This window comes from Ornithorhynchus anatinus, chromosome 11, assembly GCF_004115215.2.
Source record: "Ornithorhynchus anatinus isolate Pmale09 chromosome 11, mOrnAna1.pri.v4, whole genome shotgun sequence".
Taxonomy (NCBI): domain Eukaryota; kingdom Metazoa; phylum Chordata; class Mammalia; order Monotremata; family Ornithorhynchidae; genus Ornithorhynchus; species Ornithorhynchus anatinus.
The window spans coordinates 58,455,565-58,735,709 of record NC_041738.1 but is presented as its reverse complement, the minus strand read 5'-3'; the positions used below and the strand labels follow the sequence as shown (position 1 = coordinate 58,735,709).

At 52.9% G+C, this 280,145-nt stretch overlaps 10 protein-coding genes, 1 long non-coding RNA gene and 2 other non-coding genes across 26 annotated transcripts in view; 5 read left to right on the top strand and 8 right to left on the bottom strand.

Annotated features, from left to right (window-relative positions):
- PHOSPHO1 (phosphoethanolamine/phosphocholine phosphatase 1) overlaps positions 1-9,142 on the top strand; it is an 11,494-nt gene extending 2,352 nt beyond the window's left edge. For 3 of the 4 annotated variants that reach the window (XM_029075870.2, XM_029075866.2, XM_029075869.2), the window contains 2 exons: positions 5,589-5,686; positions 7,318-9,142. In XM_029075870.2, the coding sequence (XP_028931703.1) occupies positions 5,642-5,686; positions 7,318-8,076 (804 nt within the window). In that variant the 5' untranslated portion in view covers positions 5,589-5,641 and the 3' untranslated portion in view covers positions 8,077-9,142. Of the gene's footprint in view, positions 1-2,213; positions 2,251-5,588; positions 5,687-7,317 lie in introns of those variants that run through there. The other variant, XM_029075868.2, reaches the window with a different exon arrangement.
- Positions 9,143-10,119: 977 nt separating this feature from the next.
- On the bottom strand, positions 10,120-26,992 carry ABI3 (ABI family member 3). Of its 2 annotated transcripts, none has more exons than XM_029074516.1 (8): positions 26,851-26,992; positions 19,242-19,409; positions 17,151-17,327; positions 14,708-14,793; positions 13,450-13,545; positions 12,990-13,171; positions 11,499-11,675; positions 10,120-11,123 (listed from the first exon to the last, which is right to left on the bottom strand). In XM_029074516.1, the coding sequence occupies exons 1-8, from the start codon at positions 26,965-26,967 to the stop codon at positions 10,963-10,965; spliced, it is 1,164 nt and encodes a 387-aa protein (XP_028930349.1). In that variant the 5' UTR covers positions 26,968-26,992; the 3' UTR covers positions 10,120-10,962. The 2 variants fall into 2 exon arrangements, with proteins under 2 accessions (XP_028930349.1, XP_028930350.1); XM_029074517.1 differs by having other exon boundaries at positions 12,990-13,168.
- A 568-nt stretch (positions 26,993-27,560) lies between these two features.
- GNGT2 (G protein subunit gamma transducin 2) lies at positions 27,561-38,996 on the top strand. 2 transcript variants are annotated; one of them, XM_029075852.1, is made up of 3 exons: positions 27,561-27,630; positions 32,288-32,377; positions 38,526-38,996. In XM_029075852.1, exons 2-3 carry the CDS (start codon positions 32,294-32,296, stop codon positions 38,649-38,651), a joined length of 210 nt encoding a protein of 69 aa, XP_028931685.1. In that variant the 5' UTR covers positions 27,561-27,630; positions 32,288-32,293; the 3' UTR covers positions 38,652-38,996. The 2 variants fall into 2 exon arrangements, with proteins under 2 accessions (XP_028931685.1, XP_028931684.1); XM_029075851.1 differs by lacking the exon at positions 27,561-27,630 and adding an exon at positions 29,696-29,753.
- LOC114815158 lies at positions 32,473-54,697 on the bottom strand. Its single transcript, XR_003762932.2, has 3 exons — positions 54,630-54,697; positions 53,892-53,977; positions 32,473-32,614 (listed from the first exon to the last, which is right to left on the bottom strand). It is a non-coding gene; the product is annotated as an uncharacterized LOC114815158 (long non-coding RNA).
- Positions 50,705-50,776, bottom strand: TRNAQ-UUG. The gene has a single exon. It is a non-coding gene; the product is annotated as a tRNA-Gln (tRNA).
- A 16,593-nt stretch (positions 54,698-71,290) lies between the features above and the next one.
- Positions 71,291-87,085, top strand: B4GALNT2 (beta-1,4-N-acetyl-galactosaminyltransferase 2). The gene is given in 12 exon segments (XM_039913639.1): positions 71,291-71,301; positions 72,302-72,529; positions 73,298-73,435; positions 73,892-73,998; positions 74,659-74,690; positions 77,664-77,751; positions 77,754-77,843; positions 78,635-78,721; positions 80,005-80,192; positions 83,427-83,567; positions 84,083-84,302; positions 86,318-87,085. Coding segments are annotated over 12 exon segments (1,542 nt in total). The 3' UTR covers positions 86,530-87,085.
- Positions 87,086-127,399: 40,314 nt separating this feature from the next.
- Positions 127,400-175,973, bottom strand: IGF2BP1 (insulin like growth factor 2 mRNA binding protein 1). Of its 3 annotated transcripts, none has more exons than XM_029075749.2 (15): positions 175,799-175,973; positions 174,975-175,035; positions 149,083-149,131; positions 148,303-148,354; positions 144,321-144,384; positions 143,428-143,709; positions 140,587-140,721; positions 139,809-139,931; positions 138,622-138,757; positions 135,523-135,645; positions 134,264-134,380; positions 132,801-132,875; positions 132,288-132,419; positions 129,759-129,872; positions 127,400-128,179 (listed from the first exon to the last, which is right to left on the bottom strand). In XM_029075749.2, exons 1-15 carry the CDS (start codon positions 175,971-175,973, stop codon positions 128,087-128,089), a joined length of 1,731 nt encoding a protein of 576 aa, XP_028931582.1. In that variant the 3' UTR covers positions 127,400-128,086. The 3 variants fall into 3 exon arrangements, with proteins under 3 accessions (XP_028931582.1, XP_028931583.1, XP_028931584.1); XM_029075750.2 differs by having other exon boundaries at positions 134,264-134,385; positions 135,525-135,645; XM_029075751.2 differs by lacking the exons at positions 140,587-140,721; positions 143,428-143,709 and having other exon boundaries at positions 134,264-134,385; positions 135,525-135,645.
- Positions 147,144-147,280, bottom strand: LOC114815358. Its single transcript, XR_003763121.1, has one exon. It is a non-coding gene; the product is annotated as a small nucleolar RNA SNORA7 (small nucleolar RNA).
- A 19,571-nt stretch (positions 175,974-195,544) lies between the features above and the next one.
- Positions 195,545-208,276, top strand: LOC114814984 (gastric inhibitory polypeptide). Its single transcript, XM_029074585.2, has 5 exons — positions 195,545-195,636; positions 196,661-196,786; positions 200,947-201,054; positions 204,392-204,478; positions 208,111-208,276. Exons 1-5 carry the CDS (start codon positions 195,557-195,559, stop codon positions 208,115-208,117), a joined length of 408 nt encoding a protein of 135 aa, XP_028930418.1. The 5' UTR covers positions 195,545-195,556; the 3' UTR covers positions 208,118-208,276.
- Positions 208,277-211,634: 3,358 nt separating this feature from the next.
- On the top strand, positions 211,635-216,531 carry SNF8 (SNF8 subunit of ESCRT-II). 5 transcript variants are annotated; one of them, XM_029075761.1, is made up of 9 exons: positions 211,635-211,710; positions 212,738-212,788; positions 213,334-213,496; positions 213,650-213,788; positions 213,884-213,988; positions 214,722-214,794; positions 215,003-215,144; positions 215,508-215,582; positions 216,309-216,531. In XM_029075761.1, exons 1-9 carry the CDS (start codon positions 211,657-211,659, stop codon positions 216,419-216,421), a joined length of 915 nt encoding a protein of 304 aa, XP_028931594.1. In that variant the 5' UTR covers positions 211,635-211,656; the 3' UTR covers positions 216,422-216,531. The 5 variants fall into 5 exon arrangements, with proteins under 5 accessions (XP_028931594.1, XP_028931596.1, XP_028931598.1 ...); XM_029075763.1 differs by lacking the exon at positions 216,309-216,531 and adding an exon at positions 215,821-216,302; XM_029075765.1 differs by lacking the exon at positions 213,334-213,496.
- A 325-nt stretch (positions 216,532-216,856) lies between these two features.
- UBE2Z (ubiquitin conjugating enzyme E2 Z) lies at positions 216,857-231,440 on the bottom strand. Its single transcript, XM_029075760.2, has 7 exons — positions 231,072-231,440; positions 224,227-224,299; positions 223,245-223,432; positions 221,130-221,241; positions 220,673-220,785; positions 220,107-220,197; positions 216,857-218,333 (listed from the first exon to the last, which is right to left on the bottom strand). Exons 1-7 carry the CDS (start codon positions 231,398-231,400, stop codon positions 218,163-218,165), a joined length of 1,077 nt encoding a protein of 358 aa, XP_028931593.1. The 5' UTR covers positions 231,401-231,440; the 3' UTR covers positions 216,857-218,162.
- Positions 231,441-237,779: 6,339 nt separating this feature from the next.
- Positions 237,780-241,734, bottom strand: ATP5MC1 (ATP synthase membrane subunit c locus 1). Of its 3 annotated transcripts, none has more exons than XM_029074552.1 (5): positions 241,681-241,734; positions 240,807-240,855; positions 238,728-238,805; positions 238,193-238,371; positions 237,780-238,009 (listed from the first exon to the last, which is right to left on the bottom strand). In XM_029074552.1, exons 2-5 carry the CDS (start codon positions 240,843-240,845, stop codon positions 237,895-237,897), a joined length of 411 nt encoding a protein of 136 aa, XP_028930385.1. In that variant the 5' UTR covers positions 240,846-240,855; positions 241,681-241,734; the 3' UTR covers positions 237,780-237,894. The 3 variants fall into 3 exon arrangements, with proteins under 3 accessions (XP_028930385.1, XP_028930383.1, XP_028930386.1); XM_029074550.1 differs by having other exon boundaries at positions 241,623-241,696; XM_029074553.2 differs by lacking the exon at positions 241,681-241,734 and adding an exon at positions 241,634-241,656.
- A 12,524-nt stretch (positions 241,735-254,258) lies between these two features.
- Positions 254,259-276,012, bottom strand: CALCOCO2 (calcium binding and coiled-coil domain 2). The gene is made up of 14 exons (XM_029075394.1): positions 275,938-276,012; positions 270,856-271,044; positions 268,198-268,300; positions 267,213-267,346; positions 266,199-266,324; positions 264,574-264,732; positions 263,625-263,752; positions 262,937-263,027; positions 262,085-262,207; positions 261,890-261,958; positions 259,520-259,615; positions 257,165-257,306; positions 255,854-255,882; positions 254,259-255,033 (listed from the first exon to the last, which is right to left on the bottom strand). The coding sequence occupies exons 2-14, from the start codon at positions 271,033-271,035 to the stop codon at positions 254,872-254,874; spliced, it is 1,542 nt and encodes a 513-aa protein (XP_028931227.1). The 5' UTR covers positions 271,036-271,044; positions 275,938-276,012; the 3' UTR covers positions 254,259-254,871.
- Positions 276,013-280,145: the final 4,133 nt, after the last annotated feature.

Here is a 280,145-nt window from a genome sequence, read left to right as displayed (position 1 = left end):
AGATATACACCTCATTAACAAAATAAATAGGGTAATAAATAATATATACAAATGAGCACAGTCCCGAGGGGAAGGGAAGGGAGAGGGGCGGGGAGGGGGGGGCGGGGGGGGGAGGAGAGGGGAGGGGGAAATCATCTAATGGCCCCGGGAGAATCGAAGAGGCGGGGTGGGAAGAAATCTGAATTCCTGAGGGAAAAGGAGGGGGAAAGATACGCAGCAGAGGAGGGAGGTGTTTCCTGGCAGAGAGAATCGGCCCCGCCCTTGGGTCAGATGCGGAGTTAAATGTGGGGTCGATTCTGGCCAAGAGCCATCCGGTGGCCCAGACCTCCGGGGCACTGCTGGATCTCGGATTGGAGTTGCGGGGCTAAGGGAACAGCGGAATTAGAACTCAGTGCCCTGTCCGCCTCCAGGTGAGGAGCCTAGTTTTTAGAGGGTCAGCCTGGGAGACGGGTTGGGTGTATGTGTGTGTGTGTGTGTGGGGGGGTGGTAGGGATTGTCTCCATCTGTTGCCGAATTGTCCATTCCAAGCGCTCAGTACAGTGCTCTGCACATAGTAAGCGCTCAATCGATACTATTGAATGAATGATGAACCGAGGGAGCGGCTACCAAGCGGGTGCCCCCCTACTCAGGAAAGGGGCAGAGGGTCCTGTCCACCTTCTTGGGTCGGGGGAAGGGGGCGGAGGGTCACCAAGGCCCCCAGAAGGTGTCCCCAAGACCCGTCTTCTTCAAAGACTCCCGTTGGCTTGTGGCCGGCGAGACTGCCGGTCCGAAGGAACCAGCCAGAATAATACTCACGATAATAATAATAATGATAATAATGGGATTCGTTAAGCGCTTACTATGTGTCAGGCACTGTACTAAGCGCTGGGGTGGATACAAGCCACCTGACGTCCCTTCGGCCTCTCCCGGCCACCCTCAGAGAGCCCCCCGAGCGATATCCCGAAAGAGCAGGGATTATCTGTCTTTACTGCTGTATTGCATTTTCCCAAGCGCTTAGTGGTGTGATCCGCACACAGTAAGCGCTCAATAAATAGGATGGGATGAACTGAACGATCGAAGGAATGAGACCCTTCCCGCAGCGCCTCTCTGGGCGGGCGCTTGGCCGCCGTCCAGAGCCTGGGGGCCCTCGGACCGTCCGGGGCTGCGGGAGGAGGATTCGAACTCAGGACTCCCCCCTCCCACCCCGGGAGGCCTGGCCCTCCCGCTGGGCCGGAGCGACTTGGAGGCGGGGGGGGGGGGGGGCCGGGAGCCTGGATTCAGGGGGTTGGGAATTCCTCGCTTTAGGCGGCGGAATCTGGGCCTCGGTTTCCCCCCCGGACCAGAAAGGCGGTGGGAGAGCCTCCTCCGTGAAGCCTCCCGGATTAGGCCGAGGCGGGGAGGGGGCTGGAATCGATCCCGCCCAACTCCGGCCCTTCGTCCCCGCGGGGCCCGTGTTTGCTTGGACAACGGGAGCGGGACAGTTCGTCCCCTGACCTTTTCCCCCGAAATGCGCTGGCCTCCCGGCCCCTGCCCGGGCTTGGGACTCAGAGGACCTGGGTTCTAATCCCGGCTCCGCCACTTGTCCGCTGTGTGGCCTTGGGCAAGCCACTTCCCTTCTCCGGGCCTCAGTGACCTCATCTGGAAAATGGGGATGAAGACTGGGAGCCCCACGGGGGGACGACCTCATTACCTTGTAACTAGTCCAGCGCTTAGAATAGTGCTTGGCATGGTAAGCGCTTAACAAATGCCATCATTATTTTTATTAGTAGTAGCTCCAGCGGGGAGCTCCCGGGAAGCGCCAGGAGAACCGGGAACGTGTCGGCTCCGCTCCTGGCGCCCCCCAGGCCCCCCCCCCCCCCGGCACCCACATAAACCCCCTTTTCCCTCTGCTCCTCCTCCCCTCCCCATCGCCCCGACTCCCTCCCTCTGCTCTACCCCCTTCCCCACCCCACAGCACTTGTGTCTATTTGTACGTACTTATTATTCTAATTATTTTATTCACGATGTCTATGTATCTATCGTTCTATTTATTTATACCGAGGCTACCTGATTCCCCTGTGTCTACCCCAGGGCTTAGAACAGTGCTTGGCACATAGTAAGCGCTTAACAAATACCAACATTATTATTATTATTATCATTATTGATGCCTGTTGACTTATTTTCTTGTCTGTCTCCCCCCTTCTAGACTGTGAGCCCGTTGTTGGGGAGGGATTGTCTCTCTTGGTTGCCGAACTGTACTTTCCCAGCGCCTAGTACAGTGCCCCGCACACAGTAAGCGCTCCATAAATACGATTGAAGGAATGAATAACCCACCCTTTCCCACCCCCTCGACTTCCCCGCCCTCTCCCCCTCCTCCCTCTGCTTCCTCAACTGTACTTCCCAAGCGCTTCATTCATTCATTCCCGGCTCAGCCACTTGTCAGCTGTGTGACTGCGGGCAAGTCACTTCACTTCTCTGGGCCTCACCCTATCGGGAAAATGGGGATGAAGACTGTCAGCCCCGCGTGGGACAACCTGATCCTGTATCCTCCCCAGCGCTTAGAACAGTACCTTGCACATAGTAAGCGCTTAACAAATGCCATCATTAGTATTACGATTCATTCAAGCGGAGGTATCGAGCGCTTACCGTGGCTCAGTGGAAAGAGCCCGGGCTTGGGAGTCGGAGGTCATGGGTTCGAATTCCGGCTCTGCCACTTGTCAAGCTGGGTGACTGTGGGCAAGTCACTTCACTTCTCCGGGCCTCAGTTCCCTCATCTGTAAAATGGGGATGAAGACTGTGAGCCTCACGTGGGACAACCTGATTGGCCTGTATCTCCCCCAGCGCTGAGAACAGTGCTCTGCACATAGTAAGCGCTTAACAAATACCAACATTATTATCATTTTTATTATTACCGTGGGTAGAGCACTGCATGAAGCTCTGAGTACAGTGCTCTGCACATAGTAAGCGCTCAATGCATCGGATTGAATGAAGTGAATGAACAAATGCTTCCTACCTCCCTCCCCATCATCTCCCCCTCTCCCTGCCCTCTGCCCGCCTTCTCCTTCCTCCCCACCTGCTCCTTGCCCCTTCTCCCGGCTCCCCTCCCCGCCCCTCCCAGCTCCTCTCCCTGCTCTCCTGGGGATGGTCCGGCTGGGAGGGAGCGGGGTCCGCCGAGGTCCACAGCTCAGTGGAAAGAACCCAGGCTTGGGAGTCAGAGGTCATGGGTTCGAATCCCTGCCCTGCCACTTGGCAACTGGGTGACTGTGGGCAAGTCACTTCACTTCTCTGGGCCTCAGTTCCCTCATCTGTAAAATGGGAATGAAGACTGTGAGCCTCACGTGGGCCAACCTGATGACCCTGTATCTTCCCCAGCGCTTAGAACAGCCCTCTGCACATAGTAAGCGCTTAACAAATACCAACATTATTGTTACCTTCGGAACCCAGACGGCGACGCCGGGACCTTACCGATCGCCACCGGCAGAGGGCAGTCGCCGCCAGGGATTCCCCCGCTCCCGGTCTCATTCATTCATTCATCAATCATTCATTCATCAATCATTCATTCATCCGTATTTAATTGAGCCCTTACTGTGTGCAGAGCACTGTACTAAGCGCTTGGAATAGACAATTCGGCACCAGAGAGAGACGATCCCTGCCCACCAACGGGCTCGCAGCCTATGCGGGGGAGACAGACAAGTAGTCAGGCGTTAATACCATCAAGATTCATTCATTCATTCACTAGTATTTATTAATAATGTTGGTATTTGTTAAGCGCTTACTATGTGCAGAGCACTGTTCTAAGCGCTGGGGTAAACACAGGGGAATCAGGTTGTCCCACGTGGGGCTCACAGTCTTAATCCCCATTTTACAGATGAGGGAATTGAGGCACAGAGAAGTTAAGTGACTTGCCCACAGTCACACAGCATTTATTGAGAGCTTACTATGTGTAGAGCACTGTACTAAGCCCTTTGAATGTACAGTTCGGCAGCAGAGACAATCCCTGCCCATAAGAGTCAGAGATATAGACACATCATTATTAAAAGATTAGACTGTATGCCCGTCAATGGGCAGGGACTGTATCTGTTGCCAATTTGTACATTCCAAGCGCTTAGTACAGTGCTCTGCACATAGTAAGCGCTCAATAAATACTAGTGAATGAATGAATGAAAAGAGAGTAATAAATAATATATACAAATAGACACAAGGGCTGTGGGGAGGGGAAGGGGGAGGAGCAGAGGGAGGGAGTCGGGGCGATGGGGAGGAGGGGGGGAGGAAAAGGGAGGGCTCAGTCTGGGAAGGCCTCCTGGAGGAGGTGAGCTCTCAGGAGGGCTTGGAAGAGGGGAAGAGAGTTTGGAGAAGGTGAGGGGGGAGGGCGTTACAGGTCAGTGGTAGAACGTGGTCCAGGGGTCGACGGCGGGACAGGCGAGAAGGAGGCCCAGTGAGGACGTGAGCGGCAGCAGAGGAGCGGAGTGTGCGGGCTGCGAGGGAGAAGGAGAGTAGGGAGGTGAGGCAGGAGGGGGCAAGGGGATGGACAGCTTGGAAGCCAAGAGTGAGGAGTTTTTGCTTCATGCAAAGGTTGATAGGCAACCACTGCAGGTTTTTGAGGAGGGGACTGACATGCTTACATGTTTCTGTAGAAAGATTCATTCATTCATTCATTCATTCATTCATTCATTCATTCGTATTTATTGAGCACTAACTAGGTGCAGAGCACTATGTACAATTCGGCAACAGATAGAGACCATCCGTGGCCAACGACGGGCTCACAGTCTAAACGGGGGGAAAGATAATCTGGGCAGCGGAATGCAGCGTAGACTGGAGCAGGGAGAGACGGGAGGATGGGAGATCAGAGAGGAGGCTGATGCAGTAATCCAGTTGGGTTATTGTGAGAGCTTGTTCAATTATTGAGTGCCTACTGTGTGCAGAGCACTGTACCAAGCACATGGAAAGTACAATTCAGCAACAGAGACAATCCATGTCCTCAACGGGCTCACAGTCTAGAAGGGGGAGACAGACATCAAAGCCAGTAAAGAGGCATCAGTGGCATTGATATAAATAGAATTAGAGATAGATACATATCATCGATAAAATAAATTGAATTATAAAGATGTTCAGTCGTACGTATTGAGCGCTTTGGGGAGCACAGTGCAACAATTAGTAGTCCCATGCACCGCCCACAATGAGCGCCCTGCACTGGGAATCCTGGGCCCCAGCTTCCAGCTACCGTGGATTTGGGCCATTTCTACCAGGTTTGACGTCGCCCACCGATCCGCCGAGATAGCCACAAAACCGAGCCCCCCCTCCCACCACCACAGGGGTTCCCCTCCCCTCGTCTCCCCATCCCCAGCTCTGCCGGAAGTGGTCCATCAATCAATCGAGGGTATTTGTGGAGCATTTACTGTATGCTGAGCACTGCAGTCGGTGTTTGAGAGAGGGCAGTTAATAGAATCGGTAGACACCATCCTGGCCCACAAGGAGCTAGCAACCAGAGGCCCCAAGAGAGGGCTGGAAGCTAATAATAGTAATAATAATATGATGATAATAATAGTGTTAAGCACCGTGTGCCAGGCACTGTACTAAACGCTGGGGAAGGGGAAATGGGGGCTCACCCAGTGACCTTGTGCCGTCTGCAGGAACACCGTGGAGCCAGGATCCAGGGAGCAGGGGTGCAGATGATACGCTGACCATGAACGGGTGCTGTCCAGCCGTCAGCCTGCGCTGTGTCTCCAGGGTGAGAAGCCTCTCTACCTCAGCCCCCACCCGGTCCCCTCAACCCAGAATCGCCGTTTTCGCCTGTCCCGGCCTGGGAAATTTCCCATCGGACTTTGGTTCCGGTGTCGGGGAGAGCCCCAGAAGCCCCGGGGGCTGCACCGATCCCGCCAGACCCGCTTTCTAATCCCACTCCGATGTTCTGTGTGGCCTTGGGGAATTCATACACCTTCTCTAGGACTCCATTTCCCCCTCTGTTAAATGGAGCGAATAACCTCCGCCTGCCCCTCTCTGCCTGAAAAGCATTTGGGGTTCATATTCAGGGAACACCTAATAATAGAAGTAATTATGGAATTTGGTATGCTCTTACTATGTGCCAAGCACTGTACTGAGCACTGGGAAAATACAAGGAAGTCAGGTAAGACACAGTCCCGGTCCCGCATGGTCCCATATGGGTTCCACAGTCCCGGTCCCACATGAGTTTCAGAGTCGAAACAGGTTGGACCACAGGTACTGAATTCCTATTTACAGATGGGGAATTCCATCTGTAAATAACTTCCTTAACAAGTTAAGGAAGTTAAGTGACTTGCCCAAGGTCACACAGCAGGCAAGAGGCAGAGCCCGGATTAGAGCTCGGGTCCTCTGACTCCCGGGCCTGTGCTCTTTCCACTAGGCCGCACTGCTTCCCCAGTGAGAGATGCCAGCGAAGCCAGGGGCCGCTCTGAGGTGGAATCGGGCTGGGCTCCAGGAAGCGGGGAAAGCGCTCTGGTCCCAGGCTTCGTGGGATGTTCAGTTTCAGAGTCTTCTGGGTCATGTGGGAATAAAAAGAATAATAATAATGATAGTGTTAATAATAACCGGGGTACTTCATTCATTCATTCAATAGTATTTATTGAGCGCTTACTGTGTGCAGAGCATTGTACTAAGCGCTTGGAATGTACAAATCGGAGACAGATAGAGACAGTCCCTGCCCTTTGACGGGCTTACGGTCTAATCGGGGGAGTATTTCTCAAGCGCTTACTATCTTTCAAGCCCCGTGCTAAGCGCTGGGGTAAATACACTCGGAAGAGTCACGGTCCCTGTCCTACATGGGGAGGGGGGTCAAGGTTTAAGGATCACCTGGTCAACCCGGCCAGTAGTCGCAATGATAACCCAGGGGAGATAGCCGTGGATTGCCTATCTCCTCATCTCCTCCTTCTGCGTCCCTCCCGTGGGTCTCCCCCTGTGAGGACCGTCCCTCTCTCCTAAACACATCCCCTTCCCGTGTCTCCCCTCTGTGGACCACCCTCTCCCTCTCCATCCCCCGTGGGTCTCCCCCTCCGAGGGCCGTCCCTTTCTCCCACACCCCCTCCCCTGGTCTCCCCTCCTTGGCTCACCCTCTCCTTCTCCATCCCCCCGTGGGTTCCCCCCCGGCTCACCGAGGGTCATCCCTCTCTCCCACACCCCCTCCTCTGGTCTCCCCTCTTTGGATCACCCCCTCCCTCTCCAACCCCCCGCATGGATTTCCCTAACCCAAGGAGATCCAAGATCCTTTCCCTCCCTTCCTTCCCCGTGGGTTGACCCTCCTCCTCTCCCACGTGGATCACCTCTCCCGGCGGCGATGACCCCCTCTCCTCCTGTCCCGCCCCCACCCCCCGCCCCGCCCCTCCCCAGGACGGCACGATGTCCGCGTCCAAGGGTCCCCGCTACCTCCTGATCTTTGACTTCGACGAGACCATCGTCAACGAGAACAGCGACGACTCCATCGTGCGGGTGGCGCCGGGCCAGCGGCTCCCGGACGGCCTGCGGGCCACCTACCGCGAAGGCTACTACAACGAGTACATGCAGCGGGTCTTCGCCTACCTGGCCGAGCAGGGCGTGGCGCCGTCGGACCTGTGCGGCGTCTACGAGGCCATCCCCCTGTCCCCGGGCATGCCCGACCTCTTCCAGTTCCTGGAGCGTCACCGCGAGGCCTTCGAGGTCATCCTCATCTCGGACGCCAACACGTTCGGCGTCGAGTGCTCCCTGAGGGCGGCCGGGCACCTCGACCTCTTCCGCCGGGTCTTCAGCAACCCGGCGGGCCCGGACGGGCGCGGGGGGCTGGCCCTGCGCCCCTTCCACCAGCACGGCTGCGCCCGCTGCCCGGCCAACATGTGCAAGCACAAGGTGTTGCGCGAGTACCTGCAGGAGCGGGCCCAGGCGGGCGTGCAGTTCGAGAGGCTCTTCTACGTGGGCGACGGGGCCAACGACTTCTGCCCGTCGGAGCTGCTGGCGGGGCCGGACGTGGCCTTCCCCCGGCGCGGCTACCCCATGCACCGGCTGATCCAGGAGGCCGAGAAGCAGCAGCCGGGAGCCTTCCGCGCCGCCGTGGTGCCGTGGGAGTCGGCCGTCGAGGTGCGACGGCACCTTCAGGGAGTGCTGCACACGTGCTGAGCTCGGGACCCGGCCACGAGTGACCGAGCGAAGGATCGAGGCTTAACGAGGTGGGGGGGCGGGTCAGGGAGGCCCTCCCTGGCCTGTACGACCCCGGCCGACCCCGGGGACCGGGCGACACGTCCAACCCCCATGAATTCCAGAGTCCGGCTGGTCCTCTCCGGCCTCTACGACCCCCATGGCCCCCCGGGGAGCTGGGCGGCCCGTCCGACCCCCTCGACCCTCGGGGACAGGATGATCTTCCCCGGCCAGTCTGACCCCCGGGGACCGGACGATCCTCACCAGCCCGTCCTACCCCCGTGACCCCCCGGGGTCGGGCCGCCCCTCCCCGGGCCACCCGACCCCCAGTGAACCGGGCTCGGCCACCTTTTCTATGCAGTTTTAGCCCAGGGGTCGATCCAGGGAGCGGGGACCCACCGGGGGGAGGAGGGCGGTGGGGGGTGCCGGCGGGGGCATCACCAGCGCTTCCAACACCTCCCCCGCCCCCGTTGAGGTCGCCACTCTCCAGCCCCGCTAGCCAAAGCCTGGCCTGGATGGGATTCCCTGCTTTTTGCTCCTGTGTGAGGGATCGGGGGAAGGGGCTCTGGGGAGATGGTACCCCACCACCCCAAGAAGGGGACAGGTTGGGATCGTGTCCCCCACCCCCTGACACCTCCCTCCACCCGCCTAGCCACCTAGCCCGTCCACGACCCTCGCCCCACCTCACCGAGGGGCTCGGGAAGATTCCTACTCTCTCCCCACTCACCGCCGGTGGCGATATCAGGTATTACCCGGCGCCCGCCTGGTCCCCCTCCCCCTCACCCAACCAGGGGAATTGCAGCCGAGAATCTCCCCTCTTCTGCTCCTCCAACACCCAAATTCTGGGGGTGGGGGAGAGGGAGGTTCAACGAGGTCTTCCCTGCCCTCCCCAGCCTGCAGACGCCTGCAGCGAGAGACCAGCAACGTAACCAAAGCGGCCCCTGCTCCCCGACCCCCGACCTCGACCCCCGTCCCCCACCCCATCTGACTGTGGAAGCAAAGCCATGTCTCCTCGGCCCTGCAGTAAAGGAGTCGGTCTGAGGCCCCCGTCCGTCTGCAGTCTGCTTTGTCCAGGGCTAAGGGGCCGGGACCGCCGGGGCGACTGCACGCTCACTGTGTGCAGGGCGCTCTGGCCAGAGCCGGGGAAAGGGACAGGGATGCGGAATGACTTCCTGCGCACATATACACCCCTGCCAGGCCTGGGGCAGCAGAAGAAATAAGGATAATTATGGTATTTGTTAAGCACTTACTATGTGCCAGGTAATGAACTAAGCGCTGGGATGAATACAAACAAAGCGGGTTGGACACAGTCCCTGTCCCACCTGGGGCTCAGAGTCTCAATCCCCATTTTCCAGATGAGGTCACTGAGGCCCAGAGAATGAAGTGATTTGCCCAAGGTCACACGGCAGACAAGTGGCAGAGCTGGGACTGGGACCCGTGACCTTCTGACTCCCAGGTCCGTGCTCCAGCCATTAGGCCATTCTGCTGCTCTTTAGTAATAATGATAATGATGGCATTTGTTTAAGCGCTCACTATGTGCCAAGCACTGTTCTAAGCGCTGGGGTGGATACAAGGTGATCAGATCGTCTCCCGTGGGGCTCACGTCTTTAATCCCCATTTTACAGATGAGGCACAGAGAAGTTAAGTGTCTTGCCCAAGATCACCCAGCAGACAAATGGCAGAGCCGGCATTAGAACCCACATCCTCTGACTCCCAAGCCCGTGCTCTTTCCTCTAAGCCTTGCTGCTTACTCACTTTAGTAAAGTAATAATAATAATAATGTTGGTATTTATTAAGCCCTTACTGGGTGCTGAGCACTGTTCTAAGCACTGAGGTAGATACAGGGTAATCAGGTTGTCCCATGTGAGGCTCCCAGTCCCAGTCCCCATTTTACAAATGAGCTCACTGAGGCCCAGAGAAGTGCAGTGACTTACCCAAAGTCACACAGCAGACAAGTGGCGGAGCCGGGTTTAGAACCCATGACCTCTGAGGCCGCGCTCTTTCCACTGAGCCACACTGCTTCTCTAGTAACACGGGCATTTATTGAGCACCGACTGAGTGCAATATACCATCCTAAGCGCTTGGGAAGGCACAAGAGAAGCACGAAATACTACCTACCCGCAAAGGGCTTCCCTACTCAGAAAACCCCGACCGCTCAATCAGTCCGCCGGGGTTGGTCGCTGAACAACTACTGTGTGCAGGGTATAAATCTGTCTGAATGAATTGGTTGCAATCCCTACTATGTGCAGGGCACTGTACTGGCCGCCTACTGTCCTATTGGGTGCAGGGCACCGTAGCAGCTGCTTCCTGTGTGTGCAGAGCCCTGTTCAAGTGGTTGGGAGAATACAGCAGAAAGAAAAGCCAAGGTCTTTGCCCTCAACGGGCTTTACAGTCACACCGAGGCCTGCCCGAGCTCCAGGTTTTAGACCTGCTGTCTGGTTTCTTTGCGGCTTGAGGCCCACAACCGTGTCGATTTATTTAATTGGCTGCACGCTCAGTGGATGCAGGGCGCTGTGCTCAGGGCTGGGGAAAGGGGCAGGGATATGGGGTGACTTCCTGGGGGCTCACACACACACACGTAGGCGATCCCCCGCTTTGGAGTTAGCTGCGTCTTCCCAGAGGAGTAGGGGTTGTCCTTCCTTCATTCAATCCGTATTTATTGAGCACTTACTGTGTGCAGAGCACTGTACTAAGCACTTGGGAGAGTACAATACAACGATTAACACACTTTCTCTAACCTGTGGTTACCGGAAGGCCAGGGGGCAGAAGGGCAGAGTGGAGGAGAGCCCCCGAGTAAGGGCGTGAGCTCTGGGGGTCTTCAGAGGGTAGGGATGTTGTGGGGGGTTGGGAGGGGCAGATGGGGGGCGCTCAGCAGGGCTCCACGTAGTTCCCCGGGAAGAAGCCAGCAGCCTCGGCGGTGACCCCCTCACACCAGCCGTCAGAGTAGCGGCGGGTGACGCAGATGACGGTGCCGGGGTCAAAGGAGAGCTCGTTGTCCTTCTGCCGGGTGTACGGGTACAGCGTCACCACTGCGGAGGAGCGGGAGGGGATTGGCGAGGACCTCGCCAGTGGCCCGGCCTCACCCCGGGCACTCAGGAGAGCGGGGCCGGGGGCACCCGGGGACAGTACCGTGGCTGCAACTCAGCCCTCAAAGTGCACCGGGAAAAGTGCTGCCGAACACCCAGGCCTGATGCTGGAAACAGTGCTCCCGAGCACCCAGGACTGAATACTGACAACGGTCTCCGTCACCTAGTGATTTCACAGTGATTCCTTTAGAGCTAAAGCAGGGCCGAGACCAACGCGTGATGTCTGCGTGGGCTGGTTTGCGCTTAGTCCCCGAGTGGGAAAGTTAGCGTCTGGGGACCCCGGTACCCCATCTCCCAGCCTCCTGGGACAACCCGTACCTTTCTCCAGATACTGGTCCGGCTCCCAGGCCGTCTCCTCGGGGTCGAAGCTGGGGGGCGGAGGGGGCGGCAGGTCTAGGCTCTCCGGCTCAGGAGGGGGCAGCAGGTCCAGGGGAAGAGGGAGACCCAGCTCTGGCAGCGGCGGAGGTAGCGGAGGTGGGGGAGGGATGAACGCCGCTGAAGATGGAAAGAAAAGGGGCAGAGCTACAGCCTGCTGCCTCCTGAGCTGACCCATTTTCCCCCATCCCTCCTCTTCCCTCTCTTCCTCTTCCCATCCCCACCTCCCCAGACGCAGCTGGCTTGGGGGCAGAACACAGTCGGCCCACCCGAAGGCGGGTCCCCGGGGCTGGGGAGAGACCCAGCGTGGAAAGGTTGTCAGTCAATGGTATTGAGAATTTATACCAATAATCGTGATAGTCACTGTGGTACTTGTTCGTTCATTCATTCATTCGATCGTATTTATTGAGCGCTTACTGTGTGCAGAGCACTGTACTATGCGTTTGGAATGGACAATTCGGCAACGGATAGAGACAATCCCTGCCCAACGACGGGCTCACAGTCTAAAAGGGGGAGACAGACAACAAAACAAGAAGTCAGGCATCAATACCATCAAGATAAATAGAATCACAGATCAAGCGCTTACTATTTGCGGAGCACTGTACTAAGAGCAGGGGTGGACACAAGTTAATTAGGTCAGCCCCCCCCCATGGGGCTCACGGTTTTAGCAGGAGGGAGGAGGTCCTGAATCCTCATTTACAGATGAGGAAACTGAGGCAGAGAGAAGCGAAACGAAGTTCACACAGCAGGCAAGCGACAGAGCCGGAATTAGAACCCAGATCCTCTGACTCCCAGGCCAGGGCTCTTTCCTCTAGACTACAGTGGACATTCTGAGCATGTGTCAAGGGTGATTTGGGTGCATGAAGAGTGTATGAATAATAATAATGGTATTTTTTAAGTGTTTATGTGCCAGGCACTGTACTAAGCCCTGGGTATGAAGCGAAGCAGAGTGGTCTAGTGGATAGAGCAAAGGCCTGGGAATCAGAAGGACCTGGGTTATAATCCCGGCTCAACCACTTGTCTGCTGTGTGATCTTGGGCGAGTCACTTCACTTCTCTGGACCTCAGTTCTCTCATCTGGAAGTGGCCTGTGAGCCCCAAGTGGAACATGGTCTGGGTCCGACCTGATTATCTTTTATCTACCCCAGTGCTTAGTTCAGTGCCTGGCACATAGTAAGTGTTTAACAAATACCACAATAATAATAATAATAATAATTAATAATAATAAGAGCTTGGGAGAGTATAATAAGTTCGTAGACGCGACCGTTGCCTTCCGTGTCCTGGGACTTCATTGGTGTCTGACCTCAGAGTTTCAGCAGCCTTAGTGGGGGTGCCTTTTGGGGATACTCCCCCTTTCTGTCCTGTTGTGGGGGCGATGGGGGGCAAGGGGAAGGGCCCGGCGGGGAGCAGAGTGGGCCCGGGAAGGGCCGCTTACCTGGGGTGGGTGAGGTGGGGTCTCCCGGCGGGGGAGGGGGCGGGGGGAGCTGCTCCAAGACCTCTGGGACCGGAGGCGGCAGGAAGTTGCAGTCAGAGGGAGGAGCCGGGGGCAAGAAAGGTGGGGACGGAGGGTCAGTAATCCCTTTGGCTGAGGGACCACCACAGGCTCCCTCGACGCTGCTGGAGACGAGAAGAGAGCCGGGGGACGGGAAGACGTAGCTGAGACCCCAGCCGGCCACAGGGCCCCAACCGTCTTTCCCCTTCCCACCTATTCCTCCCTCCCACCCCCAAAAGCAGTGCCGGTCTGGATTCCACCATCCTCGGTACAACCCCGCTTCCCACCCCGTGTTCCACAGTGGCCTTGGGCTCCCCTGGGCCACGGCAACCCCTGCTGAGAGTCAGGCGTCCAGGCCTGGCTTGATCTTCCCCACTTGCCCCTCGACGGGCCGCAGTCTCACCTGCCAGAGGTCAATGGGAAGGGAGAGGAGGCGGCTGAGAGCTTCCCCTCGGGCACGACGGGCAACTGGACCGGCTCCGGGACCCGGGCCGCCCGCCTGGGGAGGGCAAGGGAGAGAGCTTGGGTGAGAGGGGGGAAATGGAGGCCTGGAGGCTCCAGGGTGCAAAAGGAAGGGAGATGGGGTGGAACTTCTGGGGCTGGGCTTCCACGGATTTCTGGAGATTGTGGGCAGGGAATGTGTTTCCTGTCATATTGGACTCTCCCAAGCGCTTCGTACAGGGCTCTGAAAAAAGTAAGCGCTCAATAAATACGACTGAATGAATGAATGGCCATCCACATGATGTTGGGAAGCGGTCTGGAAGTGCTGAGGTGGCTCTTTCCTCACCCTCAGGGAAGGGCCATGCCCCTTGTGGGAAGGAGAGGGGTGGAGGGGAGGGGAGGGAGTAGGGGTGTCAGTCGGTCGATCATATTTATGGAGTGCTTACAGTGTACAGAGCATTATACTAAGCGATTGGGAGAGTGTAATAGAACAATACAAAAGACACATTCCCTGCCCACAATGAGCTTACAGTCTGGAGGGGGCGGCAGACATGAAAAGAAATAAATAAATGACAGATATGGACATAAGTGCTGTAGGGATGGTGGGGGGGAATGAATAAAGGGAGCAAGTCAGGAGACACAGAAGGGAGTGGGAGAAGAGGAAAGGGGGGCTTAATCGGGGAAGGCCTCTTGGAGGAGGCCTTTAATCTTGGATAGATTAATTGTCTGTCGGATCTGAGGAGGGAGGGCGTTCAGGGCCAGAGGCAGGACGTGGGCGAGAGGTCGGCGGCCAGATAGATGAGATCGAAGTACAGTGAGAAGATTAGCATTAGAGGAGTGAAGTGCATAGAGGAATGAAGTGCCTGAGCTGGCTTGTAGTTCCCCCTTCTAGACTGTAAGCTCGCTGTGGGCAGGGAATGTGTCCGTTCATTTTGTATTGTTCTTTCCCGAGCACTTAGTACAGTGCTTAGCACGGCAGGCGGTAGGCACTTAGTAAATATGATTGAAAGAATGAAGACGGCAGCAGGGTGAGGTAGGAGGGGCCAAGGTGACTGCCAAGGTCAAGGATCCAAGTCCAAAGGAGAGAGAGGGGAGGTGTTGGTTGGTGGAAGGCAGGAGTAGGTGGAGCTGGGGATGGGGAAAGGGAGAGAGGCCAGGGAGTGTGGAGTCGGAGTGGGGAAGTGGGGACTATAAGGGACCCCCGATCCTAACCATCTCACCCCAGAGTGCCTGAGCCAGGGGCTGCTCCAGCCTTCCCACTTTTGCGAGACAGAGTTCCCGTCCGGGACAGCCGAGTGCTCAGATCCTGCCGGAACAGAAGGGGCGTTGGACGGGCTTGTAATAATCAGTGGTCAATCAATGGCATTTATTAAGTGTTTATTATGTGCAGACCACATTGTAATACAGGTCATTTTCTTTTACATGTTTTTGTTTAGCACTTACTACGTGCCAGGCAACTGTACTAAACGCTGGAATGGATACAAGACACAGTCCGTGTCCCACCCGGGGTTTAGTTGAGGTAAATGAGGTACAGGGAAGTGAAGCGATTTGCCCAAGGTCACACAGGAAACAAGTGGTAGGGTCAGGATTAGAACCCAGGTCCTTCAGACTCTCAGGCCGGTCCTCTATCCGCTACGCCTCACTTGCTTCTTGTTAAGTGCTTAAAATGGGCCAAACCCTATGTTGAATGCTGGCGCGGACCCAAGGCAAATCCCTTTCCCATACGGGGCTCAAAGCCTAAGAGGGAAGGAGAAAGGTACGTAATCCCCATTTCGGGAAGCAAAGTGGCTTAGTGGAAAGAGCACGAGCTTGGGAATCAGAGGTCCTGGGTTCTAATTCCTCTCCGCCACTTGTCAGTTGTGTGACTTTGGACAAGTCACTTAACTTCTCTGTGCCTCAGTTACCTCATCTGTAAGATAGGGATTAAGACTGTGAGCCCCACGTGGGACAACCTGATTACCTCGTATCCACCCCAGCGCTTAGAACAGTGCTTGGCACATAGTAAGCGCTCAACAGATACCATCATTATTAGTATTATACCAAGGCCCACGGAAGTGCGGTGACTCGTCCGAGGTCACCCAGCAGGGATTAGAACCCAGGTCCTCTGACTTCCAGGCCCGCTCTTTCCACCAGGCCACGCTGCTTTAACCGGATGCCCGAGCCCAAGCGGGTCTCCCCCAGCAACCCGGGGCCTCAGTGGACCCAGTCGCCGCTCACTGCTCTGTGAATGGAAGCCTCGATCCGGCTCAAACCGCAGCGGGCCCCCCTCCCCGGCCCCTTCCCCCATCGTGGCCCTCTCTGAGGGCGGTCCAACCGTGGCTGGCGGCGGCGGGCCCGAAAGCGCTGAGACGCCCGAAGCTCTGCGGTTTCTGAGCGCCGAGAGGAAGTAGGGCTGGCTGTTCTCACACACTCCGGCTCTCCCTCCCCCAACTTTTCCCTCCTTCTCCTCCTCCCTCCTCCACTCTCCCCTGCCCCTCTTCTCTCCACCCCGCTTTTGAGGGTGTCCGTTCAGTCCTTACTATGCGCCAGGCACCCTACTAAGCGATGGGGTGGATACAAGCTAATCGTGTTGGACACAGTCCCTGTCCCACGTGGGGTTCACAGTCTTAATCCTCATTTCACAGATGAAGGAATTGAGTCACAGAGAGGCAAAGCGACTTGCCCAAAGTCACACAGCAGACTAGTGGCGGAGCTGAAATTGGAACCCTCTTCTGACTCCCCTGCTCTATCCACTAGGCCATGCTGCTCCTTTCTCTCCACCCTTCTTCCCTACTTTCTCTTCTCCCCTCCCTTCCCTTGCTCTTCCCCCTCCAATCCCCCTTCCCCCTTTTCCCCTCTCTTCCCTTTCTCCCCTCCCCTCTTCTCTCCTTCCAACCCTCCTTCCCTACGGTCTCTTCTCCCCATCCCTTCCCCTTCTCCCCCTTCCTCCTTCTCCTCCCCCCTTCTCCGTTTTACCATTTCTTCTCCTTCTCCCTCCCCCGTCCCTTCCCCTTCTTCTTCTCCCTTCCCCCTCCGTTTTCCTCCTTATCTCCCCCCTACCCTCTTCTCCCTCGCCCCCTCTCCCCACCTCTAGCCCCTTCCGGCAGATGCCCAGGGGCAGGGAGGAAGAAAAATTTATCTCTAAAAGCAAAAAGACCAAGGTTGGGGGAGTCGCCGGAGGAGGGGCCGAACAGGTGGGGGTTATGGTGGGGCTGGGAGGCTGGGCCGGGATGCGGGACTGAGAGGGGAAGCAGTGTGGCTTATTGGCTAGAGCACGGGCCTGGGAGTCAGAGGACCTGGGTTCTAATTCTGCTCTATTACATGTCTGCTGTGTGACCTTGGGCAAGTCACTTCACTCCTCCAGGCCCAGTTATCTCACCTGTGAAATGGAGATTAAGACTGCCAGCCCCATGCGGGACGGGGACTGTGTCCAACATGATTAACTCGTATCTACCCCAGGACTTAGAACAGTGCTTGGCCCATAGTAAGCACTCAACAAGGACTATCAGAAAAATTGACAGGGGTGTGAAGGATTCTGGGCAGGGGCCAGGCAAAGGAGCCAGGGGCAGGGCTGGGCAGGAGGAGTGTAGGGGAGAAGTGTGGCTGGGTGTGCCAGGAGGGGATTGTTCAGGGGCACCGTGGACGGGGGCTGGGGAAGGGGCTGGGCCCCGGGTGTAGACCCACCTTGATCCCGTGCCCAATGTGGTCCAGGCTGCCGAAGTTGATGGGTTTGCGGTAGTAGGGCCCTCGGGTGGGCAGGTTTTCCGGGTAGGCGATTTTCTTGTGCGATGCCGGCCGCTGCACGGTGGCCAAAGTGCCGATGTCCCGGCGGGCGACCTTCTCTATGTGCATGGCCACCGTCTTGCAGAGACCCAGGGGGAGAGGGTGCCCCGTGGCCCCGAGGCGGGGGGCATGGAGAAAGAGGCCCGCAGGCGGTCAGCCCCTCCCCACCTGGGACCCCTCGGGCAGCTCTGACGTCCGGCTGGGGGCCCGGGGGCTGAGGGCTGGGGGTCACCGAGGCTCAGAGAGGCTAAGAGAAATCCCAGAGTCACACAGCCGGCAAGCAGGGGTTGGGCCATCCCGGACGGACCCAGGGAGGCTCAGGGGCTGGAGCCGTGTCACTGTCCTTTCCGGCCGTGCGTTCCCGGCTATTATTATTAGACCGACAGGAACGGGCCGTCCCGAGCCGGAGGGAAGGGCGTGGGGCCGGGGGTGACCCCTGTGCCCCCTCCGCGGGGGGCGGGGAGGGATAAGGTCGGGGCCAGCAGAGACCCGACTCATTCATTCATTCCATTTATTGAGCTCTTACTGTGTGCAGGGCACTGAACTAAGCGCTTGGGAGAGGATGATAGAATAATAAACGGACACATTCCCTGCCCACGAGAGCTTGCGGTCTAGAGGGGAGGAGACAGATACAAATGGAAAGAAACAGATGACAGATATGGACATGAGTCCTATGGGGCTGGGAGGGGGGGATGAATGAAGGGAGCAAGTCAGGGGGACACAGAAGGGGGTGGGAGAAGAGGAAAGAAGGGCTTAGTCAGGGAAGGCCTCTTGGAGGAGACGGGCCTTCAGTAAGGCTTTGAAACGGGGGAGAGGAATTGTCTGTCAGATATGAGGAGGGAGGGTTTTCCAGGCCAGAGGCAGGATGTGGGCGAGGGATCGGTGGCGAGACAGTCTAGATGGAGGCACAGTGAGAAGGTTGGCATTAGAGGAGCAAAGTGTGTGGGTTGGGTTGGAGTAGGAGAGCAAAAAGGTGAGGTAAGAAGGGGCGATGCTCCTAAAGTATGCCCACAGATTGGCACGGACCAGTTGGCCCGGGAGGGACTGCCCACTCCCAGACTCTGGGGCGAGTCCCAGGCAGGCCGGGCCGGTGTTTGCGTGTGTGCGTTTGGGCACCAGGGTAATAGTAATAATGTTGGTATTTGTTAAGCGCTTACTATGTGCAGAGCACTGTTCTAAGCGCTGGGGTAGGCACAAGGGAATCAGGTTGTCCCACGTGGGGCTCACAGTCTTAATCCCCATTTTACAGATGAGGTAACTGAGGCACAGAGAAGTTAAGTGACTTGCCCACAGTCACACAGCTGACAAGTGGCGGAGCAGGGATTCGAACCCATGACCTCTGACTCCAAAGCCTGTGCTCTTTCCACTGAGCCACGTTGCTTCGCTGGCACCCTGGCCAGCTGTGGTTATTGCTGCCAACAGTACTGAGCGCTCTGGGCTCCGACAGGAGGGAGGAAGCAGTATGCCCCATGCGGTGCTCTGTGTGGTTGTGACCGTGATGGTTGTGGAGCTAGAATGTGTCTGTTACATTGTTATATTCTTATATTGCACTCTCCCAAATGCTTAGCCCAACGCTCCGCACACAGCGAGCGCTCAATAAATACGACTGACTGACTGTAAGCTCCCCTCTAGACTGTAAACTCGCTGTAGGCAGGGAATGCGTCTGTTACATTGTTATATTGCACTCTCCCAAGCGCTTGGTATGGTGCTCCGCACACAGAGATCGTCCAATACATGGACTGACTGTAAGCACCTCTCTAGTCTGTAAGCTCCCTTCCAGACTGTAAGCTCACTGTGGGCAGGAAAAGTTCCGTTTATCGCTTTACTGTACTCTCCCCCAAGCGCTTAGTACGGTGCTCGGCACACAGCGAGCGCTCGACAAATACGACTGGGTGGGTGAGTGACTTGTTCAATGCGAGTGCAGTCTATCCTCTCGCCCTCCCCCAGGGAGTTGGTTCTGTCCCCCAGGGGGGTCGTCCCCTCCCCCCTCACCTGGGAAAGGGTGCAGACGTCGGCCTCCACCTGGCGAAGCCCCGTGGTCTGCAGGTCCAGCAGGCGCAGAAGTTGTCCGGCCAGGTGGCTGATCTGGTAGGCCACGCTGGCCAGGGACTGGGTGGTGAAGGCCATGGTCTCCTCCAGCGCCTTCCTCTTGTCCTCCACCTGCAACCCCCAAAATACCCACTCAGCTCCTCCTCCCTCTCCTGCCCCCCGGTCCGGCATCTCGACGGCGCCCGGCAGGGCGAGGGGGTCGCGGATTCATCCTGAAGCGTTGTCGTATGGGGGCGGATCGTCACCCCAGGCCAAGAAGCAGCAGTTAGAAGTAGCGAGAGCTTGGGAGTCAAAGGACCTGGGTTCTAATTCTGGCTCCGGCTCTCGTCTGTCGAGCGACCTCGGGCAAGTCACTTCACTTCTCTGGGCCTCAGTTACCTCAGCTATAAAGTGGGGATTAAGACTGCGAGTCCCATGTGGGACAGGGACTGTGTCCAACCCGATTTGCTTGCATCCACCCCAGCTCTTAGTACAGTGTTTGTCCCATAGTAAGTAATAATAATAATGACAATGTTGGTATTTGTTAAGCGCTTACTATGTGCAGAGCACTGTTCTAAGCGCTGGGATAATACAGGGTAATCAGGTTGTCCCACATGAGGCTCCCAGTCTTAATCCCCATTTTACAGATGAGGGAACTGAGGCACAGAGAAGTGAAGTGACTTGCCCACAGTCACACAGCTGACAAGTGGCAGAGCCGGGATTTGAACCCATGACCTCTGACTCCCAAGCCCGGGCTCTTTCCACTGAGCCACGCTGCTTCTCTAAGTGTTTAACAAGTATCACAGTTATTAATTATTATTTTATCACCCCAGGCCAAGATGCAGCAGTGAGAAACAGTGTGGCCTAGTGGAAAGAGCAGGGGCTTGGGAATCAGAAAGACCTGGGTTCTAATCCCGCCTCTGCCACTTCTCTGCTGAGTGACCTTGGGTAAGTCACTTCACTTCCTCTCTGGCTTAGTTTCCTCATTTATAAAAAGGGGCTTGAGACTGGGATCCCCCTGTGGGACAGGGACTGCGTCCAACCTGATTATCTTGTATCTATCCCCAGCGCTTAGTACAGTGCCTGGAACACAGTAAGTGCTTAACAGATACTATTACTATTATCATTATTATTATTTTTTAGGTGGGGCACCAATAAGAAGCAGCATGGCCCAGTGGATAGACCACGGCCAGGGAGCACAGACCTGGGAATCAGAAGACCTGAGTTCTAATCCCAGCTCCACCACTTGCCTGATGTGTGACCGTGGGCAACTCACTTAACTTCTTGGTAGACTGTAAAGTCGTTATGGATGGGGATAGCTTCTAACAACTCTACTGTATTGTATTTTCCCAAGCACTTAGTACAGTTCCCTGCACACAGTAAGTGCTCACTAAGTACCATTAATTGATTTTCTGGGGCTCAGTTACCTCATCTGTAAAATGGAGATAAACTCTGTTCTCCCTCCCTCTTCGACTGAGCCTCTTGTGAAACAGGATCTGGGTCCGGTCTGCTTATAGTGTATCTACCCCAGTGCTTTGCATATAGTAAACACTTAATAAATACTAGTATTATTGTTGTTATTATTATTATCTTCCAAGTCCCACATATTAGAAGTGGGGCCCATTAGACCAAATTGGGTTGGTTTCCCTTGAGGCAGGGGGCTGCCTGACGTAACTCCTGCTTCTCTCTCATTCATGGGGTACGCAGCTGCCCCTCCCCCCATCCCAGAGGACAAATTTGGGAGTCAGAGAGGGTGGGGGGAGGTCCAGACGGCCACCGATTCCGAAAGTCGGCAAGTTCTCTCCTCTGCCATGGGCCCTGAGGGGAAGCTGCTACACACGGGGAGGGAACCCAAAACAGGAGCCAGGCAGCTGGGCACCGGGGAGTCTGTATTCCGTTTCCTTCTGCTTTCTCCGCTTCCTCCTGCCTCACTGCCCGGAGCCCCTGGCCTTGATTTACCCCTGGCTCCAGACCTGCCTCTACCCTCTGAGCACTCATGGAGAGACAAACTGGGCCAGCGGATCAGAGCGGGAAAGCAGAGATGAGAAGCAGCACGGTCTAGTGGAGTCAGAAGGACTTGACTCCGCCAGTTGTCTGCTGTGTGACCGTGGGCAAGTCACTTTACTTCTCTGAGCCTCAGTTACCTCATCTATAAAACGGGGATGAAGACTGGGAGCCCCATGTGGGACAGGGACTGTGTCCAACCTGATTAGCTTATATCTATCCCAGTTCCTGGTACATAGTAAGCGTTAATAAAGACCACAATTACCACAATTATTAGAGATTGAGTGGCGAATGGTGGGAGTCAGGATAATAATGTTGGTATTTGTTAAGTGCTTACTATGTGCAGAGCACTGTTCTAAGCACTCAGGTAGATAGAGGGTAATTAGGTTGTCCAACGTGAGGCTCACAATCCCCATTTTACAGATGAGGTCACTGAGGCACAGAGAAATAAATGGTGGTATTTGTTAAGCGCTTACCATGTGCAAAGCACTGTTCTAAGTGCTGGGGGATCCAATGTGATCAGGTTGTCCCACGTGGGGCTCATAGTTTTAATCCCCATTTTACAGATGAGGTAACTGAGGCACAGAGAAGTGAAGTGACTTGCCCACAGTCACACAGCTCAAGTGGCAGAGCCGGGATTTGAACCCATGACCTCTGACTCCCAAGCCCATGCTTTTTCCACTGAGCCACAGTTTCCTCCACCTGCCCACCCATGGGAGAGACCGCAGGGTGGGAAGTTACAATATTCGTTTATTCGTTCTTTCAGTCGAATTTATCGAGTGCGTACTATGTGCAAAGCACTGTACTCAGTGCTTGGTAGAGCATAATGCAACAACAAACGGACACATTTCCTGCCCGCAACAAGCTCACAGTCTAATAATGACTAGGTTTATAATTAGGTGCTTAGCACTGGGGTAGATAGAAGCCGATCAGATAGGACGCAGTCCTTGCCCCACAGGGCTTCACTGTCTAAGCGGGACGGAGAGCAGGTATTTCATCCCCATTTTACAGATGAGGAAACTGAGGCTCAAAGAAGTTGTGTCTCATCCAAGGAAGCTGGGAGGAGAAGAAGAAGAAGAGACTGTCTGCTCCTTGAGGGCTGTGATTGTTTCTAAACTGTAAGCTCTTTGTGGACAGGGAACATCTACTAACTGTTACATTTGTACTCTCCCAAGCGGTTAGTACAGTACTCTGCACAAAATAAGCACTCGGTAAATATGAAACTATGCCTCAGTTTCCTCATAAGTAAAAATAGAGATTAAATCTTAGCCCTTCCCACCTAAACCAAGAACCGCATGTGGGACAGGGACTGTGTCTTACCTGATAACTTTGTAGCTACCTGAGTGCTTAGAACAATGCTTGGCACATGGGGGGGGGTGTGGGTTGGGGTGGGGAGCCTCAATGACGTGACCTAGTGGATAGAGTACAACCTAGGAATCCAAAGGACCTGGGTTCTAATCCCTCTCAGCCACATGTCTGCTGTGTGACCTTGGGCAAGTGACTTATCTTCTTCTCTGTGCCTCAGTTATCTCACCTGTAAAATGGGGATAAGCATGTGAGTCCCATGTGGGAAAGGAACTGTGTCCAACCTGATTAGCTTAGAACAGAGCGTGGCACATAATAAGCGCTTAACAAGTACCATAATTATCCTGTAGACTGTAAGCTCATTGTGGGCAGGGAATGTGTCTGTTTATTGTTCTATTGTGCTCTCCCAAGGGTTTAGTACAGTGCTCTGCACACAGTAAGTGCTGAATATATGATGATTGAATGAAATGTGAATAAATAAATAAAAGAATTCAGCCACAGTGGGAGGGTTCAAAGAGCGCGGGAACCAAGGATGAATGAAGCCTTCCGGGATGGGGAAGATGCTGGAGTCTGGATGGAGATGGGGGAGTGAGGTTGGGGAGGGGGATTTGGAAAGGAAGTCTGGAGTTTGGCTTAGTGTTTTAGACAGCAGCAGGACCCCCACGGGGCGGGGGTGAGGGTGGGGGTTGTCCTGGAGGCAAGAGGAAATGAAAGACTCCTTTGAATGAGAGCAGTTGGCGTGGAGAGGTAGATTTAGAGGTCGTCTGTGTAGAGCCATTCATTCATTCATTCAATAGTATTTATTGAACGCTTACTATGTGCAGAGCACTGTACGAAGCGCTTGGAATGTACAAATAGGCAACAGATAGAGACAGTCCCTGCCCACTGACGGGCTTACAGTCTAATCTGGGGAGACGGACAGACAAAAATAATAGCAATAAATAGAATCAAGGGGATGAATATCTCATTAAAACGATAGCAATAAATAGAATCAAGGTGATGTACATTTCATTAACAAAAAATAAATAGAGTAATGAAAATATATACAGTTGAGTGAACAAGCACAGTGCTGAGGGGAGGGGAAGGGAGAGGGGGAGGACCAGAGGGAAAGGGGGGAAAAGAGGGCTTAGCTGAGGGGAGGTGAAGGGGAGGTAGAGGGGGAGCAGAGGGAGCAGAGGGAAAAGGGGAAGCTCAGTCTGGGAAGGCCTCTTGGAGGAGGTGAGCTCTAAGTAGGGTTTTGAAGAGGGGAAGAGAATGAGTTTGGCGGAGGTGAGGAAGGAGGGCATTCCAGGACCAAGGGAGGACGTGGCCCAGGGGTCGAAGCGGGATAGGCGAGAACGGGGGACGGCGAGGAGGTGGGCGGCGGAGGAGCGGAGCGTGCGGGGAGAGCGGTGGAAAGAGATAAGGGAGGAGAGGTATGAGGGGGCAAGGTGATGGAGAGCCTTGAAGCCTAGAGTGAGAAGTTTTTGTTTCGTGCGGAGGTCAGTCAGTCGTATTTACTGAGCGCTTATCATGTGTTCTGTGCACTAAGCGCTTGGGAGAGGACAATAGAACAATTTAATAGCCACATTCCCTGCCCACAGTGAGCTTATCGTCTAGAGGGGAGAAGGTGATGGCTGCGTCCTGGGAGAGGATAAGCTTCATGGGAGAGAGGGTGTTGAGAGAGACCGGGAAGGGAAGGGATTTAAAGACGATGAGAAGGAGTGTGGCCTAGTGGATAGAGCACAGCCTGGGAGCCAGAAGGACCTGTGTTCTAATCCCAGATCTGCCACTTATCTGCAGTGTGACTTTGGGCATGTCACTTAACTTTTCTGTGCTTCAGTTACCACATCTGTAAAATGGGAAATAAGAGTGTGTGAGCCCTTTGCAGGGACTGTGTCAAACCTGATTAGTTTATATCTACCCCAGTTCTTAATACAGTGCCTGGTACATAGCAAGTGCTTAACAAATGCCATTTTTTAAAAAAAGACAGAGACTGGACTCAGGCCTTGGGCTGAGTAGCAGGATGGGCCCATCACGAAAGCCTTCTCCTCTGCAACCTCCGCCCCTGCAAGAGCTGCCCACTTTTCCACTCCGGGGCCCTCCCCTGCAGCCCAATGTTGAGAGACCCAGAGGCACTAATTAGCTGGAGGTTTTGCATCTCATTTGCATTCACTTCCTTGCTGGTCAAGATGTTCCTAACACCATTCTCCCCTGGCGACTCCTTTTTTTTTTTTTAACGACATCTGTTAAGCACTTATTTTCTGCCAAGCTCTGTGAGCCCTGAGGTAGGCAGAATAATCAGGTTGGACACATTCTACAGTTTGAATCCCCATTTCGCAGATGAGGTAACTGAAGCACAGTGAAGCTAAGTGACTTGTCCAAGGTCACACAACAGACAAGTGGCAGAGCTGGGATAAGAACCCAGATCCCCTGACTCCCAGACCTGTGCTCTTACCAAAAGGCCATACTGCTTTTCGTTCATTTAATCGTATTTATTGAGCACTTACTGTGTGCAGAGCACTGTACTAAGCAGTTGGGACAGTACAGTGCCACAGTAAACAGACACATTCTCTGCCCATAACAAGTTTACAGTCTAGAGGAAGGGCAGGGGAGACCGACAGTAATATAAATAAAGTACAGATTTGTACATATGTGCTGCAGGGCTGGGAGGGGGAATGAGCAAAGGGAGCAAGCGTGATGAGAAGCAGCGTGGCTCAGTGGAAAGAGCACGGGCTTTGGAGTCAGAGGTCATGGGTTCGAATCCCGGCTCGGCCACATGTCAGCTGTGTGACTTTGGGCAAGTCACTTAACTTCTCGGTGCCTCAGTTACCTCATCTGTAAAATGGGGATTAAAACTGAGAGCCCCACGTGGGACAACCTGATTCCCCTGTGTCTACCCCAGCGCTTAGAACGGTGCTCGGCACATAGTAAGCGCTTAACAAATACCAACGTAGAAGGGAGTGGGAGAAGAGGAAAGGAGGGCTTAATCAGAGAAGGCCTCCAGGAGGAGATGGGCTTTCAATAAGGCTTTGAAGCTGTGGAGAGTACTTGTCTGTGGACTGTCTTAGTTTCCTTTCTCTCCCTATTCCTGCTGGCTCCTTTCCCCTGTCCCTGCTAGTCCAGCAGGGAGAAACAGCTGGTTAGGGCAGTGTGGGGTCCGGGCTCCCTTAACCCCTGCTCCCTTCCCCCTTCTAATGGGGCGCAAATCCCCCACGACTTGTTCATCTTTGAGCTTGCAGAGATGCTGCATCTCTGAGCCTCCCCCCAGCACCACCACCGCCAACCCACTCTGCCTCCTTGACTTCCTGCAGCCTGACTGTGGGGGCAAGTGGGGGCTGGTTAATAATAATAATTGTGGTATTTGTTAAGCGCTTGCTATGTACCAGGCACTGTACTAAGCGCTGGGGTAAATACAAGACAAGCGGGTTGGACACGATCCATGTCCCACCCAGGGTTCAAAGTCTCAATCCCCATTTTACAGATGAGGTAACAGTGAGAAATTAAGTGACTTGTCCAAAGTTACACAGTGGACAAGTAGCAGAGCCGGAATTATTCATTCATTCTTCATTCAGTCTTATTTAAAATGAGCTTACTGTGTGCAGAGCACTGTACTTGGGAAAGTACGATACAACAAGAAATGGTGACAAACCCTGCCCACAATAAACATTGGAATTATCAATCAATCATCACGGGGATGGGAATCGAACGGGATAATAATAAGAACAATAACTGTGGTATTTGTTAAGCGCTTACTAGGTGCCAGGCATTGTTCTAAGCACTGGGGTAGGTATAAGATGATCAGGTTGGACACAGTCCCTGTCCCACATGGGGTTCACACTCTTAACACTTGTGAAACAGCATGGCTTAGTGGAAAGAGCCCAGGCTTGGGAATCAGAGGATGTGGGTTCTAATCCCACCTCCCCCTACTTGCTTGCTGTGTGACCTTGGGCAAGTCACTTAACTTCTCTGGGCCTCAGTTACCTCATCTGTAAAATGGGGATTAAAAGTGTGAGCCCCACATGGGACAACCTGATTACCCTGTATCCGCCTCAGCGCTTAGAACGGTGCTTGGCACATAGTAAGGGCTTAACAAATACCATAATTATTTTTAATAAACACTTTACAGATGAAGGAACTGAGGTACGGGTGCCAGGGAGTCGCGGGGGGGGGGGGGTGGAGGGGCCAGGGAGCTGGGCCGGGGGGGATGTCAGGGGACTGGAAGGTTAGGGAGGGCCGGGAAGCCGGGATCTACGGTGGAGGGGGTCAGGGGCTCGTTCCCTACCTGGAGGTAGTTATTCTCACAGTAGTCAGCCACTCTGAGGAGGCTGTGTTCGTTGTCCTTCAGGGCCTTCTGAGCGGCAGGGATCTCCTGCTCCCGGAGCCGCTGCAGTTCAGCCATTCTGCAGCTCCCCACTCCCACTTCCTCCCCTTCCACTCCCACTCACGGGGAGTTTTGAGCCCCACAGGGGCCCCGCCTCCCTCCCCCCCCACCCCTTCGTCCCCACAACCACCTTTTCCCCTTTTACGTCCAGACACCTCCGGTGGCTGAAAGCAAGGGGCGGCTCCGGGCTGAGAGGAAGTTTATTAGAGCGTTTCCCCCACCGCAGCAGCAGCCCCCGCTTCCCGCATCCCTCCCCACCCCCCGGTCCCTCCGGGAACCCCCCCACCCCTCCTTAAGGCCCGGAAGCAGAGCATCACTAGACACAGGCCAGGACACAGGCCTGGGCACAGGCCTGGGACCAAGGAAGCCGATCCAGGGGTGGTGCTCTAGGCCCTGGCTCTAAGGGGTGCGGGGGGGCCCTGGAGGGAAGAGGAAAGGAACCCATTGCCAGGGACTGGCAGTTTGTGTGTGGGCAGACAGGCGTGTGCGTGTGTGGGGCAGATGTGTACGGGCACATGCGTGTGTGTGCAGTGGGGAGGTGTGGTGGGCTGGGCCTCGCAGGAGACAGGGGTTAACGGAAAGTGAGTCACTGAGAGGGCTCGTGGGGGACTGGACTGCCTTCCTTGCCAAAGGCTTCTTCTTCTCTCCCCTCCCCTGGACTGGAGTGGGGAGAGACAGGAGGTAGGTAGATCAGCAAGGAGGCTGATGCGGTAATCAAGGAGGGGTAGGATGAGTGTCTGTATAAACCGGGTAGGAGTTTGGATGGAGAGGAAAGGGTGGACTTTAGCGATGCCGTGAAGGTGGGACAGAAAGGATTTAGCTATAGGTTGAATATGTGGATCGAATGAGAGAGACGAGTCAAGGACCAGGCCAAAGATACGGGCTCGTGAGACAGGAAGGACGGCGGTGCCGTCTACAGGGATGGGAAAGTGAGGGGGAGGACATGGTTTGGGTGGGAAGATAAGAAGTTCTGTTTTAGACATGTTTAGTTTGAGGTGACGGGAGGATATCCACGTAGCGATGTCTTGAAGGCAGGAGGAAATGTGAAACTGCAGAGAGGGAAAGAGATCAGGGCTGGAGATGTAGATTTGGGTGTTATCTGCACTGAAGTGGTGGCTGAAGCCATGAGAGCGAATGAGTGTTCCAGGGAGTGGGTGTAGTTGGAGAACAGAAGAAGGGAACCTTAAGGTGGAAGCCGAAGGAGTAGCCTGTGAAAGAGACTGAAAAAGGAATGGCCAGAGAGATATGAGGAGAACCGGGAGAGGACAATGTCCGTGAAGCTGAGGTTGGGTAATGTTTCCAGTAGAAAACATGATTAGCTAGACTGATTAGCTTGACTCTAACTCAGTGCTTAGTATAGTGCCTGGCACATAATAAGAGCTCAACAAATATCATTAAAAAAAAATTCCCCCTGAAAAGACAACTGGAGTCCTCCCTTGGGTCCCTAGGAGGAGGAAGAGGAGTAATGGTATTTACTGAGAGCCCAGTGAGTGCAGTAATAATAATAATAATAATGTTGGTATTTGTTAAGCGCTTACTATGTGCCGAGCACTGTTCTAAGCGCTGGGGTAGACACAGGGGAATCAGGTTGTCCCAGGGGGGGCTCATAGTCTTAATCCCCATTTCACAGATGAGGGAACTGAGGCACAGAGAAGTTAAGTGACTTGCCCACAGTCACACAGCCGACAAGTGGCAGAGCTGGGGTTCGAACTAATGAGCCCTGACTCCAAAGCCCGTGCTCTTTCCACTGAGCCACGCTGCTTCTCCACTATACTGTCCACTATACTGAGTCCTCGGGGAAAGTGGTTTTATCTAAATCCTTCCTGCTGCAGGGCCACTGGCTTTCTCCCCTCCTGCCCTCAGGGCAGCAGCAAGCAGCTGGGTACTTCCCTCGGTCTTCCTTTATGAGTGTGAAGATGAAGCAAAGGCCTAGTGTACAGATTATGGGCCTGGGACTCAGAAGGTCCTGGGTTCTAATCCTGATTCTGGGACAGGAACTGTGTGGAATTTGATTTGCTTGTATCCACCCCAGTGCTTAGTGCGGTGTCTGGCACATAGTAAGCATTTAACAAATTCCATAATAATAATAATAATGATTATTAAGATGGCAGCTCCAGAGCACTGATACTCTGCTGACAGGGAGACAGGGGGAGGGATGAGTTGACCTCTTAGGACCCTTGCAGCCAAGGATCCCTTAGTGCTGAGCCAGGGTGGTATCTAGTGGAAGAGGCTCTATGTTTTCTAAATGGCAGTGGACAGGACTACAGCAGGAAGGATGACTGAAGCAGGAGGGATCGAGGACAGATTGAGAGGCAGCGGGGCCTAGTGGAGAGACTATGGGCTTGGGAGTAGAAGGACCTGGTTCTAATCTCAACTCTGCCACTTTTCTGCTGTATGACCTTGAGCAAGTCACTTCACTTCTCTGTGCTTCAGTTACCTCATCTGTAAAATGGAGATTAAGACTGTGAGTCCTTCGTGGGACAAGGGACTGGGTCTAACCTGACTATCTTATATCTACCTCACTGATTAGTTCAGTGCCTGGCACATAGAAAATGCTTAATAGATACCATAATTATTATTATAATTTGGCCCAGCTGCCTGCCCCCACCCTCCGGCCACCTTCAGCCAGACTCGCTGGTTGATGTCTTACCCTCTGCCCTGCTTACTGGCTGAGTCTATTAGCAGCTTAGGGAGCAACACTCTGTGACCATCTGCTCCCTGAGAGAGGAGCGGGGCGAGTGGGGGCCATTTTCACAGGAGCCAAAGTCCATGTGTGACTGAGGGTGCAGGCGGCATCCTGACCGGTGAGCTGGAGGGAGGGGAGGCTGGACGAGTGGCCGAAGGGAAGGCTGGAGGGATCATTGGAGGGAAGGCTGGAGGGATGGTTGGAGGGGAGACGGGTGGGGTGATTGGGGGGAGACTGGAAAGGTGACCACAGGGGAGCCTGGAGGGATGGTTGGAGGGGAGGCTGGTGGAATGGGTGGAGGGGAGGATGGTGGGGTGACTAAGGGGAGGTTGAAGGGGTAACTATAGGGGAGGCTGGAGGGATGGCTGGAAGGAAGGCTGGCATAGTGATGGAGGGGAGTCTGGTGTGGTGATTGGGGGAAGGCTGGAAGGGTGACCACTGGGGAGCCTGAAGGGATGGCTGGAGGGGAGGCTGTTGGGGTGATTGGGAGAAAGTTGGAGGGGTAACTAGAGGGGAAGCTGGAAGGAAGCCTGGAGGGGAGGCTGGCAGAGTGGATGGAGGGGAGGCTGGTGGAGTGTGTGGAGGGGAGACTGGAAGGGAGTCTGAAGGAGTCACTAGAGGGGAAACTGGAGGGACAACTGAAGAGGAGGCTAGTGGAGTGGCTACAGGGTGGCTGGGGGAACCAGGGACAGGGGGTCGGGCCATCTGGGGCCCCAACCCCAGGGACGCCAAGGTCCTTGATCCTCTGGACTCTAGCCCCAAGCTGGTAGCATATGTGGGACCTAGTTCTGATTGGAAGCCCGACCAGAGGCCCGGGGCAGGCTCAGACTGAGATGGGAAGGGGGCTTTTCACTGAATGGTTCTGGGTATTGGGGAGATGGGGCAGAGGGGACACTGGCTCTTCTCTTCTCAGCCCCCTGGCATCTTGGTGGGGGTGGGAGGCAACTCTCCAGGAGAAAGTCTCCAGCCCCCAGTTACCTTCAAGGAAGCCCCAAACCCCAAGGTTTTGTCAGTCTTCCCCGCCAACGTCCTCCCTGACTTCTAGGTCGAGACCCAGATTCTCCACTTGGCAGTTGGCACCTGGCACCCAGGCACCTGGGGGTCTCGGGCAGGTTCGGGGTGGGGGAAAGAGGGAGACTTTCACAGATCATGAAGGTTCTGGGGTGGGGGCAAGGGGGAGGTCCCGAGCTCCAACTTGCCCCGACATTTTGCTCTACTCCTCTCTGTTAACTCCTCATCCTCTTCCTAGCCCTCCCCTCCACCCCAGCCTTAGAAAGAAAACCCTTAGCCTGGGGAGACCCTGAGACCACAAACACACTAAAGAGGAGCCTCTCCTTCTCCTCCTCTTCCTCTTCCTCCTCTTCCTCCTCCTCCTCCTCCACTTTCTCCTCCTCCTCTTCCCTCCTCCTCTTCCCTCCTTCTCTCTCTCTCTCCCTCCCTCCCTTCTGTCTTCCCTTCCCAGAGGTTGGAGGGGGGGGTGGGGGGAGAGGACAGGAATGGAGAGGAGAGGGGACAGGAGGGAAAGGAAGGGGAGAGTGTCCAGTTTGGGCAACAGGCAATACTGGGAGGTCTGGGGGATTTAGGATTCGGGAGGGAAGTTACAGTTTCTGCTCTCACACACATATATATGTGAGTGTGAGAGCAGAAACTGTAACTTCCCTCCCCGAATCCTAAATATATATATATATACATACACTCATACACACTCAAACCCCCAAAACACAAACACACAAAAATACATCCTCTCCCATATTCACACACACATTCATTCATTCATTCAATTGTATTTACTGAGCGCTTACGTGTGCAAAGCACTGTACTAAGCACTTGGGAGAGTACAGTGCAACAATAAATAGACATATTTCTTGCCCACAGTGAGTTTACCGACACACACACTTATGCACACCCAAACACTCGCACTCACCCCCACTCAGGCACACACATCCATGCACACTTTCATTCATTCAATCAATCGTATTTATTGAGCACTTACTGCATGCAAAGCACTGTACTAAGCGCTTGGGAGAGTAGAGGCAGACACAACCACAAACAGACACATTCCCTGCCCACAATGAGCTCACTGTCTAGAAGCGGAGACAGATATTAATATACATAAACACACTCACAAACACTCACATATATACAAGGAGTCATGCATAAACACACACACTCTCATCCAGACACACTCACACAAACACACACACACACTCCATTCCCATCAAAAAATTTCACCAGAGAGGAACCAGTCCCGGAGACAGCGAGATGGAAAATAACCACATTTAATTAGAGACCCCCAACTGCCCACCGCCTCCGTCGGGGTCCAAACTGCAGAAAGACCACCCTGCACTGACTTCTCTCAGCTTCCGGGGGTCACTCTCATTAACCCCCTGGTTTCTACAACACCTTAAATCCCACCCCTCATCTCCCAAGTCCTCACATGCCTTCCTAGAGACAAGCGTGATTCTCCCAGGCTCTAGGGGGAAGATTCTGAAGCCCAGAGAGGCTAAGTGACTTTCCTGAGGACACACAGAATGTTGGTGCTGACCAGCACTGGAGGAAGAGTTGGGGGAGGCTATGAAGGTAGGGTGGGATGGAGGGGCAGGTTCTGACGGATGATGGATGTTTGTGGTTCTTGGCTCTCACCTCTCCTAGGCCAGGATGGCCCAGGACCTCACGGAGAAGGAGTTGCTCAAGATGGAGTTGGAACAGCTCAAGAAGGAAGTGAAGAATGAGCGAGCTCTAGTGAGACTTTACCCCCACATCCCAGACCTCGTCCACATCCCACCCCTCCCTCCTCCTTCGGCCTTCTCCCTCCTTTACCAGGCTCTCCCCGGGATTCTCTCTGAGTCCTTTGCCATCCGACTGTGGGAATGCTCTGTCCCAGAAGTGGCTGCAATGGAGACTTGTTCTGGAAAGCTCTCGAGGGGTCAGCACCCGGTCTCCATGCCGCAGAAGGGTCAAAAGGAGCAGCCTGGCCTACTGGAAAGAGCATGGGCTAGGGAGTTAGAGGACCTAGGTTCTAATCCTAACTCTACCGTTGTCCACTGTGTGACTTTAGGCATATTACTTAACTTCACTGTGCTACAGTTTTCCCATCTGTAAAAAAATGGGAGTTCAGTGCCTGTTCTCCCTCCTACTTAGAATGTGAGCCCCAGGTAGGATAGGAGCTGCGTCTGACCTGATTAATTGGATCTACCCCAGCCCTCAGAACTGTGCTTGACACATAAAAGCAGTGTGGCTTAGTGGACGGAGCACGGGTTTGGAAGTCAGAGGTCGTGGGTTCTAATCCCGGCCCCGCCACTTGTCACCCGGCTCCGCCACTTCTCAGCTGTGTGACTTTGGGCAAGTCACTCAACTTCTCTGTGCCTCAGTTACCTCACCTGTAAAATGGGGATAAAGACTGTAAGCCCCACGTTGGACAGTCTGATTCCCTGCTATCTACCCCCAGTGCTTAGAACAGTGCTTGGCACATAGAAAGCACTTAACAAATACCATTATAATTTAAAGCGCCGAACAAATATAATAATAATAACGACAAATAGACAGAGGCTGGTAAGCGGCTCATTCTCGGTCTCCAATAAACGGAGATGAAACTACAGCAGGAGGGATTGAGGTCAGATTGCAGGTAGGAGTTACCCATGGGGGCAGGTGAATCAGGGTGGGAGTAGGTGGAGCCTCCATCATCAGGGTGAAAACAGAGGGCTGGTTTCATTGAAGCCCCACTTTTTCTCATCTCCCTCTCGCTTTGGCGTCACCCTGACTTGTTCTCTTTGCTCTTCACCCACCTTCCAGCCCCACAGCACTTACATACCTGTCATTTTATTTATTTGTATTGATGTCTATCTCCCCCCTCTAGACTGGGAGGTCGTTGTGGGCAGGGAATGTCACTGTTTATTGTTGCTTTGTACTTTCCCAAACGCTTAGTACATTGCTCTGCACCCAGTAAGCGCTTAATAAATACTACTGAATGAATGATAAACTCTGGGACTTCAGTAACTTGTCACAAGAAGACAGCGAAGAGAGCAAGACGGGGTGGGAGAAGAAGCCCCCAGGTCTGGGAGAGGGGCCCTCTGGGCTCCTCAACCTAAGCCCCCAAAGAGCCAGTCGTTCTTCCTATAGCCAGTGACCCTCGCCCACTCATTCGTTCATTCAATCGTATTTATTGAGTGCTTACTGTGTGCTGAACACTCTACTATTGTGAGAGTACAATAAAGCAATAGACACATTCCCTGCCCTCTATGAGCTTACCAAGCAAGGGGTTGGCAGGCCTATCAATGATAATTGGGGTATTTGCTAAGCACTTACGATGTGCCATGCACTGAACTAAGCTCTGGGACGGATACAAGATAATCAAGCGATCCGGATTTACTGAGCAATTATTTATTTATTAAGTATTTATTTACTGTGTGCACAGCACTGTACTAAGAGCTGGGGTAGATACAAGGTATTCTGGTTGGACACAGCCCCTGTGCCAGATGGGGCTCACAGTCTTCATCCCTATTTCACTGATGAGGGAAATGAGACACAGAGAAGTGAAGTGACTTTCAATCAGGCCAGACATAGTTCCTGTCCCTCAAGGGACTTTCAGTCCAAGGGGGAGGAAGAACAGGTATTTAATCCTCATTTTACAGATGAGAAAAGTAAAGTGACTTGACCTAGGCCACACAGCAGGGAAAGCGGTAGACCTGCGATTAGAACCCAGGTCTCCTGACACCCAAGCTGCTTCGGGGGGGTTGGGGGAGGTGGGGGGACAGGATGGCGGGGGGTATATTATGCTCTCATAATATCCCAGCTGGATTACTGAGTCAGCCTTCTCTCTGATCTCCCTTCCTCCTGTCTCTCCCCGCTCCAGTCTATAGTCTATTCTTCATTCCGCTGCCCGGCTTATCTTCCTGCAGAAATGCTCTGGGCATGTCACTCCCCTTCTTTAAAACCTCCAGTGGTCGCCTATTGACCTCCGCACGAAACAAAAACTCCTCACTCTGGGCTTCAAGGCTCTCCATCCCCTTGCCCCCTCCTACCTCACCTCCCTTCTCTCTTTCTACTGCCCACCCCGTAGGCTCCATTCCTCTGCCGCCCCCCTCCTCACCATCCCCCGTTCTCGCCTATCCTGCCATCGACCTCTGGCCCATGTCCTACCGCTGTCCCGGGATTCCCTCCTCCTCACCTCCGCCAGACTCTCTTCCCCTCTTCAAAGCCCTACTGAGCGCTCACCTCCTCCGAGAGGCCTTCCCGGACTGAGCTTCCCCTTTTCCCTCTGCTCCTTCTCTGCTCCCCCTCTCCCTCTGCTCCTCCCCCTTCATCTCCCCTCAGCAAAGCCTCCTTTTCCTCTGCTTTTCCCCACCCACCCCCAGCACCGTGCTCATTTGTATATATTTTATTGCCCTATTTTGCTAATGAGGTGTACATCCCCTTGATTCTATTTATCGTGATTATGTTGTCTTGTTTTTGTCCGTCTCCCTCCCCCGTCTGTGAGCCCGTCACTGGGCAGGAATTGTCTCTCTCTGTTGCCGAATTGTACATTCCAATTACAGTGCTCTGCACATAGTAAGCGCTCAATAAATACTATTGAATGAATGAATGAATGAGTAGCCCCACTTCTTTCCATTTAACGGAGGAGAAATCCTTTCTGCCCAGGTGGGCCCGGACCGCCCTACCTGGAAGGAGGGGGAGGAGCCAGGTTCCCTCCAGCAGTCCTGTTAATAGGTATAATAATTCTATTCAATAGTATTTATTGAGCGCTTACTGTTTGCAGGGCACTGTACTAAGCACTTGGAATGAACAAGTCGGCAACAGATAGAGACAGTCCCTGCCGTCTGACGGGCTTACGGTCTAATCGGGGGAGACGGACGGACAAGAACAATGGCGATAAATAGAGTCGAAGGGAAGAACATCTCGTAAGAACAATGGCGACTAAATAGAATCGAGGCGATGTACATTTCATTAACAAAATAAATAGGGTAATGAAAATATAGACAGTCGAGCGGACGAGTACAGTGCCGAGGGGATGGGAAGGGAGAGGGGGAGGAGCGGAGGGAAGTGGGGGGAAAAGAGGGTTAAGCTGCGGAGAGGTGAAGGGTGGGTGGTAGAGGGAGTAGAGGGAGAAGGGGAGCTCAGTGTGGGAAGGCCTCTTGGAGGAGGTGAGGGTCAGTTCTTGGCCCTCTTCTGTTCTCCATTTACATTCACTCCCTCGGTGAACTCATCCGCTCTCACGGCTTTGACTACCATCTCTACGCAGATGACACGCAGATCTATCTCCGCCCCTGTCCTCTCCCCCTCCCTTCGGGCTCGCATCTCCTCCCGCCTCCGGGACGTCTCCACCTGGATGTCGGCCCGCCACCTAAAACTCAACATGAGCGAGACTGAGCTCCTCATCTTCCCTCCCGAACCCGGTCCTCTCCCAGACTTCCCTATCACCGTGGATGGCACGACCATCCTTCCCGTCTCTCGGGCCCGCGATCTCGGTGTCATCCTTGACTCGTCTCTCTCGTTCACCCCTCGCGTCCTATCCGTTACCGAGACCTGCCGGTTTCACCTCTACAATATCGCCAAGATCCGCCCTTTCCTCTCCACCCAAACGGCTACCTTACTGTTACGGGCTCTCGTTATATCCCGGCTAGACTACCGTGTCGGCCTTCTCTCCGACCTCCCTTCCTCCTCTCTCGCCCCGCTCCGGTCTATTCTTCACTCCGCTGCCCGGCTCATCTTCCTGCAGAAACGCTCTGGGCGTGTCACTCCCCTTCTTAAACAACTCCAGTGGTTGCCTATCGACCTCCGCTCCAAACAGAAACTCCTCACTCTAGGCTTCGAGGCTCTCCATCACCTTGCCCCTTCCTACCTCTCCTCCCTTCTCTCTTTCCACGGCCCAGCCCGCACGCTCCGCTCCTCCCCCGCCCACCTCCTCACCGTCCCTCGGTCTCACCCATCCCGCCGTCGACCCCCGGGTCGCGTCCTCCCGCGGTCCCGGAACGCCCTCCCTCCTCACCTCCGCCAAACTGATTCTCTTTCCCTCTTCAAAACCCTACTTAAAACTCACCTCCTCCAAGAGGCCTTCCCAGACCGAGCTCCTCTTCTCCCTCTACTCCCTCTGCCATCCCCCCTTTACCTCTCCGCAGCTTAACCCTCTTTTTCCCTTTTTCCCTCTGCTCCTCCACCTCTCCCGTCCCATCCCCACAGCACCGTACTCGTCCGCTCAACTGTATGTATTTTCGTTACCCTATTTATTTTGTTAATGAATTGTACATCGCCTCGATTCTATTCAGTCGCCATCGGTTTTTACGAGATGTTCTTCCCCTCGACTCTATTTATTGCCATCGTTCTCGTCCGTCCGTCTCCCCCGATCAGACCGTAAGCCCGTCAAACGGCAGGGACCGTCTCTATCTGTTGCCGACTTGTTCATCCCAAGCGCTTAGTACAGTGCTCTGCACATAGTAAGCGCTCAATAAATACTATTGAATGAATGAATGAAAGTAGGGTTTTGAAGAGGGGAAGAGAATCAGTTTGGCGGAGGTGAGGAGGGAGGGCGTTCCGGGACCGCGGGAGGACGTGGCCCGGGGGTCGACGGCGGGATGGGCGAGACCGAGGGACGGCGAGGAGGTGGGCGGCGGAGGAGCGGAGCGTGCGGGCTGGGCCGTGGAAAGAGAGAAGGGAGGAGAGGTAGGAAGGGGCAAGGTGATGGAGAGCCTCGAAGCCTAGAGTGAGGAGTTTTTGCTTGGAGCGGAGGTCGATAGGCAACCACTGGAGTTGTGTAAGAAGGGGAGTGACAGGCCCAGATCGTTTCTGCGGGAAGATGAGCCGGGCAGCGGAGTGAAGAATAGACCGGAGCGGGGCGAGAGAGGAGGAAGGGAGGTCAGAGAGAAGGCCGACCCGGTAGTCTAGCCGGGATATAACGAGAGCCCGTAGCAGTAAGGTAGCCGTTTGGGTGGAGAGGAAAGGGCGGAATAATGGTGGTATTTCATTCATTCAGTCAGTCAGTCGAATTTATTGAGCACTGACTATGTGCAGAGCACTGTACTAAGAGCTTGGGAGAGTACAATACAGCAATACTTGTTAAACGCTTCTATGTGCCAAGCACTGTGCCAATCAGGTCGGACACGGTCCCTGTCCAGCATGGAGCTCACAGTCAATCTAGCAATCATATTTTACTGGGTGCAAAGCCCTGCACTAGGCACTTGGGAAAGTATACTATAACAGAGTTGGTGGACATGTTCCCGGCCCACAAGGAACTTACAGTCTAGAGGGGTCTCAAGTGATTCCCCCTGATGCCTCCCTTGTCCCTAACCCCCCTCCCTAAACCCCTGCCTCCTCTTTCTCCCTCTTTCTCCTAGTGATAGGTGACAGACTCCAGTGGTGCTGGAGCTGGGGAGATCCCCGGGAGTCCAACCCCTTAATAATAATAATAATAATAATAATAAATAATAATAATAATGGTATTTGTTAAGCAATTACTATGTGCCAAGCACTGTTCTAAGCTCTGAGGTAGATACAACGTAATCAGGTTGTCCCACACGGGACTCACAGGCTTAATCCCCATTTTACAGATGAGGTAACTGAGGCACAGAGAAGTGAAGTGACTTGCCCAAGGTCACACAGCAGACAAGTGGAGGAGCCGGGATTAGAACCCATGTCCCATGTCCTCTGACTCCCAAGCCCTAGCTCTTGCCACTAAGCCACGCTGCTCACCCCGGGCCCGTTGCCCGGAGCGACACCCCCTCCCTGCTTCTTGCTACTCGTAGACTGGAGATGGAGCTACTTGGAGAGAAAGCGCCGACCCTCCCTCCTACTGGGGAGAATACCCCAGCCCGGGGTGGCGGAGAGGGTGGGGGTAGTGATGGATGGGGGGACAGGGGAGAGGTCACTCACAAGGCAGCTCCCCCTTTTCTCCGTGCAGATCTCCAAGACGGGAAAGGAGATCAAGGAGTTCGTGGAGGCCCAGGCGGCCGAGGACCCCTTGCTGAAAGGGGTCCCTGAAGACAAGAACCCCTTCAAGGAGAAAGGGGGCTGCTCCGTCAGCTGATTTCACCCAGGCCGGAGCCTCCAGCCCCCCATTTGGACCGGCCCTCGCCCTCGCAGGAGCCCCAGTCCCTCGAACCCCATCCTGCCCCAGATCCCCCTACCCGGTTACCCTAACTCCCTGGCTAACTCCACCCTCCCCGGCCCCTCGAATGCCAGTCTCCCCAATCAACCAACGGTATTAATTGAGCACTTACTCTTTGCCCACCTGCTCCATCACCCTTCCTCCCTCCAAAGCCCCATCCCTTTCAGCAACTCCGGCCTTTATTCAATAGGTCGGTCAATCATTCATTCAGTCGTATTTATTAAGTGCTCACTGTGTGTAGAACACTGTACTAAGCGCTTGGGAAAGTACAATACAACGATAAACAAGGAATCAGCATGGTCCAGTGGCAAGAGCTCGGGCTTGGAAGTCAGAGGACGTAGGTTCTCATCCTGGCTCCGCCACTTGTCCGCTATGTGACCGTGGGCAAATCATTTCACTTCCCGGGCCTCGGTTACCTTATCTTAAAATGGGGATTAAGACTGTGAGTCCCATGTGGTACAATCTGATTACCTTGTATCTCCCCCAGCGCTTAGAACAGCACTTGTCATGTAGTAAGCGCTTAACAAATACCATTATTATTATAATTATTAATAAACAGTGACATTCCCTGCCCACAGTCATATTTATTGAACACTTACTATATGCAGAGACCTGCACTTAGCCCTTGGGAGAGTACGATATAACAGTATAGCAGATACATTCCCTGCCCACAACAATCTTACAGTCCCCAGAACCTCCCCTTCCTTCCCTCCCAGAGTGCATTCATTCATTCAATCATATTTATTGAGCGCTTATTATGTGCACAGCACTGTGCTAAGCACTTGGAAAGAGTTCCACACCCCTTAACCAGAGAGCAGGCCATCCTGTCTTCCCATCCTAGTCTCCAACACTAAATCAAACTCCCCACCCCTCGAGAGGGTGCCTTCCCCCACCTTACTGGGCAAATAGAACCCGGACGCTGGGGGACAGGATGTGGGTGATAGGGTGTGGGGTGAGAGGATGATCAGTGATGGGGTGCTGAGTGATAGATAACTAGATGCTGGGTACTGGGATGCTGGGTGATAGGGTATTGGGCGTTGGGTGATAAGGTGGTGGGTGACAGGGTTCTGGGTAATGATGCTGGGCGAAGGTCCTGGGTGATGGGGTGCTGGGTGACAGGGCACAGGGTGATAGTGTATTGGGTGATGAATGACTAGATGTTGGGTGATGGGGTGCTGGGTGACGGGGCTGGGCGATGGGGTGCTGGGGTAATGGGATGCTATAGTGCTGGGTGACAGGATGCAGGTGACTAGATGTCAGGTGACAGGATGCTGAGTGACAAGATTTGGGGTGATGGGGTGCCGGGTGATGGAGTACTGGGTGATGAATGACTAGATGCTGGGTGATGGAGCTTGATTGTATTTGGTTGCCGTTGTTTTTACGAGATGTTCTTCCCCTTGACTCTATTTATTGCCATTGTTCTTGTCAGTCCGTCTCCCCCGATTAGACCGTAAGCCCGTCAGACGGCAGGGACTGTCTCTATCTGTTGCCGACTTGTTCATTCCAAGCGTTTAGTACAGTGCTCTGAACATAGTAAGCGCTCAATAAATACTAATGAATGAATGAATGAATGAATGAATGAATGGGGCGCTGGGGACTAGATGTTGGGTGCCGGGATGCCGGGTGAGGAGCCACCGGGCTGACCCCAGGAGGGAGGGACGCTGGCTGTGGAGGCGGTAAGTCGGGTGTCTTTCCACAATGACCCCCAGGCACCAGTTCCCCTCGCCCTCACCACCTCTAAGATACCCCAGCCACCGGATGATTGGGCCCAGCAGCTGGTGAGGCCAGGGGGCAGAGTGGAGGGAGACCCCTCCTCCGCCCGGCAGATTGCCTCTCTCTCTTCTTTCCCCTCCCTCCAAGTCAAGGTCCAGCCGGACCAAGCTGGGCACTCTCCAACAACAGAATCCCACAGCACCCACCTCCTCCCAGCCCTCTCCTTGCCCCACCCCCTCCCACCTCCCCGCCGAACCCACCCCCCAGGATCCCATCCGTTCTTCGGGATAATAAACAACTTAGAAAATCAAGCTCTCTCTGACGCCCCCGACAGAGCAGGGATTGGGAGAGGGCCCAAAACGAAGGACATCTCCCCCCTGGTTCTGTCACCCCAGCTTGTCGCCCCTCATCGTCTCTCTCCTCCACCCCGCCTGCTCTGCTCCCCGCCAAACCCCGGAACAGAATAATAATAATAATTAATGATAATTATGGTATTTGTTAAGTACTTACTATGTGGCAAGCACTGTTCTAAGCACTGGGGTAGATACAAGGTAATCAGGTTGGCCCACTTGGGGCTCACAGTCTTAATCCCCTTTTTACAGATGAGGGAACTGAGGCACAGAGAAGTGAAGCGGCTTGTCCAAGGTCACACAGCGGACAAGTGGCAGAGCCGGGATTAAAACCCATGTCCTCTGACTCCCAAGCCCATGCTCTTGCCACTAGGCCATGCTGCTCCTCCTATTCATTCATTCATTCATTCATTCAATAGTATTTATTGAGCGCTTACTATGTGCAGAGCACTGTACTAAGCGCTTGGAATGGACAAATCGGTAACAGATAGAGACAGTCCCTGCCCTTTGACGGGCTTACAGTCTAATCGGGGGAGACGGACGGACAAGAACAATAGCAATAAATAGAATCAAGAGCAATAAAACAGAGCCCAGGACTGGAAGTCAGAAGGATATGGGTTCTAATCCCGGCTCCGCCACTTGTCTGCCGTTCATCATGGGCGAGTCACTTTACTTCTCCGGGCCGCAGCGACGTCATGAAAATGGGGATTGAGACTGTGAGCCCTATGTGTCCAACACGATTAGCTTGTATCTACCCCTGTGCTTAGTTCAGGGCCTGGCACATAGCAAACCCTTAACAAATACCAAAAACAATAGAAAAAAAAAAACCCCAACAGCCGTGGACCACCTGTCTGCATTTGTCTCTGGCCTCTCCACCGGGAATAAGCTGGAAAACAGGGGAACCTCGACTCCCTACGAGGGACAGAACTGTGTCTCTTCCTGAACCACTCAGGGCCGAGAAGAGGGGGAAGCAAGAGGGCCACTCCTTCTCCTTTCTGCCCCTTTGGCTCATCTGGAGCAGAACTATATAACCTCTTCCCCTATTCCCCCTGTGCGACTCCCACTCCCGGCCCCCAGCAGCGGGGGGTCAGGGAGGGGGAACCTAACCAGGAGGAAGCAGCCCTGTGGGAAGACCCGGGCCTCCCCGCCCCCAGAAGCCGGATCTGGGGCTCCCTGGTGCGGAAGCGCCCGAAGGCAGAGGGTCACATGCCTCCTGATTTTCGATGTCACAGCAGATTCTCAGCCCCCGGAGAACTCCCTCTCAGAGATTCTCTGGGGGGTCAGGGGTCACTCCCAGACCTGACTCTTGCCAATCTTTAGGAGAAGGCAAAACTCCCTCAAGTCCTGACCCTGCCTCTACCTCCCACCAGCAGGTAATAATAATAATAATAATTATGGTATTGGTTACTTGCTCACCAGGTGCCAGGCTCTGTACTAGATGCTGGGGCGGATATGAGCAGATCGAGATGGACGCAGTCCCTGTCCCACGTGGGGCTCACAGCCTTCACTCCCATTTTCTAGATGAGGAAACTGAGGCCCCAGAAAAGTGATTTGCCCAAGGTCACCCAACAGATAGGTGGAAGAGCCGGGATTAGTACGTAGGTCCTTCTGACTCCCAGGCCAGCGCTCTATCCACTAGTCCCAGCTCTGCCACTTGTCAGCTGTGTGGCTGTGGGCAAGTCACTTAACTTCTCGGTGCCTCAGTGACCTCATCTGTAAAATGGGGATTAAAACTGTGAGCCCCACGTGGGACAACCTGATCACCTTGTATGCCCCAGCACTTAGAACAGTGCTTTGCACATAGTAAGCGCTTAACAAATACCACCATTTATTTATTTTTTTAGGCCACGCTGCTTCTCTGGGTTCTGTGTCCTGGCGGGAGATTGACGAGGATAGCCAAGAGCTAAGCATCTTGGCGCCTGCGTCAGCTCCGCTCCGTAATCTTCCCTAAAGAGCTTTCTCTGCCTCGGCTTATCCTCCCTCACTGTCCTCCTCCTGTCTCCCCCTGGGCTCCGGCGGGGGGCCCGTGGGGCTGGGGGCCACGCCGGCCCCCTCCGTCTCCCTCTTTGGGCCCAGAGCCGCTGACCTCAAACTAGCCTCATGTGGTGGGGACACATGAGAGGGGCAGCATGACACGGTGGGTAGATCCCAGGTCTGGGAGTCAGAGGGTGGTGGGTGCTAATCCTGACTCTGCTACTTGTCTGCTGTGTGACCTCGGGCAAGTCAGTTCACTCTTCTGGGCCTCAGTTCTCTCATCTGGAAAATGAGAATTAAGACTGTGAGCCCCCTGTGGGACAGGGACTGTGTCCAGGACGATTTGCTTGAAGCCACGCCAGTGCTTAATACAGTGTCTGGCACTCGTTAAGTGCTTAGCAAATACCATTATTATTATTATCATTAATAGTAATAATGATGAAAATGTTGTATTTGTTAAGCACTTACTATGTGCCAAGCACTATTCTAAGCGCTGGGGGAGATACAAGGTCATCAATTTGTCCCAGTGGGGCTCACAGTTTTAATCCCCATTTTACAGATGAGGTCACTGAGGCACAGAGAAGTTAAGTGGCTTGCCCAAGGTCACACAGCTGACAAGTGGCGGAGCTGGGATTAGAACCTACGACCTCAGACTCCCAAGCCCAGGTTCTTTCCACTAGGCCATGCTGCTTCTCATGATATTGATAATAATTAATAATATTAAGTCCAGGTGCGATCAGGGTGTCCAAATAGCAGCTTAGGAATGTTCACATAGGCCTAGGCTGTGAACTTAGCACAGTTGGTGCCTTCACAGGTGCCTTCAGTGCTCTGCACACAGTAAGCGCTCAATAAATACGATTGAATGAATTAATGAATACCGACCCCCCCCCCCCCCCCGCCCATGACCAAGGCAGGGTGGTGCTCTGACTCCCCCAAGGGGAAATCGGGTCAAACTGCCATCAATCAATGGTATTGAATGACACCAATCAATCAATCGAATTTATTAATAACAATAATTGTGGTATTTATTAAGCGGTTACCATTCATTCATTCATTTATTCAATTTATTGTTTACTGTGTGCAGAACACTGTACTCAGACTTTGGGAAAGTACAATACGGCAATAAAGAGAGACCGTCTCTGCCCACAACCAGTTCCCAGTCTAGAGTGGGGGAGGCAGAGATCTTGTCAGCTGTGTGACTGTGGTCGAGTCACTTAACTTCTCTGTGCCTCAGTTACCTCATCTGTAAAACGGGGATTAAGATTGTGAGCCTCACGTGGGACAACCTGATGACCCCGTATCTACCCCAGCGCTTAGAACAGTGCTCTGCACATAATGAGCGCTTAACAAATACCAACATTATTATTATTATTACAAATAGACATCAATATAAATAAATAAAATTACAGATACATATATAAGAGTTGTGGGGCCGGGTAGAAGCAGCATGGTGTAATGGATAGAGCCTGGGCCTAAGAGACAGAAGGTCATGGGTTCTAATGCCGACTCTGCCACTTGTCTGCTGTGTGACCTTAGGCAAGTCACTTCACTTCTCTGTGCCTCAGTGACCTCATCTGGAAAATGGGGATTAACTGTGAGCCTCACGTGGGACAAGCTGATGACCCTGTATCTCCCCCAGCACTTAGAACAGTGCTCTGCACATACTAAGCGCTTAACAAATACCAACATTATTATATAGTCCCTGCCCACAACGAGCTTACAGTCTAGCGGGGGAGACAGACATTAATAGAAATAAATAAGTTATTGAGGTGCACATAAGTGCTGTGGGGCTGGGAGGGGGCTTGAATCAAGGGAACAAGTCAGGGTGAGGAAGAAGGGAGTGGAAGAAAAGGAAAGGAGGGCTTAATCAGGGAAGACCTCTTGGAGGAGATGGGTCTTCAATAAGGCTTTGTAGGGGGGAAGAGCCATTGTCAGATATGAGGAGGAAGGGCGTTCCAGGCCAGAGGCAGGACGTGGACGAGAGGAGGGTGGCGAGATGGACAAGATTCATTCATTCACTAGTATTTATTGAAAGCTTACTATGTGCAGAGCACTGTACTAAGCGCTTGGAATGGACAATTCGGCAACAGATAGAGAAGATCCCTGTCCAATGACGGGCTTACAGATCAAGTCAGAAGGTTGGCTTTAGAGGAGTGAAGTGTGCGCACCGGATTGTAGTAGGAGAGTAGCAAGGCGAGGTAGGAGGGGACAAGGAGATTGAGTGTTTAAAAGTGGAGCAATCATTCAATCAATCGATGGTATTTATTCATCCACACATCCAATCTGTCACCAAAACCTGCCCGTCTCACCTTCATCACATCACCAAGATCCGCCCTTTCCTCTTTATCCAAACCGCTACCTTGTTAATACAGTCACTCATCCTCTCCCTCCTGGATGACTGCATCAGCCTCCTTTCTGATCTCCCAACCTCCTGTCTCTCCCCACTTCGGTCTATACTTCACTCTGCTGCCCGGATTATCTTTCTACAGAAATGCTGTAGGCATGTCACCCCCCTCCTCAAAAATCTCCAGTGGCCACCTGTCAACCTTTTTATCAGGCAAAAATTTCTCACTCTTGGCTTCAAAGCTGTCCATCTCCTTACCCCCTCCTCCCTCACCTCCCTTCTCTCCTTCTCCAGCCCAGCCCGCACCCTCCGCTCCTCTGGGACCGCTAACCTCCTCACTGGGTCTCATTCTCGCCTGTCCCGCTGTCGAAATCCTGGCCCGTGTCCTACCTCTGGCCTGGAACGCCCTCCCTGCTCACATCCGCCAAACTAGCACACTTCCCCCCTTCAAAGCCCTACTGAAAGCTCACCTCCTCCAGGAGGCCTTCCCGCACTGAACCCCCCTTTACCTCTGCTCCTCCTCCCCTCCCCATCACCCCGACTCCCTCCCTCTGCTCTACCTCCCGCCCCACATATATGTACATATTGATTATTCTATTTATTTTATTGATGTGTATATACTATAATTCTATTTATTTACATTGATTCTATCGATGTCTGTTCACTTGCTTTGTTTTGTTTTGTTGTCTGTCTCCCCCCTTCTAGACTGTGAACCTGTTGGGTAGGGAATGTCTCTATTTGTTGCCCAATTGTACTTTCCAAGTGCTTAGTACAGTGTTCTGCACAAAGTAAGTGCTCAATAATGAATGAATGAATGAATTTGAGGGATGAGGGAATAGAGGCACAGAGAAGTGAAGTGAATTGCCCAAGGTCTCACAGCAGACAAGTTGTGAAGTCAGGATTAGACTCCAGTTCTTTCTGACTCACAGAATGTGCTCTAACCATTATGGCCACCCTGCTTCTAGCGTGTTGGATAAACTAGGTAAAGCCAGCCACTGGAGTGTGTTGTAATTAATTTTACTAGGATATTAGATAATAATGTTGGTATTTGTTAAACACTTACTATGTGCAGAGCACTGTTCTAAGCGCTGGGGTAGATACAGGGGAATGAGGTTGTCCCACGTGAGGCTCACAGTCTTCATCCCCATTTTACAGATGAGGGAACTGAGGCACAGAGAAGTGAAGTGACTTGCCCACAGCCACACAGCTGACACCTTGGGGAGCCTGCTTGTCAGATTCTGACTTTCTGCTTCTTCCTCTTCATGATACTCTTAATAATCATTGTGGTATTTGTTAAGGGCTTACTATATGTCAGGCGCTTTACTAGGCGCTGGGGTGGAGACAAGCAAATCAGGTTGGACATTCATTCATCCGAACGTATCTATTGAGCACTTACTGTGTGCAGAGCACTGTACTAAATGGAGAGGAAGAGGTGGGTTCTAGAGATATTGTGAAGGTAGAACGGACAGAATTTGGTGTGCGGCTGAATGAGAGACATTAGTCAATCAGTGACTGGTATTCAGTGATCACTCACTGTGCAGAGCACTGTACGAAGCACTTGGGAGAGTACAACAGAGTTGGTAGACACATTCCCTGCCCACAGGATCTTAGAGTCTATCAACGTGTCTATCAGTTCTGTTATATTGTACTCTCCCAAGCACCTCATACAGTGCTCTGCACACAGTAAGTGCTCAGTAGATACCACTGACTTATTGATTACAGCCTAGAGTCCAGTCTAAAGTAATAATAATAATAATTACGGTATTTGTTAAGGACTTACTATGTGCCAAGCACTGTTATGAGCACGGGAGTAGATTCAAGGTAATCAGGTTGTCCCACATGGGACGATGATGATGGCATTTGTTGAGCGCTTACTATGTGCTAAGCACTGTTCTAAGCACTGGGGGGGTACAAGGTAATCAGGTTGTCCCACATGAGGCTCACAGTCTTAATCCCCATTTTACAGATGAGATAACTGAGGCCCAGAGAAGTGAAGTGACTTGCCCAATGTCACACAGCAGACAAGAGGGAGAGCCGGGATTAGAACCCACGTCCTCTGACTCCCAAGCCCAGGCTCTTTCCACTAAGCCACGCTTAGATGAGTGGAGGATAGCACAAAGGTTAAAGGCTTTGAAACAGGGAGGTTAGGGGTTTTATCTACGGCATTGGGAGCCCCTAGGGGAGGACAGAGTTGGAGTGGGAAGATTAGGAGTTCTTGATGATCTCCGAGATACCCATTCTATCCTGCCACTCAGGGAGTGACGCCATGTTCCCTGGGATACATGCCTCGGTTTCCCTCCCTACCACTCCTGTCAGCTTCCTGCAGTGTGGGACTTAGTAGTATTTATTGAGTGTTTACTGTGTTCAAAGCACTGGTCTAAACATTTGGGGGAGTACAATATAACAGATACATTCCCTATCCACAGTGAGTTTACATTCTAGAGAGGGAGCAGACATTAATATAAATAAATGAATTACGGATATGTACATAAATGCTGTGAGGCTGGGGGGGGGGGATGAACAAAGGGAGCGAGTCAGGGCGACCCAGAAGGGAAAGGGAGAAGAGGAAAGGAGGGCTTAGTCAGGGAGGGCCTCTTGGAGGAGATGCTCCTTCCATAAGGCTTTGAAAGAGGAGAGAGTAATTGTCTGTTGGATATGAAGAAGGAGGGCGTTCCAGGCCAGAGGCAGGACATGGGTGAGAGGTCAGCGGAGAGATCGGCGGCGAGATAGACGTGATTGAGGTACAGTGTGATGGTTGGCATTGAGGAGGGAAGTATGTGGGCTGTGTTGTAGTAGGAGACAAATAGAGTTTAACAAATACCACAAAAAAAGGTGGTGGGGCTGAGGGGGGGTCAGAGATCATCCTCACTGGAGATCAGACTGAGTGACATCTGCCCACTGTTACTAAAACCATCTTTCTGTTTCTCGGGCCCTGGGAGAGCTATTTGTGCTGCTCTGGAGTCTGCCCTGCTAGATTCAAAGAAAACATCCACCAGCCTGTCCTTAATTTCCCCTGACCTCGGACCAAGTTGTCCTCAGTGCCCTCCTCAACCCTGAGAAATTTTTTTCACTTGCTCCAGGTGAGCAACTCTACATAGATTCAATCAGACCCTAAAGCACTGAAGGAACTGGTCACTTGCTGCTCCGTTAGGATCGGGAACCTGGATTCCAAACTGGGCGTTACCATAGTTTACTGTGGGCCACCGAGAAAATTGCTTTCCCTCTCTTTTTTCCTTTGACTGAAATGAGGGACTGAGCTGTCCATCCGGGGCTTGGGATATAGGAAAGACTGAAAATAGTTGACCCTAATTGGACTCCGTGGAACAATGAGGTTCCCGGCCAGTTGCCATGGTGTCCATTGCCATGGCAAGGAGGCGTCAGTCTTAAACCCATGGGGGAAGGCATCCTCCGGGTACCTGAACAGGTGAGCAACTCCATGTTCATTTTTGAGCCCTGGGACTGCAGGGGCGATACTGTGGAGCCCCTGTCACCGATCCTAAGGAGTCAGACACACACCCCACCCAAAACAGGCACCCACACACCATCGACATCCCCCGGAACACCCCATCTATCACCTCCTACACCTACTCAACAGTATGCTGCACACCCAATCATTATTACGTTGTATTTGCTAAGTGTTTACTATGTGCCAAGCATTGTACTAAAGGCTGGTGGAGATACGGGATAATCAGGCTCCTCGTGATGCTCACGGTCTAAGAAGGAGGGAGAACACGTACTGAAACCCCACTATGCAGATGAGGGAACTGAAGCAGAGAAGTGAAGTGGCTCACCCAAGGTCACACATCAGGTAAGTGGCAGAACCAGAATGAGAATCCAGGTCCTTCTGGCTCCCAGGCCCACTTTCCTTTCCTCTCTGCCTTGTTCATTCATTCATTCAATTGTATTTTTCATTTAATTGTATTTATTGAGCACTTACTGTGTACAGAGCATTGTACTAAGCATTTGGGAGAGTACAATATGACAACAAACAGACACATTCCCTGCCCACAGTGAGCTTACAGCCTAGAGGGGGAGGCAACCCTCCAAGAGACAAACACATTTCTCAAGCCCTCGATCTACTCTCTCCCAACCAGACATTCTTTTTCCAGTCTGGCAGGGGAGAGCAGGGGTCTCTCTCCGCCAATCCTCCTCTCCCGACCGACACTGAGCGACGGGATCCAAGCTTCGGGCCCAAGGGCCTCCACTTCGGCTGGCTCGGTGGTGAGAATGGAGAAGGAGGAGGAGGAAGAAGAGAAAGAGGAGGAAGGGAAGGAGAAAGGCGGGGAGGAGAAAGAGGAAATAGAATGAGGAGAAAGGAGGGGGAGAAAGAGAAGAGGAGGAAGATGAGGAGAAGGAGAAGGAGGAAGTAGAAAGAGGAGAAAGAGAATCAGGAGAAAAGAAGAGGAATAGGAAGATGAGCACGAGGAGAAAGTAGAAAGAGGAGAAAGCAGAGGAAGAGGGGAGGAGGAAGAGGAGGAGGAAGAGGGAGGGGATAGAGGAGAAGGAGGAGAAGGGAAGAGGAGAATTAGAAGGAGGAGGAAGAGGAGAATGAGGAGAAGGAGAGGAGTGGAGAGAGGAAGAGGAGGAAGAGGGAGGGGATAAACAAGAAGGAGGAGGGGAGGAAGAGGAGAATGAGAGGAGAAAGGGGAGGAGGAAAGGAGTGGAGAGAGGAAGAGGAAGGGAACAGAGGAGAAGGGGAGGAAGAGAATAAGAAGGAGGAAGAGGAGGAAGAGGGAGGGGATAGAAGAAAAGGAGGAGGGAAGGAAGAGGAGGAAGGGGGACAAAGGAAGAGGAGGAGAGAAAGGAAGAGGAAAAGGAGAAGGAGGAGAAGAAGGGGAAAGAGGAGTAGTGGAAAGAGGAAGGGGAAAGAGGAGTGGAAAGAGGAGGAGAGGAGGAAGAGGAAAAGGAGAAAGAAGAAGAAGGGGAAAGAGGAGTGGAAAGAGGAGGAGGAGGAAGAGGAAAAGGAGAAAGAGGAGAAGGGGACAGAGAAGTGGAAAGAAAAGGAAGAAGAGGAAAAGCAGAAAGAGGAGAAGGAGAAAGAGGAGAAGAAGGGGACAGAGGAGGAAGAGTGGAAAGAAAAGGAGGAGAAGAGGAAGAAGAGGAGTAGAAGGAAGAGGAGGAAAAAGAAGAGCAGGGGGAGGAAAAGAAAGAAGAAGGGAAAGGGGGGTCCCGCTGACAGCAGGGGGCGCGCGGGGCAAGGACCCGCCCCTCCACCAATCAGCGTTGAGCTCGCCCTCCCACGGCGTACGATAGCCAATAAGCAGCAAAGAACCCCTAAAACCAATCAGCGCTGCGCTCCGGAGGGCGGGGTTCCCCTCCGCCAATGAGCGCGCCTCTCCGAAGCCGAACCGTCTTCGGGACCCTTCGGAGAGAGTCGGGCGCGCCCTCGGGGGAGATGCCCCGCCCTCGGCCGGGCCCCCCGCGCATGCGCAGGGTTCGGCTCCACGGCGGCGTGCAGGGGCGGGCTAGGGGGAAGGGGCGTCCTCTAAAGCGTCGGACCCCGAGGGGAGCGGGCCGGCGCAGGGGCTCGGCTGCCAACGGGGGCCCCGCGGCGACCCTAAAACTATATTAAGAGCCCAAAAAGGTTGGTGAGGTCCCACCGAGATTTGAACTCGGATCGCTGGATTCAAAGTCCAGAGTGCTAACCATTACACCATGGGACCCGCTCCGTCGCCTAGGCGGCCGGGAGGCTTGTCAACCTGCTGCAACCCCATGCTTCCTTGCAGCTGCTTTTTCTGCAGCGGTGTGTGCATCTGCCTGCCTCTTCTTCGAGCAACCAGCGCAGCTGCTGCATGGGACTTCTCCAAGCGCTTAGTCCCGTGCCCTGCACGCGGGAAGCGCTCAAGAAGTACAGTTGAACCGCAGTGTGGATGGGAGTCGTGCACGACTCATGCAATCGGATTTATTGAGCGCTTCCTAGATGCAGAGCACGGGACTAAGCGCTTGCATTGTACCATTCGGCAACAGAGACCATCCCTGGGCAATGACGGGGTCACAGTCTAAAGGGGGGAGACAGGCGGCAGAGCCAAACAGAACAAGACAACATCATCAAGATAAATAGAAATAAGGAGATAGACACCTCATTAACAAAATAAATAGGATAATAAATAATATGTACAAATGAGCACAGTGCTGAGGGGAGGAGCAGAGGGAAAGGGGGGTTCAGTCTGGGAAGGCCTCCTGGAGGAGGTGAGCTCTCAGTAGGGCTTTGAAGAGGGGAAGAGAGTCAGTTTGGCAATGAACTCCCAGGCCTGCGAGAAGGGTCCAGAGGCTGATAGGGTCCCGGCTCGCAGATTTGCAAAAAACTTCCCAGCTCCTGCACCTACCACGAGGGTTTTCTTTTCCTTGGAAGGGAAGGAGGTGGGGATCCCGGCTCTGCCACTTGTCAGCTGTGTGACTGTGGGCGAGTGACTTCACTTCTCTGTGCTTCAGTTACCTCGTCTGTAAAATGGGGATCAACTGGGAGCCTCACGTGGGTCAACCTGATTCCCCTGTATCTCCCCCAGCGCTTAGAACGGTGCTCTGCACATAGTAAGGGCTTAACAAATACCAACATTATTATTATTATCCTCCCTGAACCCCGCTCCGTTCTCTTTTTTGTGGCATTTGTGAAGCGCTTACTACGGGCCAGGCACTGTACTAAAGGCTGGGTGGGGGTGGGGGGATAAAAACAGATTGGGTTGGACACCGTTCCTGTCCCACATGGGGCTCACATCTCAATCCCCATTTTATAGATGAGGTAAATTGCTTGGGATAATAATAATGATTATATTTGTTAAGCGCTTACTGTGTGCCAAGCACTGTTCTAAGCACTGGGGTAGACACAAGGTTATCAGGTTGTCCCACGTGGGCTCCTAGTCTTAATCCCCATTTTACAGATGAGGGAACTGAGGACCAGTGAAGTTAAATGGCTTGGCCAAGGTCACACAGACTAGGGGTTTAGAACTCATGACCTCTGACTCCCAAGCCTGTGCTCTTCCCACGGAACCATGCTGCTTCTCTATTATTATTAATAATAATAATAAGAGTATTTGTTAAGTGTTCATTATGTGCCAAGTGCTGTAATAATAATGATGGTATTTGTTAAGCCCTTACTATGTTCTAAGCACTGGGGTTGATACAAGGTAAGCAGGTTGTCCCACATGGGGCTTCCAGTTAATCCTCATTTTACAGATGAGGGAACTGAGGCCCAGAGAAGTTAAGTGGCTTGGCCAAGGTCACACAGCAGACAGAGGGGGATTAGAACCCACAACCTCTGACCTCTAAGTACTGGGGTGAATACAAGCAAATGGAGGTGGGCACAGTCCCTATCCCACTTAGGGCTCACAGTCTCAATTCCCATTATATAGATGAGGTAACTTGCCTAGGATAATAATAGTATTTGTTAAGCGTGTATTATGTGCCAGGCACTGTATTAAGCGCTGGGGTGGATACAACAAATCGAGGTGGTCATAGTTCCTGTCCCACTTAGGGCTCACAGTCTCAATCCCTATTTTACAGATGAGATAACTCGCCTGGGATAATAATTATATATGATAATAATAATAATAAGGGTGTTTGTTAATAATGGTGGTATTTGTTAAGCACTTACTATGTGCAAAGCACCATTCTAAGCGCTGGGGGGATACAGGGTGATCAGATTGTCCCACGTGGGGCTCACAGTTTTAATCCCCATTTTACAGATGAGGTCACTGAGGCCCAGAGAAGTTAAGTGACTTGCCCACAGTCACACAGCTGACAAGTGGCAGAGCTGGGAGTCGAACCCCTGACCTCTGACTCCGAAGCCCGGGCTCTTTCCCCTGAGCCATGTTTGTTAAGTGTTTACTATGTGCCAGGCACTGTACTAAGTGCTGGGTGGGAGGGATATAAGCAAATTGGGTTGGACACCGTTCCTGCCCTACATCGGGTTCACAGTCTCAATCCCCATTTTACAGATGGGTTAACTTGACTAGGATAATAATAATAGTATGTGTTAAGCATTTATTATGTGCCTGGCACTGTACTAAGCGCTGGGGTAGATAGAAGCAGATGGAGGTGGACACAGTCCCTGTCCCACTTAGGGCTCACAGTCTCAATCCCCATTTACAGATGAAATAACTGAGGCACAGAGAAGTGAATTATCTTGCCCAAGGTCACACAGCAGACAAGTGGCAGAGCTGGCATTAGAACCCACGTTCTCTGACTCATTCATTCATTCAGTCGTATTTATTGAGCGTTTACTGTGTGCAGAGAACTGTACTAAGCCCTTGAAAAATACAATTTGGCAACAGATAATAATGCTGGTATTTGTTAAGCGCTTACTATGTGCAGAGCACTGTTCTAAGCGCTGAGGTAGATACAGGGTAATCAAGTTGTCCCACGTGAGGCTCACAGTTAATCCCATTTTACAGATGAGGGAATTTAGGCCCAGAGAAGTTAAGTGACTTGCCCACAGTCACACAGCTGACAAGTGGTGGAGCCGGAATTCAAACCCATGACCTCTGACTCCCCAGCTCGGGCTCTTTCCACTGAGCCGCTTCCCTAAATAAATAATTTATGACCTATAATTTATACAGACTCTAGATCAAGAGTAGGACGGGGAGCAAAAAGGAAGAAGTGCTCCCATCCTTTTAACTTTGTATACACTTTCAGGACAAGGAAATTACACATAAATGAAAGTAGAGTACCATCTGTCACACTGTTGGTTGCGTGGTAGCAAAGCCTTCGTTAATGCTGTTTTCCTCCTGCCAAAAAAAAGACGGTCTCGATACCAGAGGGCTCTCTCAGAGGGTTTCTTACTTCTACTGTTTGTTTCCCACGCTCCTGGTCTTCAACAGATCATCTTAACGTGCCTTGTTCTCAATTCTCCCGTGTCCTACCCACAGCTGTAATAACAACGGAAGTTTTTGTTAAGGGCTTACTAGGTGCTAAGCGTTGTACCTAGTATCTCTGGATTAGATATTTAAAAAAAAAAAAACAGATCAGACCCAATCTATGGCCCACCCAGGAGGGAAAACTGATGTTTGATCTCCCTTTTACAGATGAGAAAACTGAGGTACAGAGAAGTTAAGTGACTTGGCCAACGTCATGCAGGTAATGGAAGAGGTGGGAGGCCTTCGGGAGGTCTCCCCAGATTGAGCCCTCCCTTTCCCTCTGCTCCTCCTCCCCTCCCCATCGCCCCGACTCCCTCCCTCTGCTCTACCCCTTCCCCTCCCCACAGCCCTTGTGCATATTTGTACATATTTATTGCTCTATTTATTTTATTAATGATGTGCATTTATCTGTGGTTCTATTTATCTATTTTGATGCTATTGTTGCCTGCCTACTTGTTTTATTTTGCTGTCTGTGTCGCCCCCTTCTAGACTGTGAGCCCGTTGTTGGGTAGGGATTGTCTCTATCCGTTGCCGAATTGTACTTTCCAAGCGCTTAGTACAGTGCTCTGCACACAGTAAGTGCTCAATAAATACGAATTGATGAATGGCACATGGTAAGCCCTTAACAAATACCATAATTATTATTTATTATTATTATTATTACCACTCCCAGTGAGGTGTAGCATAGAGAACACAAAGACCACGGCTCCCTCCAAATCAGGCAGCTTTTAACCTTAATCCTGCCCCTAGACAGTCCTGAAGATGCTTTCACAGAAGCGAATTCTCATTGGTCCCCAAAGTGTCCGTCGGTTTCCGTAGCTTCTCACTGGCCGTTGAGCGGACGTTGGCCTTCCTCATCCTCCAGTGGTCCCCGTTCTTCGCCCTTAGTCCCGCCTCCAATGGACCGTTGCTCTGCACCTGGTGGCCTGGGCTGCCATCTTAGAGCTATGTGGCCTTGGAGTGGGGGAAAGGGTCAGGGACCCCCCCAAAATACCAAGAAGTCAGTGAAACATGGGGTTCGAGGGTCCATCCCAAGTTGTGATAATAACGTTGGTATTTGTTAAGCACTTACTATGTGCCGAGCACTGTTCTAAGCGCCGGGGTAGATACAGGGTCATCAGGTTGTCCCAGATGAGGCTCACAGTCTTAATCCCCATTTACCAGATGAGGTAACCGAGCACCGAGAAGTTAAGTGACTTGCCCAAAGTCACACAGCTGACAGCTGGTGGAGCCGGGATTCGAACCCCTGACCTCTGACTCCTAAGCCCGTGCTTTTTCCACTGAGCCATGCTGCTAGGTGTCCTACAGCGGAACGGGCTTCAGGCTTTGGTGTTAGGAGCGTTCATTCATTCACTCAATTGTAGTTATTGAGCTCTTACTGTGTGCAGACTACAGTGCTCAGTGCTTGGGAAAGGACAGTATAACAATAAACAGACAAATTCCCTGCCCACAACTACTTTATAGTCCATTCATTCAATCGTATTTATTGAGCGCTTACTGTGTGCAAAGTACTGTAAGAAGCACTTGAGAAAGTAGAGTACAACAATAAACAGACACGTTCCCTACCCTGGAATCCAGGGCTGAGGAAGGCAAAGAGAACGTTTATCATCGGCTTTAAAGGACTCAATCAGTTCTCCCTCTCCTATTTCACCTCGCTGATCTGGTTCTCCCTCTCCTGTTTCACCTCGCTGATCTCCTACTACAACCCAACTCTCAAACTTGGCTCCTCTAACACCAACTTACTATTTCTCAGTGCCAGCTATCTCAGTGCCGACCCCTCGCCCACATTCTGCCTTTGGCCTGGAATTCCCTCTCCCTTCATATCCGACAGAGCGTCACTCTCATCACCTTCCAAGTCTTATTAAATAATAATGTTGGTATTTGTTAAGCGCTTACTATGTGCAGAGCACTGTTCTAAGCGCTGGGGTAGACACAGGGGAATCAGGTTGTCCCACGTGGGGCTCACACTCTTAATCCCCATTTTACAGATGAGGTAACTGAGGCGCAGAGAAGTTAAGTGACTTGCCCACAGTCACACAGCTGACAAGTGGCAGAGTTGGAATTCGAACCCATGACCTCTGACTCCAAAGCCCGTGCTCTTTCCACTGAGCCACGCTCCCACAAGAGTCCTTTCCCTACGGCCCCCATTTCCCATACTCCCTCTCCCTTCTGTGTCCCCCTTGCAATTTTATACCCTTTAAACTTTCGATATTCACCCTGCCTTCCGCCCCACAGCACTTGTGTACGTATTTGTAAATTATTTTAATGCCTGTCTCCCCCTCTGAAGTGTAGGCTTCTTGTGGGCAGGGAACATCTACTGATTCTTTATATTTTACTTTCCCAAACAGGATAGAAAGAACATCGATTCATTTGAAATGTGGTCCTGGAGGTGACTTTTGCGAATACCATGGACTGCCCAAAAAACAAAAAAAATGGATTTTAGAGCAAATTAAACCCAAGTGGTCTTTGGAAAGCCAAATAACTCGACTTAGATTAGCACATTTTGGACACATAATCAGGAGGCCTAATTCTCTGGAGAAGACACCAATGCTAGGAAAAGTCCAGGGAAAACGTGAAAGAGGCAGACCGGCAGCTAGATGGATAGAGGCCATAACAGTGATAACGGAAGAACGGTTAGAAAGCTTGAGGATTATGCCAGAGGACAGGACCTTCTGGAGAAAGTATATTCCTGGAGTCGCTATGAAACGAAAATGACTCGAAGGCACTTAAAAAACAGTACAGTTGCTCTGCATACAGTAAACTTCAATAAATGATTGATTTATTTCTTTTTTAATCCGTCACCTGCCGGTGCCATTCCCATAGTCCTCAGTTTCCTCACTAAGGAGAATCAATCCTGCACTTTTACCTCCCCAGGGGATGCTGGAGCAGAGGACAAGGAGAAGGTGCTTGGAGTTCTTCGGCAAATGGCATCATTGTTATCACAAGCACCACTGATGGTATTTATTAAGCACTACGGGTCGCTAAACTACAAAATAATTAGATTGGACACAGTCCATGACCTTCACGTGGCTTACAGCCCAAGAAGGAGGGAGAACAGGCCTCTTACCCTCATTTTATGGATGAGGAAATTGAGGCTTAGAGAAGTTGAGTGATTTGCCCAACAGGAAATAACAGCCAAGTGGCCCTTCTCCTCCAGGAAGCCTACCCTGATTAACTTCTTTCCGCACATTATATTTCCCCAGCTGCTGCTTCTGCACTTTCAAATAGCCTAAGCACTTGGGGGTGCTCATCCTTCCCACCTCCCCCATCCGCCTAAGCGATTAGGCCTATGTCTCTATACTCACTTTAATGCTTCCTCCTACTTGTAGTTGATTTGTCTCTGCCTTCCCCTCTAGATTGTGAGTTCTTCGAGGACAGAGGGCAGGTCTACTATTTCTCTTGTGCTCTCCCGAGAGCTCACACACTGTTCTGCCCATTGTGAATGATCAATTCACAGTGATTCCGATTAGACTGTAAACCCGTCAATGGGCAGGGACTGTCTCTATCTGTTGCCGATTTGTACATTCCAAGCGCTTAGTACAGTGCTCTGCACATAGTAAGCGCTCAATAAATACGACTGAATGAATCAATAAATACACCTGATCAATCGATAGAAGGGGAATCTCCAGGCACCATCGCCGAGTGGCCTGTAGGGGGAGCTCGGGAGCTGCGGTCGCCTAATAATGATGATAATAATGATAATATTGATATTTGTTAAGCGCTTACTATGTGCAGAGCACTGTTCTAAGCGCTGGGGTGGATACAGGGTCATCAGGTTGTCCCACGTGAGGCTCACAGTTAATCCCCATTTTCCAGATGAGGGAACTGAGGCACAGAGAAGTGAAGTGACTTGCCCACGGTCACACAGCTGACAAGTGGCAGAGCCGGGATTCAAACCCATAATAATATAATAACAAATATATATATAAATATATATAACTCTATATAATATAATAATAACAATAATAATAGTGGTATTTGTTAAACGCTTAGTATGTGACAGGCACTGTTCTAAGCTCTGGGGTAGTTACAAGCTAATCAGTCGAACCCAGTCCTTGTCACTCTTTCATTTAATCATATTTATTAAGCGCTTACTGGGTGCAGAGCACTGTACTAAGCGCTGAGGAAAGTACAATGCAGCAATAGAGGCAATGCCTGCTCACAACGAGCTCACTGTCTAGAGGCGAGGAGTCAGACATCACCACAGTCTTCATCCCCGTTTTACAGATGAGGGAGCTGAGGCCCAGAGAAGCAAGGAGTTGCCTAAGGTCACCCAGCAGACAAATGGAGGAGCTGGGATTAGAATCCAGGTCCTTCTGACTCCCAGGCCCGTGTTCTCTCCACTAGACCATGTTGCCATCTGCCCCTCCTTCTTTCCCCCTGGGTGATCCCCTTGTGGGCGGAAGAGGGGATCATTGGCTCTCTCTAGGGGAGAATAATAATAATAATTATAAGGATGGTATTTATTAAGTGCTTTCTATGTGCAAAGCACTGTTCTAAGCGCTGATCTGTTCCTGGGAGCTCTGCATCTCTCCTGAGGCCTGGGACTCCAGCTCCAGCTACCTACAGCTCCCCGAGTGAGGAGAGGGCTGGCCTGCTCTGCACTCTACAGTCCTGGCCTGTTGTGGAAGGACAAGGGCATCTGCCCTTCAGAGCCCCTTCCTTCCCTGAAAGTGGGGCAACAATTCCGGGCTCCCTGGAAAAAGAAGGAGGAGGGGGGGAGGAGAGGAAGGAAGAGGAGGAGGAGGAAAGGAAGAGCAGGAGAAGGAGGAAGAGGAGGAGGAAGAGAAGGGAAAGGAGAAGGAAGAGGAAGAGAAGGAGGAGAAGGTGGAGGAGGAGGAAAAGGAAGAGGGGAGAAGGAGGGGAAAAAGGGAGAGAGGATGAGGAGGAAGAAGGAGGAGAAAAAAGAAGAACGGGAAGAGGAGGGAAAGGAGAAAGGGAGAGGAAGAGAAGGAGGAGAAAAAGGAAGAGGGGAGGAAGAGAAGGGAGAGGAAGAGGAGGGAGAATATTCATTCATTCATTCAATAGTATTTATTGAGCACTTACTATGTGCAGAACACTGTACTAAGCGCTTGGAATGAACAAGTCGGCAACAGATAGAGACGGTCCCTGCCGTTTGACGGGCTTACGGTCTAATCGGGGGAGACTGGACGGACGAGAACGATGGCGATAAATAGAGTCGCGGGGAAGAACATCTCGTAAAAACCGATGGCAACTAAATAGAATCGAGGCGATGTACATTTCATTAACAAAATAAATAGGGTAACGAAAATATAGACAGTTGAGCGGACGAGTACGGTGCTGAGAGGATGGGAAGGGAGAAGGGGAGGAGCGGAGGGAGGTGGGGGGAAAAGAGGGTTAAGCTGCGGAGAGGTGAAGGGGGGGGCGGTAGAGGGAGTAGAGGGAGAAGAAGAGCTCAGTGTGGGAACGCCTCTCGGAGGAGGTGAGTTTTAAGTAGGGTTTTGAAGAGGGGAAGAGAATTAGCCTGGCGGAGGTGAGGAGGGAGGGCGTTCCGGGACCGCGGGAGGACGTGGCCCGGGGGTCGACGGCGGGATAGGCGAGACCGAGGGACGGCGAGGAGGTGGGCGGCGGAGGAGCGGAGCGTGCGGGGTGGGCGGTAGAAGGAGAGAAGGGAGGAGAGGTAGGAAGGGGCAAGGTGACGGAGAGCCTCGAAGCCTAGAGTGAGGAGTTTTTGTTTGGAGCGGAGGTCGATAGGCAACCACCGGAGGTGTTTAAGAAGGGGAGTGACAGGCCCAGATCGTTTCTGCGGGAAGATGAGCCGGGCGGCGGAGTGAAGAATAGACCGGAGCGGGGCGAGAGAGGAGGAAGGGAGGTCAGAGAGAAGGCTGACACGGTAGTCTAGCCGGGATATAACGAGAGCCCGTAACAGTAAGGTAGCCGTTTGGGTGGAGAGGAAAGGGCGGATCCTGGCGATATTGTAGAGGTGAAACCGGCAGGGTGAACGAGAGAGGCGAGTCAAAGATGACACCGAGATTGAGGAGGAAGAAGGGTGGGAGAGGATGAAGAGGAAGGGGAGGAGAAGGTGGAGAGGAGAATGAGGAGGAACAGGAGGTTTGAGGTTGGTGGTGAAGTCCTGATCCGAGGAGAAGCGGGCTTTCTCATTTTCCAGGGATCTTCTCCCTTCAGCTGCCGGCTAGAGGCTTGAGTTCAGGTCCTCGTCGTGTCTCTGACAGGCTGTGGGACCGTGGGCCAGTCATGTCCCTCTCTGTTCCTCTCCCCATTCTGGCGGCCTCTCCCTCTCTCTCCCCGACGGGGTGCCTCTTTCCTCGCCCAGCACCCACCCTGGCCAGCCTCCTCGTCTAGCCCCAGCCCAGCTCTGGGAGCCGCAGAAGAGGAATCACAGGATCAGCTGGTCGGGCTGCAGGATGACAGGGTGGGAGGCCTTGACTGTCATTCATTCATTCTTTCAATCGTATTTTGCGTGACCTTGGCCAAGTCACTTCACTTCTCTGCGCCTCACTTCCCTCATCTGTAAAATGGGGATTGAGACAATGAGCCCCACATAGGACGGGGACTGTGTCCAGCTCGATTAGCTTGTATCCACCCCAGCGTTTAGTACAGTGCCTGGCACATAGTAAACGCTTAAATGCTATTATTATGATGATTATTTACTGAGCGCTTACCATTTGCAAAGCACTGTACTGAGCGCTTGGGAGAGTGGTCTATAACAATAATTAGGAACATTCCTTGCCCATAATGAATTTACTCGTCCCGAGTCCATCCCCAAACACGCACCTTCCTGTTCGCCGACCGGGGAGTGGAGGTGGGCGTAGTCTCCAGGGGGGTGGGGACTAGGCTATGAGCTTCTCTCCTCCGGTATCTCAGGCCTGGCGACCCTGGTGGACGGGATGGATGGAGGCCGGTGAGTGGGTTCCCCGGGAGCATGGACCCAGAAGGGTCCGGGTGGTCCATTTGGATCGAATTTGTTTTCTGCTAAACGGGCAGGAGCGGGTCACGTCGCAGACCCCCGGGCTCCAGTCCCTTCTGCGCCAATCAATCCATCAATTGGATTTATTACTATTCATAATAATGGTGTCTGTTAAGCACTTACTATGTGCCGGGCACTGTGCTAAGTGCTGGGGTGGGTACAAGCAAATCGGGCTGGACACAGTGTGGGGCTCACGGTCTCAATCCCCATTTTACAGCTGAGGTAACCGAGGCGCAGAGAGATGAAGGGACTTGTCCAAGGTCACACAGCAGACCAGTGGCAGAGCCGGCGTTAGAGCCCTTGACCTTCTGATTCCCAGGCCCCCGCTCTATCCACTACGCCGAGCTGCTTCTTACTGAGCGCTTGCTGTTCTGATAGTGTTAGCATCGCCAAATCTTCCCCCGTCCCCATCCTCCCTCCCTCCTTGACCCGGCAGTGTCTTCGGTTCATCGAAGAATTGGGGGTGGGTGTCCTTAGGGAATCCCTTTCGTTTCAGCCCCGCAAAGCGCTGCCCTCTCCGCTTTCAAAGCCCTGCTGAAATCGCAGCTCCTCCAGGAGTCCTTCCCTGATTGATTTTTCACCTCCCCTCTTTATAGCCCCCCAACTCTGCACCCACAAACCCCTCCCCATGCGCGTATGCCTTTACTACTTTCTCCTTCCTTATTATTTTTTGTTTCTGTCTTCCCCGCTGTGCTGCAAACTCTTTGAGGGCGCTAACTCGATTGTACTCTCCCAGGCATTTAGTATAGTGCTTGCCATATAGTAAGCGCTCAGTAGGCACTACTACTAATAATAATTATGGTATTAAGCGCTTACTGTGTGCCAGGCGCTGTACTAAGCACAGGGGTAGATACAAGCAAATCAGGTTGGACACAGTCCCTGTCCTACAAGGAGCTCATAGTCTCAATCCCCATTTAACAGTAGTAGGGAATTCCTACTACTAATACCAATAAAAATAATAATAATTGTGGTATTTGTTAAATGCTTACTACGTGCCGGGCACTGTACTAAGCATTGAGGTGGGAGGGGGAGAAATACAAGCAAATTAGGTTGGACACAGTCCCTGTCCCACATGGAGCTCACAGCCTTAATCCCCATTTTATAGATGAGGTAACTGAAGCCCAGAGAGGTGAAGTGACTTTCCCAAGGTCACAAAGCAGACAAGTGATTGCCTATCAACCTCCGCTTAAAACAAAAACTCCTCACTCTAGGCTTCAAGGCTCTCCATCACCTTGCCCCTTCCTACCTCTCCTCCTTTCTCTCTTTCTACCGCCCACCCCGCACGCTCCCCTCCTCCGCCGCCCACCTCCTCACCGTCCCTCGGTCTCGCCCATCCCGCCGTCGACCCCCGGGCCACGTCCTCCCGCGGTCCCGGAACGCCTTCCCTCCTCACCTCCGACAATCTAATTCTCTTCCCCTCTTCAAATCCCTACTTAAAGCTCACCTCCTCCAAGAGGCCTTCCCACACTGAGCTCCCCCCTTTTTCCCTCTGCTCCCTTCCCCCCCCCCCTTCACTTCTCCTCAGCTAAACCCTCTTCTCCCCCCTTTCCCTCTCCTCCTCCCCCCCTCCTGTCCCACCCCCTCGGCCCCGTACTCGTCCGCTCAACTGTATATATCTTCATCACCCTATTTATTTTGTTTATAATGAGATGAATATCACCCTGATTCTATTTATTTGCCACTGTTTTTATGAGATGTTCTTCCCCTTGACTCTATTTATTGCCATTGTTCTCGTCTGCCCGTCTCCCCGATTAGACCGTAAGCCCGTCAAAGGGCAGGGACTGTCTCCATCTGTTGCCGACTTGTACATTCCAAGCGCTTAGTACAGTGCTCTGCACATAGTAAGCGCTCAATAAATACTATTGAATGAATGAATGAACCCATGACCTTCTGACTACAAGATCCGTGCTCTAACTATTGTACTATGCTGTTTAACAATAATAATTGTGGTATTTGTTAAGCGCTTACTATATGCACTGTTCTAAGGGTGGGGTAGATACGATGTCTCAAGTAGAGCTCACAGTCCGAGTAGGAGGAGCAGTATTATTGATTAATTAATTGATTGAGGAGAGTTCAGGTAGCGATCAGGTCACCCCCGGCTCTGATTTGCCATCTTGTTTTTGCCCGGGATGGAGCTGGGAGCGATTGGTCTAGGCTCTCGCTCCTGACCCTCCCACTGTGGGCACCTTGGATTGTTTCCCCCGAGACTGTCAGGAGCAGATTGGGGACGCACGGAGAAAGATCTGGGCTGCCCAGACTTTCCACCCTCTCCAGGCCGCCTCCCTCTCCCCTTCTCCCTCTGGCCACACCCGGAACAGAATCCAAGGTGGGAGGAGATGGAGAAGAGGAGGAGGAGAGACAAGGTCTATGTTCTCCCAGCCCAGAGCAATCCAGAGGGCAGGGGTACCATACCCCAAACCAGAAAAGCACAGGTCCCCACTGTCCATCCTTCAGACTGTCCACTGGTCCATCTGGTCTGGGACAGCCAGCTTCCTCCATCCCCTAGCCCTGCCCTCTCCCAGGCCTGAGCTGGGTGACCTCAGTCTTTAATTTCTCCTTCAATCTGCGGCCAGTGAAACTGGAATTGCCCGGCCTGGGTGAGATTGTCCTCGCCCAAAGCCCTGCCCTCCTTTAGCCTCTGCCCGGTGCCTCTTTATGCTACCCCCACCTGGTGAACAACAAGCCCGGACTTCCCCTCCCTGCCAGGATGACCCTCACCCACTGAGGAGTGGTTTTCCTCCATTCCAAAGGGCTTGTTTGGAAGCCCTCCCTCCCTCCCCTTGTCCCTCTCTCCCTCCCTTCCTACCCAGGGCAGGTGGCAGGTGATTAACCTGTCACTGAGTTAGTCCCTGGGTCACCGGGCCCCCGGCAAAACAGAGCCTGCTAGACTGGATCTGGGCTGGGGCAAGGAGGGCCATTCAGCAGGGCGCCCAATGCTAACGCTTAGTACAGTACAGTGTTCTGCATACAGTAAGTACTCAGTGAATATGAATGAATTGAATATTAATAATAATGTTGGTATTTGTTAAGCGCTTACTATGTGCAGAGCACGGTTCTAAGCGCTGGAGGAGATACAGGGTCGTCAGGTTCGTCCCACGTGAGGCTCACAGTCTTCATCCCCATTTTACAGATGAGGTCACTTAGGCACAGAGAAGTGACGTGACTTGCCCACAGTCACACAGCTGACAAGTGGCGGAGCTGGGATTAGAACCCATGACCTCTGACTCCCAAACCCGGGCTCTTTCCACTGAGCCACGCTGCTTCTCTGAAGGCTCTTCCTCTCCTCCCTGATGATAACAGTAATGGTATTTGTTAAGTGCTTTCTATATGGCAGGCACTGTACTGAGCGCAGGGGTAGGGACAAGTTTATCCGTCCCTGTCCTACCTGAGACTCCCAGTCTCTCCCCATTTTACAGCTGAGGTAACTGAGGCTCAGAGAACTGAAAGGACTTGCCCAAGGTCACACAGCAGACAAGTGGCGGAGCCAGAATTAGAAACCAGGTCCTTGACTCCCAGGGCCGTACGGTCTCCAATACACCCTGCTGCTTCTCCCTGATTCCCCACTTCCTGACTCTCCAAGCGGTCATTTCCAATCTGGGAAGTCAGAGTTATCCTTCACGTCAGTAGGAATCGAAGAGAAAGGGTTTCTCTAGTGCCCGTGGGGAGTGTCTGGTGGACCCTCTCCCCACCCCGCCCTCCGATCCCTGGCCGGGAGAGCCAGGAGCCTGCCCACCCTACACTTTCAGAGAGCTCTGCCATCTGGAAGAAGCCTCACTGGGGTCAGGAACAAGGGTTGGGACAGAAAACTAGGAATCTGGGAGGTGGGCTGGGTCCATGGACCCCTCAGGGAACAGTAGTTGGTGAAGGGAAAGGCAGAAGTAGTGTGGTTTAGTTGGATAGAGCAGGAGCCTGGGAGTCAGAAGCGCCTGAGTTTTAATCCCGGCTCTGCCACTTGTCTGCTGTGTGACCTTGGGCAAGTCACTTCACTTCCCTGGGCCTCAACTAACTCCTCTGTAAAATAATGATAATAATAATAATGTTGGTATTTGTTAAACACTTACTATGTGTAGACCACCATTCTAAGTGCCGGGGTAGATACAGGATAATCGGGTTGTCCCACAGGAGGCTCACAGTCTTCATCCCCATTTTACAGATGAGGGAACTGAGGCACAGAGAAGTTAAGTGACTTGCCCACAGTCACACAGCTGACAAGTGGCAGATCCTGGATTCGAACCCATGATGTCTGACTCCCAAGCCCGGGCTCTTTCCACTGAGCCACGCTGCTTATGAGGATAAGGATGTGAGCCCCAGGTGGGACAGCGATTTTGTCCAACCCGATTAACCTGTATCTACCCCGGTGCTTAGAAAAGTGCTTGGCGCACTGTGAGAAGTAGCATGATGTAGTGGATAGAGCCCGGGCCTGGGATTCAGAAGGTCATGGGTTCTAATCCCGTCTCCAATACTTGTCTGCTGTGTGACCTTGGGCAAATCACTGTACTTCTTTGGGTCTCAGCTACCTCATCTGCAAAATGGAGAATGAGAATGAGACTGCGAGCCCCAGACGGGACAAGGACTGTGTCCATCCTGATTTACTAGTAAATACTATTGAATGAATGATTTGTTTGTACCCACCCCAGTGCTTAGTACAGTGCCTGGCATACCGTAAGTGCTTAACAAATTCCACAGTTATCATCATCATTATTATTATTCATTCATTCATTCAATAGTATTTATTGAGCGCTTACTATGTGCAGAGCACTGCACTAAGCGCTTGGAATGGACAATTCAGCAACAGAGAGAGACAATCTCTGCCCATTGATTGGCTTACAGTCTAATCGGGAGAGACAGACGGACAAAAACAATAGCAATAAATAGAATCAAGGGGATGTACATCTCATTAACAAAATAAGTAGGGTAATAAAAATATATACAAATGAGCGGACAAGCACAGTGCTGAGGGGAGGGGAAGGGAGAGGGAGAGGAACAGAGGGAGGAGGGGAAAAGGGAGCTTAGCTGAGGGGAGGTGAAGAGGGGGCAGAGAGACAGCAGAGGGAGCAGAGGGAAAAGGGGAAGCTCAGTCTGGGAAGGCCTCTCGGTGGAGGTGAGGGCTCAGTAGGGCTTTGAAGAGAGGAAGAGAATTAGTTTGGTGGAGGTGAGGAGGGAGGGCATTCCGGAACAGCGGGAGGATGTGGCCCAGGAGTCGACGGCGGGATAGGCGAGAACGGGGGACGGTGAGGAAGTGGGCGGCAGAGGAGCGGAGCCTACGGGGTGGGCGGTAGAAAGAGAGAAGGGAGGAGAGGTAGGAGGGGGCAAGGGGATGGAGAGCCTTGAAGCCCAGAGTGAGAAGTTTTCGTTTCGTGGGGAGGTCGATGGGCAACCCCTGGAGGTTTTTAAGAAGGGGAGGGACAGGCCCAGAGCGTCTCTGCAAGAAGATGAGCCGGGCAGTGGAATGAAGAATAGACTGGAGCGGGGAAAGACTGGAGGAAGGGAGATCGGAGAGAAGGCTGACACAATAATCCAGCCGGGATATTATGAGAGCCTGTAACAGTAAGATAGCCGTTTGGGTGGAGAGGAAAGGGCGGATCTTGGCAATATGATTATTATAGTAAGTGCTTAACAAATACCAGTTATAATTATTATACATAATAATCAGATCAGACAAAATGTCTGTCTCATCTGGGGCTGATGGTTTAAAGGGGTGGGAGAAGAGGTATTTTTATCCCCATTTCACAGATGAGTAAACTGAAGCCCAGAGAAACAAAGTGATTTACCCAAGGTTGCACAGCAGGCAGGTGGCAGAACCAGGATTAGAACCTAGGTTTCCTGAATCCTCCGCTCTTTCCACTAGGCCACGCTCTCTCTTTTTTCCAGAATATTCCTCAGAGGTAGCACCTGTTGGCTGGCCTTTCATTGCCCAAGTGATCTCGGGCAAGTCATTGCACTTCTCTGGGCCTCAGTTCCCTCAACTGTAAAATGAGGATTGAGTCTGTGAGCTTCATGCTGACAAGAACTGCGACCAACTCAGTTCTCTAATATCTACCCCAGCACTTAGAACAGGGTCTGGCATGTAGTAAGCACTTAACAAATGCCACAATTATTATTGTGGCCACTCTGCAAGTGGCTGTGGGGGCCTGTGACCCAGGGCAGCTTTGGCTACCTCTTCACTACCCCTTCCTCTCCCCCTGGCAACAGTGGCAACCAGTGGCCACTGACCCCGAAACACCCTCCTCTTGAGATGCAGAGCTGTCAATTGCTAATGATCGCCCTCCTCTTCATCCTCCCTCCCTGGGGCTGCCTGAGTTACCTACTTTTCTGGAGCACCCTAAAAAACTAGGGTACAGTCATCCATCAAAAGCAACATGGAATTCAACAGGAAAAATCCCTAGGGAGGAGGCTTGATGATAAAGGAATGCACAAATTCAGGTTGGGAACATCCTAGCTAACGGCAAGTACTTCAGAAAAGGATCGGGGTGGGGGGGTCACATTGGCCAGTGCTTAGCCCAGTGCTAAGCCCAAGCAGTGTGGCCTAGTGAAAAGAGCATGGGCCTGGAAGTCCAGAGATCATTCGTTCAATCATATTTATTGAGCGCTTACTGTGTGCAGAGCACTGTACTAAGCCCTTGGAATGTACAATTCGGCAACAGATAGAGACAATCTCTGCCCAGCAACGGGCTCAGTCTAAACGGGGGAGACAGACAGCAAAACAAAACAACAGAACAAAACAAGTAGTCTGAGGTAGATTTCATCAAGATCGATGGAATCATAGATATATACACATCATTAACAAAATAAAGAGTAATCAATTATATATACAAATATGCACAACTCCTGTGGGAAGGGGAAGGGGTAAAGGCAGAGGGCGGGAGAAGGGGGAATGGGGAGAGGAGGGGGAGCAGAGGGAAAGGGAGGGCTCAGTCTGGGAAGGCCTCCTGGAAGAGGTGAGCTTTAAGCAGAGCTTTGAAGAGGGGAAGAGAGAGAGGCAAATAATAACAATAATAATAATAATGATGGCACTTGTCAAGTGCGTACCATGTGCAAAGCACCGCTCCAAGCACCAGGGAGTTACCTCGACTGTGAGGTGGGCACAGGTTGTCCCACGTAGGGCCCACAGTCTTAATGCCCACTCACAGTCGAGGTAACTGAGGCACAGAGAAGTGAAGTGACCCACCCCAAGCTACCAGCTGACAAGTGGTGGAGCCGGGTTCCGAACCCATCACCACCGACTCACGAGCCTGGGCTCCCTCCACGGAGCCACGTCGCCTCTCTTGGGACCCCCCCGACCACCCCCGAGGAGTCCCCGATCCACTCCACCCCTTATTAGATCTGGATTCTAATCCTGGCCCTGTCATTTGCCTGTTGGGTGACCTCAGGCAAGTCATTTAATCTCTCCGTCCCTCAGTTTCCTCATCTGTAAAATGAGGATTTTGTACCTCGAGCTCACCTATCTCGCGGCCGACCTCTCACCCACGTCCTGCCTCTGGCCTGGAAAGCCCTGCCGTTTCATATTCCAGAGACAATTACTCTCCCTACCTTCAAAGTCTTACTGAAGGCACATCTGGTCAAAGAAAACTTCACTGACTTGGCCCACACTTCCTCTTTTCCCACTCCCTTCTGCCTCACCCTGATTTGTTGTTCCCTTTATTCACCCCTCCCTCAGGCTCACAGCACTTATGTCCATGTTAGTCATTTCTATTAATGTCTGACTCCCTTTAGACTATAAGCTTACTGTGGGCAGGGAATGTGTCCACCAACTCTGTTACACTGCTATATTGTACTCTCCCAAGCTCTTAGTACAGTGCTCAATAAATACAGTTGATTGATTGATTGAACAAATGAGAATTAAATATCTGCTCTTCCTCCCCGCGAGACTGTGAGCCCCATATGGGACAGAGACCGCGTCCAATCTGGGTATAGTATATCTAGACCAGTGCTTAGTTCAGTGTTCGCCACATAGAAAGTGCTTAAATACACAGTCATTGTAATCTACAAGTACTTTATAAATGCCACAGTAATATTTGAATCAGCATAACAAGGAACAGAAAATGGGGCACAACCCATTCTCGTTTATTTGCCTTTTGGATTATCCAAGTCCTTTTTATCTCTCCTTTCCCTCCCCATCTTTGATCATTTCCTTGTACTTCTCTTTGAAAATAGACAAAACCAGGAGGGAGACGAAGCTCAAACTGGACTATTTTTCTCTGGGTTGGCTGATGTGGGAAAGTCTTACGGACAAGGGAGGCTGAAGCCATCCACTAAAATAAACTATTTGGATTTTCTGAGGATTACGGCTATCCAAGATCTCCTTTGGCTCCTAATTGAGAGGGAATCATTAATGAATTACTTTAAGAACTTTACTTTGGAAACAGATCTTTCATATCACCCGCTACAACCCATGGCCTGGATAGTACATCCTTCCCTGGGCTACCATTTCTCTTGTGCTCATTTTTGTGCTTCTGGCAAGCCCGCTTGCCATTTCACCACACATCTTTGTTTTTGTTTCCATCAATCAGCAGCATGTATTGAGTGCTTACTGTCTGCGGAACATTGTATTAAACACCTGGGAGAGTTTAATGGATTCGGCAGGCGTGATTTTTGCCCTGGAAGAGTTTACAATTTTTCAGGGGAGAAGTACATTGAAAAAAAATGACTGGAAGGGGAAGTAACAACATATAAGGCTATGGATGTCAGTGTCCTTTCTCACATTCATTCAATTGTATTTATTGAGTGTTTACTGTGTGCAAAGCACTGTACTAAGCACTTGGGAGAGTACAATATAACAACAGATACATTCTCTGCTCACAACAAGCTCCCAACACTGTGGCTGGTTCTTACTTTCCGTTACTCTGTTCCCCTCTATTCAGCCATAGTGCTCTTCCTGTCATTGTCAATCAATCAATCAACCAATGGTATTTAGTGAGCACTTACCCTTGTGCGGAACACTGTGTTAAACATTTGGGAGAGTTCAGTAGATTAGGTAGGCGATTAGGTAGATCCCCCCACCTTCAACCCACAGCACATACACACACAGTTGTAACTTATTTATTTAAAAATAATGGAGAAGAAGCACTGTGTAGTGGATACAGCTCAGGCCTGGGAGGCAGACGGTCATAGGTCCTAATCCCGGCTCTGCCACTTGCCTGCTGGGTGACCTTGGGCAAGTCACTTCACTTCTGACTTGTTCATTCCAAGCGCTCAGTACAGTGCTCTGCACATAGTAAGCGCTCAATAAATACTATTGGATGAATGAATGAATTCTCTGGGCTTCAGTGACCGAGGGGTAAATGGGGATTGAGACTGTGAGCACCATGTGGAAAATCGTCCAATTTGATTTTCTTATATCCCCCCCCCCAGTGCTTAGTACAGCACCCGAAACATAGTAAGCGCTTAACGAATAGCATCGTTATTATTACATCACTGTTTGTCTCCCCATCTAGACTCTACGCTACTCGTGGGCAGGGACCGTGTCTACCGACTCTGTTGTATTATACTCTCCCAAGCGTTTAGTACAGTGCTCTGCACCCAATAAATGCTCAATAAATCGAATTGATTGATTGAACGGCCCCTCAATCCAGTCAATCATATTTATTGAGTGCTTACTGTGTGCAAAGCACTGTATTAAGTGCTTGGGAGAGTACAGTATAACAGACACATTCCCTGCCGACAATGAGCTTACAGCTTACAGGAGGGGGACACAGACATAAATATAAATACATAAATTACAGATATGGACACAAGTGCTGTGGGGCAGGGAGGGGGATGAATAAAGGGAGCATGTCAGGGAGATGTAGAAGGGAGTGGGAGCAGAGGAAAGGAGGGCTTAGTCAGTGTATTTTTTTCTGCCATGTTCTTTCTTTTTTATTATTATTATTATCAAATGCCATCAAGTCATTTCTGATTCACAGCGACTCTATGGATATATTTTCTCCAGCATGTCCTACTCTCTGCCATAATCCGTAACTTTGCTAACGGTTCTTTCACTATCACTGTTATTCCTGGATGTGGCCTCGGGGGTATAGCTCGGTGGGAGAGCATTTGAATGCAGATTGTTGTGTTGCTGTTGTATTATACTCTCCCAAGCGCTTAGTACAGTGTTTTGCACACAGTAAGCGCTCAATAATTACAACTGACTGACTGAATGAATGCAGATCAAGAATACCCGGTTCGAATCCGGATGCCTCGTTCCAGTCATTCTTTTTTTAGGATGACTATTTTATTGTTGAACTTTCTGTTAAACGGGATATATATCTGTATACCGGGATGTACATCTCAATCTATAAGAGCGGGAAGAGGGGAACTGAGAGCTGGAATTCTTGTTGTCCGAGTTGTGGCCAGTGCTAAAAATTCAGGTGAGGAGGAAGAGGGAAAACAGACCTAAGATGGCCTTCTGGTGAGCGGGGCCGAACCGGGGGGAAGGTCAGGAAGGAAAGGGAAAAACGGAAGTGGAGGAAGGTCAGGGTCTGGGGAAGAGCAGGGCAGGGCAGGGCTGGGAGACCAGAAGAGGCAGCATCCTGTAGACTATAATAGTAATGGTGGTATTTGTTAAGCGCTTACAATGTGCAAAGCACTGTTCTAAGCGCTGGGAGGATAGAAGGTGATCAGGTTGTCCCACGTGGGGCTCCCGGTTTTTAATCCCCATTTTACAGATGAGGTAACAGAGCTGGGAACAAGTCTACCAACTCTGTTATATTGTACTGGGCTTGGGAGTCAGAAGGACTTGGGTTCTAATGCCAGCTCGGCCATCTGTCTGCTGTGTGACCTTGGGCAAGTTACTTCATTTCTCTGGGCCTCAGCTACCTCAGCTATAAAATGGGGATTGAGAAAATGAACGCCATGTGGGACAAGGACTGTGTCCAAACTGATTTGCTTTTATTCATCCCCGTGCTTAGTTCACTGCCTGGTACATGGTAAGTGCTTAACAAATGCCACAGTTATTATTATTATTATCACTACTCTCCCAAGTGCTTAGTGTGGTGCTCTGCACACAGTAAGTGCTGAAAAAATACCACTGATCATTTGATTAATTGAGTGAAGGTCAGAGGTCAGGGTGCTGTGGTTGCTTGGGATGCAGCGTGGCGTAGCGGATAGAACACGGGTCTGGGAGTCAGAAGGTCATGGTTCTAATCCCAGCTCCGCCACTTGTCTACTGTGTGACCGTGGGCAAGTCACTTCTCTGAGCCTCAGTTCCCTCATCTGCAAAATGGGGATTGAGACTGTGAGCCCCGCATGGCACGGGGTCTGTGTCCCACTTGATTTGCTTGTATCCACTCCAGCACTTAGTACGGAGCCTGGCACATAGTAAGCATTTAACAAATACTATTATTGTAATATATAATTCTAACATAATAAGAAGAATAATAAATTCTGCCTCACCCCATCCCCTCTGGCAGCTTGAAACCCCAGCGGCTATTGAACAGCCCCGTGAGAATCACAACTCTAGTCTTGGCCGCCCTGTCTGTCGGATTCCTCGTCTGGATCAGCTGGGAGCCGCAGCAGTCCGAGCGTCCCCAGCCCAGGATCGACTCCTCCGGGAAGCCCTCTGGGCCCCCCGACCCAGGCCGCCTGAAGCTTCTGCCCACAGAGAAACACAACCAGCTCTTCCGTTATAACGGCCTCTGGTGAGTCGTGGCCTCGTGCCCATTCTGATCTCCAGATGTCTGCTCTTTCCTGCCCCAGCTCAGACAGGTGCTACCCTACCCTCACTATCCACCCAGGCCCATCCCCACCCCCACCCTCCTCCTCATTCCCTTAGCCCTGCTCCGTTTTCACTTTCGGGCAGCAAGCACTGTTTAGAAGGGAAGATGCAATCAAGTGCTCCAGAGCAACAGAAAGAGCCTGTCAAGTCTCCCTTGCTGCCTGCTCTTGGCCTGATGCTCAGGCTGCAAAATAAAGGCCAGGAGGTAGCTCTGGCCCGCTGGTCCTTCGACGCAACGTCAGTTTGGATCTGGATTCCGGTACCCTCTCGTCCCCGGCTTCATCCGCCTTCTTCTGGAATCTCATCTCTGCCAGATCCACGTCACGCATCCCGCTTCCGGCTGAGTGTCTGGCGGAAAGGCTGGAGCCAGGCAGGAGAGGATGCTGCGGAGCAGGGGTTGGGCAAAGCCGGAGGACACAGGAACACGGCAGTAGGGTTGGTGGGAGGTGGTACTGTGCAGTGGATTGGCTTAGACAGTGCTACAGGGCTAGAGGCGGAAGTCCACAGAGTCACAGGGAGTCCAGAGGACCCCTGTCTGCCAGACTGGCCCCCTGGCCACTGGGCAAAAATGAACTGGGTCTCATCCACACCCACCCTGGACTCCAAGAATCTCCCCTGGGGCAGCTATGCCCTCCCCCTTGGGCCGGGGAGGGGTTCAATGTCCCATACCCTGACTGGGCGTCTGTTTCAGGCTGTTCCCCAAGAAGCAGTGCGAATGTCAAAATGTCAACCGGCCAGGCAACTACAATTACCAGGACGCTTACAGCCCGAGCGACGTGGAGGCGGTGAAAGCCCGGAGGCAGAGAGAGTTCCAGCACTTCCAGAGGCGGTGAGGGGCTGCTGTCTGAGGGATCAATTCCACTCAGCCCGGTCCCACTCAGTCTGGCCCGGCCCGGTTCGGCCTGGCCCCGTCCAATGGAGGAGGAGGGACAGCCCACCCCGAGACAGACCCCACCCTTACTGACCCACAGATACAGGGGTGGAGGGAACTAAGCTGGGGCCCGGGGTGAGTGGTGGCATTCAGGGCAGGCTTTCTGGAGAAGGGGGCCTAGAAATGGGATGGTGAGGGCCAGGGAATTGTGCCCCTTTGTCCCTCCTTTCCCGGGAGCTGTGCCCGAAGCCCACACGCTCCCTCCCCTCACCCAGCAGAACCCGTGTTCCCCAACTTGGCACTCCCGGGTACTCCAGGCCACCAAACCCCTGGGTTCCTGCTGGTATAAGGGCAAGGCATGACAATGATATGTAAATAATATGAAAATGTGGCCCTGATCTGTCTCTTTTCCAGAGAGGGCTTGCCCCGCCCTCCCGTGCTGGTGGCCCAGCCCAACCTGCCCTTCAGTTATCCCATCTTCGGCGTGGAGGTAATGCCCCTGCACACTGTACTAATCCCAGGTGGGTGTCCGCATTTCCCGTCCCTGGGGTTCGCAATGGATCTGCCTCTCTTAGGTCACAGAGCCCCTCCCCACCTCTCAGGCGTGCAGGCGACAGGAGCCTGGTCTCTCCTTTGCTGCCCTTAGGATCTCAAAGCACCAAGTGGCAGGGCTGGGACTGGGATTCCACCAGTTCTGGGGATCCCCCAGCCACATCCAGAGGGCGAGAACAGCTCGGGGTGACCGGATCCTATGGGTCCAGGCATTGTGGCCAGATCCACGGCTCCTCGTCCTGTCCAGGGCCAGTCAGTCAGCCAGCCTGGCATAGCCTGGAGCTGACGGCTTGACCGTCATTACCCTCTCTGGCTGGATCAGTGAAGACTCCAACATCATCAAGTGGTGCCCTGTGCCTATCACCTCCGTGTCCCTGCCATGGATGGTACAGACTGCCCCCCCATCTCCAAATTCACTCTCAGTCATACTTATTGAGCGCTTACTGTGTGCGGAGCACTGCACTAAGTCCTTGGAATATACAATTGGGCAACAGATAGAGACAATCCCTGGCCAACAACGGGCTCACAGTCTAAAATAATTTTCAGGGGCTTAAGGGAGGGGGAATTCCCTTCCCAATAGAATGAGATTTGAAGAACTCCTCACCCACCTCCATTTCCTCTGATCTCAGGTCTCACCCTTTCCGGACCAGAAGCGTCACAGGTACCTTGGGGGTGCAGGGAGGTCAAAATTGGAGCTGAGGCTCCTTCCACCCTTGTAGCCCATCCTATGCCCCTGTTGGTCCTCAGCCCACCTCAGCTCCTGCCCCATTTCATTCATTCATTCAGTCATATTTATTAAGCTCTTACTGTGTGCAGAACACTGTACTAAATGCTTGGGAAAGTACAATACAACACTGAACAGTGACATTTCCTGCCCACAACGAGATCACAGTCTAGAGTGGGGGAGACAGACATCAATACAAATAAACAAAATGACAGCTATGTACATAAGTGCTGTAGGGCTGGGACGTGGGGAAGAGCAAAGGGAGCAAGTCAGGGTGACGCAGAAGGGAGTGGGAGATGAGGAAAAGTGGGCTTAGTCTGGGAAGGCCTCTTGGAAGAGATGTGCTTTCAATAAGGCTTTGAAGGGGGTGGAGAGTCACTGCTGGATTTAAGGAGGGAGGGCATTCCAGGCCAGAGGCAGGACGTGGGCCAGGGGTCGGTGGAGAGGTGGGTGAGATTGGGGCACAGGGAGAAGGTTAGGTTGGCACTAGAGGAGCAAAGTATGCGACACCTGGGGAAGTCAGCGAGGAGGTCACGAAAGTCAGGTACTGATCTCCCATCTTAGAGATGGGGAAACTGAGGCCCAGAAAGGGCATCTGATCACCTGAAAGTCACACAGAGCACTGGAGCCGAACTGGAAAGTCTTTGTGACTGGAATAATAATTGTGGTATTCGTTAAGCTCCTACTGTTTACTACGCATTGTGGGAGATACAAGTTTATCCGGACGGACACAGTCGATGTCCTGCATGGGACAGCCCCACCTACAAGGGGCTTACGGTCTGCAACTCATGCTTCCTTCATAACATCTTCGTCATCATCATCATCACCTTCATTTCTTCTTTGCTAAATGTCATTTTCACTATAAGATGTTAACCTTTGAAAGTGACCCAACTAAACCATAGAAATCATGGGCAGATGTGTATACGGGCTTTTTTTTCATGAGTTCAGAGCACTGCGTCCTTCTTGGGTAGTGAGAAGATGAATATCATGATTTGGTATACTGCTTTCATCTCTCAATCAATTGAAGGTAAATTTGTTTAGGGCAGGGAACAGTGTCTACGCTAAGCACTAGGGAGGGTTGACTGTAAACAGGGATTATGTCTGTCAAATCTTTTGAATTCATTCCCAAGGGTTTGATTCGGTGCTGTGCATATAGCAAACACTCATTAAATTCCACTGATTGATTGATTTCCATATAACAGAGTAGGTAGATAGAATAATGATGATATTTGTTAAGCGCTTACTATGTGCCAAACACTCTTATAAGCACTGAAGACATGATGCCCTGGAGACATCTAAGACATGATCCTGGCCCACAAGAAGTCTTCAGAGGAAAGGGGGAGGTGGACTTTAAAATGGATAGATACCTAAGTGTGTGAAAATCAAAGTGTTTAAGGGGTTCCAAAGTGCATAAGTGGCAAATAGGGAAGTAAAGACTAATCAGGGGAGGCTTCTTGGAGGAGATGTGATTTTAATAAGGCTTTGAAAAATAATTATTATTATTATTAAGATGGGGAGAGCGGTGGTCTAAATTGAATGGGGAGGGAATTTCGGATAAGAGAGAGGACGTGGGCATTACTTACTGTAATCAACCCATGGTTGTTATTAATAATAAATAATAATAATTATGGCATTTTGTTAAGCACTTACTATGTGCCAGGCACTGTACTAAGCTCTGGGGTGGTTACAAGCAAATCGGGTTGGACACAGTCCCTGTCCCGCGTGGAGCTCACAGTCTCAATCCCCATTTTCCAGATGAGGTAACTGAGGCCCAGAGAAATGAAGTGACTTGCCCAAGGTCACAGAGCAGACAAGTGTCAGAGTCGGGATTAGACCTCGTGACCTTATGACTCCCAGGCCCGTGCTCTATCCACTACACCATGCTGCTTTGAGAGCTTACTATGTGCAGAGCACTGTGCTAAGCGCTTGGGAGAGTGTACTGCATTAGATGTGGTAGACAGGATTCCTAACCTCAAGGCTAGAGAAGCAGAGTGTTTCAGTGGAAAGAGCCCAGGCTTGGGAGTCAGAGGTCATAGGTTCTACCCCTGGCTCCGCCGCTGTCAGCTGTGTGACTTTGGGCAAGTCACTTCACTTCTCTGTGCCTGTTACCTCATCTGTAAAATGGGGATGAAGACTGTGAGCCTCACGTGGGACAATGTGATCACCTTGTAGCTCCCCCAGCGCTTAGAAAAGTGCTTTGCACTTAGTAAGCGCTTAACAAATGCCATCATTATTAAGGCACTTGCTGTGTGTTCTCCTTACTTCCAGGGGAGGCAAGGAGATGCAGGGATTATTGCTATTATTTTACCGATGAACAAACAGGCTCAGAGATGGCAAGTGACTTGCCTGAGGTCACACAGCAGGCCAGTAACAGAGCTGGGATTAGAATCTGGGTCCCCTGACTCACAGACCTGTGCCCTGTCCACTAGATCATGCCAAGCTTTTCCTCATCTCCCACTCCCTTCTGCGTCGCCCTAACTTGCCCTCTTTGCTCTTCCCCCTCCCAACCCTACAGCACTTATGTCCATATCTGTCATTTTATTTATTTGTCTTGATGTCTGCCTCCCCCGCTCTAAACTGTCAGCTCGCTGTGGGCAGGGAATATCACTGTTTATTGTTGTATTGGACTTTCCCAAACAGTTAGTACCGTGCTCTACACACCATACGTGCTCAATAAATACGACTGAATAAATAAATGAATGAACCCAAAGCCGGGGCATGGCAGCGGACGCCACAGCCTGAAATCATCTTAATAACAGTGGTATCGGTTAAGCGCTTAATATGGGCCAAGCACTGTGCTAAACGCTGGCTTAGATACAAGATAATCAGGTCAGGTATTGGCAGAGTGTCCCGGGCTCTGATGTCATCCTGGCTTCACCGTCGTTCCTCCTCCCGACACCGGCCCCGCAGATCGTCTTAAAGGCCTCGCTCGGGACCTTCAACAGCTTGGCGGACACCCCAGATCATGTGGTCCAAGGGAGAGGTGAGAAGAGTTTGATTTTTCCACCAACGACCTGGAGCTGCTGAATTTCATCCTGCAGCACGTGACCTATACCAGCACCGTCTTCCGGCTCAGCGCCGTGGACATTGGTGAGGCTTTACCTAGAATCCGCTGCTCTTCACCACCTCAGAGCATGTCGGTCGCCAAAGGGCACCTATCTGGCGAGCTCACCCCATTTCACCTCCTTCAGGAAATTCTCCCTGGTTGAGGAGGATGGGGAAAGAGGTGATCCCTTCTGTGTAAACCACCGTGAAGGATATGTGCCTTCCTACTGCTTCCTCCTGGGGCACTTGGAAACGTAGTGACACGGTTGTCCTGCTAGAACTCTTTCCTTGAAGGATCATCAAACGATTATTAGTAGTAGTACTGTTAGTAATAATAATAGAGGCATTTGTTAACCACTTACTAGACCAGTCACAGTCACCCATATAGAGCCCACAGTCTAAAGTAGAGGGAGAACGGGTTTTTAATCCCCATTTAACAGATGAGGAAACTGAGGAAACAAAAAGTTAAGTGACTTGCACAAGGTCACCCAGCAAGCAAGTGGTGGAACTGGGATTAGAACCCGGATCTCTTGAATTCCCGGTCCTGCGGCCTTTGCATTAAGACGTGCTGCTTCTCTTTCCCTTCTGTTGCTTCACTGACCCTCACCTGGGCTGAAGAACAATTCTCCCTGGTTTGCAGCTGGAGAAACTGAGTCTCAGAGGAGTTGAGTGAGTGTCACGAGATCTCAGAGCAAGTTGGGAGCAGAGTGGGGGATGGAGAGGGTTCGGGGCTCTCTCCCCAAGACCCCACTCCCTGTCCCCACCCAGCAGAGGAGAGCTGAGGGCAGGTGGGAAGGTGGGCAGTTGCTCAGGGCCCAAGGCCTCTCTCCCTCCAGTGAGCGTGGAGCTGGGAAGTTGGGTAGCGAGATTTCCTGTGACCATCCGGCATCCCATCACTCCCATCCTGTACGATCCAGGTCCAGGTAAGGCTCTTTTTTTTTTTATGGAATTTTTTTAAGCGCTTACTATGTGTCAAGCACTGTTCTAAGTGCTGGGGTAGCTACAAGTTAATTAGGCCAGATACAGTCCCTGTTCCTCATAGAGCTCACAGTCTAAGTAGGAGGGAAAACAGGTATCCAATTCCCATTTCGTAGTTGAGGAAACTAGGGAACAGAGAAATTACGTGACTTGCCCAAGATCTCCCTGTCTAGGCTTTAAGCTCACTGTGGGCAGGGAATTTGTCTATTATTATGTTGTACTCTCCCTAGTACTTAGTTCAGTGCTCGGCACAGGGTAAATGCTCCATAAATACCATTGAATGAATGAATAATAATAGAAATAATAATGATGGTATTTGTTAAGTGCTTACTGTGTGCCAAGCTCTGTTCTAAGCACTGGGGTAGATAAAGGGTAATCGGGTTGTCCCACATGGGGGCCTCACAGTTTTAAATCCATTTTACAGATGAGGGAACTGAGGCACAGAGAAGGGAAGTGACTTGCCCAAGGCTACATAGCAGGCAAGTGGTGGAGCAGGGATTAGAACTCAGGTCCTCTGGCTCCCAAGCCCATGCTTTATCCACTAGGCCACGTTGCTAGGAGTTCCTCATACCCCAGCCCGGGTGGGCTGGTGGGGAGTGGGATGGGAGTGAAACCCAAAGACTTTAGGGTCAACCTATGTACCGGCGACACATCCATCCTGCCTTGAGCTCACTTCACAGTGGCTTAGTGGAAAGAGCCCGGGCTTGGGAGTCAGAGGCCATGGGTTTGAATGCTGACTCCGCCACTTATCAGCTGTGTGACTTTGGGCAGGTCATTTAACTTCTCTGTGCCTCAGTTACCTTATCTGTAAAATGAGAATTAAGACTGTGAGCCCCACGTGGGACAACCTAATTACCTTGTATCTATACCAGCGCTTAGAACAGTGCTGTGCACACGGTAAGCGCTCAATAAATACAATTGAATGAATGAAAAATGAATGGTTGGATCATAGTTGAGTAATTATGGTAAACCCCAATGTGGCTTACTGGCCTCAGGCTGTAAATTTATTGTGGGCAGGGATTATGTCTGTTACTGCTGTATTATCCTCTCCCAAGCTTTTAGTACAGTGCTCTGCACACAGTAAGCACTCAATAAATACGACTGTCTGGTAGAAGGTGAAAACCCAAGAGAAGCACCGGGGCCGAACTGGGGGTGGGGGGACAGGAGGGAAGTCGGGGACCCCTCCGCACCCTCTCACAGACCTGTTTTAACCCCTTCCCTGCCACAGAGAGGAAAATCAGCTCCCTGGTCACTGTGGCCACCAAGACCTTCCTGCGCTACCCCAGGCTGCAGGTCCTCCTCCGGAGCATCCGGGTCCACTACCCGGACCTGAGGGTGATCGTTGCCGATGACAACGCGCAGCCGGAGAAGATCGACGACCCCCTCGTGGACCAATACACCATGCCCTTTGGGAAGGTCCGGCCTGCGTCCCCAGGGGGTGGAGGTAGAAGGAAGGTCCCAGAGCAGGGAGAGCTCTGGGCAGGACACTGCTCTCAGTCCCGCCCTCTTTCTCTCTTTCTTTCTCTCCCTCTCTCCCTCTCTCTTTCTTCCTTCCTTTCTTCCTTCCTTTCTCTCTTCCTTCCTTTCTTTTTCTTTCTCTCTTTTATTTCTTTCTCTTTTTCCTTTTTCTTTCTTCCTTTCTTTTTCTTTCTTTCTTCCTTCCTTTCTTTTTCTTTCTTCCTTCCTTTCTCTCTTCCTTCCTTTCTTTTTCTTTCTCTCTTTTATTTCTTTCTCTTTTCCTTTTTCTTTCTTCCTTTCTTTTTCTTTCTTTCTTCCTTCCTTTCTTTTTCTTTCTTCCTTCCTCTCTCTCTTCCTTCCTTTCTTTTTCTTTCTCTCTTTTATTTCTTTCTCTTTTTCCTTTTCTTTCTTCCTTTCTTTTTCTTTCTTCCTTCCTTCCTTTCTTTTCTTTCTTCCTTCCTCTCTCTCTTCCTTCCTTTCTTTTTCTTTCTCTTGTTTTCTTTTTTCTCTCTCTATTTTCTTTCTTTATTTCCCTTTCTCTCTTTCTTTCTTTTCCTTTCTTCCTTTCTCCCTTCCTTTCTTTTTTCTTTCTCTCGTTTTCTTTTTCTTTCTCTCTTTCTTTCCGTTTTCTTTCTTTCTTTTTCCCTCTTTCTTTTCCTTCCTTCCTTCCTTCCTTCCTTCCTTCCTTCCTTCCTTCCTTCCTTCCTTCCTTCCTTCCTTCCCCTCCCTCATCCCTGCCTTTTGCTTCATCCCTACCCACTCAGACCCACCTTTCATTCATTCTTTCATTTATTCAATTGTATTTATTGAGCGCCTACTGTGTGCAAAGCACTGTACCAAGCGCTCGGGAGAGCACAATGCAACAACAAACTGACACATTCCTACTCATGGCGAGCTCACAGCCTGAGCCTCGCCCATTCAGCTCTGCCTCCTGGAGTCCCACCCACTCACCTCATCTCTTCCTGAGCCCACCCTCTGCCTCCGCCCCCTCCTCTGCCTGAATCCCCACTAGTCAAGCCAACCCACTCCGTTAGCGCCTCCTTCTCGGCCCCACCATCTGACCCCTAATCACTCAGTCCAGCCCCTTGCCTTAATAACAATAATAATGTTGGTATTTGTTAAGCGCTTACTATGTGCAGAGCACTGTTCTAAGCGCTAGGGTAAACACAGGGGAATCAGGTTGTCCCACGTGGGGCTCACAGTCTTAATCCCCATTTTACAGATGAGGGAACTGAGGCACAGAGAAGTGAAGTGACTTGTCCACAGTCACACAAATGACAAGTGGCAGAGCTGGGATTCGAACTCATGAGCCCTGACTCCAAAGCCCGTGCTCTTTCCACTGCGCCACACTGCTTCTCTAAGCGTGGACTAGTGGATAAAGCACGACCCTGGGAGTCAGAAGGTCATGGTTTCTAATCCCAGCTCCACCACTTGTCCGCTGTGTGACCTTGGACAAGTCACTTCACTTCTCTGTACTTCAGTTATCTCATCTGTAAATGCGGATCGAGACCGTGAGCCCCGCGGGAGACGGACTGAGTCCAACCTAATGATTTTGTATCTACCCCAGCGCTTAGTACAGTGCCCGGCACATAGCACTTCACAAATACCATAATTATTATTATTAACCCTTTCCCCTTAGCCCCCCTTCTGAGCCCTACTCACTCTGTCCAGCCCCTTGCCTTAGCTCCACCCACTCAGCCCCTGGCTTTTGGGTCTGAAATGCGCTTTTGTCCTGGCCCCACTGGAAACTTAACATTCACTGACATCAGGGAACCTTGACAGGAGCAGACCCAGCCACCCCTCAGCATCCCCTTCATCCTCCCAGCACAAGTCCCAAACTCAGGGACATAGGATTGGCACCCCTGGGACTGATGGGGAGCTGGAAGGAGCAGATATATTGGTCCCCCTCAATTTAATGAGCATCCTCGGGGGGCTCTGGCCCCCAGGACTGGGGGACGACGACACACAGTGGGCCGGAGGTCAGGAGGTCAGACCCTGGGGTGGTTTGTGTGTGTGAGTAGATAGTGAGTAGGTAGGTAGTGAGTGACTTAGTCTTGCTGGCTTTGGTTTCTCCTACTCTGCTTGAGGGAGTGTCAGAGGTGAAAGGGCTTTGGCTCTTCCTGCCCAGCCTCTCTTAGAAACAGAAGGTGTTGGGAAGCCAGTGTCTCAGTCAGCCAGTCAGTCAGTTGATCAGTCGTATTTATTGAGCACTTACAGTGTGCAGAGCACTGTACAAAGTGCTTGGAAGAGTACTATATAGTAATAGGCAGACATATTCCCTTCCCACAGTGATTTTACAATCTATAAGGGGAGACAGACATTAATATCACTAAATAAATTACAGATATAAACTAAGTGCTGTGGGGATGGGTGACACAAAAGGGAGTAGGAAAAGAGGACTTAATCAGGGAAGGCCTTTTGGAGGCCTTCAATAAGGCTTTAAGGACGGGGAGAGTCACTGTCTTTCGGATATGAGGAGGGAGGGTGTTCCAGGCCAGAGGCAGGACGTGGGTGAGAGGTCGGTGGTGAGATAGATGAGATCGAGATGCAGTGAGAAGGTTAGCATTAGAGGAGCAAAGTGTGTGGGCTGGGTTGAAAGTAGCAAGGTGAGGTAAGAGGGGATACGGTAATGAGTATTTTACAGCTGATGGTGAGGAGTTTCTGTTGGCTGTGGAGGTGGATGGGCAACCACTGGAGTGAGGAGTGCGGAAACATAGCCTGAACATTTTTGTAGGAAAATGATCTTCATTCATTCATTCATTCAATAGTATTTATTGAGCGCTTACTATGTGCAGAGCACTGTACTAAGCGCTTGGGATGAACAAGTCGGCAACAGATAGAGACAGTCCCTGCCGTTTGACGGGCTTACAGTCTAATCGGGGGAGACGGACAGACGAGAACAATGGCACTAAACAGCGTCAAGAGGAAGAACATCTCGTAAAAACAGAGTGAAGTATGGACTGGAGTGGGGAGTTACAGGAGGCAGGAAGGTCAGCCAGATGACTGATACAGTACAGTGTAGTGAGTGACCTAACCTCTCTGGCTTCGGTTTCTCCTGCTCTGCCTGAGGGAGTGTCAGAGGTGAAAGGGCTTTAGCTCTTCCTGTCCAGCCTCTTGGAGAAACAGGTTTTGGGAAACCAAACCAAGGTCTCTACTAGCAGGACCTCGTTCACGCGGCCTTCCTCTTGCCAGGGCTGGTTTGCGGGCAGGAACCTGGCCGTGTCGCAGGTCACCACCAAATACGTCCTCTGGGTGGATGATGACTACATCTTCACTAACGACACCAAGATTGACCGGCTGGTGGACGTGCTGGAGAACACGGATCTGGATGTGGTGAGGGAGGGGCTGCATGGAAAGCGGGAGGGGGACAACTGGGGGGACAGTGAAGACTGATGCCAGATTCCTGGACTGGATCCAGAGCCTGATGGGAAGACTGACTTCTTCCCATTATCGTGGCCTGGTGTTTCCACATGGAAACCCTGAGGTGGTTTCCCAATCAATCAATCAATCAATCCATCCCAGCAGATTCACCTTTCACTCTCTTGACCCTAGGAGCTGTGGATTCTGAGGAAGGCAGGTCAGGACCACCCTCTGTCCTGGTCAGCCTAGGACAGAGGTGAGGGGAGGCAGAGAGGTAAAGTGCAGGCGTGAGGTGCCTGGGGGAGTGGGGTGGAAGATGGCTATCAGCTGGTGGGAGGGTGTGACTAGCGGATATCTGTGACTTCCCCCTCGAAGAGCCATTGGCATCAGATGCCGAATCTGGCAGGCTTCCTGGAGGAAGCAGAGATTGCTGATAGATACAACGAGGTCGCTCACCCTGATCCTCCCCTTTCCGCTCCGTGGACTAGGTGGGAGGCAGAGTGGGAGGAAACCAGTTCCAGTTTAAGCTCCTGCTGGAGCCAGGAGAAGATGGAGACTGCATCCATTGGAGGGCCGGCTCTTTCCACCCTCTGCCCGGCTTCCCCAGCTGTGGGGTGACCAGCGGCGTGGTCAACTTCTTCCTGGCCCACACGCACAAGCTCCTGAGCGTCGGCTTCGGCCCCAAGCTACAGCGAGTGGCCCACTCAGGTATCGCCGGGACCCCCTCTCTACCCTCTTTGCTCCCGGAGGCGGGGAAGGCCTGGGGCAGTCCTGATCTCAGGCAGGTCTTTGAAAGATCCCCTCCTCTCCCAATCAATCAGTCAATCGATCATATTTATTGGGTGCATACTGCGTTCAGAGTACTATAGTAAGCGCCTGGGAGAGTCCAATATAACAGACTTCATCATCATCATCACCCAGGATATTTTTTGAGCACTTGTAGACAAGAAAAAGGCCTACCAATTCTATTACATTATATTCTCCCAAATGCTTATTACAGTGCTCAGCACAGAGTAAGCACTCAATATGCAATTGATTGATTGATAGATTGACTGATGAAGGAATTGAGGCCCCAGGAGCCACTAGCCTCGAGGACAGACTGGGATTTAAGAAGAAAAGCTGTTCCATCTTCTGTGGCAAATATGGTAACCCTGGGAGTAGCCAAGACACCTGAGAGATTGAACTCACATCTTTGGTCTACACGGCATGAACTAGACTTGTGGTCTACACGGCATGATTCTTGGCCTGTGGCGTTCCTAGCTACCTGCGGGTTCACTCATTCATTCATTCAATCGTATTTACTGAGCGCTTACTGTGGGCAGAGCACTGTACTAAGCGGAATGTATGACACGGCAGACAATGAGGCGGTCACTGTCTGAACTGGATCTGGGTTAAAATGGATCTCCCTGCTTAGCACATTGTCTCTGCCCCAGTAGCGAAGCAGCACGGCATAGTGGATGGAACACGGGCTTGGGAGTCAGAAGGGCATGGGTTCTAATTCCGGCTCTGCCACCTGTCTGCTGTGTGGCCTTGGGCAAGTCACTTCACTTCTCTGTGCCTTTGCTCCCTCATCTGTACAATGGGGATTGAGACTTTACGCCCCATGTGAGACAGGGACTGTGTCCAACCCAATTTGTTTGCTTGTAATCCACCGCAGCACTTAGTATGGTGCCTGGCACATAGTAAGCGCTTAACAAATACGACAATTACTATTACTGTTAGAAAAATCACTTAGGATTCTGGGACTCCAGGATGGGGGACCAGGAGAGAGATGGGAACTCTTTTCCTTCGCTTCACTCAGGAGAGAGAAGAAAAGTAGCATGGCCTAGTGGAAAGAACACAGGTCTGGGAGTCTGAGGACCTGGATTCTAATCCCATCTTTGCCAAATGCTTGCTGTATGACCTTGGGCAGATCACTTAACTTCTCTGTGCCTCAGTTCTCCTGTTCTCTCTCCTACTTAGACTGCGAGCCCCATGTGATTCAGGGACTGGGTCCAAACTCATTCCCTTATATCTACCCCAGCTCCTTAGAACAGTGTTTGATGCCTAGTAAGCATTTAGCAAATACCATTAAAAAAAAAAGAAGGGAGAGGAGAGGAAGGGGAGAGGAGGAAGAGGGATGAGGAAAGGAGAGGATGCTTCCTTTTTACCCCACAAGGACTCCAATCACCAGACCCCCAGAGGCCAGGGCCCAGGGGAGCTTCATAACCCCTCGAGGACTCACGCCCTATAAGCTCTTCCTCTGGCTCCATGGCCTGAGATGATCTTGCCTGAGGAGAATAAGAATAAATAATAATAATTATGGTACTCATTAAGAGCTTGCTATGTTCCAAGCACTGTTCTAAGCGCCGGGGTAGATACAAGTTAATCAGGTTTGACACAATCCCTGTCCCACGTGGGACTCACAGTCTCAATCCCCATTTTACAGATGAGGTAACTGAGGCACAGAGAAATAAAGTGACTTGCCCAAGGTCACAGCAGACACGTGGCAGAGCCGAGATTAGAACCCAGGACCTTCTGACTTCCAGGCCCGTGCTCTATCTGCTAAGCCATGCTGCTTCTCCAAAAACTGCTGTAGCTGTCTCTGCCCCAGTAGGCTCCAACAGCAGCGGGCCAGGCTAGGCGGGGGTCACAGCTCGTCCTGAGAGGCGGAGTCCGGCCCTCGGACTGTGTTCTGCCCCTCTTGGCCCCACAGTTCCTCCTTGTCTCACTTCTTCCCCCAGAGTTTTTCATCGACGGCCTGGGCAGCCTGCTGGTGGGCTCCTGCTCCGACGTCAGCATAGGGCACCAGCCCAAGAACCCCATCTCCGACCCCAAGGAGGCCGCCGCTGAGAGGAGCTACGGGGGTTTCCGGGCCAACACCCGGGAGCAGGTCCGGTTCAAACTGGCCCTGCACTTCTTCAAGAACCACCTCAAGTGCTTCACCCGTGGCTAAGGGGGGAGCAACCCAGCCTGCCTCCCCGGGGGTCCCAGGGCAAGGAAGAGGAAGGGACGGCAGGGGAGAGATGCATCATGCCAATGATCGATTGATTGACTGATTGGTCTGTGGGGAAATGTGAACTCCGGGACGTCTGCAGGAGGACTGATTGAGACGGACAAAGAGTCTACAATGGTGGGTGGGGAGTGTCTGAGAAGGAGATTGGAAATGGACCAATGTAGGCCAGGGGCTGACTGGCACAAAGCAATCCAGAGATAGGACGATTTGGAAGGGATCTAAACTACTTTAAGACCAAGAGAACAACCCTGTGTGTAAAGAGGGTTGGGTAGTGGGAAAACCCGGATGGGCCTGAGTCAAAAGGATTGATTCAGGGCCAAAGTTACTTGGGTTAGACCAATCCATGGGTGGGAGGAAGTGGCTTTCATCTGCTCTTCCTGACAGCCGGCGAATTTGACTGCGGTGGCCAGGGCAGAAGCTCGGTTCCTTGATCTCTCTCCCTCTCTGCAGTCTCACATTTCCTACTGCCTTCAAGACAGCTCTACTTGGAAGTCCTCCCGTCACCTCAAACTTAACATGTCCAAAACAGAGCTCCTTATCTTCCCACCCAAATCCTGTCCTCCCACTGACTTTCCTTTCACTGTAGACGACACCACCGTCCTTTCTGTCTCACAAGCCGATAACCTTGGCTTCATTCTTGACTCTCTCTCATTCGGTCCACAAATTCAATCCATCATTCCTGTTGGATCCACCTTCACAACGTCGCTAAAATCCGCCCTTTCCTCTCCACCCAAACTGCTCCCGTGTTAATCCAATCACTTATCCTATCCTGTCTTGATTACTGTCAGCCTCCTTGCTGAACTCCCTGCCTCCTGTCTCTCGCCACTCCAGTCCAGACTTCACTCTGCTGCCCGGATCATTTTTCTACAAAAACTATTTATCCCCACTCCTCAAGAACCTCCAGTGGTTGCCCATCCATTCATTCAACAGTATCTATTGAGTGCTTACTCTGTGCAGAGCAAGCACTGTATTAAGTACTTGGAATGTACAATTCGGCAACAGATAGAGACAATCCCTGCCCATTGACGGGTTTACAGTCTAATCGGGGGATCAAACAAAAATACCTTACCATCAACTTTAAAGCCCTCAATCACCTTGCCCCCTCCCAACTCACCTCACAACTCTCCTGCTACAATCCAGCCTGCACACTTCACTCCTCTAACGCTAATTTTCTCACTGTACCTCAATCCTGACCGTCTCTCTAGCCCACATCCTCCCTCTGGCCTGGAACGCCCTCCCTCTTCATATCCAACAGACATTTACTCTCCCCTCTTTCAGAGCCTTACTGAAGGCACATCTCCTTCAAGAGGTCTTCCTGATTAAGTCCTCCTTTCCTCTTCTCCCACTCCCTTCAGCATCACCCTGATTTGCTCCCTTTATTCATCTCCCTTCCCAGTCCCATAAAACTTATGTACAACACTGTCATTTATTTATAATAATGTCTGTCTCCCCCTCTAGTCTGTAAGCTCTTTGTGGGCAGGGAATTTGACTGTTTATTGTTACATTGTACTCTTCCAAGCACTTAGTACAGTGTTCTGCAACAGTAAGCGCTCAATAAGTACGAATGACTGACTGAATGTCAAACCCCTTTGGCCAACACCCCCAAGTCATCCCAAGTCAGCAAAGGTCCTTTCTGCCTCCTCTTCCTGCAGGGGTAACCACAGCAGAGTGGCCCATATGCCCAGCCCAGACCCTGGTTACTGGGTGCTCCTTGCGTGCAGGGCACTGTACTGGGTGTCTGTTGTGTGAGGAATACTGTACTGGACACAGATTGTGGAAAGAACAGTCTACTGGACACCAACTGTGCCCAGCCTGCTGTACTGGGTGTCTACTGGGTCCAGAGAGTTGTACTAGGTGCCTACTATGTGTAGAACTCCGTATTGGACACTGTGTGCAGAGAAATCCAGAGCTGTGTAGGCAGGGAGCTGTGTGGAGTAGACAATCGCCAAGGGGGAGGAGCTAGATGGAGGTGATCAAACTCATCTCCCTTCCTTTCCCAATCCCTCTCAGGAGGGTACAGGTAGAGACCCCCCAAAGACCTGCTCCAGCCCCCCAGTGTGGCTGAGGTGTTGTGAGTGGGTGTCTTGCCTACACTGGGGATGGGTTGGGGCTTGTAGGGGGTCAAGATGGCTCCCGGTTTGCCATTCTGTGACCATGGATGGAGCCTGGGGAGCCCAACCTTTCTGGGTTCGGGTCACAGAGTCGTGGCGGCAGAAAGGAAATAAAACCGGAGAAATGAACTTTGAGCTCAACGCGTCTTTCGTCTCTCCCAAGAGTTCAGTAGAGTGCTTGGGCACACAGTAAGCGCTCAGTATATACGATCGACTGAGTGAAATGTGAGAGTTCGGAGCCCCAGAAGCAGAGAGACGCCAGACCCTCTCACGCATCCTGCTGAGGCACTGAGAAGGAGGGGTCGATAGACACCAGGGGAGAACTGTAGGAATCTGGATAGCAGAAGAAAAACAGGGCGGGGAAAGAGTTAACCATCTTGGACTGATCCTAAATTATAAAATTATATCTTGGCCAAGAGGCTTTTCCAGACTAAGCCTTTTATTTTCCCTATCCACCCTCCTCTCTGTGTTGACTCTGCACTTGGCTGCTGACCCTTAAAGATTTTGTTACTCGCCCCATCCTCACAATACACAAACACACACACACACCCATATGTATATACTCTACTCGCTAACCCTAATCATTTTATTGATTTGTACATTCCAAGCGCTTAGTACAGTGCTCTGCAAATAGTAAGCGCTCGATAAATACTATTGAATGAAATTGAATGAATTTTAAAGTGTACCTCTCCCTGTAGACCGTAAGCTTCCTGTGAGCAGGGGATAGTGTCTACCAATTCTGTTGTACTTTTCCAAGCACTTAGTACAGTGTTCTGCAGACAGGAGTCACTCAGTAACCCCATCACTTCTGTGCGGCATGACCTTGGACAAGTCACTTCACTTCTCTGGGCCTCAGTTACCTCATCTGTAAAATGGAGATTGAGACTGTGAGCCCCACGTGGGACAGGGACTTTGTCCAACCCGATTTGCTTGTATCCACCCCAGCGTTTAGTACAGTGCCTGGCACACAGTAAGCGCTTAACAAATACCACAATAATATTAATTAATCAATTGATTGGGGAGAGAGTTTTAGGCCAGAGAGAGGTCCTGGGCAAGGGGTCAGTGGGAGGATAGATGAGATCGAAATACAGTTAGCAGGTTGGCGTTGGAAGATTGAAGTGTGCAGGCTGGGTTGCAGTAGGGGATCAGCGAGACGAGGTAGGACGGGGAGAGCTGATTGAGTGATTTAAAGCTGATGGTAAGGAGTCTGTTTGATGCAGTGGTAGAAGGGCAGTCACTGGAGGTTCTTGAGGAGTCGGGAGCCACGCACACAACATTTTTCTAGAAAAATGATCTGGGCAGGAGAGTGAAGTATGGACTGAAGTGGGGAGGGAGAGGAGGTACGGAAGTCCGTGAGGAGGCTGTTGCAGTAGTCAGGGTGGGAATATGATAAGTGCACTAGGTCACGCTGTGTCTCCCACTGCCTCAATAGTCTGTAGCTACTGTACTCTCCCGATACTCTCCCGTGAGTCCCTGCCCACGGTAGGTGCTCAGTCAATACTACTGATTGATTGAGTGACAGTTGGATGGCTGGATGGATTGATGAGCGTCCACAGTTGTTCCAGAGAGCCCATTTGGCTGCTTGGCTCCAGAAGACACGCCTTCTTTGCCTGTGATCTTTGATGTGGGGCTGGGCTAGGCCTTCTGCCGGTGAGGAACTTTGATACCTGGCACTGGGTGAGGCCTTCTACCAGTGAGGAACTTTGATATCTGGCACTGGGCGAGGCCTTCTGCGGGTGAGAAGCTTTGATCTGCCACTCTGGTGAGGCCTCCTGCTCGTGGGTAACCAGCCCCAACCCTCTGGGGTTACCAGCCCTCCCTGGGAAAGGTGTCAGGGTACCTAGACTCCTGGGATGCCAGAGACAGGGATGGCTGTTTTGGAGGGAGAATTTGGGGTCCAGACCTCCCATGAGGGCAGCTCCTGGGAGGGGAGAAACCCTAACTGGGGGATCAGGGCTCAGGGGAGGAGGTCACTGAAGCCCTGTGGCTCTTTGGAGGAGAGTGAGAACTGGTCTGGGCCCTTCTGACCATGGGGAGGTTAGGGACCCTACACCTGAGGAGAGGGATAAAGGCCACCTAGTCCCTGCCAACTCCTTTCCCAACCCAGTCCCTGCTCTACCTCCCCTCCCCAGCTTCTTAGGTCACAGCGGGAATGGGAGAAGGAGAAGGAGGAGAAGGAAGAAAAGGAAGAGGAGGAAGAGGGGGGGGGGAGAGGTGGAGGCAGTTGGGTTGGACTAGAGGAGCCACAGCCTCTTCTTCTCAGGCCCCAGGTAATAGGCATCTGGGAAAAGGAGAGACTCCGATCCGGGCCCTGGACATGGAAATGTGGGTGTGTTTCCTGTGGGAACTGTGCTGCTGTGACTGTTGTTGATAAATGGTGATATTTGTTAAGCGCTTACTATGTGCAAAGCACTGTTCTAAGCGCTGGGGGATACAAGGTAATCAGGTTGTCCCACGTGGGGCTCACAGTTTTAATCCCCATTTTACAGATGAGGTAACTGAGGCACAGAGAAGTCAAGTGACTTGCCCAAAGTCACACAGGTGGCAAGTAGTGGAGCTGGGATTTGAACCCATGAACTCTGACTCCCAAGCCCGCGCTCTTTCCACTGTACCACGCCGCTGCTGCCATTGCAGATCTGCAATACAACAACCACCATCTCCAGGAAAGCCGGAGTATGTGTGCAGGCATGCAAATGTGACCACATATGAATATATGCAAATGCAGCATCCTTGCATGTGACTGAACATACATGCAGGAATACATGAATGCCTACAAAAGTATGGGGATATTTATGAACGTATTTGTAGGTGTGTTGATGATGAGGCAGGAGCCCGAAGAGTGGGAGACCAGCAGTAACTGATCCCAGATTTGGGGGGCACCCCCAACTCCAGCCCCCAGTCCTGGGGCGGGAGAAGCCTAGAGAATGGCAGGAGGAGGGTTTCAACACCAGTCAGGAGAGCAGGAAGGCCTGGGTGTTACTGAACTAAGGCTGAAACCGAAACAAAAGCATTTTTATTGTTTCTTCTGGGAGTAGTGAGGCCTAGCGGAGCAGCGTGGCTCAGTGGAAAGAACCCGGGCTTGGGAGTTAGAGGTCATGGGTTCAAATCCCAACTCTGCCGCTTGTCAGCTGTGTGACCGTGGGCAAGTCACTTAACTTCTCTGTGCCTCAGTGACCTCGTCTGTAAAATGGGGATTAACTGTGAGCTTCACGTTGGACAACCTGATTACCCTGTAACTACCCCAGCACTTAGAACAGTGCTCTGCACATAGTAAGCACTTAACAGATACAAATATTATTATTATTATTCTTAGTGAAAGAGCCGTGGCTGGGATTCGGAGACTGGATTCTAGTTTTTCTCTATCTGCTTGGGCAAGTCACTTTATTTCTCATTTGGAAAATGGGGATTTGCTATCTGTTCTCCTTCCTCCTTAGACTGTGAACCCCATGTGGGACCTGATTATCTTGTATCTATCCCGGTGCTTAGAAGAGTGCTGACACCTAGTAGACACTTAAATACTACAATCAATCAATCGATTGAATTTATTGAGCACTTATTATGAGCAGAGCACTTGCTAAACGTTTGGGAATACAACAGAGTTGGCAGATTCATTCCGTGACCACAGCTAGCTTGCAATCTGGAGGGGTAGAACACATTAATATAAATAATAATAATAATTATCTGTGCCTCAGTTTCCCTCTCCCTCTTAGGACTGTGTCTGATCTCATGATATTGTATCTACACCAGGTTTTAACACAGTATTTGGTTTATGAGAAGCAACATAGCTTAAGGGAAAGAGCACAGGCTTGGGAGTCAGAGGTCATGGGTTCTAATCCCAACTCCGCTACTTGCTACCGCTAGTTGCTGTGTGACTTTGGGCAAGTCACCTAACTTCTCTGTGCCTCAGTTACCTCCTTTGTAAAATGGGGATTAAGACTGAGCTGCTAGTGGGACAAGCTGATTACCTTGTATCTACCTCAGTGCTCAGAACAGTGCTTGGGACATAGAAAGCTCTTAATAAATATCAGTATTATTATTAATAATAACAAATACTTGGTTTAATAAACTCCATAATTTTGATTTCTATTGTTATTATTACTTCAGGTGGAGAAGGAAGAAGCCCTGGTAGTGTCTGCTCAACCTTCCCTTCCTTCACCCTGACCACAGGCCTGAGTTGGGGAGGTCTCAGTTCTGCAGCAGTTGCAGCTGCAGCTCTGCAGCTTAGAGCAGTGCTTGTCACAATGTCTTGTCTTATGCTGTCACATAGGGAGTAAATATGATAAAGGTGATAATAATAAGAATTATTAATAATAATAAATAATAAGTGAATCCAGTGAAATCCAGTGACCTGTAGGGGAAAGGAACGGGGACAGAGGGGTGGAGACAGTTTAACCCAGAGAGACCCAACTTCTCTAGCTCTTCTGCCCAGGTTTAGCCAGACTTTCTTCATCCTCCGGCCAGGACACCGCTCCATATCTGAGCCTTCCAGAGATGGCAGAAAGGTCATCTGGTCCAATCCTTTTTCTCTGGGCATCGAATGTGTGAACCGATCAATTAGTCATCATTATCATACTCATCATCAGTATCTAATAAGCGCTTTCTGTGTGCAGAGCACTGTACTGAGCACTTGGGAGAGTAGAATACCTCAGAATTGTAGGTGCAATCTCTCTCCACACAAGCTTACAATCTAGAGGGGGAGACGGACATTAATATATATAAATAATTTATAATATGTAATTTATAGATATGTGCATAAGTGGGGTTGAGAGTGGGATGAATACTAAAGGCCCAAAGGCCACAGAGCCAAGTGCATAGAAGATGCAGAAGTGAGATGGAGATGGGGAAAAGAGGGCTTAATCGGGGAAGGCCTCTTGGAGGAGAATCGATCAACCCAGAACAAGATCCCCCCACTGTCTTTTCTTCAGCCTCAATCAATCAGCAATATTGACTAAGTAACTACTGTGTGCAAAGCCCTGTTCTGAGCATTTAAGAATGTACCAAAGAGTTAGACATGATTCCTGCCTTCCAAAGGCTTACAACTATGTGCTACGGACCAGATTGAGGGTCTGAAATGGATAAGGGCACGGTACTGAATACTCGGGAGAATACAATACAGCCAGTAAACATTATGCCTACCCTCAAGGAGCTTACGATCTGCTGCATGCCAAGTTCTGTGCTAGATTGTAGCACTGTACCAGACTAGTCTGTAGACTGTAAGCTTATCTCTAGACTGTTGAGAAACAGCGTGGCTCAGTGGAAAGAGCACAGGCTTGGGAGTCAGAGGTCATGGGTTCTAATCCCGGCTCTGCCACTTGTCAGCTCTGTGACCTTGGGCAAGTCACTTAACTTCTCTGTGCCTCAGTTCCCTCACCTGTAAAATGGGGATGAAGTCTGTGAGCCCTATGTGGGACAACCTGATTGCCTTTTTTCTACCCCAGCTCTTAGAACAGTGCTCGGCACATAGTAAGCGCTTAACAAATACCAACATTATTATTATTATACTCTTTGTGGGCAGGTAATGGGTCTATTTGTTGTTCTACTGTACCCTCCCAAGCGGTTAGTACAGTCTTCTGCACACTCTCTCGAGCCCTCAATATATATGATTGACTGTACTGAGTTCTTGGAAGAGTACAGTAAAGCTGGTAGACATGATCCCTGTCCTCAAGGAGCTTCTAGTCTACCATATGCAGATCACTGTACTGAGCGCTTGAGAAAGCACAATAGAGCTAACCTTGCCCTCAAGGAGCTGGTCTCCAATCCACAGTCAATTATCAATCAATCATATTTACTGAGGGCTTACTGCATGCAAAACACTGTTCTGTACTAAGCGCTGGGAACTCCTCATGGTTCGGAATGCTCTGTTACTTTACACCCATGTGGGACGCACCAGCTGCCCAAATAGACCAAGCCCGGTCTCCCGTTCCTTCAGGAGACTCTGAGCGATTCCTGGATCTGGGCCCGACGTTCCCAGTTCAGATAATAATAATAGTAATTATGGTATTCTTCAAATGCTTACTGTGTGCCAAGCACCGTTCTAAGCTCTGGGATAGATACAAGTCAATCAAGTTGGATGCAGACCCTGTCCCACATGGGACTCACATTCTTAATCCCCATTTTACAGATGAGGTAACTGAGGCTCAGAAGTTAAGTGAATTACCCAAGATCACCCAGGAGACTTGTGGCAGACCTAGGATTAGAACCCAGGTCCTTCTGACCCCCAGGCCCGTGCTTTATCCACTAAGCCACACTGCTTCCATACCTGCATAAGAGCCAGGAGAGCCCCCTCTAGACTTATTAGCGTCATCTACGTACTTGGCTCTGTGGCCTTTGGGCATTTGGCTATTCAACCCACTCTCAGCCCCACTTGTGTATGTGTCTATAAATGATATATTATAAATGATTTATTTATATTAATGTCCGTCAACCCCTCTAGAGTGTAAGCTTGTTGTGGGCAGGGAACGTGTCTGCTGTATTGTTACAGATTACTGTCCCAAGCGTTTGGTACAGTGCTCTGCACACAGTAAGCGCTCAATAAGTACGATTGACTGTCTGAATGAGAGCCTCCCAGCAGCTTGGCCTTTCGGATCCTGACAACCGGTCCTCTCCAGGGACGGAGCTAGGAGCAGATGGGCTCAGCTCTCACTCCAACCCCACCCTGCCAACTTTGGGTACCTTGGAGAGTGTTTCCGGAAACTGTTCAGAGCCTTCCCCTCCCCGACTGAAAGGTCACAGCCTTGGCAATTTTGAACTCCTCCCTTTCTTTTCTCATCAACCATTACCCTGACTAAATCCTACTGGTTTTTCTTCTACAGTATTTCCTGGGTTCAACCCTTCCTTTCCTCTTTCACCACCATGACGCTGGGCCAAGCCCTCTTGTCCTCCTAGCCGGATTCTTTGTTCAGGCTCCCCCTGGTCTCCCTTCCTCCAGCCTCTACCCTCTCCCTTACGTCTCCTCCAAACCACCTCGGGTATTATGTTCTTTAACGTGTTTGAAATCTATTGCTCCCCTCAGCAAACAACTCCGTCGAACTTGCTTCTTCTCCCGACTAACAGAAACTCCCGATCGTTGGCTTTAAGGCTCCCTTCCACCACCTGACCCTCTCAGGATGGCACCTGGAGAGTTTCCAGTCCGCTACCAGTCGCAGCTATGGGAGGTAGAGTCAAGCAGAAGCAGGCCCATGCCATTCCTAGCTTGAGCAGTGGCTAGCGAGTGGAAAGCCATCTGCTACAAGTCAAAACTCACCGGTGCTGGGCAGCAGCCGTTTGGGAGAGAGTCGAGGGTGGAGACTCAAGTTTACTGCATGAAAGAAGGCAATGGTAAACCTCTTCTGTATTTTTATCAAGAAAACTCAACGGATATACTCCCAGAACAATTGCAGATGGAGGAAGGGAGAGATGTGTCCATGGAGTCGCAATGGGTCGGACACGACTCGACAGCGTAAGACAAGACCACCGGCTCTCTCCCTCTTACCTACCCACTCATTTCTCTCACTACACCCCAGATTGCACTCTTCTTTAGCTCACCTTCAGTTGTGCCTCATTTGCGATTCTCTTGTTTCTAACTCTCACTCGAGTCAGTGCAGTTTAGTGGAAAGAACATGGGTCTGGGAGTACCTTGCTGAGTATCTTGAGTGATTCATCTAACCTCTCTGTGCTTCAGTTTCCTCACTTATGATTCCTGCCGTCCCTGCCAGTTGGACTCTGAGCCCTCTGAGGGACAGAGATTGTTTCCCAGTCTGGTTATCTGGAGTCCGTACCAGCACCTAAGCTGGAGTAAGCATTTAATAAATATCACCATTATCAATGGAAATAGTTTTCCCTGCAATCACTCCATCAGTCAATCAATGGTGTTTTTAGAGTGCTTATGTGAAGACCACTGTAGTAAGCGCTTAGAAAGTACAATAGACTCTAGACTGTAAGCTCACTATGGGGAAGGACCGTGTCTACCAACTCTGTGGTACTCTATTCTGCCAAGCGCTTAGTACAGTGCTCTGCACCCAGAAAGTGCTCAATAAGTACCACCAATAATGATATACTACAAAAGAGTTGGTAGACATGGTCCCTGTCCACATCAAACTTAGTTCTCTTCCCCCCCCAGCTTTAACGAATCCCACCCCGATCCTTTCAGAGCCTCCTAAAAAGCCATCTTCTCCAGGAGGCCCTCCCTGATTAATCCCCACCTCCTTCATCACATCCTCCCATTAGGTACCTCAGCTCCCAGGCATTTCTCTGCTCACTGATTTTTTTTTTCCATCTGAGACGATTCCCTCGTTCTTTAACTATGATGTCCCCGTCTAGACTGTAAGTCAACCAATTCTATTGTTTTGAACTCTCCCAAGTGCTTAGTACAGTGCTCAGCATGCAATAAGCGCTCAATAAATACCATTGATTGGCCATAAGTGCGTGTTCCCTGCCTCCCCCATGTAACTGGAACCTGTGTCTTCTATGTATTGTTGATATTTGTTAAGCGCTTACTATGCACAGAGCACTGTTCTAAGCACTGGGGTAGATACAGGGTCATCAGGCAGTCCCACGCGAGGCTCACAGTTAATCCCCATTTGACAGAAGAGGTAACTGAGGCACAGAGGAGTTAAGTGACTTGCCCACAGTCACACAGGTGACAAGTGGCAGAGCTGGGATCATCTGAATAAATCAGGGTATGCATTGCTGTGCTTTTATTCAGGCTCCAGCAATTCTTGTGATTTAATGTAACACATAATAATTTTGGCATTCCTCAAGTGCTTATTTTGTGCTGAGTGCGGGGCAAATATAAGGTTATTAGATTGGACACGGTTCTTGCCCCACATGAGGCTCACAGTCTTCTTCCCATTTTGCAGAGGAGGAAATTGAAACCCAGAGAAGTGAAGTGACTCATCCAAGGTCTCAAGGCAGGCCGGGGCAGGGCCGGGATTAGAACGCAGATCTCCTGACCCCCTCCCTCCCCAGGCCTGTGCTCTGTCCACCGGGTCGCCGATGACCACTGTTCCCATCAGCCTGTCCCCAAGTCCGTCCTGGCACCTCCGTGGGCCGGGACCCCTGTGGACCAGAGGCATTCTGTCTGATAAGAACAGAGAAGGAGCATGGCCTAGTGGATACAGCATTGACCTGGGAGTCAGAAGGACCTGGATACCAATCCCGGCTCCACCGTTGTCTGCCGCGTGACCTTGGGCAAATCACTTCACTTCTCTGTGCCTCAGTTACCTCAGCTGTAATATGGAGATTAAGACTGTGAACCCCACGTGGGGCAGGGACACTGTCCAAATCGATTTGCTTATATCCACCCCAGCACTTAGTACAGTGCCTGGTACATAGTAAGCACTTAACAAATATCACAGTTATTATTATTCTTGTGAGAGAGGCAGGGCAGGCCACCGTCCAGGTGGGCGGACAGATGTTCTCTAGGTTGGATGAAGGTCAGAATACACTGTGTCCCAGAGGGCACAGGTGGGCGGAAGAGACAATGAAGCTCAGGCTGAAAGTGAATATTGATTAAAACTGAGAGAAGCTGGGGATGGGGAGGGATGCGACACATTTAATGAAGACTATGCTCTGTCTGGCCCCGGGGGAGATGAAGCAAAGAGACTGCTTTGCAAAGCAGCATGGCCCAGTGGAAAGAGGACAGGCCTGGGAGACAGAGGACTTGGATTCTAGTCCTGACTCCGCCACTTGTCCGCTATGTGACCTCGGGTAAGTCACTTCACTTCTCAGTGTCTTAGTTCCCCCATCTGTAAAATGGGGATTAGACTGGGAGCCCCATTGTGGGACGGGGATTAGGTCCAAACCAATTATCATGTATCTACCCCACTGCTTAGTACTGTGCCTGGTGCATACTAAGACCTCACAAATATGATGATGATGATGATGATTAAGGAGGTATTTCAAACCTTGGCAGCCGCAGTGGTGGCAAGACTCTGGTTCAGCCTGCAACCCCCTGCCAAAGAGGGGCGCCTAGGTCGCCAGGTGGGCGAAACCCACGTCCTGCCGGTCGAGGGAGCTGGAGGAGTGGGAGAAGAGGGAGCAGGGGGATGAGGTAGAAGAGCGGAGCAGAATTTCCCCACCCTCCAACCAGAGGAAGTGTTTTCCAGCCGGTCTTGCCGACAACCGGCAAGTTTGCCTGCTGTGACCAGGGCAGAAGTTCAGTTCCTTGAGTAAGTAGTGAGAACATCAAACTTCCCTTTGGCTGACTCCCCAAGCCATCCCAACTCAGCAGAAGTGCTTTCTGCCTCCTCTTCTGCAGCAGGGTGGCCCATAGGCCCAGCCCAGTCTCTGGCTACTGGATGCCTCTTGCCTGCAGGGCACTGTACTGGGCATCTACTGTGTGTGGAATGCTGTATTGGACCCCGAGTGTGGGCACCATTTGTGTCCAGCCTGCTGTAGTGGGTGCCCACTGGGTCCAGAGAGCTCTGCTAGGTATCCACTATGTGCAGACCTCTGTACTGGACTCTGTGTGAGGAATAATCTACTGGGCAACAATGGTGTATTAAATGCCTCTTGTGCCCAGAACAATGAGTTCCACAGAGCGGAGATAAGTTTTCGACTCAATGGTGGGGAGCCTAACTGATTTTCATTTACTGACCAACTCTAGACTGTAAACTCCTTTTAGTCATTCATTCAATCATATTTAGTGAGTGTTTACTGTGTGCAGAACACTGTACTAAGCGCTTAGGAGAGTACCATACAACAATAAACAGACATATTCCCTGTCCACAGTGATCTTACAGTCTGGAGGATTGGGGAGGGGAGACAGACATCAACACAAATTTAAAAAATTACAGATACTTACATAACTGCTCTGGGGCTGGGAGGGGGGGAGTTGAGGGCCGAGAACATGTCTACCAACTTGGTTGTATTGTAATAATAATAATGTTGGTATTTGTTAAGCGCTTACTATGTGCAGAGCACTGTTCTAAGCTTACTATGTACGGAGCACTGATCTAAGCGCTGGGGTAGATACAGGGTCATCAGGTTGTCCCACATGAGGCTCACAGTTAATTCCCATTTTACAGATGAGGTAACTCAGGCACAGAGAAGTGAAGTGACTTGCCCACAATCCCACAGCTGACAAGTGGCAGAGCTGGGATTCGAATCCATGACCTCTGACTCCCAAGTCCGGGCTCTTTCCACTGAGCCACGCTGCTTCTCTAATAGTGGTATTTGTTAAGCGCTTACTATGGGCAAAGCATTGTTTTAAGCGCTGGAGGGATAATCTCCCAAGAGCTCAATACAGTGCTCCACACACAGTAAATGCTCAACAAATACCACCAACGGATTGACTGACAACTCCCAGTTGATTTTACAAAGAGATGATCACTTTAAGGCAGGCTTGCTTTCATCAGGCTTTATGAATCATTTTGCTGAGGACAGGAGGTAGGGTGAAAGGAGGAGACCAAACAAACAAAGCTAGATTGATTTAGGCTTCAAAACAGCTTTTAATGTCACCCACTCATTCTGTGCCTTGGATAAACAATATTTAAGGAAACGTACTTAATTCATTTTATTCTTCCTGTGCTGTTTTTGTTTGGGGGACTTTATTTCATTATTCGTTGGGTAAGAGACGCTGGAATGGATAAGATTCTGGCTGTCTTCCCTCAACCAGTGGCACTTACTGAGCATTTATTGTGTGCAGAGCACTCTACTAAGCACTCAGAAAGGTAAAATAGACTTAACAAACACAATCCCTGACATCAGGAATTGTTAATCCAATAATAAATCAATCCATCAATCAGTTGGGCAGTCAATCATTAGTATTCATTAATTCATTCAATCATATTCATTGAGCACTTACTATGTGCTGAGCACTGTACTAAGCACTTGGGAAAGTACAATACAGCAATAAAGAGAGACAATCCCTGCCAACAATGAGCTCACAGTCTACAGGGGGCGGAGACAGACATCATTACAAATAAACAGGCATCAGTGTAAATAAATAACCTTACAGATATGTACAGCGTGGCTCAGTGGAAAGAACCCAGGCTTGGGAGTCAGAGGTCATGGGTTCAAATCCCAGATCTGCCACTTGCCAACTGTGTGACTGTGGGAAAGTCACATCACTTCTCGGTGCCTCAGTTCCCTCATCTGTAAAATGGGGATTCGGACTGTGAGCCCCACGTGGGACAATCTGATGACCCTGTATCTACCCCAGCGCTTAGAACAGTGCTCTGCACATAGTAAGCGCTTAACAAATACCAACATTATTATTATTATTATTATTAAGTGCTGTGGGGCAAGGATGGGGGGGGAGAAAAGGGAGCGAGGTGGGGTGTGATGGAAGGGAATGGGAGATGAGGAAAAGTGGGGCTTAGACTGGGAAGGCCTCTTGGAGGAGATGGGCCTTCAGCAGAGCTTTGAAAAGAGGGGAGAGTCTGGCAGATGTGAGGAGGGAGGACATTACAGGCCAGAGGTAGGATGTGGGCCAGGGGTCTGTGACAAGACAGGAGAAATCGAGGCACAGAGAGAAGGTTAGCACCAGAGGAGCCGAGTGTGCGGGCTGGGTTGTAGAGGGGGAGAAGGAAGGTGAGGTAAGAGGGGACGAGGTGATGGAGCGCTTCCCAGCACGGGCCTAGTGGCAAGAGCACGAGCTTGGCAATCAGAGGTCATGGGTTCTACTCCCCGCTCTGCAGCTTGTCTGCTGCGTGACCTTGGTCAAGTGATTTCATGTCTCTTGCCTCAGTTACCTCATCTGTATAATGGGGATTAAAACTGTGAGCTCCCTGTGGGACAGGGACTATGTCCAATCGGATTACCTTGAATCTACCCCGGGGTTTAGAACAGTGCTTTGCATATAGTAAGCGCTAAACAAATACCATAATTATTATTTATTATTACTATTAGGGAGCTAGGAGGGCTGGGTCAGGAGCAGTCTTCTGGGAAGACTGGGAAAGAGACACAGACTGAGAGGCTCCGTACAAGATGGGTGTGTGTGTGTGTGTGTGTGTGTGTGTGTGTGGTAGAGTGGAGAGGGGGACGTGTGGGCATGTCCTCTTTCCCCCTAAACCCCCAGGGAGCCCCCCACTTTTCCCCTCCCCTGCTTCCCACACCACCAACCCTCCAATTCTTTCATTCATTCAGTGGTATTTATTGAGTACTTACTGTGTGCAGAGCATTGTACTAAGCGATTGGGAGAGTACAATCCAACAATATAACAGACACATTCCCTGCCCACAAAGAGTTTACGGTCTAGAGCCGGGGAGACAGTAATAAAAACAAATGAATGACAGATATGGACATAAGTGCTGTGGGGCTGGGAGGGGGGATGAAGAAAAGGAGTAAATCAGGAGACGCAGAGGGGAGTCGAAGAAGAGGAGAGGAGGACTTAGTCAGAGAAGGTCTCTTGGAGGAGAGGTGCCTCCAAATAAGGCTTTGAAGTAGAAGAGAGCGATCATCTGCCAGATCTAAGGAGGGAGGGTGTTCCAGGCCAGAGGCAGGACTGCCAGCTCTCGGGCAGTCTGGTCTCCCCCTCCCATTCCTGGAAACTAGGGACCTGGGTGGGGTCAGACCCGGATGGGGTGGGGAGCTGGGAGGCGGGGGTCATTAGAGGAAAAATCCACAGAAAATTCAATAGAAAATAAACCTGACTTCCTGCTATGAGTCAGATCATTAGAACTTATCATTTCATCTCACCACTGGAAGGGAGGGAGGGAAGGGACGGCCTTCAGAGATTTGGCCACCGTATTGAGCACCCCTTGGGTCTAGAGCTCCAACCAGGACAGCACCAGAGCCCATCTCCTCCAAGGGGTCTTCGCTGACTAAGCCCTCCTTTCTTCTTCTCCCACTCCCTTCTGCATCGCCCTGACCTATTTCCTTTATTCATCCCCCCTCCCAGCTCCATAGCACTTATGGCCATAGCTGTAATTTATATTAATGTCTGTTTCCCCCTCTAGACTCTAAGCTCGTTGTGGGCAGGGAGTGTCACCGTCTATGGTTGCATTGTACTTTCCCAAGCGCTTAGTACAGTGCTCCGTACTAATTCTAATTGTAATTCAAATGCAATTGAATGAATGAATGAATATTGAATCCTCCCTTTTCAAATCCGACTCCCAACTCTCTCCATCGTCAAAGCCTCCTGGCATGCCCCCTCCTCCAGGAAGCCTCCTTGATTACTCTCAACACCCCAGGTCCTATCAATCTCAACAGTCCACTTAGCACTTATGTACAATATTTATCCCCACCATACTTCTGTGTATATCCACCTATAGATGGGGCCTATATATCTATCTGTCTATACTACCTAGTCCTTCTAGGAGTGGCATAGCTTAGTGGAAAGAGTTCGGACTTGGAATCAGAGGATCTGTGTTCTAATTCTGACTCTGTCAATTGCTGTGCAACCTTGGGCAAGTCACTTCACTTTTCTGTGCCTCCATTTCCTCAGTTCTTTAATCAGGATAGAGCTTGGGCCTGGGAGTCAAAAGGTCACAGGTTCGGATCCCGGCTCTGCCACTCGTCTGCTGTGTGACCTTGGTCAAGTCACTTCACTTCTCTGGGAAGTGAAAATGGAGATCCATACCGTGAGCCCCATGTGGGACAGGGACTGTGTCCAACCTGATTTGTTTGTACACATCCCAGTGCTTACTACAGTGCCTGGCACATAGTAAGCCTTAACAAATACCATTATTATTATTATTAATAAATACCTGTTTTCCTTCATAATTAAGACTGTGAGCCCCAAGAGGGACAGAGACTGTGTCTGATCTAATTAACTTGTACCTACCCCCATGTTCAGAACAGTGTTTAACTCATAATTGGCGTTTAACAAATACCATAAAAGAAACAAACAGAAAACAAACTTTCATTTGTATTCTTGTTCTCCTGCTTGCACTACTTATAAATAATTATTGCTTCGTGTCTCTCCCTGCCCCCAGTTAGATTCTAAGACTCCGGAAGGAAGAGGGAGTGTGTGTTTTGCTTCCTTTCCATATCCTTAGTACTGTACAGGACTCTGAAAATAGTAGGTCCCTTGTCTTCTGTGAAACTTCGGGGAAGTCAGTCAACCCATTAGTGGTATACATTGAGTGCTCACTAGTGATAGTGACATTTGTTACGCACTTACTATGTGCCAAGCACTGTACTAAGTTCTGGGATAGATATAAGATAATCAGTCCCACACTGGGATCACATTTTAAGCAGGAAGGGGAACAGGCATTGAATCCCCATTATGTAAATGAGGGAACTGAGGAAAAGAGGAGTTAAGTGTCTTGCTTACCCTCCTTACCTCTCCTCTCTTCTCTCCTTCTCCATCCCAGTCCGCACACTGCGCTCCCCTGGTGCCGCTAACCTTCTCACTGGGCCTCGTTCTCATCTGTCCTGCCGTCGACCCCTGGTCTGGAACGCCTTCCCTCCTCAAATCTGCCCAACTAGCATACTTCCTCCCTTCCAAGCCCTACCGAAAACTCACCTCCTCCAGGGTGCCTTCCCAGACTGAGCCCCCTTTTTCTCTGCTCCCCCTCCCCTCTCCATAGCCCCAACTCTCCCCCTTTGCTCTATCTCCCTCCCCGCCCCACAGCCCTTGTATATATATGTACATATTTATATTTATAATTCTATTTTTATTGATGATGTGTATATAGCTATAATTCTATTTATAATGATGCTACTGATGCCTGTTTACTTGTTTTGATGTCTGTCTCCCCTCTTCTAGACTGTGAGCCCATTGTGGGCAGGCAATGTCTCTATTTGTTGCTGAATTGTACTTCCCAAGTGCTTAGTACAGTAAACGCTCAATAAATACAATTGAACGAATGAATGAATGAACTTGCTCAAAGTCACATAGCAGGTGAAGCGGTGGAGCCAGGATTAGAGCCCAGATCCTCTGATTCCCAGGCCCAGCCTCTTCCCACTAGGCCATGCTGCTTCTCTGCAGAGCACTGTATTATACGCTTGGGAGAGCACACTATAAAAGAGTTGGCGGACAGGTTCCAAACAATCAATGGAATTGACTGAGCACTTACTGAGAGCAGAGCACGCCCTGACTTGCTCCCTTTGCTCTTCCCCCCGCCCCCCCTTCCCCCGCCAGCCCCACAGCACTTACAGACATATTTATAATTTTATTTATTTGTATTTATATCTGTCTCCAGCTTCTAGACTGTAAGCTGGTTGTGGACAGGGAATATCAGTGTTTATTGTTGTATTGTACTTTCCCAAGCACTTAGTATAGTGCTCTGCACTCAGTAAGTGCTCAATAAATATGATTAAATGAATGAATGAATGGGCACTTGGGAGAGAAATAATAATAGTAATAATTTTGTCATTTGTTAAGCACTTGTTATTTGCCAGGCGTTGTACTAAGGGTGGATACAAGCTAATCGGGTTGGGCCCAGTCCTTGTCACAATCTCAAACCCCATTTTTCAGATGAGGAAGCTGAGGCACAGAGAAGTGAAGCGACATGCCCAAGGTCACACAGCAGAAAAGTGGCAGAGCCAGAATTAGAACCCCTGACCAGATAACTGTTCTCCCCTATTTCAAAACTTATTGAAGGCACACCTCCTCCAAGAAGCCTTCCCTGACTAAGCCCTCCTCTCCTCTTCTCCCACTGCCTCTACACCGCTCTTACTTGCTCTTTCACTCATCCTCCCTTCCACCTGCACAGCACATATGTATATATCTGTACATATCTGTAATTTATTTACTTATTTATCTATATGTTTATGTACTTATATTAATGTTTGTCTCCCCCTCTAGTCCGGGAACTTGTTGTGAGCAGGAATGTGTCTATTGTTGTTATCTTGTACTCTCCCAAGCGCTTAGTACGGTGCTTTGCACACATAAGCGCTCAACAAATAAAATTGAATGAACGAATGAACGGCCTTCCGGCTTCCAGGCCCCGGGCTCTATCCATTACACCATCCTCCTTCTCCACAGAGTTGGTAGACATGTTCCTTGCTCACAAGGACCTTACAGCCTAGAGGGAGAGGCAGACATTAAAACAAATTATGGATTTCTTTTTACCCTTATTCACCCTTGGGTGATACAGAAGGGAGAGGGAGAAGTTCTGGGAAGGTCTCTTGGAGGAGATACAGTTTTAGAGAAGCAGTGTGGCTCAGTGGAAAGAACCCGGGCTTGGGAGTCAGAGGTCATAGGTTCGAAACCCAGCTCTGCCACTTGTCAGCTGTGTGACTGTGGGCAAGTCACTTAACTTCTCTGTGCCTGTTACCTCATCTGTAAAATGGGGATGAAGACTGTGAGCCTCACGTGGGACAACCTGATTACCCTGTATCTACCCCAGCGCTTAGAACAGTGCTCTGCACATAGTAAGCGCTTAACAAATACCAACATTATTATTATTAATACGACTCTGATTATGGGGAGAGTGTGGTCTGTCTGATCTGAAGGGGGAGGAAGTTCCAGGCCAGAGTCAGAATGTGAGTGAGAGTCAAAGGCAAGTGGATGAAATCGAGGTACAGCGAGTAGGTTGACATTAGAGGAATGAAGTGTGCCAGCTGAGTTGTAGTAGGAAATCGGCAAGATAAGATAAGAGGGGAAAGGTGACTGAAGGCTTTAAAGTCAATGGTAAGAAGTATCTGTTTTACGTGGAGTTGGGCAGGCAACCACTAGAAGTTCCTGAGGAGAGGGGAGAATTGGATGGAGCGTCATTTTTCAAAAAATGATTCGGGCAACAGAGTGAGGAAGGCCAAGAGGCAGTGAGACTAGCGAGGAGGCTGATGCGGTAGTCAAAGGTGGGATAATATAAACATTCATTCATTCATCCGTATTTATTGAGCGCTTACTCTGTGCAGAGCACTGTACTAAGCGCTTGGAAAGTATAATTCAGCAACAGATAGAGTCAACCCCTACCCAACAGTGGGCTCACAGTCTAGAAGGAGGGAGACAGACAATAAAACAAAACAAGTAGATACATCAATAACATCAAAATAGATAAATAGAATTATAGATATACACATCATTAATAAAATAAATAGAATAATAAATATGTACAAATATACGCAAGTGCTGCGGGCCGGGAGGGGGTAGAGCAGAGGGAGGGAGTAGGGGCGATGGGGAAGGGAGGAGGAGCAGAGGAAAAGGGGGGCTCAGTCTGGGAAGGCCTTCAAACATTTGGATCAGCATGGCGGTAATTTGGCTAGAGACGAAGATCAGATTTTAGCAATTCTGTGAAGGTAGAACTGACAGTATTTGGTGACACTGAATATGTGAATTGAATGAGAGAAACAAATCAAAGATAATGCCAAAGTTACTGGCTTGCGAGATAGGGAGGATAGTGGTATTGTCCGTAGTGATGGGAAAGGCAGAGGGAGGACAGGGTTTGGGTGGGAAGATGAGGAGTTCTGCTTTGAATGTGAGAAGTTTGAAGAATCAGCAGGATATCTAAGTAGAGATGTTCTGAAATAATAATTATGGTACTTGTTAAGCACATACTATGTGCCAAGCACTGTTCTAAGCAGTAGGTAGATACTAGGTATCTATCGGGGAAGCAGCGTGGCTCAGTGGAAAGAGTCTGGGCTTTGGAGTCAGAGGTCATGGGTTCGACTCCCGGCTCTGCCACTTGTCAGCTGTGTGACTGTGGGTGAGTCACTGAACTTCTCTGTGCCTCAGTTACCTCATCTGTAAAATGGGGATTAACTGTGAGCCTCACGTGGGACAACCTGATTACCCTGTATCTACCCCAGCGCTTAGAACAGTGCTCTGCACATAGTAAGCGCTTAACAAATACCAACATTATTATTATTACATTATTACCATACAGCTGAATTAGCTGATACGTTCCCTGCTCTTAATGAGTTTACAGTCTAGAGGGTGAGACAGGCATTAATATGAATAAGTAAGTAATCTATAATATATAATATATGATTGAAAGATAGGTACATAAGTGCTGGCAAGAAGGAGATCGATGGTTTCCTTAGAGAAGTCAGTTTCCATGAAGTGTCCCTACATGGGCAAAAGTAGATCCAAGAGAGTCAAGGAAAGAATTGGAGGAGAGAAAGAGGAGGGAGTGGGAATAGGCAACTCACTCAAGGAGTCTAGAGAGGAATGGTAGGAAGGAGATGGGGTGATAGGTGGAGGGAGCTGTGGGGTCAAGGGAGGGGTTTTTTAGGGTAGGGAATATAGGAGCATGTTTGAAAGCAGAGGGGAAGAGAAGCCACTGGAAAGTGAATGGTTGATGTTGGTGTCCAGGGAGGGAAGAAGGGAGGGAACAAGTGTTATGATAAGATGTGAAGGGATAGGGAGTCGAAACCACAGGTGGAGAGGGTAGATTTTCAGAGGAGGTGGGGGATCTCTTCTTGAGACACTGCTGGGAAAGATGGGGGAGATAAAGAAGGGGCTGAGGGAGGAGGGAGGAGCTGGACAAGAAAAGGGGAGATCACACCTGATGTTTCAATTTTATACATTCATTCATTCGTATTAAGCGCTTATTTTGTGCAGAGCACTGTACTAAGCACTTGGGGAAAAAACACTGCAACAGTAGACACATTCCCTGCCCACAGCGAGCTCACGGTCTAGAGAGGGAGAGACAGACATCGATATAAATAAGGAAAATTAGAGATATGTACATAAGTGCTGTGGGGCTGGGGGGAGGAAGAGCAAAGGGAGCGAGTCAGGGTGACCCAGACAGGAGTTGAAGATGAGGAAAGGTGGGGCTTAGTCTGGGAAGGCTTCTTGGAGGAGATGTGGCTTCAGTAAGGCTTTGAAGAGGGGAGAGTGATTGTCGGATCTGAGGAGGGAGGGTATTCCAGGCCAGAGGCAGGATGAAGGTGAGGTCGGCAGCGAGACGGGAGTGATCGAGGCCCATTGAGGAGGTTAACGGCATAAGAGGAGTGAAGTGTCCAGGCTGGGTTGTAGAATGAGAAAAGCGATGTGAGGTGGAAGGGGCAAGGAGGTGGACTCCTTTAAAGCCGATGGTGAGGAGCTTTTGTTTGATGTGGAGGTGGATGGGCAACTACTGGACTTTTTTGAGGAGTCAGGTGATACGTCCTGAGCGTTTTCGTAGAAAAATGAACCGGGCAGCAGAGTGAAGTATGGACTGGAGTGAGAAGAGACAGGAGGCTGGGAGGTCAGCAAGGAGGGTGGGGCAGTAATCCAGTTGGGATAGGATGAGTGATTGGATTAACGGGGTAGAAATTTGGATGGAGAGGAAAAGATGGATTTTAGCAATGTTGTGAAGGTGGGACCGACAGGATTTAATGATGGGTTGAATATGTGGGTTGAATGAGAGAAGAAAAGTCTAGGATAACGCTAAGGTTATAGGCTTGTGAGACGGGAAGGATGGTGGTGCCATCTACAGTGATGGGAAAGTCAGGGGGAAGACAGGGTTGGGTGGGAAGATAAGGAGCTCTGTTTTGAACGGGTTAAGTTCGAGGTGATGGGAGGACATCCAAGTAGAGATGTCTTGAAGGCAGGAGGAGATGTGAGACTGGAGAGAGGGAGAGAGGTCAGGGCTGGAGAAGGAGATTTGCGTATCATCCGCATAGAGGTGGTAGTTGAAGCCATGGGAGAGAATGAGTTCTCCAAGGGAGTGGATGGAGGTGGAGAATAAAAGGGGACCCAGAACTGTAGCCAGGTCAGTAGGGACAGGAGATGGAGGGACAGGGGGTTTGAAGAGGGCTCACCTCCTCCAGGAGGCCTTCCCAGACTGAGCCCCCCTTTTCCTCTACTCCTCCTCCCCTCCCCATCGCCCCTACTCCCTCCCTCTGCTCTACCCCCTCCCCACCCCACATGTGTATATATGCACATATTTATTATATTATTCCATTTATTTTATTAATGATTTGCATATATCTATAATTCTATTTATTTATATTGACCCTAATGATGCCTGTCTACTTGTTTTGATCTGTTTTCTGTCTGTCTCCCCCTTCTAGACTGTGAGCCCATTGTTTGGGTAGGGATTGCCTCCATTTGTTGCCAAATTGAAGTTTCCAAGCACTTAGTACAGTGTTCTGCACATAGTAAGCGCTCAATAAAACGATTGAATGAATGAATGAATGAATGAATGAATGAATGAATGAATGAATGAATGAATGAATGAATGAATGAATGAATGAATGAATGAGGGAGCTGAACATCTGAAACTGGCGAGAGCAGTGGCCATGGGAGTCAACAAGGATGGAGAAATAATATTGCCAGGTGGAGGAGAGGGCAGAATTAAAACAGGTGAGGATGAACTCAGGTGGGCAAGGTTAGCTTGGTGTTTGGATTTCCACCAGCAGCTCTCTGCAGCACATACACCAGAGCAGAGGGAGTGTACTGTGGAGGTGATCCAGAGCTGTGGGTGAGTGTGAGCCCTTTATTGGGCAGGGATTGTCTCTATCTGTTGTCTAATTGTACATTCCAAGCGCTTAGTACAGTGCTCTGCACATAGTAAGTGCTCAATAAACACTATTGAATGAATGGTATGAGATTGGTGGAGGGACAGGCGAATAGACAAACAAAAACATAGACACATAAATAGGTGGAGGGACAGCTCAGTAAATACCATTGATTGATAATAAGTGCTTAATCAATCAATGGTTTTTATTGAGCTCCTACTGTGTGCTGAGCACTGAACAAAGTGGTTAGGAGATTATTCTACAACAGAGTTGGTAGACACATACTCTGCCCACAACGAATGCCCCGGTCCAAAAGGATCATAGCAAGGAGATTCCATAAGAGTAATAATTATTATTACTGTGGTATTTAAGTGCTTATTATGTGTCAGGCACTGTACTGAGCACTGGGGTGGATACAAGCAAATCGGGTTGGCACAGTCCCTGTCCCACGTGGGCTGACAATCTCAATCCCCATTTTACAGATGAGGTAACTGAGGTGCAGATAAGTGGGGATTGAGACTTTGAGCCCCATGTGGGAGAGGGACTGTGTCCAATCTGATTTGCTTGTATTCACGCCAGGGCTTAGTACAGTGCCTGGCACATAGTGCACTTAACAACTACCTTAATTAAATGAATTAAAGAAGGAGCCTGCTGAGGCTCTCGGAGAAGGGGGGGAGCTATGAACGTGCTGTGAGTAGCCAGAACAAGGGCTCAGTCCTGTCAAGCAGAAATGGTTTTTGGGAGGGGAGCTCAGGGTACAGCAGGGCAGAGCATGGGCAGCTGAGCTTGTTTGGTGGCTCTGGGCCACTGAGGCAGTTCCCTTGGCTTCTTGCCCTCTTGGGTGCCTAGCGGCCTCCAGCTATCCTCCGGGAAACCTGATGCCTTCCTGCCCCTCTGAGGTGAGGCTGGGCCCCCGAGGTTGCTTCCTCTAGGGCCTCCTTGTCACTCTCTGTCCTTCTCTCTCTGCCAAAAACAAGCTGTTGGCTTTGGCAAGAGGGAGCAAGGTGTGACAGACAGAGCTTACAGCCATTGCCCGGGCCCCAGAGCAAGCCGGAGGTGCCAGACATGCCCCTGTAAATGGACTGGTTGTGGTTAGGGTTGAGCCAGGCCTAGAAGTCAGAAAGCCCTGGGTTCTGATCCCAGCTCTGCTACTTGCAGACCTTGGGCAGGTCACTTCACTTCTCTTTACCTCAGTTCCCTCATCTGTAAAACAGGGATTAAGACTGAGAGCCCCATGTGGAACAGGGACTGAGTCCAACCCAATTATCTTCTATCTAACCCAGCACTTAATACAGTGCCTGGCAAATAGTACAGTGCCTAACATTTAGTACAGTGCTCTGCACACAGTAAGTGGAAAGAGCCCGGGCTTGGGAGTCAGAGGTTGTGAGTTCTAATCCCAGATCTGCCACTTGGGCAAGTCACTTAACTTCTCTGTGCCTCAGTCACCTCATCTGTAAAATGGGGATTATGACTGTGAGCCCCACGTGGGACACCCTGATTACTTTGTATCTACCCCTGTGCTTAGAACAGTGCTTGGCACAAAATAAGTGCTTAGCAAATACCACCACTGTTATTATTATTATCGTTACATGCTCAATAAATACCATTAATTAAGTGCTTAACAAGTAACACTATTTGGGGAAGCAGCGTGGCGTAGTGGATAGAGCACAGGCCTAGAAGTCAGAAGGACCTGGGTTCTAATCCCAGCTCTGCCACTTGTCCACTTTGTGGTCTTGGGCAAGTCACTTCACTTCTCTGTGCGACAGTTACCCTCATTTGTAAAATGGGGATTAAGACTGAGAGCCCCGTGCGGGACAGTGACTGTGCCCAACTTGATTTGCTCGTATTTACCCCAGCACTTAGTACAGTGCCTGGCTCATAGTGAATACTTAACAAATACCACTATCATTACTATTATTAGGTGGAGGCCTCACTGGATGTGGGCCAGGGTATGGGTGGAATCAAGGTGTTTCTATTATATGTCTCACCTAGCTCCTGCCCCAAAGCATTTATGTATAACTCTGTAATTCATTTATTTATATTAATATCTGTCTCCCCCTCTAGAAGGTATGCTTGTTGTGGGCAGAGAATGTGCCTGTTTATTGTTGCATTGTACTCCCCCAGGAATTTAGTACAGTGCTCTGCCCACAAGGAGCGTTCAGTAAATACGATTGACTGCCGGGACTTCCTTATATCTATCCTCACTTCCTAATTAATACTAATAACTATGGTATTTGTAAAGTGCTTTCTAATAATGTAATAATAATGTTGGTATTTGTTAAGCGCTTACTATGTGCCGAGCACTGTTCTAAGCGCTGGGGTAGACATAGGGGAATCAGGTTGTCCCACGTGGGGCTCACAGTCTTAATCCCCATTTTTCAGATGAGGGAACTGAGGCACAGAGAAGTTAAGTGACTTGCCCACAGTCACACAGCCGACAAGTGGCAGAGCTGGGATTCGAACTCATGAGCCCTGACTCCAAAGCCCATGCTCTTTCCACTGAGCCACGCTGCTTCTATGTGTTAGGCAGTTGGACACAGTCCCTGTGCTGCATGGGGCCAATAGTTTAAGTAGGAGAGAGAAGAAGGGTCAAATCCCCATTTTACAGATGAGGAAATGGAAGCCCAGAGAAGTGAAGTGACTTGCCCCAGGTCACAGGGAAGCAGTGCGGCCTAGTGGAAAGAACACGGGCCTGGGAGTCAGAGGTCCTGGGTTCTATTCTATTCTATTCAGTTTCCTCATCCGTAAAATGGGGATTAAGACTGAGCCCTGTGTGGGACAGGGACTGTGTCCAACCCTATTATCTTGTATCAACTTAATAGCTACCTTAACACTTTTATTTTATTTTATTCCCCATCTTCAGCACTTCAATACATTTATATGTTCATGTGTATATTCAACTGTTGGTTCAGCTATTTTATCCTGACAAATTTGTATTTCTACTTATGTCCTTATTTTTCTTCCACTATTTGTAATTATTGTCTGTCCATTCGTCCTTTCCATCTTTCTCATCAGAATCTAAAGGGATCTCCTGCCTCTCTTCAATCTCTTCCCCCTCCACCTATGACTTTGACAACCCCTTTTACACCTTATTAAAAAAACACTTGCCCCCCTACCCTTCCCTCTCCAGCCGAAGGCTTCAACCATTCACTCTCAGATGGCTTCTTCTCCACTGCTTTCAAACAAGTTCTTTGTTGACCTCTGTGCCTACCTCCTCGCTGACCTTCCAGCATCCTCTCTCTCCCCACTCCAGTCCAGACTTCACTCTGCTGCCCGGATTATATTTCTACAAAAACGTTCAGGCCATATTTTCCCACTGCTGAAGAACTTCTAGTGGTTGCCCATCCACCTCCGCATCAAATAGAAACTCCTCATTATCGACTTTAAAGCACTCAATCACCTTGTCCCCTCCTACCTCACCTCTCTACTCTCCTACTAAAACCCAATCCGCACGCTTCGCTTCTCTAATCCCAACCTTCTCACTGTCCCTCCATTTTTCTGGTCTCGCCACTGACCTCTCGCCCACGTCCTGCCTCTGGCCTGGAACTCCCTCCCTCCTCAAATCTGACAATGACTCTCCCCCCTTTCAGAGCCTTATTGAAGGCCCATCTCCTCCAGGAGGCCTTCCCTGACTAAACCCTCCTTTCCTCTTCTCCCACTCCCTTCTGTGTTGCCTTGAGTTGCTCCATTAATTCATCCCCTCTCCCAGCTTCACAGCACTTATGCACATATCTATTGTATTTATATTAATGTCTGTCTCCTCCTTTAGACTGCAAGCTCATTGTAGGCAGGGAATTTGTCTGTTATAATGTTGTATTGTGCTCTTTTAAACTCTTAGTTTAGTGTTCTGCACACAGGAAGTGCTCAGTAAATACAATTCACTGACAGCACTTGTGTACATATCTATAAATATATATTATAAATTATTTATTCATATTAATGTCTGTCTCCCCCTCTAGACTGTAAGCTTGTTGTGTGCAGGGAACGTGTCTCCCAACTCTATTGTACTGTACTGTCCCAAGTACTTAGCATAATGCTCTGCATGAAGTAAGCACTCAGTAAATACCACCAATGATGAGAATTCCATTCTTTCAATTCATTTGTTCAGTCATATTTATTGTTTACTGTGTGCAGAGCACTGTACGCTTGGAAAGTACAATTCGGCAACAAATAGAGACAATTCCTACCCAACAGTGGGCTCACAGTCTAGAAGGGGGGAAACAGACAACAAAATAAAACAAGAAGGCAGGCATCAATAGAATCAATATAAATAGAATTATAGATATATACACATCATTAATAAAATAAGTAGAATAATAAATATGTATATATATACACAATTATATTATTATAAGTGCTGCAGGGCTGAGGGTAGAATGAATAAAGGATACAAATCCTCTAGACTGTAAGATTGTTGTAGACAGGGAATGTGTCTGTGTTGTATTGAACTTTCCTAAGTGATTTGTACAGTGCTCTGCACACAGTAATTACTCCGTAAATACAACTGAATGAATGAAAGTGCAAGGGGATACAGAAGGGAGAGTAAGTGGGGGAAATGGGGGTTTAGCCAGGGAAGGCTTCTTGGAGGAGGTGGGCTTTTTACATAAGGTTTTGAGAGTGGAGCAGATAGGGTCTCTTTGAGGAGTCGGGGTCTTACAGCTGTAGAGAGGGTCGGGCGGACCTGCATCTCTGTCCCCTTTCAGTTGTATTCGGAGCTTGATTATTCTTTCATCATATCCCCCCCTCAAGTGACTTCATCAGCCCTTCTATGTACTCACACACCCTCTTCCAGCGTAATCCTTATGTACATATTTTTTACTGTTATTTTCTCCCAAGTGTAATTTTCTTTAGTGTCTATCTCCCCAGTATTTACTTATTCTGTTGTACTTACCCACCTACCTAGCACATTTCTGTGCACAGTTCTGTTGTACTTTCCCAAGCGCTTAGTAATAATAATAATAGTACTTGTTAGATACTTACATGTGCCGAGCACTGTAGTAAGTGCTGGGGTAGATACAATTTCATCAGGTTGGACACAGTCCGTGTCCCACATGGGGCTCACAGTCTAAGTAGGAGGGAATAGGATTTAATTCCTGTATTACAGAAGAAGTAACTGAGGCACAGAGAAGTTAGGCGGCTTGCTCAAGGTCACACAGGAGGCCTATTGCAGAGCTGGGATTAGAACCCAGGTCTTCTGACTCCCAGGCCTGTGCTCTCTCTGCTAGGCCATGCTACCTCTCCACTTAGTTCAGTATCCTGCACACAGTAGGGGTGACCTTGGGCAAATCATTTAACTTTTCTTTGCCTCAGATTTCTCAACTCTAAAATGGGGATTTAACACCTGTTTTCCCACCTACTTGGTCTCTCAGCCCCATCAGGGACAGGGACTATGTCCGACCTAATTATCTTGTGCCTCAGTACAAAATACTAAGCACTTACTACAGCGGTTGGCACATAGTAAGTACTGAACTAGAGAAGCAGCATAGCCTAGTGGATAAACACGGGTCTGGGAGTCAGAAGGTCATGGGTTCTAATCCTGACTCTGCCATTTGTCTGCTCTGTGGCCCTTGAACAAGTCACTTAACTTCTCTGTGCCTCAGTTACTTCATCTGTTATATGGGGTTTAAGATTTTGAGCCCCATGTGGGACAGGGACGGTGTCCGACCTGATTTGCTTGTATTCACTCCAGTGCTTAGTACAGTGCCTGGAACATAGTAAGCACTTAAATAACTTATTACTATTATTGAACAAATTCACTTTTATTATTATAATAGTTAAGAGAGGGTGATGAGGAGAAAAAAAAGGAATCAGTTTCTCGGAGCTGAAGCCAACCTTGTCACTGTAATTTTGTCTCGACTATTTCACTGCTGACCCCTCGCTCACCTCCTGCCCCTGGCCTGGAACTCCCTCCCCCTTCATATTCAACAGACCACCTCTCTCCCCACCTTCAAAACCTTCAAAACCTTCAAAACCGAGAGGCCTTCCCTGACTAAGCCCTCATTTCCTCCTTTCCCATGCTGTGTCACCCAGCCCCTCAGAATTTACGTATAAATCCATAATTTAATAATGTTGGTATTTGTTAAGCGCTTACTATGTGCAGAGCACTGTTCTAAGCGCTGGGGTAGACACAGGGGAATCAGGTTGTCCCACGTAGGGCTCACAGTCTTAATCCCCATTTTACAGATGAGGGAACTGAGGCACAGAGAAGTTAAGTGACTTGCCCACAGTCACACAGCTGACAAGTGGCAGAGCTGGGATTCGAACTCATGAGCCCTGACTCCAAAGCCCGTGCTCTTTCCACTGCGCCACGCTGCTTCTCATCATTTATTATTTGTTACTCATCATAATTTATTTGTTACTCTGTGCAGAACACTGTACTAAGCGCTTGGGAGAGGACATTATGACCGACAGGATAGTAACATTGCCTGTCTTTAACAAGGGAACACAATACCTCTTCTCTTTCATACTTAGACTAAGAACCATGTGGGGCAGGAACTTTGTCCACCCTGATTATGTTGTTCAGCAGCGTGGCTCAGTGGAAAGAGCACTGGCTGGGGACTCAGCGGTCATGGGTTCAAATCCCAGCTCTGCCGCATGTCAGCTGTGTGACTTTGGGCAAGTCACTTAACTTCTCTGTGCCTCAGTTCCCTCATTTTTAAAATGGGGATTAAGACTGTGAGCCCCACGTGGGACAAGTTGTATCCTCCCCAGCACTTAGAACAATGCTTTGCACATAGTAAGCACTTAACAAATGCTATCATTATTATTATTATGAGATAACTGAGGCCCAAAGACGTGAAGTGACTTGTCCGAGGTCACACAGCAGACATGTGACAGATCTGGGATTGGAACCCAGCTCCTCTGACTGCCAGGCCTGTGCTCTTTCTACTAGGCCACGCTGCTTCTGAATCTTAAGGTCTTAGTGAGATTTGACTTTGACCTTCGACCAGGGAGATAAATGCTAAAACAAGTTAAGAGTGGGAGGAAGCGATAGAGTATAAGGATATGTACATAAGCGCTCCGTTGGAAGAGGGTGTGTGAGTACACAGAAAGGGTGATGAGACCATTTGGGGGGATATAGAATGGGGAAATGAAAGTGCTAAGCGTTTGGGAGAGCACAACAATATAACAGACAGACTCCCTTCCCATAACCAGCTTGGACAAGTCATTTTGTTTCTCTGCGCCTTAGTCACCTCATCTGTAAAATGGGGAATAAGAATGTGAGCCCTATGTGGGACGTGGACTGAATCCAACCCGATTTGCTGGTATCCACCCCAGCATTTAGTACAGTGCCTGTCACATAATAAGTGATTAAAAACCACCACAATTATTACTATTATTACTCACTTGGCACTCTGTGGGTCCCCTGGGAGAGAAGCCGAATCCCCCCAAAACAGACTCTTATCCCTTGATACTCAGGGCCAGACTCAGGTCCTGGCAGGGGGTGAGGTCAGTTGGGCAGATGACCCCCCCCACCTCTTTTCCTCTGCTCCCCCTCCTCATCTCCCCCACTCGCTCCCTCTGCTCTACCCCCCTCTCTGCCCCACAGCACTTGTGTGTATATATGTACATATTTATAGAGAAGCAGCGTGCCTAGAGAAGCAGCGTGGCTCAGTGGAAAGAGCCTGGGCTTGGGAGTCATCGCTCATGGGTTCGAATCCAGGTTCCGCCGCTTGTCGGCTGTGTGACCTTGGGCAAGTTACTTAACTTCTCTGTGCCTCAGTTACCTCATCTGAAAATGGAGATTAAGATTGTGAGCCTCATGTGGGACAACCTGATGACCCTGTATCTCCCCCAGCGCTTAGAACAGTGCTCTGCACATAGTAAGCGCTTAACAAATACCAACATTATTAGTATTATAATTCTATTTCTTTTAGTAATGATATATATATCTATAATTCTATTTATATTGATGCTATCAATGCCTGTTTACTTGTTTTGATGTCCATCTTCCCTCTTCTAGACTGTGAGCCCATTGTTGGCAGGGATTGTCTCTGTTGCTGAAGTGTACTTTCTAAGCGCTTAGTACAGTGTTCTGCACTGAGTAAGCGCTCAATAAGCTGCGTGGCTTAGTGGAAAGAGCATGGGCTTGGGAATCAGAGGTCATGGGTTACCTCGTCTGTGAGCCCCATGTGGGACATGCGATTAGTTTGTAATAATAATAATAATCTTCCCAGCCGACAAGTGGCAGAGCCGGGAGGCAGCGCTTAGAACAGTGCTTGGCACACAGTAAGCGCTTAAAAATACCACAATTATTAAAATGGAGATGAAGATTGTGAGCCCTACGTGGGACCACCTGATTACCCTGTGTCTCTCCCAGCGCTTAGAACAGTGCTCTGCACATAGTAAGCGCTTAACAAACCCCAACATTATTATTATTAATAATAAATACGATTGAAGAGAAGCAGCGTGGCTCAGTGGCAAGAGCCCGGGCTTGGTAGTCAGAGATCGTGGGTTCTAATCCCGACTCCGCCACTTATCAGCTGTGTGACTTGGGGCAAGTGACTTCCCTTCTCTATGCCTCAGTTTCCTCATCTGGAAAATGGGGATTAAAACTGTAGGTCAACCTGATGGCCTTGTATCTACCCAGCGCTTAGAACAGTGCTTGGCACGTAGGAAGCGCTTAACAAATACCAAGTTATTATGAATGAATGAATGAACGAATGAATGAATGAAGCCCCATGTGGGACAGGGACGGTGAATGAATGAATGAATGGTCAGCAGCGGCTCCTCTGTGGCTCCCGGGCTCCCTCTACAGGCCTCTCTTAGGAACCGTCTCTGGGCTGCTTGGTTCCCTCCCGGCCCCTTCTACCTGCTTTACCACCTTCCTCCTCTTCCTTCTGCCTAATAATAGTAATAATAATAGTATTTGTTAAGCGCTTCCTATGTGCCAAGCACTGTTCTAAGCTCTGGGGTAGATACAAGGTCATCAGGTCGTCCTACTTGGGACTCACAGTCTTAATCCCCATTTTACAAATGAGGTAACTGAGGCATAGAGAAGTGAAGTGACCAAGGTCACACAGCAGAGTAGTGGCGGAGCCGGGATTAGAACCCACGTCCTCTGACTCCCAAGGCCGAGCTCTTTCCACTAAGCCATGCTGCTTCCCTAGCTTGCCTAGCTGTCTCTCAGAAGGGGCCTCCCACCTGCTCTTCAGTTGAGCTCAACCAATCAAGAAATAGTATTTAGGGAGTGCCTACCGGATGCAGAACACTGTATTAGGCGTTTAGAGGAATACAAGGGAAGCACCATGGCATAGTGGGAAACAGCAGAGTGTAGTGGGTAGAGCACGGCCCTGGGAGTCAGAAGGATATGGATTCTAATCCTGGTTCCGCCCCTTGTCTGCCATGGGGCCTTGGGAAACTCACTTCACTTCCCTGGGCCTCAGTTACCTCCTCTTTAAAATGGGGATTAAGACCGTGAGCCCCAAGTGGAACAGGGACTGTGTCCAACCTGATTTGCTTGTATAATAATAATTATGATATTGGTAAGTGCTTACTGTGTGCCAAGCACTGTTTTAAGCAACAGGATAGATACAAGGTAATCAGGTTGGACATAATCACTGTCCCACAGGGGGGTCACAGTCTCAATCCCCATTTTACAGATGAGGTAACTGAGGCACTGAGAAGTTGTGACTTGCACAAGTTCAGACAGCAAAGTGGCAGAGACAGAATTAGAACCCATGACCTCTGATTCCCTAGCCTGTGCTCTTGCCACTAGGCCATGCTGTTTCTTTTGCACCCACCTCAGCATGTAATAGAGAGTCTGGCACATAGTAAGAGTTTAACAAATACCTCAATTATTATTATTAATACAATTGAGATAGAAGCTAGGGTCCCTGTCCTCAAGGAGTTTATAGTCTAGTAGGGGAGGCAGACATAAAATAATTTACGCTAGGAAGAATAAATGTTCAAACAGTAGCGTGGGTAAATGGATATATGAAAAAGTGAGGTGAGAGGCTGTGGGAACAAAAAGACTGAGAAGAATGTGGACGTGGTGTCAGAAGAGAACTGAGGAGGTGAGACCTACTTAAACTGTGAACTCCATCAGGGACAGGGACTGTGTCCCGCCTGATTAGCTTGTGTCTACCTCAGCAATTAGTACAGTGCTTAGCACATAGTAAGCACTGAACAAAAGCCATTATTGCTATTAGGATTGTTGAGAAAGTGTGATAGGGAGAAAAACAAAATTAGGGAAGCCTCCTCCTGGAGGAGGTGGGAGAAAAGCTTTGAAAGCTGAGACCTGGTGGATTTCAAGGGTGAGGGAGTCTGAATCAGGAAGAAAGGTAGAATACAGGAGTCGGACGTGGGGGAGTTGAGAACAAGGTAAAGCCAAATACTTTAAAGTCTATTGTTAAGAGTCCCTGCTTGACGCAGAGGAATGGGTGATGACTGGAAGTTTTTGGTGTCTGGAGATGTGTGCAGAACAATATTTTAGAGGGTGAGCTGGAGAGTAGTGTGAAGAGAGAGTGGTTAATTATGAGGGAGGAAACTGATGGAGTGCCTTAAAGTCAACCATCAGGAGTTTCTGTCTAATGGGAGATGGATGGATTGCCATTTTTACGTCCTCCTGCTGTCCTGGAATGCCCTCCCTCCTCACTTCCGCCAAACTAACTCTCTTCCCCTCTTCAAAGTCCTACTGAGAGCTCACCTCCTCCGAGAGGCCTTCCCAGACTGAGCTTCCCCTTTTCCCTCTGCTCCCTCTGCTGCCTCTCTGCACCCCCCTTCACCGCCCCTCAGCTAAGCTCCCTTTCCCCCCGTTTCCCTCTGCTCCTTCCCCTCAGCAATGTGCTCATTTGCTCAATTGTATATATTTTTATTACCCTATTTATTTTGTTAATGAGGTGTACATCCCCTTGATTCTATTTATTGCTATTAGGTTGTCTTGTTTTTGACTGTCTCCCCGGATTAGACTGTAAGCCCATCAATGGGCAGGGATTGTCTCTATCTGTTGCTGAATTGTCCATTCCAAGCGCTTAGTACTGTGCTCTGCACATAGTAAGCGCTCAATAAATACTATTGAACGAATGAATGCATTTTTGAGGAATGGTGCTTGCAGAATTACCTCTTAAGGTGAAAGCAACAAAATGACGTGTGGCTTGAAGAAGGGAAAGGCTGGTGGAGAGAAAATCGGTCAGATGGAGCAAACCAATCCACGAGTGGGTAGGGATGCATGGAATAGATTCATGAAGAGGAGGGGTTGGATGAAATAGACCAACCCATGAGTGTGTAAGGCAGTGTGGAACAGACCTGTCCATAAGGGGAAGGAGTTGGATGGAATAGACTAATCACAGCTCCTCTCTTCCTTTCCCAACTTTTCACAGGTGGGTACAGGTTGATACCTCTAGATACCTTCCCCAGTCCCCAACCTGGCTGGAGCTGCCATGACTGAGGTGTTGTGAGTGGGTGTCCTGCCTACAGTGGGGAGGATTTAGGGCCTGCTGGGGGGCCAAGATGGCCCCTGGTTGCCACTCTGAAACCGTGGGTGGTGTCCATGGCGGCGAGGGGAGCGATGACCCACTGCCTCGCTTCATCTCTGCCCCGTCCCCTAGTGACCTAACGGTCCCTCACCAAGTCTCTCACCGGGTCCAGCCTTCTTACACCCACAAGTAGCTCTGGGGGGCACGGAATCTGCCGTCTTGTTGGTCAGGGCGGTCCAACCCTTCCGGTCATCCCCGGGCCGAACACTTGAGATTTCTCCATCCCCCACCTCGTGGTCCTCTTGCCGCTCTTCTGCCCATCTCTTCCAGTCACCTCACGGACGGTGAAGGGCATCCACCCTCCCATGCTCCCAGTGCCCGGCTTGACCGTTGCAATCAAGCTGTGCAGCTAAAGGATGGGGATACCCGGAGCAGGTGCTGAGAAGAGAAGCAACGTGGCCTTGTGGTTAGAGTCAGGCCTGGGAGTCGAAGGACCTGGGTTCTAATCCCACCTCTGCCACTTCTCTGCTGTGTGACTTTGGTCAAGTTACTTCGCTTCTCTGTGCCTCTGTTTCCTCAGCTGTAAAATGAGGATTATATCCTCTTGCCACCTACTTAAGAGTGTGAGCTCCAAGTGGGATAGGGGCTGTGTCCAAATGAGTATCTTGTATCGACCCCAGTGTTTAATACAGAGCTTGGCACGTAATAACCACTTAACGAATACAATTAAAAAAGAAAGTCAGCTGAGGCCAAACCGATCACCAAACCTGCCACCCTCCCCCAAGTCTAGCTCCCCGCAACCCCCGACGACAAATAACACAGGCAACCAACCAGCAGTGGGGATACTTTGCTCCTTTTATTTCAGAGAGGGGACGTTGGAGTAAGCGGTTGGTGGCTGAAAACAATCGATCGACCAATTAATCAATGGTATTTACCGAGTGCTTACTGTGTGCAGAGCACTGGACTAAGCACTTGGGAGAGTACAATACAACCTTCGTTGGAGGAAAACTCGAGCCTGTATCGGTCCAAGCAAGGGGGCTAACGGTCTGCACCAGTTCCCCCCCTCCACCCCTCATCCCCACCCAGAGGACAGGAGACAGAGGGGATACAGAGAGGACACAATCACACTGTTACAGTCAAGTACAATGACAAGAATTTGAACCAGAAGCATCACCTAGGGGAGAGAGTAGAACGTGGTCCGGATGATCTTAATTTCTTTCTGCTTAGGAACATCCGAGGTCTTTGCCTATCGCTCTGCCCGAGACATCCACGCTGACTCGGTCCCCGGCCGGGCCAAGTGTGAGTGGGTGGGCAACGGAGGGGGCTTGGCGATTACCTTTCCTGGGGACGCTGACTGAGACTGGATTTGGGGACCAGATTCTTGTGGAGGCTCGAGCGTCCGGGCCTCCCGGGCAACTTCCACGCACCCCGTTGGCTGGTTTCAGGCAGACAACCGTCAGGGAGGTGAGGTGGGCCGTGTCCCTGCTATGGTCCGGGGAAGGGCTGTGGGAAAACCCCATTTCTTCAGAGAACAGAGAGAGGCTTCTTGGAAGATCAGAACACATTAGAGGGGCAGAGTCCCAAGGACACGATTCCGACTGGTGAATTCGACAGCGTGGGCTGATTCGGCAGACTCTGGATGGGGCTTCCTGTTTTGGTTCGGGTAGAAGCTGCTTTGGGTCGTTGTTCAGGGTAGCGCGGAGTTTCTTTGGAAAAGCGTGTTTCCCTCGGATACTTCGGCGATTGGAGTGGCTACTCCCCACCCTTCCCTACTGTTGGCTAAGAGGTAGACACACAAAAAGGAGACTGTTTCAGACTAGGCTAGGCCCCGTGAGAGGCCGGGAGATTTCTTCGGGAGCCAGAGGCTGAGTTGAAGGGGATGGGGAGGGCTGTTTCTCCGGGCAGTGATTGGTATCTGCCATCCTAAAGGTCTCTCTGTTCTCCCGGCCTCTGGGCACCCCTGCCCTAGGCAGAGAGGGCTAGGGTCTGAGGTGGGGATGGGGGCTGTAGCCTCCCCTCATCCTCCATGAACAACCCTGACTCTAGGCCCCGGGGCTCCACTTGGGGCCAGCAGGACTACAAGCTCAAGTGCAAGCTGGAAGTTGGATGCAGATTAATTTGTAGTGAGAAGGGTCAGCTCTGGTTTCAAGTTCCAGTTGCTTAGACAGGTCCAAGTTGGGAGAAGACGGTGGGGGTCCAGGAGCCCCACCCTAGGAGGGAAACAAGTGCGAGGGAGCAATAACGGAACGCTCCAGAGGCCAGGATTGATTTTGCGGATGAGGGGATGGCTTCCTGGGGTGTGTGACACGGCCCCTGCTAGTGATCCCGCTGCCTCTGTGAGGTCTGAGGTAACAATTCTGTTTATACTAGCTTCTCCTGCCCTGGCTTCCTTCTTAAATCTCTTCAGCCTCACCTCTTCCCCTGCCCTGAGGGCTTGCTTCATTCCTTCCCTTCCTCCCCCATGATGCCCAGTGACGGTGGGCAGTCTGGAATTGGCTAGGCATCAGAGCGGGAGTTCAGGGAGCAGGGTCACCTGGTTCCAGGCCGGAGGCGCTTGCCAGTTCACTGAAGAAACGGCTAAATTCACTCTGTGAGCAAGAGTGGCAGGTGCGCCTGGACCCGTGGAGGCAGGAGAGAAAGAGAGCCAAGCCATCCACATCCCTCCAAGCCGGAGCTCAGGTTTCTCTGGATCCCGAAACTCCAGACTGGGAGAACTGTGGGGCTCACGGGTGGATTTGGCCGGGAGCCCGATCCAGATCCCCTTCTCTCCTTCCCTTCTGCTTACCAGCCTATAATCTGTCTCCTTTTTACCCCTGACGACAGAGCAGCATGCAGGCTGGGCTCCGACCCTGAGCCAGCTGATAGGAAAAAAGATCTTGCCGGGGTGAGGTGGAGGGGCAAAACGGGCCCTCGGGGAGTCCTGAAACCTCCCCCCGGCCCTTCCAGTGGATGGACAGGGAGGATCTGGGGCCCCCTGCTCCCTGCCTCCATCCCCAGGAGCCCTGGAAGATGCAGCTGCCCTCAGCTAGGGGCTGAGATTCTCCCAGGAGGCTCCGGGGCAGCAGCTCAGTGAGGTAGTTTGTAGCATCACAATTTCCCCATGGTCCAGATGGGGAGATGGGACCGGTGGGAGCCAAAAAGGGGGGTTCCATCCAGATTCTGCCGCCGGCCAATCCAGGAGAGGACCGGGGGCCCAAGAGAGGTGACCAGGCCTCAGGACATCGCCGCCCCACTGATAGCATAGCCCCCCCACCCTCGTCATGGCCCTCGGTGACTGGCAAAAGATGGGGTGTGCTCTTGGCTCTGACATCCCAGATTCTGCCTCTTGGCAAGGTCTTTGCCCTCTCCCTCCAGAACAGTTGAGGCCCACAGGCATCCGGGGTAGAGCAGGTTCCTCCAATAAGCCAAGTTGAGCAGCTTTGGCCTGTGCTCGAAAGGGTGTTAAAGCCAGCAGTTCTGGGCCTGAGAGGTTGGGAACTGGATTCCCTGCACTTCCAGGGCTCCTAGGATTGGAGCCGACTGTGGGGGGGAGAGGGAAGGAAGGGGTTTAAAACTGCAGCCGCCCCCTCCCGCCCAGGGTTAGAACCGGGCCTTTGTTTACAGGAAGCAAAAAAAAAAAAGGAATCCTAAAAGAAAAGCTCTTTCTGAAAATGCAATTTTGTGATCTTGCTCAATGAGCGGTTGGTTCGTCACATCTCCTTTCAAGCCTTCCTTGCCTCGAGGCCTCCTCAGCCCGGAGTCGGAGTTCTGGCTGTCCTCAGAGCTGGTCAATGGGTCTCTGATCCAGGCCGGGAAACGAGGCCCAAGGGAGAGGGGAAGTAAGGCCCGGGGAGGATGGGAGATGAAGTCTTGCTCCTTGCCCTGACCCCAGGACCATTTCCATTCAGTTGACTTTCCTGCCTTGGCCTGGAGAGCTCTCGCTAGGGAACTGGCTGTGGAGTCCGGACGGAGGTCACCTCCAACTGCTGGGATGAACTGGGTGGGGCGGAGAGAAGTGTGATGTGAAACTCAGAGGGTTGAGTCCAGCCAGGGATGGGTCACAGGGCAGGAGGCTGCAACAACGTGACGTCAGACTCCGTGGGCGCCCTCTCCACCGAGACCGTTGGGGCGAGGAACGGGAAATGCTTGCCGTCGAAAAGTCCTCGGGTCCAGGTGACCGACAACCAAACGTCCCCCGCCATCCGGGGGGTCTAGGAGAAGCGGGCGAGCCGATCTGACGGCCCGAGTCCCGGGCGGCCTGAAAGATCTCGGACGCCTCTCCCCATGGCTCCCGGGCCTCAGGCCTCTCCCTGACCTCCCCACCCCATTGGCCGGAGGAAGGGACCACGTGGCCGTGCTGGTCCTCGGGGCCGGGGCCATGGCTCTGTGGACCTAGAGGCAACAAAGACTGGAAACTCTCACTGAGTCACGGAGGGACCAAACCAGCCACTGATGGCAGCTGTCTAGAGAAACCCCAGAAGAGCGGGACGGGGGCCCTCGACGGCCTCTCGAGGCAGCCAGAGGATTGAGTCGGTGGTTGGGTGGCTTCAGTGTGCAGGCCAAGCCCAGTCCCCTGCAGAGCCCGGAAACAAGAGGCAGTTGTGGCCAGTTTAGGCTGACCAAACCTGCCCTAAGGCCAGGGGAGCCAGGTCGGCGAGCTGACAGGGATGTGGTACGCGACAACCTACCGGTGATCTGTCGGGGATGTGGTACACTGAGGGCTACCCAATGCTTTGTGGCCGCCCTATTATCTGCCCCAAGGCATCGCTGCTGGGAACCTAGCAGCTTGTCATGGCAGCCACAGCTGTGGGATGGGGCGGCTCTACTCCACGGGGAGGTGGGAGGTGGCCGGGGTCCGACAGGAACGGCAGCCTGGGGGCTCAGCCCAGGCGGAAATGAGAAAACCGATCAGAAACTGAGAGCCGTCCCCTGGACTAGGCCGGGGATGAAGTCCCTCCACCTCACTCCAGATTCGGACAGGGCACTGCGGGAGTTGCTCTGGGCTCTGCGGGACAGCAGGGGAGGGGTGACAACCTAACACCTTTCCTGGCCCTGAGGAGGGACGGAGCAGAGGCAGGGCAGGGGGAGGGAGCAGAGGCAGGCAGGGGAGGGAGCAGAGGTGGGGTGGAGCAGGGAAAAGAAGCAGGGAAGGGAAGGGAGCAGAGGTGTGATGGGGGGAGGGGGAAGAGGCAGGGCAGGGGGACAGAGGAGAGGCGGTGTGGCGAGGGAATCGAGGCAGGTTAAGGAACAGAGCACGGGGGAGCAGGGAAGGAAGCCGAGGGGCGAGGGAGCAGAGGCGGGGAGTCGGGGAAAGCAGAGGTTTGGAGGGGGAAAGGGACAGAGGTAGGACGGGGAAGAGAGGAGAAGTGGGATGGGGGAGAGAATAGAGGCAGGTTAAGGAAGAGTGCACGGGGAGAGCAGGGAAGGAAGCCAAGGGGAGAGGGAGCAGAGGTAGAATACGGGAAGGAGAAGTGGAAAGGTAGAGCAGAGGGGGAGAGTAGGGGAGAGAGCCTGAGACATGTGGCCCGTGGCCCTGGGGTGTGGCTACAGCATATGGCCAGGAGGAGAGGCCTTGGGGCAGGTCCTGGCCCTCTCCACAGCGTCCCTAACCCGGCTCCCTGCTCGCAATGCCCCCGGCTACCTAGGAGATTGTGAAATGTAACTTTCTTCTTTTTCATTAAAAAAATAAAATATTCAAGACTATCGGCTTCTCTCTTTTTTTCTCTTTTATATAAAATATCAGTAAGCCAAAAGGGGGAAGCAAAAGAGGGACGATAAGGAGGAATCGCTGAGGTAACTTCATACCTTGAGGTAGTTTTACTAAACATGCCAGCTGTTCCCCCTTGGCCCTGCTCTCCGGCCTTGGCTGCTGCGAGAAAGTTGGGGGGCGGGGGGAGCGGGGTTGATGGCCCACCCCCTCGGGCCCAAACCCTGCCCCTGGCCCCACCCCCAGCCACCCCAGAGCCCAGCTTAGGGCCCAGTCTCCTCTCCTAGAGGCTGGAGGGAATGCGTGGCCTCTGCCCCGTCCCCCGTCTGCCCCTAAACCCTGAGATCTCCCCCTCCGGCCCCTCCCTCCTTACCCCCGCTCTCTAGCCCAATCCCACTGGAAGGCCGCGGCGGGTTTCTGGGGGCCTCTGGGAGCCACTGGCCTCGCTGCTGTGGACACTGGGCCAATAGGTGTTACCGTCCTCCCCGGGGACACACATCCAACCCTTAAACTCCATCACAGAGATCCACCTAGGGACAGGAAGCAGCCATGACCACGGCCCCATACTCGTGCCTCCGCACAACCGGGCACACGAGAGCACACGTGCCGAGGGAGGCGGTTGGTACACGGAGGGTTCGGCACCTCCCCCTCCCACCGCGTTCCTGTCAGGAGTGACCTGGGCTCCGGGAGACCCAGCTCGGGCCCCGCTGCGAGTGGCAGAGGCTGGAAATCCTTGTCTAAGAGTGTCTTGGCTCGGGTGGGGATGAGGGGTGGGGGGTGGGGGTGCTCCTCTGAGGGGCAGGGCAGACCGGGAAGGGGAGGGGACGGGGTTAGGGGTCGGGGACAGCTTTTGTCATCGGAACATCAACAAGCGGGCAGGCCGGATGGGCCCGGAATGGCACCTAGCCCAACCTGGTTCCCACGCTCTCTGAGGGCCTGGCGCTGGGGCCCCGGAAGGTCTCGCTTGGCTTCCACACCGCTTCTGGGGCGGACGGGGTCGGGGGTCGGGGGTCGGGAATCTTGGCTCATTTCCTCCGGGCTTGGGTCTGGCCGCTCTGCCCCTTGTGGTGCTGCTGTTTCGCCTGGGCGAGGATGTCCCGGATCTTCCGCTGGGCCATCTGATGGGGACCGGAGGGGTTGGGGGGGACACAGAGAGGGTGATGGTGGTGAGGGGGAGCGCAGTCTGGCCCACAGAAGCTGGGGGCCAGAGGTCCCCGTGGAGTTCTAAACAGCGCCACGGCTTTGAGTAGCAGAAGGGGTGAGCAGAAGGCGGGCTCAGGCCTCTTGAGGCCCGGGGGTCAGAGCAGAGAAGCTGGGAGCTCAGAAGGATGGCAGTACACGTGCTCTGGGACTGAGTCTCAAATATCTGGGACTTCAGCTCCTACCCTCTTTCTGGGAGCAGTCTAACCCCACTTGGACCAGGGCCAAGGCAGGACTGAGGAGTCCGGTTGAGCGACTGAGGTCTTCTGTACATCTTTTCTTACGCACCCTACTACTTAAGCACTTCCTCGGCTGTGTCTCTCTCCCCCATTAATTTTAAGTTCCTGGAGGGCAGGGATCATGTTTACCAACTACTGTAATGTACTCTCCAAAGGGCTTATTACAGTGCTCTGCACACAGTCGACACTACAAATACCACTGATGGGTCGGTTGTGTCTGTTTTCCTGACTTTACTGAAAGCTCCTTGAGGAAAAGCAGGGTGGCCCAATGAATACAGCACAAGCCTGGGAGTCAGAAGGACATGGGTTCTAATCCCAGCTCTGCCCTTTGTCTGCTGTGTGACTTTGGGCAAATCACTTTACTTCTCTGTGCCTCAGTTACCTCAGCTGTAAAGTGGAGATTAAGACTGTGAGCCCCATGTGGGACAGGGACTGTAACCCACCTGATTATTTTGTATCTACCCAGTGCTTAGTACAGTACCTGGCATATAGTAAACACTTAACAAATACCACAATTTAGTATTATTAGTATAGTTACCTGTAATAATAATAATGTTGGTATTTGTTAAACACTTACTATGTGCCGAGCACTGTTCTAAGCACTGGGGTAGATACAGGGTAATCAGGTTGTCCTACGTGAGGCTCACAGTCTTAATTCCCATTTTACAGATGAGGTAACTGAGGCACTGAGAAGCTAAGTGACTTGCCCAAAGTCTGTACATAATAGGCCCCATAAATATCATTGATTGACTGATTCACTGATTGATTGTCACCTCCCCGGGGGGCAGGGAGATCCCTTCACCATAGATGACAGGTCAGTCAGTCAATTGCATTTATTGACCACTTACTGTCTACAGAGCACCTATACTAACCACTTAGGAGAGTACAATATACATTCCCTGCCCACAACGATCTTACCGTCTAGACTAGGAGACAGACTTTAATATAAATAAACCACAGCTATGGCCATAAGTGCTGTGGGACTGGGCGGTGGGATGAATAAAGGGAGCAAGTCAGGGCTACACTGAGGGGAGTGGGAGAAGAGGAAAGGAGGGGAGTCAGGGAAGGCCTCTCGGAGAAGTGCCTTCAGTAAGGCTCTGAAGGTTGGGGAGAGTCACTGTCTGTCCGATATGAGGAGGGAGGATGTTCCAGGCCAGAGGCAGGACTTGCGTAAGGATAGCGAGGAAGTCTGGGCCTGGGACCTCTGCTTACTCTGCCAGACCCTTCCAAATTCCTGGCCCCGCCCGCGACAATGTACCTGACTGGCGTAGAAGTGTCCGATGATCTTGACGATGACTTGTTCATTCTCATCGGGCGTCTGGTCTCTCGGCACCACCACCTCAGCTGCGGTCAGGTTTTGGAGCTCATTGACCTGCACGGAGGTGGGAACTGGGCTCAGGGGGCAGTGCCGGGGAGGGGGGGGTGGGCGGGCGGGCACAGAGGCGGGCAGGGGGGAATGAGGGGACGGGAGAAGGAACTGGGGTCAGGGGGTGGGGGGAACAGAGCAGTGAGATTAAGGGGAAGAGCCAGAGGGCAGAGCGATAAGATTAGGGGGAGAAGTCGCATTATGGGAGCAGAGATTGGTGCAGATGGCTATGAGATCAAGGGGGAGGTGCCATCATTATTATTATTAATGGGTGGAGGCTGAAAAGCAGCATGGTGTAGTGGATAGAGCACAGCTTTGGAGTTGAAAGGACCTGATTCTAGTCCTGGCTCCACCGTATGTCTGCTGTGTGACCTTGGGCAAGTCTTTCCACTTCTCTTTGCCTCAGTTACCTTCTCTGTAAAATGGGGATCGAGACCGTTAGCCCCATGTGGGACAGGGACTGTGTCCTATCAGATTTACTTGTATCCAAACGGTGCCTGGCACATAGAAAGTGCCTAACAAATACCATAATAATTATTATTATTTTTAGCTATGAAATGGGGAAGGAGTCACACCATTCATTCAGTCGTATTTACTGAGCGCTTACTGTGTGCGGAGTACAGGCCGTGAGACTGTAATAATAATAATGAGGGTATTTGTTAAGGACTTACTGTGTGCCAGGCGCTGTTCTAAGTTCTGGAATTGATAAAAGCAAATCAGGTTGGAAACAGTCCTTGTCCCACTTGGGGCTCACAGTCTTAATCCCCATTTTGTACATATCTGTAATTTATTTATTTATATTAATGTCTGTCTCCTCTAGACTGTAAATTCATTGTGGACAGCGAATGTCTGTTTATTGTTGTATTGTACTCTCCCAAGTGCTTAGTACAGTGCTCTGCACAGAGTAAGCGCTCGATAAATACAACCAAGTGAATGAGTGGATCAATGAATTTTATAGATGAGGTAACAGGCACAGAAAAGTGAAGTGTTTTGCCCAAGGTCACACAGCAGACCAGTGGCAGAGCTGGGATTAGAACCCAAGTCCTTCCGGGGAGGAATTGATGGAACAGTGAAATAGGAGGGGGTGGTGTTGATGTCAAAGGGGCAGAGCTACGAGATTAGGAGGAGAAGGAGCCTTTGAGAACAGAATGGAGATATGAGATCGTGGGGAGTTGCAACAGAGGAAGGGGCTGTGAGATTGGGGGGAGGAATTGAGGCCAGAGAAGCAGAACAGTGAAATTGGAGGGAGGGGTTGCTATCGGCGGGAGGGGCTGATATCAGCAGGTGGAACCAGGAGATTGAGGGGAGGAGTCTAGATTGTAAATTTGTTCCTCTAGACTGTAAACTCCTTCAATCCCACCTGCTTTTACTGGCAGAGTGGGCGGGGCAGGGGACTAATTTCCCCAGGCGTTGCCTATTTCGTTGGATTGGAGTTTGAGTTTTTTGTTGAGATCTGAGCCCACCTCCTCCTCATTCCCACCTAGTTTATTAATTTGCTGATTTATATTAATATCTGTTTCCCCCCTCCCAGACTGTGAGCTCATTGTGGGCAGGGAATGTGACTGTTTACTGTTATACTGTAATCTCTCAGTACCTAGTACAGTGCTCTGCACACCATAAGTGCTCAATAAATACAATTGAATACGTGAACAAATACTGTGGCTTAATGGAAAGAGCACAGGCTTGGGAGTCGGAGATCGTGGGTTCTAATCTTCGCTCCGCCACTTGTCAGCTGTGTGATTTGGGGCAAATCACTTTTATGTGCCATCTGTAAAATGGGGATTAAGACTTGGAGCCCCACGTTAGAGAACCTGATTACCTTGTATCTACCCCAGTACTTAGAACAGTGCTTGGCACATAGAGAGCACTTTACAAATACCATCATCATTATTATTATTATTTGTGAGCCCCCTGAGGGCCAGGGACCCCAACTAACGCTCATATTCCTTGCCAATGCTCAGTACAGTGCTCTGCACTCAGAGAGCGCTACATTAACACCTTGGCCATGACGATTTACTCGTATTTACTGAGTGCTTACTGTACGCAGAGAAGTGTACTAAGTATTTGGGAGAATACAACAATAAACAGTCACATTCCCTGCCCATAGCGAGTTTAGAGTCTAGGAGGGGAGACAGACATTAATATAAATAAATTACAGAGCATTGACCTGAAAGTCCCAAGGACTGGGTTCTAATCCCGGCTCTGCCACCTGTCTGCTATGTGATCTTGGGCAAGTCACTTCACTTCTCCGTGCCTCAGTTCCGTCATCTTCTGCTTGATCCCCTTCCCCCAGCCCCGGCCCTGGGGCCGCCTCGTCTTCAAAGGCCCCAACCTTCGAAGACCCCAACCGGGGAGGAGAGGGGAAGGGAGGGGAGGTCCCACCCCCATCCCACCTCCTGACGCCCCGCAGACCCCGCTCACAGTTTTGCCGCCTTTGCCGATGACGCGTCCGGCCGCGGAGGCTGGGACCCGAATGTGCGTCTCCAGCTTCACTTCCTCCTTGGGGCTGAAGAAGTTCTCCTCCTTGAGCTTGCCGTAGATCCGGCCCTGTGCCTGAGGCAGGGAAGGAGGGTGAACTCCTTCAGACTTTGCCGGGGATCGGGGGTCGGGGCAGTCCCACAAGCCTCACCGTACAGGGAGTGTTGAGCTCTCTCAGGCCTCACCAGGGTGGGGAAGGGTCACGTCAGAGTCTGGGGTGGGCCAGGCTCTCGGCCCCTGGCCGGCTCTTCAGCTCTTGCCCCAGGCTACGGCCAGATGATTGTCAAATAATGCTGGCTTCCCATCTTTCCGGACCCATCTTTCCACCCAGGGGCAGGAAGGGCCGAAAGACCACTAAGGACCTTGAGCTCATTGTCTCTCTGGATGACGAGAGGCTCCTCCTCTCCCCGCCTGACCCCATCCCACCCTGCCAGCCGGCCACGGGGAAGACGGTACCTTGAACTGAGCCTCCGGGGGACCGGAGATGATGACCGTACGCACTTTGGAGTCCGGGGTCTCTGGGGGAGCGATCTAAAAATCAGACAGACAATGAGCGAGGGTGGGGTGGGACGGAGGACAGGCTTCCCTGCCTTGAGCTCAAGGCCGTTCCTGAGGATATCCCGCTGTCACTTCAAACTTAACATGCCTAAAACAAAACTTCCCACTGAAACCCTGTCCTCCCTATGACTTTCCCATCACTGTAGATGGCACCACCATCCTTCCTGCCTCACTAGCTCGTAATCTTGGCATTATCTTTGACTCCTCTCTCTCATTCAAGCCACACATTCAATCCATCACTAAATCCTGTGGGTTCGACCTTCGCAGCACAGCTAAAATCTGCCCTTTCCTCTCCATCCAAACTGCTCCCATGTTAATCCAATCACTTATCCTCACCTGCCTTGATTACGGTATCAGCCTCCTTGCTGACCTCCCTGCCTTTTGTCTCTCCCCACCGTAGTCCACACTTCACACTACTGCCCAGATCATTTTTCTGCAAAAATGTTCGGGCCATGTTTCCCCACTCCTCAAGAACTCCTTACCATTGGCTTTAAAGCACTCCATCACCTTGTCCCCTGCTACTTACCTCGCTACTTTCTTACTACAACCTATCTGGCATACTTCGCTCCTCTAATGCAGACTTAATCACTGTACCTCGGCCTCATCTATATAAGCGCCGACCTCTTGCCCATGTCTGCCTCTGGTCTCCAACACCCTCTTTCTTCATATCCGACAATTACTCCCCCTCAACTTCAAAGCCTTATCGAAGTCCCATCTCCTCCAAGAGGCCTTCCCTGACTAAGCCCTCCTTTCCTCTTCTCCCACTCTCTTCAGCGTCCCCTTTGCTCCCTTTATTCATCCTCCCTCCCAGCCCCACAGCCCTTATATCCATATCTGCAATTTTTTAAAATTTGTATTAATGCCTGTCTCCCCCTCTAGACTGTAAGCTCGTTGTGGATAGGGAACGTGTTGTATTGAACTCTCCCAAGCGCTTAGTACAATACTCTGCACACAGTAAGCACTCAATATATAAATGGAATGAAATACGATTGAAGATCTCCTCCAAGGGGCCTTCCCAGACTAAGCCCCCTCTTCCTCAGCTCCCGCTCCCTTCCGCATCACCTCGACTTGCTCCCTTCGCTCTGCCCCCTCTCTCCCCGCCCCACAGCACTTATGTATATACGTATATATCTATAATTCTATTTATTTATATTGCTGCCTAGTTACTGGTTTGGATGTCTTTCTCCCCCTTCTAGATTGTAAGCCCGTTGTGGCCAGGGATTGTCTGTATTGATTACTGCAGTATTGTGCCTTATAAGCACTTAGTATAGTGCTCTGCACACAGTAAGCGCTCAATAAATACGATTGGATGAATGAATAACCCTCAAAGGGTGCTCTCCTCCTTCCCCCACAGAAGTCACCTTGATGGAGGCGCTGGCAAAGCGAGAGAGCTGCTTAATGTGCTGCCCCTTCTTGCCGATGATGGCACCCACGGCCTGAGCCGGGATGAACACCTGCACCATCTCTTGTTCTGGAGGCTGCAACAAGAGAGAGCAGGGTTAGACTTAAAGACGAACTTCCCGAACGCCGAGGCACAAAGGACACCAGTTCAGGAGGCCAAAGTAGGGTGTGGAATCCCCAGCCTGGAGGCAGGGGACTGAATCACATGTCCTAAATACCACCACTCTCCCCATCTTCAAAGCCTTCCTAAAGCCATATCTCCTCCAAGAGGCCTCCCTCAACAACCTTCATTTCCCCTACTCTCTTTTCCCTTCTGGGTCACCTATGCATTTTGCATTTTCATTCAATAATTCAATCGTGTTTATCGAGTGTTTACTGTGTCTAGAGGACTGTGCTAAGTGCTTGGAAAGTATAATTCAGCAGCAGATAGAGAAAATCCCTACCCAAAAACGGGCTCACAGTCTGTTTTCCACCTCTTAGGCACTTGATATTCAATAATAACAATAACCGTGGTATTCATTGAGCGCTTACTGTGTGCCAGGCACTGTATTAAGCACTGGGGTGGACACAAGCAAATCGGGGTGGACGCAGTCCCCGTCTCAGGTGGGGCTCACAGTCTCAATCCCCATTTTACAGGTGAGGTAACTGTGGCACAGAGAAGTGAAGTGACTTGCCCACAGTCATACGGCAAACAAGTTGCAGAGCTGGGATTAGAACCCATGACCTCCTGACTCCCAGGCCTGGGCTCTCTCCACTATGCTTCAACCCCATCCTCAACCCCACAGCACCTATGTACGTACCTAGAATTTATTCTAATGCGCGTCTCCCCCTCTAGACTGGAAACTCCTTATCAATCAGTGGAATTTATCGAGTGCTTACTGTGTGCAGAGCACTGTACTAAGCGCTTGGAAGAGTACAATATAACAAAGTCAGGAGACACGTTCCCTCGCCTGTATTGTAGTCTCCCAAGTGCTTAGTAGAGTGCTCTGCGCATAGTAAGCACTCAATAAATAGCATTGATTGACTGATTCCCTTCCTTTCAACTCCAGCGCTGGAGGACAGTGATGTTTCTTGAGAGGGGTTTGCCCGGCCACCACCCTTGGGTGACCCCAGGGGGACCCGCCCCAGCAGTGAAGACCTTCGGAACCAAGCTCCAGATGGAGAGATTGTGGGAGCCTCCGTCCCACCCCTCCCTGACCCTCCCACCTGACCACCATACCGTGAAGGAGCTGTAAGGGGCCGCCCCCGAACCGCCGCTGGGAGGAGGCGGGACGGTGCTGGAGGAGGCTGGGAAGAGGCCGACGGCAGCCAGGTTGAGGCCAGGGATCAGGTGAGACTGCAGCTGAGGAAGAAGAGATAGGAAGGGGTCAGGAAAAAGGCCCGCTCCCTCTGCTTCCTCTAGCACTCAGGGCTGGCGACCGGGCAGCGTATGGGTAGAGGGCTCGACAGGGCACAGGGTAGGAAGCGGGACAAGGTGGGGGACAGAGAGTGAGACAGAGAATGTCTCAGGGCAGAGAGCAGGATAGGGAGCAGAACAGGGCACAGGGCAGAAAGTGGGACACGGCATGGGGCAGGGAGCGGGTTCATCTCCCACTCCCTTCCACGTTTCCCTGAGTCGCTCCCTTTGCTCTTCCCCCCTCTCAGCCCCACATCACCTATGTTCATATCTCTCATTTTATTTATTTGTTATTCATTCATTCAATAGTATTTATTGAGTGCTTACTATCTGCAGAGCACTGTACTAAGCGGTTGGAATGTGGACAAATCAGTAACAGATAGAGACAGACCCTGCCCTTTCACGGGTTTACAGTCTAATCGGGGATTACGTTATGATGTCTGATCCCCCACTTTAGACTGTAAGCTTCTTGTGGGCAGAGAATGTGGCTGTTTATTGCTGTATTGCACTCTCCCGAGCATTTAGGCCAGTGTTGTGCACACAGCGCTCAATAAATACGATTGAATGAATGAATCAATAAATAACTGATAGGCAATGGGGCAGAGAGTGAGACCCCTCTAGACTGCAAGCTCACTGTGGGCAGGGAATGTGTCTGTTTATTGTTGTATCATACTCTTCCCAGCGCTTAGTACAGTGCTCTGCCCATAGTAAGCGCTCAATAAATGCAACTGAATGACTGCCTGACAAGGCATGGGATAGGGAGCGGGCCTGGAATCGGGCAGACTAGGACAGGGCATACAATAGGGAGCGGGAAAAGGAGCAGGATGGGCGTGGAGCCGAGAGCAAAGACGATCTCTTCTTTGGGCCCAGAGAGGTTAAGTGACTTGCTCGAGGTGGCTCAGTACGACAGTGGCAGAGCAGATAAGAGGGATCTTGCCTCACCCTCTCTCCTCCTCCTTCAGAGCATCTGAGGGGGGCGGGTTCCCCCTCACATTCCCGACCCCAGTCAGCCCCAGGCCAGCTTCAAGACCCTGTTCAAGGCCGTCTTCCCAGTCAGCACTGACCCGTACCCCTCCTCAGCCCGGCTGGGCCTTTATTAATAATAATATTAACCATAGCAATAAGAATATTTGAGGTATTTTTTAGGGGAAGCAGGGGTATGGAGGAGATGGGGGAGTTTAGTAGTTAAAAAGGGATTGAGTAAAGGACCGGCAATGGAAGCTCATCGTGGGCAGGGAATGTCTGTTTATTGTTGTATCGTACTCTCCCAAGCGCTTATTGGGAGCACACCATAAGCGCTCAATAAATACGACTGAATGGATGAATTAATATAATAATTATGGCCCTTGTTAAGCACTTGCTATGTGTTAAGCACTGTCTTAAGTGCCGGGGTAGATACAAGTTAGTCAGGTTGGACACAGTGCCTGTCCCACATTGGGCTCACACTCTTAATCTCCGTTTTACAGATGGGGTAACTGAGGCCTGGAGAAGTGAAGTGACTTGCCCAAAGTCACACAGCAGACAGGAGGCGGAACCAGGATTAGAACCCATGACCTTCTGATTCCCAGGTCCATGCTCTATCCACTAAGCCACATTGTTTCTCCATTATATATCTATGTATCAATCACAGTACTAAGCACAGGGTTAAGCACAAGATAGGACACAATCCCTGTTCCAAGTGGGACTCCCAGCCTAAATAATAATAATTAATAATTATGCTTGTTATGTAACTGTTCTAAGCGCTGGAGTAAATACAAGATAATCAGGTTGGACACAGTCTCTGTCCCACATGAGGCTCAAAATCTAAGTGAAGTGGAGGGAGAACAGGTAGTGAATCCTCATTTTACAGATGAGGAAACTGAGGCTCAGAAAAGTTAAGTAACTTGCTCAAGATCACACAGAGGCGGAGTCAGGATTAGAACCTAGGTCCTCTGACTCTCAGGCCCAGGCTCTTCCCAATAGGCCATATAATAATTACAATAATAGTTATGGTATTTCTAAAGCGCCTACTGTGTACCAAACAGTGTTCTAAGTGCTGTGGTAGACACAAGATAATTGGGTTAGACACAGAGTTCCTGTCCCACACAGGGCTCACAGTCTTAATCCCCATTTTACAGTTTCGGGAACCGAGGCACAGAGAAGTGAGGTGACTTACCCAAGATCACACAGCGGATAAGTGGTTGAGCTGGGATTAGAACCCATGACCTTCTGACTCCCAGGCCCGGGCTCTAGGCACTAGACCATGCTTTCTGTCTCTCCGCAGTGGAGGCAGGAATGATCCATTTGACTGTTCGGTATTCCCATCAGACCGGGAGCCCCCGGTGAGAGGGGCTGTGTCCATCCCAGTGCTTAGAACAGTGCTTGGCAGATGGTAAGCACTTAACACAGTAAGCACGAGAAGCAACATGGCTTAGTGGAAAGAGCTCGGGCTTGGGAGTCAGCAGTGGTGGGTTCTAATCCTAGCTCCACTACTTGTCAGCGGTGTGACTTTGGGCAAATCACTTCACTTCTCTGTGCCTCCTTTCCCTCGTCTGTAAAATGGGGATTAAGACTGTGAGCTCCAGGTGGGACAATCTGATAACGTTGTATCTACCCCAGCGCTTCGAACATAGTAAGCACTTAACAAATGTCATTATTATTATTATTAACAACTACCATAATAATCATAATCATAATCTCTGTCAAAGTCACGGCTGCCTGGTCTAGAGCCCTGCCCCAAATGGGGGTAGAGGGAGGGGCTTGTTGCCTGATGGACTGAGGCTGACGAGCGAGGTGGGGCGGGTAGGAACAGAGGGCAGGGAATGTGTCTGTTGACTGTTCTATTGTCCTCTCCCAAGCGCTTAGTACAGTGCTTTGCACACAGTAAGCACTCAATGAATACGATTGAGGGAACGAATGAATGAACGAACCCCCGATACTCACGCTCATGGCCGCCACGTCGTTCTCATAGGCCTCACGTACTTTCTTCATGATCTCCTGCTCGGCCCTGCTGCAGTTCTCGATGGAGCCCTTGACCGTGATGGTCCTCTCGGGGTTGTACAGGGTCAGATCCTGAAGGCTGGACGGGAGAGAGGGAGCGGAGCGAGGTGACCCCCCCGGGGCCCCGGCCGAGCCCCCGCTTGAGCCCCGAGGACCTCGGGAGGACCCAGAGAGGGGTGAATGGGCAAATAATAATGATGGTATTTGTTAAGCATTTACTATGTGCCCTGCACTGTTTTAAGCACTGGGGTAGATACCAGGTAATCAGGTTGTCCCACATGGGGCTCACAGTCTTCATCCCCATTTTACAGATGAGGGAACTGAGGCACAGAGAAGTTAAGTGACTTGCCCTAGGTCACACAGCAGACAAATGGCAGAGGCGGGATTAGAACCCATGACCTCTGACTCCCAAGCCCAGGCTCTTTCCACTAAGCTATGCTGCAAATGAGTTCACCGGGCAGCCTCCCCTGAGGTCCCCACCACATACCCAATCAATTAATCAGTAATTATAATAACGATCATATTCGCTAAGCAATTACTATGTACCAAGTACTGTGCTGGGCACTGGAGTGAATGCAAACAAATCGGGTTGGGCACGGTCTCTGTCCCATGTGGGGCTTACAGTCTGGATCCCCATTTTATAGATGGGGTAACTGAGGCACAGAGAAGTGAAGCGACTTGCCCAAGGTCACACAGCAGGGGTGTGGCTGAGTTAGGATTAGAACCCACGACCACTTGACTTCCAGGTCTATGCTTCTATGCCAGGCTGCTTCTCACTATGCCGTGCTGTTTCTTACTACTTCATGCTGGAGCGTTTATAGTGTGCAGAGCCCCGTACGAGCACGGGGGAGAATACAGTATAGTACAATAGGTAAATACGCTCCCTGCCTCTGGGAGTTTACAATCTGGAGACCCCTTGCTCTGCCCCCGCTTGGACCCCCAGATCCATGTGTTTTCAACTGGCTGGGGGAGGGGGCAGGAAGGCAAGTCAGGTCCAGGAGCCTGGGGGTGCTGAGCCCCAAGCTCTCCAAGACGGGTGATGATTCGCACGAGGTGAGATGGGATGGGGAAGCGGGGCCGGGAGATGGGGGGCAGGTTGAGGTAGAGGAAGCGGGGCGCAGGGTCCTTACGAGGAGATGGTGATCTTGGTATCGGTGTCCTGCTCCACCTTTTTCAGGTTTCGTCCCTCCTTCCCGATCAGCCGGCCCACGAAGTTGTTGTGTGCCAGGACCTTCAGGGGCACCTCGTCAGCTCTGGGGGGAGAGGGCAGTCGGGGGGCTCTGAAGGGGCTGCACAGGTGGGATCTCCGGGTCTGCCCCCCTCCAGGGTTCCCCGACCCTCTCGGCTACTGACAGCGAAGACCGTTAGGCTGTTAGCCCAGACCGTGGCCCGAGGCACAGAAGATCCTGTCCAACTGGGGGTCCCCCAAGGATAGGAAGGCATCCACCCCTATTTCCCACTAGACCATGAGGGTCCTCCAAGGACAGGTCTGCACCCTCCTCTCCCCCACTATGGTCCTGAAGTCACATAATAATAATAATAATGTTGGTATTTATTAAGCGCTTACTATATGCACAGCACTGTTCTAAGCGCTGGGGTAGATACAGGGTCATCAGGTTGACCCACATAAGGCTCACAGTTAATCCCCATTTTACAGATGAGGTAACTGAGGCAAAGAGAAGTGAAGTGACTTGCCCACAGTCACACAGCTGACAAGTGGCAGAGCCGGGATTCGAACCTGTGACCTTTGACTCCCAAGCCTGGGTTCTTTCCACTGAGCCACGCTGCATGAAGACAGGACTGCGTCCATCCCTCCTTGCCCCAGTACCAGGGGTCCCCGAGGACCAGATGGCATCCGGCCCTCCCTCCCACTAGACCGGGGTCTCGCCGAGGTGGGTGAGGTCTCACGTCTTGGTGTCCTTGGCTTCCTTGTGCATGATTTCCAGGATCATCCTGCAGGCGGAAGAGCAGCCCCCGGGGCTGGACTGGATGCTGATGGCCTTCTCCGCCGCCCCCGAGTTCTCCTTCCTGTGCACGTCGATCCTGCGGGCACACCCGAGGCCAGCTCACCCTCCCGGAATGCTTCTCTGCCCGCCCACCCGCAACCCCCTCCCACTGGATCGGAGGCTCCTTCCCGCTCCCTCCCCCATGCTGGGCCTCTCAGCATGGCATAGTGGGGAAGCAGCATGGCATAGTGGGTAGAGCACGGACCTGGAAGTCAAACGGTCAAGGTTTCTAATCCCTGTTCTGCCACTTGTCTGCTGTGTGACCTTGGGCAAGTCACTTCACCTCTCTGGGCCTCAGTTACCTCACCTGTAAAATGGGGACTAAGACCGTGAGCGCTTTGTAGGGCAGAGACTGTGTCCAACCCGATTTCCTTGTATCTACCCCAGGGCTTAATACAGTGCCTGGCACACAGTAAGCATTTAAGTACCATAATTATTATTGTTATTATTATCAATCAATCCTTGATTTAGTATTGATCGAGCAACTCCCGTGGGGGGCAGAGCCCTGGAAAAGGTACTCGGGAGATCCCAGCAGAGTTGGCAGACATAATCCTTGCCTTCCAGAAGCTTGCGATCTGACACGTAAATAGGCTTACACACTTTTGTGAGCGACACTCATCCCATTGTCAAGGGAGAAGAGCAGCGGTCCCAAAATCACTCTGCCGATCGGAGGCCTCCGTCTGCCAACCCTAGCCAGCTGCTTCCCAATCCTGCCTCTGGTCCATCTGATAATAATAAGGATAATGATGGTATTTGTTAAGCAGTGCTACAGTGCTAGTCACTGTACTAAGTGCCGGGGTGGATACAAGCAAATCAAGTTGGACACGGTCCCTTTCCTATGTGGGGCTCTCAGTCTCAATCCCCATTTTACAGACGAGGTGAGCGAGACACAGAGAAATGAAGTGACTTGTCCAAGGTCACACAGCAGACTAGTGGTGGAGCTGGGATTAAAACCCATGACCTTCAAACTCCCATGCCCGTGCTCTATCCGCGACGCCATGCTGCTTCTCGGCGTCTAGATGCTTCTGTCCCCGGCCCTCCGAGCCGCTTCTGTCCCCAGCCTGTCTAGACGCTTCTTCTCTGCCTGCAGCCGCTTCCCCCGCAGCTGCCCCGCTGGCTGGATTTCCCCCTTTTCTTGCCCCCTCCCAATCAAGCCAGCTTCACCCCGTCTCGGCCTGAGGCTGCAGGAGTCTCCATCACGCCCAATAGAGAGGGTTCCCCATAGGGGCTGCCATCTTTTTGAAATCACACTGGAGTTTCTGGGCTCCGAGCTGGGGTCCTGAGGTCCGGGTTTCTGCCATCAGAAATCCTGCCTCCTATCTCTCTTCTCTCTAGCCCTTACTTCACCCTGCTGCGTGAATCATTTTTCTTGAAGACCGCTCACTCCACATCTCCCCTCTCCTCAAAATCCTCCAGTGGTTGCCTATCCATTTCCACAACCAACAGAAACTCCTTAGTATCAACTTCAAGGCACTCGGTCAGCTTCCTACCTTACCTCGCTGATCCCCTACTACAACACAACCCAGCCCGCACACTTTGCTCCTCCAGTGCCAACCTGTTCTCTTACCTCGAGCTCATCTACCCCGCTGATGACGACCCCTTGCCCACCTCCTCCCACTGACCTGGAATTCCCCTCCTCTTTCATATCCTACAGACCACCACTTGCCCATTTTCAAAGCTCTCCGAAAATCACACCTCAAAGACACCGTCCCTAAACAGTCAATCCATCAGTAGTATTTATTGAGTGCTTAGTATGTGCAGAGCACTGTATTAAGTCCTGGAAAGCCTAAGTCCTCGTTTTCTCCATTCACCTATCTTCTACATCGCCTATTCACTTGAATCTGTACTTCTTAAACATTTGATCTTCATCCTACTCCCGCAACACTTAGACGTTTTTATAACCTGCCATTTCCACTGTCTGTAATTTACCTTAATGTCTGTTTCCCCCTATAGACTGTAAAGTTCCTTTGTAGGCAGGGAAGGTGATGTGCTATTTTTTAATGGCATTTGTTAAGTGTTTACTATGTGTCAAACACCGTTCTAAGCCCTGAGATAGATACGAGTTAATCAGGTTGGACACGGTCTCGCAGGGACTCGCAGCCTAAATAGGAGGGAGAATTGAGCCCCCATTTTACAGTTGAGGAAACTGAGGCACAGAGAAGTAAAGTGACCCACCCAAGGTCACACAGCAAGCAGTTAATAATAAAAATAATAGTAATAATAGTTGTGGCATTTGTTAAGAGCTTATTTTGTGTTAATCAGTGTTCTAAGCGCTGGAGTAGATAAAAGGTAAGCAGGTTGTTCACAGTCCCTGTCCCACATGGAGGTCACAGTCTTAATCCCCATTTTACAGATGGAGGAACTGAATCCCAGAGAAGCGAAGTGACTTGCCCAAGGTCACACAGCAGACAGGATGAATGAAAGAATGTCACGCGGTGGAGCCGGCATTAGAATCCATGTCCTCTGACTCCAGGCCCGTCCTCTTTCTACAAGGCCATGTGAGTTGGCAGAACTGGAATTAGAACCCAGGTCCTCTGACTCCCGAGCCTGTGTTCTTTCCACTAGGCTGTGCTGATTTTCTTTCCAAAGCGCTTCGTACAGTGCTCTGCCCACGGAAGGCACTCGGTAAATACCACCAATTGATTAATTAGTTGTTCTCCAGTCCAGCCGGCCCCACCCCACCCACCAACCTGGCCCGCTTCCCGTGCCCGCTTCCCGTACCCGCCCCCCAAGTCGAGCTCACTTGGATTGGGTCTGCTTGGTGATGTTGCGGATGGTGGCCCCTTCCTTGCCAATGATGGCGCCCACGTACTGGGTGGGCACCAGCAGGCGCAGGGGGACGTCGGCCGCCTGCTGCTTTGCCGGGGTCCCGGCCGCCCCGGGAGACCCCCGCCCGGGCCCGCCCCGGGAGCCGAGGCCTCCCCGGCGCCCGCCCTCCGAGCCCTGGGCCGGCTGGTCGTCGGGGATGTAGGAGACCTTCAGGGCGTGGCTCTCCAGCTGGTGGCCGTTCAACTTGGAGATGGCCCTGCAGCCACAAGAAAGGTCAGTCCAGCCCCCGGGCCCCCAAGCGACCCCAGACCCCGAAGCTTCGGAAACCACCATCAGGAGGGCGCGGCGGGTGACGGGCCGAGTGCCGGGGGACTCCGACGCCCCGCACCCCGACCCCCACTCGTGTACCATGGTTCCCTCGGGACCCAGTACATTCCAAGCGCTTAGTACAGTGCTCTGCACATAGTAAGCGCTCAATAAATACAAATAAATACTATTGAATGATCCGGTGCCATCCAGGTACACGCTCAAGGCCCAAGGCCGGGCCCTGGAGTTCCCCAGAGCGCCCAAAAGGTGGCGCCATCATCAAGGCCACAGAGAAGTCATAGCTCCCACCCAGGGACTAGTGGGGGGGGCGGGGAGGTTGCCACGCTCCCCCCACCCTAGGTTAGCCCCCATCCCCTCCCTGACAGCTCACACTGACCCATGGTGTGATAATAATAATTATCATTACATTAATAATTATCATTATGGTGTTCGTTAAGCGCTTATTACAGTGGGCAACACCGGGCACTCCTTGTACCAAGACTAAAACTCCCCCCACAGGGGGACAAGTATTCCACGCCTCCCGGCCCATTCCCCACTCACTGCCGCGTTTGTTCCCGGTTGGAATAGGTGACGTTGACTACAGCTGTCTCGCTCTCCGTGTTCACTGCAAAGAGAAACCATCCAGGGTCAAGATGCCGGCCAAGGGAGGCCTCTGACCGTTCCCCTCCGGCCCCTTCCGACTCCCCAGTGTCCTGCCTGGGAATAACAATAAATGATAATGGGGGCATCTGTTGAGTGCTTCTGCTACGTGTCTGCTATGTGACACGTCTTGGGGAAGTCACTTCACTTCTCTGGGCAACAGTTACCTCTACTGTTAAGTGTGTGAGCCCCATGTGGGACCGGGACTATATCCAACCTGATTAACTTGGATCTAGTTCCGTGTTTAGAACAGTGCTTGGCACATAGTAAGTGCTTAACAAGAACACAGTCCCTGTTTCATACGGCGCTCACAGTCTTAATCCCCATTTTACAGATGAGGTAACTGAGGCAGAGAGAAGTGGAGTGACTTGTCCACGCTCAGACGGCAGACAAGTGGCAGAGCCGGGATTAGAACCCATGACCTCCTGACTCCCAGGCCTATGCTTTATCTACTATGCCTTGCAGCTTCATTAGCCAACATTTCAATATTCTCCTTAACAAACCTTCTCTTACTGAAGATGAGGCCCTGCGTCTCTTAGAAAACCTCCCACCTGGACCTACTGCTGAACCCCACTCTGAGAACTGCCAACCCTGAGAGAACCCCTTGCTCTTCCTCAACCAATGAACCACGGAGGAGGAGGAGGAGGAAGAGAAGGAGGAAAAGAAAAAAGAGAAGGAGGAGGAGGGCACATCCCCAAAGGCTCCATCTTCAGGGAATAGGTTGAAAGATCAGATTGTGGCCATTGTAGAGGCATAATCTCCTTGCTTTCTATTGATGGCAAGACCCTAATAATAATAATAATAACTCTGGAATTTGTTAAGCGCTTACTGTGTGCCAAGCACTGTAATAAAAGCTGAGGTAAATCCAAGATCATCAGGTTGCACATGAAGCTCATGTCTAAATACAAGGGAGAAGTGATATTGAATCTCCATTTTGCAGATGATGGAACTGAGCCACAGAGAAGTGAAGTGACTTGCCCAAGGTCACACAGCAGGCAAGTCGCAGAACTGGTATTAGAACCCAGATCCTTTGACTTTCAGGCCCGGGCTCCTTCCACTGGGCTATGCTGTTTGTCAGCCAGAGAACCAGCGGAGAAGCAGAGAACCCTACGCAGAGTTTTTTCTCTGGGATCAGCACCTGAAGAGCTTCACTGACAGGACACTTCCAGAGTCCTAGTGTGGCTTCAAATCCTGGTGTTACCCAATGGACGTGGTCTTTAAAGTGCTGCAGATTCCAGGGAAGTGCAGAGAGCAGCACCAGGACCTCTGCCTGGTTTTCCCAGATCTCTCAGGAGCATCTGACATCAGCAGCAGATTCAGGCTCTGGAAATTCCCACGCACATTGAGCTGCCCCGAAAACTTCATCAAGATTCTAAGTTCCTTGCCGGCGGTCCGGCCGGCCGGATCCAAACTGGGGGGTGCTCTGTCCTAACCGTCCCCCATCGCTGATGGGATAAAGCAGAGATGTGGAGTGGAGTGGATCCAGTCCTGTTGGACTCATCCTTCGCCCCCATGCTGGAGGATACAACCAGAGACCTGGATGCAGGTGGTTAACAACGCTTCCGCTCCTCCGGGAATCTCTTCCAACTCAACAGAGTTAGAACATCATCCTCCTGACAACCATTCAAGACCTGCCATAAGCAGATAAGCTTACCCCCGAGGCCCACACCAGAAAAGACGTGCAAATGATTGTGACCGGCTTCGCCAAATCAGCTGGCCGCTACAGGCTGATAAGATGCCTAAAGAATACCGAGGCGATATATCAGCCAGAACCAGGGAAGCCTTACAGAACAACCTAAAATGTGTATTGGCAGCAGAGCTAAAGGCGGGCAACGAATTCTGCTACCTGGGCAGTGATACTCCGACAGACCAGAAAAATAGAGAACTGAATCAGAAAGGCCAGCACATCTTTGAGAAGACTGGAAGAGTGTAGCATAGAACTGTAGACCTGTCCAGCCTTCTTCCTGGCTGGGATATCGACAGACACCATATTGGTTTCTTGAGCTTTTCCAACAGTGTCACTCATGGGTTAGACTGAACATCGAATGGCAAGACAGCCTCCCAAGCAACGAAGATCTAGAATGAAGTCAGTCGCCTGGCTTTGTAGCTATGCTCTCCTCCACATGGCTGCACTAGATGAAGAGACTGGATGACAGCGGGGGACCCAAACAAGTGCTGAATGGTGAGCTGAAATGGGGAAATAAAAGCAAGGAGGGCAGAAGAAACACTTTAGGGACAAGATAAAACAAAGACTGAGGTGATACTGCATCCCAATTGAAAACTGGGGGTCAACTGCTAAGGACGCACTACCGTCTAATAAGAAGCAGAAGCTTCTTAAGGTTTGTGTGACAAGGAGGCCAACGTGCACACAGCATCAGGTACTGCAAACACAACAGCACAACAAAAGACGATCTTTTTGTGTCTGCAGTGTAGCCGTGTCTGTGGATCTTAGCCAGAGGTGCGACCACAGCTCTGTTTCACCCTCGGTGATGTCAAGTTCATCTTGTCCTATGCTGTCGAGTAGTCTCCAACCCATAGTGACGCCATGTACACAAATCTCCCAATCTCCCACCTCCATCTGCAATCATTCTGGTAGTGGATCCATAGAGTTTTCTTGGGTAAAAATCCTAAGTGGTTGACCATCACCTCCTTCCATGCAATAAACATGAGTCTCTGCCCTTGACTCTCTCCTATGCTGCTGCTGAGGAGCACAGGTGAGTTTTGACTTGTAGCAGATTGTTTTCCACTCACTAGCCACTGTCCAAGCTAGGAATGAAATAGATCTGCCTCTGCTTGACTCCCCCTCCCATAGTCGAGACTGGTAGAGTACAGGAAACTCTCAGGTGTGACCCTAAGAGGGGTGATGTCAAGCACATAGGACAAATGTGTACATTTTGTGTTGAGCGGTCATTCGGGCTAAAGATGATGGTGAGACTGCCTCTCATGAGTGTGCACACTGCTTTTTATCCACGATGGAAAAGTTGTGCACCTTTCTAGATGAGCACTGCTCAGACAGCAAGGATTAAGAGGGGAAAGGTAAGACCTATAGGCAGCAGGTTATGTACTTGAGTTGTTTCTGCAGTAGCGGTGAGGGTGTGCACCGAACCATCCCCAATCTCTCACCCAGTCCCCCGTGCCCGGCCAGGCGACTGGTGGGGGAACAGGTACGGTCCTACTCCCGGGACGGAACGTCTCCGAGACATCGTAAACTCCGCTGGGGCTCCCATCATTTGGCTGCCCATTGTTAAGTATCATCCTCAAAAGTGGCTCAGGAAAGATTTGGGGGTCAGATCGGGTTGGAGAACAACAATGACTAAAAAATCCACAGATCTTCTACCATAGCTCTCTAAGCTGCATAGAGAGAGCTGGCAAGACTGACCCCGGGAGCCCCAGCCTCTAGGCTAAGAGGTCATTCAAACCCCAGTGAGGGTGAGGCCAAGAGATGAACTACCCAGAGAATCTCCCCCACTGCCCGCTCCCCGTGCCCCCTTTCCCTCCCCTCCCCACACCCATTCTATCCTCTATCCACCTTCCTCCCCCCATCCTCTACTCTCCTGCCCACTCATCCTCCCCTTCTGTCCTCCTTTTCCCGCCCTCCTTGATCTCTCCCAAGCATTTGATACAGTGCTCTGCATACAGTAAGTGCTCACTCAATCAGTCAATAAATCAATCAACCAAATTTATTGAGTGTTTACTGTGTGCACAGTACTGTACTAAGTGCTTGGGAGAGGACAGAAGAGTTGGCAGACACATTCATGCCCACAGGGAGTATGCCCACATGATCAATTGATCTTCCACACTCTCCCTTCCTCCATCTTCACTTCCCGTCTCTCCCTTCACTCTTCCCTCATCCCCCCCAATCCTCAGCCCGCGCAGGGCCCACCTTGTTCACAGTTCTCCACGGTCCCGTACTGAGCCAGCAAACTGTCCAGCACCTAGGAAAGCCGGGAGGGAAACGTTCTTCCAAATGCTTGGGGTCGGATCTCTTCCCCCGCCCTCCGGCAACCCCCACTCCCTGCCACGCCTGGCTAGCCCCAGGCTTGGTGCCTACGTCTGCCCACCCCGGGCCACTCACAATTGGCAGCTTGCCGGTGGCTTAGGAGAATGAAGAATGACTTGCCGGGAGAGGGCTAAAGAAGGTGTCGAGGGGCGGGGGGCAGGCCTAAGGAAGTCTACAGGGAACTGTGGGCTGGATTGGGGCCCCCGAGGAGCGGAATCACGCTATAATGTTCCCTTTCTTAAGTCCCCTCCCCCAGGTGGGTGAAGAGCACACCCGGAGGCTTCTGGATAGCTTTGGTGCCATCACCTCGGCCCCCATGCTGGACTAGAGAAATAGCAACCCCAAACCCCCAAGGGGATCCAGGGCCGGACTCCTGACCTGCTGGTCAGGTATTCTGGTGGTCACAGAGATTCAGTCCAGACCCAGAGATGGAGCTCCACCCAGTCCTAGCCCAGTTCCAGCCCCTGCCCCACAAGCGATCAGAGGCTGGTGCAGGGGAGCCCCCTGGGCCCAGAAACCCACATGAGGGGGCTAATGCCCCAGACCAAGCACCACCCAGTTTGGTTCATGTCTCGGCTGCCCTACAGCCCCCTCCCCCACCAACTGGCTCCACCACCCCCATCCAGCACACCCCCTGACCCCCTCAGGGCCTGGGACACTTACCTCCCACCGGAGCTGGGGGGGAATATTTCGGATCTGAATTTTCCGACTCCTGAAATCAAGGGAGAAGAGGTTGGAGCGCAGGTCAGTGCCCATGCCCTCACCTGGCAGGCTGGTCCCGACCTGTCCGTCCCAGGGACGGTGGGGGCCGAAGGGGACCCCGGGGAAGGTGGGGGGGGGGGTCCAGGGAGGGTGTGGATCCGGGGCACCAGGGAGGGCTTCTGGAGAGGGTATGGGGAGGGGGCACAGGAGGGGAGTGCCCAGGGAGGCCAAGGGGAGGAACCACCAGGGTGGGTTTGCAGAAGGGAGGGGAAAAGTTATTGAATTAGAATCAGCTAGGCATGAGGTAGCCAACAACAAACCAGAATGAGTCTTGCAAAAAGTTGCTGCCTTCTTACCCCACTACCCCATCCCCAAATTGCCCCTTTCTTCTGGAACTCCCTCCACCTGCCTCCTCTGGAGGCAATAATTTATAACTGTGGCATTTGTTTAGCGCTTACTACATGCCAGATGCTGTACTAAGTGCTGGGGGGGATACAAGCAATTCAGGTTGGACACAGTCCCTGCCTCGCACTGGGCTCACCGTCTTAATCCCCATTTTCCAGATGAAGTAACTGAGGCACTGAGAAGTGAACCGACTCGCCCAAAGCCACACGGCAGGCAGGTGGCAGAGTTGGGATTCGAACCCATGACCTTCTGACTCCCCAGCCCATGCTCTATGCACTACGCCATTCTGCTTCCCCAGACTAATCAGGGAGAGGCAACAATACCCCCTGCGTCTATGGTCCCGCCTCAACATGCAGCCCCAGACCCCTCCTTCCTGCCCCCTCTCCATCTATTTTTTTCAATCGCATTTGCTAAGCACTTACTAGGTGCCAGGCACTGTACTAAGCACTAGGGTAGATGCAAGATAATCCAGCAGACTCACAGTCCCAATCCCACAGAGGGTTCACAGTCTTAATCCCCATTTTACAGATAAGGGAAATGAGGCGTAAATAGTGTGATTAACCCAAGACCACACAGCAGACAAGTGGAGAAGCCTGGATTAGAACCCAGGTTCCCTGACTCCCAATTCCGTGCTCTTTCCACTAGGCCGCATTCCTTCTCTATCCACTCCCAAGAAAACCTCCTCAGGCCAGAACCCTGGATTAGGCACTTCAGAGACCGCAACACACTTAGAAGAAAGAGTATCTGTCCCCTAGGAGCTTGTAATCTAATGGGGGAAACTGTTGAAGAATAAATAGTGGTAATAATAAATAATAATGGTGGTAGAGGCGGCTGAGGGAAGGGGCTGAGGTTGACCAGAGGGCAGTCCTCTAGACTGTAAACTCATTTTGGACATGGAATGTGTCTGTTTATTGTTACATTGTACTCTCCCAAGCGCTCAGTACAGTGTTTTGCACACGGTAAGCGCACGATAAATGCAATTGACTAAGTGCTGGGGTCGGTCCCAAATAATCAGGTTGGATACAGTCCCGATCCCACATAGGGCTCACAGTCTAAGGGGAAGGGAGACTAGGCACTGAATCCACATTTTACAGATGAGGAAAATGAGGCCCAGAGAAGTTAAAAACCGGTGAAAGTGGATGTAAATAATAAACAAGAAACTGAGGGAGTAACTGGTTCGGTCCAAATCAATAAGGAGATGAGGGCAGAGCAGGGCTGCAGGAATCAGTCAGGGAAGGCCTCCTTGGGGGGGGGGGAGTGGGTCTTTTGGAGGTGAGGCAGGACCCTGGGGGGTGTGGTTTGATGGTACTTAGCAAGAAGGGAGTGCCGGGTGCCCAGTGGGTCAGAAGTGGCGAGTCTAGGGCAGTCCGCTGTGACTTTGAGCATGTTGGACAGGAAATGTGTCTGTTGTTGTACTCTCCAAGTTGCTTGATACACTGCTTTGCACACCATAAGCGCTCAAAAAATACGACTGAATGAAAGAATGAGGGCAAAGGACAGAACTGATGTTAACTCGGAGTGAGACTACAGTGGGTCTGCCTGAAACCAGGGGTTTGCTCCTGGTGGCTCCAATCCCTGGTCCGAGCTGGGAGCACTGGGAACCCTGGGAGCGCCAACAATGTTGAGAGCGCTGGGAAAGCCAGGAGCACCGGGAACACGTGGAGCACCGGGAACGCTTGGTACACCGGGAATTCGGAGAAAGCAGGGGGCACTGTTCTTATCCCGATGGGCCTAGGGGACGAAGGTCATGGGGCAAAGGCCATGGGGCGGGCTTGTTCCCTTGGGTCAGTGAACACTACGTAGTCTGGGGGGTTTCCACGGAAAGCCGATGGACCTCCCCCAGGCTGGCTCGGCCACCAGTCCCGCCCTGTCCCTCGGGGGAAACGGTCAGACGGCACGGACATTAGCAGGGGCTGACCAGGAGCTGACCATCCCTGTCCCCCGGCCCAGGGTGAGGGGCAGCTGGGAAGGAGTAGAGAAGCTGCAGAAGAAGAAGGGGCAGCAAAGAGAAGCTGGCTCAGGGACTCCTGTGACCCCAGTGACCTCGAGGATGCTAAGACTACCCAGGTTCAGCAGAGCCAGCCTAATAATAATGGTACTTGTTATGTGCTTACCTTGTGCCAAGCACTGTAATACCCACTGAGGTAGATATAAAATAATCAGGTTGGACACAGTCCCCATCCATGTGGGGCTCACAGTTTTAGTAGGAGGAAGTCGGATTTTAATCCCTATTTTACAGATGAGGAAACTGAGGCCCAGAGAGTTTAGTGTTTTGCCCAAGGTCACCCTGCAGACAAGCAGCAGCGACAGGATTTGAACCTAGGTCCTCTGACTCCCAGGTCTGTGCTCTTCCCACTAGGCCATGTTGCTCCTCAGTCTCCACAGAAATAGCCTGAATAAAGGCATCAGGAGACTAAGGCTGGAAAAATCATTTTCTAGACACTCCTCCATTAGCACCCGGGCTGGGGGCTGTCGGCAGCCTGCTCTCCCTGCAATCCTGTACCTGAAAACCTGAGGTCCTTATAAAGTCAGCTCAGAGGCCAAGGATAGGGGGAAGTCGAGGGTGGGTTGCCACGGGCAGGTAGACTGGACTTAGAGCCAGGGGAGCTGGGTTCTAATCCCAGCTCTGACTCGGGGGCTGTGTGTCTTTAGGCAAACTGCTTACCCTCTCTGGGACTTGGTTTGACTCCATCAGCCAGAAGGGGAGGAGGAAGAGTCCTGTGTCTTCCTGGGAAGGGAGGGTGGAAAGGGCGGGGCAAGGAGCACCCCTACAAGGCAACCCCCTCTCAAAAGCTGGCTGGGAACATGAGCTGCTCACTGGTTCACAGCTGGATCGAGCTGAACTTCCCAGTGTCTACGGAGTCTGACTCCTGTTATAGCTGAGGCTGACACGGGTGCCAATCAAGCTTACCCTAATATAAAGCTCTGCCCCTTTCTTCTTGACATTTCCCCCCAAAAACCCCCAGCCCACTGCCCCCCAGGGCCAGCAGGGGGTGGGGCTGGAAGAGGGGACTTCTGCCAGGCCAGGGGTGGAGACAGGACATGCGGTCCCTGGGCCTCAGTTACCTCATCTATTAAATGGGGGTTAAGACTGTGAGCCCAGTGAAGCGCAAGGACTGTGTCCAACCCAATTATTTTGTACCCACCCCAGCGCTTAGTACGGTGCCCGGCACATAGTTAGTTCTCAACAAATAATAATAATTCTTGTATGTGTTAAATGCTTACTGTGTGCCAGGCACTGCACCAACCTCTGGGATGGATACAAGCAAATCGGCTTGCACACAGCCCCTATCCCATGTGGGGTTCACAGTCTCGATGTCCATTTTACAGATGAGGAAACTGAGGTACAGAGAAGTGAAGCGACTTACTTCAGGTCACACATCAGACAAGTGGTGGAGCCAGGATTAGAACCCACGATCTTCTGACCCCCCAGGCCGTGCTCTATCCACTACACCATGCTGTCTCCCAAATACCAATATCACAATTATTATTATTGTCGCACTCACACCCCCTTCCTTAATCTCAACCAGACCCCCTGCCCACTATCTTCAGCTAACCCCTTGTGCCAATGCCCCCACCCACTGAGCCACCATCTCACAAGCGAACGGCAGGAGACCGCTCCAAACAGGCACAGCGAGAGTTTCCCTGGGAGAAGGGGGTTTCCCCTCTGATCCCGCTGGATACCCACCTCGACAGCTTGATTCATTCATCCATTCGTTCATTCTTTCGGTGCTATTTATTGAGTGCTCACTCTGTGCAAAGCACCTTACCAACCGCTTGGGAGAGTACGATATGACAATAAACAGACACATTCTCTGTCCACCGTGAGCTCACAGTATGGGGGGGAGCCAGGCATTAATATAAGTAAGCAAATAAATAAATAAAGATATGTACCTAAGCGTTTGGGGGCTGGGAGGGAAGATGAATGAAGGGAGTAAGTCAGGGTGATGCAGAAGGGAGTTGGAGAAGAGGAAAGGAGCCTTAGTCTTGGAGATGTGTCTTTAATAAGGCTTTGAAGGTGGGGAGATATTGACAGACAGTTATTCATTGCTAAATTGTACTTCACAAGCACTTAGAACACATAGTAAGCACTCAATAAATAAGACTGAATGAATGAATAAATATGAGGAGGGAAGGCATATTAACACCTGCCTCTTCCTCTAGACAGTAAGCTTGTTGTGGGCAGGGAATATGTCTGTTATATTGTTCTATTGTACTCTCCCAAGTACTTAGTACAGTGGTCTGTAATAATAATAATAATGTTGGCATTTATTAAACGCAGAGCACTGTTCTAAGCGCTGGGGTAGATGGAGGGTCATCAGGTTGTCCCATGGGGGGCTCACAGTCTTAATCCCCATTTTAAAGATGAGGTAACAGAGGCCCAGAGAAGTGAAGTGACTTGCCCACAGTCACACAACTGCCAAGTGGCAGAGCCGGGATTCGAGCCCATGACCTCTGACTCCCAAGCCCGGGCTCTTTCCCCTGAGCCACGCTGCTTCTCTGCACAGTAGGCACTCAATAAATACGACTGACCGGCCTGGAGAGCAGGGGGCTGGACTAATTGGACTCTCAAGGTTCCAGGATCTCCAGCCCAGACAGAAGTCATCGGCAGGCCGGGGCCCAGAGGGCCGGAAATGGGATTTCGAGGGGCGGGTGGAAGTCCCAACACCTCCCATTTTGGGGTCGCAGGTCAAAGGTCAGGAATCTGGCTCACATCAGTGGCGGCACCCTCTACCTCAGGGGCCTTTCTTTGGCGGAGGTGGGAGCCGGGTGGGGGGGCCGTTGAAACTGGATCCGTGACTGGGATGTTAATCCAGATCCCCACGGAAAGGAATGGCAGGGAAATTCCGGGCGGGAATGTGTGGAATGTACCAGCCCCGGGAGGGGTCAGAGGGATTTAACCGATAAAGGATCCGCTCCACTCGGCCCCCTTTCCCTACCTGCTGGCCTGTCTGTCGGTCCATCCGCCCCACCCCTGGGAAGGGTAGCCCGAGTCCAGGGCTGCCTGCAGGGGGAGAGTCGGGTGGGCTGGGGGACTCGCCGTCACACGCCCCTTCATCATCAGTGGAATTTACTGAACGCTTACTGGGTGCACAACACTGTACCAAGCTCTTAGGAGAGTACAATACAACAGAGTCGGTAGACACGTTCCCTGCCCACATCGAGCTTACAGTCTAGAGGGGGAGACCGACATTAATAAAAATAAATAATTTTTGGTATATAATTTACAGATATGTACATAAATGCTGTGGGGTGAATATCAAATGCCCTTCCTCCCTGCCTTCCTGCCACCCATTTCCTCGGTATCAGCGACCACCAACAACCACTGGCCGCTATCACCTATTCCCCCCTGCCCCAGAGACCCCAGTTTGCAAGGCCAAGGTAAAAAAACATTCAGTTTCTCAGACTCAGTTCCGATAGCCCAACCTGATTTCTCTTAGGCCTTCAGCCTGAATTCCATTAACCCCAAAACCTGGTTTCAATAAGCCCACATGTTTCTTTTAGGCCTTCTGCCTGATTTCCACCAACCCTGCTGCCTGATTTCAATAAGGCCACCTGTTTCTCCTAGCCCTTCTGCCTGATTTCCATTAACTCCCCTGCCTGATTTCAATAAACCCACCTGTTTCTTTTATGCTTTCTGCCTGATTTCCTTGAACTCCACTGCCTGATTTCAGTAAATCCAGCTGTTTCTTTTTCACCTTCTGCCTGGTTTCAGTGAACTCCGCTGCCTGATTTCAGTAAGCCTGTTTGCTTCTTTTAGACGACCCCTGCCTGGTCCTTCCATACCCAGGACTGGAAGAGTTTTTTATTTGTTTGGGGTTTTTTTAGTGGTATTTGTTCAGTGCCTATTATGTGCCAGACACTGCTGGGGTAGATATAAGATAATCAGGTTGGACACAGTCACTGTCCCCCATGGGGCTCTCCATCTCAATCCCCATTTTACAGATGAGGTAACCGAGGCACAGAGAAGTGCGTGTCCAAGGTCACACAGCAGACAGGTGGCAGAGCAGGAATTAGAACACAGGTCCTTCTGATTCCCAGGCCTGTGTTCCACCCAATAGGTCGTGCTACATACAGAGTTGCACAGTCTGGCTTAAATCCCTCCTGCTGCAATTCAAAGTGAAAATGGGGAGCGGCGGCTCTGGCCCCAACACACTTGTTGCAGGTGGGATAGTAAATGGCCACCTCGGCCTTCTCTTTCCCGGCCACACACAAGCACTACCATTTGCCAGCTGCATGCTGTCTTCTGCCTGAGATCAAATCCTCCTGGTTCTTCCTCTGGGATCCTCCCCATCTTCTCCATAACAACAATAATAATATTAATGGTACTTGTTAAGCACTTACTATGTGCCAGGCACTGTACTAAGCGCTGAGGTAGATACAAGATAATAGGGTTGGACACAGTCCCTGTCCTATATAAGGCTCAGAGTCTTCATCCCCATTCTACATATGAGGGAACTGAGGCCCAGAGAAGTTAAGTGACTTGCCCAAGGTCACACAGCAGACAAGTGGCAGAGATGGCATTAGAACCCATGGTCTTCTGACTCCCAGGCCCGTGCTCAAGCCACTAAGCCATGCTCTCCTCCTTCACTTTGAAGGAGGCTTTGAAGATGGCCTCTCTGAGGGGCAGGCTGGGTGGGATGGGGTGGGATGAGGGGTCGTGCAGGAAGGAGAGGGGCTGGGTGGGGTGGGAAGGGTTAGGGTGGGGCTGGGCAGAGTGGGATAAACCCAGCTCGGGTTCTGCAGATGGCAACGGAGGGGCTGGCCAGGTGCCAACCCAGACCTTCACAGCAGCAGCCGCCTGGCAGACTGGGGAGCACGGGTTGGGGCTGGCGAGCAGGACGTAGGGCTGGGCGGCTGCGGGCCGGGGGATGGGGAGCACGGGCTGCCAGGGGTGGAGAGTGCAGAGAGGAGACTGGCCGGGGGTGCAGAGGGGAGACGGGAAAGAGGAACAAGGGGAAAAATAAGGCAGGGAAGGAAAGAGGCTCATCTCCGAACCGGAAGGGGAGCTCGACGGGCACTGCTGGAAGAAGCGTGACCTGTTCACACAAACACAGACGCACACGTGCTCACATAAACAGACACACACGTGTTCCCATAAACACACGGGCAGGCACGCTCGCGTTCACACGGATCCATGCGCACTCCCCCATGCCCGGGATGACTTCTCGGAGCTCGTGAGCTCTCGCTCTCCTCCCTCAGCCCCAGTCCTTGGCATTCCCGCTGACCAGTCCGGCGGCCAGGAGAGCGGCTGACCCCCCCCAGGGCCCCGTTTCAGGAAATCCCCCTCTCCCTCACTCCTAGTGACCTCTCGAAGAGGGGGGACAGGCTGGGGGTGCAGGGTGCAGAAAGGAGACAGGGGTGGCAAAAGACACAGAGGGGAGGCAGACCAGAGCTGCAGAGTGCGGTACCTTCAGTGATACTCGCAGCAGTACAAGAGACAGTGCTCCAGATTTGCTCTCCGCAGTGCCAGAGACAGTGCTCTCGGCTATGCCCTGGACCATGCCCCACGCCATGCCTTCGGGGGACAGAGGCCAGTTCTCTGCTCAGGGAATTCCCAGAGAAGTGGCCGGCGGTAGGAGGGTATTCCCCAGTCACTGGGCATGGCCTTTCCGGGCGGGCAGCCAGCCCGGCAGTGGGCCCGGGCGGGAATGCCCCCGGGGGTGGGGGCCTCTGCCCGGCGGATGGCCCCGAGGGCACAGTTGAGCATTGCCCTCCAGACCCAGCCCAGACCACTGGTTGAGCCGCTGCCCTCGGGGGCAAGGCAGCTGAGGCTGGGCATAGCGCAAGGGGCAGAAAACGGCAAACAACAAAATCCACCCCAGCCCTGCACCTACTTAACCTCAGCAGCACTTCAGACAACGTCCCGGGCCGTGGTGGTGGGAAGCCAGCGATATATTCCACCCTGTCCAATCCGATTAGCTTGTGTCTACTCCAGCCCTTTGTACAGTGTCTGGCACGTAGTAAGGCTTAACCAGTACTACAATTATTATAGAGAAGCAGCGTGGCTCAGCGGAAAGAGCATGGATTTAGAAGTCAGAGGTCATGGGTTCTAATCCCAGCTCTGCCACCTATCAGCTGTATGACTTTGGGCAAGTCACTTAACTTCTTGGTGCCTCAGTTACCTCACCTGTAAAATTACCTCAGCTGTAAAATGGGGCTTAAGACTGTGAGCCTCACGTGGAACAAAGTGATTACCTTGTATCTACCCCAGTGCTTAGAACAGTGCTCAGCACATAGTAAGTGCTTAACAAATACCAATATTATTATTCTTGGGGACTGAGAGTAGGCATAAGGAGGTATTAAAGCAGGGCGGTCTTGTGGAAAGGGCTCAGGACTAAGAATGGGTGGACCTGGGTTCCAATCCTGACTCCACCCCTTAATAATAATAATAATAATATTGGTGCTTATTAAGCACTTACTATGTGCCAAGCACTGTTCAAGCACTAGGTTAGATACAAGGTAATCAGGTTGGACACAGTACCTGTCCCCCAGGGGGCTCACAGTTTCAATCCCCATTTTACAGATGAGGTAACTGAGGCCAGGAAAGTGGAGTGATGTGGCTTAGTGGCAAGAGCATGGGCTTGGGAGTCGGAGAACATAGGTTCTAACCCCAGCTCTGCCACTCAACTGCTGTGTGACCTTGGGCATGCCACTTAACTTCTCTGTATCTCAGTTACCTCACCTGTAAAATGGGGATTAAGACTGGGAGCCCCACATGAGAAGGCCTGATGGCCTTGTATCTACCCCAGTGCTTAGAACAGTGCTTAGCTCATAGCAAACATTTAAGAAATACCATAATAAGACTGTGAGCCCGATGTTGGGTAGGGATTGTCTCTATTTTTTTGCCGAACTGTCCATCCCAAGCGCTTAGTACAGTGCTCTGCACACAGTAAGCCCTCAATAAATATAATTGAATGTATGAATTATTAGAAGGTCACAAAGCAGACATGGGGCTGAGTCAGGATTAGAACCCACGACCTCTGTCTCCCAAGCCCATGTTCTTGCCACTAGGCCATGCTGCTTCCCTAACCCCTTGCCTGTTGGGTGACCTTGGGGGCAAATCGTTTAACTTCTCTGTGTGGGGGGACAAGGATTGGTTGACTGCTCAAGGCCTCTCAAGTCTTTGGAACCTACTAAGAGGGTCTGGTGGTGCTGCATCTCCCAGGAGGGAGATGGTGGTCCCGGGAAGTTTGGGGTGTCCAAAGGGGCGTGGAATAGGGAGCACAGGGTCAGGCAGTCAGGGGGACCCCAAGGGTGAGAGGAGGTGACAGGGGACAAGGTAGAATTCATTTTTTCAATCATATTTATCAAGCACTTACTGTGTGCAGAGCACTGTACTAAGCACTTGGAAAGTACAATTCGGCAACAAATGGGTTGGAAGGAACGGAAGGGAACGAAATGGAAGGGGAGGGCATGGAGTGAGTGCAGGAGGAATGGAGTAGTCCACTTGGAAACAGTTTGGCCTAATGGAAAGAGCACTTTCCTCCTTATGTAAAATGCAAATTATAAATTATGTATTTGTTCATATTAATGTCTGTCTCCCCCTCTAGACCGTAAGCTCGTTAAGAGCAGGCAACATGCCCGCTAAATCTGTTGCATTATACTCTCTGAAGTACTTAATACAGTGCTCTGCACGTAATAATACCAATTATTATTGTAATATTTGTTAAGCGCTTACTATGTGCCAGGCACTGTACTAAGCATTGGGTTGGACACAAGCAAATCGGGTTGGACACAGTCCCTGTCTGTGTAGGGCTCAGAGTCTCAATCCCCATTTTACAGATGAGGTAATTGAGGCACAGAGAAGTGAAATGACTTGCCCAAGGTCACAAAGCAGACAAGTGGGAGAGCTGGGATCAGTAAGCACTCAATAAATATGATTGATTAATTGATTGACTGCTTGGGTGAACCTGGGCAAGTCACTGAATTTTGGGGGGCTTCCGGTCCTCATTTATAAAATGGGGATTGAATCCCCATTGTCCCTCCTACTTAGAAAAGCAGCATGGCGTAGCGGCTAGAGCACAGGCTTGGGCATCAGGAGACCATGGATTCTAATCCCGACTCCCCCACTTATCAGCTGTGTGACCTTGGGCAAGTCACTTCCCTCATTTGTAAAATAGAGATTGAGATTGCGAGCCCCACGTGGGACAGGTACTGTGTCCAACCCGATTTGCTTGTATCCACCCCAGGGCTTAGTACAGTGCCTGGCACAAGTAAGCGCTTAACAAACACTACAATTACTATTATCATTATTATTATTATTACTTTGACTCAGAGCCCCTTGTGGGGCAGGAACTGTGTCTGAGCCGATTAACTCGTATCTTCCCCGCTCCTTCGCACATAGAATTAACAAATTCCACAGTGATGATTCTCCCCTTTGCCCCTGGAGGAGCCCCCCCCTCGCCCGCTCAGCAGGGCAGGAGTAGGGGGGCAGGGGAGACCCTCCCACCCTCCTTCCTTAGACTCCGGAAGGTGGCTCTTGGGTCCAGGTGGGTCCAGGTGGGTTAATCGTTGGCCCAGGCCCTGCTCTCAGAGCCACAAAGGGCGGGGGACTTTGCTCTTTGTCTGGCCGCCCCTGGTCAGAAATCTGACCCACCATAATCCCCTCCCCCAACTTGGGGTCCTTCCTGGAATCCAGCCCCTCCCCCACAGCCAGCATCTTGACAGAGGTGGTCTGGGGCTGGTGGGGGGGGGACGAGGAGAGGGGGCTGGGGCCGGGCGCCTGTGAACATTTAAGTGGGAAATTGGGGCCACGGGGTGGGGGTGGGGCAGCTGAGTGGCGGGAAACGTCACAGCCTGGAGCGAGCTGCCAGGGAGAAAATGGCAGGAGGAGCAGGCGGCTCGGCTGGCCCGAGTGGAGAGAGCCCGGGCGAGGGGCTGGCGGCTCGTAGCGGGCAGGGTCTCGGCCCGGCCGATGCAGCTGGCGTGGTCTCCAGACCCTCTGGAATCAAGAAAGCTGCTTTTCTCCTACCCACATCACCCCTTTTGCCCCCTTCACCCACTCCCACCCACCCAAAAATCCCCAGGATTATTTAGGGATGGGGCCTGCAGGAAGACTTGCTCCTCCGGATGGGGAAACTGAATCCACAGGACAGAGGACAGGGCTGGTTGACCTAAGACAGGCCCTGCCTCCTCTGAGCTCCTGCAACTCTCTTCATGGGGCCCTGTAGGCTAGCCCAAAATGGAGGCAGATAATAATAATAATAATGCACTTACTATGTACTACGTATTATATTAAATGGATGGGTTGATACAGTATAAGCAGAGTGGACACAGATCCCATCCCACCTGGACTCACAGTCTAAGGGAAAGAAGAACGGTTATTTCATCTCCCTTTTACAAATGAGGAAACGAGGTAAAGAGAAATTAAATGGCTTGCTCAAGGGGACATAGCAGGGCACTGGTGGAGGTGGGACTAGAACCCAGGACTCCAGACTCCCAACCCATGCTCTTTTCACTTAGTTAATCTGGAGATCAAAGACAGGCTGACCAGGCTGGCGGAACTGGGGCAGAAGTCAACTTGGAGTAGGAACTGTGGGATGAGGAAAACAGTACATCAAATTTCTATGGTCATTATTAATATTATTGTGATTGTGGTTTTTTGTTTGTTTTTGGTTTTTTGAATGGCATTTGTTAATCACTTACTATGTGTCAGGCACTGTACTAAGCGCTGGGTTAGATACAAGCCAATCAGATTGGACACAGTCCATGTCCCACATGGGCTGACAGTCTTAATCTCCATTTTAACAATAATAATAATAAAAATAATAAAGGTATTTGTTAATTGCTTAATAGGTGCCAGGCACTGTTCTATGTGCTGGAGTAGATACAAGATAGTTGGGTTGGACACAGTCCCTGTCCTACCAAGGGGTCACAGTCTTAATCCCCATTTTACAGATGAGGGAACTGAGGCACAGAGAAGTGAAGTGACTTGCCCAAAGGAACACAGCAGACAATTAGCAGAGCTGGCATTAGAACCCATGATCTCCTGACTCCCAGGCTCGTGCTCTATCAGTTAAATTCTTTTACTTTTCTTTTGTGTGTGTGTGTGTTCGTGTTTAATGGTATTTGTTAAGTGTTTACTATGTGCCAGGCACTGTACTAGGCGCTGGGGTAGATTCAGGCTAATCAGGCTGAATGCAGTCCCTGTACACAGAGGGCTCACATCTCACCCCCTATTTTACAGATGAGCGAACTAAGGCACAGAGGAGTTAAGCGACTTGCCCAAGGTCACACAACAGACAAGCGGTGGAGCCAGGATGTTGTTAGGCGCTTACTATGTCCCAAGCACTGTTCTGAGGGCTGGGAAAGGTACAAAGTTGATCAGGTTGGATAGAGAAGCAGCGTGGCTCAGTAGAAAGAGCCTGGACTTGGGAGTCAGAGGTCATGGGTTCTAATCCCGGCTCTGCCGCTTGCCAGCTGTGTGACTTTGGGCAAGTCACTTAACTTCTCGGTGCCTCGGTTACCTCATCTGTAAAATGGGGATTAAGACTGTGAGCCTCACGTGGGACAACTTGATTACCCTGTATCTACTCCAGCACTTAGAACAGTGCTTTGCACATAGTAAGCGCTTAACAAATACCACCATTATTAAAACCCCTGTCCCATACAGGGCTCACAGTCTAAGTATTGATGCCTGTTTACTTATTTTGATGTCTGTTTCCCCCATTCTAGACTGTGAGCCCATTGTTGGGCAGGGATTTTTCTATCCCTTGCCTAATTGTACTTTCCAAGCACTTAGTACAGTGCTCTGCACATAGTAAGCACTCAATAAATACAATTGAATGAATGAATGAAGTAGAAGGGAGATAAGGTATTTCCCAGCCCAGATGCGTCCTTCAAGTCACCAACCTCAGCTGAATGTCTTGCATCTACCCCAGCGATCAGCACAATGCTTGCCCATAGTAAGAGCTGAACAAATACCACCACTGAGGTTACTGTGGTCGCCCAGACCCCCTGCTTCAGCAGCCGGGTGCCTCCAGCCACCTCTCCTGTTGACTTTCCACAGTGCTGCATGCAAGAAGAGCAAGGCAGAGGGTTTAAGGCAGGTTGCTTTCCTCGCTTGCATTTCCTACTTCTCCAGGCACAAGATCCTCCAGAATCAAGTAATATAAAGATCCAGCCATTCTCCCTCAGGTCCCTATTTGGCGGGAGTGAAGAGTTGGGGGCCAAGACATCCCCTAGGATGGCCTGGTGGAAAGAGCACGGGCCTGGGAGTCAGAGGATGTGGGTTCTAATTCCATCTGTGTGATCTCGGGCAAGTCACTTTAACTTCTCTGCGCCTCAGTCTGTAAAATGGGGATTTAGACTGTGAGCCCCACGTGGGCTAAGGACTGTGTCCAACCTGATTACTTTGTATGTACCCCAGCGCTTAGAACAGTCTTGGGAAGTAATCATTCATTCAATCATATTGAGCAATTACTGTGCGCAGAGCAATGTACTAAGCGCTTGGGAGAGTACAGTAGTAAGCGCTTAACGAATACCCCAGTTAACTATTATTATTTTTATGGTTTGACTTCCTGCCCCAGCTCAGTCCAGCCCACCCCCAGCCCACCCCCCACCAAGCTAGCCCAGCAACCTCTCTCCGTTACAGACTGGAGACTGTAAAAATGCGTTTAAGAAAACGAAGCTGGTTTGAGCTCTGGGAGACCAGCAGAGCATTTTACGCACTGGAAAACCCATTCAAAATCGTGACGGTTTTAAACCGTCCCGCTCCCGGAGAGGCGCGGGCCCCGGAAGGTCACATCACACAAGGCCGGACCCGCCTAGAAGACACCTGGGATCGGGGTTTGCCTGGGAGGCCCCCGGCAACCCCTCTTAGACAACTCCCCTTAACCCAAATGTAAAACCCTTTATGGGAGCTGATTAAAGTCATACGCCTGTCAAATGGCTGAAAACCACATCCACCTGGACTCTGGTCTCTCCCGGGTGGGAAGGGGGGAAGGTCCTGGGTCACTTCCGTTCATCTCCGGGTCCGCTGAACGCGGGGACACGGGGGCCTCGGGGCCTGACCCCGCTGGCTCAGGGCCACTGAGGCGGGTGGGGGGGGGGAAGAGAGGGGTACTTGTCTGGGAGACTTTTGCTAGACAGGAGTCGGGGATCCCCTGGCTGTCCGAGGACTGGAGCGGTTAGAGAGGCAGGGTCTGGGGACCACCCAGAGTCCTGAGCTGCCCCTGGGGGCCACATACGCTAGCTCATCCCTGGCCTGGGTGTCAGAAGGTCCTGGGTTCTAATCTTGAACTCTGTCACTTGTCTGCTGTGTGACCTGGGCAAGTCGCTTCAATTCTCTGTGCCTCTATTCCCTCGCCTGTCAAATGGGGATCGAGACTGCGAGCCCCATGTGGGACAGGGACTGCATCCGACCTAATTTGCATCCACCCCAGCGCTTAGTACAGTGCCCGGCACATAGTAAGCGCTATTTATTTTGTTAATGAGATGTACATCACCTTGATTCTATTTATTTGCTATTATTTTAATGAGATGTTCATCCCCTTGATCCTATTTATTGCTATTGTTCTTGTCTGTCTGTCTCCCCCCATTAGACTGTAAGCCCATCAAAAGGCAGGGACTGTCTCTATCTGTTACCAATTTGTACATTCCAAGCACTTAGTACAGTGCTCTGCACATAGTAAGCACTCAATAAATAATATTGAATGAATGAACAAATACCACAATTATTATTATTATTAAGCTTCCTTCTAGGCTCTAAGCTCACTGTGGCCGGGGAATGTGTCTGTTATATTGCACTCTCCCAAGCCTGAAGTACAGTGCTCTGCATACAGTAAGCACTCAAAAAATACAATTGACAGACTGACTGAAAGTTTCTCCCTCCATCCATCCATCTTTCCATCAGAAGTGCTTATGGGCTCGATGCTTAGCCTCCATATTTGGAAGGGGAAAGTAGAGGCTTCATAGACCCTGCTCCCCACCCTTCCCCACCATCCTGTCCCTGCCCATCTCTCCCCCACACCCCGGTAGCCCCGAGTGTGAAATTTCAACCACGGCCAGCCAGGCGACGATGGAACAAATCACTGGCCCGTTTCCCGAAGGAGCGGAGGGAGAGGGGGGAGTTTCCCAGGAATTCCACACCCCCTCCCTTTGGTGGAGGAGGGGGTTGTCCCAGGACTGCAACAATCCGAGCGAGTGTGCAGCCCTGCCTGTGGGCTGGCTTTGGAGGTGTCCACGCTGCTGTCCGAGTACTCACACACACACACTCTTTCTACCCTGCCAACATACTCCCAGTTCCATTTCTCCACCCTGCAAACACATCACCTCCACCCCTCCGTACAAGCACGCAAGTCCACTCTTCACCACACACCCTGGAAACCACGCGCACTTTCCACAAAGATACACTCACACACAGCTCCTCTCCTATAGATTCACATATCGGTCTGCTATACAAACCACAAACCACTGTTCACAAACACACAGATCCATTCAAAACACACCCACACCTACCCCTACAAAGTACACAAATGGAGACAGACACATACCTGTGACCTGGCTTCTAATCCCAGCTCCACTCCTTGATTGCTGTGTGAATGTGTCTATTTATTGTTGTATTTACTACTCTCCCAAGCACTTAGTACAGTGCTCTGCACACCGTAATCACTCAATAATACGATTGACTGACTGACTGAATGACCTTCGGCTAGTCACTTAACTTCTCTATGCCTCCATTTCCTCATCTGTAGGACAGGAATTCAATATTTAGACAGACTTCTTTGTGGGAGAGGGACTGTGTCAGATCTGTTTAACTTATCCTTGCCGCAGAACTTTAGCACAGTGCCCGGCACAAAGTAAGGCTTTACAAATACCACAATTATTATTATAATTGTTATTATGATCATTATTATTAGTTTCCTTCTCAGTCTAGAATGACAGCTAGGTGCAAGAGGCTATGGTGACTAAGGCAGGACTGCCCTACCTCCTTCCACCCCAGGGCAGGCTGCAAAGGGGGGCAAGTCACTTCACTGGACCTCAGTTTCCTCAACTGCAAATGGGGACTCAATACTTGTTCTACTTCCTGGACTGTGAACTCCATGGGGGACCCGATGATCTTGTATTTACTCCAGCGCTTAGTAAAGTATTTGGCACACGGTAAGCACTTAAAACTTATTAAGAGGAGAACAAAGCAGGAGGGAGAAGACATGGTAGATGACAGGGGTCCACGAGATGCTCCCAAACGGCTGCGACCAAGCCAGAGGACGCTTAGGCAGGAGCCAAGCTGTACCGGCCACCAGAAGGGAGGAGGTCAGGGGGTCTGGGAGGGAGTTGTCAAATGACTCCCAGGGTCCCCACCCCCCCCCTCTGGATTCATACCCAGGACAAAACACCCCAGGGTTTGACTCTAAAGCTTTCTTGCTGAGAGCAGAATGACTCAGGGCTGCCAGAGCTAACCTCCACCGCAGAACACCTGCAGCCTTTCCCAGACCCTTCTGCAAAGCTTCTGCTGCGTGACCTTGGGAAAGTCCCTTAACAGCTCTGGGCCTCAATTCTCTCATCTGTAAAATGGGGATTTAATCCGTGTTCCCCCACCTTCTTGGACTGTGAGTCCCTTGTGGGACAGGGGCTGTGTCTTTGTGTACTTGTACTTGTCTCGGGCAAGTCACTTTAACTTCTCTGCGCCTCAGTCTGTAAAATGGGGATTTAGACTGTGAGCCCCACGTGGGCTAAGGACTGTGTCCAACCTAATTACCTTCTATCTACCTCTTAATCATCAACATCATCATCAGTGGTATTTATTGAGCACTTACTATGTGCAGAGCACTAAGCACTTGGTAGAGTAAAATACAATGGAGTTGGCAGTCATATTCCCTGCCCAAAACGAGTTTACGCCGTAGCAGAGACTGTAAGTGTTTCGTACAGTGTTTGGTGCACAGTAAGCACATAAACAAGAAGAAGAAGAAGAAGAAGAAGAAGAAGAATGGTATTTGTCAAGCGCTTACTATGCACCAAGCACTGTTGTAAGCGCTGGGGGAGACACAAGGTAATTAGGTTGTCCCAAGTGGGGCTCACAGTGTTAATCCCCATTGAGGTAACTGTGGTACAGAGCAGTGAATTAACTTGCCCAAAGTCACACAGCTGATAAGTGGCAGAGCCGGGATTAGAACCCACGATCTCCGACTCCCAAGCCCCTGCTCTTTCCACTAAGCCATGCTGCTTCTATATTATCATTATTATTATCATCACATCATCATCATCATCATCATCTCTGAAAATTAAGTCCTCCAGGCACAAGGTTTGTGACCCCCCGAGGAACAGGGACATGTCTAATTCTCCCCTTGTGTATTCTCTCCTGTCATGCAGAACAGTGCTCTGTTCACAGTCCGTGCTTAATAAATACTATTATTGCCACAGCTAAAAGGCTTGGAGACAATTTACCAGGACAGATGGTGAAAAGAAGTAGGAAGAACCCCCTCACCATAATTTTGCCAAAAGCTCCTTGTGTCTACCAATTCTACTGTATTGTACTCTTCCAAACACTTAGCAGAATGCTCTGCACAGTCAGCCCTCAATAGATACCACTGATTGACTGGTTTACAGACCCTTCTTTGCCTAGCCTCGCCTCTACCCTCTATCCCCGTTTTCCCAGATCTTTCCTGACCCGCTGTATCCCCTGGAGGCTGTACCCCAAGCTCCCACCTCTGGTTTGGCTGTAGGAGGAGAATCTGGACCCAGCACGGCATCTGGATCTTTCTCTTCCAGGTTTCACCTGATTCTCAGGACAACCTCATATCCGATGGAGGCAGTTACACCCTCCCACCCAACCAACGCAGTTCCAACTTCATTCTCATCCTACACAGCCTCAAGCTTATTCATTCAATCGTATTTATTGAGCGCTTACTCTGTGCAGAGCACTGTACTAAGCCCTTAATAATAATTGTGGCATTTTGTTAAGCGCTTACTATGTGCCAAGCCCTGTTCTAAGCACTGGGGTAGAGACAAGGTAATCAGGTTGTCCCGCCTGGGGCTCACAGTCTTAATCCCCGTTTTATGGATGAGGGAACTGGGACACAGAAAAGTGAAGTGACTTGCCCAAGATCACCCAGCAGACAAGAGGTGGAACTGGGATTAGAACCCACATCCTCTGACTCCCAAGCCCGGGCTCTTTCCACTTCTACCCGACGGAAGCAGCTACAACCTCACACTCAAACGACATAGTTACAACCTCACACAAAGCAACACGGCTACAACCTAACACCCATCCAACAAAGCTAGAACCTCATACCAGCCAACACAGTGACAACCTCACAGCCAACCATCACAGCTCCAACCTTCACACCACTACAACCTCTTACTCAACAAGATAACTACAATCTCACACAAAGACAGCTACAGCTTCACACCGCTACGATCTCACACCAACCCACAAAGCTCCAACCTCACACACAACCAACATTGCTACAACCTCGTGCCCGGCTAGCATCGCTACAGTCTCGCCACCCAATCTACTCAGTTACAACCTCATACCCAATCGAGGCAGCTACAACCTCACACGCGATCGATTCAGCCGCAGCCTCACATCCAACCAATGCAACTCCAACTCATGGCAACAGAGGCAGTTTGAAAAAGAATCAAACACACACCTGGTCTCCTGGGGTCAGAGATTGGGATTTTCGTTGGGGATTTTGAGGGAATGTGAATGTACTTTGGGGAATCTGTGAGGTGTTGGGGGAAGGAGGAGAGGGGCCCCGAACTCTGGGGTCTGTCGAAGAACCCGTGGATAAAAACATGGCATCCTAGGGCTGGGAAGAGTCCTCGAAAGGTCTTCAAGCCCCTGTCCCGGCCTCCGTCCTACCAGTTTTCAAAGTCCTGGCCCATTTCTGTGGGGGTTTTCATCAGCTTTCAGGTCACGGGGCCGGGCCTATCCGATTGCTTAGGACCAGAGAGGCCACCTAACTGACCCTGCTAACCGGGATTGACTCTGGCTTCTTCTTGCCACCGGCAGCTGGGGGCTGACCGGAGGTGCGGAGTCCAGCAGGAGTCCCCGGGGTGGGGGGAAGCGGGGCCAAACCAAGCTCCTCGTGGAGCGGCTGGCGGGAAAGTCCTCGCTGGGCGGGAGAGGCCTCTCTGGGAGCCTCCGGGCCGTCCAGAAGCAGGCCCCGGGCCACCCCTGTGCCATCCCATTTTGAAGTCAGAAGCGACTGGGCTGTCCTTGAAGCCTCAAGACCCCCGGGAAAGAAGCAGCTCGGAAGGAGCATGAATGAAAAGGAGAGTCTTTTGTCTGTCTCCTCTCACTCCGCTCCCGCAGGCTGGGAGGAGAGGAGGGGAAGCCAGGCGCACAAGGCCAGTTGGAATATTTAAAGATGGGGGTGGGGATCTGTAGGGGAGGGGGGCTGGGGGTGGGAGAGCAGGAGAGCCAGGGCAGAAGGAAGATGGGGGAAGGGAGCCACGGGGAAGGGAGCTGGGGTGAAGGAGCGCTGGGGTGGGAAGGGAGCTTGTAAGGAAAGGGCAGGGGAGCTGGGGTGGAGGAGAGAGCTGGGGTGGGAAAGGAATTGTAGGGAAAAGGGGAAGGGAGATGGGGTGAAGGGGGCCAGGGGTGGGAAGGGAGCTGGTGGAAAGGGATGGGGTGATGGGGATGGAGGAGAGAGCTGGGGTGGGAAGGGATCTGGTGGGAAGGGAAACTGGGGTGGGAAGGGAGCTGGGATGGGATAGGAGTTGTAGCGAAGGGGAGGGGAGCTGGGGTGGAGAGAGAAGGAGAGCTGGGAGGATGGGGGAAGGGAGCTTGGAGGATGGGGGATGGGAGCCGGGTGGATGGAGGAAGGGAGCCGGGGGGAGGGGGGAAGGGAGCTGGGGTGGAGGGGGGGAAGGGGAGTCAGGGGGTAAGTAAGGTGGAGCTGGGGAGATAGGAAAGGAGCTGAAGCCGAGGGGGAGGGGAGATGGGCCGGAGGGGGAAGGGGGCCGGGAGGGAAGGGGGAGGGGAGTCGGGGCGGAGATGGGAGGGGGAAGGGAAGGGAAAGTGGGGGAGGGGCTGCAATCGCCAAAGAAGCTCTCGGTCGCCACACGACTTTTGAAGGAAAAAAGCGCGGAAATTTCTCCCCCTTCCGGAGCAGAGAATTCTCGAAGACAGAATCAGTCTTCCCGCTCCGGACCGGGCCGGAAGGGTGGGAGAGACTCTCCCTCCCCGGGGGCGCACGATCTCGTCCCAGCACCCCCCTTCCCCCCTTTTTTTTTTGGTGGGGGTCTGGAATTTGCAGCCCCCACCCCCCGAACCTCTCAAACCGGGCCGGCTCTCTGGACGGGGTTGGCATCCCCAACGGGCCTGGATGGGCATGCTTTTAGTTAGGATTTTGCTTTTTGTCTCCTTAAATCCATTTTTTTCCCCCTGGTCCCCCGCCCACCCCCAAAGTCGGGGAGGGGGAGGGGGACGGAGGACAAGCCCACACGAGCCTCTCCAGGAAAATCCTGCTGGCAAACCGGTCCTCGAGTCCCCTCCCCCGGGCGCCGGCGGGGCCTAGGGACCCCCCACCCCCTGTTGCCCACGCCCACCGTCCACCCCCCAGCCCAACCGCCTCGGGTTTGAAGTCTGTCGGCGGGGAGGGGCGGTTTACCCGGCCCGTGCCTCGTTTTTTCATCTTTTCCGTTGAAGCATCAACCCACCCCGGCGCTGTCTTGTCCCTCCCAGGCCCGGTGGGGCGAGGGGGGCAACGAAAAATGGCCAGCAAGGACCGGCTCCTCCTAGCCCAGGTGGTCACGACCTCTCTCCATCCTCCGGACTCCCAACCACCGACGATCTGTCAGGAAGGAAGCACACCCCGAAGTCTTTAGACTTCGGGAAGTCGACGCGGGCTGAGGACGGATCCCAATCCATCGATCGACGGAACTCTAACTGTGCGCGGAGCCCTGTGCCCAGCGCTGGGGGAAGTGCGGGGCAACAGAGACGGAAGACGCGTTCCCTGCCTACCGAGGGCAGGGGAACCTTGCGAGGAACCATCGCTGGGTTTTTTTTTTCGGGGGGGGGGGGGGGGCTTTTGGAAAAAGACAAAAAGTTGAATTGGGACAGAAAAGTCATCGGGGGAACCCAGGATGGGTCTCTCGAGTAACAGGGAAATAAGAAAAACATTACTCGACGCGTAAGAGAAACCCGGGTCTCTGCTACAGACAAATGGAGGAATTAGAGAAACGGGTTTAAAATGGGAAATCCGTTGGAGGAAAAGTTATCTGACTTGAAAAACAAAGATCAATAGAGAATACCGTTCTAGAAGGGTCTGTGGCTTCATCGCTTCGTTCGCGTTTGCTCAGAGCCCCCAAGCCCCAGTTGAATCCGATTTTAACGCAGTCTTTCCCGAAAATACCTTGTTAAACTGTTGCTATTTTAAGGTTATCTGCACCCTCATCAATCCGATGGGGTATTTCCCCTACACGGGAGATGTTGAAGTTGCTAAATCTCGCTCTGCTTTGGGACTCCGGTTTACAAACAGCAAAACTGGAACAAAGTTTGCCTGGGAATTTCACCTTTTTTTTCCCCCCTCCTGTTCTTTTCACTTTCTGGGCTCTTTTTTTTTTTCATTCCTTCAGTCATTCATTCATTCCGTCATTCATTCACTCTCCGACCCTGCCACAAGCCTTTCATTAAAGAAAGACCATTTCGCAAGGTTAACATTCTTGGGCTTGTTTGGAAATCATTTGTTGAGCTAATTATTTCTTTTGGATCATTCTCGATCTTTTTTAAAAAATAAACCCTATTGGCAAAATCTTCCTTGAACGGAACTTCACTGAGCATCAGGGTGGCACAAGATAGGCTTTTAAACTACTAAAATTAATGAGAATGATTTCGAAATACTTTTTCACTGTGCAAAATATTTTCCCTCAAAGGTTTCTCCTCTTTCCTCTGAATGGCTTCGTGATTGGTTTAAAAGGGTAGTTTCAAACATGTTGCTAGTAGCTTTAAAAAAAAATAATTTGATAGGCTGTTTTAAAATAAATCTTGAGAACCATCAAGCTTTAATCTGCCTGGGGAACACACACATTTCAGTGTCTTATAACTTCCAGTTAGTTAAGTACACAAACACATAACAGTTCATGCTATAAAAAACAAAATCCATTTTATTGTAAAATAGTAGCCTAGATGTACCTCGTACAGTATTTTTATAGCACCATGACGTTAAGGATAACTCTGTATAACATCTTAAATTCACAGTCCTACAGCAAAGACAGTCTCCTTGGCAAAGATAACAAATGTTTAATTTCCTAAAAACATACCATTTCCCAAAATAAACGCACAGCTTTCCTAAGACGGCTTTTACATTTAAATGGTCTTTAAATGTTTTTTTGTTTTGTGTTTTTTTTAAAGCCACACACCTTTTCTCAACTGTTAGAAAGTCTTATGGTTTTATTTTTTTCTTTCATTCCAGTTTTGGGCAGGAACCATGTGAGGGGCTAAACATAACACCAATTTTATAGCAACACTTTTAACTCTGGCTTTACACAAACACAAAAATCGCAAAAATGTCTGGGAAAGCAACTTAATTCTTCCATATATATGGAATATTTACCTATATACACATATATGTGTAATACACATTTTAAGATTGGCAAAAGAGGAAACAAATCAATTATTGTTTCCCTTTAACCGCTGTTCAGTATTGGAATTTAAAAGGATGTAAATTCTAGTTTTCAAATAAAGCAAAAAGTTTAACCATGAGCCCTAGATGAAATCAAAAAGACACCAGCAATCCTAGGCACCAGTTCAGCACAGACAACTTTTTATCTTTGGAGTTTTGTTTCCTCAAAAAGAGGGGGGAAAAAAACGTGGGGTTCTGCGTTCACTTAGAAGCAGTATTTATATTTTTACATTTAAGTTGATTTTGAAGGAATGTGGCTTTATTTTCCTGAATCTCAAAATGAAAGTTTTTCTTTTTGAAAACACACACACACACACGCACACAAAGTATATACATGGTTGTACATTTTGTCTAGAACACGTTAGTCATACTTAATTAACTAGTTCCTGTTCTATATATCCATGAGACTGGAAAATCCAGTAACAAACCAACTGAAGAAATACTTTCAAACACAGCCTGAAACATAACCACCGCAGCCTCCCTCAGAGAGCAGAAAGTATAGAAAGTATTGAAACCATTTTTTTTTCAAACCAGCAACTTCCAAAGAGTGTTTATTCTGGGAGGACCGAGACTCCCTTCTAACACACACCCAAGGCTCTAGGATCTAGAAGCCCATTTCAGAAAAAAAAGGCACAATAGAGGTAATCAGATCAGTCAAAATTGGGGAGGGGGGAGTCAACGAGGTTTTTCCCTGCCGCCCCCCCCCACCCCCAACCCCTTTAAAGATTTCAACACACATTTTGGTGGGGGCAAAGGCAGCCTCCAAATGGCTTCAAAGGTGTCAGGCGCCGGCTTTAGAAAGAGAGCTGCCCATGAAAATTACAAAACTCAATTGGTGAATTTATGTCTCCACATCTTGTAGTTCTTGGGTTTCGAATCAACCTCTTGGAAGTTAAATAGTGTCCTTTTCTCTCCCGCCCCCACCCCACCAAAAAAAGAAAATAAAATAACCAACCAAAAAAAGAAAAACACGTCCACACTGCAGGATTCCGGTTGCTTTAACCATTTATCCGCGCACATTTCAAACTTCCAGCCCCGTCCTCTTCAATCCGCTCCGCCCCCCAGACAGCCACGGACTTTCCTCCGCCGCCCGCCCCCCGCCCGGTAGAGATTGTTAAATAGTAATAATTTTAAAAAAAGATTTTCGTCTCCTCCTTTTCCATTTTACTCCGTCTTTTCCCCTGACTCTTTCCGATCCCCGATGTTTCAGCCTCCCCAAACCGCTCTGTAAACATGGTAATTCTCACCACCCAAAAAAGGGTGGATTCTTTTACTTAAATATCTGAACGAAAGCCAATCGAGCAATCGTATTTATTGAGCGCTTACGGTGTCCAGAGCCCCGTACTAAGCGCTTGGGAGAGCACAATTAACAGAGTCAATAGGGTTAGATCTCTGGCCCAGAAAGAGCAAAATAATCTTCTACTCCCCCAAACCAGTCTCCACCTAGCCAGTCTGGGGACTGGATTAAGTCATGCATTCATTCAATCGTATTTATTGAGCGCTTACGGTGTGCAAAGCACTGTACTAAGCGCTTGGAAAGTACAATCACCCACAGATAGAGACAATCCCTACCCAACAACGGGCTCACAGTCTAAAAGTCCTTCCTGGCCACGAGAAGAATTATCAGATCCGGGGGCCATTCCCTCCATCACCAAGATAAAGGGAAGTCCAGGTCTCGAGAGAGAGGGGAGACTGAGCCCTCCGCTCCCACCCCACCCCAACTCAGTCCCCCTCCCCCAGCTCTTCGCAGACTCTTCTGGTTTGAACCAGGATCCCCAGTTCCCCCTCTCTGGAAGCCAGGGTGGATGGAGAGGGTCGAGAGGAAGAGGGAGAAAGTTTTCCAGGACAGATCCCTTATTCCAGCCAGGGAAGTCGCCCACCCCCCCAGTCCCTTTCCTTCCCCTCCCCCCAGACCCCAACGCCCCCCCCCCAAAAAAAAACTGATGCCCTGCGGGACTCTCTTTGCTCATCCCCATAGGAGAATTCAACCGGCCCTGGGCACAACGGGGTGGGAGGAAGAGGAGGAGGAAGGGGCTTGGAGTGACAACCCTAAAAACATCCCTCTAGACTGCGAGCTCGTTGTGGGCAGGGATTGTCACTCTTTATTGCTGTACTGTACTTTCCCAAGCGCTTAGTACGGTGCTCTGCACACAGTAAGCGCTTAAAGCACGTTGTGGGCCGGGATTGTCTCTTTTTATTGCTGTTTTGTACTTTCCCAAGGCTTAGTACAGTGCTCTGCACCCATTAAGCCCGTCGTGGGCAGGGATTGTCTCTCTTTATTGCTGCACTGTATTTTCCAAACGCTTAGTCCAATGCTCTGCACACAGTAAGCGCTTAGTAAATACGATTGAATGAATGAATGAAATACTTTTGAATGAATGAAAGATGGTGGTGGGGTGGGGAAGGGGGAGCAAAGGGGCTTGGACCTGTCGGTGAAGAAGAGGGAGGGGCGGGGGACGTCCAGGCCGATAAATGGGGGGGGGGCTCCTTTGGTGGGGGAGGGGGTCTTCTTTAACTCCTCAGGAGAGGGGCCAGGGCCAGGGAGGAGGTTTCGAAGTTGCACAAGTCATCCTGCTATCCCGAACTCTTTGAACTCCAGGGTCACAGAGGCCCCAAAGCCCCCCTCCCCCCTCCCCCTGCCGGATCCACACCTTGAGCAAACTCCCCTCGGCAAGACTCCTTCTCACGAAACACTCCTAAGTTGGTCCTTTACCTTTTCCAGATGACGTCGCATCACTTTTCCACCCTCCACACCTCGGCTTTGTCCAAGAAAGAAACGCCAGCCGAAGCCAAACCTCTCTCCCCTCCCAATCCCAACGGATTCCCCGAAACTCTCCCGCCCCCGCGCCCCAGGAAGAGGGAGGGGAAGCGATATACCTTTGCTTTTTGGGGACCGAATGTTCAATCTCCAGACGTTTCCCCTGCAGCTCCACTTTCCCTGGAGGGAGAGAGAAAGAGAGGTGGATGGAGAGGGGCTGGCTAGGGTGGGGGGCTCCCGAGGAGAAGAGGGCGCTGGGGGATCAAGGGAGGGAAAAATCAGTCGATCTTCCCGGTAGATTCCCGGTGGGTGGGTGGGAGCGAGCTGGGTCTCGAAGGGTGGGTCTCTTAAAGTTTCTGAAAATCCAAAATGTCTTTCAGTCTGGTGGCGGGGAAGGTTGATCTTTCAGCGCTTCAGGGATCTAGTCCTTTTCCCCGGGGGTTGAGGAGGTTTTTTGTTGTTGTTGTTTTTTTTGGGGGGGGTATGTTGTCGTGGTGGGGGCCGGGGGGGCACCGGAGGGGCAAAAGATTCTGGGGGGAGTGGGGAAGGGGGTGGGGGTCCCCAGGCTCTGGCCTGCCTCTCTGCGAAGGCAGCGGCATGGCGGTCCTCGCTGTTTCCCCCGCTCCATCCCACCACCCGGCTCCGAGTCAAAATGGCCAAGTCCCTTCCCTTTCCCCTTCCTCCGGCCTCGAACCCCCTCCCCATCCTGCCACCCAGCCTGGGGCTGCGTGGGGGAGAAAAATAAATGGGGGGGGCCCACCCACTTGGGATCTGGGCCCCCGGAATCTTCCTTCCCGCCCCTAAGGCCTGTAAAGGAGAGTTGGGTGGGAGCGCTTACGAGGGGGAGTCGCTCAAAAGGGGGGGGGTGGGTGGGAGGGAGGGGCTTCCTCAGTTTGGGGTGTCGGCCCTGATCCGGTGGAATTGGGGGGGGGGGGGGTCTTACCGGAGAAAGTTTCGATGGCCCGCATGGCCCACTGCTCGTTGGGACAATCCACAAACGCGTAGCCGGACTTGACCAGAAACTGGCCGCTGTAGGCGATCTTGTGGTCGGCGAAGACCCTCTCCAGGTCCCCCGCTGTAACGCCCTCGTTCAGATTCCCGATGTACAGCTTGTTCATGGTGGCGGCTCGGGGCCGAGGGCCGGAGGGCCGGGGGGAAAAGACCACCGCCCCCAGCCCCGGATCTCCGAGCCCGAAGGAAGCGAGGGAGGGCGAGGGCAGGCCCCGGCAGAAGGCGGGGTGGGTGGGTGGGAGGGGGGCCGGGGGAGGGGGACAACTTTTCCGCCCCCCCCCAAAGTTTTCGGGGGGCGGAGGGAGGGTGGTCCCGGGGGTGCCACGGGCTTCCTTCGGTCCGGGCCCCAAGCCCCCTCGCTCCCGGGCCCGGGTGGGTCACGTTTCTCTGGCGCCGCCTCTAAATAAAATCGACTGGGAAAATGGAGCGGAAAAAAAAAGGGGGAAGCCACGTGGTAGCGGCCCCCACCCACCCAGGAGGGGGAGGCCTCGACGCCACCCCAGCCCAGGGTCTCCCCTAGCCCCCCAAAAGCCCACCCGGGGGGGACCCCCCCCGCGTGCCAGCCGGCCTGGGGACCCAGGCGTGTCGACCCTCGGCTCTCTGGATGGGGCTCGGGGCACCACCTTCCCCCCCACCCCCGGCCCGTCCCACTCGGGGGGCTGCCCCGCCCCCAGGGGCTCGCCCACCCGCCCCCCGCCAGGGAGAGGAGGGGAGGACTCATTCATTCATTCGTTCAATCGTATCTATCGAGCCCTGCCTGTGTGCGGGGCACTGGGCTGAGCGTTTGGCACCGTACCGAGCGCTTGACTCCTGAGCGGAGGAGCCCCGTTTTCCCGAGCCTGGGTCCCCTTTGGGATTCCCTCGAGGGGGGCTCCCGGAGAAAAAAGGGATTGGATCGGGGACCTCCGTACGGAGAGTTTGCGGAGAGTTGAGCGGAGAGAAAGTGGGAGGTCCGGGAGGGGGGGAAGGGGGAGGGAATCCCCCCCACCGCGGCGGGAATTGGATCGGTTCGACCGTGAATGAAGAAAACCCGGCGAGGGGGACGGCTCCCCTCGGGACAGAGGAAACCGCATAATCAGGATAATGATCATATCTGTTAAGCGCTTACTATGTGCCAGGCACCGTACTAAGCGCTGGGCTGGATCCAAGCCAATGGGGTTGGACGCAGTCCCCGTCCCGTGTGGGGCTCGCGGTCTCGCTCTCCATTTTACAGACGAGATAACTGAGGCACAGAGAAGAGAAGAAGAAGAAAAACGGTATTTGTTAAGTGCTATGTGCCAGGCACCGAACTAAGCGCTGGGGTGGATCCAAGCCAATCGGGTTGGACCCGGTCCCCGTCCCGTGTGGGGCTCACGGTCTCGCTCCCCATTTTACAGACGAGATAACCGAGGCAAAGAGAAGTGAAGAAGAATAACGGTATTTGCTCAGCGCTTACTAGGTGCCAAGCACTGCTCTAACCGCTGGGGTAGATACGCGGTCATCAGGTGGTCCCGCGTGGGGCTCACAGTCTTAATCCCCATTTTACAGATGAGATCAGTGAGGCCGAGAGAAGTGAAGTGACTTGCCCAAGGTCGCACAGCAGAGGAGCCGGAATTAGAACCCACGACCTTCCGTCTCCCAGGCCCGTGCTGGAGCCACTACGCCATGCTGCTTCTCACCGCGTGGCTTAGTGGCGAGAGCACGGGCTGGGGACTCAGAGGTCGTGGGTTCTAATCCCGGTTCCGTCACTTGCCTGCTGGGTGACCTTGGGCAAGTCGCTTCACTTCTCTGTGCCTCAGTTCCCTCATCTGTGAAAATGGGGATTAAAAAATGTGAGCCCCACGCGGGACCACCTGATGACCTCGTATCTCCCCCAGCGCTTAGCCCAGTGCTCGGCACATAGTAAGCGCTTAACGGATACCAACATTATTATTATTATTCGGGGTCTCCATGGAGGGAATTGGGGGCGGAAAGGTGGTCTCCCTGCCCGGGGCGGGGTGGGGAGGGGTTTCGTCGCCTTGGCGGGACGGTGGCCGTTGCGGGGATTGAGGAGGGGGCTTCGGGGGACCCCCCCCCCCGGAGGGGGCGGGATTGGGGAGGGGGCGTCGGCAGGGAGCAGGGCCCCGCCCCCCTCCCCAATTTCCGTTCTGCGCTGGAGGCGGGGACCGGGCTGGGTGGGCGCGGAGGGAAGAGGACCGACCCCTCCTCGTCCAGATCCGGGGGGCGGGCGGGGGGCGATCCCCACCTCCGACCCGCCCGGGAGCCGGACAGAAAAATCCCACTTGCGAGGTGAGGGCCTCGGCCCCTTTTCTACCCACGGAATTTGGGGAGGGGGCCAACGCGCCCCACGTGCTCGGGGAGAGGGGGACGGGGCCTCCTCTGCCTCCGGCCGCGGGTGGGTTTGGGGGGACCCCACCCCTTTTCTTCCTTGCCCCTGATTTCGTTCGACATCAGGTTTTCGACCGTTAGGGCCCGGGGGACTTGGGGGGGGTCCCGAGCCCCTCGCCCTGCCCGACCCCCCGGCCTCGTTTTCTCCCCCGGACCGGGAGGGCTGACGTGAGGACCAGAAGCAAAACACACCAAAGCACAAACACAACTTTGCGGTGATAACAAAAACGCCCGGACCCCTGAGCGCCCACAAGGACCGATCCACACGGTGTTTTCTGCACTAAAAACATACGAACGCGTAAGGAGGTACCCAAAAAAGTCCGATTTTCCTGCTTTAAAAACAGCCCACTCAAAAATCCAGCACGACTCCCGCCCGGGTTGTTTTTTTCCCCCTTCCTCTAGGACTTTTCCTCGGACACCACGGCGAGCTTCTCTCCCTCCTCTTCCCGCCCCACGAGTGACCCGGACTCCCGTGGGACCCCGACTCTGGCTGAGGCGCCTCCTGGTCCTCCCGAGGAGGGGGTCGTCGACCCCTCGGGGGTTTTGGGGGGCTGCAATCCCCGGCTTGGGGGTCAAGGGGTCAGAGGTGGGAGTCCGGGTACCTCTGCCCATCCCGGCTCCGACGTGGGGGCCCCGGGACCCCAGCGACCGAGGGCCCCAGCCCCTCGTTGGTGAGGGGGTGAAAAGGGATGGGGAGGGGTCCCTTCGCAGAGAGCCGAAAGGCCACGTCCCCCGTGGAGAGCCGCCTCCGGGAGGGGCCTCGGCTGCTCTTTGTTTCCGCTCGGCCCAGGGTCTGAGGATCGAAATGTTGGAGTGGCATGTCGGTGGGACCCTCCCCTGCCCGCCCCCGCCCCCCGGGCTCCCGAAGACCCTCCCACCCCCTCCCTTTCCTTCCCCGGCCCGGGGCCGCCGCCTCCGGAACGGCCACTGGCTTGGAGACGCCGTGTTGGCTCCGCCGCTGCCGGGGACTGACCGGTCCGGAAGGCCCCATCTACCCGCTCGGGACCCCCTCATCGGCCTGGGCGGATCGACCGGTCCGGAGCCCCCGATCGACCCGTCCGGGACCCCCAAATAGACCGGTCCGGAGCTCCGGATCGACCCACCCGGCGCCCCCGGATCGACCAGTCCCTAAGCCCGGGTCGGCCCGCCCGGGACCCCCAGATAGACCGGATCGACCCTCTCGGGACCCCCGGATCGACCAGTCCCCAAGCCCGGGTCGACCCTCCCGGAACCCCCTGTTCGACCAGTTCCTAACCTCCGGTGGACCCACTCGGGACCCCCAAATGGACGGTCTGGAGCTCCGGATCGACCCTCCCGGGACCCCCGGAACGACCAGTCCCTAACCCCGAGTCGACCAGCCCGGGAGCCTCGGATCGATCATTCCCTAGCCCCGGGTCGGCGCGCCCGGGGCCCCCAGATAGACCAGCCCGGGACCCTCGGATCGACCAGTCCCTAACTCCGGGTCGACCCGCCCGGGACCCTCGGATCGACCAGTCCCTAGCCCCGGGTCGGCCCGCCCGGGACCCCCAAATAGGCCGGCCCGGAGCCCAGGATCGACCAGTCCCTAACCCCGGGTCGACCCTTTGGGACCCCCGGATCGACCAGTCCCTAGCCCCAGATCGAACCGTCGTCCGGGACCTCCAGATAAACCGGTGCCGAGCCCCGCATGGATCATTCCGAAGCCCCCCTGGGGTCGCCTTCGTTAACAAAGTTTCCCCCCCGGCTCCCCGCGGGCGGGGGTCTTCGACCTCCCCCCTGGATTTGCCCCAGCCCCTAGGTGAGCCGTGCACATGGCGCTGGGTTTGCTTTGCAAAAGCTCGGCCCCATTCGCTCCTCCTTCGGAGACCGTTGCGCTGAGTTGTGCAAGCCTCCAGCTCTACACGCGGGGCGACTTTCCTGCCCCTGAGATTTGGGTCGGGGGTCGTCTCCACCCCCCTCTCCCGAGTCACCTGTGCGGACCCGGATCCGAACCCGGGGCGTCCGGGAGCCGATCGGGGGGGCAGGAGGGGGTGGGAATGGCTTTCTCCACTTCCCACCGACAGCATCGGTTACTCCCAGAATACCGATCAACTGGGGTTTTGCAGACTCGTTTGGAAATAAGCTCGCTGCTCTTTCTTTCCCCATTGTTCTCGCTGTTGGGGTGTCGAGGCCTGCCGCCCGGGGAGTCTGACCGGGTTTTTTTAAAAATCCCACTCAGAAACCTCAAAAAGGGGTCAGATGGGGACAGTTTAGAAAGCCCCCCCTTTCTTCCTGCCACTTGCGAATGGGTGTCTATGTGATTGGGAAAACTCTGAAAATGTAAACTCCTGAAAGAGAAAAAACTTCTCCCTACTCCCCCCCCCACCCAAAGAAACTATAATTTATCCATTTCCACTATATAAAACTGAAGAGTGAAATATGTGTTGATTCGGCAAAGGGGCTCTTGAGAAACTAAACCAAAAAAAAAAAGGAGCACTTTAATCGTTCGGGAGTTTGTTTTTCTGCGGGTGACATAATTATCTAAAAATGATTCTTTGGTACAGAGTGAGATGCAGTGTACAAAGATGATCTGTTTGGCAAGGAAAGGCTTTTAGGGTGGCAGAGAGATAAATTCGTTTAATGAAGATCTTGTCAGAGGTGACTCAAAATTCATTTTATCGTCCAAAGAGCAGGTCATTTCACCCCGGCCACTGTTAATAAATGCTTTTTAAAAATCGCATGGAGTATCCCACTCCTACCCTGGCTGCGCTGTCCTCTACGTGTTGTAAATAAAATTCCAATTCCTGTTTTGCCAAATGACCAGTCTTATCGGTCAGAAAAGCAGGAGGATGGGAATGTCTCAGTGCTGCTTGGAAAAAAAAAAGAGGGGAAGAATGGAGGAAACAAGGAAACCTTTCTGGCAAAAACAGAACCATTGTCTAAGGCAGAGATGGTTTCTCCTTGGGCATCTAACCATTTTTTGAGCATTTCCTTGGTTTGGGTAAAGAAAGTGAAGCCAGGGCTAACATCATCTTTGTTCCTGAGTTGGTGCCACGTTCGGCTAACTGCCCCTTAGATTTGGAAGTCTCAGAGAACTTGTCTCCGGCTAGTGTGAGCTGCACATTTCTGCCCTTTGTTTACTCTTGGCCTTTCCCACAGGAAGATTCCGCCTGGCCCCAGGACCCTTTCTTGGGGGCCGCCTGGACCCTGGAGTTTGCAGCTCTGGAGGGAAGTTGTTGGTTAAAACAGAAGAAAGTGTTTCCCACTGAAATTCTGCAAAGGACCTGGCTGAGAGATTACCATCAGTGACTTATTTTGGTGGAAAACCCTAATTCCCAGTGCAGCTAACACTGAGGAGCCTAAAGCCCACGTGGAAAGGGTTTTCTGGTGCTCCCCTGAGAGCAAAGAGGGTAAAACTGAGCTGTTGTTCCCTTTCCTGCTCTCTCCCCTGGGGCTGTTAACTCCAAACTCCTCTGAACTTCTCAGGGCTCTCTGCCACGGTCTCTTGTAGACTTGTGACTGCCATAATAATAATAATAATAATTATTATTATTATTATATTTATTCCACTGTGTGCCAAACAGAGTCTTAAGTACTGGATATAAGAGGATCTTCTAGACATTAAGTTCACTGTGGGCAGGGAATGTGTCTTCCAACTCTGTTGTCCTGTACTCCCCCAAGGGTTTAATCTAGTGCTCTGCCCACAAAAAGTGTTCAGTAAATACTGCTGATTGACTGATTGATTCAAACCCAGGGAAGCTTGCCTCCGGCGAGCTGGTCTGTACTCTGCCTGTTGCCCTGTTTTTCTAGACAAACTGATTCTCCCTTTTCCTCCCTTCTCTTCCTATCTTGATCCTTCGACTCTCTTCAGCTGAAAGCCCCGTGAGGGTCAGGGACTGTGTCTGGCCTGATGATCTTCACTTCCCCAGTGCTCGACACACAGTGAGCACTGAAGTACCACCATTAATTATTACTATTCCGCCCTCTCCTTTTCCTCATCCTTCTGTTCTTCCTCTCACTCCTTCCATTCTGTCTCGTAATCTACCAATCCGCAGTGCCTTCCCCACTCCCAGTTCTCTCTCTATATTCCTACCTTTCGTTTTCTTTCTCTTCAACAACCCTCCTGCCTTTCTCCTGTTGGTCCTTTCACCTCCACATTACATTTTCTCTCCTCTACTTTTCCCTCTTCCTGTCTCTCAGTCCCCCCAGTGCCAAGAAAATTTGCCCTAATGTTTCTTTCTAGCCCTCCCCTTGTTGTCAGTGACTTAAATCCCGAGTGATTTAAGGATGCAGAGCACTGAACTAGTCGCTGAGATCATTTGGAGACTAGAAGGGCACAGTGCTTGCCTCAAGGAGCTCCCACTCTTAATAGGAGGATGAGCTAAAGAACAGAGGAGCAGACCAGAAGCTAAGAGTGCAAAAGTAACCCAGAAACCATGGCCGTACACATGGGTGGAGACTTGTTATTTCAAGTCATCTCAGTCACTTTTGTTCGTTATCAAGTCCCCCCCACCCCCATCTAGTAGGGAAAAGTTTCAAGTTGCCCAATGGATGGCTGAACATAACTAATGCATAGGATTATGTCACCGACATCTTGGGTTCACATTGTCTAGAAAGTGAGAGTGGGGCAGGGGTAGGGGTAGAAAATATTAGGAATTTCGTTTGGGGATGAAATTGGGCATTTTCCTCTTGGCTCTTGTACTAAATTGCTTGTGATAGCAAGAGCATTTATTTAGCTCCCACTGTACCGAACATCTGGGAAAGTTCCAAAGAACAACAACAAAAGGAAAGAGACCCATTCCCTGCCCACGAGGAGTTTCCATTCTAATCTGGGAGTTGGACATAGAAATATTCACAATTAGAGCCCTCAGAATCAGTGAGGGAAGGGTACATTGAATAACTCTGTACACAAGTGATGAGAAAAGGTGAAAATACTTTCAAGACTGTTAGAGATGGGTGGCGAGATGATACATATTGGGAATTTTGGGAATTGAACGGGAAAGCCTTAGTTGGAGGAGGTGGGATTTTTGTTTTGAACGTGGAGAGAGATGTGGTCTGTTGAATGTGGGAAAGGAGTCCAAGCCAGGGGAATAATGTGAGTGAGGGTAGGGAGGTGGTGAGGTTGAGAGGAACAAATAGCTGGAGAATAGCTGATGAAGAAAGCCACTCTGTAAGATGAGAGAGCCTCAAAGCCGATCATGAGGAATTTTTGCTTGATTCAGAGGGGAACAGGGAGTCCCCGGAGGTTTTTGAGAAGCAGAGAGGCGTGTGCTGAGCAAACTTTTACAAAGCTTTTGATTATTTGTTCAGATGTTTTGTCCTCTTCCTCTCGAATGTGTACTGCTTCCTATCAATCAAGCACTAGTATTCACTGAGTGCTCATTTTGTGCAGAGCACTCTACTAAGCACTTGGGAGAGTACAATACAGTCAGTAGGCTTTCTGCTGTATGTTCCTTCTTTCTCTGAGTTTTTCTCTCTGGATGTCATTTTTGTCTGTCTCCTCCATTATATTGTAAACTTCTCGAGGGCAGGAACCATGGTGCCTGTGCCTTGCTACAGTTGAACTCTCCCAAGAACTTAGTACAGTGCCTAGCAGTAGCAGTAGAAATTGTATATATTGAATGCCCACTGGAAGCAATACACTGAACTAAATGTTTGATCGTGTTTTTGTTTTGTACAAAACAAAAAAAGTGATACATTCTCTGCTCCCAAGGAGGCTACGCTCTTGTTATATATATAAAACAAATATAAAAAGTATTTTCAAACGGAATAATCAAGATAAATAATTGAAGAAACGAAATGCCTTTGGTTGTTGTACGTATGCGTTGCTATTATTATCATGGTATTTGTCAAGCCCTGTTCTAAACGCTGGGATGGGTAGAAAGCTTATCAGGTTGGGCATTCGTTTGGGGCAGGGAATGTGTCTGCTTATTATTGTATTATACCCTCCCAAGTGCTTAGTTCAGTGATCTGCGAACAGTAAGCGCTTAATAAATACGATCGAATGAATGAAAGAATGTCACAGTCCTTCTCTCATGGGGAGTTCACAGTCTAAGAGGGAGAAGAGGAACTGAATCCCCATTTTACAATTGAGGAAGCTTAAGCACAGAGTAGTTCAGTGACCTGCCCATGGTCCCACTGCAAACAATTATCACAGCCGGAATTAAAACCCAGGTCCTTGGAGTCCCAGGCCCATACTCCTTCCATTAGGGCATGCTGCTTCCCTTCAGACAAACTTACAGACTGTCCTTTGCATGCTGAAAAGAATTTCTCTGGAGCTTCTGCTATTTATATGATTTCTTATGAGGCAAAAGAATTCTCTTTTCATCAACATCTCTTGATGCCTACAGGGTAGAGAAAGCAGCATGGACATCACACTGTCTGCAGGGGATTCATTCCCTGGATTGGGATGGGGGCTGTATCTCTCCCCTCCCTCCCCCCCTTCACCCTCCATTACTGCATCACTTGAGCCCTCACCTCCTATAAAAATCAATCCATACTATTTATTGAGTACTTACTGTGTATAGACAATCATTCAATCATATTAACTGAGCATTACTGTGTGCAGAGTACTGTACTAAGGATTTGGGCGAGTACAATATAACAATAAACAGACACGTTCCCTGCCTACGATGAGCTTACAGTCTAGAGGAGGAGGCAGATATTAATATAAATAAATTGCAGATAAGTACTGTGGGGCTGGGAGAGGGGATGAATAAAGGGAACAAGTCAGGGCAACACAGAAAGGAGTGAGAGAAGAGGAAAGGAGGGTTTAGTCAAGGAAGACCTCTTGGAGGAGATGTGCTTTCAGTTCCTGAAGGCTTTGAAGGTGGAGGAGAGTAATTGTCTGCCGGATACGAGGAGGGAGGGAGCTCCAGCCCAGAGGCAGGACGTGGAAGAGAGGTCCGTGGCGAGATAGAAGAGATCGAGGTACAGAGAGAAGATTAGCATTAGCAGAGCAAAGTGTGTGGGCTGGGTTGTAGGAGGGGGCAAGGTAATAGAGTGCTTTAAAACCAATGGTGAGGAGTTTTTGTTTGACGCGGAGGTGGATGAGCAATCCCTGGTGTTTCTTGAGGAGTGGGGAAATGTGTCCTGAACCTTTTTATAGAAAAATGATCTGGGAAGCAGGCTGAAGTCTGGACTGTGGAGTGACAGGAGGGAGGGAGGTCAGCAAGGAGGCTGAATCAAGGCGGGAGAGGAAAAGTGATTATATTAACATGGTAGCAGTTTGGATGGAGAAGAAAGGGTGGATCTTTGTGATGTTGTGAAGGTGGAACCGACAGGATTTAGAGATGGATCGAATATGTGAATTGAATGAGACAGAGAGAGGAGTCAAGGATAATGCCAAGAGACAAGAAGGATGGTCGTGCCATCTACAGTGATGGGAAAGTCAGAGAGAGGACAGAGTTTGGGTGGGAAGAAAAGAAATGCTGCTTTAGATATGTTAAGTTTGAGGTGTTGGGAGGACGACCAACTGCTGAACTAAGTGCTTGGGAGAGTACAGTACAAATGAGTTGGTTGACACGTCCCATGTCCACGGCAAGTTTACAGTCTAGAGGGTAAGCCCATCTGTCCCAGCTCAACCATAGCCCCCAGCCCAGGCCCAGCCACAGGTCCAACTTCGAAGTAGAAGTATAGTCATGGGTTCTAATCCCAGTTCTGCCACTTGTCTGCTGGGTGACCTTGGGCAAGTCATTTCACTTCCTTGGGCTCAGTTACCTCATCTGTAAAACGGGGAATTGAGATTGTGAGCCCCACATGGGACAGAGACTGAGTCCAAACCGATACGATTTGGCACATAGTAAGCGCTTAACAAATACCATCATCATCATTATTACTATTTTTATAGTATAATAATAATAATGATAATGTTGGTATTTGTTAAGCACTTACTATGTGCAGAGCACTGTTCTAAGCGCTGGGGTAGATACAGGGTAATCAGGTTGTCCCACATGAGGCTCACAATCTTCATCTCCATTTTACAGATGAGGGAACTGAGGCACAGAGAAGTGAAGTGACTTGCCCAGAGTCACACAGCTGATAAGTGGCAGAGGTGGGATTCGAACTCATGACCTCTGACTCCCAAGCTCGTGCTCTTTCCACTGAGCCATGCTTAGTATTTCTTTTATATTTACTGAGTGCAAAGCCCAGTACTATGGTCTGGGAAAGAATGATAATAATGATGATGATAGTATTTGTTAAGTGCTTACTATGTAGCAAACACTGTTCTAAGTTCATTCATTCATTCATCCAATAGTATTTATTGAGCGCTTACTATGTGCAGAGCACTGTACTAAGCGCTTGGAACGCACAAGTCGGCAACAGATAGAAACAGTCCCTGCCCTTTGATGGGCTTACAGTCTAGTCGGGGGAGACGGGCAGACAAGAACAATGGCAATAATGACAAGGGGAAGAACATCTCATAAAAACAATGGCAAATAAATAGAATCAGGGTGATGTACATCTCATTAAACAAAATAAATAGGGTGATGAAGATATATACAGTTGAGCGGACGAGTGCAGTGCTGAGGGGGTGGGACGGGAGAGTGGGAGGAGGAGAGGGAAAGGGGGGAGAAGAGGGTTTAGCTGCAGAGAGGTGAGGGGGTGGGTAGAGGGAGCAGAAGGAAAAGGGGAGCTCAGTCTGGGAAGACCTCTTGGAGGAGGTGAGCTTTAAGTAGGGATTTAAAGAGGGGAAGAGAATTAGATTGACGGAGATGCGGAGGGAGGGCGTTCCGGGACCGTGGGAGGACGTGGCCCGGGGGTCGACGGCGGGATAGGCGAGACCGAGGAATGGTGAGGAGGTGGGCGGCAGAGGAGCGGAGCGTGCAGGGTGGGCGGTAGAAAGAGAGAAGGGAGGAGAGGTAGGAAGGGGCAAGGTGATGTAGAGCCTCGAAGCCTAGAGTGAGGAGTTTTTGTTTTGAGGGGAGGTTGATAGGCAACCACTGGAGGTGTTTAAGAAGGGGAGTGACATACCCAGAACGTTTCTGCAGGAAGATGAGCCGAGTTCTGGGGTAGATACAAGGTAATCAGGTTGTCCTAGGTGGGGCTCACAGACTTCATCCCCATTTTACAGATGAGGGAACTGAGGCACAGAGAAGTGAAATGACTTGCCCAAAGTCACACATTTGATATGCGGTGGAGCCGGGATTAGAACCCTCGGCCTCTGACTCCCAAGCCCGGTGCTCATGCCACTGAGCCACGCTTCTACACAGTTGGGAACTAGATGTGGTTCCTTGTGGGGCTTAGAAGCAGTAAAGTCTAGTGGAAAGAGCCTGTGCCTGGAAGTCAAAGGTCTTGGATCTAATCTCAGCCAAATCATTAGTCCGCTGTGTGATCTTGGGTAAGTTACTTCATTTCTCTTTGCTTTAGTTTCCTCATCTGCAAAAATGGGGATTACATCCCCGACACATTCTTTCATTTAATCGTTTTTATTGAGCACTCACTGTGTGCAGAACACTGTACTAAACACATGGGAGAGTACAATACAATCCCCTTGTCCTGGAAACGTTATCCAACTTTGGCTGCGCTGACTCTGTCCTCTTCTGGTTCTCCTCTTATCTCTCTGGCCGTTCATTCCCAGTCTCCTTTGCGGGCTCCTCCTCTGCCTCTCACGCCCTAATAATGTGGGGGTTCAGTTCTGGGCCCCCTTCTATTCTCCATCTACACTCACTCCCTTGGCAAACTCATTCACTCCCAAGGGTTCAACTACCACCTCTAGGCAGATGATATGGACTGTGACTGTGTGAGCCCGTTATTGGGCAGGGATTGTCTGTTGCCGAACTGTCCATTCCAAGAGCTTAGTACAGTGCTCTGCACATAGTAAGCGCTCAATAAATACTATTGAATGAATGAATGAATGATATACAAATCTACATCTCCTCCCCTGATCTCTCTCCCTCTCTCCATTCTCGCATTTCCTCCTGCCTTCAAGACATCTCTACTTTGATGTCTTCCTGTCACCTCAAACTTAACATATCCAAAACAGAACTCCTTAACGTCCAAACCCTGTCCTCTCCCTGACTTTCCCATCACTGTAGACGACACCACTATCCTTCCTATAACCTTGGTGTTATCCTTGACTCTGCTCTCTCATTTAACCCACATAGTCAATCCATCACCAAATCCTGTCGGTCCCACCTTCACAACATTGCTAAAATCCGCCCTTTCCTCTCCATCCAATCTCTCCACATTAATACAGTCACACATCCCAGACCGCCTAGGTTAACTGCATCAACCTCCTTCCTGACCTCTCAACCTCTTGTCTCCCCCACTCCAGTCCATACTTCACTCCACTGCCCAGATCATCTTTCTACGGAAACGTTCAGGACGTCACCCCCCTCAAAAATTTCCAGCAGTTGCCCATCCACCATCGCATCAAACAAAAGCTCCTCACCACTGGCTTTAAAGCACTCAATCACCTTGCCCCCTCCTACCTCAACTCACTTCTACAACCCAGCCACACACTCCGTTCCTCTAGTGCTAACCTTCTCACTGTGCCTCGATTTCACCTGTCTCTACGCCGACCCCTGGCCCGTGTCCTGCCTCTGGCCTGGAGCACCCTTCCTCCTCAAATCCGACAATTACTCTCTCATCCTTCAAAGCCTCGTTGAAGGCACGTCTCCTCCAAGAGGCCTTCCCAGACTAAGCCCCACTTTTCCTCATCTCCCACCCCCTTCTGTGTCAACCTGACTTGCTCCCTTTGCTCTTCCCCCACCTCCCAGCCCCACATCACTTACGTATTTATCTGTAATTTTATTTGTTTGGATGTTGGTCTCCCCCACTCTAGACTGTGAGCTGTTGTGGGCAGGGAATGTCACTGTTTATTGTTGTATTGTACTTTCCCAAGTGCTTAGTACAGTGCTCTGCACTCTGTTAAGTGCTTAATAAATATGATTGAATGAATGAATGAACAATAAACAGACACATTCCCTACCCACAACGAGCTTATAGTCTAGAAGGAGACAGACAGACATGAATACAAATAAATTAATTTAAAATATGTACATAAGTGCTGTGGGGCAGGGAGGGGTAAGATCTCCCTCCTATTTGCACTGGGAGTCCCCTGTGGGACAGGGTTCATGTGTGACCAGATTATTTTGAAACTACCTCAGGGCTTAAGCACAGGGCTTCGCACACTGTAGATGTTTCATGAATACTACAATTATTAGCCCTAGTCACTTCCAAATCAGTCCCAAACCCAGCTCCCACTCCCAGCTCAACCAAAGCTCCCAGCCCAGGCCACCCCCAGCCTTGGCCCGGTCCTAATAATAATAATAATAATGATATCTGTTAAGCACTACCATGCGCCAGGCACTGTACTAAGCGCTAGGGTAGATACAAGCAAATCCCATTGGACACGGTCCCTGTCTCACATGGGGCTCAGAGTCTAAATCCTCATTTTACAGATAATAATAATGATGGTATTTGTTAAGTGCTTACTCTGTGCCAAGCACTGTTCTAAGCACTGGGGTAGATACAAAGGTTATCCCACGTGGGGCTCACATGCTTAATCCCCATTTTCCAGATGAGGTAACTGAGGAACAGAGAAGTTAAGTGACTTGCCCACAGTCACGCAGCAGACAAGTAGCAGAGCCGGGATTAGAACCCACACCCTCTGACTCCTAAGCCCAGTCTCTTGCCACTAGGCCAAGCAGCTTCCCTTACAATTGAGGTGTTCGTTAAGCGATTACTATGTGCCAGGCACTGTACTAAGCACTGGAGTGGATACAAGTAAATTGGGTTGGACACAGTCCATGGCCCATGTGGGGCTCACAGTCTCAATCCCCATTTTGCAAATGAGGTCACTGAGGCCCAGAGAAGTGAAGAGACTTGCTCCAGGTCACCCAGCAGACAAGTGGCAGAGGCGGGATTAGAACCCATGATCTCCTGACTCCCAGGCCCGGGCTCTATCCACTATGGCATGCTGCTTCTGGTCCTAGCTTAGTCCCCACCCCAGTGCCCGGGGCCCAGTCCCAGGTCAACCAGAGCTCCCAGTCCAGGCCAGCATCCAGCCATGATCTAGTCCTCCCAGCTCAACTACAGCCCCCAACTCAGGCCAGCCCCCAACTCTGACCCAGTCTTTACCAAAATGAACCCCAGTGCCATAGCTCCAGCTCAACCACAACTACCGGTCTAGGCCAACCCACTCGTCTGCTCTGGGACCTAGAGCAAGTCACTTCACTCCTTCGGGCCTCAGTTACCTCATTTGTAAAATGGCGATTGAGACTGTGAGCCCCATGTGGGACCGGGACTGAGTCCAACCTGATTGCTTCTATCCTCGCCCCTCCCAGCGCTTAGTACAGTGCCTGGCACATAGGGCTTAACATATACCATGAAAAACAAAACAAAACCCATCCTGAGCCAGTCCTAGCTCATTTCTAACCCCAGCCCCCAATCCAGGCCAGCCCCCAGCTCAGGCCCAGCTCAATCCCAGTTCAGTCCAGACCCCAGCCCAGCCCCTAAAATCTCAATCTCCCCTCCCCGATCCCCGCCACCCAGTCCGTCCGGGCCTGCGACACCAGACATCTGCCCCACAAGCCTCCCGCTGTGCTGCTGCACTATCTTGTTGCCACGTGACTACTGTCCAGGGGGGCACGGGGTGGATATTGGAGGCCAAGACCCCTTCCATAATGACCAGTGTTCGAGCTCCTAAGTTCACTCTGGCAGTGGCGATGTTGACGCACAATAAACAGGCCGGTTGGTTGGCTGGCACTCCCGCTTCTGCCCACCCCCGCCCAGGAGACCACCCGGAGAGCCCAGAGAGGTGGCTGACAAGCCCAGGGGACACTCCAAAGCGGCGTTGCTCCGGACCGGGAACTGACTGGGCTCCTACTCCACTGCCCAGGGCCCCCTGCTCTAATGGAGCCCCGCCCCTGACCAGAGGCTGGATTGCCCATGGCTGATTAGAGGGCTCATCGGAGTGTGAAACGCAGGACTCACGGTTCAGAGGTTCACGGTTCAGAGGTTCACGGTGCTGGGGGCGGGGGGTCCCCCAGAGGCCATCCGATCCAGCCCCCTGCCTCGAGGCCACCGACGTCTAAACCTACCAGAACAGATGAGGCCAATCTGGTCTAGTGGGAAGAACATGGGGCTGAGGGGCGGCAGGAAATACTGTGGGACCTGAGACGAGTTTTTTAACCTCTCTGGGCCTCAGTGTCTTCATCTGTAAAATAGGGTTAAAATTCCTGCCTCTCCTTATTTCCCAGGGTTGCTGGTGAGATAGAAGGGGGTAATGGATGTAACTATAAGGAATTATAACACCCATTCCAGGTGATGCCATTATCTGGGGGAGTCTGCCTTCTACCAATCTGAGAACGTGCCGTGGAGATTCCCCAATAATAGAGATATTAAGCACTTAGTATTTTTTAGCTATCTGTTAAACATTGTAAAAATAATAATTATGGTATTTGTTAAGTGATTACTAAGTGCCAGGCACTGTACTAAGCACTGGGGTGGATACAAGCAAATCAGGTGGGATATAGTCCCTCTCCTACGTGGGGCTCAGTCTCGATCCCCATTTTCCAGATGAGGTAACTGAGGCCCAGAGAAGTGAAGTAACTTGCCCACTGTCACACAGCAGACAAGTGGCAGAGCCGGGATTGGAACCCACGACTTTTTCACTTCCAGGCCAGTGCTCTATCCACTACTCTATGCTGCTAGTGCTGGGGTAGATACAACAGAAGGGACACAGTCCCTGTTCCCTGTAGGGTTCACAATCCAAGAGGAAGAGAGAATAGGTATTTTCTCCTCATTTTTCAGATGAGGTAACCGAGGCTCAGAAAAGCTCATTTATTTGCCCAAGGACCCTTAGCGAGTCACTCACCCCGAGCGTCAAACCTCTGTCCTTCCCCTCTCTTCCATCCTACCAGCAGCCCTGGCCTCCACAATTTCGTGAGGGCCTCGAAAAACATAATAATAATAATGTTGGTATTTGTTAAGCACTTACTAGGTGCAGAGCACTGTTCTAAGCGCTGGGGTAGATACAGGGTCATCAGGTTGTCCCACGTGAGGCTCACAGTCTTCATCCCCATTTTACAGTTGAGGGAACTGAGGCCCAGAGAAGTGAAGTGACTTGCCCACAGTCACCCAGCTGCCAAGGGGCAGAGCAGGGATTCGAACCCATGACCTCTGACTCCCAAGCCCGGGCTCTTTCCACTGAGCCACGATTAAGACATAAGCCTGAGCCCTCTGCCTCTCCTCAGCTCTCCAGCCCCTCGGAGAGCCAGGTGCCCCATCCCAGAGCCCCCGAGCTGGCAGTTCCCAAACTTTAATCACCAATTAGCACACCTCACCTGGAAAGGCCATTTTCAAAGCACAAAATGGATTTAATGTGGCAGAAACCGGGGACTTCCTATCTCCAGATAAGATGGTTGATTTCACTTTGTTCCTAGTGGGGGATGAGGAGGTCAAACAAATGGGCTTTATATAACAGGCTGGTGGAACGAGGTGGAGGCGCAGAATCTCCAAGGGCTGAGGCGGGCGACACCCTGAAGGAAGGTAAGTTGACTCGGCTACTTAACAGACCCACAGCTGGGGTCTGGGTGGGAGGCTGGGTTGGAGCCAGTGGAGTGGTCAGATGACCCTTTTGACCCCTATCTCTGTCAGGATCCCATCGCTCATCTTTCTTTTCTGCTCTCAGGAAATGAAACTGTGACTCCGTTACTCTTTCTGAATGGTATTTGTTAAGCGCTTATTATGTGTCAGGCACTGTGCTAAGACCTGGGGTAGAACCGAGCTATCCGGGTTGGACGTAGTCTCCGTCCCATGTAGGTCTCACAGTCTCGATCCCCATTTTACAGAGGGGATAACTGAGGCGTGAGGAGTTAAGTGACTCACCCAAGGTCACACACAGACAATTGGCAAAGCTGGGATTAGAACCCAGGTCCCAGGCCCAAGCTCTTTCAATCCAAGAAGAGAAGCAGCATGGTTTAATGGAGGGAGGCCGGGCCTGGGCGTCAGGAGGACCTGGATTCTGATTCCAGCTTCTCCACTTGTCTACTGGGTGAACTTGGGCAAGTCAGTTTGCTTCTCTGTGACTCAGTTACCTCATCTGTAAAGTGGGGATTAAGACCGTGAGCCCCACGTGGGACAGGGATTGTGTCCAACCTGATTAACATGTATTTACCCCAGCACTTAGTACAGTGTCTGACACATAGGAATCTCCTAGCCCCTCTACCCCCCACTGACCTCTCCTCAGCTAAGCCCCCTTTTCCCCCCTTTCCCTCTGCTCCTCCCCCTCTCCCATCCCCGCCTCCCCCAGCACTGTACTCGTCCGCTCAACTGTATATATCTTCATCACCCTATTTATTTTGTTTATTTTGTTTAATGAGATGTACATCACCCTGATTCTATTTATTTGCCATTGTTTTTATGAGATGTTTTTCCCCTTGACTCTATTTATTGCCATTGTTCTTGTCTGCCCGTCTCCCCCGATTAGACCGTAAGCCCGTCGAAGGGCAGGGACTATATCTGTTACTGATTTGTCCATTCCAAGCGCTTAGTACAGTGCTCTGCACATAGTAAGCGCTCAATAAATACTATTGAATGAATGAATGAATAGACCACAAAATAAATCCAAATAAAACTCAGTCCGGCTGGGGACGAATGGCTGTGGGGGGATGATCTTGAGCCAATCCTTGGTTCAGAGCATCTCGGGAGCCCGGGGCCGGCTGCGGTTGGGGCAGTCCGGTCTAGGATCCCGCAGTGTTTCACCTGGGCAGCTGAACCCCACCCTGAAGCTGTTGGGGAGGCTCTCCCACCTCTCCCACTGCTCTACATCCAGAAAGAGAAGCAGCATGGCATAGTGGATAGAGCATGGAACAGGGAGTCGGAAAGTCATTCATTCAATAGTATTTATTGAGCGCTTACTATGTGCAGACCACTGTACTAAGCGCTTGGAATGTACGATTCGGCAACAGATAGAGACAATCCCTGCCCATTGATGGGCTTACAGTCTAATCGGGGGAGACAGACACAAACAGTAGCAATAAATAGAACCAAGGGGACTCATTAACAGAATAAATAGGGTAATAAAAATATAGACAAATGAGTCATGGGTTCTAATCCTGGCTCGGCCACTTGTGTGCTGTGTGGACTTGGACAGGTCACTTTCCTTCTCTGTGCCTCAGTCCCTCATCTGTAAAAAGGGGATTAAGACTGAGTCTTATCGTTTAGACTGTGAGCCCGTTGTTGGGCAGGGATTGTCTCCATCTGTTGCCCAATTGTCCATTCCAAGCACGTAGTACAGTGCTCTGCACATAGTAAATGCTCAATAAATACAAGAATAAAATAAATGGTGGCATTTGTTAAGTGCTTACTATGTGTAAAGTACAGTTCTAAGCACTGGGGGATAAAATGTGATCAAGTAGTCCCACGTGGGGCTCAGTTTTAATCCCCATTTTACAGAAGAGGTCAACTGAGGCACAGAGAAGTGCAGTGATTTGCCCAAAGTCACACAGCTGGTAAAAGGCAGAGCCGGGATTAGAACCCTTGACCTCTGACTCCCAAGGCTCTTTTCACTGAGCCATGCTGCTTCTCTACGATTGAATGAATGAATATGGGACAGGGACTGTGTCCCACTCGATTTGCTTGTATCCACCCCAGCACTTAGCAGTGCCTGGAATATAGCAAGCATTTAATACATAATAATAATGGTAATTATGGTATTTGTTAAGTGCTTGCTATGTGCCAGGCACTGTACTAAGCGCTGGGGTGGATACAAGCAAATTGGGTTGTACACAGTCCCTGTCCACGTGGGGCTCACGGTCTCAATCCCCAATTTATAGATGAGGTAACCGAGGCCCAGAGAAGTGAAGTGACTTGCTCAAGGTCACGCAGCAGACGAGTGGAGGAGCTGGGATGAGAATCCGTGACCTTCTGACTCCCAGGCCTGTGCTCTCTCCACTACGCCATGCCGCTTTTAATAAACAGACCCCTTCCCTGCCCACAACGAGCTTACAGTCTAGAGGGGTAATGCAGCTGAGTCATATCTCACATTGTCTCTATCTGTTGCTGAACTGTCCATTCCAAGTGCTTAGTACAGTGCTCTGCACATAGTAAGTGCTCAATAAATACTATTGAATGAATGAATATCTGTCCTTTGCCCTTCCCCTCCCAGTGACCAGAGCCTCAGCCCCTTTCGAGGACCAGTCGAAAGGTTGACCTTTTAGACGAAGGGGTTGGTCATCCCCTGCAGAGAAGCGCCGGCCACCGGGAGACCCCGCGCTAGCCCACCCCTTGCCCCTTCTGCCCTGCCAGTCGCCCACACTGTGGGGCAGAGGAGAAGCTCTTGCCCTAGCAGGACTAACCAAGGATGGAAGGCCTCTCAGGTGCCATCTCTCTCCCCTGCAGTGAACGAGGCAGAAATATGGTGCCGGGAAAGGTGTTCCCACTGCTCTTGGTCTCCTTGGGCCTAGCTCTGGCGGACTTGGAGGAAAACGACCGCAGGTAAGATCCGAGCTGTGCTCGGGAGCGTCCAGACGCACATTGGGGCGAGACGAGGACTGGAAAACTGCTCCAGGGATGGAGGAGCCAGCTCCGTCCTGGGTGGGAAGGGCATCTTGTAGGCCTAGCGAGCCCAAGAGGGACTGGGCCTCTAATGCAGCAGGAGGGATTCTATTTAGACACAAAGATGAACATCCAGTAACGAAAGGGGATTTTCTTGGGGGGCCGGCCCAGGAGGCAGTGGGAGGACGCCTCCTCCCCGACAGATCCTTGAAAAACAGGGAACCATCCATTTGGTTTGGAAGCAGGGGGATGGATGGAATGACTTCTAGACTCTTCTTCTGCCCCGAAGAGGGTTCGCTGAGCTTTTAGAGTTCCACCAACCATCCAGCAGCCATTAAACCGGGGGCTCTTTCTCATAGCCCCAGCCTTTTCCCACCATATCTGAGTCTGTGGTTTCTGTCTCTCTCTGCCACCCGTGTCTCTCCTCATCTCTCCCGGCTCCTCCTGTCTCTGAAACTGTCTCTTCCTGCTCCCTTTTTTTTGTGTGGCATTTTTTAAGCCTGCCAGACACGGTACTAAGCGCTGGGGTAGATACAAGCTGATCAGGTTGGACACGATCTGTGTCCCACGTGGGGCTCACAGTCTTAATCCCCATTTTACAGATGAGGGAACTGAGGCCCAGGGAAGTTAAGTTACGGTCTAATCGGGGGAGATGGACAGATGAGAACAATAGCAATAAATAGAATCAAGAGCAATAAATAGAATCAAAGCTTTACACTATGCTGCTTCTACTCCTGTCTCTGAATCCTTGCTATTCCTTGCTGACCCCCCATAACCTCTGTCTCTCCCCATCTCTCCCTGCTGCACCGGTCTCTGTGTCTCTTTCTGGCTCCTGTCTCTCTGACCGTTCACTCCCCTCTGCCGAAGTCCCCGCCGCCCCGATCCTGGCCAAGCGCTATTCACAAAGTCTCTCTCTCTCTCTCTGGCTCCTGCCTGTCTCATCGGGTCTCTCCCCCCTCCACAGCTCCCCGCCCCTGGCCAAGCGCTATTCAGAAGGCACCTTTATCAACGATTACAGCCGGGCCCTCAGCAGCCTGCAGGAGAAGAAGTTTGTGGACTGGCTGCTGAAGCAGAAGGAACGAAAGAAAGAGTGAGTTAATGCTAAGTAATAATCGGGGTATTGGTTAAGCGCTCAAAATGTGCCAAGCACCGGGGTAGATACAAGCAGCGTGGCTCGGTGGAAAGAGCCCGGGCTTGGGAGTCAGAGGTCATGGGTTCCAATCCCGGCTCTGCCACTTAATCATAATCATGCTGGTATTTGTTAAGCGCTTACTACGTGCAGAGCACTGTTCTAAGCTCTGGGGTAGATACAGGGTAATCAGGTTGTCCCATGTGAGGCTCACAAGCTTCATCCCCATTTTACAGATGAGGTAACTGAGGCACAGAGAAGCTAAGTGACTTGCCCACGGTCCCACAGCTGACAAGGGGCAGAGCCGGGATTCGAACCCATGACCTCTGACTCTCAAGCCCGGGCTCTTTCCACTGAGCCACGCGGCTGGGTGACTGTGGGCCAGTCACGTAACCTCTCTGTGCCTCAGTTCCCTCATCTGTAAAATGGGGATGAAGACTGTGAGCCTCACATGGGACAACCCGATTACCCTATATCTACCCCAGCGCTTAGAACAATGCTCGGCACATAGTAAGCGCTTAACAGAGACCAACATTATTATTATTATTAAAGTAATCCGGTTGGACACAGTCCTTGTCCCTCAAGGGGCTCACAATCTTGATCCCCATTTTACAGATGAGACAACTGAGGCACGGAGAAGTGAAGTGACTTGTCCTAGGTCCCACGGCAGTCACGCGGCAGAGCCGGGATCAGAAGCCTCGGACTCTGACTCCCAGGCCCGTGCTCTTTCCACTAGGCCGGGCCCCCTCACCGCTCACCACCAGTGAAGCAGCGTGGCTCAGAGAAGCAGCATGGCAACCTGATCACTTTGTTTCCGCTCCAGTGCTTAGAACAGAGCTTTGCACAATAGTAAGCGCTTAAAAATGCTATCATTATTATTATTATTACTTTACTTCTCTGGGCCTCAGTTACCTCATCGATCGATCGCATTTACCGAGTGCTTACTTTGTGCAGAGCACTGTGCTAAGGGCTTGGGAGAGTTCAATGCAACAGATTCAGCAGATTCCCTGCCCGTAACGAGCATCTGTGAATTGGGGATTTAGAGCGTGAGCCCCACGTGGGACATGGACTGTGTCCAACCTGATTAGCTTGGATCTACCCCAGCGCTTAGATACATCATTTGAAAAGAAAAATGAGATAATAATAATGTTGGTATTTGTTAAGCGCTTACTACGTGCAGAGCATTGTTCTAAGCGCTGGGGGTAGGTACAGGGTCACCAGGTCGTCCCATGTGAGGCTCACAGTTAATCCCCATTTTACAGATGAGGTAACTGAGGCCCAGAGAAGTGAAGTGACTTGTCCGCAGTCACACAGCTGGCAAGTGGCAGATCAGGGATTTGAACCCATGACCTCTGACTCCCAAGTCCGGGTTCTTTCCACTGAGCCCCGCTGCTTCTCACTGAGCCAGAAAGTCTTGTGAAAGGAAGACTGCCAACCCTGTTGTAGATCACTGATTGCAGTCGTAGTCCCAAAACCCTCCAACCTGCTATCGATTCAAACTAATAGTGATAATTGTCATAGTTAAACCCTTACTATGTGACCAGTGCTGTATTATTAATAATAATAATAATAATAATGTTGGTATTTGTTAAGCACTTACTATGTGCAGAGCACTGTTCTAAGCGCTGGGGGAGATACAGGGTCATCAGGTTGTCCCACGTGAGGCTCGCAATCTTCATCCCCATTTTACAGATGAGGCAACTGAGGCCCAGAGAAGTGAAGTGACTTGCCCACAGTCACACAGCTGACAAGTGGCAGAGCCGGGATTCGAACCCATGACCTCTGACTCCCAAGCCCGGGCTCTTTCCACTGAGACACGCCACTTCTCTATTAAGCACTGGGATAGATTCCAGTTAATCGGGTCAAAGTCCCTGTCCCTCACAGGGCTCACCGTCTAGTTAAGAGAGAGCACGGTTGTTGAACCCCCAGTTTAAGGACGAAAAAATGGAAGCATAGAGAAGTGAAAGGACTTGCCCAAGGTCACAGAACTGGGAAGCGGCAGAGCTTGGATTAGAACCCGGATCCTGCTGTCCCGTCTGGTCACACCACTTGGAAATAGCTTCTCCCTTCAGATCAGGTGATCGTATTTATTGAGCATTTGCTATGTGGAGAACACTTCATTTGGAAGAGTACGATATAACAGAGTTCATTCATTCAATAGCATTTATTGAGCGCTTACTCTGTGCAGAGCACTGTTCTAAGCGCTGGGGTAGATACAGGGTCATCAGGTCGTCCCACATGAGGCTCCCAGTTAATTCCCATTTTACAGATGAGGTCACTGAGGCACAAAGAAGTGAAGTGACTTGCCCACAGTCACACAGCTGACAAGTGGTGGCAGAGCCGGGAGTCGAACCCATGACTTCTGACTCCGAAGCCCAGGCTCTTTCCGCTGAGCCACCATCCCTAGTGGTAGACATGTTCCCTGTAGCGTGGCCTAGAGGAAAGAGCCTGTGCCTGGGAGTCGGAGGATGTGGGTTCTAATCTCGGCTCTGCCACATGTCTGTTGTGTGACCTTGGGCAGGTCACTTCACTTCTCCGTGCCTCGGTTACCTCACCTGTAAAATGGGGCTGAAGAATATGTCCAACCCAATTACCTTGTATCTACCCCCTGTGCTTAGAACAGTGCTTGGCACGTACTAAGTGCTTAACAAATACAGTTATTATTATTTACCAGATAACAATCTAGAGTATGTATCTTATAGCATATAATAATAATAATAATAAAAATGTCGGTATTTGTTAAGAGCTTACTATGTGCCGAGCACTGTTCTAAGCACTGGGGGAGATACAGGGTAATCAGGTGGTCCCCACGTGAGGCTCACAGTTAATCCTCATTTTACAGATGAGGGAACCGAGGCCCAGAGAAGTTAAGTGACTTGCCCACAGTCACACAGCTGACAAGTGGCAGAGCCGGGATTCGAACCATATTCAAATGTGTACAAAGCTTCCACCCACCCCCCTCCCTCCATCACCACATATACACACACACCCCTTGGCCTTCTCTGGCTCTCTCCCCAGGGGTTGGGATGCCCAAACTGAATTCTAGTTATTCATTCAATAGTATTTATTAAGCGCTTACTATGTGCAGAGCACAAAGACATAAAGCGGCTTAGTGGGAGCCGAATCCAGGGGACTTTTCCAGTTGTGCTCTCCTCTGGCACCTTCAATTCGCCTGCTCCTCTCTAGCCCGCAAGCTACTTAATAATAATGATGATGGTGTTTGTGAAGCGCTTACTATGTGCCCAGCACTGTTCTAAGCGCTGGGGTAGATACAAGGTCATCAGGTTGTCCCACGTGGGGCTCCCAGTCTTCATCCCCCTTTTCCGGATGAGGTGATTGAGGCACAGAGAAATTAAGCCGCTTAAGGTCACCCAGCAGACATGTGGCAGAGCTGGGATCGAAAGACCCCGGGGTTGGGAGTCAGAGGACATGGGTTCCAATCCTGCTCTGCCACTTGTCTGCTGGGTGACCTCGGTCAAGTCTCTTCACTTCTCTGGGCCTCAGTTACGTCATCTGGAAAATGGGGATTCAAAGCGTAAGCCCCACGTGGGACAACCTGATTACCCTGTATCTCCCCCAGCGCTTAGAACATATTAGGCGCTTAACAAATACCATCGTTATTATTATCATCCTCTGACTCCCAAGCCCGTGCTCTTTCCACTAAGCGACGCTGCAGGGGCCGTGTCTACCAACCCCGCGGCACCGTCCTCTCCCGAGCGCCCAGTCCAGTGTCCCGCGCGCAGTGAGCCAAGCAGCGTGGCTCGGCGGAAAGAGCCCGGGCTTGGGTGTCAGAGGACACGGATTCTAATCCCGCGTCCGCCACCCGTCTGCTGGGTGCCCTTGGGTGAGTCACTTAAACCTCTCTGGGCCTCAGCGACCTCAATGGCAAAATGGGGATTAGAAGCGTGAGCCCCACGTGGGACCATCTGATGACCTCGTATCTCCCTCGGTTCTCGTGCTTGGCATATAGTGAGCGCTTCACCTATGCCAAGATGATGTTGAATAAATAGCGTCGATCGATTGCGGAGGCCCGGACGGTGGGGGTGGAGGTCCCCGGCCTGTAACGGCTCTTCGGGGGGGTTGCGCTTAGCCGTCCCTGGGGTCTCCTGGGGTCTCTGCAGCTACATCGGCACCAGATCAGGCCGGGACCTCCAAACCCGCCAAGACGCAGAGAGGGGAGGACTCGGCGGGACGGCCGGGAACCCTGGAAACCCCGGGAACAGACAGAGGTGAGATCATTTCCAGGGAGCCCTCCCCATTCCGGGACTCCTGGGGGCTTCTTTTGTTTTAAAATAATAATAATAATAATAATGATGATGGCAATTGTTAAACGCTTACTCTGTGCAAAGCACGGGATATATATATATATATATGGATATATATAAAATAATGATGACATTTAAGTGCTTATTATGTGCAAAGCACGGGATATATATGTAAAATATATATAATTAGAATGGCATTTGTTAAGCACTTACTGTGTGCAAAGCATGGGATATATATATATATATTATATAATAATAAAAATAATAATGATGGCATTTGTTAAGCACTTCCTCTGTGCCAAGCACTGTTCTAAGCGCTGGGGAGGAGCAGCTTGGTTTAGTGGAAAGAGCCTGGGTTTGGGAGTAGAGGTCATGCGTTCTAATTCCGGCTCTGCCACTTGACTGCTGGGTGACTTTGGGCAAGTCACTTCACTTCTCTGTGCCTCATCTGGAAAATGGGGATGAAGACGGTGAGCCCCATGTGGGACAACCTGCTTACCTTGTATCTCCTCCAGTGCTTAGAACAGTGCTCGCCACATAATAAGTGCTTCACGAATATTATCATTATTATTATTATTACACGGTAATCAGATTGTCCCACATGGGGCTCACGGGCTTCACCCCCATTTTACAGATGGGGTAACCGAGGCCCAGAGAAGCAAAGTGTCTCGCCCCAAATCACACAGCTGACGAGTGGCTGAGCCGGGATTCGAACCCATGACCTCTGACTCCCAAGCCCGGGCTCTTTCCACCGAGCCACGCTGCTTCTCTAATAATAATGAAGGTATTTGTTAAGCGCTTACTATGTGCCAGGTACTGTTTTAAGCGCTGGGGTAGATACAAGGTCATCCGGTTGTCCCCGGGGGGCTGACGGTCTTCATCCCCATTTTACCGATGAGGTGAGGCCCAGAGAAGTGAAGTGGCTTACCCAAAGTCACACAGCAGACAAGTGACGGAGCCGGGATCAGAACCCACATTACATAATATATTGTTAAGCGTTTACTATGTGCCAGGCACCGTATTAAACGCTGGGGTGGTGTTGTCAAATGCCCTCCAGTCGTTTCCAACCCATGGCGACTCCCTCTTCTCCAGGCCGAAACAGGTCGGACACGGTCCCTGCCCCACGTGGGGCTCCCGGTCTTAAACCCCATTTTACAGATTCATTCATTCCTTCGATCGCATTTATTGAGCGCTTACCGTGTGCAGGGCATTGGACTAAGCGCTTGGAAAGTACAGTTCGGCAGATGAGGTCAGTGAGGCCCTGAGAAGTGAAATGACTCGCCCAAGGCCATACAGCAGACAAGTGGTGGAGCTGGGATTAATAATTATGATATTTGTTAAGCGCTTACTATGTGCCAGGCACTGTACTAAGCGCTGGGGTGGATAGAAGCAAATCGGGTAGGGCACAGTCCCTGTCCCACGTGGGGCTCCCAGGCTCGATCCCCATTTTACAGATGAGGCAACTGAGGCCCAGAGAAGCGAAGTGAGTTGCCCACGGTCACACAGCAGAGGAGTGGCGGAGCTGGGATTAGAACCCGTGACCTTCTGACTCCCAGGCTTGCGTTCTATCCGCTACGGCATCCACTAGCACTGTTCTAAGCGCCGGGCTAGGTAGAAGTTAATGAGGCCGGATAAAGTCTCGCCCCCGCTTGGGGCTCACAAGTAGGAGGGAGGACAGGCATCGAATCCCCAGTGTGCAGTTGAGGAAACAGGCCCGGCGAAGTTAAATGACTTGCCCCAGGTCACCTAGCAAGCAAGGGGCAGGGCTGGGATTAGAACCCAGGGCCTCTGTCTCCCGTGCCCCTGCTCTACCCACTAGGCTACGTCTCTGACTCCCAGCCCGGTGCCTTAGCCACTAGGCCAAGCTGCTTTCCTCGCCGGAGCGGGATCGGGGTCCGTGGGTGGGTGGGGACCCCTCTGCGGGCCGGGAGCCAGGGTGTCCGCTCCCCGGGCCCGCTCGGTCACTGGGGTTCGGCCAAGCCTCCGGGCCCAAGCCAAAAGGCGAAGCCACAGGCCCCGCTTGATTGGCAATAAGCCCAGCAGGACGTGGGGGTTGGCAGGAGGGGACCTCCTCCTCTGCGCACAGTCATAATAATAATGATGGCATCTGTTAAGCGCTTACTATGTGCCGAGCACCGTTCTGAGCGCCGGGGAGGATACAAGGTGATCGCGTTGTCCCACGTGGGGCTCGCGGCCTTCATCCCCATTTTCCGGATGAGGTAACTGAGGCCCAGAGAAGTGACTCACTCAAAGTCACCCAGCTGACAAGTGGCGGAGCCGGGATTGGAACCCACGACCTCTGACTCCCAAGCCCGGCCCCTTTCCACCGAGCCACGCTGCTGCTCAATAAGCGCTCGATAAATGCGACCGATGAACGAATGGGAGAAAGAGAGTTTCGAGTGGGAATTGGGGGAAGGGAAAAAAAGAGCCTGCGGTGAGACCCCTGCCAAACATGTTGGTATTTGTTAAGCGCTTACTATGTGCAGAGCACTGTTCTAAGCGCTGGTGTAGGTACAGGGTAATCAGGTTGTCCCACGTGAGGCTCACGGTTAATCCCCATTTTACAGATGAGGGAACTGAGGCACAGAGAAGCGAAGTGACTTGCCCACAGTCACCCAGCTGACAAGTGGCAGAGCCTGGATTTGAACCCATGACCTCTGACTCCCAAGCCCAGGCTCTTTCCACTGAGCCATGCTGCTTCTCAAACATCCCCTCAGTCAGTCAGCCGATCGTTATCTACTGGGCTCTGGGTGCAGAGCACTGAACTAGGCGTTTGGGAGAGTACGACAGAACGATAGAGGGACGCCGTCCCTATCTGTTGCCGAATTGTCCATTCCAAGCGCTTAGTACAGCGCTCTGCACATAGTAAGCGCTCAATAAATACGATTGAATGAATGAATGAGTCGGGTGGTGAAGAAAGGGACCGGTCAGGACGATACAGAAGGGAGTGGGAGAAGAGGAAACGAGGGCTTAGTCAGGGAAGGCTTCTTGGAGGAGATGGGCCTTCGATAAGGCGGAGAGAGGAACTGTGTGAGCCCGTCGTCGGGCAGGGATGGTCTCTATCTGTTGCCGAATTGTCCATTCCAGGCGCTTAGTACAGTGCTCTGCACATAGTAAGCGCTCAATAAATACGACCGAATGAATGGGCTGACCATGTAGTCCAGTTCCAGCCTGCAGTCCGGCCCCAAACCTAGCTGGACGCCGAGGCTGAGCCACCAGGGTGGGGCTGGGGGGGGGGGGACCCCCACTGTCCCGGAGGGGGTGAGTGACCCTGTCCCCCTGCCCACCCACTCGTTCCCAGGTCTCTGCCGGTGCCAGACATGGAGGTGCTGATTGCCGGCTGGACCGATGACCTGCTGGAACTGCTGGTCAACTACGACCTCCTCAGGTGGGCTTACCGCTCTTCCCCCGGTGGCCCCTTCGCTTCCCCCGTCCCCCGCGGCCCCGGCTTCCTTCTGACGGTAATATTCGGGATCAAGGTATTGGTTGATAATAATAATAATGTCGGTATTTGTTAAGCGCTTACTATGTGCAGAGCACCGTTCTCGGCGCTGGGGGAGATACAGCGTCATCGGGTTGGCCCACGTGAGGCTCCCAGTCTTCATCCCCATTTGACAGATGAGGGAACTGAGGCCCAGTGAAGTGACTTGCCCACAGTCACCCAGCTGACAAGTGGCAGAGCCGGCATTCGAACACATGACCTCTGACTCCCAAGCCCGTGCTCTTTCCACCGAGCTATGCTGCTCCTCTAAGTTAATAATAATAATAATGTTGGTATTTAAGTGCTCGCTATGTGCAGAGTACTGTTCTAAGCGCTGGGGTAGACACAGGGGAATCAGGTTGTCCCATGTGGGGCTCACAGTCTTAATCCCCATTTTACAGATGAGGTAACTGAGGCATAGAGAAGTTAAGTGACTTGCCCACAGTCACACAGCTGACAAGTGGCAGAGCTGGGATTCGAACCCATGACCCCTGGCTCCAAACCCCGGACTCTTTCCACTGAGCCACGCTGCTTCTCTTGCTATGCACTTGCTGTGTCGCAAGCACTGTTCTAAGCACTGGGGTGGCTACAAGGTAATCGGGTTTGGACACAGTCCCTGTCCCGCTTGGGGTTCACAGTCTTCATCCCCATTTTACAGGTGAGGTGATGGAGGCACAGAGAAGTAAAGTGACTCGCTCAAGGTCACACAGCAGCAGACGTCACAGAGTTAGGATTAGAACCCACACCCTGTGACTTAAACATAATGATGAAGATCGTGGTATTTGTTAAGCGCTTACTCTGTGCCAGGCACTGTGCTAAGCGCTGGGGTGGATACAAGCAAATCAGGTTGACACACTCCCTCTGTCACCTGGGGCTCACCGGCCTCAATCCCCATTTTACGGATGAGGTCACGGAGGCCCGGAGAAGTGAAGCGACTTGCCCAAGGTCACACAGGTGGAGTCGGAATTAGAACCCACGACCTTCTGACTCCCAGGCCCGTGCTCTACCCCTTACGCCATGGACTTCCAGGACTGTGCTCTTCTCACTAGGCCACACTGCCTCTGACCCCCTGGCCCCCTTCTCCTTCCCGTCGCCCTCCGCACACCCCAGGCGGGCTCTCGGGGCCTAGAGTTTCCTCAGCTTGGCCCCATCTTTGCAAGAGCCATTTGATAATGATGATAATAATAATGTTGGTATTTGTTAAGCGCTTACAATGTGCAGAGCACTGTTCTAAGCGCGGGGCAGATACAGGGTCATCAGACTGTCCCACGTGAGGCTCACGGTCTTCATCCCCATTTTAAGTAGCTGAGGCACCCAAGAGTCAAGTCGCTTGTCCAAAGTCACCCAGCTGACAGGTGGCGGAGCCGGGATTAGAACCCACGACCTCCGACTCCTAAGACCGGCCTCTTTCCGGCGAGCCTCGCCGCTTCTCCGCCCCCGGCGCCATTACCTGTTCTAAGCTCCGTCTGCCATGGTTTAGCCCCAACTCCTTCGGTTTGAAGCCTTTTTTCTCTTTTTCCTCCCCCTTCTTAGGACACAAGGGTCTCCTTCTCCGCTCTCGGACGCGTCCCCAGCCTCCCCGACTCCCTGCAACACCCCCCTTCCAATTTCACTGCCCAAAATTCCTTTAGCTTGAGCTGTTCCTTCCCCCCCCCAACCCTCCCCTTCCTATCACTGTCCGCCTTCTTCTGGGAGCACGCCCGATCAGGTTGGGATCATCCCGGGGGCAGAGAGAGCCTCGATTCCTCCCTCTTCAAGATCGTGCGGTCTTCACACCCCGCAGAGCGGGCTGGCACCGCGTTCGTTCATTCGATCATATTTACTGAGCGCTTCCTATGTGCAGAGCACCGTACTAAGCGCTTGGAATGGACAACCCGGCGACAGATAGAGACAGTCCCCGCCCGACGACGGGCTCACGGTCTAAAACGGGGCCTCAGCGCTTGCCCCGGCCCGGGTCGGGCACCGAACGGGAAGCGGCGAAGCCTAGTGGACAGAGCACGGGAGACAGAGGCCCTGGGTTCTAATCCCACCCCCGCCTCTTGCTTGCTAGGTGACCTGGGGTGAGTCATTTGACTTCTCCGGGCCTGTTTCCTCAACTGCACATTGGGGATTCGATGCCTGCTCTCCCTCCTACTCGACTGTGAGCCCCAAGCGGGGGCGAGACTTTATCCGGCCTCATTAACTTCTACCTAGCCCAGCGCTTAGAACAGTGCTAGATACATCACAGGTGCTGAAGGAATATTATTTAAAAAAAAAAATAAAAAAGGAAATTCCAAGTAGACTGGGAGATGGGGAAAGCCTGTGGGAATTCCAACCAAATGGTGATCCCAAGTTTTCCCATCTTTAGTTGTAGCTTTAGCCATGCCTTCCAGGAAGCCTCTCGCTTAAGCCCGTCCTTCTCTAAGGCCCCGGCATAAACCGGTTCCGGCCCTCAGCTCAGTAAATACAAATATATTTATTGAGTGCTTACGGTGTGCAGAGCACTGTACTAAGCGCTGGGGAGAGTACAGTACACGTTCCCTGCCCACCACTCACTCTGCCTCTCCTGGCCTAAGGGCACAACTAAATCCATGGGGTTGTGGATTGACCACAGGCCTGGGAGTCAGAAGGTCATGGGTTCTAATCCCCGCTCTGCCACTTGTCTGTTGTGTGACCTTGGGCAAGTCACTTCACTTCTCTGGGCCTCAATTATCTCATCTGGAAAATGGGGATGGAGAGGGGGACCCCCGTCGGGGACAGGGACCGAGTCCAACCCGCTGTGCTTGTATCTACCCGCGGCGCCTGGCACACGGTAAGCGCTTAAATACCACCGTTATTACTAGTGGTGTTATTATTATTAAATGGCGATTATGTATCCAGTCCCCCGTGTCTGCTCCCTAACTCATTCACTAGTATTTATTGAGCTCTTACTATGTGCAGAACACTGCGCTAAACATTTGGAATGTACAATTAGAGAAGCAGCGTGGCTCAGCGGAAAGAGCACAGACTTCGGAGTCGGAGGTCATGGGTTCGAATCCTGGATCTGCCACTTGTCAACTGTGTGACCGTAGGCAAGTCACTTAACTTCTCCGTGCCTCGGTTACCTCATCTGTAAAATAATGTCGGTATTTGTTAAGCGCTATGTGCAGAGCACTGTTCTAAGCGTTGGGGTACATACAGGGTCATCAGGTTGTCCCACGTGAGGTTCACAATCTTAATCCCCATTTTACGGATGAAGTAACTGAGGCCCAGAGAAGTGAAGTGACCTGCCCGCAGTCACACAGCTGACAAGTGGCAGAGTCGGGATTCGAACCCATGACCTCTGACTCCCAGCCCAGGTTCTTTCCACTGAACCACGCTGTCAAATGGGGATGAAGACCGGGAGCCTCCCGTGGGACAACCTGATGACCCTGAATCTCCCCCAGCGCTTAGAACAGTGCTCTGCACACAGTCGGCGCTTAACAAATACCAACATGATTATTACAACTGGGGACCGTGACGTGATCCTGACCCTTGGGGCCCTTAGTTGAGCTTGAGAATCTGCTTTTCCTTTTCTCCAGGACCTAGCGGTCGCCTCGCCCTGCGGCCCGATTTCCGAACCCAGAGGCTGGATGCCGAGCAGCTGACGACGGAAGGCCTCGTTGCGCGGTTCTCAAGAGCGGGCTCCTGCTACCCTGCTTCCTCTCCTAATAATTCAATGAAGGCCAATAAAGGCGGAAATTGAAAGAAGGCCGATTTGGGTTTTATTTCCACTTGGGGCAGTTGCTAGCTGAGGCCTCTTGGCAGAGGTGGTGCTTAAAACCCGGAAAGCGCCTGCCGAGGACCCGGGTTCTAATCCCGGCTCTGCCTGCTGGGTCCCCTTGGACAAGTCTCTTCACTTCTCTGGGCCTCGGTTACCTTCATTCATTCATTCAATAGTGTTTATTGAGCGCTTACTCTGTGCAGAGCACTGTACTAAGCGCTCGGAATGGACAAGTCGGCAACAGATAGGGACAGTCCCTGCCGTCTGACGGGCTTACGGTCTAATCGGGGGAGACGGGAAGATGAGAACGATGGCAATAAATAGAGTCGAGGGGAAGAACATCTCATAAAAACAGTGGCAAATAAATAGAATCAGGGAGATGTACATCTCATTAAACAAAATAAACAAAATAAATAGGGTGATGAAGATACATACAGTCGAGCGGACGAGTACGGTGCCGAGGGGGTGGGACGGGAGAGGGGGAGGAGGAGAGGGAAAGGGGGGAGAAGAGGGTTTAGCTGCGGAGAGGTGAAGGGGGGGAGAGGGAGCAGAGGGAAAAAGGGGGGAGCTCAGTCTGGGAAGGCCTCTTGGAGGAGGTGAGTTTTAAGTAGGGTTTTGAAGAGGGGAAGAGAATCAGTTTGGCGGAGGTGAGGAGGGAGGGCGTTCCGGGACCGCGGGAGGACGTGGCCCGGGGGTCGACGGCGGGATGGGCGAGACCGAGGGACGGTGAGGAGGTGGGCGGCGGAGGAGGGGAGCGTGCCGGGTGGGCGGTAGAAAGAGAGAAGGGAGGAGAGGTAGGAAGGGGTTACCTCATCTGTAAAATAGGAATTAAGATGGTGAGCCCCATGCGGGACATTACCAAGCACTTAGAACAGTGCTTTACATACAGTCAGCGCTCAATAAATATGATTGAATGAATGAATGAATGAATGAATGAATGACAGAGATTGTGTCCAACCTGATTAGCTTGTACCTACCCCAACGCTTAGTACAGTGTCTGGCACAGAGTAAGCGCTTAACAAATACCACAAAGAAACCCTCTGTTAGATTGTATTCTCCCAAGTGCTTAGTCCAGTGCTCCGCACACAGTAAGAGCTCAATAAATACGATTGACTGAATAAAGACACTTGCAGGGCAGGAGGCTATGGGACTCAGGTGACAGAAATCACAGTGGACACAAAGAGCTCATTTGTATATATTTTTATTACCCTATTTATTTTGTTAATGAGGTGTGCATCCCCTTGATTCTATTTACCGTGATTAAGTTGTCTTGTTTTTGTCCGTCTGCCTCCCCCAATTAGACCGTGAGCCCGTCAATGGGCGGGGATTGTCTCTGTTGCCAAATTGTACATTCCAAGTGCTTAGTACAGTGCTCTGCACATAGTAAGCGCTCAATAAATACTATTGAATGAATGAATGAATGAATACAGTGAAGCTCTGAGGCCTAAAGGAGGATGCACATCCCTCTGTCCATCGGGGAAGGGGCTACCAGGGTCCATCCACCCAGGGAAGGGACCGCGTGAGTCTGTCGATGATGCTGTCTTAAGGCCCTAATGGGGGGGCTAAGTGGGGAGAAATAATAATAATAGTGGTATTTATTAAGCACTTACTATGTGCCAAGCACTGTACAAAGCGCTGCGATGGTGACAAGCAAATCGGGTAGGACCCAGTCCCCAGTCCCACGTGGGGCTCACAGTCTCAACCCCCATTTTACAGAGGAGGGAACTGAGGCCCAGAGAAGTGAAGTGACTAGCCCAAGGTCACGCAGCAGCCAAGCAAGCGGGCTCTATCCACTGCGCCATGCAGTGTGGCTGTGGCCAAGTGGAGATTCATTCATTTGGATTTATTGACCGCTTACTGTGTGCAGAGCACTGTGCTAAACGCTTGGAAAGTACAATTCAGCAATAGAGACCATCCCTGCCCACAACGGGCTCACCGTCTAGAAGGGGGGGGGGGGGAGAAAGACCTCGAAACAAGTAAACGGGCAAAGAGAGCAAGAAATAGACTATTCATTCATTCATTTGTATTTACTGAGCGCTTACTGTGTGCCGAGCACTGTACTAAGCGCTTGGAATGAACAATTGGGCAAAAGATAGAGTTAATCCCTGCCCAACAAGGGGCTCGCAGTCTAATCGGGGGAGAAAGACAACAAAACAGGTAGTCAGGCATTAATACCATCAAGACAAATAGAATCATAGATATAGACACATCATTAATAAAAGAGAGTAATGTATAATATATACAATTATGTGCAAGTGCTGTGGGGAGGCAAAGGGCAGAGGGAGGGGGAGCAGAGGGGAAGGGAGGGCCTCCTGGAGGAGGTGAGCTCTCAATGATGATGGTATTTGGGAAGCGCTGTGTGCCAAGCACTATTCTAAGCGCTGGGGGAGATGCAGGGCGATCAGGCTGTCCCCCTTGGGGCTCCACTCTTCATCCCCATTTTCCAGATGAGGTCATCGAGGCCAAGAGAAGCAGCGTGGCTCAGTGGAAAGAGCCCGGGCTTGGGGGTCAGAGATCATGGGTTCGAATCCCGGCTCTGCCACTCGTCAGCTGGGTGACCTTGGGCCAGTCACTTCACTTCTCTGGGCCTCCGTGACCTCAACTGTCAAATGGGGATGAAGACCGGGAGCCTCCGGTGGGACCACCTGATGACCCTGCATCTCCCCCAGCGCTTAGAACAGCTCTCTGCACAGAGTAAGTGCTTAACAAATACCAACATTATTCTTATTATTCTCTGGGCCTCAGTTCCCTCATCTGTCAAATGGGGATGAAGACCGGGAGCCCCACGTGGGACAACCTGATGACCCTGGATCTCCTCCAGCGCTTAGAACAGTGCTCTGCACAGAGTAAGCGCTTCACAAATACCAACATTATTCTTATTATTCTCTGGGCCTCAGTTCCCTCATCTGTAAAACGGGGATGAAGACTGGGAGCCCCACGTGGGACAACCTGATGACCCTGGATCTTCCCCAGCGCTTAGAACAGTGCTCTGCACAGAGTAAGCGCTTAACACATACCAACATTATTATTATTAATAATGGGGATGAAGACTGTGAGCCTCACGTGGGCCAACCTGATGAGCCTGGATCTCCCGCAGCGCTCAGAACAGTGCTCGGCCCATAATAAGCGCTTAACGTATAACAACATTATTAAGAGGAGGAGGTGGAGGAGGAGGCCGGGGGGAGGAGCCTGGGCGGCGGCCAACCGGAAACGGGGCTTCCCCTCTTCCGGCGCGGGGCGATGACGCGACGCGAGGCCGCTTCCGGGTGGAGGAGGAGGGGGGGGAGGAGGAGGGGCGGCGCGGAGTGATGAGGCGGCGCCGGGCGCTTCCGGGCTGGGGAGGTGCGGGGCGGCGGCGGTGGAGATGCACCGCCGCGGGGTGGGCGCCGGCGCCATCGCCAAGAAGAAGCTGGCCGAGGTGAGGGCCTGGCGCCCGGCGGGACCGGACCGGACCGGACCGGACCCCGCCCCCCGCTCACCCCAACCCCAACTTCCAGCCCCCGATTCCACGCCCCAGCTTCCAGCCCCCAACTCCAACCCCCAGTTTCCCGCCCCCAACTTGTAGCCCCTAATTCCAGCCCCCAGCTTCCAGTCCCCAACTGCTGGCCCCCAATTCCAACCCCCAGTTTCCCGCCCCCAACTTCAGCCCCTAATTCCAAGCCCCAGCTTCCTGCCCCCAACTCCAACCCCCAGCTTCCAGCCCCCAGCTTCCGACCCCCAAGCTCTAGCCCCCAACTCCAACTCCCAGTTTCCAGCCCCCCAACTTCTAGCCCCCAATTCCAGCCCCCAATTCCAACCCCCAGCTTCCAGCCTCCAGCCCCAATTCCAACCCCCAGCTTCCAGCCCCCCAACTTCTAGCCCCTAATTCCAGCCCCCAGCCTCCGGTCCCCAACTTCCAGCCCCCAGCTTCCAACCCCCAACCTCTAGCCCCCAACTCCAACCCCCAGTTTCCAGCTTCTAGCCCCCAATTCCAGCCCCCAGCCTCCCGTCCCCAACTTCCAGCCCCCAGCTTCCAGTCCCCAACTTCTGGCCCCCAATTCCAAGCCCCAGCTTCCAGCCCCCGACGTCCAGCCTCCTGCCCCCAACTCCAACCCTGAGCTTCCAGCCTCCCGCCCCCAACTTCTAGCCCCCAGCCCTAGCCCCCACTTCCAACCCCCGGCTTCCAGCCTCCCGTCCCCAACCTCTGGCCCCCAAGTTCAACCCCCAACTGCCAGCCCCAATTCCAACCTCCAACTTCCAGCCGCCAGTCCCCAACTTCCAGGCCCCAACTTTTAGCTCCCAATTCCAGCCCCCAACTCCAACCCCCAGCGTCTACCCCCCAACTTCCAGCCCCCGTCTCCACCCCCCAACTTCTAGCCCCCAACTCCGCCCCACCCCCTGCTTGGTGTTGAGAGAGGCCGCGGGGAGCTCCCCCTCCCATCGCCGTTGATCTCCGTCTCTCTCAGGCCAAGTATAAAGAGCGGGGCACCGTCCTGGCAGAGGACCAGCTGGCCCAGGTGAGAGCGACGGGGTTGGTGGCGATGGGGGAGGCGGTGGGGTTCTGGAGACCGAAGGCGAGAAGTGTTGCCTGCAGGCCGACGGGGGACAGATTCTCCAGGCCAGAGGCCTGCTTGCCCCTGCCCTGGGTGCCTCCTTGCCCCTGCCCTGGGCAGCTGCTTGCCCCTTCCCCGGGTGCCTGCTTGCCCCTGCCCCGGGTGCCTGCTTGCCCCTGCCCTGGGTGCCTGCTTGCCCCTGCCCTGGGCAGCTGCTTGCCCCTTCCCTGGGCGCTTGCTTGCCCCTGCCCTGGGCGCCTGCTTGCGCCTGTCCTGGGCTCCTGCTTGCCCCTTCCCTGGGCGCTTGCTTGCCCCTGCCCTGGACGCCTGTCTGCCCCTGCCTGGGGCACCAGGCCATCACGGCTGCGGCTGCCGCCTCCATCCCTCCCCTCTGGAGCTTGCTTTCTAGGGAGCGGACCACGTGGGTGCAGCGTGTCCCGTTAACACGTGGGTGCCGGGCTTAGGGATTGTGTCCGTGTGCTTTTCTGCGTCCGTGTGCTTGTGCGAAGCCGGGGTTGCGTGGCGGTGCGATGAAGGCCACTGGAATGCCACACGCGCCGTGTGTTCCAGCTGAAGCCTTCCCGTTCCCCCGGATCACAGCCCGTCCTCCTGTCCCCCCCAGCCGGCGGGGGACCCCACCGACGCCCCGCCCGGCCCCCGAGCGGGCGGAAGGTGACGGCCGGGCAGGAGGGGCCGGGGCCGACGGGGAGAGGGAGGGAGGGGAGGCCCGGGGAGGGCCCCCCAGTTTCCCTCCTCCGCCGCCCAGCCGAGGGGCCGCGGCCGCTCCGGCCGCTCCGCCTCTGACTCTTCCCCGCCCCCGTCCAGATGTCGAAGCAGCTGGACACGTTCAAGACCAACCTGGAAGAGTTTGCCAGCAAGCACAAGCAGGAGATCCGGAAGAACCCCCGGTTCCGGGTGCAGTTCCAAGATATGTGCGCCACCATTGGGGTGGATCCCTTAGCCTGTAAGGAAGCGGCCCCCGCCCCCGCCCCCCACGCCCGGCCGGGGGCCGCCCGGGACTGTAACCCGGGCCTCGGTCCCTCTGCTTGTCCTTTGTAGCCGGGAAAGGCTTCTGGTCAGAGATGCTGGGCGTGGGCGACTTCTATTACGAACTCGGCGTCCAGATCATCGAAGTGTGCCTGGCCCTGAGACACCGCAATGGGGGTGAGGCTCCGAAGGGCGGGGCGGGGGGCCGGTCCCCATCCGTCCGTCCGTCCCCCTGCCTCCTCGCCCGGCCCCGGACTCCGCTGCCACGGGCCGAGCCTCTCGACCCCGGGAAGCTCTCCGACGGGGACCGGGCTCTGGGGAGCCTGGGTTCTCTGGGGGACTGGTGCGTCCCCCCACCCCCATCTCTGCCCTGCTCCGCTTTGGCCCGGGAGACCCGGCTCCTACTCCAAAGGCTGGGAAAGGGCAGGGAGAGCCGAGTCCCGGGTTCTAGTCCCGGCCCCGACCGGCCGTGAGACCTCGGGGGCCGGCACGCCGCCTCCCCGGCCTTGGTTTCCCCACCCGGGGAGACCGATTCTTTCCCCGGGGCAGTCGGGGGCGTGGACAGCGGGGAGGAGACCGGAGCGGCCGTCGCCTCGCACCTCCCCGGGGTTGGCGGAGAGGGAAGGGGGAGGCGTGAGCTTACCCCGGTGACGGTCGCCAGTTCCCCCGGCCCTGCGCGGTGGGGAGGGGCCCGTTCTGAGGAAGGCCGCTCCGTTCTCGGGGGGCGGGAGGGGTGGAACTCGGGGCTCCTCGTATGGAGCGGCGCCAAAATACGGCCGGCGGCTTCATCCTGATGGTTTTTATGGTAGGAGGCGCTTGCCCCGGGCCCGGTACCGGGTGCGGGACGCTGGGGTGAGTGGCCCATAGTCAGCCCTGGCCCAGGAGCTCAGTCTGTCTGCTTTTCTCCAAGGCCTGATCACCCTGGAGGAGTTGCAGCAGCAGGTGCTGAAGGGGCGGGGCAAACTGGCCCAGGACGTCAGCCAGTAGGTATCTCCGGGCTCTAGGCCTGCAGCGGGGGAGCGAGGGAAGGCGGATGAGGTTCCCCGGGGGCGCGGGCGGGCGGAGGAAACGGGGCTCCCCCCAACCCGGAGGCAAGGGGGTGGGTAAACCAACCTGGAGCCGGGGCCGGCCGACGGGATGGGGTCCCGGGGGGTGGGCCGGGGCCCCGGCTCACGGGTCGTCCCGTGCCAGGGACGACCTGATCCGGGCCATCAAGAAGCTGAAGGCCCTCGGCACCGGGTTCAGCATCATCCCGGTCGGGGGCACCTACCTGGTCCAGTCGGTCCCGGCCGAGCTGAGCATGGATCACACGGTGGTGCTGCAGCTGGCCGAGGTAGCCGCCCCGCCGTCGTCCCCGGACCCGTCCCTGTCCCCGTTGGGGCGGGCTCGGGCCTCGCCCGCTGAAGTGGGGGGCCGTGAGGGGGCCGGCCGGCCGCGGGACCCGCGTCCCCCCAGATGCAGCTGCCGGCCGGAGCCCCCCAGGGTGGGCTCCGACTCCCCCTTGGGGAGCGTTGGATCGGCAGGGGTCCGGCTGGGGCCGTCGGTGGTAGGCGGACACCCTGACGGGCTGATTCGGGGGGGGGGGGGGGGCGGACCATCGGGAGCGGAGGGGGGGGGCGCGAAGTGCGGGAGGCGGCGGCGGGACTCCCCCCCCCCCAACCCCGTGCGGCTGCAGCGGCGCTTCCTCTTCTTCCAGAAACGCGGCTGCGTGACGGTCGGCGAGATCAGGACCTGCCTCAAGTGGGAGACGCAGCGGGCGCAGCAGGTGCTGGTACGTGGACGCCGGGGGCCGCCTCCCCCCTGCCGAGATACGGGGCGGGGCCGGGGGCTGTGCGGAGACGAGAGGTAGCGTGGCCCAGGGGCTAGAGCCCGGGCCCGGGAGTCAGAGGACCCCCTAGGGTTCTAATCCCGGCCCCGCCTGCGGCGCGACCTCGGGTGAGTCACTTCACCTCTCCGGGCCTCGGTTACCTCGTCGGTAAAACGGGGATTAAATCCTCCCTCCGTTTTAGACCGGGAGCCCCGTGTGGGACGGGGACTGTATCCGGCCTGATTAACCGACATCCACCTCAGTGCTTGGCGGATAGCGAGCGCTGAACGAGCACCGTGAAAGCAACAAAACCGAAAAGGCCAAAGCCCCCTCCTGCCATCGACGGGGCCCTGCCGTCTCGTCTCGTCGCCCCTTCCTCTCCGCGATTGAGGGCCGGGAGACTGAGGCGCTTGGGTGGGGTCGGCCGTTGTCCAGGGCGGGGACGGCGGCTTGGGACCCCCTTCCCCCCTTGCCGTCCGCGCCATCTTAAGGGGCACTGGGGCGGTCTCCGGGACCCCAACCATTTAACGGAGGGGGCGGCGTCTCCTCTCCCCGTCCAGGATCACAGTGGCCGGGCCGGGTCCCCCGGGCCCCGTCCGGGAGGCGGGGTTCGGAAGCCGGAGTAGCCGCTACCTTTGTCACGGCTGGGATATCCTCCCCCCTCAACGACCCCCCCTCCCGTCTCCCCAGGACCACTTGCTAAAGGAAGGCCTGGCCTGGCTCGATCTGCAGGGTCCGGGAGAGGCCCAGTACTGGCTGCCGGCCCTCTTCGCCGACCTCTACTCTCAGGACATCACAGCTGAGGAAGCCAAGGAGGCCCTGCCCTGACCCCTGCCCCCTGCCCCAGGTTTGGGGGGAGGGGAGGGGGCCGCTCCAGGGAGCTGTTACAATAAACTCTTTCGTAAGAAAGACACCCTCCCGCTCCGTGGTGCGTCTGCCGTCGGCGGTGGAGAAACCACTCCGGGCTGGCCCTTGCCGTCCCTCTCCGGCCTGGCCCCCATTTCCGCCCACGGACGAGCGTGGTCCCCGTAGTTGGTATGAAAAGGGCTGCTCACACGTTGGCTGTCAAGACCGGGTGGGCGAGGACACGCTCCCGCCCCGAGTGGCCTCCCTGCCCCGCGGGCTACAGAACACGGAGGCAGCGGCCACGGCCCTCACTGGCCGCGACCTCGGGCCGGGAAGCAGGTGGCCGTGGCGGAAGAAGAGACCCGGAGCCCCTTCCGCGGCCCCCAGCGGACTTGCGCTTCTGCCAAAACAAATTTTATTGCACAAAAAAAAAAAATTCTTATGTACAATGGATATAAACACGTCTCTTATAGTGACTTGTGCATATATTCTCTCAACTCAAGATCGGGTCTAAAGTCTGGGGATGAACCGTCAGCCTGGCGGGGTGGTGGGGAGATTGTCAGGGGAGCGGACGCATTCAGAAAGGGCCGGTAAGGCCTCGCTCTCCAAGGGGAGGCCCGGAGCCCCGTCTGCGTTTCCGCTGCCGCGGTGGCCCGGCCCAGGGTAGGGGTGGGGGCCCCTCTGGGTGGGCCGGGGGGGCTCCGGGTGGGCAGCAGGCCTGCGGAAGGGAAAGTAGGCGGGGTGAGTCAGTGTGGGGGGGGGGGGGTAGGACCCACTGATCTGGGGCCCCTCCCCTGCAGCAGCAAGGGGCAGACTCCCGTCCGACCCCCACCGCGGCCCCCGCCTCGTACGTCGCCGGGGAGCCACCCGTCGCGCTGAACCGGGCGGCTCCCCGGCCCACCCTCGCTCGCTAGGTAACGCCTCCGGAGGTTGGGGAACGGGGCCGAGGCGGCCGGCCCGATGCCACCGGGCAGCGCCGAGGGGGTCGGGGAGAGCGAGGAAGGGGCCGGGGGCCACGGCGGAGGGGCGGCGATGAGGGAGACGGCCCCGGGGGGCTGGTTTGAACCCCGACGGGAGCGGGGGCTAAGGGGTCGAGACTAGGGCCGGGGAGCCGGCCCCCACTCTCCAGCGCCCGAAGGACAGATTTGGCAACGCGGCGGGGGAAGGAGGGGATGTTGGGGGGAAGAGGGAGGGGGGAAGGGAGAGGCGGCGAGGACGAAGAACGCCGGGTTCCGCTTCCCCCGGCCGGCGGCGGCCAAGTCGCGAGGGGCGGAAGACAGCCCCTTCCAGGCTGCCGACCTTCACCACTAACACCCTGAGCCCCCGCCGGGCTCCCCTCCCCGGTCCAGGAGGCACATGGGCAGGGCTCCCTGGACCTGAGGGGGTCCCCACAGCGGGGGTCCCCACGGCGTCGTTCCCCGCCCCCGCCCCCCCCGGCCCTCTTTGGTCTGTCTAAGCACTGACTATAAATTAGGAACGCAGTTTTAGCCCGGCGGCCGCCGGCGGGGGCGGCTGTGGAGACCCAGCTGGGAGGACGGGCTCCCCGGGGCCGCGGGGAGCGGACGCGTTCGGAGGCCCGGGCCGCGGGCCGGGCTCGCGCTCGGGGCCCGCCCGCCCCCGGCGGGCTTTAGGGCTCCCGCCGGCAGCTGCCGCTCGCAGTCCGCGTCCCCTCGCCGTGAGCGGCTCCGGCGGGGGGCTCTAGGCCCTCAGGCTCCCCTGCGTGTCCGTCTCCGTCTCCGAGGAGCTGCTGTCCGAGTCTATGTCGGCGGCGTCCTGCCTGTGCGTCTCCTGCACCTTCAGCCGGATGGCCTGCAGGCGGCTCAGTAACGACTGGTAGTCGAAGTGGCCCCGCTTCTCTCCGAAAGGGTCCTGGCGGACACGGACGGACGCGCGGAGAGAGACGGACGGAAGAACGGACAGAGGGGCGGGTAGCCGGGGGAGGGGGGGAGAACAGAAAGACAGTGAGAGAGCGTCACGGCGCCGGGCTCAGCCCCTTGCCCCGCTAAAGGACGACAGAAACGATGCCCCCCGTGACCCAGGCTCTGAGGATTCAGCCGCCCCGCAGGTCGCCGAGCGCTCGTGGACGGGGGGGCGGAGACCCTCCGCCCTCTGCTCACTGAGGGAAGCCGAAGCCCAGAGAAGGGAGGCAGCAGACCTGGCGTGGCCCAGTTGGGCACTTTTTGCACTCGCCCTCGAGGCTGTTCTCCCCACCTCATCCCTCTGGATTTCCAAAGAGTTGGCAGCCGGCAGTTCTCGGGCCCACCGGCCCGCCAGAAAAAATGTCAGGGGTCGAAGGAGCGGACCGGGCTCCCTCCTGCCACGGCTGGCCTCCCCCCTCTACGTGACAGTGAGACCCTGGACAGAACCCAGACTCCCTCCCTCTCTCTGCCCTCTGCCCCTTCAGGAACTGGAAGGGGAAAGGCAAGACCTTTTGGCCCTCGGGCTAGGAAAAGGACCGGGGTGGGGAGGGAAGATCCAGGCCCAAAGCAGAGACTATCTCCAGGACTCTGGAGGGAGAAGATGAAAAAAGAAAAGGGGGGTGGGCGAAGGAGAAAGGAGGAGGAGGAGAAAGAGGAGGAGACTGACCACTAAGTCTCCACATTTTCAGGGAAAACGGTCTTAAAATTTCAGCAAGAGAGCACTAGGTGGGATGGAAAGAACTTTTCTTGAATGCCAGGGAGTGTTTGGCAGTGGAACAGGTGACGGATGTGGGGACTCCATCTTTGGAGAAGAAACAATGACCCATCTAGGATTGGTTAGGATGCAGGAGGCTGGACCAGACGTCCTCAAGGTCCCTTCCAGCACCGCGCTGCCGAGATTCTGGATATCCCTTGCTCTCCGAGGGAACGGAAGGCCTGAAGATTCCCCAGCTTTCAAACCCTCCACCTCTCCTCTAGGCACACCTGCTAGGATCTCTGACCCACCCCCAATTGGTGAAGTTCTTCCTCCTGCCTCTCCTAAATCCCTCTTGCTGTGGTAGAATCCATTTCCTCTAACCTCTGCAGAGATGAGGAACAGAAGCTACCCGAGGGCACCCTGTCCTTCACTCCCTTGTTCCTTCCATCCCCGCCGCCACCAGCTTTCTGCTCTCTTCATGAAGTAGCCCACTTCCATACCTGTTTCCTTCCCTACGTCTGGCCCGGTGGCCAAGAGAGCAGCTCTCTGGGCGGGGAATGGTCTGCCAGGTTGGCTCTTTTCCGCTTAGGCGCTCCAAAAATATCAGTGACTGACTAGTCCACACCCCACCGCTGGAAGACCCGACTCCTCCCTTTCTCTTTAAGCACTCGATATTCTCCCCACCCTCAGCCCGACCGTCTTGGTCCACATCTGTATTTTACTTTAACGTCCGCCTCCCCCTTTCACTGTAAGCTCCTTATGGATGGGCAAAGTGTTTACCAACCGTCTTGATCTGTCCTCTCTCAAGTGCTTACTACAGTGCTCCGTACGGTAAAGCGCTCAGTAAGTACCACTGGTGAATTAGAAACTCCTTTCCTCTGCCCCCATCTTGGTGCTATTGGACTTCTTGGGAGAGTGGGGAGGAGAAGGGGGGTGGGAGGGAAGGTGTGGGAGAGAAGGAGAAAAGAAGGGGTGGGGGGAAGGGGAGGAGACGGTGGGATGGAGCGAGGGAGGGGGCTCGGTCACCTGCATAGTCTGGCCTTGAAGGTGAAGTCGATCTTTGCAGACCACCTCGTAGAAGTCGAAATATTCCAGGAACGATTTCTCCATCACCCCGCTGCGGGACACGAGGGGGGGGGAAGGTCAGGTGGGAGGGCCCGGGGCAAGAGGGGAGCGAGCGCCGGGGGAGCCTCGCTGCGAGCAAGGAAGCTGGTCGGCACCTGTCAGCTGAGAGACTTCGCCGACCCCTCCCCGCTCCGAGGTCCCCTGAAGCCGACCGAGGGGCCCGGACACTCCCCTTCCCCTACGGGAAGTGGACGGGAGAGTAGGTTTCCTGGCCGTCCTCCACCCTGCCCCCTACCACCGTGGCCTTCTCCCCTGGGGGTCCGGGGCCGAGCCCGCCCGAAGGGCAAACGCACGTGCGGATACACGTCCGCACACATTCACGCGTGGCCAAGTTCAGGCCTAGGGCCTGGGAACCCAAAGGAGTCTGTCCCCAAACACAGGCGGGGTCCCCCGGCCCAGATGGCGCCCACGGCCGGGTGGGCCGGAGCCCCGAGGTCCCGGACCCGAGCCCCTCCCAGGCCACCTACCGCAGAGGCTCGGGGCAGGGGCACTTGCCCTCCAGCATGTCGCAGACGGCCACGCGGATGGTCTCGTGCCGGATGCACTCATTGTAGTTCTTGCTGTCCCCCGGGTGTCTCTCCTGTAGGAGCCGCGGCCCACCGGCGCTCAGTCAGGGGCCCGGCCCGGACCGGGCACCCGGATTTCGCCACGGAGGTCTGCCCCAGTGCTCCCACCCCCGGGGAGCCCCGGGCCCGAGGCAGGCCGGACGGTGGGGACGGCACGGGGTCGAAGGCGAGGGTAGGCTCCCGGGGAGGGCCGGGGACGGGAGATCCAGGGAGGCTTCTGGGAGGTGAAGGCCCCGAGAAGCGCAGGAGGGGAGCAGAGGGGGTCAGGAGACAGAGGGAGGCCATTCCGGGTGCAGGGAAGAGGAGGGAGGACAGGCGCGAGGGGGTCCAGCCAGGAGTCCCCGCCAAGGGCCGTTACCTGCTCAAATCCCGGCTCGTTGTGGTACGGGTTCTCGGTCATCAGCGACTGGATGGAGATGAGCACAGAGGAGATGCTCTGGGCTGGGCTCCAGGCCGGGCCGGTCCACGTCCTGCAAGGCCCAGCCGGGCAGGGCAGAGGTCAGGGGCGGGGGTGGGGCGGGGGCGGGGCCCGCCTGAGAGGGAAGGGACCTAAGAATGGTTCACTCCTGCTGGGAAAACTTCTGGGCTTCTCACTGTGCCCTTCCAGATAGGGTGGGCCCGGGCCAGGGAAGCGAGCGATCGTCTGGAAGCTGAGGGGAGGTAGGGAGAGGGCCGAGCGGGCGGAGCCCCCCAACAGAGGGAGAAAAGGAAGGGAACCGGGCAGATGACTTCCTGGGGCCGCAGAGCACGGCTGCGACCGTCCTTGGGGGGGGAAGGGTGAGATGGGGAAAGGAGGGCTGGGAGGAGAAGGGAGAGCGAGGAGAGGAAAGGAAGAGAGAGGAGGAGAAAGGACAGGGAGAAGAAGAATGGAGGAGACGGGAAGTCGGGGAGAAGGGTAAAGTGGGGAAGCGCAGAGAGGCTTAGGCCCAAGCCATCCCAGACCCCGGAGGCAACCCTGTCACCGTAGGGGGACGAGCCGCAGTCCTGGAGAATCGTGGCAGCTGGGAGCTCCGGGGTGGAGGGAGGGGGCTGGGACCAAGCCAGCAGGTAGTAGGGAGCAAATTTCCCCCTGACCGAGGGCTCCGAAGTGGTCGATCCTCTTTCTGTGCCCGGGAGGGGGTGAGCGGGGCACCAGGCTGAGCCACACAGATTCAGGGAGGTGGCGGGGGATAGGAGGCTCGGTCAGCGCGGGGGTTGAAGACAAGCCCAGAGTGGCTCCCAGAAAGAAAAGGTGCAGGGGGGTGGGCGGCAAGAGACGCCTTCGTGCTGAACCCTTTCAGTTCTGCCCCCGGGGTATCTGAGAACGGGGCGGGCACCGCTGATCCCCTTCTGATGGCCTTCTGCCGCCGCCTACTTCTACCCAAGCAGCAGCCCCGCCCGACCCCCGTCGAGTTCCCGAGAATGAGGTTCAGGTCGCAGCCTCCTCCCCAGTCGGGCCCGGTCCCCCTGCCCCACGCCGGACGCCCCACTGGTCAAATCCTCTCACCGATCCTTGGACGCCTGAGGCCGAACAACGCCCCCCAACCCCAGATCCGCTTCCGCCCGAGGCAACCGCTCGATGGCACCCCGAGTTCTGTGGAGCCGGGGTTCTTACGCCCATTCGCTTGCGTGGACCCAGCCGGAGGCAGAGGTAGCTTCTGTGGTACTTGCCCCAGTGCTTAGGACAGAGTCCCACACCTAATGGGTGCTCAATCAACACCTTACTAAGCTTAGTACGGTGCTCTGCACACAGTAAGCGCTCAATAAAAACGATTGATTGAATGAGGGAACGAATGACTGCCTGCTATCACGCGCAGACCTCTTCAACTTGGCCTACGATCCGTCGGCCCTCGGCCTTTCGTCTGAAACGGTATTTGTTGAGCACTTACTGTGCGCCAATCACTGTTCTAAGCGCTGGAGTATATACAAGGTGATCAGGTGGTCCCACGTGGGGCTCACAGTCTTAATCCCCCTTTTACAGATGAGGAAACTGAGGCACAGAGAATACCAATAATAATGTTGGTATTCGTTAAGCGCGTACTATGTGCCGAGCACCGTTCTGAGCGCTGGGGGGGATACAGGGTAATCAGGTTGTGACTTGCCCAGTCAGACAGCTGACAAGTGGCGGGAGTCGGCATTAGAACCCATGACCTCTGACTCCCAAGCCCGTCTCTTTCCACTAAGCCAAGCTGCTCCTCGGGCTTTCGTCTTAGACAGACGCCCCCGCGACACCTCCTCGAGGGTGAGGGTGGCCGGGAGGACCGGGGCCGGCTCCCGCCGGGGAAGGGAACGGGCCCAGGGCCCCCCGGCCCGAAGCAGAGCCCGGCGGCCTCCTCGCCCGGGACTCGACGAGGCTTCCGTCTTCGGGGACGGCTCTTCCAGCGGCGGCGCCTCCCGGCCGTGAACCCCAAGCCCCGCCCCGGCTCCCCCCGCCCCCCAAGCCCGGTCGGCGGCCCGGGCGGCCGGTGCCTTCCGGCCCCCCGGCTCCGCTTACCCGAGGATACTCAGGCACACTTTCCCATTGCGGTAGAAGTTGGGGTTAAACCTCACTGTGTTATTCCCCGTAGTCAACAGTTTGACCCGTGGCGGGTGGATGGGGTAATCTGGAGGACAGCGAAACACGAACAAGAAGAAACCCCCTTCGTAAGGTGTGTCAAAAGGGCCCGTGATCAGTGCATGGATCTGCAAAACAAAAGCCAGTCTGGCACGCCAGCTCCTTCCCCACCCCGGCCCGCCGCCGGCCCCACCAGTTGGAAGCCGGGAGGCGGCCCCCCCCAAGGTCTCCCCCACCGGGGAGGGGGGTCCGGCAGGCGACGGCAGCCGGGAGGGGCCGGGCCGAGCGCCGACGCCCTCGCCCCGACTCCGCCTGCTGGGCCCGAGCGGGAGAGAAGGTCCGGGCGGGACACGGCCCCGCCACACCTTCCGAGGGGCTTCTCCTCTAGGCTGGGGGGGTGGGAAGGAGGAACGGGCGGGCAACGGCCCTCGGAAGCCGGGCCGTTCTAAGCTCCCCCGTCCCATCCGGACACCGCCCGCCCCCGGCCACCCCCGAGGGCATCGGACGGAGGCAGAGGGGGTCGGCGGGGGACGGAGCGGGGACGGGACGGCCGCTGACGGGGAAGACCGGGCTGAGAGCGGGCCACGACGAGTTCCCCAAGCTGGCTGAGGTAGCCGCGGGCAACCAGACCCCCGGGCAGGGGCACGTCTCCGACCTGGCCGCTACCCGACTCCGGTTTAAAGTCGGGCGCCCGAGGAGGAGGCGGGGAGGGGCCCCAGCAGAGGGTGTCTTGGACACCGGGGGATTTCGGCAGCAAGTTCTCAGGCCCCCAGGGCCACGGGGGCAGGATGGAATGACCTCGAAGGGCGGCTGGCCCCGTCCTCGAGCGGCCGCAGCCCGGAAGCTGCCCCGGGTGGGGCCGGTCCCCCCGGTGCCCACGGAGAAGGGGAGACGGGCAAATGGGTCTGGGGGTCATACCAACCTTGGTCATGTCCAGGGGGTCGGGCACCACAAACATCCCCGGCGGAGGCTCCTTGTAGATAGACATGATGTCCCTGCGGAGTGCCACAGCAATCAATCGAGAGTATTTATTGAGTGCTTACTGCGTGCGCAGCACTGGACTGAACGCTTGGGAAAGTACGATCCAATACAGTGGGTAGATTCCATCCCTACCCTTGAGGAGCTTACAGTCTAGAAAGGGAATCAGCATTAAAATAAATTTCAGATAGGGGAAATGACAGAATCAGGATTGGCACCTAAGGACTGTGGGGTCGGGGGCGGGGAGGTTTCGCAGCAGCAATAATAATAATTAACTGTGGCATTTGTTAGAGAAGCAGTGTGGCTCAGTGGAAAGAGCCCAAGTTTGGGAGTCAGAAGTCCTGGGTTCCAATCCTGGTTCCACCGCTTGCCAGCTGTGTGATTCTGGGCAAGTTACTTCACTTCTTTGTGCCTCAGTAACCTCACCTGTAAAATGGGGATGAAGACTGTCAGCCCCACGTGGGACAACCCGATGACCTTGTATCCACCCCGCGCTTAGAACAGTGCTTTGCACATAGTAAGCGCTTAACAAGTACCACTATTATTACTATTATTATTATTAAGCGCTTCCTAGGCGCTGGATACCGTACTAAGCGCTGGGGTAGGTGCAAGTTTAGCAGGTTGGACCCAGTCGCTGTCCCGCAGGGGGCTCACACAGTCTCACTCCCCAATTTACAGATGAGATAAGCGAGGGGCGGAGAAGTGAAGTGACCTGCCCGAGGTCACACGGCAGATAAGCGGCGGAGCCGGCATTAGAACCCATGACCACCTGACTCCCAGACCCGGGACCTATCCGCTCCGCCATGCTGCTGCTCCTCAAGCAGGCCCGCGAGCAGGGCAACCTTTGGGGTCGCCGGGCCGGGGAAGGAGGGGGAGGTCGACCACCAGTCACCCGGCACTGCCAGTGGCTTTGCTGGTTCGATAGCCGGGAGGGTCGGGCCGGGTGCCCGTCCGGGCGGAAGGCTCCGCTGGATCAAAAGGTCATTGTCTTGGGGGGATGGGAGGGAGGGAGGGGGACTGAGACGAGCAACGGCAGCAGATGGTAATCATCTGCCAGAAAATAGCCAAGAGGTTCCTGGGCAGAGCACATGCCATCACCCTCATGTCAGGCAACCGGGGAAGACATATTTAACCCCCGTGCTCGTTCCGGGGTCTCGGAAAACTGGAGTCATCGAGAGCGGGCGTTAGTTGGGGTGCTCTAGTATCGTAGTGAGGTGGGGGGAGGTTGGGTCGGCTTTCGGGGGTCTGAGGTGGCGGCTGGGGAGACGCAGAGATCTCTCTTCCGCGTCGGTGGGGGCGTGGGGGGAAGGGGGCTGTTTCTCACCCTAAGGGGCTTCCACCCGGGACTGGAATATGGATGGAAAAGGTGGGAAGCCGGGATAGTTCAGCCTCATCGGACAATCTGGGGACTGAAGAGTAAACTGCATTACTTTTAGGGAGGGGGCCCTGGGTTGGGGGCTCTCAGAGATGGTCTCTTGTGGGGAAAGAGCCTGTAGAGAAAGGAACTCTTGGAGCGGGAGGGGAGGGGACGGACCAGTTCCGGCAGCTGGGCGGAGGTTGGGAGACCGAAATGGGGAAGTCACAAAGGGGGTAGGGATCGCACAGCACAGGCTTGCGGGGGCAGAGGATCTTGGGGGCAGATCTGGCCGGTGAGGACAGAGGGACAGGGGAGGGGGGCGTTGGGGGCTGGGGGACGGTGAGGGAGGGGAGCCAGGGGGCGGAGGGGTTCAGTGAGGGCAGAGAGATCGGGGGAGAACAGGATGGGCAGGGGGGTAGAAGAATTGGTGTGGGGGGGGGAGAGAGGGCTAGTGAGGATAGAGGGATCAGGCTGGGGGGGAATAGGAAGGCTGGGGGGCAGAGGGAGCGGGGGGCAGTAGGGGGCGGGGGGGGGGGGACAGGGAGCCGGGGAGCAGAGAGGGCCAGTGAGGTCAGAGGGATTGGGGGAATGAGCAGTCTACCGGGGACAGGAAGGGGGGAGGCTGGAGAGTAAGGGAAGGGAGGGACTGGGGGGGGACAGGAGGGCCAAGAGTTAGAGGGATGGGGGGTTACTGAGGGAGTGGGGTCCAGAGGGGACTGGTAAGGACAGATGGATTCGGGGCGGGGGGAGGACAGGAGGGCCAGAGGATAGAGGAACCAAGGGGGGATTGGGGGACTGGGGGGCAGAAGGCAGAGAGGGATTTGGGGGTAATAGGAGGGATGGGGGTGGTAGAGCGATTGGGAGGGCACTGGGGGCCAGTGAGGACAGAGGGATCTGGGGTAGGGGGGAATAGGAGGGCCGAAGGGTAGAGGAATGGGAGGAGAGGAGGATTGGGATAGAGGCATGGGGGGATAGGAGGGTTGGGGGTAGAGGGATCGGGGTGTGGAGGGAACAGGAGGGCGTGGAGATAGAGGAATCAGTGGAGCAAAAGGGGCCCGTGAGGACACAGGAATCAGGATGGGGGAATAGGAGGGCCAAGGAGTAGAGGAACTGAGGAGCTATCAGGGGGCTGGGGGACAAAGGGGGTGGGGAGCCAAGGGGCAGGGGGGACTGGGGAGGGCAGAAGGATCGGAGGGGGGTGGGGAAAAGGTGGGCTGGGGGTGTAGAGGGATTGGGGGGCCGAGGGAGAGAGGGAGTGCCGGTGAGGACGGAGGGATGGGGACGGAAGGACGGGAGACCCGGGAGCCGAGCGATGCGGGGGATCTGGGGAGCCGGGGGACAGAGGGATCGGGGGGGGACAGGAGGGCCACGTTAGGGGGTCGGGAGAAAAAAGGGGTCGGTGAGGACACAAGGATCGGGGGGGAAGAGAAGGGCTGGGGGCATTAGAGGGGACGAGGTGGGGGCATGGAAGGAGCAAGGTTCCAGGGAGAATAATAATGTTGGTATTTATTAAGCGCTTACTATGTGCAGACCACTGTTCTAAGCGCTGGGGGAGATACAGGGTAATCAGGTTGTCCCACGTGAGGCTCACCGTTAATCCCCATTTTACAGATGAGGTAATTTAGGCACAGAGAAGTTAAGTGACTTGCCCACAGTCACACAGCTGACGAGTGGCGAGGAGGGGGGCCGGTGCATAGTGGCTAGGCCACAGCCCTGGGAATCAGAAGGTCATGGGTTCTAATCCCGGCCCCGCCGCTTGTCCGTTGTGTGGTCTCGGGCAAGTCACTTCACTTCTCTGGGCCTCAGTGACCTCATCTGTAAAATGGGGATTGAGACTGTGAGCCTCAAGCGGGACGGGGACTGGGTCCAACCCGATTTGCTTGTATTCACCGCAGCACTCAGTATAGTTTTCGGCACACAGCGCTTAACAAATACAATAATAATAATAATAATAATAATAATAATAACAGGAGGATCAGGGTGGAAACAGGAGGGGGCAGGGAGCAGAGAGGGCCAGTGAAGACAGAGGGATGGGGGTGGGAATAGGAAGGCCGAGAGGGAAGAGGGTAGAGGGATCGGGGCGGGGGGGTGGATTGGGGGGCAGGGGGCCAGAGTAGAGAAAAAGGATGGGGGGTGGGGGTGGAAATAGGGCCCGGGACCAGAGGCAGGGAGGAGCCGGTGAGATGGGGCTGGGGGGAGGGTCGCATCTATAATTCTATTTATAAATATCGACACCAGTTAACTGGAGAAGCAGCGTGGCTCAGTGGAAAGAGCACGGACTTTGGAGTCAGGGCTCATGAGTTCGAATCCCAGCTCTGCCACTTGTCGGCTGTGTGACTGTGGGCAAGTCACTTAGCTTCTCTGTGCCTCAGTTCCCTCATCTGTAAAATGGGATTAAGACTGTGAGCCCCACGGGGGACAACCTGATTCCCCTATGTCTACCCCAGTGCTTAGAACAGTGCTCGGCACATAGTAAGCGCTTAACAAATACCAACATTATTATTATTATTATTGTTTTGATGGCTGTCTCTCCCCCTCCCTCCCTCTGTAAGCCCTCTGCGGGCAGGATGGCCTCTCTTTATTGCCATATGCTACACATCTATGATGCTGTGTATATACCTACGATTCTATTTATCTGTTTTGATGGTATTGATGCCTGACTACTTGTTTTGTTGTCTGTCTCCCCCTTTCAGACTGCGAACCTGTTGGTGGGCAGAGATTGTCTCTGTTGCCAAAATGTACATTCCAAGCGCTTAGTACAGTGCTCTGCACACAGTAAGCGCTCAATAAATACGAATGAAAACGAATGAATGAGAGCGGGGGGCAGGGGGGATAGGAGAGCCGGAGGGTGAGAGGGACGCTGGAGGGGACTGGGGGCATGTCATCCTCCTCCTCAGAAACCTGCAGTTTTTTTGCAACCCTCGCATGAAACAAAAACTCCTCACTCTTGGCTTCCGAGCTGTCCATCCCCTGGTCCCCTCCTACCTCACCTCCCTTCTCTCCTTCTCCAGCCCAGCCCGCACGCTCCTCTGCCGCCGCTCACCTCCTCACCGTCCCCCGTTCGCCCCCGTCCCGCCGTCGACCCCCGGCCCACGTCCTCCCGCTGTCCCGGAACGCCCTCCCTCCTCACCTCCGCCAAACTCACTCTCTTCCCCTCTTCAAATCCCTACTGAGAGCTCACCTCCTCCAGGAGGCCTTCCCAGACTGAGCCCTCCCTTTCCCTCCACCCCTCTCCCTACTCCTTCCCTCTGCTCTACCCCCTTCCCCTCCCCACAGCACTTGTGCATATTTGTATATATTACTTATTACTCTATTAATGATGTATCTATGATTCTATCTATCTTGATCCTATTAATGCCTGTCTAGACTCGTTTTGCTGTCTGTCTCCCCCTTTCTAGACTGTGAGCCTCTCGCTGGGCGGCCCCTGTTGCCGAATTGTCCATTCCAAGCGCTTGGGATAGTGCTCTGCACATAGTACGCGCTCAATAAATATGACTGAATTGACCTTTAGGCCGTCCAGATTGTGAGCCCGTTGTTGGGAGGGATGGTCTCTCTCTGTTGCCGAATTGTCCATTCCAAGCGCTCAGGACAGTGCTCTGCGCACAGTAAGCACTCCAGCAATATAGCTTGGGAATCAGAGGTCATAATATAATAATAATAATAATGATGGCATTTGTTAAGCGCTTACTGTGTGCCAAGCACTGTTCTACACACTGGGGACGATACAAGGTGATCAGGTTGTCCCACGTGGGGCTCCCAGTCTTCATCCCCATTTTCCAGATGGGGTCACTGAGGCCCACAGAAGTGACTTCCCCCAACTTCCACAGCTGACAGGTGGCGGAGGCGGGGATTAGAACCCAAGACCACGGACTCCTCAGCCCGAGCTCTCTCCCCTGAGCCCCGCTCCGCCGCTTGTCGGCTGTGTGGCCGTGGGCGAGTCACTCCTCTGGGCCTCGGTGACTTCATCTGAAGAATGGGAGCTCTACGGGGGGCCAACCCGATGAACTTGGATCAACCCCAGCGCTTAGAAGGGTGCTTGGCACATAATAAGCGCTTAAATACCATCATTGTTATTATTATTATGGTTGAATGAATGAATGAATGAGGGGGTGGTGAGAAGGGAAGGGTGGGGGGCGATTGAACGAGTGAATGAATGAGGGGTAAGGGAGGAAAGAGGGGTGGGGGACGATTGAAGTGGCTTAGTGGAAAGAGCCTGGGTTTGGGAATCAGAGGACATGGGTTCTAATCCCGCCTCCGCCACTTGTCAGCGGTGTGACCCTGGACAAGTCACTTCACTTCTCTGGGGATGAAGAGTGGCAGCCCCACTAGGGACAAGCCGATTACCCTGAATCTACCTCAGCGCTTAGAACAATGCTTGGCACATAGTAAGCGCTTAACAAATACCATAATTATTATGAACAAATGAGGGGGCGGGGAGGAGAGGATGTGGGGGGTGTTTGAATGAATGAGTGAATGAATGAATGAGGGGGCAGGGAGGAGAGGGGATGGGAGTCGATTGAATGAATGAGTGAATGATGAATGAATGAGTGAATGAGGAGGCAGGGAGGAGGGGATGGGGGAACGACTGAATGAATGAATGAGTGAATGACTGAATGAGGGAGCAGGGAAGAGGGAGGGGTGGGGGGGACGACTGACTGAATGAATGAATAAATAAGTGAATGACTGAATGAGGGAGTGGGGGAGAGAGGGGTGGGGGCGACTGAATGAAGGAGTGGATGAGGGGGCAGGGAGGAGAGGGGGTGGGGGCTGATTGAATGAATGAAGGAGTGAATGACTGAATGAGGGGGCAGGGGGTGATTGAATGGGTGAATGAATGAATGAATAAATGAGGGGGCAGGGAGGAGAGTGGGGGGTGAATGAATAAGTGAATGAATGAATGAGTAAATGAGGGGGCAGGGGGGAGAGGGGGTGGGGGTGAATGAATGAATGGGTGAGTGATCGAATGAGGGAGAGGGGAAGAGAGAAGGGTGGGAGACGAATGAATGAATGAGTGAGCGAATGAGGGGGCAGGGGGAAGAGAGGGTGGGGGGTGAATGAATGAGTGAGTGAATGAGTGAATGAGGGGGCAGGGAGGAGAGGGGGTGGGGGATGAATGAATGAGTGAATGAATGAATGAGGGGGCAGGGAGGAGAGGGGGTGGGGGATGAATGAATGAATGAATGAGTGAATGAATGAATGAGTGAGGGGGCAGGGAGGAGAGGGGGTGAATGAATGAGTGAGTGAGTGAATGAATGAGGGAACAGGGAGGAGGGGGGTGGGGGAGAATGAATGAATGAGTGAACGACTGACTGACCGACCGACCGACCGAAGGAGTGAGCGAATGAATGAATGAGGGAGGGAGTGGGGCGGGGGGTGTGAGGGCGGGGTGGGTTTGGGGTTGGTGTTGGTGTTGGGGGCGTGTCGGCGCTCACCGCTTGATCCTGAGCAGACACTGCGGCGCGGGCCGCTCTCCGTCCCAGTCGCTGCTGAGCGTGGGGTCCCAGAAGGTGGAGTGTGTGAGGAGGGCGGCCCCGGCGGCCGCGGCGGACGACGACGACGACGACGACGACGACGACGAGGAGGAGGAGGAGGAGGGCGGCAGCCCCGGCGGCGGCGGCGGCGGCGGCAGAGGAGCCCCCCCGCCCCCCGCCGCCCACACGTCCGGCAGGAACGGCGTCCCGAAGCCGCTCGCCCCGCCGGGGGGGCCGCCCCCCGCCCCCGCCGCCGCCGCCGCCGCCTCCTCGGCCGGACTGTCCGCCATGGCCGCCGCGGAGCTCCGCTTCCGGGCCTCCGCCACAGCCGCCCCGCCGGCCCCAGCGGCCGCTCCCTCCGCCCCCGCACCAACGACAGCCGGGACTCGGCCGCCGCGCCTTCCGCCCGCCATAGAGACGCGCCTCCCGGACAGAGCGCCTCCCCCGCCCCTCCCCGCCGCCCGGCCTCCCCGCGCAGCGACCCCTGCCGGCCGCGCCTGCAGGACCGGGACGGAGAGGCCCCGCCGGCGGCCGCCCTCGGTAGAATCATCACGTGGGGATTTGTTAAGCGCTTACTTACTCTGTGCGGAGCACTGTTCTGAGCGCTGGGGGATGATGATGATGATGATGTTGGTATTTGTTAAGCGCTTACTATGTGCCGAGCACTGTTCTAAGCGCTGGGGTAGACACAGGGGAATCAGGTGGTCCCACGTGGGGCTCACAGTCTTATTCCCCATTTTACAGATGAGGTAACTGAGGCACCGAGAAGTTAAGTGACTTGCCCAAAGTCACACAGCTGACATGTGGGAGACACAGGATCCTCAGGGAGGCCCACGTGGGGCTCACAGTTAATCCTCATTATTAATAATCATCCTGTGGGGATGTGGTAAGCGCTTACTCTGTGCGGAGCACTGTTCTGAGCGCTGGGGGAGACACAGGGGCATCAGGTTGGCCCACGTGAGGCTCACAGTTAATCCCCTTATTAATAATAAAGTGGGGATTTGTTAAGCACTTACTATGTGCAGAGCACTGTTCTAAGCACTGGGGTAGACACAGAGGAATCAGGTTGTCCCACGTGGGGCTCACAGTCTTCATCCCCATTTTCCAGATGGGGTAACTGAAGCACAGAGAAGTGAAGTGACCTGCCCACAGTCACCCAGCTGACAAGTGGCACAGCTGGGATTCGAACCCATGACCTCTGACTCCCAAGCCCGGGCTCTTTCCACTGAGTCACGCTGCTTCGATATTTGTTAAGCGCTTACTATGTGCAGAGCACTGTTCTAAGTACTGGGGGAGATGCAGGGTCATCAGGTCCTGGAACGCCCTCCCCCCTCACCTCCGCCAAACTGATTCTCCTTCCCTCTTCAAAACCCTACTTAAAACTCACCTCCTCCAAGAGGCCTTCCCAGACTGAGCTCCCCCCTTTTTCCCTCTGCTCCCTCTCCCCCCCCTTCACCTCTCCGCAGCTAAAGCCTCATTTTCCCCTTTTCCCTCTGCTCCTCCACCTCTCCCTTCCCATCCCCACAGCAGCGTACTCGTCCGCTCAACTGTCTATATTTTTGTTACCCTATTTATTTTGTTAATGAATTGTACATCGCCTCGATTCTATTCAGTCGCCATCGGTTTTTACGAGATGTTCTTCCCCTCGACTCTATTTATCGCCATCGTTCTCGTCCGTCCGTCTCCCCCGATCAGACCGTAAGCCCGTCAAACGGCAGGGACCGTCTCTATCTGTTGCCGACTTGTTCATCCCAAGCGCTTAGTACAGTGCTCTGCACATAGTAAGCGCTCGATAAATACTATTGAATGAATGAATGAAGGTTGTCCCACGCGAGGCCCACAGTTAATCCCCATTATTAATAATAATAATAATGTTGGTATTTGTTAAGCGCTTACTATGTGCGGAGCACTGTTCTAAGCACTGGGGGAGATACAGGCTCATCAGGTTGTCCCACAGTCTTCATCCCCATTTGACAGATGAGGGGACTGAGGCCCACATTATAATAATAAGAATAATGTTGGGATTTGTTAAGCGCTTACTATGTGCAGAGCACTGTTCTAAGCGCTGGGGAAGATACAGGGCCATCAGGTTGGACCACAGTCTTCATCCCCATTTGACAGATGAGGGGACTGAGGGTCACAGAATAATAATAATGTTGGGATTTGTTAAGTGCTTACTATGTGTGGAGCACTGTTCTAAGCACTGGGGGAGATACAGGCTCATCAGGTTGTTCCACGTGAGGCTCACAGTTAGAATGATTTCTTTCATTCAATAGTATTTATTGAGCGCTTACTATGTGCAGAGCACTGGACTAAGCGCTTGGAATGGACAAGTCGGCAACAGATACAGTCCCTGCCCTTTGACGGGCGCACAGTCTAATCGGGGGGGACAGACGGACAATGTTGGTATTTGTTAAGCGCTTACTATGTGCAGAGTACTGTTCTAAGCACTGGGGGAGATACAGGGTCATCAGGTCGTCCAACGTGAGGCTCACAGTCTTCATCCCCATTTGAGAGATGAGGTAACTGAGGCACAGAGAAGTGAAGTGACTTGCCCACAGTCACCCAGCTGACCAGGGGAAGAGCCGGAATTCGAACCCAGGACCTCTGACTCCCAAGCCCAGGCTCTTTCCACTGAGCCACGCTTCTCTGCACACCATAACTACAATTGAAGGAATGAATGAATGGATAGAGCCCCGGCCTGGCAGTCAGAAGGTCGTAGGTTCTAATCCCACTTTGCCACTTGTCTGCTGTGTCACCTTAGGCAAGTCCCTTCACTTCTCTGGGCCTCGGTAACGTCATCTGTAAAAAAGGGGGATTGAGACTGAGCCCCACGTGGGACAGGCACTATATCCAACCCAATGTGTTTGTACCCACCCCCGTGCTTAGTACAGTGCCTGGCACATAGTAAGCATTTAACAAATACCGCAATTATTAATTCATTCAATAGTATTTGAGCGCTTACTATGTGCAGTGCACTGTACTAAGCACTTGGAATATACAATTCGGCAATGGATAGAGACAATCGCTGCCCAGTGATGGGTTTACAGTCTAATTGGGGGCTCTGTAAGCCCCCACAAAGCACTCAATAAATACAGAAGGAGCGTGGCTCAGTGGAAAGAGCCCAGGCTTGGGAGTCAGAGGTCGTGGATTCGAATCCCAGCTCCGCAACCTGTCAGCTGTGTGACTGAGGGCAAGTCACTTGACTTCTCTGTGCCTCAGTTCCCTCATCTGTAAAATGGGTATTAACTATGAGCCTCACGTGGGACAACCTGATTACCCTGTATCTCCCCCAGCGCTTAGAACAGTGCTGTGCACATAGTAAGCGCTTAACAAATACCAACATTATTATTATTATTATTAAAAATGATTGAGAATCATTGCGATATTGGCAAGCCCTGTTCTAAGCGCTAGGGTAGGACACAGTCCCTGTCCCACATGGGGCTCTCTCTCTTAATCCCCATTTTGCAGATGAGGGAACTGAGGCCCAGAGAAATGCAGTGACTTGCCCAAGGTCATCCAGCACCATGGCGGAGCAGGGGTTGGAACAAAGGTCCTTCTGTCTCCCAGGCCCGGGCCCTATAGGAGGGAAGCTGGGGAAGGGTCGGATAGGACACCGTCATCTGGTTCAGCTCATCTCTGGGTAGATAAGTAATGGCGGTGTAACCAAAGTAATAATAATAATAATGATGGCATTTGTTAAGCACTTACTATGTGCAAAGCACTGTTATAATAATGTTGGTATTAAGCGCTTACTATGTGCAGAGCACTGCTCTAAGCGCTGGGGTAGATACAGGGTCATCAGGTTGCCCCAGGTGAGGCTCACAATTAAGATGAGAAGCAGCGTGGCTCAGTGGAAAGAGCACGGGCTTTGGAGTCAGGGCTCATGAGTTCGAATCCCAGCTCTGCCACTTGTCGGCTGTGTGACTGTGGGCGAGTCACTTCACTTCTCGGCGCCTCAGTTCCCTCATCTGTAAAATGGGGATTAAGACTGTGAGCCCCACGTGGGACAACCTGATTCCCCTATGTCTACCCCAGTGCTTAGAACAGTGCTCGGCACATAGTAAGCGCTTAACAAATACCAACATTATTACATTATTATTAACTGAGGCACAGAGAAGCTAAGTGACTTACCCACAGTCACACAGCTGACAAGTGGCAGAGCCGGAATTCGAACCCATGACCTCTGACTCCCAAGCCCGGTCTCTTTCCACTGAGCCATGCCGCTTCTCACTGTTCTAAGCGCTGGGGAGGATACAAGGTGATCAGGTTGTCCCACGTGGGGCTCCCAGTCTTAATCCCCATTTTACAGTTGAGGGAACCGAGGTCCAGAAAAGTTAAGCGATTTGCCCAAAGTCACACAGCTGACAAGCGGCGGAGCCGGGGTTTGAACCCATGACCTCTGACTTCCCAGCCCCTGCTCTTTCCAGTGAGCCACGCTGTCAGCTGTGTGACCTTGGGCAAGTCACTTCACTTCTCTGGGCCTCAGGGACCTCATCTATAAAACCGGGATTAAGGCTGTGAGCCCCATGCGGGACGTGGACTGTGTCCTATCTGATTAACTTCTATCTAACCCAGCGGCTGGCATCTAGTAATAATAATAATGTTGGTATTTGTTAAGCGCTTACTATGTGCAGAGCACTGTTCTAAGCGCTGGGGTAGATCCAGGGTCATCTGGTTGTCCCACGTGAGGCTCCGAGTTAATCCCCATTTTACAGATGAGGTAACTGAGGCAGAGAAGTGACTTGCCCACAGTCACACCGCTGACAAGTGGCAGAGCCAGGAGTCGAACTCATGACCTCTGACTCCAAAGCCCAGGCTCTTTCCACTGAGCCACGCTGCTTCTCGTAAGCACTTGACATATTAAGAAAGAAAAGCTCTTTACATGCCCAGCGCAACGCCAACGCCAAATCCTGCGTTAGATTGTAACTGCAGCAGCGTGAAACGGGGTGCGAATTCCCGTTCGCCCTCCTACTCCGACAGTGAGCCCCATGCGGGACAGGGGCAGTGTCCTACCTGATGGACCTTTATCTGCCTCAGCACTTAATACCATTAAAAACCAAAAACACAAAGGCGCTGCCCCTCAGGAGACCCCAGGCTAAAGAGAAACAGGGATCTCATTCCCATTTTACAGATTTTTGGGAAGGGCGGGTATAGGCGATGTGAGAATAGGTGACCTGGAAGCCGAGGAACGGCCGAGCTGACCTCCGGACGACGCTTCCTATCGAGGGAGTCAGTCCCTCTCTTCCCGCTCCCTCAGGGAAAAGTCCTTGGACCTGAGTCCTTCCACCAGCCCCAGTGCTAAGGAGCCAGGCCACTTGGCCACTTAGAAACGTGCCTGGTTCTGCCCCTGTGAAATGGGGCTAACGCTCCCGGTGTGGGGACTAATCGGGAGGACGAGTGGCCGTTTAGTGAAGCGGCCCCACCATTTTGTCAACCGTCAGTTGAAAATCCCTCCCGGCTCAGGGCCTCCTGCTCCGTACGCTGGGCCAGAAAGAATCCAGCTGGAAAACCGAGCCGCGGGTGCCCGGGCTGCCGCAGAGGCAATTCCTTGCCTGCCCTTTCCCTGGGGGCCAGGCCTACTGGTCACCTCTCAGCTCCATCTCCTCTGGATTAGGTGCCCGGTCACTCCCTGCTGCCCCCGCTCACTTGGCTCAGGCCCCAGGCCACCACAGAAACTTTCAGCCGAGGCCGACAGAAGACTCTAGAATAATAACGGTACTCAAGTGCTCACTATGTGCCAGGCACTGGGATGGGTACAAGTTAATCAGGTTGGACTGTCCTTGTCCCCCTCTGGGCTCACACTCTTCATCCCCATTTTACAGATGAAGTAACCAGAGAAATTAAGCCAATTGCTCCAAGGTCACACGGCAGACGGGTGGTGGAGCCCAGATTAGAACCCAGGTCCTTGCTCTCTATCCGCTAAGCCGAGCCACTTCTCTAAAAACGGCCAGAGTCCGAATCTCGCCGCGCGACCGCACGGGGAGATGAGCCACTTGTCCTGTACAGGTTCGGAGTCTCCAACCCGGCCGTGAGCTGGCAGGCCGGTGGCCTGAAACTCAAGGGCATTTCGGCAAGACCCTTGCCCGCTCCGGCCCCCTCAACTTCCCCTCCGAGACAGACGAGCCGGTCTATGGAGTCCCAGGCAGATCAGTTCCACCCTGAGGCTGCCTTCCCCCTTTAGCGGCAGGCCGAAGCTGTGGGATCGGAGAGACGCCGGGAGCCCCACTCCCTCTTACTATGCGCCGGGCACCCGTATTAAGTGCTGGGATACACGAGTCAGGTTGGACAGAGTCCCTGTCCCCCCACCCCCCCCCAAGGGCTCACGGTCTTAATCCCATTACACAGATGTGGTAACTGAGGCCAAGGGAAGTCAAATGACTTACCCAGGGTCACACAGTAGACAGGTGACAGCCAGGATTAGAACCCACTTTCTCTGACACGCTCTATCCATCAGCCCAAACGGCTGCCCTCGGCGATGGGGTCGGAAACGCGCCCAAATTCTAGCTCAGGCCTGCCCTCGGCCTGCCCCAAGCGAAGGCCGACACCAAGGTGGTAGAGCTGGGGCGAAGGACGGCCTGGTTTGAAGGATTTCCAGCCCCCGGCCTGTGAGGGACTCGCCCCCCCCCCCTCGCCCCCCGGGTGAGGACAGAGGCCAGGGAGACACAGTAGAGAAACACGGTGTTTAATGGGAAAGCTCGGCATGCTCTAGCCAGAGCGGCAGGCTGGAGCTGAAGCAGCAGAGGCGGGCAGGGCAGCCCCCCGCACCGGGCCGGCGAAGCCCTCACATGGCGAAGAGGATGAGGAAGGCCACCATCAGGCAGAAGAGCCCCATGGCCTCAGAGAGGGCGAAGCCCAGGATGGCGTAGGAGAACAGCTGCTGTTTGAGCGACGGGTTTCTGGGGGAGGGGGGAGAGAGAGAGAGAACCACTGAGGCGGGGAGGGAGGGGGCTCGGCCATCCGCATTCACAGGTCCCCCTCCCCCCGGCTGTGGAGAGGCGCCCCTCCGCGCCGGACCCCACCCGGAACCCCGACCCCAAACGGGACCCCCGGGGCCTCGGATCCCGGCCCGGCCCGCTTACCTGGCATAGCCGATGATCAGGCTGCCGAAGACGGTCCCGATCCCCGCCCCTGAACCGGCCACCCCGACCGTGGCGGCCCCGGCCCCGATGAACTTGGCGGCGGTGTCGATGTCCCGGGAGACGGCGCTGGTCTGGAAGTCCCGACGGGCCAGCCGGAGCGCGCTGCAGGCCGGAGCTGACTGGGGAGCCGGGTCGGCCCGGAGGGGCCGGGGGGTTCTCAGCGAGCACCGCCCCGGCCCCTACCGTCTCCCCCTCCTCTGGGGCACCGAGCTCAGCCAGGGCAGGAGGGGGTGATAACCAACCGGCCCCCCAGCCCCAATCCCACCAAGAGAAAAGGGCGCTCGGGGGCGACTACCCTTCCCAGCGGGCGATGATTCACACTGGCCTGCGGGAAACCCTAGTTTCCAGAACCCCCACCTGCTGATGGAGGCCGCCTTGGGGTTCCCGAGAGCTCACCGGCGTGCTTTTCTAGATCCCAACATCCCATCCCTGCCATGGACCCCTTTACTTTGGGGGGCAGTCGCCGTCCTCTTACCTGTTCAGACCGGATCTCGGGCCTGCTCAGGACGGATGCAGACGCTGGCCTGGCCAGGCCCCTGGTACAGCAGCGGATCTGCGGAGTCGAGGCGGAAGAGGGTGACCCTGAGGCGGTCGGACAACCGCAACCGGCAGCCCGAGGCCCGGCCTCTGTGGGGGCACCCGGCTCACCCCTGCCTGCCCCATCCCGGGGGGCTACGGTGGGATGGAGACCCCCCCTCCGCGCTCCAAAGAACGTCCTTTGGATTTAGGCCAGTTGTCACCCTCAAATCTCTGCCGCAGAAGGAGCCGCCTATCTGGAAAGCTAGAGAAGCAGCGGCGCCTGGTGGAAAGAACCTGGGTTTGGGAGTCAGAGGACCTGGGTTCTAATCCCGCCTGTCAACTGCTTGCTTTGAAGCCTTGGGCAAATATTTAATGTCTCTGTACCTGTTTCCTTAAAAATAAGGATTAAATCCTACTCCCTGTTACTTGGACTGGACAGGGACCGTGTCCAACCTTATGAACTTGTACCTAACCCAGCACTTAGAACGGTGAAAAGCTGTACGGCCTAGGTTCTGATCCCACCCGTCAACCGCTTGCTTTGAAGGCTTGGGCAAATATTTAATGTCTCTGTACCTGTTTCCTTAAAAATAAGGATTAAAACCTACTCCGTTACTTGGACTGGACAGGGACCGTGTCCAACATTATGAACTTGTACCTAACCCAGCATTTAGAACGGTGAGAAGCTGTACGGCCTAGGTTCTGATCCCACCCGTCAACTGCTTGCTTTGAAACCACGGGCACGTACTTAACTTCTCTGTCCCTCAGTTTCCTTAAAAATAAGGATTAAATCCTACTTCCTCTTACTTAGACTGTGTAGGTTCCAATCCCACCTGTCAACTGCTTGCTTTGAAACCACGGGCACGTACTTAACTTCTCTGTACCTCAGTTTCCTTAAAAATAAGGATTAAATCCTACTCCCTGTTACTTGGACTGGACAGGGACCGTGTCCAACCTTATGAACTTGTACCTAACCCAGCACTTAGAACGGTGAGAAGCTGTACGGCCTAGGTTCTGATCCCACCCGTCAACTGCTTGCTTTGAAACCACGGGCACGTACTTAACTTCTCTGTACCTCAGTTTCCTTAAAAATAAGGATTAAATCCTACTCCCCCTTACTTAGACTATGCAGGTTCCAATCCCACCCGTCAACTGCTTGCTTTGAAACCACGGGCACGTACTTAACTTCTCTGTACCTCAGTTTCCTTAAAAATAAGGATTAAATCCTACTCCCCCTTACTTAGACTATGCAGGTTCCAATCCCACCTGTCAACTGCTTGCTTTGAAACCACGGGCACGTACTTAACTTCTCTGTACCTCAGTTTCCTTAAAAATAAGGATTAAATCCTACTCCCCCTTACTTAGACTATGCAGGTTCCAATCCCACCTGTCAACTGCTTGCTTTGAAACCTTGGGCAAGTACTTAACTTCTCTGTACCTCACTTTCCTTAAAAATAAGGACGAAATCCTACTCCCTCTTAGACTGTGAGCCCCATGTGGGACGGGGACCGTGCCCAACCTTCTAAACTTGAACCTAACCCAGCACTTAGAACAGTGGGAAGCTGTACGGCCTAGTAGAGCTTGGGCCCGGGAGTCGGATGGACCTTGGGTTCGAATCCCGGCTCTGCCTTTTTTTTTGATGGTATTTGAGAGGCCCTTTCTATGCACTGTAGTAAGCGCTGGGGCAGATACAAGATCATCAGGTTGGACACGGTCCCGGTCCTACGGGAGGGCTCAGAGTCTCAATCTCTATTTTATAGATGAGGAGGTGGAGGCCCAGAGAAGGGAGGCGCATCGCCCAAGGTCACACAGCAGACAAGTGGCCCGAGCTGGGAATGGAAGCCAGATCCTGGTGATGCCCAGGCTTTTGCTCTAACCATTAGGCCTCGCTGCTTCTCACTTGTCCTGTGACTTGTGCTCAGCCGGACAAACCAGAGCCCTTCCCCAGCAGCTCTTCCTCCCCGCTGGAGGCCCGGGGCCTCGGCTGACAGGTGGATGGGGGGTCGAATGTTTCCAGCCTCGGGGAGCCGCTACTTACCAAGGCTGGAGAAATGAGGAGAGTACCGGTGGGCTGCATTGTGCTTGATCTAGGGGACAAAGAAAAAGTCACCCCCTGCCTCCCATTACCCCATCCCACCCCAGCTGCAGGGCGTTCGAGGTCAGGGAGGTCGATCAGACCGTGAGCCCCGTCATTGGGTGGGGATGGTCTCTATCTGTGGCCCATTCCAAGCGCTTACTACAGTGCCCTGCACCTAGTAAGCGCTCAATAAATACCACCGAATGAATGAAAGTGAGGGCGGAACCCTCCAACTTCCCTCCCTGGGGCAAGGTCACCGGGATGGGGCGGTGGGGAAGCGGGCCAAGGAATAGTAATGGCCCCCACCAAGTCCCTGCAGGGTGCACGGCACTGTAGTAAGCGCTGGGAAAAGAACACCCAAGGGGGGGGGGGGTTAAGCAGCGTGGCTCGGGAGGTGGTGGGTTCGAATCCCGCCCCCGCAAGGCTGCTCTGTGACCTTGGCCGAGCCACTTGGCTTCTCTGGGCCTCAGTTCCCTCATCTGGAAAATGGGGATGAAGAGCGGGAGCTCCAGAGGGGTCGACCTGATGACCTTCCGTCCACCCCGGCGCTTGGCAGAGTGGTTGGCACATGGTAAGCGCTTAACCACCACTATCAGGTGGCAGCCCCGCGCAGGCTCGGAGGGGTGCAGGAGGAGGAAGCAGGTTCTGCGGGGGGCTCGGGGTTGCCCTCCCACCCCTTCACCATAGCAACCGGCTCCCTCCCCGCCCGAGGGCTTCGCTCAAGGTGATGCACCCGCAGCTACCCTCCCCGTTATTCCCCCCCGCGAGGGTTCTCACCCTCCGCTAACCGCGCGGCCGCTCGTCCCGCTTCTCCCCTGCGCTCAAGGTGACTCACCTCCCGTCCACCCCGTCTCCGTCCCCGTACTGGGCGCCCCCCGCCCACGTGTCCCCCGCCCCCCGCCCTCCCATTGGCTCCGGCCCCCTCCGCCCCGATTGGCCGCCGCCCCCCGCACGCCGCTTCCTCATTGGCCCTCCGGCCGCCGGCCTTCGCCTCCCATTGGGCGTGGGCCGCAGGGTCCCCGCCGGGGGCGGGACCAAGGCCCAACCCCGACTGCTGATTGGTCGAGCTCCGAAAGAGCGGGCCCCCTGACCTCCAGCACAAAATGGCGGCCTGCTCGACGGCGGCACGTCACTTGTCCTTGGAGTGGCGCCTGCGCACTGCGGCGCAGCTCCCGCCCCCCCCCAGGACCGGAAGGGGGCGCGTTGCATGTTGGGAGTTGTAGTGCGACGGGGGGTCCTGCTGCCCCTCCCCCCCCCCCCCTTGAGGGCCAGACCAGTTTCTTTGCCTTTGCCCCATTTAATAACCTTGGGATTTGTTAAGCGCTTCCTATGTGCAGAGCACTGTTTTAAGCGCTGGGGGAGATCCAGGGTCATCGGGTGGTCCCACGTGGGGCTCACAGTCCTCATCCCCATTTGACAGATGAGGTCACTGAGGCCCAGAGAAGGGAAGCGATAATAATCAATAAGCATGGTCTCTGTTAAGCGCACACTTTGTGCCAAGCACTGTTCTAAGCGCTGGGGTAGATATAGGGTCATCAGGTTGTCCCACGTGAGGCTCACGGTCTTCATCCCCATTTTACAGATGAGGGCACTGAGGCCCAGAGAAGGGAAGTAATGCAGCGTGGCTCAGTGGAAAGAGCATGGGCTTTGGAGTCAGAGGTCATGGGTTCGAATGCCAGCCGTGCCACTTGTCAGCTGTGTGACTGTGGGCAGGTCACTTCACTTCTCTGGGCCTCAGTTCCCTCATCTGTAAAATGGGGATGAAGACTGTAAGCCCCACGTGGGACAAGCTGATTCCCCTGTGTCTACCCCAGCGCTTAGAACAGTGCTCGGCACATAGTAAGTGCTTAACAAATACCAACATTATTCTCATTATTAATAATCAATAAGCATGGTATCTGTTAAGTGCTACTATGTGCCAAGCACTGTTCTAAGCACTGGGGTAGATACAGGGTCATGAGATTGCCCCACGTGAGGCTCCCAGTCTTCATCCCCATTTTCCAGATGAGGTCACTGAGGCCCAGAGAAGTGCAGTGACTTGCCCACAGTCACACAGCTGACAAGTGATAGAGCCAGCATTCGAACCCATGACCTCTGACTCCCAAGCCCAAGCTCTTTCCATTAAGCCATGACTTGCCCAAGGTCACACAGCTGACAAGGGGCGGAGCTGGGATTAGAACCCATGACTTCTGACTCAAGCCCTTTATTGACCATTTAATAATAATAATAATGGTTTTTGTTAAATGCTCACGATGTGCCAAGCACTGTTCTAAGCGCTGGGGTAGATACAATTCATTCATTGATTCAATCGTATTTATTGAGCCCCACTGTGTGCTGGACTAAGCGCTTGGGTTGTTCAATTGGAACGTACAATTTGGCAACAGAGACAATCAGGTCGTCCCATGTGGGGTTCACAGTCTTCATCCCCATTTTACAGGTGAAGGAAACGAGGCCCAGAGAAGTGAAGTGACTTGCCCAAGCTCACACAGCTGACAAGCAGCGGAGCCAGGATTAGAACCCATGACCCCTGATTCCGAAGCCCTGTATTGACCATTTAATAATAATGGTTTTTGTTAAGTGCTTACTATGTGCCAAGCACTCTTCTAAGCGCTAGGGTAGATATAATTCATTCATTCAATCGTATTTATTGAGCACTTACTGTGTGCAGAGCACTGTACTAAGCGCTTGGGATGTTCACTTGGAATGTACAGTTCGGCAACAGAGACAATCAGGTTGTTAGAAACAAGGCGATCAGGTTGTCCCAAGGGGGGGGGGGGGGGGCTCACGGTCTTCATCCCCATTTTACAGATGAGGGAACTGAGGCCCAGAGAAGTGACTTGCCCAGAGTCCCACAGCTGATAAGTGGAGGAGTTGGGATAACTTCTCTGGGCCTCAGTTCCCTCATCGAGCCTCAGGTGGGACAACCTAATTCTAATCCCGACTCCGCCACTTGTCTGCTGTGTGACCTTGGCCAAGTCACTTCACTTCTCTGGGCCTCAGTTACCTCGTCTGTAAAAATGATTAAAAAAAAATGTGAGCCCCACGTGGGACAATCTGATGACCCTGTATCTCCCCCAGGGCTTAGAACAGTGCTCTGCACCTAATAAGCGCTTAACAAATACCAACAATATTATTATTAGAACCCATGACCTCTGACTCCCAAGCCCGGGCTCTTTCCCCTGAGCCACGCTGCTTGGCAGGAGCCCGGGCTAGGGAGTCAGAGGTCATGGGTTCAAATCCCGGCTCTGCCACTTGTCAGCTGTGTGACTGTGGGCAAGTCACTTAGCTTCTCGGTGCCTCGGTGACTTCATCTGGAAAATGGGGATTAAATGTGAGCCTCCCGTGGGGCAACCTGATGACCCTGTATCTCCCCCAGCGCTTAGAACAGTGCTCTGCTCATAGTAAGCGCTTAACAAATACCAACATTATCATTATTATTATTGTTATTAAGGGAAGGGAGATGAACTGAGGCAGCTTTGACTAATGGAGGCCAGGAGGCTAAGATAAACACCCAGCAAATTCCAAATTCATTACGTAACTGAAAAGCGAAAGCCTGGCCCCTGAGATCCTGACCTCGCGTAGGCTGACATTTTCTCTAGGTGAACTCCATTCATTATTCCGTCAATCGATCGTATTTCTTGAGCGCTTACTGGGTGGAGAGCACTGTACTAAACGCTTGAGAGAGTACACTATAACAATAAATTAATGTTGGTATTTGTTAAGCGCTTACTATGTGCCGAGCACTGTTCTAAGCGCTGGGGGAGATACAGGGTGATCAGGTTGTCCCACATAAGAATAATAATAATAATAATGTTGGTATTTGTTAAGCGCTTACTATGTGCAGAACACTGTTCTAAGTGCTGGGGTAGACCCAGGGGAAGCAGGTTGTCCCACGTGGGGCTCACGGTCTTAATCCCCATTTTACAGATAAGGTAACTGAGGCACAGAGAAGTGAAGTGACTTGCCCACAGTCACTCAGCTGACAAGTGGCAGAGCCGGGATTTGAACTCACGACCTTTGACTCCAAAGCCCGGGCTCTTTCCACTGAGCCCCGCTGCTTCTCCTGGCCCACAGTGAGCTTACAGTCTAGAGAGGGATGCAATATTAATAATAATTGTGGTATTTGTTAAGCGCTTACTATGTGCCAGGCACTGTACTACACGCTAAGGTAGATACAAGCTTAGAACAGTGCTTGGCACGTGGTAAGCGTTTCACAAATCCCACGGTTAGTAAACAAGGTAAGTGGGTTGGACACAGGCCCTGTCCCACCTGGGGCTCACAGTCTCAAACTCCATTTGACAGAGGAGGTAACTGAGGCCCAGAGAAGTGCAGCGACTTGCCCGAGGTCACACAGAAGACAAGTGGTGGAGCCGGGATTAGAACCCACGACCTTCTTTCTCCCAGGCCCGTGCTCTATCCACTACTCCATGCTGCTCCTTCCAAGCAGACAGACATGAATGTAAATATTTAAATGACAGATCTATAATAATAATAATAATGGCATTCGTTAGGCGCTTACTATGTGCAGAGCACTGTTCTAAGCACTGGGTAATCGGGTTGTCCCACGTGGGGCTCACATTTTTTAATCCCCCTTTTTACGGCTGAGGTCACTGAGGCACAGAGAAGTTACTTGCCCAAGGTCACACGGCAGACAAGTGGCGGAACCGGGATTAGAACTCACGACCCCTGACTCCCAAGCCCGGGCTCTTTCCACTAAGCCGCGCCGCTTCACGATACGTAAGCGTTGCGGGGCCGGGAGGGGAAACGGATAAAAGGGAGCAAGTCGGGGGGACCCAGAAGGGAGGGGGAGAAGAGGAGAGGAGGGCGCAGGCAGGGAAGGCTTCCTGGAGGAGCTGGGCCTTCGATAAGGCTTCGAAGGGGAGAGAGCAACTGTCCGTCGGATAGGAGTCACTTACCTTCTCTGTGCCTCAGTTCCCTCATCTGCAAAATGGGGATTAAGACCGTGCCCATGTGGGACAACCCGATCCCCTTGTATCCCCCCAGCGCTTAGAACAGTGCTCTGCACATAGTACGCGCTTAACAAATGCTTGTTCAATAGTATTTATTGAGCACTTCCGATTCATTCATTCAATAGTATTTATTGAGCGCTTACTGTGTGCAGAGCACTGGACTAAGCGCTTGGAATGGACAATTCGGCCATAGAGAGAGACAATCCCTGCCCATTGACGGGCTCACAGTCTAGTCGGGAGAGACGGACGGCCAGAAACAAGACGACTTAATCGCAATAAATAGAATGAAGGGGAGGGTCACCTCACAAAAGAAATAGGGGAATAAAAATATAGAGAAATGAGCAGAGTCTGGGGGGAGGAGCAGAGGGAAAGGGGGGGAAAAGAGGGTTTAGCTGAGGGGAGGTGAAGGGGGGGGTAGAGAGGGAGCAGAGGGAAAAGGGGAGCTCGGCGTGGGAAGGCCTCTCGGAGGAGGTGAGCTTTAAGTAGGGTTTTGAAGAGGGGAAGAGAATTAGATTGACGGAGGTGAGGAGGGAGGACGTTCCGGGCCAGAGGCAGGATGTGGGCGAGAGGTTGGCGGTGATAGACAAAATGGAAGTCGAGTGAGAAGATTCTCGTTAGAGGAGCCAACTGTGTGGGCTGGGTTGTAATAAAAGGGTAGCAAGGTGAAGTGGGAGGGGACAAGGTGATTTAGTGCTTTCAAGCCAATAGGGAAGAGTTTTTGTTTAATGTGGAGGTGGACGGGCAACCTCTGGAGTTTCTGGAGGAGTGGGGAAACGGGTCCTGAATGGTAGTGTAGAAAAATGATAATGCTAATAATGTTGGTATTTGTTAAGCGCTTACTATGTGCGGAGCAGTGTTCTAAGCGCTGGGGGAGATACAGGGTCATCAGGTGGTCCCATGTGAGGCTCACAGTTAATCCCCATTAATAATAATAATGTTGGTATTTGTTAAGCGCTTACTATGTGCAGGGCAGTCTTCTAAGCGCTGGGGGAGATACAGGGTCATCAGGTGGTCCCACGTGGGGCTCCCAGTCATAATCCCCATTTTACAGGTGAGGGAACTGAGGCCCAGAGAAGGGAAGTGATTCGCCCACCGTCACACAGCTGACAAGTGGCGGAGCGAGGATTCGAATCCATGACCTCTGACTCCCAAGCCCGGGCTCTTTCCACTGAGCCACCCTGCTTCTCTAGGCTTGCCGGGACAAGTCCCAAGGAGCCTAGAGACACCATTAGAGCCAGCCTTCTGCTGCCCAGGAAAATCGGGTTTCCAGCACCTAATACAGTGCCTGGCACATCGTGAGCGCTTAACAAATACCATTATCATAAGTGCCCCTTAGCACTTACGTCCATATCTGTAATTTATTTTTTTCAATTCATGTCTGTCTCCCCGTTTAGACTGTAAACTCACTGTGGGTGGTAAGTGTGTCTGTTTATTGTTCTATTGTACTCTCCCAAGTGCTTAGTACAGTGCTCTGCACATAGAAAACGCTCAATTAATATATTTGACTGACTGACTGACTGACCATCACATCCACGTTTCGAGCCGGTCCAAATATCATGCCTTGGCTCACCACCCCGCTACTAATAATAATGGCATTTGTTAAGCACTTACTATGTACTGAGCACTGTTCTAAGCGCTGGGGGAGATACAAGGTAATCAGGTTGTCTCACGTGGGGCTCACAATCTTCATCCCCATTTTACAGATGAGGTCACTGAGGCCCAGAGAAGTCAAGTGACCTGCCCAAAATCGCACAGCTGATCGGTGGCGGAACTGGGATTTGAACCCATGACCTCTGACTCCCAAGCCCGGGCTCTTTCCACTGAGCCACGCCGCTTTTCCTATCCACCGGGCTTGACTTCCTCCCTTTATCCATCCCCCTTCCCAGCCCTACGGCACTCAAGTACATATCTGTAATTCATTTATTTCTGTTAATGTCGGTCTCCCCCTCTAGACTGTAAGCTCACTGTGGAAATAATAATAATAATAATAACGATGATGGTGTTTGTTAAGTGCTTACTCTGTGGCAGGAGCTGTACTAAGCACCGCAAATCGAGTTGGACCCAGTCCCTGTCCTACGTGGGGCTCACAGTTTCAATCCCCATTTCTAGATGAGGTAACTGAGGCACAGAGAAATGAAGTGACGTCACATGGCAGACAAGTGGCAGAGTCAAGATTAAGGAAGGGAATAATAATAATATTGGTATTTAAGCGCTTACTATGTGCAGAGCACTGTTCTAAGCGCTGGGGGAGATACAGGGTCATCACGTTGTCCCACGTGAGGCTCACAGTTAACCCCCATTTTACAGATGAGGTAACTGAGGCACAGAGAAGTTAAAAGTGACTTGCCCACAGTTACACAGCTGCCAAGTGGCAAAGCCATGTGTCTGTTATACTGTTACACTGTATATATATATATATATATATATATATATATATATATATATGTAGAATGGTATTTGTTAAGCGCTTACTATGTGCAAAGCACTGTTCTAAGCACTGGGGGGGATACACAGTGTTCAGGCTGTCCCCGTGGGGCTCACGGTCTTAGTCCCCATTTTCCAGATGAGGTCACTGAGGCCCAGAGAAGTAAAGTGACTGGCCCAAAGTCACACCGCTGACAAGTGGCGGAGCCGGGATCAGAACCCATGACCTCTGACTCCCAAGCCCGGGCTCTTTCCACTGAACTCTCCCAAGCGCTTGGTACAGTACTCTGCACACAGTAAGTGCTCAATAAATACGATCGATCGATCGAATGACTGACGGGGCCTTAGCCTCTCTTCCCTGAAATGTAGGTCAGGGATTAAGACTGTGAGCCCCACGTGGGACAACCTGATTCCCCTGTCTACCCCAGCGCTTAGAACAGTGCTCGGCACATAGTAAGCGCTTAACAAATACCAACATTATTCCCCAACTCGGCCCCTGGGGATGGGACCGCTTTGAAATGCTGACAGGAAAGCCAGTGAGGGCAGGGACTGAGGCCTGGCCTTTTCCCCCACATCTCTCCCCAGATGCCCCCAGGCCTCAGGGCAAGTGGACCAACAGGTGGGGTAAATTAACTTCATAATCCACTAGACTCTAAATTTCTGGAAAGCAGGGATCGTGTCTATCAGTTCTATCGCATTTCTCTCTCCCAGAAGCTCGCTGCAGCGCTCTGCACACTGGAAGCACTCGGGAAAAGTAGTGCGGCCCAGTGGATAGAGAATGGGCCTGGGAGTCAATAGGAGCTGGGTTCTAATCCCGGCTCCGCCACCGGTCTGCTGTGTGACGTTGGGTAAGCCGCTTCACTTCTCTGGGCCTCAGTTTCCGCAACTGTAAAACGGGGATTAATAATAATGTCGGTATTTGTTAAGCGCTTACTACGTGCAGAGCACCGTTCTAAGCGCGGGGGGAGATACAGGGTCGTCAGGTTGTCCCACGTGAGGCTCACACTTAATCCCCATTTTCCAGATGAGGTCAATGAGGCCCAGAGAAGTGAAGGGACTTGCCCACCGTCCCACAGCTGACAAGCGGCAGAGCCGGGATTCGAACCCATGACCTCTGACTCCCAAGTCCGGGCTCTTTCCGCTGAGATTCTATTTATCGCTATTGTTCTCGTCTGTCCGTCTCCCCCGATTAGACCGGGAGCCCGTCAAAGGGCAGGGACCGTCTCTATCTGTTACCGATTTGTACATTCTAAGCGCTTAGTCCAGCGCTCTGCACCTAGTAAGCGCTCAATAAATACTATTGAATGAATTGAATGAATGAGCCACGCTGCTTCTCTAGACTGTGAGCCCCACGTGGGACACGGACCGTGTCCGGCCTGATTATTCCGTATCCACCCCGGTGATCAGAACGGTGCCCGGCACATAGTGAGTGCTTAACAGATAGCATTAAAAAAAGTAAATACGATTGACGGCTCGATTTGAGAGCGCAGGCTGGAAAGCCAAATGGCCTCACCGATCCTTGGAAACATGTCTCTGGCTGAAATCGTAATTCCAGGACATTACCAGTACCGGATGGAGCGGGGAGTTGGGGGAAGAGCTGTCCCGCGGAGTTTCAGAGATTTTTCTGGCCTTTTCCCCGTCGCCCACTTGCCCGCAATGCGGGCGAGGTTTTTAAGCCTTGGGGCGGGTGAGTCGGCCTGTCTGTCCCTCGTCCCTCTTAGAGGGCGCGTGTGGGGGTGACAATCCCGGGAACGTGGCGGCCGGAGCCGCTTTCAGGCGGGAATCGAGGGCTGGGGGGCCCTCCCCGTCTCAGGCCTCGGGGCCCCCTCCAGCCCCCCCATTGCTACTATCTGGTCCTGACTCCAAATGCACTTTTGGACAAAGAGAAGGCCTCCAACCCCAAAATAAGATAAGCCCCCCAAAAGGAGAGAGGATCACCTCCTATAGCTCCCACGGCAACCTCTGGAGGGCAGCCTCATACCACGCTTGGCCTTTCCCTCCCCGCTGGACGCCCCACCTTCTCCTCCCTCCTTACTGGCCACCCCACCTTCTCCCTCCTTACTGGACGCCCCCCTTCTCCTCCCCGCCTACCATCTCTTCCAGTGGTCACTCTTAAACCAGGGCCTCCACGACCCCCCCATCAAACGTCCTGTCCGTTTTCGTTGACCCTTCCTTTTCGGGATTCCGACCAGAGGCTGGGGAAACAGAGGCACGTCAACCCCTGGATTGATCGTTATTACGGTAATTACGATATACGTTAAGCACTTACTATGTGCAGAGCGCCGTTCTAAGCGCTGGGGTTGATACGAGGTCATCGGGTCGTCCCACGTGGGGCTCCCAGTCTTAATCCCCGTTGTCCAGAGGAGGAAACCGAGGCACAGAGAGGTGACTTGCCCAAAGTCACACAGCCGGTAAGCGGCGGAGCCGGGATTAGAACCGGGATTGGATGCCCGCTGGGTATAGGCAGGCAGTTCTGGGTTCAGTTATTATTATTATGGTATTCGCCAAGCACATATTACGTGCCAAGCACTGTTCTAAATGCTGGGGTGGGGTAGATACAACGTAATCAGACTGGACACTGTTCCTGCCCCGCATTGGGCTCAAAAATAAAATAAACTGTGGTATTTGTAAAGCGCTTACTATGTGCGGAGCACTGTTCTAAGCGCAGGGAGATACGAGGTGATCAGGTTGTCCCATGTGGGGCTCACAGTCTTAATCCCCGTTTGGCAGATGAGGTCACTGAGGCACAGAGAAGTGAAGTGACTTGCCCAAGGTCCCACAGCTGACTAGCAGCGGAGCGGGGATCTTAACTTAAAGATCACAATCTTAAACTCTATCTTAGAGAGGGGGTGTGGCTCAGTGGAAAGAGCACGGGCTTGGGAGTCAGAGGTCATGAGTTCGAATCCCGGCTCGGCCACTTGTCAGCTGTGGGACTGTGGGCGAGTCACTTCACTTCTCTGGGCCTCAGTGACCTCATCTGTAAAATGGGGATGAAGACCGTGAGCCCCACGTGGGACAACCTGATGACCCTGTATCGACCCCAGCGCTTAGAATAGTGCTCTGCACATAGTAAGCGCTTAACAAATACCAACATTATTATTATTATTACCTCCTCTCCCTGCCCCACAGCACTTACGTATAGATCGGTAATTTGATTTATATGGCTGTCTATATGTGTTGATGTCATTCATTCACTCAATAGTATTTATTGAGCGCTTACTATGTGCAGAGCACTGGACTAAGGGCTTGGAATGGACAATTTGGCAACAGATAGAGACCATCCCTGCCCAGTGATGCGCTCACAGTCTAATCGGGGGAGGGAGACGGACAAAAACAAGACAACATAATCACGATAAATAGATTCAAGGGGATGGACACCTCATTAACAAAATAAATGTCCGTCTCCGCCCATCTAGACCGTGAGCTGGGTGTGGGCAGGGATTGTCGCTCTTTGTTTCTGTCCTGTACTTACTTTCCCAAGCGCTTAGTACAGTGTTCTATCCACAGTAAGCTCTTAATAAATAATAATGTTGGTATTTGTTAAGCGCTTACTAATTACAGAGCACTGTTCTAAGCGCTGGGATAGATACTTCACCTCTCCGCAGCTAAACCCTCTTCTCCCTCCTTTCCCTCTGCTCCTCCCCCTCTCCCATCCCATCCCCTCAGCACCGTACTCGTCCGCTCAACTGTATATATCTTCATTACCCTATTTATTTTGTTAATGAGATGTACATCGCCTTGATTCTATTTATTTGCTATTGTTTTAATGAGATGTTCTTCCCCTCGATTCTATTTATTGCTATTGTTCTTGTCTGGCCGTCTCCCCCGATTAGACCGTAAGCCCGTCAGAGGGCAGGGACTGTCTCTGTTACCCATTTGTCCACTCCAAGCGCTTAGTACAGTGCTCTGCACATAGTAAGCGCTCAATAAATACTATTGAATGAATGAATACAGGGTAATCAGGTTGTCCCTCGTGCGCCTCACAGTTAACCCCCATTTTACAGATGAGGCCACTGAGGCACAGAGAAGCGAAGTGGCTCGCCCACAGTCCCACAGCTGACAAGTGGCAGAGCCGGGATTCGAACCTATGACCTCTGACTCCCAAGCCCGGGCTCTTGCCACTGAGCCACACTGTACAATTGAATGAATGAATCTCCCACTCACGCTGACTTGCTCCCTTTGCCCTTCCCCCCTCATCCAGCCCCACACCACTTACATATGTATCTGTCATTTTATTTATTGTATTGATGTCTGTCTACCCCCCTCTTCTAGACTGTGAGCTTGTTGTGGGCAGAGATTGGCACTCTTTATTGCTGCATTGTACTTTCCCGAGCGCTTAGTAGAGTGCTCCGCACGCAGGAAGCGCTTAATAAATACAATTGAATGACTGAAGAGGCACAGAGCGGTTAAGTGACTTGCCCAAGGCCACACAGCGAAGTGGTGGCGCCAGGATTAGAACCCAAGTCCGTGCCCTTGCCACTAGGCCATCTTCAATCTCTGCCTGCACTGGGGGAAGAGCCTGGCCGGGTGTGTGTGCTCACAGAAACCCAACTGAGAGAGCCACGCAAACCTAAGGATCCAGGAGGAGGGAAAACTGGAAGCTCCTTGAGAGCAAGAACTGTCTTTTACTTGTGTCATATAATAATAATAATGTTGGTATTTGTTAAGCGCTTCCTACGGGCGGAGCACTGTTCTAAGCGCTGGGGTAGATACAGGGTCATCAGGTTGTCCCACGTGGGGCTCACGGTCTTAATCCCCATTTTCCAGATGAGGTCACTGAGGCCCAGAGAAGTGAAGCGACTTGCCCACACACAGCTGACAAGCGGCAGATCCGGGATTCGAACCCCTGGCTTCTGCCTCCCCAGCCCGGGCTCTTCCCACTGAGCCACGCTGCTTCTCTATGTTCCTAAGCACCTAGCACAGGGCTCTGCGCACGGTAGGTGTCCGGAAGAGCGTCTACACAGGCCCCACCCCAGCATGCCCAAAGACCAAGGCAAAATCGGGCCCAGCCTTCCAGCCACACCAGGCGCGGCCAGCAATCCCGGCAGCTGTGCCCTGCTGACATTCATTCACTCAGTAGTATTTATTGAGCGCTTACTATGTGCAGAGCACTGTATTAAGCGCTTGGAATGGCCAGATGGGTAAGATTCACCTGGCTGAGATGACCCAATTAGAGGGGCGGAGCCGGGATAATCGAGAGCCCAGACAATAATAATCATCGTGGTGCTGGTTGAGCGCTTACTCTGTCTTAAGCACTGTTCTAAGCACTGGAGTGGGTCCCAGTCCCACAGGGGATTCACAGTCTTAATCCCCATTTTCCAGATGAGGAAACCGAAACGTAGAGAAGTAACTTGCCCAAGGTGACCCTGCAGCTAAATGGTGAAGCCGGGATAGAGAAGCGGCGTGGCTCGGTGGAAAGAGCCCGGGCTTGGGAGTCAGAGGTCATGAGTTCGAATCCCGGCTCGGCCACTTGTCAGCTGTGTGACTGTGGGCGAGTCGCTTCACTTCTCTGTGCCTCAGTGACCTCATCTGTAAAATGGGGATTAAGACCGTGAGCCCCACGTGGGACAACCTGATTCCCCTGTCTAGCCCAGCGCTTAGAACAGTGCTCTGCACGTAGTAAGCGCTTAACAAATTTCAACATTATTATTATTATTATTATCGGAACCCAGATCCTTCTGACTCCCAGGTGGCTACTCCATCACTAGGCCATGCTGCTTCCAGTCCTAGTTCTAGGGCTCACTCCTGGGAAGACGGCTCTAGGCAGGGAAACAGAGGGTCTGATGGCGCCTCTCCCCTCCCTCGGAAGCGTTGAGTCCGACTGAAAGGCAGAAAGCAGGAGAGGCGAAGCCGGGCCGTTGCCCAACAGCCGGGCCCAGTGGGCGGCGGGAGGATGGACGGGCCCTTCCCATCCCGGGAACCTCTGGGCACTCCGCCTTGCTTTACCCCACCCCTCCGGAAGAGAAGATCGGCCCAGGTCCCTCAGCTGGCGCAGGCCCGGGAAATAAACGGCATCGGCTTTGGCATGGAAAAGATAATCTGTTTATTCTTGCTCTCCCTGCAAAGGGCTCAAGGGAGCAAGTCCCAACCTTAGAATTCACTCGGTAAAAGCAGCGGGCCAAGCGAGGCTACGGGGCCAAATCCGTCGGAGCTCGGCGGGGCGGGGCGGGGACGGGACCCAGCGGAGGAGCTGCGGGTCCCTGGCCGGGCGGCGGATACCGGAGACCGCCCGGTTCGGGGCTCGGGGGAATAAATCTCGGCCGGCCGGCCGTCGTACGTGAGGCTGCGGTGGCGGGGAAGGGGAGGAGGAAGAGGACGGGGGACGTGAGGGATAGGTAACTCCCGGAAGGGCTATCGCGCCAGGCGGCTGGGTCTGAGGACTGGGGGAAGCCCCTGAGGTCATCTCATCTTTGGTTGTATCCCGCTGCGCGGAGGTGGAGGTGCTAACCCCCGACCGGTCCCCTCTGACGCTGACCACGCCGACTGTAGCCACGGGGGCTAGTCTGGGGCGGGGAGGGTCTGGCCCGGAGGGCGGGCGGTGTGGCGGAGCAGGCCCAGATCTAATCTGGGGTGGAAGTCCGGAGCCCAGTCACGGCTCCGCTACGAAGCGCCAAGCGGCGAGGAGCCCCTCTCTAGAGGGAGTGGCAGAACACGTGGTCGTCGTAGACCTGGCGGTCGGTGTCCAAGAAGCTCTTGTCACAGATGGGGCAGTCCAGCGTGTGGCTCCTCACGTGCTCCTCGTAGATGCCCTCCGGGAAGACGTCAGAGCAGACGGGGCAGGTCTTCAAGGAGGGCTGGGTGGGGGGCGAGACCGGAGCCCTCAAGCCCGGGCTCGGAGGGGGAGAGGGTGGAAGAGGGGGCCGGGACCAGCACCGCCGAGGCCCGCGGGGGCACGGCCCCAGGTAGGACCCGGCTGCCGGCACCGTCCCCTGCAGGATGACCGCCAGTCCCCCCCGGACACGGTCGGGATCTGGGCCGAGGCACCATCCCTCCGTCCGCCGCCGCCCCAGGGTTTCGGGGTCACGCATCCCCACCCGCCCCTGCCCCCTTTCGGGCTGGGGGGAAGGCCCAGAGACTCTCCCAACTGGGGTGTTGGGGCAAGACCGGTGGGGAGGCCCCAGACCACGGAGTCTCCGGCTTCGCTCCTGCACTCCCCCTCCCACCTGGCGCCCGCCGGCCAGAGGCAGGGCGGACGGGCTCGCCGAGGGCGGGAGCCATGGGGACAAGCATCGGCGCCTCATTCTGCAGTCTCACGTGACCACCGTGGGGGCTTTCGCCGTGCAGCTGCCCCCGGCTGAGCCCTCCCAACAGCCAAATCCCCTAGGTCCTGCGACTGGGCCAGCCGAGAGCCTCCGAGCCGGCAGGAGACTCCCGCTGGGCCGGTGGCCGTGAGGACTGCTTTGACCCTGCCCGCGGCCCCGGGGAGGAGTTAAGGGACGGGGGCAGTGAGCAGCTTGGGGCCCTTAGGGAGCGGTGGACCAGGGATGACCCCAGCTACAAGAGCCCCCACCTTCTGCCAGGAGGTATTTCAGGATCCAACCAGGCTGGGCTGGGGACCAAGAGTCCCGGGGGCTAACTTGGAGGGAGAGGGGGCGGAAAAAGTCACTCACGTACCAGGTCGTTCGGAGCAAACTCTTGGGAAGCTACGGGAGAGGGGAAAAAAAAGAGAGAAAAGTCTCACCCATATAATAACAACAGTAATGACAGTATCCGTTGAGCGCTCACTACGTGCCAAACGCTGTTCTACCGACTTCAGCTCCGGCTATCCAGGCTGGCCTGCCTGATTTCTGTCCCCATTCAACCAAAATAACGGTATTCATTGAGTACCTACTGCACGCAGAGCCCCGCACTAAACGCTTTTCTTGTTTTTGTTTGAAAGGGATGCGTTAAGCGCTTACTGGGTGTCAACCACTGTTGTAAGTGCTGGGGTGGATACAGAGGAATCGGGTTGGACACGCTCCTCGTAGAGCACGGTAATTCTGTTGTGTTGTCTCCACAGTTCTTTGCCTCTGGGCATTGTTTTCTGAGCTCCAAGCCTCTGGGTGTTTCTGCTGTCCATGGTCAGTTCATCTGGCAAGTTTCTCTTGGGGTCACAGAGAGTATCTACCAAAGACTCTAGGACGGCCCCCTTGGTGCCCGGCCCCTGCCTCTGGCCACAAACTCCAGAAGATGGCTGCTCTTCTGGCCAGAATTCCAGCCGGGCCGAGGCCAGATCGGAAGCTCTTTAAGGGCGGGGATCAGGGTCTACTAAGTATCGCACTCTCTCCAGATCTCTCTTTCTCCATCCCACCCCGTACACTCCGCTCCTCTGCCGCTCACCTCCTCACCGTCCCCCGTTCGCGCCTATCCCGCCGTCGACCTCCGGCCCGCGTCCTACCGCTGTCCCGGAACGCCCTCCCTCCTCACGTCCGCCAAACTGACTCTCTTCCCCTCTTCAAGGCCCTACTGACAGCTCACCTCCTCCGAGAGGCCTTCCCACACTGAGCTTCCCCTTTCCCCTCTGATCCCTCTCTGCGCCCCCCCTTCACCTCCCCTCAGCTAAGCCCCCTTTCCCCCTCTTTCCCTCTGCTCCTCCCCCTCTCCCCTCAGCACAGGGCTCATTTGTATATATTTTTATTGCCCTATTTATTTTGCTAATGAGGTGTCCACCCCCTTGATTCTATTTATCGTGATGATGTCTTGTTTTTGTCCGTCTGTCACCCCCCAGTCAGACTGTGAGCCCGCCACTGGGCAGGGATTGTCTCTACCTGTTGCCGAATTGTCCATTCCAAGCGCTTAGTACGGTGCTCTGCACATAGTAAGCGCTCAATAAATACTATCGATTGAATGAATGGAAGTCTAGTACAGTGCTCTGCACACGGTAGGTACTCAACAGATCCCCACCGGGAGCACTTCCCCGCCACTGGTCGTGGACCACAGTCGTACCGGAGTAAGAATTTCTGAAGATACATCCCGGCTCTCGGTCCATCCAAGAAGGTCTCTGGGCTTGAACGGGCTCACCGAAGGGATAATTGCCCTGGTCCCGATCGGCATAGCTCAGCAGTCTCCTGTTCTCAGCTTGCAGGAGCTGAAAAGGAATATTCAGACAGGATGATGCCGACTGGTATTTGCCAGATTTAATTCCCCCCCGACCTCTCTCTAGCCCGACAGACGGGCAAGGGGGAGAGCTGATCCAGAGGGAGGCGAGGCCCTGGGTAACCCAGAGCCGCCGGACCCCCGAGGATGGACTCTAGGGAACGGTGGGCCCGTTCCAAGCTCCGGCACCCACCTACCGCCTACCCCCCGGACAGTCTTCCTGGAACAGTTCACTACCTGGTCTCTTGGAGAACGTTTCGGGTGGGTTTTCTGAATGGCAGATGAGGCTTTGGAGTGGCCCTGCCTTCCTGGGAAGCACCCGCTCTGGGAGAACTGAAGCTGAGACTTGTGTACGGGAAGAGTGGGAGCCAGCTGCAGGGCGCGGGACAACCCCGTCACCTCCTTCCCAGAGCCCAGTTGGGGTTCAGAGGTGAAGGGTGCCTTTGTGCTGGGGGTGGGGGACCGGCCTGGACGTGCTGGGGTTAAGCTGCCTTCCCTGGGGTCCCATAACAATAATAGTTTTGGTAGGTAGGTGCTTACTACGTGCCAGGCAGTGTACTAAGCCCTGAGGTGGATACAGGCAAATTGGGTTGGATATAGTCCCTGACCCACGTGGGGCTCACAGCCTCAATCACCATTTCCCGTTTAGACTGTGAGCCCGTCACTGGGTGGGGATGGTGTCTATCTGTTGCCGAACTGCCCATTCCAAGCGCCTAGTGCAGTGCTCTGCACCTAGTAAGCGCTCAATAAATACTATTGGATGAATGAATTTTACAGAGATGCGGTGGCCACCAGACACCCGGCGGCAACGGAGGAGAACCGGGGCCAGACTGGGCTCGGGCTCGGCCCCGAGTCCTCTCCCCCGCCCCGTTTCTCTGGCCTGGGGTGGGGGCCCTGGGTTGGCCACACTTTGGGACAAAGTGGGGGTGGGGCGCCCCCCTTCCCAGCACCCCCCGCACCGGGGTAAGAAGGCGGGAGGGAAGGCTGACCCACCCCACCTGCCCGTTAATCCCAGCTCCACCATTTTTCAGTCACTTGGGTAAGTCCCTTCACTTCTGGGTCTCAATTCCCCCATTTGTAAAATGGGGACTGAGACCGGGAGCCCCACGTGGGACAACCTGATTACCTGTATCTGCCCCAGCGCTTAGAACAACGCTCGGCACCCAGTAATCACTTAAAAAATACCATTATTATTATGAGATAAGTAAGGCAGAGAAGTGAAATGACTTGCCCAAGGCCACACAGCAGACGCGTGGCAGAGCCAGGATAAGAACCCATGACCTTCTGACTCCCAGGCCTCTGCTCTGTCCGCCGTGCTGCTTCCCCCGGGATCCCACACCAGGGGATCCCGCCGCGACAAACAGAAGCCACGGAGTCCTAAAGCAAGCCGCCTCCCCGGAAAGAGACGGGAAAGAGCCCAGGCCTGGGAGTCGGAGGACCTGGGTTCTAATGCCGGCTCCGCCACTTACCTGCTGTGTGAGCCTTGGGCAAGTCACTTCGCTTCTCTGGCCCTCAGTTCCCTCATCTGCAAAATGGCGATTCAATGCCTACTCTCCCTCCTACTTAGACCGGGAGTCCCTTGTGATAATAATAACTGCGATATCTGTTAAGCGCTTACTACGTGCCAGGCACCGTACTAAGCACTGGGGTGGACGCAAGCTAATCGGATCGGACACGGTCCCCGTCCCTCGTGGGGCGCCCAGTCTCCACCCCCATTTTACAGATGACGGAACTGAGGCACGGAGAAGTGAAGTGACTTGTCCAAGGTCACACAGCACAAAAGTGGCGGAGCCGGGATCAGAACCCACCATCTTCCGACTCCCAGGCCCGTGCTCTCCGATCCGCCACTTCACCCGATTATCTTGCACTCATCCATTCAATCGTATTTACTGAGCGGTGTGCGCAATTCACTGGAGAGTACAACAGAAACCAGACATATTCCCTGCTCTCAACGAGTTCCCAGACCAGAGGGGGATTGTGTCTAGCCCAGGGCTTAGGACAATGCTTGGCGCACTTAAATACCCTATTATCATCATTATTATTAATCATAATTATTGGAGGCCTCGGGCCTGGGTTTACCAGATGCCTCACGCCAGATCTGCAGGAGCAAACTCCTCAGGGCCAGCCTGGCCTCGAGACCGAGCCTCGGATCCCCTCCGCGTCTAAGGTCTTGTCCCCCCGTCCCTACCCATCCCATCTCCTCACTTCATTCTCCCCTTCAGTGTTCTTCTTCTCCCTCTGCAATTGGCGAAATGCCTGCTGACTCTCTGCCAGCTTGAGGGTCAGGTCGCTGATCTGGTGCTGTGGAGGCAACGGGGAAAAGATGAGCGAGCTGGAGAGCAGCTCGGGGGCCGGGGAAGGAGGGGGGCGAGGAGCCGCAGAGCGGGCTAGCGAGGGGCCTGGGGGCAACAGCCGGCCCCGCTGAGGGTTGGGGTGGGGCAGGGAACGACCGGTTCGGAGACTCTCGACACTGACTTTCGGCCACCCGTCTGCCCTAGCGACCGGGGTGAGAACACCGGAGTTGGATATTTGCCCGGACTCTTCTTAACTTAGCCACTCACGTGAGGAGGGGGGACGGGGTGCGGGCCCGACTCCGGTCCGGTCCAGGCGAGCTACTCGAGACCCCCCAGGTCCTACTACTGGCTGTGAAAGCGACGGGCTTTCACGAACAGACTAGGTTTCTTCCCTCCTGCTTTTGTCAGGCGAGAGTCGCCCTGGGCCAGGGACCCCCACAACCCCTCCCGACGCGGCAGGCCGAGGCTCGCCCCAGCGGATGCCAGGAGCGGGCCGGAGCGACCGACGCAGGCACGGCCTCGGACCGGATCGCGTGCTGACCTTGGGGCCCTGAGGCCCCCAAACAGGAGAGTGTGCGGGCGCTCGGAGGAATGAGCCGACCGCTACTGCGCAGGATCCGTCTGCACGCCCACCGCAGCCCTCCTGCGGAGAGGGGAAGCGGGCAAGGGAGGAGCATCCGCAGCGACCAAACCCCGAGAGGGCCGTTCTCCCATGCAGCTGGTCCCCAGGATGTCAGTGCAAAGCACCGTACTAAGCGCTTGGGACAGTACACCGGAAGCCAGACTCCTTCCCTGCTCTCCAGGAATATACATCTAAGAGCGCTGATTTAATCTCCCCCGGAGACGGCAGGGAACCCAGAGATGGCAAAGTGGGGTGAGAGGGGCTGGGGGGGGTCTCCCCATCAGAGTCAGAGTTGGGAAGCAGACCAAGCAAACCTTAAGAACGGGAATGGCCCGGGGGGGTGAACCCAACTGGACCCCAACCCTGGAACGCAGGGTTCTCACTCCCTACCACCTCATCCCTGCAGCCCCCCCTCGAGCGGCCGGGCGCAAAACACTCCAGCTTATCCTCCGTTTCTCAGGTGTTCACTGGCGTGCCGGCGGCCAACCCGCCACGGCTCCAGCTGGCCCTGGGGCCACCCGACGGCCGGGGAACGCGCGGACTCCGGGCTCCCCTGCCCTGTGGAATCCTGCGGGCTTTTCTCGACTTGCTCTCGGTCCCCGGGCAGACGCTCGGAAAGGCAGACGCAAGAAAGCATCGCCTGAGCCTGCTCAGTGGGGCCCGGGGTTCTCTTCCCCCCGGCTCGGCTTAAGCAGCGGAGGACGGAGACTAGTTTGGAGGCCCCGCAGGAGCCCAGGGCAGAGCGGAGTTGGAGCCGAATGCCCGGCCAGCGCTAAAAAAAGCTGCGCTGGCCTGATTCCCTTTGCCTTCCCCGTGGCATCGCCGAACAGGTAAACACCCAGCCCCGTTCTCCCGTGCTGCCTGGAAGCAGGGAGCTTAAAACGACCCCCAAATAATGCCTCATTTTTCTATCTCGTATTTCACTGTCCCCTCACCACCCCCACAGAATCAGCCCCAGGAGCCTCAGGGCTCTTCTGCCGTCGGAAAAGCGGAGGCCCAGAGAAGGTAAGCGACCGGCTCGTGACCTGCTCGAAGTCACCCGGTATGTAGGTGTTACAATCTGGGGTCTCCTCCCTCCGAGCGCGGGTCTTCCTCCGCTTGAGCGGGTCACCGGTGGCTGACCCAACTAGGACCCGGGTGACGGGTTTCCTGCCCCAGACCTCACACCGGACTCCTCAATGGGGTCGGTCAGTCCCGGCAGCTCCCGACCCAGAGTTAGCGGGCTCCCGCTGTGCCGCAGCGGCGGAGGGAGGGTGGGAGGGAGTACGGGTCCTACCCCAGGGGCTCACAAGCCTCCCCCTCCTCCTCTTGAGACACCCACCAGTGTCCTGAGCTGCCTGATCTGTCTATGCGGCTACTGGCACTCTTTGTACTTGGCTAGGAAGCAGACCCTCCCGGCCTCTACCTTGGACTTGAGCCGCTCCACCTCCTTCACTAACTGGTTCTCCAAGGCCGCTCTCCTGGCCTTGGGCCCCTGGAGCATAGGACCCGTTGGCCCAGGTGAGTCCCCTCCATCCCCCCGGGGGAGGAAAATGGCTCCAGGGCACGAGTCGCCTCGGGACCACCTCCGGGCTGGCCCGCTCCCGCACTACACAGTTCCACCCCATCTCATCCAGGGCCCGGGAAGACCCTGCCCAGAAGCCCCCGGGGAGAACATGCCACATGCTGCTGGGCCGTCGACGACGTTTCCTGCTTCAGCTCCTCCACGTGTCGCTCTTGCTGTTCCCTCTGCACAGAAACACACACACGTATACACTTCAGCCCAGCCCCAGGGATAGGGACGTTTCAGGGTGAAGGAGGGGAGGCAGGTGGGACCTTCCCCGACCCTCCGGGGCCCCTCCATCTCAGCTTTACCTGTTTGGCCAGACGGAGGAGCAGCTGCTCATTTTCCTTCGTCACTTGTTCCAGGTGCCTTGTCTTGTCCTGGGCCTCCTGAGACACTTTTTCTATCTCTTTTTCTTGAATGGAGAACTGAGACTGGGGAGAGAAGGGTGGGTGGGGGCTGAGGGATGAGGGAGGCAGGGCAAAAACTCCAGAGGTTGCCCATCCACCTCCGCATCCAACAAAAATTCCTCACCGTTAGCTTTAAAGCTCTCCGTCCCCTTGTCCCCTCCTACCTCACTTCTCTCCTTCTACAACCCAGCCTTCACATTTCGCTCATCTAGCGCGAACCTTCCCGCTGTGCCTCGATCTCGCCTGTCTCGCCGACCTCTCGCCCACATCCTGTCTCTAGCCTGGAACGCCCTCCCTCCTCCAATCCGACAGATATTCTCCCCCCTTTCAAAGCCTTACTGAAGGCCCATCTCCTCCGAGAAGCCTTCCCAGACCAAACCCCCCTTTTCCTCATCTCCCACTCCCTTCTGCATCACCCGGACTTGCTCCATCTGCTCTTCCCTCCTCCCAGCCCCACGGCACTTATGTACAACTCTGTAATTCATTTATTTATTTGTACTGACGTCTGTCTCCCCTCCTCTAGACACTAAGCTCACTATGGGCAGGGAATATGCCTATTTATTGCTCTACTGTGCTCACCCAAAAACTCGGTACAGTGCTCTGCACACAGTAAGCGCTCGATAAATTCGAGTGAATGAATGAAACAGAGGGGGAAGAGGCAGCTGCCCTCCCTGGGACGCACTATGGCCACCAAGCGCCCTTCGGACCTTCTTCCTCCAACCAGTCTTCTTCACCGTGCCAGGGTCTGCTTACCTGGAGCTGGTCCAACTGGTCCAGGCTGCTCTTCAGCTTGACTTCCAACTGCTTCTTTTCTGCCAACACCTGCCAGGCCTGGTCTTGGAGCCTGAGGGGGCAGAGCAGGGCTATGGTCACAGACCTCGGTTCCCCATGAATCCCCGGGGGGTGGGGGGTGAAGGTGGGTGGCCACATCCTGACCAGAGGATGTCTGAGAGCTTCCACCCTAGGCCCTGCTGGGCTCCCTGACAACTATCCTTGGTCCTCCCTTCCGCCCGATCCTCTGGAACTACTTCAGGGGGCCGGAAACCGCCCAGCTCTCCTGCCTCTCCAGCTCCTCCAAGCTCAGGTTTCCCTTTGGCAAGTCGGACGTTGCTTCAGTCCTACCGTTTGTCTAACAAAATGCGGTGTCCTTGGGGGGTCCCGCCTCGGCCCCGCTTTTGTCTGCAAGCCTCCGCGGGCCGAGTGGGGTGAGGTAGGGCAGGGTGGGGCTAGAAGCGCAGGACAGAAGGTTGGGCTTCCTCTGTGAGCCCCCACGGTACGGCCGGGCTCCACACTCTGGACCCCGGCCAGCTCGGCGGGATGACAAGGAGGCTTCCAAGGGCCCGACTTTTCCCTACGCGGCTTCCAAGGGCTCCGAGTGGCTGGGCCCCATCCCTTCCCACCCTGGGCCGGCCGACTTCCCCGGGAAGTGGAAGACCCTCACTGCTGGAGCTCCTCCTCCTGGTGGGCCTTGTCCCCCTCCAGCCGTTTGTTCTCTTCCTTCAGGAAGGAGACTTGCTGCTCCAGCTTCTCCTTGATGACCATCAGGGACTCCAGCTGTCCCTTCAGCTCCTAAGAAGGGACAGCCAGGAAGTTTGAGAGTCAGACCAGACTCGGGGACCTGGCTGGATGGCTTCCTCATCTTTCCCCGGGGCACCTCGACCCCCTGCGGCCCTTGCCAAGGGGAGGACAGGCCTGGGGAGAGGAAAGGGAGAGACTCTGGAGCACCAGGAGGGGCTGACAGGGAGGGAGAGTCAGGGCTGACGGTGATGGAGAGTCGGGAGGGTTGGCTGGTCCACGCTGGATCATAAGAGGGAGAGTCAGGGATGGAGAGGGGAGAGTCAGGGGTGTTAGACGGTCCTTACTGGGTCACTGAGGAAGAGGCGGGGATGGAGAGAGGAGAATCAGTGGCGTTGGACGGTCCGGGCTGAGTCACTGGGACAGAATCCGGGGATGGAGACTGGAGAGTCAGGGGTGGCTGAGGGTCCCTGATGGGTCACTGAAGGGGGAGTCAGGGGCTGTCGGATCATCCTTTTTGGGTCCCTGGGACAGAACCCAGCGAGGGAAAGGGAAGAGTCAGAGGTGTTGAATGGTAAGTCACCGTAGCGAGAATGAGGCGCAGAGAAGACAGAATTAGGGATGTGAGCCGGTCCATCTCTGTGCACGGTGGTGGATGTCCAGAACAACCAACCCCCAGTTCCTCCAAACGCCCTGCTAACCCTTGTCTGAGTCAGAGCCTTGGGGCCAGATGGGCCACGGGGCTGGCCCGGGCCGGGGAGAGTCGGGGGTGCCGCCAAAAGGGAACCAATATGGTGCAAAACCCAGGGTGGCCCAGTGGCAGGAGAGTAAAGGGTTGACTCCCCTTCTTCTTCTGGCCCTGAGCTTCCCGGTACCTGGTTCTCCTTCTGCAGCGTCCCCGTCTGCTCCTGCACGGAGACGAGTCGTTCCTGGGCAGACTTCATCTCCCAGTTCTGCGTTTCCTGGGCTCTCTGGAGCTCAGAGTTTCCGCTCTTCAGGGAGTCGATCTCTCCCTCCAACTCCTTCACTTTCTCCTGGGAAACACGAGGCGGCCCAGCCTGAGTGGCTCAGCCAAACCTGAACTCCGATGGTCCTCGACTATCCAACCAGGCTACGAGAAGCAGCGTGGCGTACTGAATAGAGCCCGGGCCTGGGAGTCAGAGGGCAATCTGTCTGTGGGGCCTTGGGCAGTCACTTCACCTCTCTGTGCCTCATCTACCTCATCTGTAAAATGGGGATTAAGACTGTCAGCCCTATGGTGGGACAGGGACTGTGACCATCTGATTAGTCTGTACCTATCCCAGTGCTTAGCACAGTGCCTGGCACATAGAAAGCGCTGAACGGATACAATAATTATTATTATTCTTACCCAGGCCCGGTATGCCCGCCCACTCGCCCTTTGACTTTCTGGATCACACGCTCCTTGAGGGCAAGGAACAGGCCTTAGGTCACTGTGGTTCTCTTCCCAAGCACTTGGTAGAGTACTTCGCGCTCAGTAGGTGCTCAATAAATGCCACTCGTAGACCGCCGGAAAAAGAAAAAGCAGCCAAATCGATCCTCTTGCCCACTGACAGGGATGCCTGGGTTCACCTGCGCATTTCAATCATCCGGCAGACACCCGCCAGGCCCTGCCCTAGACAGTGGCCACTTTGCCGCCACAGCGAGGGGCGGGACGGTTGAGGGATGAACGCCGGGCTGGGAGAAGGGGAAAAAGCCCAGGAAGAGAAACTTCCTGAATATGAGGGGTATTCGGCCTTTTCCTGGAGGGCAGGGAATCTGACACCGAGCCAAGGGAATGCTTAATGAATGCTTTTCAGTAATGAAGGTGATGCTCTGCAGAGACAAACTACGTTCCTGCTACTAGAAAAAAAGGTGCAGAGCCAAATTTGAATAATGACCTCTGCTCATCGCCTCCATCTTCCATCAACAGTTATTTACTGAGCGCCACTCTGTATAAAGTCCCGCCCTGGGGGCATACTAGGGGCAGAGGACTGTACTGGGTGCCTAGAGTGGGCAGAGGGCTGTTCTGGGCGCCTAGAGTGGGCAGAGGGCTACACTTGGGAACACGGAGCAGCAGTAAAACACACGACCCCTGCCTTTGAGGAGGTTGCAACCTACTGGGGAAGATAAGTGACAAGTAAGAGCCTCCGAGCAGCAGTAAACCTACAGAAGAGGATAACTAAGTCCGTGACAAATAAATACATGAGTTGTAGCGGGACGGTGAGGGTCAATCAGGCCAGGTTCCCAGGTGGAGGTGGATTTCTTGGAAAGGCTTTAGAGGAGGGGAGGGATGTGGATTGGCGAAGGGGGACTGATTGATCCGTCATCGCTCGACTGGGAGGGTATTTCTAATGAGGGGATGGGGCGTGAATGATGGGAGGTGGGAGATACTGGGCCGCTGTAGAGGCGGGCAAGGAGCGGCGAGAGGGCCGGGTAGGCAGTGCCAAGGGCAAACCCTGGGCTTGCTGCGCTGGCTTTGTCCTTTTTCAACCGGCAGTACCTGGGCCCTCTGCAACTGCTTATGCAGCTCTTCTTTCTGCTCCAAGAGGTTCCCGCAGCTGCCCCGCAGTTCCTGGTTTTCCTCCTGCAGCTCCTGGTTGCGCTGCTCGATCTCCTCCACCTCTCCCTGCAGGACAGGACGCAGCCGGTGTCAGGGGGAGGGCAGGAGGCTCCCCACGACCCCAGCAGGCCAATCCGCCTCCACGCCAGCCCCTGCCCCTCACCGCACCCATCCCCTTTACAACTACAGCTTAGGGCGGTTCTCCCCAACGAACCCCACCGCTTGGTCTCTTATACTGGTGCAATTCCTCACCCTGCTCCTCCTGGTTAAACTCCCCACAACCCATTGCATTTATTGGTCCGTACTGCTGAGAGACGTTGATCCTACCTCCCTATCTGACTTGGAGCTCCCCAAGAGCGCTGGACCCCCAAAGCACCTACCCTGCAGGGGTTGCAGAGCCTGGAGGATTAGCCAGGGAGCATCCCGGTCTACTGGGGGAACCCAAGCTTGGTCACGGAGGAATGTTTTACCAGTTGTCCAAGTCAAACAATAGCTCTGGGCTGACCCGTGCCACCGTGACCAAGGTAGCCCGGGCCAACCGGCCCTCTTTAATAATAATAATTATGGTACTTGTCAAGCGCTATGTGACAGGCACTGTTTTAAGCACTGGGGTAGATTCGAGTGAGGTCGGAAAATGTCCCTGTCCCCCATAGGGCTCCCACTCTTAATCCCCATTTTACAGATGAGGTAACTGTGGCCCAGATAAGCCAAGTGACTTGCCCAAGGTCTCACATTAGACAACTGCCCAGAGTAAGCGCCCAATAAATCCGACTGAATGAACGAGCGTGGCGGAGCCGGGACAAGTCCCGTTTGAATCTGGGCACAGGCCTCCATCCCATCATTCCCTACCCAAGTGATCCCCCATTTCGCACCCCCTTCGACCCCCTGCACCCCGTGGGCCGGGAGAGAGAGCAGAAAGAGTTGGGGGCGTGGGAGGGCCCTCGATCGGCGGACCTGAGTGGTGACGACCAGGATGCCATCTTCACTCTCGGCCCGGAACTGGAAGGGGACGCTGGCCCCCCGGACCACTCCATCCTGGTCGACGTAGCAGAACTGGTAATCCTCGTCGTCCTTGGGTAGGTAGTAGGCTGAAAACACAACCAAACGATCCCGGGCTCGGGAGGGGCTCCCGTGGGGAGATCCCGATTGGGAGAAGCAGGCGCCCGACTCAAATCAGGGGCTGGCCGTGCGACCGGGCCTGTGGAAGCCCAAGCTTGGTCACGGAGGAACGTTTTACAGTTGTCCAGATCAGACATCAGCTCTGGGCTGGCCCGTGCCGACGTCGCCAGCCCCGGGGATCGGAACCAAATGCAGCAGACCCGGGGTCAGCGCAGGCCCCTCACCCTCTCACGGCCCCCAGTCCCGTCCTGGGCTTCATCGAAAATCATTAATAGTCACGACTATTAACACAAGTGCTTACTGTGTGCCAAGCACTGAGGTAGATACCAAACGTCAGCTTGGACGCAAACCCCGCGCCACCCGAGGTTCACTGTCAAAGAAGGAAGCTGTATTGGTTTTTTTGGCCCCCATCTACAGGTTACCGAGGTCCAGAGAACTGAAGTGATTCCAGCAGGCAAGTGGCCACCTGGGCCTCCTGATTCCTGGGCCTGCGCTCTTTCCACTAGGCCACACTGCTTCCAGAACCTGCCCTTAAGAGGAGGCCCCGTGCCGCCGGCTGGCACCCACGGACCCAGGCCGGGAGTTTATGTAGTTTACTGACCCACGACTGGAGAAGAAAAGGCAGGGACTGAATCGTGGAATGTTACCGGCCGTACCGGTCTGGCAGGGCAAGCCCGGCAAGCCCCGGGCAGGGCCGCAAGAGAGCCACCCGGTGGGTTCCCAGGAACCAGGCTGCCCAGGGGACTCTTGACTGAGCTCAACGAGCCAGGAATACGGCGGCCAGGTCCCGATGGAGGAGCCTGACCGTCCGGGATCTGACCTTTGAACTGCACTTCCTGCTCCCGAGCTGACTCGCTGTGGAGGTCCCTGGGCAGGGAAGCCCACATGAAGGTGTAATACTCGCGGACGGTCTTCCAGCCCACCTACAGCCGCAAAGAGAGGAAGACGGGTGAGGCGCTTCCGGCCGGACCCAAGTCGCCAACGGGGGCCACTGGGTTGAGACGGTCACTTGCCCCCCGACCGGCTCCTTGGCCGAGACGGGCCCTTCCCCACCCCAGAGAGGTTGGGCCTTGGACATCAGAGCTGAGGGGGTCGGGTGGGGCTCTGAAGGAGCCAGCACCAAGCTTCCGACCCACGGCGCTGCTCTGTCGATCAACGGTATTTTCAATCTACGGTACTGAGGACTTACCGAATGCAGAGCACTGTACTGAGCGCTTGGATGTACAAACGCATTCTGTCTCACCTCGGCGTCTCCGCCCTTGGGAGAGCTAAGGAGTGGGCCGGTCAGAAGGCAAACGCCTTCACTCTCCTCCCCACCTTCAGTGAGTACTTACCCCGTAAGGACTCTAATTCCCCAGCCCCCATAGCGGATATCTTTATAAACTACTATTTACCCTATCTGGTAATTTATTTTAATGTCTGTCTACGGGGCGAGTCCCCGTAGACTGTCAGCGCCTTGTGGGCGGGGATCGAGTCTACCAACTCTACTGTAGTGTACTTTCCCAAGCGCTCAGTACAGAGCTCGGCACCCAGTAAATCACATTTACTGAGCACTCAGAGGGGACTGAACTAAGTGCTCGGAAGAACGCGACATAACAGAGTGGGTCACAACGAGCTTAGAGTCTAGAGGGGGATTCAGGTAGTGGCATAAATAGATTATGGACACGTAAGTGCTGTGGGGCAGAGGGAGGGGGAAATCAAGGGTACAAATCCAACTGTAAAGGCGATGTAGATTTGGGAATCATCCACAGAGAGGTGATAGGTGAAGCCACGGGGGCAAGTGAGTTCTTCAAGGGTGTAGACGGAGACCAGAGGGGGACCCAGACCCGAGCCCTGAGGGACTCCCACGGTTAGGGGTTTGGCGGCAGAGGAGGAGCCCGTGACTGATTTGGTTTGGGGAAGCTCTATGTGGGGAGGGATCACGTCTACCAAGTCTACTGTAGCGTTCTTTCCCAACCGCTTAATACGGGGCTCTGCACACAGTAGACGCTCAATAAATACCACTGACTGATTGGCCTGGGGACGAGTCAGCAGAGAGAGCCTCACCCACATGGCTGCAAACCAGCTTCGGCTGGCTCTTCCCTCGGGTAATAAAGCGCGAGTCCCACTGGGTGGGGACGAGGGAATATTCAGGGATCTTCCCCCGGTTCTGTTCTCTGCTCGAGTCACCATCTGTGGCCTGAAAAATTCCAGAGCCTAAAAACCTTCCCCGAGAGACCGTCTGACCAATGGGATGACGAGTGCCCTTCCTGGGGGGGAAAATGGGAGGTTAGTTTTGTCCTCCATCGTTTTGGGGGCCAGCAGGGAAGCCATAGCTAGCCTGCTCCACCCCTTGGAGCCAGACTGGAGCCAAGATGGCAGATACATTCATTCATCAGTATTTATTGAGCGCCTACTATAGCACGGGCCCGGGAGTCAGAAGGTCATGGCTTCTAACCGCAGCTCTGCCACTTGTCTGCCCGGTGGCCTTGGGCAAGTCATTTCACTTCTCTGTGCCTCAGTTCCCTCATCTGGAAAATGGGGATTAAGACTGCGAGCTCCATGAGGGGCAGGGATTGTGCCCAGGCTTATTTGCCTGCATCCACCCCAGTGCTTAGCACAATGCCTGGCACATAGTAAGTGCTTACCAAATACCATTATTATTATTAATAATCCCCATTTTACAGATGCGGTAACTGAGGCTAAGTGACTTGCCCAAGGATACCCAGCAGACAAGTGGCAGGGGCAGAATTAGAACCCAGGTCCTCTGACTCTCCAGCTCTTTGCTGCTCCCTGCTGACAGGCCGGTGGTGACCGGGACCACTGAGTCTCACGGGGCTTCAGGGGTAGAGCCTGTTTCTGACTGGGGCTCTTTCACCCCACTGGGCTCCAGAGCTGGACTGGGGGCCCGCCCCCTCCAACCTCCAGGGCCAGTGAGGGGTGGACATAAGGTGGCTTTTTGGCAACTGGAAGGAAACCTGAGGGCAGGAGAGGAGCAGGGAAGAGTGACTCCCATCCAGGAAGCCATGCCCCGTCTAATCTCCTCCCCCAGGCCCCTAACTCTCTGCTTCACAGGCGGAAAGGGGCTGGAACAGGTGGAGCTTGGAGCTAAGGGACTTCCCTGAGGATTCGATGAAAGGGGAAGGACGGAGGAGGTCGCACCCCGATCCTCCGTCTGAGCGGGAAGCACGGTGGCACCCGGCAGCTGGCCGTCGAAGCGAAGGTCAAGCTTTTGCGGCCACGCGGGGTCATCGGTCCTCTCTCGTTCCTCAGTGTGCAAATCGGCCACCGGAAGGGTTTCGGGGCTAGGCTCCGAGCCGCCGCTTTTCCTGGAACCCTGGGACTGGAGGCCCGGAGGCTGGACCCGCTGACTTCCCAGGCGGTGATCCCAGGTGGAGTCACGGGACGCGCGCAGGGCTTGGGGCAACCGGCCAGCCGGCCGCCACCACCCTCCGCCGCCCGGTGCCGCGAGGGGGAGGGGAGACGAGGTGGGCCTTACCCGAAAGATGCCCACCCAGTCCTTCCGGCGGGGCACGAAGTTCAGGGTGAGGGTGTAGCGGCAGGTCACGTCCCTTCCCGGCACGTAGCGCTTCTCCACATTGGTGAAGATGATCTGGGTGAAATGGCACTGGTCCTGCAGGACCGCCGACGCCGGGGGCTCCTTTTCGGCCCTTTCCATGGCCGGGACCTGGCAGGGGGCGGGACACAGGAAGGCAGTGAGACGGCGGCCGTGGCGGCTGGGAAAGCGGGGGCGGGGCTGCCGAGCGGTCCGGGCTCTGGCCCAGGGAATGTTCTGTCCAAGCCCCGGGAGACCCAGACCCGTCCGCTGGGCGAAAAGCACACAATCCGCTTCCTGTTCTTCCACGGCGACCGGCACGGCTCGCGGCTCCGGGACTGGGACCGGGCGGACTCCGCGGCCGTTTCCTTGTCCCTACTTGTCCCCGGGGGCCCGCCCCGCCCCGCCCCTTCAGAAGAGCTGACATTTTCCACAGGGATCCGAAAAGGGAGTCTGGGGCTTTGAGCGGGGGGGGGGGGGGGTGTCGTTCCTGGGGCGAGCGGTACGGCACTGGGAGTCAGTAGGTCCTGGCTTCTAATCCCGGCTCTGCCACTCGTCTGCTACGTTATCTTAGGCAAATCACTATGCTGGGCCTCAGTTACCTCATCTGTAAAATGGGGATTAAGAGACAGGGACTGTGTCCGACCTGATCTGCTTATCTCCAGCCCAGCACCTAGTAAGCACTTAACAGACGCCACAACTATTATTATTATTAGAGTCCGTCGGCCCGTTCCCGGCCCACAGCGAGCTGCCAGTCTAGAGCGGGAGACAGACGTTCATACCAATAAATTACAGATATGGACATAAGTTCGGTGGGGCTGAGGGAAGGGTAAATAAAGGGTGCAAATTCAAGTGCAAGAGAAGGGAGTGAGAGAAGGGAGAAGTCACATCTCCGGGAGGGCTTCCCTGATCATCCTCTCCTCTCCCCATCCTCTCTCTCTTTAACTGCCATTTTGACACTTCCAGATCACCTAAGCACCGCCCTAATCACCCTCCCTAACACTTACATTCATATCTTTAAGCTCCCTAGCTTCCCCCTACCTGTAATTTAATATTAAGGTCATTTAATGTTAATTTAACGTTAGTCTCCCCCACTAGACCGTCAGCTCCTTGAAGATAGGGATCGTGTCTACTATCGTCCTCTCCCACCCTACGCCCCGTCTCTCCGTCTCGTCTATCTCGCCACCGATCTCTTGCCTACATCCTGCCTCTGGCCCGGATCCGCCCTCCTCATCTCTGACAGAAGATCCCTCTCCCCACCTTCAAAGCCTTATTAAAAACACATCTCCTCCAAGAGGCCTTCCCCGACGAAGCCCAGATTTCCTCTTCTCCCACTCCCTTCTGGGTTTCCTTTCCTTCCTTTTGGATCTGCACCTCCCTCACTCTGTCTCACAGCACTGAGGTTCTCTCCCAAGTGTTTGGCACCGTGCTCTGCAAAAACTAAGTGCTCAATCAATGCTACTGGTTGATGAATTTGGTCGAATAGACCCGGCCTGGGAACGGCTCCTGTGATACTATTGTAGGCTCACCTCCTCCAAGAGGCCTTCCCAGACTGAGTTTCCCCCTTTTCCCTCTGCCCCCCCCCTTCCCCTCCCCTCAGCACTGTGCTCGTCCGCTCATTTGTATATATTTTTATTACCCTATTTATTTTGTTAATGAGATGTACACCCCCTTGATTCTATTTATTGCTATTGTTTTAATGAGATGTCCATCCCCTTGTTTCTATTTATTGCTACTGTTTTTGTCTGTCTTCCCCGATTAGACTGTGAGCCCGTCAATGGGCAGGGATTGTCTCTATCTGTTGCCAAATTGTACATTCCTAGTGCTTAGTACAGCGCTCTGCATATAGCGCTCAATAAATACTACTGAATACTATCTCCATCCCATCTAGACTGTAAACTCGGTACAGGCAGAGCCCACATCTGCTAAATTTATTGCATTGTACGCTCTCAAGCGCTCAGTATAGAGCTACGCGCGTAGTAAGTGCTCAATAAACACCACTGCTTAACTGATTGATCACCTGCGCTAGTAGAGAGAGCAATGGGCCTGGGAGTCAGAGAATCCCAGCTCTGCCAACTGCTTGCTCTTTAGGCAACTAAACCTCACTTAACTTCTCTGTGCCTCAGTTTCGTCAACTGTGAAATGGGGATTAAATACCATTCATTCATTCGAACGTATTTATTGAGCGCTTACTGCGTGCAAAGCACTCTAAGTGCTTGGAAAGAACGCTACAGCAATAAAGACAGACACACCGGGCTTACAGTCTAGAAGGAGGGAGGCAGACATCAAAACAAGTAAACAGGCATCAATATAAATAAATTAATGTTCCCCCTCCTACTTAGATTGTGAGCCCCATGAGGGACAGGGACTGTGTCCAATCTAACTTGTATCTACCCAAATGGTTAGAACAGTGCTTGTCACACAGTACGCATTTAGCAAAAATAATAATAATCTTGACCAAGTAATCCGAAGGATTGCTCTCGTAGCTCACGTGGGCAGGGAACACGTCTGACAACTCTGCTGTCCTCTCCCCAGCGCTTTGCCCAGAGTAAGCGTTCAATAAATGCCATCGATGATGATTACATCCAGAAAGGAAGCATAATTCCGTCAGCCTTGAACGAGTTTCCCAGGTTTCCCTCCCTGGAGAGGGAAACTGGGGCGACTAAGTGGGCTCTAACTACGTCTTCAACACCAATTGCCAAACCGGGGTTCAAACTCTCCGAAGGGCAGAGCAGCCCCCCAGCCCCAGCAACCACCACGCGAATCGGTCCTACCCCCTGCAGAAAGCACAGCGCCAACAAATCAATCAATCATCTGTACATACTGAGAGCTTCCTAAATGTAGAGCACTGTACTAAGCGCTTGGGAGAGTAAGCTACAACAGAACTAGCAGACGCATTTCCTACCCATAATGAGCTTTCAGTACAGAGGGAGCTAAGCGTCTTCCTGCTCAACTCATAGTATCTCCACGACCACAATGACGGTGATGCTATTTATCACGTACTTACTGTAATAATAATAATGATGGCATTTGTTAAGCACTTACTATGCGCAAAGCAGTGTTCTAAGCGCTGGGGGGATACAAGGTGATCAGGTTGTCCCACGTGGGGCTCACAGTTTTAATCCCCATTTTACAGATGAGGGCACTGAGGCACAGAGAAGTGAAGTGACTTGCCCAAAGTCACGCAGCAGACAAGTGGCGGAGCCGGGATTAGAACCCATGACCTCTGACTCCCAAGCCCAGGTTCTTTCCATTGAGCCATTATGATGATGAGCCACAATAATGATGGTACTTGTTAAGCACTATGTTCATTCACTCATTCCATCATATTTACTGAGCGCTTACTGTGTGCGGAGCACTGTACTAAGCGCTTGGAAAGTACAATTCGGCAACAGATAGAGACAATCCCTGCCCAACAACAGGCTCACAGTCTGGAAGGGGGAAGACAGGCAACAAAACTAAACCAAACCAGTAGACAGGCCCTAAGAGCTGGGGCAGATTCAATTTAGTCAGGTTGGACACAGTCCCTGTCCCACAAGGGGCTCAAAGTCTCAATCCCCATTTCACAGAGGAGGTCACTGAGGGCCAGAGAAGTGAAGTGACTTGCCCAAGGTCACACAGCAGGGAAGTGACGGAGCAGGAATTAGAACCCAGATCCTCTCACTCTCAGTCCCATGCTCTTAGAACAGTGTCTGGCACATAGTACGCACTTAACAAGCACCAATAAAATGAAAAAAAGCCATCAGGGGACCGTGAGAGGAAAATCCTGCTAGCCTACGCAGGGAGATATTTCCTATCCGTGCCCTTTGCCGACCACAAAGGGAAGCATGTTGAGGAAATGAAACTAACTCTGACCAAAGGCTCCTGGAGCAAGGGAGCGTGATTAGCTCAAAGACCTGGACAATTGGAAAAAGAGAAAGTTACAAAACACCGGACATTTTAAAACCTGGTCCCGAGATCGCCAAGCCTCGCCACGATAACAAAATAATCTTTCGCACAAGCGGCTCCCGAGTAGGTGACGGCAAATCCTGGGTTCCTCCTCTCCTCACCCTCTCTCACAGAAATCATTACTATTATTTCCTAATACTGGTAAATCTAAAGAGAAAGAAAGAACACGTGCTTGGGAGTCAGAGGTCATGGGTTCGAATCCCAGCTCTGCCGCTTGTCAGCTGGGTGACTGTGGGCAGGTCACTTCACTTCTTGGTGACTCAGTTGCCTCATCTGTCAAATGGGGATGAAGCCTGGGAGCCTCACGTGGGACAACCTGATGACCCTGTATCTCCCCCAGCGCTTAGAACAGAGCTCTGCACAGAGTAAGCGCTTAACAAATACCAACATTATTCTTATTCTTCTTCTGTGGGCCTCAGTTCCCTCATCTGGAAAATGGGGATGAAGCCTGGGAGCCTCACGTGGGACAACCTGATGACCCTGTATCTCCCCCAGCGCTTAGAACAGAGCTCTGCACATAGGAAGTGCTTAATACCAACATTATCATTATTATTATTATTCTCCGGGCCTCAGTTCCCTCCTCTGTCAAATGGGGATGAAGCCTGGGAGGCCCCACGTGGGCCCACCTGATGACCCTGTCTCTCCCCCAGCGCTTAGAACAGCGCTCTGCACTTAGTAAACGCTTAATACCAACATTATTATTCTTCTCTGGGCCTCAGTTCCCTCCTCTGTCAAATGGGGATGAAGCCTGTGAGGCCCCACGTGGGACCACCTGATGACCCTGCATCTCCCCCAGCGCTTAGAACAGCGCTCTGCACATAGTAAGCGCTTAAGAAATACCAACAATATTATTATTATGTCCTTCCCGGGGGGGAGGAAGGACAAGCCGTCAAGTGAAAGCAAAAGCAGCGGCGCCACTTCCGGTGGGCCCCTCGGGGGCCCCTCTCCTCAGCCCGCCATCCTCCTCCTCCTCCTCCCACCATCCCCCCCATCCTCCTTCTCCTTCTTCTTCTTCTTCTTCTCCTCCTCCTCCTCCTCCTCCCCCTCAACCCCTCGCCTCAGGCCTCACACACTCACCAACGGCGCTGTCGTCGACGCCCCAAGCGACAGGGCCCGTGGGGGAGGGGGCGAGGAAGGAGGGCGGAGGGGGCGGGGCCGACGCCCCCGTGCGTGATGACGTCACCCGCACAGCCTGCTGGGACTTGTAGTTCTTTTCCTACCAGGCCTCCCACCCCGCCTTTGGTCCTAAGAATAATAATGATAATAATGTTGGTATTGGTTAAGCGCTTACTATGTGCCGGGCACTGTTCTAAGCGCTGGGGTAGACACAGGGGAATCAGGTTGTCCCACGTGGGGCTCACAGTCTTCATCCCCATTTTACAGATGAGGGAACTGAGGCCCGGAGAAGTGAAGTGACTTGCCCACAGTCCCACAGCCGACAAGTGGCAGAGCTGGGATTCGAACTCATGAGCCCTGACTCCCAAGCCCGTGCTCTTTCCACTGCGCCACGTTCATGTTGGTATTTGTTAAGCGCTCACTCTGGGCAGAGCACTGTTCTAATAATAATAATAATAATGTTGGTATTTATTAAGCGCTTACTATGTGCAGAGCACTGTTCTAAGCGCTGGGGGAGATACAGGGTCATCAGGTTGTCCCACGTGAGGGTCCCGGTTAATCCCCATTTTACAGATGAGGTAACTGAGGCCCAGAGAAGTGAAGTGACTTGCCCACAGTCACACAGCTGACAGGTGGCAGTACCAGGATTCGAACCCATGACCTCTGACTCCCAAGCCCGGGTTCTTTCCATTGAGCCATGCTGTTCTAAGCGCTGGTGGAGATACAGGGTCATCAGGTTGGCCCACAGGAGGCTCACAGTTAATCCCCATTTGACAGATGAGGGAACTGAGGCTCAGAGAAGTGAAGTGACTTGTCCACAGTCACACAGCTGACAGGTGGCAGAGCCGGGATTCGTATCCATGACCTCTGACTCCCAAGGCCGGGCTCTTTCCACTGAGCCACGCTGCTTCTCAAAAGTAATAATAATAATGTTGGTATTTGTTAAGCGCTTACTATGTGCAAAGCACTGTTGTAAGCAAGGGATACAAGGTGATCAGGTTGTCCCACATGGGGCTCCCAGTCTTAATCCCCATTTTACAGATGAGGGAACTGAGGCCCAGATAAGTGAAGTGACTTGCCCAAAGTCACACAGCTGACAAGCGGCGGAGCTGGGATTAGAACCCATGACCTCTGACTCCCAAGCCTGTGCTCTTTCCACTGAGTCATGCTGCTTCTCTTCTAGACTGTGAGCCCGTTGTTGGGTAGGGATTGTCTCCATCTGTTGCCGAATTGTACTTTCCAAGAGCTTAGTACAGTGTTCTGCGCACAGTAAGCGCTCAATAAATACGATGGATGAATGAATGAATGAATGAATGAATGAATGAATGAATGAATGAATGAATGAATAGAAACTCTCGGGGTGCCATCCTAAAGGAGGTGACCTGATTACGTAATATTATACCTACGCCCATCAGGGACTGCTTGATCTAGTCAGAAAAATTGAGAGTCGATAAACCTACGCAGATTATCCATGAGAAGCAGCGTGGCTCAGTGGAAAGAGCCCGGGCTTTGGAGTCAGGGGTCGTGGTTTCGAATCCCGGCTCTGCCACTTGTCAGCTGTGTGACCGTGGGCAAGTCACTTCACTTCTCTGGGCCTCAGTTACCTCATCTGGAAAATGGGGATTAACTGTGAGCCTCACGTGGGACAACCTAATGACCCTGTATCTCCCCCAGTGCTTAGAACAGTGCTCTGCCCGTAGTAAGCGCTTAACAAATACCAACATTATTATCATTGTATATTGTACTCTCCCGAGTACTTAGTACAGCGCTCTGCACGCAGTAGGTGCTCAATAAATACGATTGAATGAAGGAATCAATCAAACCGCATTTAACAAATGAGGAAACTGAGGCACAGAAAAGTGATCTGTGTATGGTCCACTGACACCTCTGCCTCCAGTGCCCACTGAAGCCACGGGGGCTCGTCACTGGACTCACTCTCCTAGGCTCTCATAGTGTATCCACGCCCACAGGAAAAGGGGAAAAGCCCAGAAGTTTCTAGAACAGAGAAACTGCTCATTCCTCAGGATTCCCCAGGGAGGGAGAGCTGTTTGCATAATCAATGTTACCGGCATAATCAGCGAGACGCAGCATGATGGTGGAAGGAGCACGGGCCTGGGTTCTAATTCCAGCTCGGCCCGTCGCCCAACGAGTCTGGGCAAGTCACTTCCTGCGCCTCACTTCCTTCAGCTGTAAAACGGGGATTAAATCCTCGTTCTCTCTTCTATTTAGACTGTGACCCCCACATGGGAGAATTAATTTATACCTACTCCAGTGCTTAGAACAGTTTTTGACACATAGTAAGTGCTTAACAAATGCCAAATGCCATTGTTACAATCAATGGTAAAATGTCTAGCACTCACCTGATAATAATAATAATAACGTTGGTATATGTTAAGCGCTTACTAGGTGCAGAGCACTTGTTCTAAGCGCTGGGGTAGATAGAGGGTCATCAGGTTGTCCCACGGGAGGCTCACAAGTCTTCATTCCCATTTTCCAGATGAGGGAACTGAGGCCCAGAGAAGTGACGTGACTTGCCCACGGTCACACAGCTGACCAGGGGCAGAGTCGGGATTCGAACCGGTGACCTCCGACTCCCAAGCCCCGGCTCTTTCCACTGAGCCACGTTGCTTCTCACTCTCATCTACCTCGCTGCTGATCCTTTCCCACTCCTCCCTCTGGCCTGGAATTCCTTTTCCCTTCCTATACAACAGACCATCATTATCCCCGCCTTTAAAGTCCTACTAAAATCACATCTTTTTCCAGAGGCCTCCCGCAAATAAGCCCTCATTTCCCCTACTCCCTCTCCCTTCTGCGTCACCTACGGGCTTAGATTTCTACCCTTTAAGCACTTGATAGTCACTCCGCCCTCCGCACCACGGCACTGATATACACGACCCACAATTTATTTTAATGTCTATCTCCGCTTTTCTAAACGGTAAATTCCTGTGTGATGTGTCCATCAACCCTGTCATATTGTACTCGCCCAAATGCTTAGTACAGTGCCCTGCATCTAGGAAGCGCTAAATAAATACCTTTCCTATTTAGACCACGAGCCCCACGTGGGACAGGGAGTGTTCCTGACCTGATTGACTTGATTCTACCCAGGCATTTAAAAGAGTGCTGAAACATAGTAGGTGCTTAACAAATACCCCAAATAATAACGTCCTAAATAGAGAGGTCTTGATCGTCTTTCGTGTATGTTCTCCTGTGCCCCATTGTGTAAATTTCTTTAAATACAAACGTACTATGGAGGGAAGAGCCATAGGCTGTGGGGACTAATAATAATGTTGGTATTTGTTAAGCGATTACTATGTGCAGAGCACTGTCCTAAGCGCTGGGGGAGATACAGGGTAAGCAGGATAATCCCCATTTGACAGATGAGGGAACTGAGGCACGGAGAAGTGAAGTGACTTGCCCACAGTCACCCAGCTGACGAGTGGCAGAGCCGGGATTCGAACCCATGACCTCTGACTCCCAAGCCCGGGCTCTTTCCACCGAGCCCCGCTGCTTCTCTGTATAACATCCATTCCGTGCCCACAACGAGCTTAGAGTCTAGAGGGGGAGCAGGGCAGTGGGATTGAGAAGCAGCGTGGCTCAGTGGAAAGAGCCCGGGCTTGGGAGTCAGAGGTCATGGGTTCAAATCCCTGTTCAGCCGTTTGCCAGCTGTGTGACTTTGGGCAAGCCACTTCACTTAGAGAAGCAGCGTGGCTCAGTGGAAAGAGCACGGGCTTCGGAGTCAGAGGTCAAGGGTTCGAATCCCGGCTCTGCCACTCATCAGCTGGGTGACTGTGGGCGAGTCACTTAACTTCTCTGGGCCTGTTACCTCATCTGTAAAATGGGGATTAACTGGGAGCCTCACGTGGGACAGCCTGATTACCTTGTATCTCCCCCAGTGCTTAGAACAGTGCTCTGCACATAGTAAGCGCTTAACAAATACCAACATAATTATTATTATTCTCTGTGCCTCAGTTCCCTCATCTGTAAAGTGGGGATGAAGACTGTGAACGCAACGTGGGACAAGCTGAGTACCTTGTATCCCCCCCCCAGCGCTTAGAACAGTGCTCGGCACATAGTACGCACTTAACAAATGCCATAATTATTATTATTGTAAAAGTAAAATCCCCACAGTTAATCTGTGGAGCTCCCAGGGCCCTGGGCCCAGTACAAAA

What these genes read in the sequence shown, in the direction of transcription:
- ABI3 (XM_029074516.1), bottom strand. Translation starts at nt 26,967, where the DNA reads ATGGCTGAACTGCAGCGGCTCCGGGAGCAGGAGATCCCTGCCGCTCAG. An exon ending in ACATTGGGCACGGGATCAAG is followed by an intron (nt 14,794 to 17,150) that starts GTGGGTCTACAC and finishes CTGTTCCGGCAG; the next exon opens with GATCTGAGCACTCGGCTGTC. An exon ending in CCCCACCTCACCCACCCCAG is followed by an intron (nt 11,676 to 12,989) that starts GTAAGCGGCCCT and finishes TTCCATCTTCAG; the next exon opens with CGGCGTTCATCCCTCCCCCA.
- GNGT2 (XM_029075852.1), top strand. Translation starts at nt 32,294, where the DNA reads ATGGCCCAGGACCTCACGGAGAAGGAGTTGCTCAAGATGGAGTTGGAA. An exon ending in TGAAGAATGAGCGAGCTCTA is followed by an intron (nt 32,378 to 38,525) that starts GTGAGACTTTAC and finishes TTCTCCGTGCAG; the next exon opens with ATCTCCAAGACGGGAAAGGA.
- IGF2BP1 (XM_029075750.2), bottom strand. Translation starts at nt 175,973, where the DNA reads ATGAACAAGCTGTACATCGGGAATCTGAACGAGGGCGTTACAGCGGGG. An exon ending in ACCAAGATCACCATCTCCTC is followed by an intron (nt 138,758 to 139,808) that starts GTAAGGACCCTG and finishes TCTCCCGTCCAG; the next exon opens with CCTTCAGGATCTGACCCTGT. An exon ending in TTGCCAGCGCCTCCATCAAG is followed by an intron (nt 132,876 to 134,263) that starts GTGACTTCTGTG and finishes TCTGATTTTTAG; the next exon opens with ATCGCTCCCCCAGAGACCCC.
- LOC114814984 (XM_029074585.2), top strand. Translation starts at nt 195,557, where the DNA reads ATGGTGCCGGGAAAGGTGTTCCCACTGCTCTTGGTCTCCTTGGGCCTA. An exon ending in TTGGAGGAAAACGACCGCAG is followed by an intron (nt 195,637 to 196,660) that starts GTAAGATCCGAG and finishes CCCCCTCCACAG; the next exon opens with CTCCCCGCCCCTGGCCAAGC. An exon ending in CAGAAGGAACGAAAGAAAGA is followed by an intron (nt 196,787 to 200,946) that starts GTGAGTTAATGC and finishes GGGTCTCTGCAG; the next exon opens with CTACATCGGCACCAGATCAG.
- SNF8 (XM_029075761.1), top strand. Translation starts at nt 211,657, where the DNA reads ATGCACCGCCGCGGGGTGGGCGCCGGCGCCATCGCCAAGAAGAAGCTG. An exon ending in TGGTGCTGCAGCTGGCCGAG is followed by an intron (nt 215,145 to 215,507) that starts GTAGCCGCCCCG and finishes CTCTTCTTCCAG; the next exon opens with AAACGCGGCTGCGTGACGGT. An exon ending in AGCGGGCGCAGCAGGTGCTG is followed by an intron (nt 215,583 to 216,308) that starts GTACGTGGACGC and finishes CCGTCTCCCCAG; the next exon opens with GACCACTTGCTAAAGGAAGG.
- UBE2Z (XM_029075760.2), bottom strand. Translation starts at nt 231,400, where the DNA reads ATGGCGGACAGTCCGGCCGAGGAGGCGGCGGCGGCGGCGGCGGGGGCG. An exon ending in TGTCTGCTCAGGATCAAGCG is followed by an intron (nt 224,300 to 231,071) that starts GTGAGCGCCGAC and finishes GGCACTCCGCAG; the next exon opens with GGACATCATGTCTATCTACA. An exon ending in GTGTGCCTGAGTATCCTCGG is followed by an intron (nt 221,242 to 223,244) that starts GTAAGCGGAGCC and finishes TGGGCCTTGCAG; the next exon opens with GACGTGGACCGGCCCGGCCT.
- ATP5MC1 (XM_029074552.1), bottom strand. Translation starts at nt 240,845, where the DNA reads ATGCAGCCCACCGGTACTCTCCTCATTTCTCCAGCCTTG. An exon ending in TCCTCATTTCTCCAGCCTTG is followed by an intron (nt 238,806 to 240,806) that starts GTAAGTAGCGGC and finishes TCGACTCCGCAG; the next exon opens with ATCCGCTGCTGTACCAGGGG. An exon ending in CCGAGATCCGGTCTGAACAG is followed by an intron (nt 238,372 to 238,727) that starts GTAAGAGGACGG and finishes CCGGCTCCCCAG; the next exon opens with TCAGCTCCGGCCTGCAGCGC.
- CALCOCO2 (XM_029075394.1), bottom strand. Translation starts at nt 271,035, where the DNA reads ATGGAAAGGGCCGAAAAGGAGCCCCCGGCGTCGGCGGTCCTGCAGGAC. An exon ending in CAGGAGGAGGAGCTCCAGCA is followed by an intron (nt 263,028 to 263,624) that starts GTGAGGGTCTTC and finishes CTGCCCCCTCAG; the next exon opens with GCTCCAAGACCAGGCCTGGC. An exon ending in CGACGGCCCAGCAGCATGTG is followed by an intron (nt 259,616 to 261,889) that starts GCATGTTCTCCC and finishes TTGCCTCCACAG; the next exon opens with CACCAGATCAGCGACCTGAC.